At 44.0% G+C, this 288358-nt stretch overlaps 1 protein-coding gene across 4 annotated transcripts; it reads left to right on the top strand.

The window, feature by feature from the left end:
• The first annotated feature begins 115700 nt into the window (after positions 1–115700).
• FAM171A1 (family with sequence similarity 171 member A1) lies at positions 115701–274856 on the top strand. 4 transcript variants are annotated; one of them, NM_001131677.2, is given in 8 exon segments: positions 115781–115890; positions 202666–202893; positions 210810–210902; positions 231870–232028; positions 237920–238096; positions 265528–265644; positions 270489–270603; positions 271987–274817. In NM_001131677.2, coding segments are annotated over 8 exon segments (2673 nt in total). In that variant the 5' UTR covers positions 115781–115793; the 3' UTR covers positions 273674–274817.
• The last annotated feature ends 13502 nt before the right edge of the window (positions 274857–288358 follow it).

Raw genomic sequence — 288358 nt, 5'->3', positions numbered from 1 at the left:
AAACCCAGGACTTGTCCCTCCCTGATCCTATACTTTTATCACTCTGTGAGTAACAGCTGTTTACTTCTCTGCCTCAACCACCAGACCTTAAAGTTTGTGGAGCCAAAAGTGCTGTCTGTGTTATCTCCTATTCACCTACGATGGTACACATAGTTGGAAACGAACAACCTAAAGAATATAGAAATGTATTTGTTTATTTTTCACCCTACAGAACTAAGAACCTCCTTTACAAGGAGAAGATGAATGTATGAAAATGGATAAGTCGGTGAGAGCCCAATGATCCAGTTCGGCCATGTATATTAATTGAACATTGCCATATATGACATCATAGGGGAAATCATAGGAAGATAAATGGCATCTTACATTCAAGTCCTACCTTCAAGGAACTTAAAATAACGAAGTGACAATAATAGCTCTTCCATGGGTCCTCAGACATGGCTGACCCAGGAGAGCATTTCAGGGACCCGAATGTGTCCTGGACACTGGGTGGGTTGACCAATTTCCCCTCATTTCTCTAACTAAGGACACAAATGTTTTCTCGATTGAAAGTTTCACCCTGGCCCTCAGTGCCAGTGGCTTCCAACAGGATAGTTTCCTGTTGCAAAGAGGGTGGCCCAGAGAGTCCTAACTGAATAAGTGCATTTCTGCTACTAAATACTGTCCAGGCACTAGCATAGCAAGCCCAAGTGCAAGGGACGAGGCGTAAGGGAGACTGAGGAAGGTGGGGGTGGGAGTCCTGCAGCCATTGCTGGTGTGTGTGATATCAGCCGAATGGAGAACATCTGGGGCCTGTCAGGGTTTCCCAGAGATCTTCCCTGTCTAATGACAGTGAGAGCAAATTAAGATTGATAAATTGTATAGCTCTTTCTGGCTTTAAAGATCCCAGATGCTCTGCTAAATTAATGGCTGCTCTATCTCCACTCAATCTGACACCAAAACAGAACCTTGAAAATATACCAGACCCCCACTCCCCCAACCATCTGAGCACATCCAGGACAGTGCAACTTTTTTCAGCCTGGATTCCAACGTGCAAACTCACGTATTTAGTTGGTGCCTCTGTGTGTGTGTATGTGTGTGTGTGTGTTTGTATGTGTATGGTATGTGTACATGTGTGTACATATGCATACACACGCATGTCCAGACCAGAGCGTATCTTTACCGCAGGGCGTGTGCAAGCAAAGTCATCATCAACAAATGTACCCCTGGAAAGACACACTTCTCAATTCGCCCCAAGTTCCTTAAACACCAAACTGCCCGCTACGGGATAATTCCAAGAAAGATGAGATCATTTGTGTCATTTGGAAACTGTCGTTTTACACAAAGATAATACATTGCTAACAATAATACCTAAGATTGTTCTGTTCTTATTCTCCGGCACTCAGTTCAATAACCCAGTTCCCTATGTGGAGGAAATCATGTGTTGTTTATATCAGTAGAATACAATCAAATTTCTCTTGAGGAAAAGTATTTGGGGGCACTTAGCTAAAGTTATTCTGTTTCTAGGAGATTCTAGAGATTAAATACGATTGGAGAATGACCTCTTGTTCACCCAAGTGCCCCTAAGCATGGAACTCCTAATGAGGTGTCTCTTATAATGGTAGCTCCTTTAGAACGGAACTGACTAGAAGGAAATATCCCTAATGAAGGATAAGCATCCTAGGAAGCCATCAAAGCCAGAAAAGAAACATTCTATAAACTCGAACCACTGAGTCCAAATTGACACAGACTAAGGCCACACCCTCACAGTGTACATTCTAGAGGAAGAGGTAGACAATAAGTAAATAAGAAATGTGTGAAAAATAGAAAAATAGGCCAATAGGTCAGGCATGGTGGCTCATGACTGTAACCCCAGCACTTTGGGAGGCTGAGGCGGGTAGATCACCTGAGTTCAGGAGTTTGAGACCAGCCTGGCCACCCTGGCCAACACGGCAAAACCCCGTCTCCACTAAAAATACAAAAAATTGGCCGGGCGTGGTGGTGGGTGCCTGTAATCCCAGGTACTCGGGAGGCTGAGGCAGGAAAATCGCTTGAACCCGTGAGGTGGAGGTTGCAGTGAGCCGAGATCGCATCACTACACTCCAGCCTGGGTGACAGAGCGAAGCTCCAGCTGCAAAAAAAAAAAAACCCCAAAAAAAACAAAAACAAAAACAAAAGTTGCGGGACAGGCATGCGGCTGTGTGGCTCAGCGTCAGAGTACCTTGTGCTGTTTCCTGCAGAGTTTCCAGATGAACATCAGACCACACTGGAGAGAAATCTCTCCTACCAGCCATTCCAGAATGCCCATGGGAACATGAATCCTGAAGAAAAGTCAAAATCTAACACATTCTCCAAACCACCCTGTTATGAAATCAGAAGAGACCAAAATAGCTGAGAGCTAAACGAGTTCTGTTACCATTTGAAATAGGCAGAAGAAAGAACTTCTTGACTGCAAAGATGATGAAAATTCAGAATAGGCTGCCGGGGAAGATGGAAGACTTTTTTCTTGAAGGAAAGATTACTCTGCAACACTCATGGTTCAAATGTGATTTGGGTGGGAGGCAACCCTGAGCAAGATCAGTTCATACTTGTCCCCAGGATCAGAAACATCTGCTATATCACTTTTTAAAATGTTTTTATGGAGATTCTCAAGCATATAGAAGAATAGAATGATAATTACACACAGACCCATCATCAAGAACCAAAATTTTTAACACTCCACCATATTGGAGTGTTCTGTTTTGTTTTTTGAGACAGAATTTCACTCTGCAAACTTGACCTCCTGGACTCAAGTGATATTCCTATCTCAGCCTCCCCGAGTAGTTGGGACTCCAGGTGCATGCCCCATGCCTGGCTAATTTTTGTATTTTTTGTAGAGACGGAATTTTGCCATGTTGCCCAGTCTGGTCTCGAAGTCCTGGGCTCAAGCAGTACACTTGTCTCGGCCTCCCAAAGTGCTGGGATTATAGGTGTGAGCCACTGTGCCCGACTGTATTTGTTTTATCTAGATAATGGGTAGACAGAGAGATAATAAATAGGTATCGCAAGTCACTTGAAAGACACCATGACACTCACTTCTAAATATTATAATTATCCATCTCCTTAAAATAAAGACATTCTCTACATAATCACAATGTTATTACTACTAAGAAAATTATCAATAATTTTCTGATAGCTATGCCATTTCCAAGTCTCACCAATGGTTTCAAAAGTATCTGTCAATGACCTATTTAGATGATAGCTGCAATATGTTTGCCTTGTTTGGGTAGAGACTTCAGTTGCATTTAGTTTTAGATTTAGATATAGATGCCAGCATTGAAATTATACCAAAATGTAATATAGTCATGATTACAAATGCAATAGTTAGGACTAATAAACTATTCATCAACTGAGAGAGACACATAGAAATGTAAGAAAATGAAATAGAAAAAAAAAAAGACTGAGCCTGAAGATGTTGATTCATTTGTTCAGCAAGTAGACTTGCCCTTGGGCATGTGGTGATGTGCAAGACAGACATGGTCCCTGGATTCTGGGGTCAGCAGAGCTAGGAGAGGAGGAGTCAGAATGAAAGAGAAACAGCTACCAAGGAATGAGAATCTTCATTGTCTCTGAATGTATTTAGTTTGGTGCAAAAGTAATGCACAATTACTTTTGAACGAACCTAAATACATGCAGAGCCTAGGAAGATTCACAGTAAAGTAATTGTGGAATGCATTTAGGTAAAAGTATAGTAACTATTTACTACAGTAGTAGGATAAGTATAGTTGTATTTAAGTAAGTATCTAGGTTAGTATTTAGGTAAGTATAAACGAATTGCAGTATTTAGGTTGGTGCAAAAGTTATTGCGGTGTTTGCTATTACTTTTAATTCTCCCCTTCTTGAAAAAGTATTGAAAAAGACATTCTTGGAAAAGTCTTCTGGGCTGGGCGTGGTGACTCACGCCTGTAATCCCAGCACTTTGGGAGGCTGAGGCGGGCGGATCACGAGGTCAGGAGATGGAGACCATCCTGGCTAACGCGGTGAAACCCTGTCTCTACTAAAAATACAAAAAACTAGCCGGGCGTGGTGGTGGGCGCCTGTAGTCCCAGCTACTCGGGAGGCTGAGGCAGGAGAATGGCGTGAACCCGGGAGGCGGAGCTTGCAGTGAGCCGAGATCGCGCCACTGCACTCCAGCCTGGGCGGCACAGAGAGACTCCATCTCAAAAAAAAAAGAAAAGAAAAAGTCTTCTGGATATCAGATTTTAAAGTTGACTTAGTCATTGTTTACAGGGACATTTGCAGGGAGGTAACCTGCATACTGGGATTAAGAGCATCAAGGAGATGGCTGCTGGATGTCCCTAGTCAGTAGACAGATAAGAAGAGTTACTGGACGACCAGTGAAATTCATCTTGGATAGAAGCACTGTGGCCCAAATAGAAGAGATAGGGGAATACCCGTTCAAAGAGTGAATGGCTTTTTTCATATGTGTGTGGAGCAGGGAAGGAAGGACATCTCTCCTCTCCTGCATTCCTTTTCTGAGGGATTTATCTAAAACCTGGCATGTCAGAGACAGAGAGCTTGATTCTCCATGGCAAAAGTAATCTGCCATGGAGATTGAATCGGATGATAGAAATGTCAGAGAATATGAGGTCTGTTCATTCACCAAACATTTATTGAACATCTGTCAGGCATAGGAATCTGTCAGGCAATTTAGGGGACCTAGGCAAGTCAGATGCTGGCCCCGCCCTTTAGAAGATTTAGGGCAGTAGAGTGGAAACTACCAGGCACTCTCCTGAGAACACATAGCTCTTTTGGTGGCACCGCTTTGGTTTAAAGCCTAGGTTTCTTCATTTACCACCCAGGGCTGTCAACCACCAAGCCATATTAGCCATGGTGAAATTTCATATTACATAAGTTCTTTGTTAGTATCAGGAGGGAAGAACCTTGGATTCGTTTGCCCATTGTACCCCTATACAGTAATGAACACATGTCTTAAATGCCTGGCACATAATAGGTGCAGAATAAATTTTTTAGCTGAATGAACATGCACGACTGAGGCAAAGCAATATGTTATAATGTCTTCTCGCATTTTGTACTAAAGACTTTTATTTTGCATTTAGCTTCCTTGACCTTTCACGCTTTACAAGACAAAGAGATCAAAGGGGTGAAGATGATGATTTCAATAGCTAAGAATACTTTGGTTTTGTCACATCTAAACTTTCTTTTCAGAAGTGACTTTATTCTAATTTTAGCCTTAAATAATGAAAACCATATAGGCAGAAGCTATTTGATCCTACTGTTTGGCAGGGGAAAAAAATCAACACCATTGGAATTGCTGTAACTTCTATACTGATTCATTGACACTCTTCCCGCTTAAGAAAGCAGAAAGAGCCACTTTGTAAAGTTTCTGTGGCTTGACAAGAAACTGAAGCTATGTGCAGATAATTTAAATAGTTCATCTGTCACTTGGGCAGTTAGCTTTATTGGCATTTAAGACAAAGTAGTATTCTCAGTAGCAAATACAATTTAGAGACATAATTTCCATTGTTGCTGAAAGACTTAGGCAACTTCCTTGTTCCTCAACAGTGAGCTTAATTTTTAACTCTGATTGAATTTCCCAAGACACTGAATGGCTTTTCAGTCTTCTCTCAGTTAGAAATAAGCCAGCTATTTGGGATAAACGGTCAATAATTATTGAGACTTTGAAATTGCTCACGATCTGTGACATAAGTTTTAGACATCTAATCATCATGCAGACAGCTCCCATCAATGCTTTCAGTGCTTTGCAGAAATTGGAAACATTCTCCAAGGCCCACCATCTGCTTTAAAAAAAAATTCTATTTGCAAATACCCAAACCCTCTTTTAGCTGAATGAACATGCACAACTGAGGCAACGCAATATGTTATAATGTCTTCTCGCGTAAGAAGTTATGGCATCTTTCTGTAGAGGTGAAATATTTACCAACAATGGCCAAAATCCTATACCTGATGTTCCCAGGCTCAGTTAGACTCCAGCTGAGCTCCTGCCCCCGGCTAGGATCTGGACAGCCGCCTCCCATGGTTCCATTTTATTAACTCACTCCAGGAAACAGTGAGGGGAACAAGGAAACTGCCTGTGTGTCCCATGATCAGCTGTGGCATGAAGGGAATGATTCCTTGCCTTTTGTTTAACTGGGTCTCATCCTTTCTCAACCTTTTGGCACAGGTTATCACAAACAACATTCCCTAGTTGTGAAGAGTGTGAATGGACTGGGAGGTGTTGCTGAGAGCCCAGACTCTCAATTGCTTGAGTGGGTCCACTAAGACCTCATTCTCTTTCACACTCTACTCCTAATCTGCCAGCAGGAGCCACTGACTTTCCTGCCTCAGCATCAAAGTTCCCCAAATCAGCTACTTCTCAGTGTCACATGGTCTTTAAGAAGGAGTAAAGCAGGGGACAGGATTTAGAAAAAGACACATCTGAAAGGTGCAGGAGATACTCACTTTCCATCCCTTTCCCAACCACCCCAGGCTTGCCTCCAACTCAGTCCCTCCTGGCCTCTAAGGAATTTTTACCCAAATTCCAGACCCCAGCTTCTCCTTCTTCTGAAATAGCTCCAAAGGCTATTTCATGCCCAAGCAAGGCTAAGCGTCCCTCATCAGGGGAAGAGTGGCCAGCTCGCCTTCCCATCTCTCTAAAGCCCTGCACTGAATGCCACTGACGCTCACAGCCATCAGTTCATTCAAGAAGCAGCGGCAGATCTGCTCTCCCCTAGACATGCACACACAGGACCAGGCACTGGGCTGGCTAGAGTTGCTGGAGCCAGTAAACAGGGGAGTTACAGAGAAAAAAATTCTCTACTCTCAGGATAGTGCACCTTGCCATGTGCTCTATAGCAATGCCTCCAGTGGGCGTTCCTCTCTCTCTCTCACGCACACACGCACATGCACATGCACACACACACACACACACACACACCTACCTCTCATTTTCACTCTATGACTGCTTCATTCAAATTTCTCTGCAGACTGGCTTCTCTGCTTATTTACTTGTTTATACATGGTTGACAATGGCTGCCCCCAAAGGAAACGTCAGCACTTGAGCCTACACTATCTTTGAATTCAACTTCCTGCAGGTAGCACGCTCAGTCTAATTCCCCAGTTACAGATTCCTGGATAAGATGATTAATAGTCCAGCTCTGGACAGTTATCCATCCATGGCCCATTATCTGTGCCCAAAAGAGGAGGGTCATACAGTGATTAGAGCTGTCCCATAGGGCTGAGGATAAAGCAAGTTCTCTATGAAGGGTTAGGCAATAGGAAGAAATTATTAAAATCTCTAGCTCATAGGACTTTTTAACAATTCTTTAAGCACAAGGCAAGAATAATATTTCTCAACAGTGGTAAAAAAAAACTACAGTAGTGCTCAATGCTACCACAGTACTCAATACCTTAAGATGAGGAAGCATTGTCTATTGAAGGTTTTCTTTCTTTCTTTCTTTTCTTTTTTTTTTTTTTTTTTCGAGACAGAGTTTCACTCTTGTTGCTCAGGCTAGAGTGCAATGGTGCAATCTCAGCTCACTGCAACGTCTGCCTCCTGGGTTCAATCAATTCTCCTGCCTCAGCCTCCTGAGCAGCTGGGATTACAGGTGCCCACTACCACACCTAGCTAATTTTTTGTATTTTTAGTAGAGACGGGGTTTCATCATATTGGCCAGGCTGGCTCAAACTCCTGACCTCAGATGATCCAGGCCTCAGCCTCCCAAAGTGCTGGGATTACAGGCATGAGTCACCGAGCCCAGCCTGTCTATTGAGTTTTGAGTGGGGTAAGTCTGTAATCCAAGATTTTTAAATACAACCAAATTGTTCTTTATACTCTTTGCAACTGAAAGATATTCTTATATCTGCATGATATTTTAAAAAATATCATAACAAGACACAGTCTAGCTAACCAAGTGGAGAGAAGGGCCCTTGCAACAGGGATTTTGCTACTGCAGCAGCCTCGTGCCATAGGGAAAATCCTGAAGGAAGCAATGGAAGAGTTTCATGGTGAAGTTCCACCAGTTTGGATGGAAGTAATTTTCACCAGATATATTAACAAAGATTGCCACCCACCTCTGAAGAATCATGACAGCTGGGACAAGATGCCTCACTCACAGCCACTAGAGGTACTTAAGCAACTGGACTTTGTCCCGGCTACTATAGGGGAGCGCAGGCCACAGCCAGCTCACACCTGCAGCCAGGGCCAACCTGACACCAAGCTAGGACAGCCTAGTGGGACAGGATACCAAGGGACAGGACAGCTCACTCCGTCACTAGAATCTGGGGAACATATGGGATCTCTGTGCATGTCAGAAAGCCGAGGGTTAAGGCCTTGAATTAGGTTAAACCAAACTTTCTGCCATTACCTGTGCTAGGAGCTTAGGATTCAACCCTTTAGACCAAGGAATATTATTTTGCACACAAATCTATAAACAGCTATTAGTGTCTACTTACAGAAGACACTAATCACAATTAATAGCTCAAGCATAAATAAGGCGTAGACTGAATACTCAGTACTTTCCTCTAAAATTGTTGTATATTTGCAGTAATAACCCACATCTGATTGATTGATAATGGGGATATCAAGTAGAGATAAGTGTTAACAAAAGGACTTTTTCCCTGTCATTGACAAAGCAAAGAAATGTGTGGGTTTACTACATGAACAAGATATATCATTCAGGTTAAACAGACTAAAAAATTAATAATAAACAAAATATTAACAGACTAAAGCTTGAGACAGTAATAATGGTAATTTTATTTGGTACCCAAATGGATACCATGTCCATGTGAAGTACTTTCTTTGCATTCTATCCTTTTGATCTTTACGTAAGACAAATGAGATTTATGTTCCATTTCCTATGAAATGGGAATAAAGTAAGAATAAAAATTTCAAAAAATTATAATTGTTTTGTTTTAATTTTTAGCTCTCACAAATAAGTGAGAACATGCAAAGTTTGTCTTTCTGTGCCTGGTTTATTTCACTTAACATAATGACCTCCATTTCCATCCGTGTTATTGCAAATGGCAGGAGTTCGGTTTTTTTTATGGCTGAATACTACTCCACTGTGTGTATGTATCACATTTTCTTTATTCATTCATGTGTTGATGGACACAGGTTGCTTCCAAATCTTGGCTATTGTGAACAGTGCTGCAATAAGCATAGGAGTGCAGATATCTCTTCAGTACACTGATTTCCTTTCTTTGGGGAATACTCCTAGGATAAGTAATAAACCGAAGCTCACAGAAATTGAAGAACTGATCCACTGTCACTTAAGGACCACTGAACAAGAACCAAGCTGAGGTTCATACTCAAATCTCTCTGATTCCAAAGCTCATGCTTTTAACCACTTTTATCCCATCATTTCCTGAAATTCAGAGTTACTAGGAAAGTCTGACCTGGAAGAATTCTCTTTCACCAGGTCAATTAGTCTGAAAACTGCAAACCAGTTTTCAACTTCCAAAGAGCTAACAAAACAAAAACTCTAAATACAAACAGGTGGACACAGAAAACAGGTATATTGAAACAGCTGATAATGTATAAGTGTTCTGTCAAAAAGTACTATGAAGTCGAAAAGGTCAGACTGAATATTTTTCTTTAAAAGTTAGAGGAAGGATATTCCAAAGTATAAACTGGAAGCATTGTTACAAATTTTGCCCATGATAAATATCCCAAGTTGAGGCAATAAGTTTCAGAAACTTTTCCTTTGAAGAGTATACTCAATTTAAATGTCCTCAAACTTTCCTTTGTTTTCCCAGATATTTCACAGTGACTGAATCAAAAGATGAATAAGTTGTACAGTCATCCATATGAAGTTTCTGAAATGTTTACAACATGGGAAACGTTGAGGTCATGATGCCAAGTGAAAAAAATCAGGATTCAAGTTTTATGCTGTATAAACTTCGATGTGTAAAAAAGGCATGGGGAAAATAACTGTAAGAAAACATACCAAATGGCTAAGAACTTGAAGAGTTAGCTGGATATGTTCTGAATAATATTTTCCCCTTCTTGTTACTTCTCTTTATTTCCCAAATTTTCTTGAATGTATACATTCTTATCATCAGAAATATAATCCATATTTTTTTTTTAAAAATTGTGACCTAGCACACAACTTTGTTAGTATAGTTGGCTCAATGGAAGGAGTAGTTCTGGAGTTCTAAAAACCTGGATGTTCTTAGAAACATCCAGGTTTAGAAAATATTAATTCCCCCACTCCAGGGTCTCCCAGTCCCAGAAATCATCCAGCCCCATCTACCCGAGTCTTTTCATTTACACAATGAGAGAGTTGGAACAATGGTCTTCAAGGTCGCTTCCAATTGCACAGAGGGTCATCCTGCTATTGAGAATGCTCCGTGGAAGAACTGCAGTGACCATGAGAAGGCATCTTGCAAACCTCAAACTACAGGAAGTGTAATTGACCAAGGGGGTCAGCAGCACCCCCTGAAATCCACAGTTACATTCATGTCAAGGTGGCCCTTCTCATGAGATGAATCAAGCCAATGGCTGAGCACAGCGGGGCACCCCTGAGAAACATGGCACTTCTCTGACACGTGGGACCTGACTTTGGCTGAAGGCCTCCCCAGTGGCCTTACTGAACTTTCCCTCAACTGCACAGTGCTCTTGGATATTTGAACGCAGCCTTCTTCTTGGTGGCCTCCATTGCTCTGGGTAGTATTCTCATGCGGGTCTCATGGCTCTCTTAGCCTTTCCTGGCTCCTGCTCCACCTTCTCTCACAAAGGTGCCCCTCTGTACACATCTTCCCACACTGATCTCATCCTGGCGTTTTTTTCCCAGAGAACCCAGATTAGCCCAGCATGTCAGTGGCTCCACAAAGTACACCTTTGCTTAGAAAGATTGTGAGGGGGAGTCCCAGGGGTCACAGCTCCTCAGGGGACCTGGATACCTGGTTTGTACTTCTTTTCTTGTTGTTGTTTTCTTTCTTTGTAAAACAAATGTCAATTACAGTCCAAATTGGGGAGGATTCAGTTGCTTTGAAACCAAGTAAATAAATAAAAATAAGCCTTCCCTGGGCTTATTTTAAACTTGCCCTTTTTCCTTCCTCCCCACCAGCCATATGTATCACCTCAGCAACTTCCGACTCCACCTCTGATCACATAATAAAGTTCATTCTTCCTTTCTGTCAACTACAGTATGAGAGGAATCTTCCTCTGAGATTTAAAGTGTAATTAACTCCAGTGTGACTCCCCCTGCCCCCACGCTTTTGGATGGTTAGGGGACTGCTTCTTGTTAAAGTTCTCTATTTTTAACGCAGTTGCTCGAGCCTTTCATGGTTATTTGTCCATCTTTGTCCACCTTAATCATTCCTTTGAAAGTGTCAGTAGTTTAGCCGTTCCCTGACTCTCCGTCACTACCCCTTCCACGTTAAGGATATTAGAATCCAAGGTGCTTCCTGCTGGGCTGTTTAGAATCTAACTCTTTTGCAAGCTACAATGAAAGCAGCCTCACAAACATCAGTTCAGAACTTCTGAATCAACATTTCAGAAAAGATACCTTCATGCATTGTAATGAGGAAGAAAAATAAACAACTCTCCAGGGAAGTACAGTCCTCTCTTTGATGAGCTCTGAGTAGTTCAGGGACTCCTCGGGAGACATTTTCTCCTCTAGGTAAGGGGTAGGGATGCCGGGGAGGGCCACCCCCTAGGATGCAGTCAGCATGCCTTTCTGTCCCCTGAGCAATGGACTCTGCGGCTGCAGGTCTTGCATGGGGAATGTTTCATCTTCCCGGTGATGTAAGATTTGGCTCTGGCTTGTGGATTCTTGTGGCAGTGGTTGTGCATGGGCCAAAACCCTTACAGAGCAGTGCTCAAAGAGATAGGGATGATAGAGCCCCCTGCATGTGGACAAACAAGAACATGCCATTGTGAGAGGGAGGAAATCAGATTTTCCCTCTTCCTTCCTCTTAGTCACAGCTGCAAACCTGTCTCCAAACTCTATACCAGATATTCTCAGATGGTGGCACATGAGATGAGCCAGAGACCTAATCAATGCAGGACGGCCTTGCCAAGTCCCTCAAAGAGCTGGCGCAGTTGTGGTGCGAGAGCGGGTCTCTCCCCACCGGATATAACCATCTAACTCCTGGGTGTTCAGCGGATCTGATGGTGCATCTCAGGGCACTGACTCAACTCAGGATCGAGTGTCTTCATTCCCTTGTTTAACCGAAATGACTAAAATAGAAGGCTTTACTGGGCAAACAAACAGATTTTTTTTTTTATATACTGCTTGTTCCTGTTTCTATTTGATTGTCCTCAGGGAATATAGAAAAAGCAAATATTATCTATAGTGATTTCCTCTTATCAGAGGCCACATGCGTGAGGCTTTATGTCCCCAAAGAATTCGTAGCCTTTCCCAAGCAGGCCTCTTCTAATATCCTCTCTGCAGTTATTTATTGTTACATTTCCAAAATAAACAACCATGCAACCAAAACACAGTCTTGGACAGAGATTCCTAGGAACACAAGGCTATTGATTTTAGGCAGCAGCAGGACGTCTGCATGCAGAATGAAGGAGTTTATCTCTTTAGCCTGCTGAACTCCATGCAGTTTATCCAGTCACCCGTAAATGCTTCAATGATACACACCGTCCTCCTTCCCACACTACCAAGGGGAGGCCACTGTGCAACAGAGAAACTCCCATTTCGAAACCTACATCTCTTGCTAATACCCACGTTCCTCACACGCCATTCAGGCAAGATTTGGTAATTTAGTCTCACTAAGAAGTAAGGGATTCTATCCCCATTGAGATGGGTGCAATTTCTTCCTTCCAAAAGTATTATTTCTAAATCTAATCTCTATTACAAATCCTCTGAAATGGAAGAATCAAGTGGTGGTTGTTGGGGAAGGGGAAATTCTAGAGTTAGTGATTAAAAAGAGAATGAAACCCACTTTGGGAGGCCGAGGCAGGCAGATCACTTGAGGTCAGGAGCTCAAGATAAGCCTGGCCAACATGGTGAAACCCCATCTCCACTAAAAATACAAAATTAGCCAGGCATGGTGGCAGGCGCTTGTAATCCTAGCTACTCGGGAGGCTGAGACAGGAGAACCACTTGAACCCAGGAGGTGGAGGCTGCAGTGAGCTGAGATCACTCCACTGCGTTCCAGTCTGGGCGACACAGCAAGACTCCATCTCAAGAAAAAAAAAAAGAAGAAGAAAAGAATGAAATAGAACAAGGCTTTTGGGACTATGAAATTTCCTGAATTTTACAAAGAAATGGTGAAGGAGAAACAGGACGCTCCTAACCAAGTTTGAAGATTTGAGATGCATCACATATTCTATATTATGGATGGTTTCCCCAAAAGGTAACCTCTTAAATCCTCTCATCACACTCATTTACATCTCCAGAAAATCTTTCGGAAATGGTTTGTTGCTTTGCAGGTGAACTAAAAGCAATAATCATCACTGAGGAATCAATGTTAAAGATTATTTCTTTAACTTGGACAGTACAATGAAATCCAGTAGCCTAATGGTATGAAATTAGTGTGAAATTACTGTCTCAATAGTTCAATCTTTTTAAAAATTGTTAACTGAAGATTAAATGAATGAGAAAATACATTATGTAGTTTTCTTGAGAAATTGGGTTGATGACAAATTAGCAGTAAACTCTTTTGAGAAAGGTGTTAGAGGTGACCATTAGGCATCTTTGTTAATGACCTGGCAGATGAAAAGCAAAGAAAGGAAACAAAATTTAAAGAAACCCCAGAGAGAAACAAAATCGAATTAGAGGTGTGACATTTTAACGCAACAAGAGTTCTACCTCTGATTGAAAATAACACAAAACACAGACCTCTAAAAGCATGACCAAGACTGGAACATAGTCAAGAAACCTCAGCAGAGTGTGGGAAATTCATGAGTGAATTCTTGCTGTAAAATAGAGAAATCAAATATTGGGGATTCTTGGGGATTCATGAACTGCTTCTCCTAACAAAATGTGATTTTCTTACTCCCTACCAGTCCATTAATTTTCACCTCCAATTCAGTAGAACGAAAAAACTAAATTCCAGTGAGCTGAGAACAATATAGGTTTGGGCTTTGTTTAGTAAAACAGGCACTGGGACATACACCTTCACTTGCCAGTGGGATGATAACAGCGTGAACCCCAAATGCTATCATTATGTTTCAGAGTTTGTGGTGTTTGTCAATCGACATGGCGTACATGAATCTGTGCATAATCACATGGATTCAAGGGAAATTTATTTTTGAACTCAATGTACATGTTTTGACTGAAACAACCATGGGGAAGAAGGGAATGAAGGCAGCACCACACTTAGGTGGAAATTCCTGCCTGAGAGGCCTTAGCACTCAGTAGGCAAGAGAGAAGGGGAGGGGTATTTAGAGGAAATGAGAGAACGCTGGTCACAAGAGTCATTGTATCATGAAAAACAATTTCCAAATGAATAGCTCAAGCCGCTTTATCCTGCCCCTATCATGCCAAAATGCACAATCCTCCATAGATGTTAAAAGCGGTGGCTCATGCCTGGAATCCCAGCACTTTGGGAGGCTGTGGCAGGCTGACCACAAGGTCAAGAGATCGAGATCATCCTGGCCAACATGGTGAAACGTTGTCTCTACTAAAAACACAAAAATTAGCTGGGTGTGGTGGTACGCACTTGTAGTCCCAGCTACTCGGGAGACTGAGGCAGGAGAATCGCTTGAACCCGGGAGGTGGAGGTTGCAGTGAGCCAAGATCCTGACACTGCACTCCAGCCTGGGCAACAGAGGGAGCCTCCGTCTCAAAAGATAAATAAATAAATAAATAAATAAATAAATAAATAAATAAAGTATCTTAGAGTAACCATGAAGAAGGAAACAAGTGATATATTTGTGAAACTGACTACAATCTCCCTTAGTGCTGAAGGTACAGACTTCATCAAGCAGCAAGCATTTGTTGAGAATTATTACGGGCCCAGAACCACTGGGGACACTTTTAACACACCGTGTGTACTAGAATCTTCGTCATTAACAACATTTTAAAATTGAAAAACCAAGCCCCAAAAACTCGTAGAGGGCAATAGAAGTCAATGCAAAACTGCATGGAGTTGCTGGTATCACCACAAAGCCCCAGAGAAATCCGCAGGTGAACGGAAGCAGGGATATCCACAGAGGTTTCCTGGAAAATGGAGTCTCGAAGGCCAAGGAAGATGTGACTAGGCAGAAGGGAAGGAAAAAGACATCCCCCTCCCAAAAAAATAAGACACCAAGCAAGGCTTTGAGGGAAAGGGCCTTGCGGTGAGTGAGGCCATCAGTCCAGTTAGAGCACAGGGCCTGTGATGAAGTGTTCTGGCACTAACATCCTTGGAGGGGTAGTGTGGGGTCAGACAAGGAAGGACATGAAAGCTAGGAAGGAAGAAATGATGAGAAAATAAGAAGCCACTTCTCATTTCTAAGCAGGGAATCAGGCCAGCTAGCTGGTCAGATTAGTGCCAAAATCCAGGCATGGATAATGAGAGTCGAGATGAAAAAGGGGTGGTTATGGCAACAGAGAGAGGGGAAGAGAAGACAAACATTCCAAAGAAAAGATGAGTGAGTCCTTTGAAAGGTGCAGTACATAGGACATGGTGAAGTCACATTTAACCCGGATCTCCCAGGGGTCTGCCTGCCACCAGGAGTCCATGGGCCCATCTGAGCAGATGCCATGTGCAATTCATTTTCCCAAAATACTCTTTGCAGGAGGCAGATGGAGGGAAGAATCTGTACACCGGCAAGTCAAAAAGCAACGTCTGGATAAGACCACCGTATGTTTTCCATAGAAGAAAACAACCATAGGTTAAACGTGAAGACCACATATTGAAAAGAAGATGGAATTAGGTGAAATGGGGCTTATTTGACAAGGCTGAAGCCCAGCAGTTCCCATCCTGAGGTCTCCCTGTCAGCAACATTGCTGGTTCCTAAGGAGAAAGCAGTGAGACAAATGAGTGCTCAGGGTTCCTTCCTGCAGGAAAAAGAAAAGAAAATTGCACAGGGAAGAAAGATGGCTGATATCATCCTATTTCCACCATTCCCCAATCCAGCTCCACATGGAGATTCACTGGAGTTGCAGTAGTCCCTGTCTGTACCACTCCTAAGCCTCTCTAGACGAGACCCTTTTCGGGCTCTAACTCTCTAGCTCATGCTGTAACTCCAATGGCACACTTCAGGGCAGGCATGAGGCAGCTTGATACGCTATCTCCTCTGCCTTTAACCAATTACAGCAAGTCAGGGGAATACTGGTTAGGACATTGTACTGATTTTAGAAGTACCATTGTCTCTGCTTTCATGGCTTCCTGATCATCTGTTCTAGAACATTAAGCAGAAAGCAATAAATGTTATTTTAACTGCAGTCAGATGACCAATAGAGATGGAGAAGAAGCCATTACTGAAAGGCACAGTGCTGAACTTTCCTAATGCTCAACCCTCGCTTGAGGCCAGGCTGATTTTGCAATGACTCGGGGGTCTCTTGGAGTAGCGTTCCTCATGTATTATCTATTTTTTTAAGAGACAGAGTCTTGCTCTGTCGCCCAGGCTGCCGGAATGCAGTGACATGATCATAGCTCACTGCAGCCTTGAACTCCGGCCTCAAACAATCCTCCCACCTCGGCCTCCGGAGTAGCCGGGACTTCAGCTGTGCACAACTGCTCCCAGCTTAATTTCTCATTTAATCAAAGTTCACCAGACTGCTCTGAACACAGTTCCCTATTTTTATTACTTATTTTAATGGTCAAGTGCCTCAGTAAAGTCTCATCTAAATGAATAGACAAAACACATAACAATTCATTGGGGCAAACAAAACAAAACAAAAAAAAACGCTATATATGTCCTTCCTGTAGGAAATGGTAGAGTAATCATCTCCGCAAATGTGAGTGTAATACAGATTTCATAATAAAATGTCAATGCAAGCATGATTCAAATATCTCTGTGAACTGTCCTTTCAGAATATTACCTGTGGACATTTTAAACTTAGGCTGGCTTCCTTCACCATGTAGCCTGTCCAGGGGTCTCGTTCTCTCATGTTCAGCAGCTGGTGCTCAGAGCTAAGATACCAATCACATTGAACTAAACAAGCATAATTCTGAAGACCAGTGTTGAAAAAGCAATTATGTAGGGGATTGTTTCTTCCTTGCTGTTTGCTGCCTACTCATTCTGCTTGGAGTATCCTACCCCTTGCTCCCTACCAAACCTAGCTAACCCCCAGCCAATCCTCCAGAATTCACACCAGGCTCGACTTTCTTGGAAGCACCTGTCTTGCTCCTAGCCCACCTTCTTCCACCAAGAAGAACACATCAGGAACCCCTCCAGTGGGCCACTGACACAGTTTGTCTCTGTGTCCCCACCCAAATCTCATCTCAAATTGTAATCTCCATGTGTCGAGGGAAGGACCTGTAATCCCCAAGTGTTGTGGGAGGGAGGTGATTGGATCATGGGAACGGATTCCCCCATGCTATTCTCGTGATAGTGAGTGAGTTCTCACGATAGCTGATGATTTTATAAGTGTTTGGAAGTTCCTCCGTCCCTCTTCTCTCCCCTGCCACACTGTAAAGAAGGTGCCTGCTTCCCCTTCACCTTCCGCTGTGATTGTAAGTTTCCTGAAGCACCCCCAGCCATGTAGAACTGCGAGTCAATTAAACCGCTTTCCTTTGTAAATTGCCCGGTCTCGGGTATTTCTGTATAGCAGTGTGAAAACGGATTAAGCCAGCCACCATAGAATTTTCTGCCCACTGTCATAACAGCACCTTTCCCTGCATCCTCATATTCCAACCTTGCCTTCCCCATTTAGAAAACAGGTAAATTCCCACCCTTTGCAAAGAATCTGGACCATTGTCCAAGTGCCCTTTCTCTTAACTGTGCTCTTTCCACTTCTCTTTCATCTCTCTGATTGTTCTATAAATCTTTCTATTAGTGTAACCACATCATTTTATCTGTCTTTATAGCACACCTCCATTGCAACCTAGATTGGTGAGATATGGATTTGTTTATATGCCAGAGTTGGGGTGGGGAAGGAAAAGGAGAAGAAACAGAACAGTAAGCTCTGGAGGAAGGTGGGTTTCCTACCACTTTTGCAAACAAACATCACACCTAAGGATGCTCAAGTGAATGGTCTCCTGCATCTTCCTATCAATCAATGCAGCACAAGTTTTCTGTTCCTTAGTTCATCCTCTCTTGCCTCATACTTGAGAAAAAACTCCCATTGTCTATGAAGACATTTGTGGTGTCCTGAAAGAGCTCCAATTTTAAGACTGGACATAAGCAAACGTTTTCAGAACAACAAAAAGAAAAATGACTTTTGGGCATGCGTAGAACTTTGTCCTCTACGTATGAGAAGAAATTCATACGTAGAGGACAAAGTTCAACTTCATTGTCAACTCACTCTTTCAACAAATGCTTGTTGAGATGGACTATATGCTGGGAACTCTTCTGGGTGCTGGGGACACAGCTGTAAATGTGACAAAATTCCTACTTTTTGAAGCTTGAGAGAAAAGATAACTAAAAAGTAATTAATAACATAATATTGATGCTTCCTATGAGGAAAATAAAGCAAGATAAAGAAATGGATCTGAAGAGAGAGCGAAAGACTATTTTAAAGAAGATGGTCAAGGAAGGCCTTTCTGAGAAGGTGACATTTGAACCGAAATCTGAATAATGAGAAAGAGAAAGAAATAACCAAGTAAGACATGGAGAAAGAACATTCCAAGAAACCTAGAATATAAAAGTTGTATTACTCAGGTTTCTCCAGAGAAAAAGAACCAGCAGGATAGACAGAGAGACCTAAGAGGAGGTTTCCTGTTTTGGTTTTGGTTTTTGTTTTTGTTTGTGTGTTTGTTTGTTTGTTTCTTTCTTTCTTTTTTGAGATAGTGTCTGACTCTGTCATCCAGGCTGGAGTGCAGTGGCATGATCGTGGTTCACAGCAGCCTTTACATCCTGGGCTCAGATGATCCTCCCACATCAGCCTCCCGTGTGGCTGGGACTACAAGTGTGTACCACCATGCCCAGCTAATTTTTTGTAGAGATGGGGTTTCGCCATGCTGCCTAGGCTGGTCTCGAATTCCTGGGCTCAGGCAATCTGCCTGCCTTGGCCTCTCAAAGTGCTGGGATTACAGGCATGAGCCACAACACTCGGCCAAGAGGAGATTTATTATAGGAATTGGCTCATGAAGTTATGATGACCAAACCTCACAATACGCCACCTGCAAACTGGAGAACCAGGAATACCAGTTGCATAGTTCAGTCCAAGTCTAAAGGTCTGAGAGCCAGGGGAGCCCCTGACGTAACTCTTAGTCTGAGATCAAAGGCCTGAGAACTGGGGAGAAGCAGGGAGGCAGGGGTGCCTGTGTAAGCCCCAGAATCTGAAGGTTCAGGATTGGATGCTTTGATATCCAAGGGCAGGAGAAGATGGGTGGCCCAACTTAACAAAGGAGAGGCAAAGTGTGTCCTTCCTCTACTTTTTTGTTCTATTTGGTGCCCTCAACCAATTGGATATGATCCTCCCAACCCCCCAGCTCCACCATGTTGGTGAGAGGGGAACTTCTGTACTCAGTCTACAGATACAAATGCTAATCTTTCCTGGAAACACTCTTACAGACACATCTAAAAATCATGTTTTACAAGCTCTTAGGTTGTAAGGGCAGCTCTTAGCTCAGACAAGCTGACACGTAAAATTAACCATCACAAAGACATGCAGCAGAAATTGACTTAGTTTGTTCAACATATACAAGAATGTCAGTGGGGCCAGAGAACAGTGAATGAGCAGAAAGTGGTAAACATGAAGCCAGTGAGAGGCATCTGACTTCCAGCATGACAGAGTGACAGGTCAACAAATCCTTACCCCCGAAAGCAACTATGAAACTGGGCAAAACTGGCAACATCCACCAACCCCTGCATTCTGAAATTTAATCAAATGTGTACAGCACATTGAAAAGCATTTGTTTGTGAATACTACTAACTTTTGGATAAGAACAGAGGCTTTCTTGGCCAGGGCTGCTCCCATCTCTCCCCACCCCCCAGACTCTTCAGGTGCCATGGAAACCAGCAGCTTTGCAGTTGCCTTCAGAGTGAATTTCCCTGACCTGAAGCATTGCTGGTTAACGGGATCTTTGTTCACATTGACAAGTGAAAGGAAGAGCCAGTGACTCCAGTAGTCTGAGGTTGATTCTGGCTTGGGAACAACAACAGATAGGCAGATTACTTGGGGATTTAACAGGGATTTCCAAGAGATGACACAGCCCTAGGAAACTTGGCAAGCATTCCATATATCCCAGGTTGACAAGAAGCGATTTGAATGTACAGCACAGACCAGAACCCAAGCCATCCATACATCTCCAGCCAATATACAGATCCTGTTCCCATGCACAGAGGAGACATAAAAGAGCATGCAGGAATGAAAGTCCAGGCAGATGGAATAGCCTGAAGTTTGAATTTGCTTTTTTATTTTTATTTATTTATTTATTTTGAGACAGAATCTCACTTTGTCTCTCAGGCTGGAGTGCAGTGGCACAATCTTGGCTCACTGCAACCTCTGCCGCCCAGGTTCAAATGATTCTCCTGCTTCAGCCTTCCAAGTAGCTGGGATTACAGGTGTGCACCAACACACCCTGCTAATCTTTGTATTTTCAGTAGAGACGGCATTTCACCATGTTGGCTAGGCTGGTCTCAATCTCCTGACCTCAAGTGATCCACTGGCCTCAGCCTCCCAAAGTGCTGGGACCATAGGCGTGAGCCACTGCACCCGGCCTGAATTTGCTTCTTATAGGCTTGAGGTGTTGGAGCACAACCACTGGTGAATCTTCAGCTGGACCATAAGCTGTGCAAACAAAGGAACAACTCCTCAAAAACCAGACTTAGAAATAAAAGCAAGAAAAGTAGTGTCTGCACAATGCTGGGGGAACAGAGTTTATAGATTCCTTCCAGGCAAGTTACTAAAGAAAAACCAGAAACACCACCACCACAACAACCCTCAGAAAGAAGAAAAGTCAGAACTTCAATGAGACTCGCAAAGAAACAAGAAAACATGACTCACACTCAGGAAAAAAAAAGGGCTATCAAGAGAAACTATCTCTGAGCACCCCAAGATGTTGGAACTAGCAGGGAAAGATTTCAAAGTAGCTGTCATAAATACACTTAAAGAACTAAAGAAAATCATGTTTAAAATAATTAAAGGGAAGTATGATGACAATGACTCAGGGCATAGGAAATCTCAATGAAGAGATTTCAGCAATTATAAGACAGAACCAAATGGAAATTGTGAAGTTGAAAAGTGTAACTGAAATGAAAAATTTAATAAAGGGCTTTAGCAGAATATTTGAAATGTCAGAAGAATCACTAGTCTTGAAAATAGAATAATAGAAATTATTCTATCTGAAGAAAAGAGAGAAATGACATTGAAAAAAAATATATACAGAGGCCCAGAGACTTGGGTGACAATATCAAGTATCAGCATACATTTATTGGGGATCCAAGAAGAAAAAAGGGAGAAAAAAGTGGGGGAGGAGGCTGGAAAAAATATTTGAAGAACTGATGGCAACCAACTTCATAAATTTAATGAAAAACATTAATCTACAGATCCAAAAAGCTTAACAAATCCAAGTAGCATAAATACAAACACATCCACATGTATACCTATCATAGCCAAACTATTGAAAGACAAAATCAAAGAGAGAGTCTTAAAAATATGAAGAGAAAAACAACTTATATTCAGGTGGGCTGTTATGAAAACTCTTACACATTTGGGCAAGAAATAATGATTGTTTGAATGAAGTCAAGATGCCCCTAAGGAATTTAAGCTCAAAATAATGAAATCATTGCCATTGAGTTCAGATCAATGAACTGGGAGACAGAGGATGAACAATACCAAATTTTTCCACCTCTGGAAACACACATTAAATAAAAAAAAAAAAAAAAAAAAAAGGAAAAGAATCACATAAATGACTCCCAAAGAGAAGGCTAAAACAGTAGATAACTTACTCTGCATCTCCATGTTCAGTGGTTTCTAAGCAATGAACTTGGAATAAACAAGAAAACAGAATGAGTTTTAATCATTGCAGCAGCCAGACTGGTATGCAACATGTTATTTACATTCTAAGAACATTTTTTTCCTCCAAGCATTTTATGTTTGTTTGTCCTACCTAAAGAAATCATCATCATCAAAAATCTGGGGATCTGTGTATGGTTAGCAGTTGCATGCCGGCCTGTTGGTTGTGCAGACGTGTGTAGCCATTGATGGAGTCAATAAAGCTGGGAAAACAGAACAGAGGCATTGCTGATGAGACACGCCAACTTTATATTCGTGCACTGGCATTCAGAAGTCTTGATATTCCTGCATGTATTTGAACCTCCTGCTTGTTTTAATTATGTTCATCCAATTCTAAGTGATGCATGGTCTCAAGCATGACCAAGAATGGAAATATTTCTCTGTGGAATTTTTTTAAAATCTTGATTGCTGCAAGAAAAATACCTCTAAGAAAACACAGTATCTTTCCAAACACAAAAGATTCCTGTAACTTAGACCATTCCTGAAATGGAATAGTATTAGTGTTGTGGCCTATTTGCTCTATTCCTATTAGTCATGATGATACATCCCAAAAGGACAGAAATCAGAGGGAATGTACGAACAGAGCACAGGAAACAGGACCAGGAAAGCAGCGAACTGGACCCCAGAAATATTTTTCATGTCTTCGTTTGTGAGAGGAAAGAGCTGTTTACTCAAAATGCTGCTTCAGGGGACAAGAAAACAGAAGAGAACAATGACCTGGTGACCTCCATGAATTGCTGGCTGTGGCTGAGCCTCTCAGCTCTGTCTGCAGGAAGCCAGCCATCCAGACTCCAAACTTCCAGCCCTGATCAGTACGGGTGATGGGGCAAGCCTCGAGCGAGAAAGTCATGAGAATGCTATTACCCACATCCAAAGTTCAGGCTGACTGTTTCCTCCCTGAGCATTCAGAGAGCACATGCAGAAGCCCTGAGGCCAAGAGGCCAGAGCTGCTGCTTGTAGGGTTGAGAGACAGAGAACGTTGCTTCCCTTCCCAAGAGAGTTGACGACAGTGGGTGGTCAGCTTTGGCTCAGAATCCTGGTTTCATGGGAAATCCTTGTTTTTTCTGGGTCACTGAGTTACTGTGTCTTGGAATTACAAGACAGACAGGAACCTGACACAATCTCTGAGTGCATCCTTCTGCCCTCAGGTTAAGACCACCTTGACTGGTCTGTGATGTTAGGGTGACATTATAGCCTTCTTGAACTGTGCTGTATTGCCCCCTGCTGAGCAGCCTGGTGATCCACCCAGGAAAATGGCTTTTAACTACACGCAAGCTGTCCAGGACTTATTGTGATGAGATGTTGAGTCACTATGAATAGGACATCTGTTTCTTTACTGTTTCTTTAGACTGTTCCTGTGATTGAGATGGCTTTGCCCTTATCCATTGGCACTCTTTCTTAATACCCATGGTGACCTGCCCATGAGAACATGGCTTGGCTATGCGGCACAAGTGATATCTGGGAACTGGGGACATATCTCATCCAAGCATGCCTCTGGCTATAGCAAAAATCACAGATCCTGGCTGGGTGCAATGGCTCACACCTGTAATCCCAGCACTTTGGGAGGCCAAGGCAGGAGGATCACTTGAGCCCAGGAGTTCAAGACCAGGCTGAGCAAAATAGCAAGACCCCATCTCTACAAAACAGTTTAAAAATTATCCAGGCGTGGTGGTGCACACCTGTAGTCCTGGCTGCTCAGGAGGCTGAGGCAGGAGAATTGCTTAAGCCCAGGAGTCCAAGGCTGCAGTGAAGGCAGCCTTGGCAACAGAGTAAGATCCCATCTCAAAAGAAAAAATAAATCATATATCCTAAGGATTCCAAAAAAAAGGTCATTGGATTCTAATATGTATCCAGTACTCACATCCCCTCTAGGCCTCCCTGAATAAGTATTAGTAAACCTGCATTTAATTACCTCCAAGGATAGCGGTGGGTTTTTTTTCCCCTCTGGGAGCAGTTTCTTCTGCACGAAGATTCTTGCTTGTTGTTGTTGATGTTGTTGTTGTTGTTGTTGTTTTTGAGACAGAGTCTCACTCTGTCACTCAGGCTGGAGTGCAGTGGCACAATCTTGGCTCACTGCAACCTCTGCCTCCCAGGTTAAAGAGCTTCTCCTGCCTCAGCCTCCCAAGTAGCTGGGATTACAGCTGCCCACCACCATGTCTGACTAATTTTTGTATTTTTTAGTAGAGATGGGGTTTCACCATGTTGGCCAGGCTAGTCTCCAACTCCTGACCTCAGATGATCCTCCCGCCTTGGCCTCCCAAATTACTGGGATTACAGGCATGAGCCACCACATCTGGCCTTGCACTAAGAGTCTTAATGTTAAGCTAAAACAGGTTTCCCTATGACTTCTGCTCAAGTTTAAGTTCCAGAGTGTAAAAACCACATCCTTCTTATCCTTCTTATTAGGGTTGTATTTCACTATGTTCCTCCATTTCACCCATGAGTTTACCATGAGTAATCTTGTCAAATCCCTTGTTTAAATCCAGAAATACTATATCATTCCCTACAAACTCTGCCACCAAAAGAAGTTAGTATGACCAACTTGTTCTTAAGGACCAGCTGCTGGTGAGCACTGCTTTCTTTTTGACAACTCACAAGTCGTTCCTTTAATAATCCACTTCTCTAATCTTACCCCGGGGTTTATGTGAAGCTCTGTGGCTATAGTCTCAGAATATTTGAGAATGATGACTACTTTCTAATATATACCTCAAACCCATCATTCTATTGAGGATCCAAACATTCCCACCATTTCCTTTGGTGTAATTTGGTGTAAAATCCCTGGAAAGCAATCTAGAAATACCAAGTAAGAATCTGTTGCATACCATCCTTGGATCAGGACAGGGCACAGTGACATTCCCTTGAGTCCTCCTTACTAGGACTCTAGCTCATCTCAGGGAAAATATCAGACTGAGGAAAGGCTTACATATAATGATGGTGATATTTATGATTGCATTTTTAGGACCAGGAAAACTTGGAAACAATCTAAAAATCCTCAACATTGAGTTTATGACTTAAATTAAGGAAATATTATGATCACCAAAAAAAATTCTGGAAAAAAAATTTTAATGACATGATTCAAATTGCACATATCTCAAATTGTGTATATATCAAAGTATATATAATCTCAATTTTGTTAAAAAAGAAGAAAACACACCATTAATGTAGAAAAATTTATTCCTGGTTAATAGAATTATTGTTTGTTTTTACTTTTCTACATCTTTCAATTTGTCTGCTTTTAGTATCAAATATAAAATTATCTTTTAAGTCATTGCTTAGGGTTACAGTCCTTTAGGATTATATACAGAAGGAAATATCAAAGGGGACTAAAGTCCAATAGCACCTCTTCTCAGAAACCACATGAAAGCGCTCAAAAGTTGAAAGCGATTGCTTCTGTGAAGCGGTACGGGGAGGGAAAAATGGAGGTGGGATCACCAGGCCACTATTTTTGTTGTAAGTCTTTTAATACTATCCCAACTTTCAAACTATGTGCATGTATTACATCTATAAACAATAGATTTAATGTTAAATTTAAATTCCTTGTAAAAATAAAATATTTTACAGAAATCATAAGAAAAAGGAAAGAACATAGAAACGAAGAAAGGATATTGTTATTTTAATCAAGTATAAAAATAGCAGGAAGAATTTCATTTAAGAAATCATTCATGAGAGCTTTTTGGGTGCCAGGCACTCTATCCGACTCTTCCTAGGATGGAAATAGGAGAAAAGCACTGATCATGTTCTTAAAGACCTTATATATACAGACCAGGGGGCTGGCATGGCCAGGTTCTGGGGAGGGCCCCCTTCCTGGCTTACATATGGCCGCCTTCTCACTGTATCCCCATGGAGTGGAGCGTGCAAGCTCCTTGTGTCCATTCCTCTTATAATAAGGAACTAATTCCATCATGGGGGCCCTACCCTTACAATCTCAACTAAACTAATTACCTCCCAAAGGTCCCACCTCCAAACAACCTCACATAGGCAGTTAGCATTTCAGCATGTGAATTTGGTTGAAGGAGAAACACAAACATTCAGTCCAGTTACCCAAAAAGCATGATTTGCAATTCTTCCTTGAGCTTTGAATGAAGGTTCACAGGCCCTTATGTTCTACCCAAATTACCTGATGGGCTCAGATTTGCTGGGGCTGTGACAGGTGAAAGTCAACGCTTTATCATTTCTTAAAAGGATGAGTTATAGATATGATCTGAGTTATAAAGTAAAAAGAGCAGATTTTTTTTTAAAGGAAATGCTAACCACAGTGCCAACGCCTGCTACAATTAACAGGGCTCATTTCCTATTCATCTCCGTAGCCCCCACACCTGGCAGAAAACCTGGTATATAGTGGGTACTCAATAAAAGATATGTATAAAAGTAAGGAGCGGGATTTTAAGGTCTTAATTTTCCTTTTTTCACTCAGAAAATTTAGAATTTATTACTAAATATTTTTATCATCCCAAATAGCACCCTCTTTTATTTATGTATTTTTTTCCATTAAGCCTTCCGTGCTCCCATAACATCCTCTTTTAGTGTTTAAATAATAACCTCTGGTGTCTGCTTTTCTTGTATTAACCAGGAATAAAACAATTAGCCTTAAAAAATTGTTTTATTTATTATTATTATGAATAATATATTTACTACATAATAGATACATTTAATATCATTTCAAATGGAAAAAATGATGATTGAGGTGCTTCGAAACATAATCAAGCACTGTTCATTCTTCTATATCATAAAATTATTTCACTGTTTTTGTTTTCCTCGACAGTTACTGCATAACAAGTTCAGAGAGAAATATACTCTGGAAGATTTTCCACATCCTACCCAGACCCAATCCATGTCTTTGTTTCCCTTCTATTTATTGTTGTGTAACAAACCACTCAAAAACCTAGTGGAGCAAAGCCACCATTTTATTATGCTATAAATTATAGGGCTCAGGAATTCAAAAAGGGCACAGTGGCCGGTTTCTGTCCAAAGATGCCTGTGGCCTCAACTGTGAAGATTCAAGCACTGGGGACGACTGGATGTCTGGAGGCTAGAATCAAGTGGGGTGTCTGTCTTCGGTCACCCCAAGGGTGTTGAAGCTGATGGTCTATTGGGCCTCAGCTGGGGATGTTGATTGGACCAACAGCCAAGGCCTCCTGGAGTGGCTTGGGCTTCCTTACAACATGGAGGCCTCTGGGTGGTCACATTTTCCACATGGCAGCTCAGAACTCCAAAAGCAAATGTCCCAGTAGATAAGATAAAAAGCTGCACTTCCTCTTATGATCAAACCTAGAAGTTAAAAGTGCCACCTCCACTGCGTTCTACTGATTACAAACAAGTCACAGAATCGGCCTGGATTCAAGGGATGGGGACCAAGACACCCCCCACCCAGTGGGAGGGGTGTTAAAGAATTTATACACGTATTTAATAACTACCACAACTTCTTTCTGTTTAGTTTCTTCTTTCTATGATTTCTTTGTCTCTTTGATTCTCTGTTCATTTATACCTCTTTTCCTTTCCTCCAGGGCAGAAGATGCCTTCACCTTCTGTAAGCCAAACAAGCTATTCAGTCATGCCATACACATTCCTTGAGCTCCTATGATAACATGGGTATTAGACAGGGCCCTTCCTGCAAAGAGCTTAAACAGGATCTTGGAGCCCTGGTAGAGGTCTTCGCTTAACCAGGAGGCAATCTGGCTGGCAGGATTTTGGCCAGGCCGTCTTGTGTGAACTTCACACATCAATGAATTATTGCTTCAACCTCATTTCGAAAAGTATATTTTTCAAAACAGTAACAATGAATTCATATGACTTCAGTGGATGTCTTAAGAATTTCAAGTTCAAAGGTTATGTTAAGTGACTTTTAGGAAAAAAAATAATAAAATCACAGAGAAGACATTGGATCTCCATGTAACTATTGTTTGATTAAGGAAATTACAGTAGCCGGGCACAGTGGCTCATACCTGTAATCCCAGCACCTTGGGAGGCTGAGGCAGGTGGATCACAAGGTCAAGACAAGAGATCGAGACCATCCTGGCCAACATGGTGAAACCCCATCTCTGCTAAAAATACAAAAATTAGCCAGGTGTGGTGGCGCACACCTGTAGTCCCAGCTACTCGAGAGGCTGAGTCAGGAGAATCACTTGAACCTGGGAGGCAGAGGTTGCAGCGAGCTGAGATCGTGCCACTGCACTCTAGCCTGATGACAGAGCGAGACTCCATCTCAAAAAAAATTAAAATTAAAATTAAAAAAGGAAATTACAGTAAAGGAGGCTTCCTTCACAAAACACAGATTCACAAACTTTCTTAACTTAAATATAAACTGAATGGCCTGATAGACTCCAGATAATTCCCAAAAGGTTGCTTGAAAATTAAATTTTAATAATTTAAAAGCACTATAAGATTATCATGAAAAAATAGAACACAAAATTATATATAAAATATGGTCTAAATTTTGTAATTATTTATGTGTACATAAAAACACTGAAAGGAAGCATACCAAAATTTTAGTAGTGTTTACTTTTTGGAAATTCAGATTGCTGGTAGTATTTATTATTTTCTTTATGTTTTCTGAATTTCTTAAATGTTCTAGAGTAAGTACATGTCATTACAATAAGTACATGCCAGTAACATTATAAAAAATAAAAAGTATTGTGAGTTCTCACTATTTAATTAAATCTCACAATCAATAAACTTATAAAGCAAACAATCTTTTCTGCAAAGCATATCAAACTTTCTAGTGCTTTTGTGTACCAAGTTTATACTTTGACATCATATCTAGCTTCTTCTACTTAGAGCACAAAAATTGTCTACAATGAAGACACAATGAGTACCGGGATTGTAAAATCTTTTCTTCATACTGACTGTTGACAAAAAAAAAAAAAAAGTCAAACTCCATGAAATATTTGAAAAGATTTATTCTGAGCCAAAGGTAAGGACCCTGACCCATGGCACGGCCTCAGGAGGTCCTGAGAACATGTGTCCAAGGTGGTTGAGTTAAGTTTGGTTTTATGCATTTTAGGGAGACATAAGACATCAATCAATACTAAAGTATACATTGGTTCAGTCTGGAAAGGTGGAACAACTCTAAGTAGCGGGGCAGGGGAGGAGATTGCATGTCATAGGTGGATTCAAAGACATTCTGATTGGCAATTCATTGAAAGAATTAAGTTATTATCTAAAGACCTGGAGGAGTGTGTGGGTTAAGATAAGGGGTTGTGGAGACTGAAGTTCTTATTTTGTAGATGAAATCTCATAGGTGGCCACTCTTAGAGGCAATACATGGCAAATGTTTTCTATTTGGACTTTTCAAAGGTGCTAGACTCTCAGCTAATTTCTTCAGGATCAGGAAAAGACCTAGAAAGGGAAAGCAATTCTTTACAGAATGTAAGTTTCCCTTATTTTGCAGGGCCATTTCAAAATATGTCAATATATTTTGGGGTAAAAATACTTTGATTTCTTTCAGGGCCTCTATCTGTCATGTGATGCTGCACTGGAGTCAGGTTTGAATTTGGTTCCTTATTGCTACAAAAGTCTGTTCTGTCCATCTTAAAATCTGTTTTAATGTTAATGCTAGTCAGTTGTGCCTGAATACCAAAGGGAAGAGGGTAGAATGAAGCACAGCTGATCCTCCTTTCCCATCATGGCCAGAACTAGTATTTTCTGTAGAAAATACTTGTTGAGAGAACGGGTCTATTCAGTCACATGTGGGGCTTAGGATTTTATTTTCGGTTTATATCACCAAGAAGTGAGAAGGAGGAACACCTAAACAAAACATTTCACCCAAATATTACTTATTCATTAAACTCAAATGTACTGATGTAGAAATGTTTCTATATGTCTGTTGCTCAAAAGGCAATGTTAGAAGGATTAAAATAATAGGACCTATTTTTCAGTATTTAACAAAATGACAGAATTTCATCAATAGTCCTCCAGAATCTCTTGAAGGAATTTTACTTGTAGAAAGTATTTGTTTAATAATTAAAGGGTCCTTTTAATTCCTCAAGCCCAGTTTACTCTAGGTTCGGCAATTCACATTTTCGTCATTCAAGACAGAGAACCAAGGTGGGCATAATGGCTCACACCTATAATCTCAGCTACGTGGAAGGCTGAGGAGGGAGGATCACTTGAGACCAGAAGTTCAAGGCCAGCCTGGGTAATATAGCAAGACCCTATCTCAAAAAAATAAAATAAAAAAGACAGAGAGCCATTTGGGGGGAAAATTATTTCCCTATATTTGCAGCAAGTCAACCTGTCCAGACACAGAAAATGGAACACCCAACCAAATAAAAAATCTCTGAAGGATCTCTAAATTCTAAATCAGAGGTGAGCGATGAGATGCATGCAAGCTACACAGCATCTTCCCATGATAGCAAATATTTTCTAAATAAAAAGTTCTTTAACCAGAGTCAGGCATGAGTTATTTGATTACAGTCACAGAGGAAACAAGCTTAGTGATCTGACCTGGCCTAAAAGCCAAATGCCCACCCATCTGTGACTCCCAAAGCAAAGGCCATCCCATCCTCTAACGAACAGATGGCTCCCTGAGGGCCCACAGCAGGGTCCTTTAGCGCACCTGCAATGACTTCAGTTCCACTTCATGGAAAGGAGGTTACGGGGATACTCTGCTCCAGGAGACAGGCAGAGGGATTTTCCTATTGATTTACATAAGGTTATGCTTTCAAAACAAGACAAGAGACAGCTGTTTGGGAGAAAGCCTATCTATAGTATTTCCCTAATGCATAGTGTGTGTTAGTGTTGGCATTGCAAGGAATTAAACAAGAATCCAGTTATCATAACGCACAGGGAATTCAGGACAGGGAAACTGTGCTAGTGAGGGAAGTGAATCCTTTGATTTCTGGCCACTCTTCCCCCCTGGCCGTCACAAAATCTCACAAAAACGTGTGCATCCGTCCTGGTGGTGTTTCTGGTCCTTATGAACAGTGATACTGGGATGATCGAGTCTTTCAATCCTGTCTTTTTGTTTTACGTTTTCCAGGCTTCTACCTCGTCCTGCCCCATGACATATACATGTTCATCTGCTGAAGGTTCTCCCCACCCTTTTTGTTTCCTCTAAAATAAATATGACCTGCCCTAACTCTATCCTGTTTCTTCCTTCTGGGATGTGGCCAGCTGCCATCAAGTCAAGGGTTGCGATCAAAGGGAGGCTGCTCCCACACAAGAGAAAACACAGATTGTCAGCTGTACTCTCTCGCTCTACCAGACAAAGTAATTCAGGAGAAGGGGGGCAGAGAAAATTGGGGGATGCTTCCCACCTCTTAATGGTCTGAGTAAATGAGGCTGAGGGAAGGAGACTATTTTCTTCAGAGATTTGTGACCAGAATCTAGTGTTGTCTGCTGAAAAATGACTTAACATTGGATGTGAATCTCCAACTCAGAGATTTCTCTGCTCCCTTTGGATACAAAAAAAATCAGAAATTCACCCACAGAGAATCCCTTCATCACACCTCTGTCCCAAAATAACAAGAAATAAAGTCATTCCAAAATAATCTTTACCAAAGCCACTGAGATTCCCAGTCTTGTGTTTGCTGATCTACAGCAGTTCTACGACTCCATAAAAATATCTTACCCCAAGGTCTCCTCTAAATCACAGCACCTTAATTTTATGAGCTGGCAGGGCAAGCCCATTACAGGCAAATTTGCATCAGAATAGTTTCCTGTGTGCCACATCTAAGGCACAACATTTTATATCAGACCTCCACTTCCGTCATACCTTCAAAGGTAGAAGTTTCTTTTCACTTTCTCCTCTGTCATCCTCAGCTTGCCAGAACCCACCCCCCACCATGCCCCCCCACCCCCGGCCCCGTTCTTCTTCCTCCACCAATGGTGGCAAAAAGGCTACGGCAGCTTCCAAACTCACAGACTTGTCCAGAGGCAGAAAAGGACCATTGTTCCTCCTATATCTATTTATTTTAGAGACAGAGTCTTGCTGTGTTGCCCAGGCTGGAGTGCAGTGGTGCAATCATAGATCACTGCAGCCTCCATCTCCTGGGTTCAAGCAATCTTCCCACCTCAGTCTCCCCGGTAGCTGGAACCACAGGTGTGCATCACTACACTCGGCCAACTTTTAAACTTTTTTTTTTTAGAGATGGGGTCTCACTGTGTTGCCCAGGCTGCTTTTATATCCGTTTTTATTAGGGCAGAAAGACATTCTCAGAATGTTTCCAGCAGATTCCCTCTCATGTCTCATTGACTACAGTATGCACCAAGCCCATACCTCAAACTGGTGTAAGAAGGGATGCAAAATTGTCATGCCAGCTTTCACTCCTGGGATAGTGGAAGATCCACGAAGCACACTGCAACCATATGCCACAACATCTTGGAGTTCTGTTTGCAAAGGAGGCTAGAGAAATGATACGTTAATAGGCTACCTACAGTGTCGGCCATGGCATTTGTGTTGGGTTTTAAGTCAATTACTCTTCCAACCTAATGGATCCTCAGGTTGGATAGTCTATGATATAAGGCCCAGTGAACATGGTTTACTAGGTATTCATTAAAAGGGGTTAGGACTAAGTTCTCAGATCTCATATTTAACTTAGTCCAAAAGCTGGTTCACAAAAAATAGTGGATAGTTACAAGCATATTTGACTTGGCAGAAATAAGACTAGAATTGCTATGCCACAGGGGTGTATGAGAGGAAGGTACCCTGTTAAGGAGAGATTTTGAAAAGTTTCCAGATTTCCTTTCCATAACACTGCAGTAGCATGTTCCTTGGGTTATGTGCTCACAGTTCAGGGGCCACTCTGACAAATTCTATTCAATCAATCAGCAATTGAATCAATGTTTTCTCCACCGAATTAATTACTTTTTTCAAGGACTAAACGAAATGCCCCAGTTGGTGTCATGTTGATAGAGTCTTCATTGAACCAATATATCTAGAAGCCCATCAATTATGGTGACAACTGAAGAGGAGGAAGAGCATAGATCACTCACAATTCAAAGAAAAAAATAAAACACAGCTCCGAATGGGAGTTGTCCTCTTCCTACTCATCCTGTTGGAAGAGAAAGACCTTAGGAAATCTGAGGAATCTTTTAGCAAGAGAATAATAAGGCATAAATCTTGGTGACAGTGAAAAGGCTGGCTCAGGAAGTAACACCGTCCACGAAAAACTCCTCCAGTGTAAGGGACGGTGATGAATGGTCTAAACATGACACTCCTATGTAGCTTGGAAGGGGTTTGCACAGTTGATTTTAGCTCTTAGGGAGAGTGATTTGCAGAAACGAGATGGTTTGTCATTGTTTTTGCAAGTTCCCCCTGCACAGCAGTTTGCTCAGGAAGAAAGAAGGGAGTGTGTTCATAACAATTCCTCTCCTTCTTGAAAACCTGTTATCTGTGCAATTGGTGTAAACTGACTTCCCTCTGAAACTGGAGGATGGGTTGTTCATGTTACAATTTATGGGGTGCTTATCAACAGACTTCAGTTTGCAGATGGCTGCAGGCAGAGAAATGAACTCTTATCAGGGACCATTCTCTTCAGCTGTCCTTCTGTTGGTCTTGGATATCAACATGGATACAGCACCAACGTCACACATTTGGAATGAGAATAGCATAAGTGTTGTACTCTGCCCTTTGGAAACTGAGTGTGACATGTCTTCTGATGTCTGTCGCATCTCTGTATCACTGGATTTTAAATTTCACAAATTTCCCAGAACATAGGAGAATTAAACAGGAAGACCAGAAACTCTTCAGGAGTCACAAAATAAAACATGCTGAATTTTTTTAAGTCTGAAATAGAGAAGTAGGGAAAGTGGAGGAGGAATTCTTCTGGCTATTCAAGGACCAATTGAGATGCAAATAGATAAGCAATTTGGTTACTGGAAGACTTTTAGCCAGAGAGGAAGCTGTCAGTTTCTACAATTACACTGTCTATGAATTCATTTTCTGCATTTTGATACTTTTTTAAGATAAGCAGACGAAAGGTCCATTTATCCCAATGTTCCTTTAAAGTTGTTATCAGAAAACTACAATTATTTCAATATTACTCTCATGCTTAAAGTATTTCCAGAACTGTATCCTCAGAGCCACTCACAACCTAAGAAAATGAGTCTCATTACTTTACACTGAGGTTTCATTTAAACAATCAGATAGAATTCTCTAGCTTGTACCCTCACTTTATTCACTAGTCTTGTTTCTAAATGACATTTTGCCAAAAAATGTCCCCTCAAAGGGCCAATAGAGCATTTGATCCATAAAGAAAATTTGATTGGCATGAACTTTGTCTCTCATTTTTGTTTTTTGAGACAGAGTCTTGCTCTGTTGCACAGGCTGGAGTGTAGCAGCGCAATAACAATCACAGCTCACTGCAGCCTCCAACTCCTGGACTCAGGTGATTCTTCTGCCTCAGTCTCCCAAGTAGCTGAGACTATGTGCATATGCCACCACACCCGACTAATTTTTGTATTTTTTTGGTAGATATTGGGTTTCATCATCTTGCCCAGGCTGGTCTCGAACTCCTGGGCTCAAGGGATCTGCCCACCTCAGCCTCCCAAAGTGCTGGGACTACAGATGTGAGCCACTGCACCAAGCCTGGCATGGACTTTGAAGACTATTTTTTTAGAGACGGAGTCTCACTCTAATGTCTAGGCTGAAGTGCAGTCACTTGTTCACAGCTCCCTGCAGCCTCCAACTCCAAGCTCAAGTGATCTTCCAGCCTCAGCGTCCCAAAGTTACTAGGATTACAAGCATGAGCCACCATGCCCAGTCTGAAGGCTCTTTTAAAATGAGTCCTAAAGGTTTTCTGATCAATAGAAGGCCAACAGGAATAAAGATACAACATTCATTTGTGAATATATTTGTTTAGAAAAAAATGACATCATTGCTGTATTGTGGTGTCATTTAGTTCTATTAAGAGGCTAATAGCTATTAAAACATTCCTATCACTACTACCAACTACCCTCCACTGTCAAAATCAAACCAAAGTCAAATATTTCTATGTGCTGACAATATTGATATAATCCTTTTATTCTTTGCATTTTTTTCCCAGCTTCTCGCCTGTGAATGTCTTTACATTAACACCAAGACACTTAAAAGTGCTGGGTAAAAATAATGTAACGATAACTGGACCAGAGAAAGAAGCTATTAGGAACACCGCAGAAAAAGTTCATTGCTTTTAAGCATTTGCGTCAATATGCATTACAGCATTGGATTCAGAGTCTAGAAGTCAGGCTAAGATTCTAGTCATGACTGTGCCACTACTAAAGGTGTAAACTTTGCCAATCATGTCAATTTCCTCATGTGCAAAATGTAGATAATAGTGGTACTACCTCTTGTATGGTGAGGATTACATGACATAATGCATGCGAAGTCCCTAGTGATATAGGAGTTAAGAAGAAATTACTGGCCAGGCGTGGTGGCTGACGCCTGTAATCCCAGCACTTTGGGAGGCCAAGGTGGGTGGATCACGAGGTCAGGAGATTGAGACCATCTTGGCTAACATGGCGAAACCCCGTCTCTACTAAAAATACAAAAAAAAATATTAGCCGGGCACGGTGGTGGGCGCCTGTAGTCCCAGCTACTCGGGAGGCTGAGACAGGAGAAAGGCGTGAACCCGGGAGGCGGAGCTTGCAGTGAGCCGAGATTGCACCACTGCACTCCAGCCTGGGCGACTGAGCAAGACTGCCTCAAAAAAAAAAAAAAAAGAAGAAGAAATTACTTAGGCAGATAGTGAAGGTAAGGGAGTCCTCGGTAAGGTTTTCCTTGTAATGAAAAGCAGCCCCAGAATCATTTTCTTTTCCAGCAAACAGCAGCCTGGAAAATCGAGCTGCAGACGTAGACAAGCAAGCTGGAAGCTTGCGCGGGTGAATGCGGGCTGCTGTGCCAATAGAAGAAGGCTACCTGGGATTAGGCATGGTCAAAATGGTGGCTCCATCTTCCCTTCTCTTTGCCAGCTGCGTGCAAAGTGAGGAGCAGGCAACATGGTACCAGCCAAGTGGAAAGCCCATTTGCATAATAAGATTAGGGTGGGATGGCCAGCCTTTTCCGTGCACTATGTAAATGTTACTCCTGGTCCAACCAACCTGTGGGCCCTATGTAAATCAGACACTGCCTCCTCAAGGCTGTCTATAAAATCCGATGCACTCCCATTCCCGCTGGAATTCCCGTTCAGGAGCCCCTCTCTCTCAGGAGAGAAAGCTGTTCTCCTTTCTCTTTCCTTAGCCTATTAAACCTCCGCTCCAAAATTCACTCCTTGTGTGTGTCCATGTCCTTAATCTTCTTGATGCAAGAGGACGATCCCTGGTTATTTACCCCAGACAATGACGCCGCTTCACTAGCATCACTCTGGGCAAGTAAATTTCAGGGAATCTTAGCTATTTGTCTAGTGCTCACATACAGTTGAAATTCTGGGTGGAATATCCTTCAGATAAATGACTATTTTTCTACCTTGCCTATACTACAGTAAGCTGGGTTAGAAAATCAAAATTTAAGAAAATTGGAAAGTGATTTTTTAAAGTCTGACTGAAAACTCTATCTTTTCCTACTAGAAATTCCCTTTCGACAAACTAAAGTAGTTGCCAGCACACAATAGCATGCTTTTTGCTCGTGATGCATTTTGTTTTGTCGTGTTCATTAAATCCAAGAGTCAGTCTAGTTTGGAACATGGACTTGTCAACTTCCAAAGATGAATCCACAGGGCCGTCTAATTCATCACAGAGGAATATAGACATCTCTTACTATTGGGACTGGCTGCCTCGATACTACAGAAATCTAATTACAACAAAGGAGTGAAACATCAAAATCTACCATTTTTGCTTAAAATTGGTACAACCAAACCAATTGGTTTTTAAATCAATTGCTTTTCCAACCAAATAGTCCCTCGGGTTGGATAGTCTATGATGCGTGTTGCAAAAGAAAAGCAAGAAAGTCCACTGTCTTCTCTTGAGCAAAAGAAATAGCCACAGTTTCTATCCACAAGAAATCTAACATGTGAGTGTATTGGTTAGGATATAGTTTGGCCTCTGAAAGTGACAGATCCAAACTCACTGTGACTTTACAAAGCTGGTAGGTTATTTCTCACTCACATCAAAATCCAGGAAGGCTATCCAGGGCTGGAATGGAGGCTGCACAATCATCAAGAATCCAGATTTTTCTTTCTGGTGTTCTGCCAGCCTCAAAACACAGCTTCCATCCCCTGGTTTAAGTTGGCTGCCCCATCAGGTCTGCACTCTAGCTTGCAGGAAATGCAGTGAGGGCAAGAGAAGGTCATGCCTTTGCCCATTGGGTACCAAAAACAAATTAACCAGACATGGTGATGCACATCTGCGGTCCCAGCTACTCAGGAGGCTGAGCAGGAAGATTGCTTGAGGCCAGGCGTTCAAGGTTGCAGTGAGCCAAGATCATACCACTGCACTCCTGCCTGAGCGACAGAGTAAGACCTTGTCTCTAAATAAATGAATAAATAAAGTATCAGGAATCTCTCTCCCTCTTTTTCTTTTTTTTCTTTTTCAAGACGGGGTTTTGCTTTGTCGCCCAGAGAGGATGGCAGTGGCATGATCTTAGCTCACTGCAACCTCGAACTCCCAGATTCAAGCAATTCTCTTGCCTCAGTAACCCCAGTACAGGCACAACTAGCTAATTTTTTTGTTGTATTTTTAGTAGAGATGAGGTTTCACCATGTTAGACAGGCTGGTCTCGAACTCCTGGCCTCAAGCGATCCGCCCGTCTCAGCCTCCCAAAGTGCTAGGATTACAGGTGTGAGCTACCATGCCCGACCACATCACTGTTTGCATGCATCCCATAGTTTACTAAGTAGGCAATAAACCATAAGTCAACTCTTGTTCTAGAATAGTCTGATTGCTGCATCTCTAGGTTGTCCCTATACTTTCAGATGCTCTCTCTGCAAGTACTTTAACTGCAACTTAATTTCCTCTGTCTTCAAAGTACCGAATGTTTCCCAAAGGTCTTACAGGCAAGTTGGCCTTGCCTGGGACAGTCCTCTGCAGCTCCTCTTCATTTTGCAGAGAAATCACAGGGTTCTTAGTAAACGTGTTTTCATCACAACATCATCCAAACATGCAAACACAGCAGCCTTTGAAATCAATATTGAAAATTAAATCAATTTGGGTAAAAGGAAAAGAACTCATGGAGTTTAGCACTCATTTTTAAAAAAACAATATATTCTTATTTCATTTTACATTAAAATCCCTTTATCTTTTAAAACTTTGACACCCATGTCCCCAAACCACACTGAAGCCTCAGATGCCCTAGCAAAATTCTCGTGTGAGGCCTTCTAGGGTCTTTACCCATTTTGCTGCCATGCAGGTTACGGCTACAGCTCACCCTGTTTCTCATTTAATTTACCATGCCATCTGCAGTTCACCTCCAGAGCTTGGAAACCTCTGGCCCTGAATTTTGAAAGAAAGGAAAGTTATTTCTGCAAGCTAAGCATGGAGCCAGTTGCTACTCTCATGCCTGGAAGCGACTCCACCTTTGCTGCAGGTTCTGAATGGTGTCAAGCCAGGAGTACGCACAGTGATGTGGAGCTGAAATGGGCCATGAGACGAAAGCACATTGGTCTTTTCTTCCTAAGGGGGAAAAAACTGAAATCATTCCAATAATCTTTATCTGTGCCAATCTCTTAAGAAAAAAAGATTCGGCCGGGCGCGGTGGCTCATGCCTGTAATCCCAGCACTCTGGGAAGCCGAGGCCGGCGGATCACGAGGTCAGGAGATCCAGACGATCCTGGCCAACACGGTGAAACCCCGTCTCTACTAAAAATACAAAAAATTAGCCAGGTGTGGTGGTGGGTGCCTATAGTCCCAGCTACTCAGGAGGCTGAGGCAGGAGAATGGTGAGAACCTGGGAGGCAGAGTTTGCAGCGAGCCGAGATTGCACCACTGCCCTCCAGCCTGGGCGACAGAGTGAGACTCCATCTCAAAAAAAAAAAAAAGAAAAGAAAAGAAAAGAAAAAAGAAAAAAAGATTCACAGGTGGAGGGTGGTGGCTCACACCTTAATCCCAGCACTTTGGGAGACGGAGGCGGGCAGATCACCTGAGATCAGGGGTTCGAGACCAGCCTGAAAAACACGGAGAAACCCCGTCTCCACTAAAAATACAAAAAATTAGCTGGGCGTGGTGGCATGCACCTGTAATCCCAGCTACTTGGGAGGCTGAGGCAGGAGAATTGCTTGAACCCTGGATGTGGAGGTTGTGGTGAGCTGAGATAGTGCCTTTGCACTCCAGCCTGGGCAACAAAAGGGAAACTCTGTCTCAAAAAAAAAAAAAGAAACAGAAAAAGAAAGAAATAAAGAAAAGAAAAGAAAAGAAAAAAGAGAAAATATTCATAGCTAAATAGCAGAGGTAAGGAAGAGTCTAATGGCTTTGGGGGGTGGGGATGTGGAAGGATGGGGAGAGAGGCTAGACAGGTCATACAGCCTTGAGGGTGTGCAGCCTAGCATCCAACAATGACTGCCTTTTCTCATAGTTCTTTCGTTAAGGTGGGTTTCAAATATAGAAACACATTTTCAGGGAGAATTGACCCCAAGTTGACCTCCATTTTTCACACCTTGTGTCTCCACTTTGATCACTCAAGGGGATCCAGAACTCTCATAATTCCAGTAGAGGGTCCCTCCTGCATTCACATTGAATCAAGGACAGTGGCAGTAATAACAACATGCCTGACACACTACCTCCCTGCAGTGCTGGAGAGAGGGGAACTGTGTTGCATGAGCCCAAATGCACACCCTCAAATAGTGCACAGGAAAATGCATGAAATGTGGTCCTCTAGCTTACATTTAAAGTGCATTTTAATCTATTACATGGTCCACGTGGGGAGCAGAGAGATCTAGGAACAGCTTTTGGACACTGTCACAAAAGTTGTCTCTCCCCCAGATTTTATTAGGGGTGTGTGGGAGTGTGTGTGTGTGCGTGCGTGCGCGTGCGCATGCACGCACATACAGATGTAATCTTGCATGCTAACATGTGTGCCTGCATGCCAGCTATGTTGGGGGCAAACATGGCTAACCACCAAATGCAGGAAGAAAAGCCTCTTTCTCCCTAGACTTCCAGGCTCTTCTGACCCTCCCCTTCCCTCCTCACCTCCAGATCCCACTTTTTCGCATGGGTCCTTCAGCTCTGTGTTCTCCCTGCTAAACAGCTGTCAATCTCACGCCAGTGACGGAGGAAGCACGGAGAGGAGACTTCACAGCAGTCTGCCCTCAGGAAATGGTATGTGCAAATACACACTCCTAGAGTAGCAATCCTGGGGGCAGCTCCTATAAGCTATTATGTTAAAAGAGTATCTGTACCACTATTTTTATTACTAATATTACTGCTGCTGCTACTACTGTAGTAGTACTACTACTGACTGCTACCATTATAATTTGCCTTTATATTCTGTTCTAGTCACATGCTAAGTACTGTACTTATCTCTTTTAAATCTCACAAATCCCTATAAAGTTGGTTTTGTTGTTATTCCTGTTAATCATACCAGGATATTGATGTTTGCAGATCCTAACTAACTTGCATAAGGTCAACCCATTGGAAAAAGGGACAGAGGTGGGCTGTGACAAATCCAGATGAATCTGAGAACTTGGAGGCTTTTCCATACCTGGTGGGAAAAGAGGCTAATTAGCGTTGGAATCTACAGATGGGGTGTGCGTAATTGTTTTGTCATGGTTAGTTTTAAGGATGGCCAATTTCCCTCCCTGACAGCTCTTCCTTGTCTTCTCATTGCTCCAATGACATCAAACTCTTTCAAGTTGCTCACCATGGCCTCATAATTGGATCCTTGCTTACTTCTCATCTCACAACACTCTCTACCCTGTCTTCTAGGGACTAGCTAAATTTGGGCAAGATCTTTAGAAAAATTCACTCCCTGGAGGAACTCACTGAGCTGCCTGCTTTACATTTCTATTTGTTCTGTGTCATTTTCAGCTCTTGCGTCAAATAGATTCTAAACTCCTAGAAAGCAAAGAACATGACTTCAGTCAATAAATTCATCGAGCTGCAGAGAAAAGGGAATGCTGATACACTGTTGGTGGGAATGAAAATTAGTACAACTTCTATGGAAAAGACTGTGGTGATTTCTCAAAGAACTAAAAATGGAGCTACCCTTCGATCCAGCAATCCCAGTACTGGATATCTACCCAAAGAAAAAGAAATCAATATATCAAAAAGAGACCTGCACTGGGCCGGGCACAGTGGTTCACACCTGTAATCCCAGCATCTTGGGAGGCCAAGGTGGGTGGATCACCTGAGGTCAGGAGTCTGAGACCAGCCTGGCCAACACGGTGAAACCCCGAAATTAGCCACGCGTGGTGGCAGGCGCCTATAATCCCAGCTACTCGGGAGTCTGAGGCAGAAGAATCCCTTGAACCTGGGAGGCGGAGGTTGCAGTGAGCCGAGATCGCACCATTGCACTCCAGCCTGGGCAACAAGAGTAAGACTTCAACTCAAAAAAAAAAAAAAAAAAAAAAGATTAAAAAAAAAATACCTGCACTAGTCTCAACAGACTAGTGTGAATTGCAGCACAATTCACAGTAGCAAAGATAGGGAATCCACTTCAGTGTCCATCACCAGATGACTGGATAAAGGAAATGTGGTACATATACACCATGGAATACTATTTAGCCATAAAAAAGAATGAAATTATCCCTTTTGCAACAACATGGATGGAACTGGAGGTCATTATGTTAACTGAAACAGGCTAGATACAGAAAAACATATATTGCATGTTCTCACTCATAAGAAGATGCTAAAAAAAAAATGCGTATCCATGGACACAGAGCATGGAATAACAGACAGTGGAGACTCGAAGGATGAGGGAATGGGAGGGGTGAATGATGAGACATTACTATAGTGGGTACAGTCTATGTCATTTGGGTAATGGACACCCTAAAAGCCCTGACTTAACCACTATGCATGTAAAATAAATTGCATTTGTACCTCACAAATTTATATATATTTTTAAGACAGGTGGAGCATGGTGGCTCATACCTGTAATCCTAGCACTTTGGGAGGCCAAGGTGGGCGGATCACCTGAGGTTGGGAGCTCAGGACCAGCCTGGCCAACATGGTGAAACCCCATCTCTACTAAAAATACAAAAATTAGCCAGTGTGGTGGTGGGCCCCTGTAATCCCAGCTACTTGGGAGGCTGAGGCAGGAGAATTGCTTGAACCTGGGAGGCAGAAGTTGCAGTGAGCTGAGATCACGCCACTGCACTCCAGACAGGGCGACAGAACAAGACTCCATCTCAAAAAACTAAATAAATAATAAATAATAAAGAAACTTATTGGTTGCTACTCTGGTTGCTTCTGAGGGTGGAGTAAGAAAGGACACATACAATGGGGAGCTCAGGCCTCCCCTAGGAACAGGGAGGCACCCTCTGCCGTGGAGAAGGCGATGGTTGCTGAGGCAGACCTCAGAGGAGAACCCAGGAGGGCTTCCCTGCGGAGGGAAGTGACTCAGCCGCCTAGGACTGGAGGATCAATCAGAGCAGATCAGGTAAAGGAGTGCAGGGGCTGGGGACAGAGCAAATCGTCAGGCTGGAGAAACAGCACACAGCAAAGCCGGAGGCCAGAAAGAACATGGCTGGCTGCAGAAGCTGAAAGAAATTCAGTAGGGCTGGGATTCCCAGATGAGCAAACAGAGTGTGGAGCCATGACGCTAGAAAGGTAAGTAGAGGCAGAGCCAGAAAGTTCCCAAGCCAGAATTTTGTTTTGTTTCGTTTTGTTTTTGAGACGGGATCTTGCTCTGTCACCCAGGCTGGAGTGCAGCGGCACGATCATGGCTCTCTGCAGCCTTGACTTCCCCGGCTCAAGCGATCCTCCCACCCCAGCCTGCTGAGTAGCTGGGACTACAGTCATGTACCACCATACCGGGCTAATGTTTGTATTTTTTGTAGAGACGGGATTTCACTATGTTGCCCAGGCTGGTCTTGAACTTCTGGGCTCAACGATCCTCCCGCCTCGGGCTCCCAAAGTGCTGGGATTACAGGCAGGACCCACTGCACCTGGCCTCAAGCCAGAGTTTGAACGTGGTATAGTGGGCAATGGGCCACTTGTGATAGTAAAATGCCTTATGCAGAGGAGTATCATGACCAGATCAATGTTTTTGAACAATCGCTATGTTCTCCATTTCTTTGGTTTTTATTTCTGATTTTTGAAATAAGTTTGTTTTTTATTTATACATAATAGATGTACATATTTGGGGGTACATGTAATCATTTAATTCATTCACATAATTTTTAGAGATCAAATAGGTATAATTGGAACATCCATCACCTTAAATATTATCTTTTCCTTATGTTATAACACCTGAATTATTCTCTTTTAGCTATTTTAAAATATAAAATAGATTATTGTAAACTACAGTCACCCTACTGATCTTTCAAACACTAGGTCTTATTTCTATCAAACACTTGGTCTTATCCCTTAGATCAAGCTGCATCTTCACTTCCTTTGCTTTTTCCTATGTGCTCTTGACTGCAGTTCTCCATGTAAGGTTTTAATGGCACAGGTTTTTAACGTTGCTAGATTTCCCAAGGAAATTTAAATTTGATTTTTTTTTCTTTAGCTCTAGGTAGAAAGAGGCCAGAAAGTTGCATACGACTCTAGAAGATAAATCATCCCAAGAGTCAGGAAAGGCTGCCGGGAGGCACCGCAGGATCTGCCCTTAGGATGCCGTGTGGTCGGGTTGGTGAAAGCCACGGCCCTTTGTGTTTAGGTTCAAAGCTGCGGCCCTTTGTGCAGGACTCTGTGGAGGCCCTGAAGAGGTGGCTTCCAGGGACGACAAGAATGGCTGTAATATAAGGAGACTAATCAGCCTATTGAGGAGTAGGTGTAGGGGTGTGGGAGAGTGGGGAGAGCTCAGGGTCCCTATAGTGCGGCACGTGTTAATAACTGCCAAAGCTTGTGTAGAATTGATTCTATGCTGGGCAGTCTCCTGAGGACCCTCTACATGTATATCAGCTCAGTTAATCCAACGACCCTGTGGCAGAGGGACCTTTATGAACCCCATTCTCCAAACAAACTAATACCCAGAGTGGTTAAATAATGTGCCCAGGGCACCAAGCTGATGAGTAGCCGTGCTGGGGTCCAAACTGCACTTGCAGAGCCAACTACACCCGTTCCACCCCCAGCCAAGCCTGTATCCTGGGCGGCAGCCCCGTGACAATCAGAGGCTGTGCCGTTCCCTCCACCCCCCATCACTGCATCTCAGATCCAACCCTCCAAGTCCAGCCACAGCTCTGATATTGGTCACCCGACTCCACTGTGGTGGAAGATGCCTCGCTCTAACTCCCTGGTCTCTCTATGATTCAAGAAGTGGGGTTGTGGTCCCAGCCTGGGGAGAAATTGCACACAAGTGCACCCTGCTAAGGAAGAGGAAAGCACTCCTCAGTTGTACGGATAAATTGTTCACATGGCTTGTTCTCCGCCTCATTCCAGAGCCTCTGTTCAAAGGTCACCTCTTCCTAGAAGCCTTCCCTGACTGCTTGTCTGAAGTTCACACACACACACACACACACACACACACACACAAACACACACTACTTATTCCCTGACTCTTCCTGGCTTTTCTTCAAGCACTTTTCCCTAGCTAAAATTGCATGGACCATCTGTTTACTTGGATATTATCTTCCTTCCTGGGATATGACAGATATTCTATATAATATAACTGAAATTCCATGATAGCAGGGCCTTGACCTTCCGCTGCTGTAACCCTAGCTCCTAGAACGTTGTCTGCCAATAAGAGGGCTGTTCAAGAAATATTTTTTCAATTACTTAATTAATTGAAAACATTGAAGAGCGGATGAAAGTGTTGTTGATTACCTTGCAACCCCACCTCTGCCAGGGTTGCTTAAGCCCTGGAAGCATAGATCCTCTTCCTTCTCATCTCTTTCTCTCTTTTTTCTTGTTCTCCTACCCCTACTTCTACAAGCTCAATCGTGAAAAAAAAAAAAAAGAAACAAAACAGTGCTTGGAGCTCTTCCTTACCCTCTGTTTCTCAGTCTACGCTGGCTAGCTGAGACTTGCTTCTTACTGTGTACGGGAGGAGAGCAGGGTGTGGATTCTGTCATGACCTGGTTCCCGCTGATATCCTGCCTGTCACCGTGAAACTGACTAAACACTTCCCAGATTTCCCTCCTGTGAAAAAGTGAGCTGCGTCATTCCCCAGCACGACGTGGGTCCGCGAACTCTTTCCTTTGGAGTTGTGTCCAGAGGGTTGTTGGGAGTCTGTCTAAAGATAAGTGGGGAGATTTGGAGAGCACACAAAATGAGTGTAAACCCCAAGGGATAGGAATTCTTCTGCCATCAGTGAGAACAAAAACAAACCGGTGTGGGATTTGCCTGCATTTCCCGTGGTGAAGGGAAGGGGAGCTCTCTCTCCCAGCTTGCCCCGTTGCTGGCCTCAAAGTCAGCTCTCTGTCAACTGTCTCCTGTGATCCTTCATCCCAAACAAAATCACAGAAGGCAGTGCAGGGTAAGAGAGGTTGGCCAGCTGGACTTTGGCCACAAAATGAAATCCAGGGCAAAGTTCTAAAATAAGGGAGGTCTGCTTTTGAAATTGTCATTGTTTTTCTCATTCTGGACTCCCCTACCACAAATTTTGCTCACTTAAAATGGAAAAACAGCAAGGCATCATCTTCATGTAAATATTGGAACACAAGGATGCTACCTAGAAGAAAAGAATACCTATGGAAGAAACCAACTTTGAGAGGCTTTTTTTTTTTTTTTTTTTGGTTTGTGAGACAGGTTCTTGCTGTGTCACCCAGGCTGGAGTGCAGTGGTGCGATCATAGCTCACTGCACTCCCAAACTCCTGAGTTCATGCGATCCTCCCATTTCAGCCTCCTGCCTAGCTGACAGGCACACACCACCATACTTGGCTAATTTTTAAATTCTTTTTATAGAGATCAGGTCTCGCTATTTTGCCCAGGTTGGTCTCAAATTCCTGGGCTCAAGTGATCCTCCTGCCTCAGCCTCCTGAGTATCTGGGACTGCAGGTGCACACCACCATGTCTGGCTAATTTTTAAATTTCCTTCGTAGAGATGGGGTCTTGCTAGTTTGCCCAGGCTGGTCTTGAACTCCTGGCTTCAAGTGATCCTCCCGCTGTGGCCTCCCAAAGTGCTGGGATTACAGGTGTGAGCCACCATGCCCAGCTGAAGTATTCTTCAAGAATACTCAACATGTGGGCATTCAGAAGACATGGTAAATATTCAGTACCAAGTCTGAATAATAATTGTTATTATTATTATTATTTTAGAGATGGGGTTTTGCTCTATCACCAGGCTTCAGTGCAGTCAGAATCATAGCTAACTGCAGCCTCGAACTCCTGGGCTCAGGTGATCCTTCTGCCTCAGCCTCCAGAGTGGTTAGAACTACAGGTGCACACCACCATGTCTAGATAACTTTATTATTTTTATGTTGTAGAGACAGGGGTCTCTGTGTTGCCCAGGCAGGTCTCAAACTCCCGGGCTCAAGTGATCCTCTCACCTCAGCCCAAGTCTGAATAATTATTAATAACACATATCTTTACCAGGTTTATGTGAATCACTGAACAGTTTACGTCAATAAATTTTTAATTAGTATTAATTGTTATTTCTGTTTGGAGTGTTTTAGGCAAAAGCTAATTAAATTGTTTGCTATTATATAATTATAATTATATATTACATATAATTATATATATTATATAATATAAATTATATTACATCACTCCAAATTCTTATTGTATACTTGGAGAAAATAGTTTACTCTTTATCTATATTTCAAAGAATTTTCACAGCCCTTCAAGATCTTTGGACATGTTGCCTCACAATTTTCGTTGTCTTCGTCCACAAAATTCCCTTTTTCTCCATGATAAACTTTTCATCACCAACAATAATATTTACTGAGCAGTGTACTAAACACTTTCATCTTGGACCATAACTGTTCAGATTAACATGCTGTAGGAGCTTCAGATGGCCATAAAAATCCTCTTCTCCGTTAGGTTCTTTGGTTTTTGTCTCCAAATATTTCCTTCCCATTCATTTTTTCACACGCCCTTTGAACACTGGATTTTTCTCTAGATCTTCGACGTGTCTCCAGTCTGAACTCCTTTTTCCATTTCAACAGCTTTTTAAATAATGCAATTGAGACCACATTAAGAAATGTTTAAATTGTCAACACCCTTTAAGAATTTATAACCTTAAAATGGAGTAAATATGAAGTGACCATACTCATTCAAATCCAAAATATAAAAGCCTCCTCATATTACATCTTTGAAGTATCAACATGCCATGAAAATTTTTTGTCTTGAGATCTTTCCCAACTGGGACTTATTTAGATCTAGCAATAACTTTCACCTTTTCTTCTAAACTCAAAAGGAGGCTAGGGCAGAGTTTCCACATCTAGACAAAACAGAATAATCATTTTTGTTCTCTCCCAGATCTTTTTCACCCTGAATAGCACTTGCCAGCAAGATGTGAAAAGGAAAAGTTTGCAAGCTCAGACCAACCATTCTGAGGGCTTTGATCTGTCTTTGATTTTGCAGCAATTGGTGCGAATGGTAGACATCTGATTCACTTGCCTCACTAATTCCTGATGCGCACCCTGTACCAGCTGCTCTCCACTGACTTTGGTAAGCGCTCTGATGAGTTTTGTTTACCCAGACTTGAGAAGGAGATGTATAAATACAAATGACTGCATAACCACATTTTAGATAAGACGTCCTTAAAACGCTCATCAGTAATGTTTTAGAAACTCTTATGGCTGTAGACCAATCTTTTGGAAACAAAATTGTTTCAAGCTTTGGGGAGGCATTTAAAATAAAGAAAAAGAAAAACTAAGCAAGATGAAATAGACAAATTAAAGCAAGAGATATTTTGCCTGCCTTTTTTATTTTTTAATTTGAGATGGAGTCTTACTCTGTTGCCCAGGCTGGAGTGCAGTGGCGAGATCTCGGCTCACTGCAACCTCCACCCCTCGGGTTTAAGTGATCCTCCCAAGTAGCTGTGCATACAGGTGTGCGCCACAATGCCCAGATAATTTTTGTATTTTTAGTAGAGACAAGGTTTCGCCATGTTGGCCAGACTGGTCTCGAACTCCTGACCTCAGGTGATCCACCTACCTCAGCCTCCCAAAGTGCTGGGATTATAGGCGTGAGCCACTGCACCCAGCCTCGCTTGCCATTTTTAAAACAACTTTTATTCTACCCGCTTTGTACTGTTTGGACTTCTGTTTACCATGTGCATGTGTTGCTAGGTAAAAAAGAACTATGCCTTTTGGTTTTGTGTGTGTGCTTTTTTTTTTTTTTTTTTTTTGAGACGGAGTCTTGCTTGGCCGCTCAGGCTGGAGTGCAATGGCATGATCTCTGCTCACTGCAACCTCCACCTCCCAGGTTCAAGCGATTCTCCCACCTCAGCCTCCTGAGTAGCTGGGTGCCATCATGCCCGGCTAATTTTTGTATTTTTGTAGAGATGGGGTTTCACTGTGTTGGTCAGGCTGGTCTCGAACTTCTGACCTCGTGATCCACCCACCTCGGCCTCCCAAAGTGCTGGGATTACAGGTGTGAGCCACCGTGCCCGGCCCCAGAACTATGCCTTTTAAAGCCAAACCATATATCTTAATTTTCTTGCTCAAAGTAAAACAGCACATGTGTCAAAAATGGTCAAGGAGAGGCTGCTAGTGGTGAAACCAAGTCCAGCACTGCCTTGTTAGTGAACATTAAAGATTTCGCTGGAAACCTTGTTTGGGATACTTTGTCCCCGTGCCCCCAACCCCAGCCTCTCCCAGGCACACCCCAACCTTCCCAGTCTCTAGCCCAAATCTCCTTCCTGCTCTCAGCTGTCAACTAATCCCCGCTAAGGTGGTCCATTTTTATTTATATTTTATTAATTATATATTTTTATTTTTTATTCTTTTTTTTTAAAGACAAGGTCTTGCTCTGTTGCTCAGGCTGGGGTGCAGTGGCATGATCTTAGCTCACTGCAGCCTTGATCTCCTGGGCTCAAGTGATCCTCCTGCTTCAGCCTCCTGAGTAGCTGGGACTACAGGTATGTACCATCACGCTCAGCTAATTTTTAAGTTTTTATTAGAGATGAGGGTCTCACTATTTTGCTCACGCTGGTCTCAAACTCCTGGCATCAAGTGATCCTCTCACCTTGGCCTCCCAAGGTGCTGGCATCACAGGTGTGAACCACCGCATTTGGCCTAATTTTTAAAATCTATACATATATGTTTAAAGCAATGGTTAACCCTCGAGCTCTCTTTAAGTGGAAATAACAAGGGGAAGCCCCGGTTGATGCAGGGATTCAAACCCCTCCTTAGCCTCCTTTGGTGTGAATCAGAGGCTGGCAGAGAGGGCGAGTCAACGCATACATATTTTACAAAATGCAACAGGGTCAATATATAGAGTTCCTCAACTATGACTGGTTAATCACTGAGGCCACAGCGTGCTATGTGTCTGGCATCCTGCTAGGAACTGAGGCTACCAAAAACAATATCTGCTGCCAGGTCTCCATCCTAGAGGAGTTCCTATGCCAGTGTGGAAGATGAGCACATAAATCAATCATGACAGCTCCATGGGGTAAGTGGCTAAGACAGAGACGTGTCCAAATGTCCCTGAATCCCAGAGAGACGCTGTCCTTGAAGGATCTTAAACAGGAAAAATATGTGGTCAAAATACCACTCCTGGCAGCACCCTGCAAGATTAGAATCCAGGAGACCAGAGTGAATGCTCTGAGGACAGCCCGGACCAGAGCACATGGTGCAAGAAAGTGAGGGAGGGGCGCCGGGAACAGGCAAAACTAGGTCAGTCCATCTATGGGATAAGTTATCTCCATGAAACATGCAGTGTGTGTGTGTGTGCGTGTGTGTGTGTGTGTGTGTATGTGTGAGAGAGAGAGAGAGTGTGTGTATGTGTGAGAGAGAGAGAGAGAGATGAGGAGAGAAAGAGATGGATGGAGGAAAGAGGGATGGGGGAGAGAGAGACAGGGAAAGAGACAAATACGTGGAGAGAGAAAGAGCGAGAGAGAAAAAGGGAAATGGAGGAAGAGAAAGAAGAGAAAGAGAGGCAGAGAGACAGAGAGGGAAGAAAGGAGGGAAATGGAGAGAGAGAAAGAGGTAGAGAAAGAGAGAGAGGGAGGGGGAAGGGAAGGAAATGGAGAGAAAAAGAAGAGAGACAGGGAGAGAAAGACGGGGGAGGGAAAGGGAGAAAGAAAAAGAGAAAACACTGCCCTCTGGTGGCTGACGGACAAAACTGAAGAATTATTAGTAGTATTGTGTGTAAGTAGCTCATCTCCATTCTAAAAGGTGATTCCGCTGATAATGTCAGTCTTAAAGTATGTAACTGAAAAACCTGGGGAAAAAATTGTTTTAACACATTCTCATATCTGAAGTCTGTGTGCTGATCAGCGGTGATAAACACACCACAGCCTTTACTCCTTATCTCCTCACATCTTCCAGCTGTGTGAAATATAGATTGCTTGCCTGCTAGTGAACTCTCTGTATTCAAGGATCGTTTCATAATTTCTATAAATGAAACTCTTCAATAATTTAGCTAACATAGCTTTGGAAAGCTCAACATTGAGTCACAAAGAAAGTTAATATTGCCATCCATCCTGCAAAATACTTTCTTTATGTTTGTGTATGTGCTTATCGGTCTCAAAGTTAAAAACAATTTTAATAAATGTTATCCCATTATTTGCTATTAAATATTTAGATTCTGTTTTTTTAAAATATTTCACTTAAACAAGAAGAGCCCGGCGTGGTGCATGCCTGTAATCCCAGCTACTCGGGAGGCTGACGCGGGAGGATCACTTGAGCCCAGGAGTTGGAGGCTGCAGTGAACTACGATTGCACCACCGCACTCTGGCCTGGCAGACAGAGGAAGGCCCTGTCTCTACAAAAATAAAATAGATAAATAAAGATAATTGAAAATGATTATTTTTTTAAAAAACGATACCAAGCAACCACTCAAATAATGCTCACCAGCCCCCAAAACTGTATTTGCATGTGTGAAAATGCCCAGCATTGTAAAGGGAATCTGTAGTCCGTGTGTGTTAATATTCCCCAGAAACCAATCCAAGGCTTAGGAAAGAATAGAGAAATTTCCCCCTATTCTATGTATATTTGCAGCGATCATTTGAAATGTCTTAGGCACCTAAGCCAAGCATGAAAAGCACGGTTTCATTCCAGTTTTATGAACTTTATGTCACATTAAACCAGAAGGCTCCCTTTTCTCCTTTATGTTTCTTCCATTTCTCAAATCAATTGTCAATTCTCAATCCAGAATTTAAGGGAGAAATTTAAAGAAAAAAGGGAGATAGATAAATTTAAAGAAAAAAATGAGATAAACAATATTACAGACTTTAATTTTTTTTGTAACAAATTGTTCACTGAGACTGAGTTTTAGCCAAGAATGGAGTGAGAATATACTATATCACTTCTTTCTGGGTTTGAGTTTTGTTTTTTGTTTTTTTGAGCAACTAGCTTTCACTGTATTTAGTCTGCCTTCTCCTAACCCAGCCAAATAGCCTGGAAACTTGGAAGGATGTCTGGTTTATTTTTTATTAATTAAAGAGAACAATAAAATATAATACAAAAGATAATTTTTCAGTTTCCTGGACTCCAATTCCGTATGTACTGGATGGAATCAAAGGTAAAATTAGATTACCATTGGAGAAGGAGCAGGATCCAGAGCGCACGGGGAGTTGGCTTTGGCTTAGAAATTATTATTTTGATGCAGTAAATGTTTCAATCTGACAACTCCCCCCACTTCCCAAGATTGTCATCAAATGTAGGAAAAGAAAGAAGTAAAAAATTATGTAGAACATGTATATGTATAACTGGCAATGTTGCCTCTCATTGTTTGAAACATGACCTTTGTCCTTGCAGGGAATTCCAAATTCCTTACCTGGAAAGATGTTCTGAAAGGAGGTACAAGAGCACTTTGCAAACTATGGGATCAAAAAGAAACTGAACATAAATATGATCAAAATCTGACACCAGTTTTCAGAACACACACAGAGAGAGGAGCATGTTCCACACCATGTACCTACTAAGATCCGTGCTGTGAGAAACTCTGCAGCAGCGGTCCCCAACCTTTTTGGCACCAGGGACCAGTTTCACGGAAGACAATTTTTCCACAGACCAGTGGGTGGTTGGAGCGGGGCTCGGGGGAATGGTTTTGGGACGGGTCAAGTGCATTACATTTATTGTGCCCTTTATTTCTATTATTACATTGTAACATATAATGAAATTTTTTTTCTTTTTTTGAGATGGAGTCTCGCTCTGTCACCCAGGCTGGAGGGCAGTGGCGTGATCTTGGTTCACTGCAACCTCCACCTTCTGGGTTCAAGCAATTCTCCTGCCTCAGCCTCCTGAGTAGCTGGGATTACAGGCACGCACAAGCACGCCAGGCTAATTTTTGTATTTTTAGTAGAGATGGGGTTTCACTATATTGGCCAGGCTGGTCTTGAACTCCTGACCTCAGGTGGTGGTGAAATAATTATAAAACTCACCATAATGTAGAATCAATGGGAGCCCTGAGCTTGTTTTCCTACAACTAGACGGTCCCATTTTAGGGTGACGGGAGACAGTGACAGATCATCAGGCATTAGATTCTCATAAGGAGCACGCAACCTAGATGCATCACACGCACAGTTGACAACAGGGTTCCTGTGCCTATTAGAATCTAATGCCACACTGATCTGACAGGAGGCAGAGCTCAGGCAGTAATGTGAGCAATGGGGAGCAGCTGTAAATATAGATGAAGCTTTGCTCACTTGCCTGCCACTCACCTCCTGCTGTGCCAGCCCAATTCTTAACAGGCCACGGACTAGTACCAGTGTGTGGCCTGGGGTTTGGGACCTCCGCTCTATAGAACAAACAATCCTGTTTTTATTTTTCAATAAATAAATACCAACCAAAAAAAAGAGAGATGGGGAGGGAATCCACCAATTGAAATGTATTGAAGAAACATGTCAACAATTGCGATTTATGGATCTTATTTTGGATGTGAGTCAAGCCAACCATAAAATGTTATGAGACAATTGTGAAATTTGAACCATGGCTGGTTATTTTATTTCAACAAGGAAAGATCAATGATTATTTTTTCAGTGTAATCATGGTGTTTTGGTTATGTTTAAAATAAAGAGTCCTTGCTGGGTGCAGTAGCTCATGCCTATAATCCCACGACTTTTGGGAGGCTGAGGGAGGATCATTTGAGCTCAGGAGTTTCAGACCAACCTGAGCAACATAGTGAGACTCTATCTCTACAAAAAATTAAAAAATTAGCTGGGTATGGTGGCACGTGCCTATAGCCCCAACTACTCAGGAGGCTGAAGTGGGAGGATCGCTGGAGCCTGAGAGGTTGAGGTTGCAGTGAGGTGTGATCACACCACTGCACGGCAGCCTGGGTGACAGAGTGAAACCTTGTCTCAAAAAATAAAAATAAAAAATAAAGAGTTCTTATCTTTCAGAGTGTTATCCTAGATAACTGAAATTTGCTTCACATAACCTGCAGGAGTGTGATCGGTATATATGATTCAAGATTGGCTGTGAATTAGTAACTATTAAAATCGAATGACGGGACCATAAAGGTTCATTAATCTATTTTTGTATATATTCAAATTTTTCAATATCAAAAAGTTTAAAAGCAGAGGTTTGGGGAGGATGATGAACACCTGGAGCTCTCAAACACCACAGATAGGAGTAGAGGTTGTGGCCACTACTTGGAAGAGCTATTTGGCATTTCGAAGTAGAATATATGAATACATAATGCTGCCATTCCACTTCTAAGCCTTATTTATTTATTATTTATGTATTTATTGAAACAGAGTCTCGCTCTGTCACCCAGACTGGAGTGCAGTGGCACGATCTTGACTCACCGCAAACTCCACCTCCTGAGTTCAAGCAATTCTCCTGCTTCAGCCTCTCGAGTAGCTGGGATTACAGGTGTGCACCACCACGCCTGGCTAATTTTTGTATTTTTAGCAGAGAATAGGTTTTACCATGTTGGCCAGGCTGATCTCAAACTCCTGACCTCAAGTGATCCACCTGCCTGGACCTCCCAAATTGTTGCAAGTGCAGGCGTGAGCCACCACGCCTGGCCCCGACTTGTAGGGTTTTAGAAGACTGAAGCTCTAAGAGGCTGAATTACCATCAAATGGCTTTTTAAGCTTCCAGTCTATTGCTTTCTAATATTTTAAAATAATTGATTCCTATAAGAAATAACACAAGTGGCCGGGCGCGGTGGTTCACGCCTGTAATCCCAGCACTTTGGGAGGCCAAGGCAGGCGGATCACAAGGTCAGGAGATCGAGAACATCCTGGCTAACACAGTGAAACCCCGTCTCTACTAAAAATACAAAAAATTAGCCGGGTGTGGTGGCAGGTGCCTGTAGTCCCAGCTACTCGGGAGGCTGAGGCAGGAGAATGGCGCAAACCCGGAAGGCAGAGCTTGCAGTGAGCCGAGATTCCGCCACTGCACTCCAGCCTGGGCACCAGAGCAAGATTCCACCTCAAAAAAGAAAAAAAAAAGAAAAAAGAAATAACACAAGCTACAGGCCAGGTACAGTGGCTCACACCTGTAATCCCAGCACTTTGGGAGGCTGAGGCAGGTGGATCAACTGAGGTCAGGAGTTTGACACCAGTCTGGCCAATATGGTGAAACCCCATCTCTACTAAAAATACAAAAATTAGCCAGGCTGTGGGCATGGTAGCAGGCACCTGTAATCCCAGCTACTCAGGAGGCTGAGGTAGGAGAATCGCTTGAACCTGGGAGGCGGAGATTGCAGTTAGCCAACATTGCACCACTGCACTCCAGCCTGGATGACAGAGGGAGACCCTATCTCAAAAACAAACAAAAACAACAACAAAAATAACACAAACTACATTTAATGAGGCAACGTGATGATAAACTGTCTGCAAGGACTGTAAATATTATTTTTATGTTTTGTTATTATAAGGTATTTAGGGTACATAAAGTATATAGGTTTACAAGAATATCTTACATAAACAAGAATGCATGTTGTATGTAATAATGGAAAATTGGATGCAATATAAATATATATCAATGGAAGAATGGCTTAAATGAAGTGCAAAACACTCAGTGGAATACTGTGCAAATATAAACATGAATAAAATAAATATTAACATGGATAATTTCCCAAAACATAGTGTTGAACGAAGAAAAGTAGTTGCAAAAAAGACAAATTAAGTATGATAGATAACAAAGACACAAATGGAAAAAAGCAAACTCTACTACGGAGGAAGGACAGGGAATGTACCTGATACTAATCCATGGGGTGTTACAATATATGCGCCATTTTTTCTTTCTTAAGCTCAATGGTAAGTGCATATATATTTGTTATGTTTTTTCTACCCTATTTTGTACTCCTCAAATATTTCATAACAAAAAAAATAAGAGAAAAAAAATGAACAAGATGATGACTACTAGCCAGCTTCAGTGATGGGCCAAGGAGTAGCAAGAAAGAGACGGCAGCCAGTCAGCTTGTCACATGCTCGCTCATCAAAAAGAGTTTATCTTTCTTATAACATCAACTGTTGTTGTTTTTCATCGAAAGGCAGCTTTCCGGGTGTAAAAACTCAATTTGCAGAGAAACAGGACCTTTCTGGACTTTATTACTTTGTGTGTAAAAAGAGCAGTGGAGGATTTGTGGGAGGATTCATCTACCCATCTAAACTACAAGACCTGGAGAGAATATATTGGCAGAGCACCTTCAGATGCTCAGATGACAGATGTCAAACGTAAATGTCCATCGACAGATGCTTTCACAATATATCTCTATACTACAGGGACAGAATGTTAGCGTTTGAAAAAACATGAGACTTAGAGTCCTAGTTGTAACCAGCCTAGAACTTCTTAAAGAGACTGGGTTTCCCTCCCTACTCCTGTTCTGTATCTGTTAAGTTTCCCATTAGTATCCCAGAAAGCAACAATTCTGAAATGACTAAAAACAGTGTAATAGCGCCATCTACTGAACCTTAACTAATTCTACACGGAAACTTGGAAATGTCCTAAAGTCTGGAAAAAGTATAACATATAAAGCATAAAATATAAGCACAATATAAGCCTGGGAAGAACTTTTATAATTAACTTATTTACTTTATTCCTTAACACTAATTAAAATGTTAAAGTGGAACGTGTAACATAGCAATAATGTAAAAGCTGTATTTCAATTCATGAGTTTTTTTTTTTTTAACAAACTACTAAACTTTTACAAACTGCCACACTATTATAATTTGACTCATAGAGGCACTCTTAAAATATCTTTACTTCAAAATGGTGTGGATGCTTAGCAAGCCGCTTTCAGGGAGAGAGAACCCGAGTTTGTAGCATTTGTCTGTTTCTGTGATGTGAATAAACTAACCATTGTCAATTTCAACATGGCGTCACTACTCCCACAGATGTCAATTTCCTCATGGCGTCACCAACCATGGCACTGATTGGCTCCAGAATATCTTTGCAAGTGCTCGGGCACACTGCTTGGTTCTAACTTAACAGTGGAATGGGTGCTGAAACGGCAGATCACTTTGCATTTCCAAACGTTAATTTTTCCATCTGCGAAAAGGATGATATGGTTGGTGCAGAAGTGATTGCGGTTTTTGTCATTATTTTCAATGGCAAAAACCGCAATTACTTTTGCACTAGCCTACTAATTAATCACTAAGATGTTTTCGAACTATATAATTCGAATTACATAAACGAAAATGTTCCTTGGTAAATGAAGACTGGGAGAGCAGCACCAGACCTTCTTAAGATCTGCCTGTGTTGAAGGACAAAGGATATTTTAAAAGTATCTTTCTGTGAGTAAAATTATAGTAGTTGGCAAAAGATTAGTAGTTTGTTTAAACAAACAAACAAAAAATCCCAGCGGTCCCTCCCTTGCTGGGCCTAAACAGGGATTGGAAATACTTCCTCCCGCTCTGTTCGGGGAGGGTACAAAAGGACGCGGTGCTGCTGATTTTTTTACTAATATCTGTGAGGGAAGGAGCCAGCAGGGTTCAAAGTTGCAAAGAGAATTAATTGCACTCATTTGAGGAAAATTTAAGTTCTTCTTTGCAAGTCTGCCCTAATCCTCCCTAAAGAATAAGGGCCTTAGAATGATAAAAGCTTATTCCCAGCCCTCAAAGAGCTGAGGCGCAATCTGGCCTGGCTCGTGTGTCTCATTGCAAAACTGCACAGCTAGTAGCAGGATCCGAAAAGGACCAGCAAAGAGAAGGCAAACCACAGAAATGATTGACAGGGCAAGTCTGTGTCTGGCTTCACTCTGCGCGGTTTTGATGAAGAGGATACTGAGGAGGCGAGGTGCAGGCTCCAGGGTTCTAGTAATGAGAGGTGACAGCATGCTGGCAGCCCTCACAGCCCTCGCTCGCTCTGGGGGCCTCCTCGGCCTTGGCGCCCACCCTGGCCTTGCTTGAGGAGCCCTTCAGCTCGCCGCTGCACCGTGGGAGCCCCTTTCTGGGCTGGCCAAGGCCAGAGCCTGCTCCCTCAGCTTGCAGGGAGGTGTGGAGGGAGAGGAGCCGGCGGGAACTGGGGCTGCACGCGGTGCTTGCCAGCCAGCGCGAGTTCCGGGTGGGCGTGGGCTCGGTGGGCCCCGCACTTGGAGCGGCCGGCTGGCCCCACCGGCCCGGGCAGTGAGAGGCTTAGCACCTGGGCCAGCAGCTGCTGTGCTCGACTTCTCGCCAGGCCTTAGCTGCCTCCCCGCGGGGCAGGGCTCGGGACCTGCAGCCCACCATGGGTGAGCCTCCCCCTTCTCCACCCCGCCCCCACGGTGGCCTCCTGCGCAGCCCGAGGCTCCCCGATGAGCGCACCCCCTGCTCCACGGTGTCCTGTCCCATCGACTACGCAAGGGCTGAGGAGTGCAGGTGTAGGGCGCGGGACTGGCAGGCAGCTCCACCTGCGGCCTCGGTGCGGGATCCACTGGGTGAAGCCAGCTGGGCTCCTGAGTCTGGTGGAGACTTACAGAACCTTTATGTCTAGCTAAGGGATTATACATACACCAATGGGCACTCTGTATCTAGCTCAAGGTTTGTAAACACACCAATCAGCACCCTGTGTCTAGCTCAGGGTTTGTGAATGCACCAATGGACACTCTGTGTCTAACTAGTCTGGTGGGCACTTGGAGAACCTTTGTGTCCACACTCTGTATCTAGCTAATCTACTGGGGACGTGGAGAACCTTTGCGTCTAGCTTAGGGATTGTACACGCGCCAATCAGCAACCTGTCAAAACAGACCACTCGGCTCTCTGTAAAATGGACCAATCGGCTCTCTGTAAATGGACCAATCAGCAGGATGTGAGTGTGGCCAGATAAGAGAATAAAAGCAGGTTGCGGGAGACAGCAGTGGCAACCTGCTGGGGTCCGCTTCCACACTGTGGCAGCTTTGTTGTCTCGGTCTTTGCAATAAATCTTGCTGCTGCTCACTCTTTGGGTCCACACTGCCTTTATGAGCTGTAACCCTCACTGCGAAGGTCTGCAGCTTCACTCCTGAAGCCAGCGAGACCACGAACCCACCGGGAGGAACGAACAACTCCAGAAGCGCCGCCTTAAGAGCTGTAACCTTCACCGCGAAGGTCGGCAGCTTCACTCCTGAGCCAGCGAAACCATGAACCCCACCAAAAGGAAGAAACTCCGAACACATCCGGAGGAACAAACTCCGGACACCCCGCCTTTAAGAACTGTAACACTCACTGCGAGGGTCCGCGGCTTCATTTTTGAAGTCAGTGAGACCAAGAACCCACCAATTCCCCACGCAGTAACTTCCGAAGTATGATGTTAGCAGTGTGTCTCTAAGGCTGAGGGAGGAAGCCTTGGAAATGCGGTCTGAAAGCCTGCCAGCTGATTCTAATGTGCAGCCGCCGGTAAGACCATAATCTCCTTACCCATTGTCTTTTTTGATGATTATTTGCTTGTTTTCAGTTTAGAGCTATTAGAAATAATCTCCTATGAACATTCTTAGGCACGTGTTCTGTTGTTTGCATGTGGTCATTTTAGCTGGGCCTATACCCAGCTAAAATAGAATTACTGGGTGATGGAACTAGAATTGCTGGGTCACGGATAAAGTGAGCATATACTTAAGTCAGCCAAACTGGGGCACTCTTGAAAGTAAAGGGTGCTTTGGGAGGCCGAGGCGGACAGATCACAAGGTCAGGAGTTCAAGACCAACCTGGCCAATATGGTGAAAGCCCATCTCTACTAAAACTACAAAAACTATCCGGGGGTGGTGGCGGGCGGCCTGTAGTCCCAGCTACTTGGGAGGCTGAGGCAGGAGAATCGCCTGAACCCGGGAGGTGAAGGTTGCAGTGAGCTGAGATCACACCACTACACTTCGGCCTGGGCGACAGAGCAACACTCTGTCAAAAAGAAAAATAGAGAGAGAAAGAGATGATTTATGAAATAATTAACGTTTGTTTTTTGACCATCAAATTGATTTAATACGTTGGTAGACCTATGAAAAGATTTTGATTCAAAACTAGTTTTCAAAATTAAAATCCCTTCTAAAGTACTAAAAGAGCCTAAATCCATGTAGATTAAAGTAAAATTTAAAAAACTATTTGTGTTGAAAACCTGATTAAGAAAAAAACAAATGACTCTTCTATTTTTTTTAAGACAGAGTCTTGCTCTGTCACCCGTTCTGGAGTACAGTGGCGTGATCTTGGCTCACTGCCACGTCCATGACTCTTCTTAATACACATTCACATATATAAATTAGTTTTAGCCACATGTAGTATTTTTTTCTGAAGATATATATATATATTCTAATATGGTCTTATTAATATTTTTTGTAAAATTACTCGCAAAATTTTATCAAAGTTGCATCTTTTGCTTACTAATTTGGTTGTTGATGCCTTCAACTGACTCTTCTCCATCGAATGTATTTTTAATTCAGAAAATGCTCTCTCTGTGGGTGCTGCAGTATCTTGTAAACTCAGAACAACATCTATGAAATGATAGATTAATCTCAATTTTAGTCTTTGTCATATTGAAATGTACAAATATTTATGCCCAGTATTTCCTACAGATTCTGTCTTTTTTCTCTATTCAGAATACTTTTCCTCAACAAATACTTTTATAAGCAAAACTCAGAAAATAAGTTGTCTCTATTTATAATTTTTATTTTGCCACATATATTTGCAACAAAATTATAGGCCTTCTCAATTTCCCTTCCTTCCTTCCTTTTTTTCCTTCTCCCCTTCCCCCCTTCCCCCCTTTTTCTTGACAGGGTCTTACGCTCTCATCCAGGCTGGAATGTGCAGTCGTGATCTCAGCTTATTGCAACCTCTGCCTCCTGGGCTCAAGCGATCTTTCCACCTTAGCCTCCTGAGTAGTTGGAACCACAAGCGTGTGCCACCACACCCAACTAATTTTTGTATATTTAGTAGAGACGGGGTTTCACCATGTTGTTCAGGCTGATCTCAAACTCCCAGACTCAAGCGATCCACCCACCTTGGCCTCCCACAGTGCTGGGATTATAGGCATGAGCCAACATGCCTGGCCAATTCCATTTATTTGTGATATAAAATATAAACATATCCAGTTAAAATTGAAAATTCTATGAAACGTGTCAATGTATCCAAAGTAATATTTTAGAATTTCAAAATCAAGTCTTATTCAACATTTGAATTTGTTCAGTTCCCCTCCCTCCGACTGTTTTTACTGGGATGAATTTCAGAGCCTTTCTGGGTACAAGCTCAATTTTTTTTTTCTTTTTCTTTTTTCAATAGCAGGGTCTCACTATGATGCCCAGGCTGGACTCAGACTCCTGGGATCAAGCCATCCTTCCACCTGAGCCTTCCAAGTAGCTGGGGCTACAGGAATGAGCCTGATTTTCAATAATTGCAATTTGCTAAGCTTTTAAAAGCTCCAGGTTTTGGTGACCAATTTTTGAAAATTTTCATTAAGATTTCCAACAGATTCTGAACAGAATGCAACAAAAATTCAGAGATTATCTTCCAAAATGTCTAACAGTATTGCAGGACAGTTTAGGTTCATTAACAAAGTAATTATTCAAATGCACAAACATTTCTAAAACTTGAACATGATGGACAGCAAATAGAGAAAGACCATGCGTATGTCTTAAAAATTTTGACAAGTTTATCTTCCATTTAGATTGGTAGAAAACCATTTCTTTATTGTAGTAAAATATACATAGCAAAAAAATTACCATTTTAACCGTACCAATTCAGTGGTGTTAAGTACATTCATAGTGTTGTTCAACCATCACTCCTATCTACTTCCAGAACTTGTCACCCTCCCAAACAGAAATTCTGTACCCATTAAACACTAACTCTATTTCCCCCTCCAACCAGTGCCTGGTAACCTCTATTCTATTGGTTATAAATTTGCCTGTTGTAGATACCTCATAAACGTGGTCAAACAAGATTTGGTATTTTTTGTATCCAGCTTTTTCACTTAACATAATGTTTTCAAGATTCATCCAATTTGTAGCATGTATCTGAATTTCATTCCTTTTGAAGACAATAATATTCCATCGTATGGATAGACCACATTGTGTTTACCAGTTCATCTGTCGAAGGACATCATATGGTTTCCATGTTTTGGCAGTTGTAAATAAGCAACTATGAACATTTGTACGCAAGTATCTGTTTAAGTTCCTGCTTTCAATTTTTGGGGGTATATACTTAGAAGTAGAATGGCTGGATCATAGGGTAATGTTTAACTTTTGTTTAAAGTTAAGCAAAAAGTTTAAATTTTTGAGGAACCCACATACTGGTTTCCACAGTGGCTGCACCATTTTACAGTCCCACCAGCAGTGTGTGAGGGTTTTAATCTCTCCACATCCTTACTAACACTTACTCTTTTCCATTTTAAAAATAATAGCCATACTACTATTCACAAGAGCAAAGACTTGGAACCAACCCAAATGCCCATCAATGATAGACTGGATAAAGAAAATATGGCACATATACACCGTGGTATACTATGCAGCCATAAAAAAGGAGAAGCTCATGTCCTTTGCAGGGACATGGATGAAGCTGGAAACCATCATTCTCAGCAAACTAACACAAGAACAGAAAACCAAACACCGCGTGTTTTCACTCATAAGTGAGAGTTGAACAATGAGAACACATGGACACAGGGAGGGGAACATCACACACCAGGGCCTGTTGTGGGGTGCGGGGCTAGGGGAGGGATAGCATTAGGAGAAATACCTAACGTAGATGACGGGTTGATGGATGCAGCAAACCACCATGGCACGTGTATACCTATGTAACAAAACTGCACGTTCTGCACGTGTACCCCAGAACTTAAAGTATAATAACAAAAAAAAGCCATACTAATGAGTGTTAAATGGCACTTCACTGTGGCTGCTATTTAGATTTCCCTGATAACTACTGATGTTTCATGTGCTTAATGGTCATTTGGATATCTTCTTTGAAGAAATGCCTATCCAAGTCCTTTGCACATTTTTGAATTGGGTTATTTTGTTGTTGTTGTTCTTGAGTTGTAGGTGTTATTTATATCTTCTGGATATTAATCCTTTATCAGATATATGACTTACAAATATTTTCTCCCATTCTGTTGCTTGTCTTTTCACTCTCTTAATAGTTTCCTTTCATGCGCAAAAGACTAACACATTTTTGACACATTAACAAACCATGTGTACACTGCAAACAATTCCAGCTACATTTTTACTCTATAGGTTTCTTAATAAGAATGTTGTTTTCACCCCAATGCAATCAAAATTCATATCTGTTATCACTATGAAAATATTACCTTTGATGCTGAATATTTTGAAGGAATTTGTAATAGCATTAATCATCATATATCATTTCCCTTTGATAGAATGAATTCTAAAAGCTTTACTTTGATTCTGTGAATTAGAGATAAAATTCAACAATTAATAAAATCATTCTCTATTTGAGATATTGATGACATTGCTATAAAACAAGCATCATTTAACTGTTTGCAAAGTTCCTGTTCTGCTAATGAAGCCAACTCACTGACAGCTATCACTTCCCTTTTTGTGTTTGCACGAGAACATTTGAAATTTAAAAATGGGTAAAGGCCAGGTACGGTGGCTCACGCCTGTAATCTCAGCATTTGGGGAGGCTAAAGTGGGCAGATGACTTGAGACCAGGAGTTTGAGAGCAGCCTGGACAACACAGTGAGACCCTGTCTCTATAAAAAATAGGAAAATAGTCGGTAATAGTAGCGCATGCCTGTAGTCTCAGCTACTGGGGAGGCTGAGGTGGGAGGATCACCTGAGCCCAAGGAGGCTGGGGAGGTTGAGGCTGCAGTGAGCCATGATAGTGCCACTGCACTCCATCTAGGGCAAAGGTAGTAAAACTAATTTGCAGCGGACATTTGATCTTCATGAAAAGTCACGCTTCATGAGTGCCATGTAAACTGCCCTTTTGTGACTTCTTTTGTCTGTCCTTCCTAAGATAGCTACCACTTCAATATATTAATATATAGAATAGTTCTTCAGACCATTTGTTTCTTCAAGTTGTTTTTTGATCAGTGATACCACTATGCCCTGTGATGGATAGTTGAAGTCAACAAATATTTTGTGAAAATGCAGTAAATCATCACTTAACATCATCAATAAGTTCTTGGACACAGCAACTTTAAGCAAAACAACATGGAATGAAATCATTTTGACCATAGGCTAATTGATATGAACAAGAGTTAAGTTCCTATGACATATTTCTGGTTATAAAAACATCACCAAACTTCTAAACAAAGACCCCAAAATGCTAATATTAAACATTGAAATAAGTGTGAGCTATACATACATTTAAGAAAGATTAATAAAACCAAGCAGGATGATTATTTACTCCAGTATTCCAGGTTAGGGTCACAGGTGGTACGAGCTTATCCCAGCAGCTCAGGATGCAAGGTGGAAACTACTGCTGGGCAAGATGGCATCCTGTCTCAGGGCACACTCAAACAAATACCTACACTCACTCAGACTGGGACCATATAGACAAGCCAATGACCCCATTGTGTGCACGTCTTTGGGATGTGGGAGGAAATCAGAATATCTAGAGAAGACCCACACAAACATAGGGATAACATGCAAACTCTACACAGACAATGGCCCCAGCTGGGAGTCCAGTTTTTTTCCTCATCAGTGTTACAATAATGTTGAACAAAATGGTCTTATTTCAGGACCCACTGTAATACATTCGTCATCAACTTCCTTCAGAAACTGAAACATAGTACTTAATTTTTTATTAAATATGCATTTCCACTCATTTGAGCTCATTGCTTCCAAGAGAATTTATTGTGGAATAAAAAAGTATTACCAAATAATGACATAAATAAATGAACAGTTGTAGATTTACATCGTGTAATATGTAACAAAGTCACCATAGCAAAATCATTTCGACTACTCTTCATTTATTCTTTAACAGGATGGCTCAGCCTCTACTTTCTGCTCATATTTCAAGTACATCTAACCTCTAGTTTCTCAGCTTTCCTACTGTCTATGCCAACTGGCAGTTTAATGACTTCCAGCTTCTTTCAGGCTAACACCTAAGGGCTATGGCACAGTTGACTGTTGTTATATCAAATGGCCAGGAGGGGCAGCATTTCAAGAACGTCTTTCACTATAATTCAAGGCAGGAAGAAGAAAGTTATTCCTGTACTTCCGTGCCCTAGATTTTTTTTTTCTTTTTTTGTCAGTGAGCACTCTTCATGCTACTCATCAAAGAGAAATTTTAGTTATGCGGCATCAGAAGAGAGATAGGGAAAGAAAGACATGTTATCCCTGATTGCCTTTAAGAGAAAACAATGTATTAAGTACCAACTCTATGTAAACGGCATGTGTGTTCCATGCTACTACACAAGATCATGGTTAAAGTTAGAAGAATCAACTCGAAGTCCACCAAACCTATCCTGTATTATTTTAATGCAACCATTGATGACAAAATTTTATTTAAAAATGAAGAAGTCCAGGACAAATGCTGAACTGAACAGCATTTTGAGAAAGTATGCATAAATCAAAACTGTCCAGGAAAAACCAGGTCACAGTCACCTAGTCACAGATTAGAATGCACATGTTCAGCTTCAGAGAATACTGATGGTTTGCCTAAGGGACTGTCGGAATTTCCAATCCCACGAACAGCATACAAGGGATACAATTGCTTTATGCTTTTGCCAACATTTGATAAAGGATATCAAATTTGTCATTTTAATTTTGACCATTCTGGCAGCTATGCAGTCAAACCACACTGTGGTTTTATTTTTTTAACCTGGTTAAAAATGAGATGGTTAATGAGATGAACACATATTGATATTTTCACTGACCTAGTAGACGTGCTCTTGTTTGAGGTGCCTACTCAAGCCCATTTTTTCTATTGGGTTGTGTGTATATATGCATATTTTTGTTATTGATTTGTAGGAGTTTTTTCTATATTTAATAAATAAGTCACTCATTAGTTATAAGTTGCAAATTACATGTTAAATTTATATGTTAAATAATCGTTAGGGTCAGGTGCTGTGGCTCAGGCCTGTAATCCTAACACTTTGGGAGGCTGAGGTAGGAGGATAGCTTGAGCCCAGGAGTTCAAAACCAGCTTGAGCAGCATAGCAGAATGCTGTCTCTACAAAAATACAAAAAAAATTTAGCTGGGCATGGCATCGGGTGCCTGTAGTCCCAGCTACTCAAGAGGCTGAGGTGGGAGGATCGCTTGAGCTCGGGGAGGTCAAGGCTTCAGTGAGCTGTGATCACACCACTTGTATTAGTCCATTTCACACTGTGGATAAAGACATACCTGAGACTGGGTAATTTGTAAAGAAAAAGAAGTTTAATAGACTCACAGTTCCACATGGCTGGGGAGGCCTCACAAACATGGCAAAAGGTACATCTTACATGGTGGCAGACAAGAGAAAATGAGATCCAAGCCAAAGGGGTTTCCCCTTATAGAACTATGAGATCTCGTGAGACTTATTTACTACAATGAGAACAGTATGGGGGAAACTGCCCCCATTATTCAGTTATCTCCCACCGGGTCCCTCCCACAACACGTGGGAATTATGGGAGCTATAATTCAAGATGAGATTTGGGTGGGGACACAGCCAAACCATATCACCACTACACTCCAGCCTGGATGACAATGAAATCTTATCTCAAAAAAAAATGGTAAATTCACATGTTATGTCTAATAATTTGTATAACAAATGAATTTTGTTATACAAAATGAATTTTTGATGAATTGCTCTATTCATCAAAGAGCAATTCATCAAAATTCATTTATGCTCTTTGATGAATAGCATGAAGAGTGCTCAGTGACATTCTTTTAGATTGTTTTGTACATATAACCACGTAATACGTGAAGATGACAATTTACTTCTTTCTTTATGATCTTTATACTTTTCATTTCTTGTTTTATGCCTTATACATAACTTATTGCATTGACTATGACCTCCAGTACAATGGTGGATAGAAATAATGTTAGTGGAGAAATCTCCCTACAAGGAGAAAACAGTCATGATTTCACCACTAAGTCTAATGTTACCTGTAGGGTTTTTTTGTAGATTCCTGTAACCAGATTAAGAAAGTCCCATTCTACTCCTATTTTACTGAGATTTTCTTTAATCAGAAATTTTATCAAATGATTTTTCTGTATATATTAAGATTATCATATGTTTTCTTTCTTTATTAGTTAATTTAGTGGATTAGATAGGCTGATTTTAAAATTTTAAGCTAATTTTGCCTTCTAGGAATAAACCTCACTTGGTCAAGATTCATTATCCTTCTTTATATAATTGGACTAAATTTGCTATAATTTTGTTTTGGATTTTTGCTTCTCTGTTCATGGAAAGTATAGGCCTACAATTGTCTTTTCTTCTAACGTACTTGTCAGATTTTGTATTAAAGTTATACCAGACTCATTTAAAAACTTGAAAAACATTCCCTTTTTTGTCCTCTGGTAGAGTTTAAGATTGGTATTGCCTTTTTCTTAAATGTTTGGAATAATTTATCAGTAAAACCATATGGTATATATTTTTCTATGTTGAAAGGTTTTTTTTTGTTGTTGTTGTTGTTGTTGTTGTTGTTGTTTTTTGAGATGGAGTCTTGCTCTGTTGCCCAGGCTGGAGTACAGTGGCACGATCTTGGCTCACTACAAGCTCCACCTCCCGGGTTCATGCCATTCTCCTGCCTTAGCCTCCCAAGTAGCTGGGACCACAGGCGCCTGCCACCATGCCCGGCTAATTTTTTTGTATTTTTAGTAGAGATGGGTTTTCACCGTGTTAGCCAGGATGGTCTGGATCTCCTGATCTCATGACCCGCCAATCTCGGCCTCCAAAAGTGCTGGGATTACAGGCGTGAGCCACCGCGCCTGGCCTGTTGGAAGGTTTTAAATGATAGATTCTAAGTAGTTGATATACATAATACTATTTTTTTTCTACTGCTTATTCTGTCAGTTTGGGTAAGCTATCTTTTTCGAGGTATTTACATACTTTTCCAATTTATTGCTAAAAAGCTGTTCATAGGGTCTGTCAATATATTTTTTAATAACCATAAGATCTATGGTGATGTTCCCATTTTATTCTTGATCCTGGTTGTACCTTCTCCTTACCTCTTTTTCTCTCTTCCTTCCTTCCATCTTTTCCTTGATCTGTCTTGCCAGAGGTGTATTCATTTTATTAGTCTTTTTTCTTTTAGTACATATGTGCTGGTAATACATTCTCTCTAAAAATATCTTTATTTTATAATAATTTTTAAAGGATATTTTTACTGACTGTAGAATTCTAGGTTTCCAGTTAATTTTTTTCGTCACTAGGAAAATAACATTGCATTGAATTCTGGCTTTCATTGTTTCTGTTTTGAGGTCAGCTGTCAGTCTTATTGTTGTTTCTTTGGGGGTCATATGTTTTATTATCCTCTGGCTACTTTTAGGGCTTTCTTACTGGCTTTCTGTTTTCTTTAGCAGTTTTATTATGTGTCCCTTTTATTATGTTGTTCCTTTGTGTCGACCCTAATAGGGGATTATAATGCCTCTTGAGCCTGATGTCTTTTTTCAATAGAAACATAGAAATTTATTTTGCTTCCTTTTACATTGTTCTGACTTTGAGTATATTTAATCAAACATTTCTTCCCACATATGAGTTCAGGGGGAAAATGAGAATGTAACTAAAGAAATAGAGATTAAAATAATAATTTCAATAATGTTAGCTGGCTCACACTGTTAAAACTGACTGATATTTTATCTTAGTCCCATAAAAGTTCCCAGGAGTAGAAGCAAATACAGTATATGCTTTTCTTCAACTGGATTTGGATTAAAATCCAAAACGTTTACTACAAACATGTTTGTAAATATGTATTTGAAAATCAAATTTGGACATGTTTTGGTCTCATTTGAACTATGACCTCTGTGTATTATAAATCTTGCTTTGAAAATTCTTTGTTATGTTTACTTATTATTGGCTGCTTTGATTAACACAATTCTTCACTTCGATAAGATGAATTCCTGCCAGAATATCAAGATTCACAAGTTACCCAAAATACTATAATTTCACTGAAATAAAGCAAAATGTTTCAGAATAGAAATCTGGAAGAAATCCGGAATTTAAGAAGATATTACCTTCGGTGATCATAATTTCTATGCAATAAGGTTCTGTTCCATTGTATTCATAGATTTCACAGATGCCTTGAAATAGCTTCTTTTCCTCTAAGAGAACATGAAGAAAGCTAAGTATCTATAGAAATTCCTGAGAAAGTGTGTTTTAAACAAAACTGTCTGTGTAAAAATAAAATGAACAGAAAAAATATAATAACTTCATTTCTGATAAGGCTGAGTTTGAGAAAAGTATCTAATCTCAGATTAATCCATTTCCCATTTGCCCTGAAAATACTCTCCGGTGGCTCTCGTTTATCCCGAGATAACTCTGCCATGAAATATTACACTTATTATTATTTTCACATAGCTCTAGTATATCAATCTTGGAAACAAAAGACATCATTCTATTTATAGGATTCTGGCTTTAGTAGTGGTATTTCCATTTACCAAACATAGTAATTCTCGATCGCTAAAAATGTCAAATCCTAGAAAGTGTAGCATTCCTATGCATGATGTTAACATTGTTCTAGAACAGTTGTTGGTCACGGATTCATTTAATGAATCAAATTTTTCTAAAATAGACAATTTTGACGATTCAGAATTGAATTTTTTTTGTTAGTTTTTGTGTTAGTTCTGTTTAGAAATAACTCCAAGAACAGTTTTTTGTTTTGGGGGGTTTTTTTGAGACAGAGTTTCGCTGTTGTTGCCCAGGCTAGAGTGCAGTGGCGCAATCTTGGCTCACTGCAACCTCCGCCTCCCGGGTTCAAGCGATTCTCCTGCCTCAGCCTCCTGAGTAGCTGGGATTATAGGCGCCCACCACCACGCCTGGCTAATATTTGTATTTTTAGTAGAGACGGGCTTTCGCCATGTTGGCCAGGCTGGCCCCAAACTCCTGACCTCGTGATCTGCCTGCCTCGGCCTCCCAAAGTGCTGGGATTACAGGCATGCACCACCGTGCCCAGCCCAAGAACAGTTTTTATATTTTGTTTTCACATTGAAAATCAGTCAGATTGGCTTCAGCCTCAAAGAATGTGTTTATATAAAATCAAATGAGGCTGGGTGCAGTGACTCATGCCTGTAATCCCAGCACTTTGGGAGGACGAGGCAGACAGATCACTTAAGGTCAGGAGTTCGAGACCAGGCTGGCCAATATGGTGAAACCCTGTCTCTACTAAAAATACAAAATTAGCCAGGCGTGGTGGTGGGCATCTGTAGTCCTAGGTACTCAGGAGGCTGAGACAGGAGAATCGCTTGAATCCAGGAGACAGAGGTTGCAGTGAGCCAAGATTGTACCACTGCACTCCAGCTTGGGCAATAGAGTGAGACCCTGTCTTAAATATATATATATATAAAATATATATAAAATATATATTAATATATATGATATATAATATATTATATATAAAAATATATATTAATATATATGATATATAATATATTATATATAAAAATATATATTAATATATATGATATATAATATATTATATATCATATATATTAATATGTATGATATATATTATATATAATATATATTTATATATATAATAAAAATATAAAAATAAATAAGTAAAATAAAATGAGTGCTGGCAGTGAGCTGCACTTTTTTCTAAATGGGAAAAGGGTTAAAAAGAGCTTTCTAATATTCCACCTGAAGTCTAAACCTTGGGACAGCTTTCCTGAGGGAGAATTTTCATCTGCAGAGCAGGCACTCTTCCTCCAAAGTGCTGCCTAACACATATTTGACCATAAGAGGGAGGAAAGAAGGAAACAATTCCATAATTTACAAGGTAGACTTTGTGTGCTTGCCTTATGGAAAACTGAGGCAGAAACCAATACACTTTTGGGCAAGTAAGCCAGAGGGAAAGTTCCTTTTTCCAGTCTCACTGATTAAGTCACTTCCTCCCTCAGATAAAAGGGCAGACAGTAGTTCCTCCTATATATTTTCCTCCTGGAGAATTAAAATTCCCCCCTACTCCATGGAAATAAATAGCATGAGATAAGCATTCTCCCTAAATAAGTAACATAGACACTAAGGAGCATTTTTTTCTACCTGATCCCCAAGTGGAAAGCTCAGTGAAGTTTTTTAGAGCATGCCTTAGGTTGTCTAGAAATTCCTGAAGACTTTATCCAAAATTCTTCAGGTTGTGAAAAACCTACACAAAAGCAAATATATTCAAATTTTGATTTAAAAAAAAACATGTTTGGAGAGACAGCACAAAGAAAAACTAAGCAAATTGGTCAGAAAACGAATTATAGAAAGTAATAATGACTGAGCTGAATTATGAAGAATAAAATAAACATTCAAAATCCCATTGGGGGAAACAGAAGGGTAGCCGGTAAACTTGGGCAATTCATGACTTTTTACTGCTTTATACTTCTTAGCGACACAGTGAGAGTGGATTAGATGTTCTCCAAGATTTCTTCTAACTCTAGTAATCCCTGTTCCTGAATTGGTTAGTAAATCCCCTAGATTTCTATGAACTGTATGTTTCTTTCTTTTTCTTTTTTTTTTTTGGTGGGAGACGGAGTCTTGCTCTGTTGCCCAAGCTGGAGTGTAATGGTGCGATCTCAGCTCACTGCAACCTCCACCTCCCAGGTTCAAGTGATTCTCCTGCCTCAGCCTCCAAGTAGCTGTGATTACAGGCATTTGCCACCATGTCCAGCTAATTTTTGTATTTTTAGTAGAGATGGGGTTTCACCATGTTGGCCAGGCTGGTCTCGAACTCCTGACCTCAGGTGATCTACCTGCCTCGACCTCCCAAAGTGCTGGGATTACAGGCTTGAGCCACCACGCCCAGCCTGAGGACCATGTTATGGACTGAATTATGCTCCCCCACAATTCATATGTTGGAGCCCTAATCCCCATTACCTCAAAACATGACTATAGTTGGGGATAGGACCTTGAAAGAGATAACCGAGTTGAAATGAGGCTGTTAGGCTGAGCCCTAGACTAATCTGACTGGTGTCCTCATAAGAAAAGGAGATAAGGACTCAGAGACACCAGGGGTGCATGTGTAACCTTGTGAAGAGGCAGAAAGAAGGTTGTCATTTGACACGCCAGAGAGAGGGGCCTCAAAGGACCCCAACCCTGTAGGCACCTTGATCTTGGACTTCCAGCCTCCAGAAATGTGAGAAAATCAATTTCTGCTGTTTAAGTCACCCAGTCTGCCACATTTTGTTTACACAACTCTAGCAAACTAATATGATGAGAAATCTGAAATTAAACCTAATTAAACCAGGCCACCTTGATGCTGGTCTTAGCAGAGTGGCACAGAGAAAAGGAACATATACAACTTCAAAGAGATTAGAAAAGTAAGATGAGTGTTTACTAAACATCCCAGTAGGAGGCAGCAAAGGAGAAATTGCATTATACCACACAAAGTCTTCCTCTAAAAATCTCTTAATTCATTTCTTACCCGAAAGTCCCACTTCTCATGGCACCTGCTTACCATTTCTCCTGGTCTTTTCCTTCTTCCCTCAAAATACAAAATGAAAAGCCTCTTGAAACTCTTCTTCTAAGAGATTTTTTATCCCTTCTGAATGTCTATGCACTTTCTTTTTTCTTTTTTTTTTTTGTTCGAGATGGAGTCTTGCTTTGTCACCCGGGCTGGAGTGCAGTGGCATGGTCTTGGCTCGAGTGATTCTCGTGCCTCAGCCTCCAGAGTAGCTGGGACTACAGGCACATGCCACCACGCCCAACTAAGTTTTTTGTATTTTTAGTAGAGACGGGGTTTCGCCATGTTGGCCAGGGTGGTCTTGAACTCCTGACCTCAAGCGATCCTCCCGCTTTGGCTTCCCAAAGTGCTGGGATTTCAGGCGTGAGCCACCACACCTGGGCTCTATGCACTTTCTTATACATCTAAATTCAAAATTCTCTAGACATCTTCCAATCCTCTATGCGCATCTTCCATCAGTACTACAAAAACCCACTAGTAAACCCAAGTAGCCCTTAAGTCCTTTCTCCTTAAAAGCCAAGAAAGAGTGGAGAATTTCCAATACATTTTGACAAAATCAAAGCTATTATCTTAGCTTTAATTGTCTCATTTAGAACAACTCAATATTGTTTGGAAAGTGAAAAATTTAAGAAACCAGGTTTGGAGGGATGGTTGTGTAAATTGCCGAAACAACAATTTTATATTTTTGCTGTGTTATTTAATCTGCTTTTTAAAAAATTCACAAACTGCCATTTGTTTGAGTGAATCAAAATAGCTTTTTTTATTTCACATTGGGTTTAAAGTAAATATTGAATCATTCAACAGCAAAATTGAACAATTACATTATGTTCAATTACAAAAACATTATGTTTTGTAATTAAATGATTCAATGAAATAATTAAGTTTATTGGTTTAAGAAGACAACCTATAAATTATTGGTTTAAGAAGAAAAACAATTTAGGGAATAACAGGATATTCCTGTAATGAAAATGGTGTTTTGAGGAGCATGAAGCATTCTCATGAGTCACTAGAGATGTTAAATGCTTTACAGTTTTCCAGACACAAAGTCCACAATTCTAGGACAGGCCGTGTACACTTCCTTAGCACTTAGATGCCAAAAACAAGAGAATCAGCAGTGAGTTCTCTGCCAGCTGGAATAAGAAATTATTCTAATATTAACAGGTAATTGTACTTATAATAGACTCTCCAATGAAAATAAAGACGGTTTACATAAGGAGAGCTGCCAAAACAAAAGGATCTATTCAAGAGTAATCAGCAAGAATTTGAGCAGCTATGGAAACTACCAGCCAATTCCAGTAGAAAGTATAAATGATACTTTCCATTTCAGGGAAATGTATATATATCTCAATGATTATTCATCAAAACATGAACCCAGGCAACTGTTAAATATTCTGTTTTATAGAGGATCACATGAGGGGAATTCCAGTTAGAAACCTAGCCAAGAGACAAGTAATACCTGGTCTTAGCTGTTCAAGTGTTTTACACCATCACAAGAGTAATAGGGGATAAAAGAAAGAGGAAGATTTTGCACCCATAAAAGACAAAGTAAAACCTGGAGAGCTTAGTTATCCTGTGTATAGCATTCTAAACTCTTTCAACTCTGTTTAAGCAAGAATCCTGCCAATTACCAATGAAGTAGGGGCTTCGGTGGGCATAGAGGGAAATCTAAATCCACATCACCAGTCCTCCAGACGACTTAAGAACAGGCATTTCATGTTATTTGTCCTCAAAGATTTACCCTAGTAGGCCTTCAAAATGTATTTGTTTAATTAAATTACATTAAATCCAATGGTATGTACCAAGGCTGAGATTTCGTATAGGAAAAGACAGAAGTTTTGTTGTTGTTGTTGTTGTTGTTGTTTTTGAGATGAAGTCTTGCTCTGTCACCTAGGCTGGAGTGCAGTGGCGTGATCTCGGCTTACTGCAACCTCCACCTCCCAGGTTCAAGCAATTCTTCTGCCTCAGCCTCCTGAGTAGCTGGGATTACAGGCGCCCACCACCATGCCCAGCTAATTTTTTTTATTTTTTGTAGAGATGGGGTTTCACCATGTTGGTCAGGCTGGTCTCAAACTCCTGACCTCAGGTGATCTGCCTACCACAGCCTCCCAAAGTGCTGGGATTACAGGCATGAGCCACCGCGCCTGACAGAACTTTAATAAATAAATAAATAAATAAATAAATAAATAAATAAATAAATAAATAACAGACACTGGGGACTTCAAAATGGGAGAAGTCAGGAAGAGAGTGAGGGTTACAAAAATTACCAGTTGTGTACAAGGTTCACTCTTTTGGTGATGGGTATGCTAGAAGCCCAAACCTCAGCATTATGCAATATACCTATATGACAGACATACACATATACACCCTGAATCTAAAATAAATAAATAAATAAATAAAACCCAATACCAGCGATGGAATAACAATAAGCACACAAAGTAAACTAAGTATATGTGCCATGTCTCTACCCAACAGAAACTTTAAAACAGATATTCTGGGATCAACAAAAATGTAAAGGACAAATAGAAGAATATCAAGAACCATGCTGATTTGTTTGAGTTCATTGTAGATTCTGGATATTAGTCCTCTGTCAGATGTATAGATTGTGAAGATTTTCTCCCACTCCGTGGGTTGTTTGCTTACTCTGCTGACTGTTCCTTTTGCCATGTAAAAGCTCTTTAGTTTAATTAGGCCCCAGTGATTTATCTTTGTTTTTATCGCATTTGTTTTTGAGTTTCTGGTCATGAAATCCTTGCGTAAGCCAGTGTCTAGAAGGGTTTTTCCAATGTTATCTTCTAGAGTTTTTATAGTTTCAGGTGTTAGGTTTAAGCCTTTAATCCATCTTGAGTTGATTTTTAATGAGAGTTTCATTCTCCTACATGTGGCTTGCCAATTATCCCAGCATCATTTGTTGAAAAGAACTTCCTTTCCCCACTTTGTTTTTGTTCACTTTGTCAAAGATCAGTTGGCTGTTAAGTATTTGGGTTTATTTCTGGGTTATCTATTCTGTTCCATGGGTCTATGTGCCTAGTATATATATCAACATAGGATCCAAGCATTGCAAGTTTTAGCATTGTGGATAAATCATAGACCAGATCAGAGAAAGCAGTTTAACTTCTGAATGCAGAGCAAAGGGCAAGAATGCAAAATGACAAAGGGGACTTCTAATCAAAGTGATGATCATCTCGAATCCAGCTGCCACTCTACCCCCAGTGCTTCTCATTCTTATCATTGACTCCTGAATTTCCATCAAGATAGGAAAAATAATAGTAAGCTCTTGTTGAGTTGTTAACCATTTGGCAGTTCTGGTGCAAATCCTCAGAATACCATCAGAGGGGGACACCATTAACCGCACTTTGTAGATGAAGAGGTCAGCTCAGGAATTCACTTGAACCCAGATCTGTCTGACTCCAAAACCTGTGCTCTTAATCACCATCCTAGACTGCCCCATAGCCTAGGTTGCTTGTTGACATCTCAAGTTGAAGGTGGCCAATCTCATACAATTCACACTGTCCAAAGAGTTGAGACATAGGTCCTTCATCTCATGTTAACCTGCCCCTTATCTCTGCCTCACGGCTGGAAGTAAAGACAGGGATGCTGACAGTTGTCCTTCTTCACCAAGTAGTTGTGAGATAAAAATGAAATCATGTATATATTTCCACCGGCCTGATTTTTTACAGATAGTAGTATCTTACACCATGGTCCACAGAACATGATGGTCAGAAGGATAAACCATGGCCCCTAATTTTAAGATGTTTTCAGTCTAGCTAAGGAGGCCAGAGAGGGAGGACATCATGTGAATAATTGCGAAACAATTTGACATGGCCTGTGAAGGCTGTGCCCTCCACTAGAAACCAGGGCTTGTTCATGGTTCACCCTCAGCAGCTAGAATGGGGCAAGGCACATAATCAAACCTCTGTACATATTTATTGAGTAAATAATAATAATGAAGACCAGACGTAGAGGCTTACTTTGAGAGGCCAAGGTAGGAAGATTGTCTGAGGCCAGGAGTTTGAGACCAGCCTGGGTATCATAGTGATACTATGATACCCAGTGAGATTGTATCGCTACCAAAAAAAAAAAAGTTAGCCAGACATGGTGGTGCACCCCTGTAGTCCCAGCTACTCAGGAGACTGAGGCAGGAGAATCATCTGAGCCCAGGAGGTCGAGGCTATGGTGAGCCGTGATCGCACCACTGCACTCCCACCTGGGCAACAGAGCAAGACCCTGCCTCAAAATAATAATAATCATAATCATAAATTAGTCAATTCAGACTTGAGTTAATGCACTTCGGGAGCACAATACTATTAACAATTGATTTTTGGCTGGGTGCAGTGGCTCACGCCTGTAATCCCAGCACTTTGGGAGGCCGAGGTAGGTGGATCACGAGGTCAGGAGTTCAAGACCAGCCTGGCCAAGATGGTGAAACCCCGTCTCTACTAAAAATACAAAACAGTTAGCCAAGTGTGGTGGCAGATGCCTGTAGCCCTAGCTACTTGGGAGGCTGAGGCAGGGGAATCACTTGAACCCGGGAGACGGAGGTTGCAGTGAGCCGAGCTCACGCCACTGCACTCCAACCTGGCAATACAGCAAGACTCCATCTCAAAAAAAAATGATTTTTGAACCTAAAAAAGATTTTTTTGTCATATTGTATGTCATTTCCCACATATACCCCTAAAGCCTACATGTATAAATAGTATAAGATGGAAATGGCATCATCTCACGCACTGAAAAAACAACTACTGCCACCTCTTCTTTGTCCTTTTCATATCTAATCACAGATTGGTAAAATTGAAGCTGGAAGGGACCCCACAGATATTTGGTTAAACCTCCATTGGACAGATGAGGAAGTTGTCATCCCAAGAGATCAAGCACCTTCCTAGAGGGCTCACTGGCCCCAGATCCAAGATTTGGAGCCATGCTTTCTAATGTCCATGTCAGGACCATTTCCACTCCCTTGCCTCTTGTTCCTAGCCTGCTGCCTTGTTCCTTCCCAAGCACGCTCCTACATCTCCTTCTAAGGTGGCTACATCCGGGCCCTTGTCATCATCTGAGGTCACAGCAGATCCTACCTTTCTGCCTCCTAAGCACCGATGCCATTTCACTCAAGCAATTTCAACAAGCCTTGTTGCTGTTTGTATAGAACAGCAACAATTGCCAGGCTCTCTAGCACAGCCTGCCATCCAGCATCCACTCTTCTGCTGTAGACATCACTGTTCACCTACATCACACACGTGCAGACACACACATGCACGCAGCCACTCTATCCATGGCTTCCACCCAGCCATCCCCACCACCTGGGGACTCCGGGTGAGTCCACCAGCTCTTCCTCACTTCCCCCTTTGCCTGACACTTTCTAACCCAGCTTCCTTCCTCACTTATTTCCCCATTTCTTAGGGCAGTATGCTAAAAAGTCCATGGTTCCCATAATCGTGCAAACATCAGAACTTTTAAAAACAATCCAAGAAATAGGACTTCAGTTTTTGGAAATGCAGTGTAGGTAAGATAGCCCGAAACCTTCACACTAAATGTACCAGGTAAAATATAAAAATCACCCTTTTTTATCTGCATGCATACACGAACCTACAAAATAGTGAAGTTGTAAGTTTTCTGAGGCCAGAACACAAGTTCATTTAGGGTAAGTGGAACACAGAAGCCAACTGTTACCTTGGGGACACCTACTGATGCCAGGTGACCCAGAGCAGAGAAGATGAGCAGCAAAACCAGGAGCTTGTGAGGGCAGAAGTCGGATTACAGGGCACACAGGGCTGCAGCTTCAGAGAAAGCATCAAGGAGAAAAATCCTTGTCCTCGTGGGAGAAATAGCAGGGAAGTGTGACTATGACTGCAAGCGGTGAGAGTCACACCCATCATCACGGTGTCCCCAGGAAGCCGTGGGCCATAGATTCACTCTGGAAAACCACAAGCCAGGAATTTTCTCCTAAAAGGACATCAGCAGAAGCAGGTATAATTGCTCTCTGGAGGACCGAACCCTCAACCCATTTTGACACTCAGAAACCACAATCTGAGATTTTATTTTAAAAACAGGTTACCTCACTAGAATGGATTGGGTCTTCCATGTGGCCTGAACCATGGTAGGCCTCCTTTGGCCATAATTGACCACCCTAGATATCCTGGGAAAACACAGAAACCAGAGACAACTAGACTCCCAACTGGAGTGGATTTTCTTAATTCCTTGATTTCTAGACTTGCCAGTGGCAACTGTCATTTTACATGTAAGTGGCTGTCTATTGGAGACCCCACAATTCTGACATCCACACAGTGATCGGCTTACAATCAGCATTTAAAAAATCACATTACATCATTAGCATGCCTTTCTTTTTTTTAGTTTCTGTGGGTACATAGTAGGTGTATATATCTATGGGGTGCGTAAGATATTTTGGTACAAGCATATAAGTGTAATAATCACACCATGGAAAATGGGTTATCTAACCCCTCAAGCATTTATGCTTTGTGTTACAAACAACGCAGCACTCTTAGTTATTTTTAAATGTACAATTATCATTGACTATAGCTCCCCCATTGTGCTATCAAATACCAGGTCTTATTCATTCTTTCTAACTATATATTTTTTGTACTCATTAACCATCCCCACCTCATCCCCAACCCTGCATTACCCTTCCCAGCCTCTGGTAAACATCCGTCTATTCTCTATCTCCATGAGTTCAACTGTTTTGCTTTTAGATCCCACAAATAAGTGGGAACATGTCATGTTTGTCTTTCTGTACCTGGCTTATTTTACTTAACATGATCACCTCCAGTTCCACCCATGTTGTTGCAGATGACAGAAACTCAATCTTTTTTATGGCTGAATAGTACTCCATTGTGTACATGCACCACGTTTTCTTTATCCATTCATCTGTTGATGGACACTAAGATTGCTTCCAAATCTTCACTATTGTGTGCAGTGCTGTAACAAATATGGGAGTGCAGCTATCTCTTTGATACACTGATTTACTTTTTTTCAGTATGTACCCAGCAGGCAGTGGGATGGCTACATCATATGGTATCTGTATTTTCAGTTTTTTGAGGAACCTCCAAACTATTCTCCATAATGGTTGTACTAATTTATACTCCCACCAATAGCCTATGAGAGTTCCTTTTTCTCCACGTCTTCACCAGCATTTTTTATTGCCTGACTTTTGGATAAAAGCCATTTTAACTGGGTTGAGATGATATCTCATTGTAGTTTTGATATGCATTTCTCTGATAATCAATGATGTTGAGCACCTTTTCATATGCCTGATTGCCATTTGTATCTCTTCTTTTGAGAAATATCTATTAAGATCTTTTGCCCATTTTTAATGGGATTATTAGATTTTTTTCTATACCATTGTTTGAGCTCTCCATATATTCTGGTTATTAATCCTTTGTCAGAGGGGTAGTCTGCAAATATTTTCTCCCATTCTGTGGGTTGTATCTTCACTTTGTTGATTGTTTCCTTCACTGTGTAGGAGCTTTTTAACTTGATGTGATCCCATTTGTCCATTTGTCACTTTGGTTGCCTGAACTTGTCGGGTATTACTCAAGAAATTTTTGCCCAAGCCAATGGCCTAGAGGGTTTCTCCAATTTTTTCTTATAGGTGTTTCATAGATTGAGGTCTTAGAGTTAAGTCTTTAATCCATTTTTTTTTATTTTTTTATACAGTGAGAGGTAGGGATCTAGTTTCATTCTTCTGCGTGTGGATATTCAGTTTTCCCAGCATGATTTATTGAAGAGACTGTCTTTTCCCCAATGTATGTTCTTGGCACCTTTGTCAAAAATGAATTCACTGTAGGTGTATGGATTTGTTTCTGGGTTCTGTATTCTGTTCCATTGGTCTGTGTGTCTGTTTTTATGTCAATACCATGCTGTTTTGGTTACTGTAGCTCTGTAGCATAATTCAAAGTCAGGTAATGTGATTCTTTCAGTTTTGTTCTTTTTGCTCAGGATAGCTTTGGCTATTCTGGGTCTTTTGCGGTTCCAAATAAATTTTAGGATTGTTTTTCCTGTTTCTATGAAGAATGTCATAGGTATTTCGAGAGGAATCACATTGAATCTGTAGATTGCTTTCTGTAGTATGCACATTTTAACAATATTCATTCTTCCAATTCATATATATGGAATATCTTTCCATTTTTTTGTGATCTTTTCAATTTTTTTCATCAGTGTTTTGTAGTTTTCATTGTAGAGATCTTTCACTTCATTTGTTAAGTTAATCCCTAGATACTTAATTGTACTGTGGCTATTGTAAATGGGATTACTTTTTAAATTTTTCACATTGTTCACTGTTGGCATATAGAAATGCTACTGGTTTTTCGATGTTGATTTTGTATACTGCAACTCTACTGAGTGTGTTTTTCAGTTCTAATAGTTTTCTGGTGGAGTCTTTAGTTTTTTCCAAGCATATAATCATAACATCTACAAACAAGGATAATTTGACTTCTTCTTTTCCAGTTTGGATGCCCTTTATTTCTTTTTCTTGTCTGATTGCTCTAGCTAGGACTTCCAGAGCTCTGTTGAGTAACAGTGGTGAATGTGGGCATCCTTATCTTTTCCAGATATAGAGGAAAGGCTTTCAGTTCTCCCCCATTCAGTATGATACTAGCTAAGGGTCTGTTTTATATGGCTTTTATTACATTGAGGCATGTTCCTTCTCTTCCCAGTGTTTTGAGGGGTTTTATCATCAAGAGATGTTGAACTTTATCAAATTTTTTTTTGGCATCAATTGAAATGATCATATGGTTTTGGCCTTCATTCCACTGATATGATGTATCACATTGATTGATTTGCATATGTTGAACCATTCTTGCATCCTAGAGATAAATCCCACTGGGTCTCGATGAATGATCTTTTCAATGTATTGTTGAATTCAGTTTGCTAGTATTTTGTGAAGGATTTTTGCATTAATATTCATCAGAGATATTTACCTGTTTTTTTAGTGTGTCTTTGTATGGTTTTGGTATTAGGGTAATAGAGGCCTTGTAGAATGAGTTTGGAAATATTCCCTCTTCCTGTATTTTTTGTAACGGCTTGAGTAGGATTGGTATTAGTTCTTTAAATGTTTGGTAAAATTCAGCAGTGAGGCTGGGCGCGGTGGCTCACGCCTGTAATCCCAGCACTTTGGGAGGCCGAGGCAGGTGGATCACAAGGTCAGGAGATCGAGACCATCCTGGCTAACACGATGAAACCCCGTCTCTACTAAAAATTAGTGGGGCATGGTAGTGGGCACGTGTAGTCCCAGCTACTTGGGAGGCTGAGGCAAGAGAATGGCGTGAGCGCGGGAGGCGGAGCTTGCAGTGAGCCAAGATCACGCCACTGCACTCCAGCCTGGGCAACAGAGTGAGACTCCGTCTCAAAAAAAAAAAAAAAAATTCAGCAGTGAAGCCATCAGGTTCTGGCCTTTTCCTTACTGGGATACTTTTTATTATGGCTTCAATCTTGTTACTTATTATTGGTCTGTTCAGGGTTTGGATTTCTTTATGGTTCAATCTTAATAGGTTGTATGTGACTAGGAATTTATCCATTTCTCCTAGATTTTTGAATTTATTGGCATATGGCTGTTCATATTAACCACTAATGATCCTTTGAATTCCTGTGGTGTTAGTTGTAGCATATCCTTTTTCATTTTTGATTTTATTTATTTGAGTCTTGTCTCTTTTTTCTTAGTCTGGCTAAAGGTTTGTCAATTTTATTTATCTTTTCAAAAAACCAACTCATTTCATTGATGTTTTGTATTGTTTTCTTCATTTCAAATTCATTTGTTTCTGCTCTGATCTTTACTATTTCTTATCTTCTATTAGTTTTGAGTTTGGTTTCCTCTTGCTTTTCTAGTTCTTTAAGATGCAGCATGAGGTTATTTATTTGAAGTTTTTCTTCTTTTTTGATGTAGGCACTTCTAGCTACAAATTTCCCTCTTAGTACTGATTGTGCCCTACCCCATAGGTTTTGGTATGTTGTGTTTCCATTATCATCTGTTTCAATAAATTTTTCAATTTTCTTCTTAACCTCTTCATTGGCCCACTAGTCATTCATGGGCATATTGTTTAATTTCTATGCATTTTTATAGTTTCCAAAAACTCCTCTTGTTATTGATTTCTAGTTTTATCTCATTGTGGTCAGAGTAGATGCTTGATATTATTTCAATTTTTTTGAATGTTTTAAGACTTGTTTTGTAACCTAACTTATGGTCTATCCTTGAGAATGATCTATGTGCTAAGGAGAAAAATGCGTAATCCGCCGCCATTGGATACAATGTTCTGTAAATATCTATTAGGTCCATCTGTTCTATAGTGCAGATTAAGCCCAATGTTTCTTTGTTGATTTTCTATCTGGGACATCTGTCGAATGCTGAAAGTGGGGTGTTGAAGTCTCCAGTTATTATTGTATCAGGGCCTGTCTCTCTCTTTAGCTCTAATAATATGTGCTTTATACACCTGGGTGCTCCAGTGTTGTGTATATATGTGTTTACATTTGTTATATCCTCTTGCTGAATTGACTCCTTTGTCATTACATGATCACCTTCTTTGTCTCTTCTTACAGTTTTTGTCTTGAAATCTATTTTGTCTATCTAAGTATAGCCACTACTGCTCTTTTTTGGTTTCCATTGGCATGGAATATCTTTTTCCATCCCTTTATTTTCAGTCTACATGTATCTCTAAAGGTGAAGTGTATTTCTCATAGGCAACAGATCATTGGATCTTATTTTTTTGTCCATTCAGCTACTCTCTGTCTTTTGATTGGAGAGGTTAGTCTGTTTACATTCACTGTTATTATTGATAAACAGGAACTTATTCCTGCCTTTTTTGTTGTTGTTTTCTGGTTGTTTTGCAATCTCATTTTCCTTCTTTCCTTTCTTCATGTCTTCCTTTTAGTGAAGGTGATTTTCTCTGGTGGTATGCTTTAATGTCTTCCTTTTTATTTTGTGTGTATCCATTGTACGTTTTTCAATTTGAGGTTACCATGAGGCTTGCTAGTAGTATCTTATAACCCATTATTTTGAATTGATAACAACCTAACACTGATTGCATAAAGAAACATGCAAAAAGAAAACTAAAAAACTCTATACTTTTACTTTGTCTCTTCACTTTTTAACTTTTTGTCATTTCTCATCATGTCTTATTGTACTGTGTCTTGAAAAGTTGTAGTATTTTTTTATTTGTTCATCATTTAGTCTTTCTACTTAAGTCATAAGTAGTTTACACACTTATTACAGTATTATACTATTCTGTGTTTTTCTGTGTGCTTACTATTACCAGTGAGTTTTGTAGCTTCAGGTGATTTCTTTTTGCTCATTAACATCATTTTCTTTTTTTTTTTTAACTTGTATTTTAGGTTCACACTTACGTGGGCAGGTTTGTTGTATAGGTAGACTGGTGTCATAGGGGTTTTTTGTACAGATTATTTCATCACCCAGGTACTAAGCGTAGTACCCAATAATTACTTTTTCTGATCCTCTCTCTCCTCCCATCCTTTATCCTCAAGTGGGCCCCAGTGTCTGTTGTTCTCCTCTTTGTGTCCATGTGTTCTCATCATTTAGCTCCTACTTATAAATGAGAACATGCAGTATTTGGTTTTCTATTCCTGCATTAGCTTGCTAAGGATGAGGGCCTCCAGCTCCATCCATGTTCCTGCAAAAGACATGATCTTGTTCTTTTTTATGGCTGCATAGTATTCCATGCTGTCTATGTATGTCTATGTACTTTTTCTTTATCCAGTCTAACTCATTTTCTTTCAGATTGAAGAAATCCCTTTAGCGCTTCTGATAGGGACAGGTCTGGTGTTGATGAAATCCTTCAGCTTTTGTTTGTCTGGGAAGGTCTTTATTTCTCCTTCAGGCTTAAAGGATATTTTCACCAGACATGCTATTCTAGGGTAAAGGTTTATTCCTTCAGCGCTTTAAATATGTCATGCCACTGTCTCCTGACCTGTATGGTTTTCACTAAAAAGTCTGCTGCCAGACATATTGGAGCTCCATTGTAAGCTATTTGTTTCTTTTCTTGTGCTGCTTTTAGGATCCTTTCTTTATCCTTGACCTTTGGGAGTTTGATTATTAAATGCCTTAAGGTAGTCTTCTTTGGGTTAAACCTGCTTGGTGTTCTATAACCTTCTTGTACTTGAATGTTGATATCTTTTTCTAGGTTTGAGAACCTCTCTGTTATTGTCCCTTTGAATAAAATTTCTACCCCTATCTCTTTCTCTACCTCCTCTTTAAGGCCAATAACTCTTAGATTTGCCCTTTTGAGGCTGTTTTCTAGATCCTGTAGGTGTGCCTCCTAAGTTTTTATTCTTTTTTCTTTTGTCTCCCCTTCTTTTGGTGAGGTCATGTGTTTTCGGATTTTCAAATAGCCTGTCTTCAAGTTCACCAGTTCTTTTGTCTGCTTGCTCAACTCTGTTATTAAGAGACTCTGATGCATTTTTGAACTCTAGAATGGCACTTGATTATTTCAATCTCTCTTAAGTTTATCTGATAGAATTCTGAATTCCTTCTCTTTGTTATCTTGTTTTTCTTTGAGTTTTCTCAAAACAGCTATTTTTAATTCTCTGTCTGAAAGGTCATATATCTCTGCTTCTCCAGGTTTGGTTGCTGGTGCCTTGTTTAGTTCATTTGGTGAGGTCATGTTTTCTTGGATGGTGTTGATGTTTTTAGATGTTCATCAGTGTCTGGGCATTGAAGACTTAGGTATTTATTGTAGTCTTCACAGTCTGAGCCTGTCTGTGCCTGTCCTTGGGAAGGCTTTCCAGGTATTTGAAGGGACTTGGGCCCCAAGTCCAGGAACATTGTGGGTTTTGCAGACTTGTAGAGGTACTGCCTCAGTGGTCTTGGATAAGATCTGGAAGAGGTCTCTGGATTGCCAGGCAGGGACTCTTATTCTTTTCTCTTATTTTCACCCAAACTAACGGAGTCTCTGTCTGTGCTCAGCCACTTGGAAATGGGAGGGTGACGATGCAAACAGCCCTGTAGCCACCACCACTGGGACTGTCCTGGGTCACACCTGAAGCCACCACAGCATTGGGCCTTGCCCAAGGCCCTTCCCTTCAGGGTGGCAAGTTCCCCCAGGCCTCAGGCATGTCCAGAGATTCTGTCTGGGAGCCAGGGATTGCAGTCAGAAACCTTAGCAATTTACCTGATGTTCTATTCTGCTGTGGCTAAGCTGGCACTCAAGCCACAGTACAAAGTCCTTCCTGCACTTTCCTCTCCTTTCCTACAGGCAGAGGAGCCTCTCCTGCCGCCACCATCACCGCCAGTCTACAAGGGGTTCTTCCAGGCCACTGTTAATGCTCACTTAAAGCCCGAGGGCTCTTCTATCGGCTTGTAGTGAATGCTGCCAGGCCTGGGACTCACTCTTCAGGGAAGGGGGCTCCCTTCTGGCCCAGGGGATGTGCAGAAATGCTGTCCGAGAGCCTAGGCCTGGTCTGGGGGACCTTCAAGAGCCTGCTTGTTGCTCTACTCCACTGTGGCTGAGCTGGTACCTAGGATGCAAGACAAAGTCCCCTTTACTTTTGCCTCTGCTTTTTTCAAACAGAAGGAGTTTTTCACCGTAGCCACCATGGCTAGTGATATGCTGGGTCTCACCTGAAGCCAGCAAGTCTCAGAGGCTCACCAAGGCCCTTGATGCAGTGCCTGGGTATCACTGCTGGCTGTTAAGGGCCCAAGGTCTCATTCATCAGCAGATAATGAATGCTGCCAGGACTGAGTGCTTCCCTTCAGGGCAACTGGTTCCCTTTTGGCCTAGGGTGTGTCTGGAAATGTCTGGGAGCTAGGGCCCGGAATGGGGGCCTCACAACTCTGGCCAGTGCTCTATCCTACTGTGGCTGAGCTGGTATCCAAAATGCAAGGCAAAGTCTTCTTCACTCTTCACTCTCCTCTCCTTAAGCAGAAGAAGGGGGTCACTTTAGTTGCTGTGAGCTGTACTGCCTGGGGATGGGGGAGGGATAGCACAAACACTCCCTTAGCTATGCCAACTGGTGTCTCCCTATGACACGTACCGCCCTAGTTCACTGGCTCTAGGCCCAGCCTAGCACTAGGGTTTGCCTAAGAATTGCAGTCCTTGCATCATAGACTGCCATTCAAGTTTACCTAGGACCCCAGAGCACTTCAGCCCAGGGCAGCAAAGCTTGCAGAGAAACTCAAGTTCCAATCACTGGGATGGGCAATTCCCTTCTAGCTAGGGCTGGTGCAAATGCTCCTTCTGTGGGCAGGTGCTGGCTGAGCCTAGGATGGCTTTATTCTCCGCTGTGTCAGGACAGCACTGGGTTCACTGTAAAGTCCTCCAGTTGCTTCACTCTCCCCCCCCAAAGTACACAGACTCTCTGTGCAGCGTGGCCACTGCCAGGGGATGCGGGAGCGGCGGCACTGGTGACTCAAGAGTGCCTCTCCTGCCCTCTTTAATGCCTCTTTTAGCAATATGAAGTTAAAACCAGGTACTGTGATTGCTCACCTGATTTTTTGTTCTTGAGATGGTGCTTTTCTGTGTGCAGATAATTGTCAAAATTTGGTGTTCCAGCATGGTTGGGCTGCAGGGTTGGACAGTATAAGCTTCTATTCCTCCATCTTGATCCTCCCCTCAGTATGTCTCTCATTTTAAATGTGTACTCCTGTGTGTGTGTGTGTGTGTGTGTGTGTGAGAGAGAGAGAGAAAGAGAGAGACTTTTGCTAAAAAGAGAGAAGCCAAGGAAAACAGGTGGCATACTCTGTCCCTATTTCTTTTATATTTTTCCTGGAAACCTGAATTGGAAAAAAAAAAATTTATTTTTTACTACATGGTTATGATTTTGTTACTTTAGACTAGTGATTTTGTACTTTTCTTTGTATCTTTTTTTTTTTGAGTTTGAGTCTTCCTCTGTCACCCAGGCTAGAGTGCAGTGGCAGGATCTTGGCTCACTGCAACCTCTGCCTCCCGGGTTCTCCTGCCTCAGCCTCCTGAGTAGCTGGGACTACATGTGCACACTACTATGCCCAGCTAATTTTTTGTATTTTTAGTAGAGATAGGGTTTCACCATGTTAGCCAGGATGGTCTCAATCTCCTGACCCTGTGATCCACCCACCTTGACTTCCCAAAGTGCTGGGATTACAAGTGTGAGCCACCATGCCCGGCCTCTTTCTATCTTTTTCTCCTCTCACTCTGTAAACTGTTATAAGCAAATCTAGGGTAGTGATTTGGAATTCAGTGGCATGTCCCCACAAAAGGCCTTGACAGGGACACTTACGATGAGTTTATTGGGCTCCCTATGAGTTGATGACAATGATGGGTACTTGGTGACAGCCCATTTGTTGATGCTTATGGGTTGGGGAGGGTCATTATCTTAGTGAAATGGAACAAGAGGACAAGAGAGACCGAGCTCAACTGCTCGTTACACACTGGGTCAAGTTTCAACTGATCCAGTATCAAGTGTCAACTGTACTTTCATGAACAAGAAAACAAAGTGCATAATCTCGAATACCAAATTATAGATAATTAGCTGATAAACATTCCCTATATAGCACAGGATTTTTAAAAGAACAACGTATTACTGTGTCTTCTGACTACAAGAGATACATACTCACTGTAGAAATTTTAGGAAATGTAGAAAAAAATATAAAGGAAAAAATCAGTGACTTCAGTTGCATAGAATGGGCTTGATTAATCCTTGCTTCCTGACAGACATGCTCATCATTGGTCTAGCATGGCCTGCTTACATTTATTTTATTATTATTATTATTATTATTATTATTATTTCGAGATAGTCTCATTCTGTCACCCAGGCTAGAGTGCAGTGGCACGATCTTGGCTCACTGCAACCTCTGCCTCCCAGGTTCAAGAGATTCTCCTGCCTCAGCCACCCAAGTAGCTGGAGTTACAGGCCCCTGCCACCATGCCTGGCTAATTTTTTAGTAGAGACAGGGTTTCACCATGTTAGCCAGGATGGTTTCTATCTCCTGACCTCGTGATCTGCCCGCCTTGGCCTCCCAAAGTGCTGGGATTACAGGCATGAGCCACCGTGCCTGGCTTTATTTTATAATTTTTAATAATGTAATAATCACTTGGGAACACACCACCCAAAGCAAAAGCCAGGACCCCAATCATAGCCTATGTGGTCCTCTCCCATCTCATTTTTCTGCCTCAGCTGAGATGACTATCATCCTTTATTCAGGTACTATCATTGCTTTGTTTTTCTTTGTATTTTTTGCATATATATATATATATATATATATATATATATATATGGCTACACACACACCCACACATATGTGTGTATGTATACATCTGTACATATATATGTATTTATACACACACATTGTGATGGTTAATTTTATGTGTCAACTTGGCTGGGCCACAGGGCACCTAGATACTTGATGAAATGTTTTTCCAGGTGCTTTTGTGAGAGTATTTTTCAATGAGATTAACATTTAAATTGATGGACTCTGAGTAAAGCAGATTTTCTCCATAATGTGGGTGGACCTCATCCAACTGGCTGAAGGCCTGAATAGAACAAAAAGATGGGCCTCCTCTGAGCTAGAGGGAATTCTCCAGCAGACGGCCTTTGGACTTCCTCTACAGCATGAGCTCTTCCTGGCTCTACAGCAGCCTGCCATTGAACTTGAACTACAGCATTGGCTGTTCTGAGTCTCCAACCCTGCAGATTTGAGACTTGCCAGCCTCCATGATCATGTGAGCTAATTCCTTGTAATAAATATCTTTTTATATTTATATAAAATATAAATTATTTTATATTATTATATTTATACACACATTTTATTAGTTCTGTTTCTCTAGAGAACTCTAACACAAACATCTACTTGTGTTTTTTAATGTTCAATGTGAAAAACGAATTCATACTAAACACAATCTTTTTAAACTTAGTTTTTCACTTAATATATTACTAAAATGTAGCTGTAGTGTTACATGTCATTATAGTAGTTCATTTTGACTACTTTGTGATATTCCACTGTGTGGATATTCATCCATTTTCCTGTCGTTGGGCATTTGGGTTGATTCCAGTTTTTTGCTATGAAAATAATTTTTTAATTAAAAAGAATATTAAAATATTTTAACTCCTACCTCTCAGAGATGGTTTCTACTAGCATTTTGGAAGGTATTTTTTTAAGACTTTGCTATATTAACTTTTTATACAGTTAGGATTCTATTTTGTAAATATTGATATGTAATGTCAAATTGCTTACCCAAAAAGTTGACCTAACTTTTATGCCTGAGGTCATGGGATAAAAGTGTGTGTTTGCTGAGGCCCCACCCATAAAGGGCTGTCTTTATTTTAAATCTATGACAAGTTGATAAGCAAACAAAGGTAATCATTGTTTTTTAATCTGCATTACGTTGATTACCTGTTAAGTAAACATTGTTCCCAAGCAACTTTAATTTCTCCTAAACAACAGGAACTATAAAGAAAAAGCTGTCAATTTTTTTTATATCATTATCAGTGTTTGTGAGGTGTTTATATACCCTCCGATTACATTTAAAATTGGGTTGGTTTGTTTGAATCAATTTCATGAACATCTTAGGTCAGCTCAGCATTTTAATGTCAACGATCAGAAATAATTAGCCTAATTATGGAATCCCAAATCACCATCAAGTTTGTGAAAAGAATTAGCTGTGGAAACACTTTGGTTTTATTTATTTATTTATTTATTTTTAATAGGTTTTTTCCAACAGGCTGTATCTCTTTCTTCGAGGCTGGAGTACAGTGGCATGATCACAACTCACTGCAGCCTCAACCTCCTGGGTTCAAGTGATACTCCTGCCTCAGCCTCCCAACTTGCTGGGACCACAGGCATGTGCCACCATACTCAGCTAATTTTTTTATGTTTTGTAGAGATGGGGTCTCACCATGTTGCCCAGGCTGGTCTTGAACTCCTGGCCTCAAGCAGTCCTCTCGCCTCAGCCTCCCAAAGTGCTGGGATCATAAGCACGGGCCACCATGTCTGGCCCGCTTTGTTTTTAAACATATGTCAACCAAACTTATCTAGAAACTGAAAATTTTATTTCACCATTAATGCAAACATTACAGAAATTTTGCTAAATAGAGGGTAAATATAAACTAACCAAAAATTACTTATCCTCACCATCAAGAGGTAGCCACGTGAACTATTTTCATATTTCCTTCTATTATTTTCTAAGCATTTTTACATAGTCAAAATGTTACATAGTCAAAATGTTACATAGTCAAAATGTCTGGGACTTGGAGGCGACAAAGGCACAGAAACCAGCTCTCACAGTAGGAGATTGTAAAGCGGCCCTATTTTCATCACATTAAAATTATAACACGAGCATTTTCTCAAGTTATTAAAAGTTCCTAAGAAAGATTGTTTTAATAGGCACAAAATAATCCACGGTATGGATGTGCATGATTCTCTTGGTCATTTCCATTTTGTTGACATTCATTTTATTTCAAGTTGGCTGATTTGTTTGGACCATTAAATATGAAGAATGCTTGAGCTCACGAGTTTGAGACCAGCCTGGCATGGTGGCACGTGTAGTCCCAGCTCCCTGGGAGGCTTAGGTAGGAGGATCGTTTGAGCCCAGGAGGTAGAACTTGCAGTGAACCAAGATTGTGCTACTGCACTCCAGCCTGGGTGAAAGAGCGAGACTGTCTCAAAAATTTTTTTTTTAAAAAGAGAAAGTCTACCCACTAGCTCTTCTCTAAGTTTGATGCTATTTGCAAACATGCAAACATGTTTGGTGAGGTAGTGACAGTCTAAAGCATTGTTCCATGTTTCTCTTCAGGACTGTTAAATTCAGGAAAAGTTATGCTCATCAGCAGCACATCTCTTTGGCTCTGTCTTAGGCACTGCTGCCCTTCAAGTTGCATGAAATAACTGACAATTATAAGAGCCAGAAAGCAATAGACTGTACTATGAATAGAAGAAAAGGCAGAGCATGGGGGAGGAGAGCCGGGCATGAATCCACCTTCTTCCCCTGTGTTGTCCATGCAGAATGCACATCTGAGTAGACCTGCCCTGTGTGAGCAGCCTGCAGTCATCCCAAACCCTGCCTGGGATCCAGCGAGTTTGCTCAATGTATGAAGTAAACAGTAAGAAGCCCACTCAGACCACAGGCCCAAACACAGAAGAAAAGCTTACAAATTTATCCCATTTGATTCCTGTGTTTATTCTTAATTTCAGAATCCAGAGGAGAGAATGAAGAGAATTGTATGATTAGTTGAGTTCTTCATCCTCATTCTTGGAAATAACTCACAACTATAAGCACCAGAGAGCAATAGACTGTACTATGAACAGAAGAAAAGGCAGAGCATAGGGGAGGAGAGCCAGTGAGTTAGTTAGTCCTTCAGGAAGATTGTCTTTTGGCACATTCTTCTGGCTTTCCTGGACATGGCAAAAAGAAATTACTTCACGGCAATTCTGTCCCTTTCCCCTTCTCTCCTCCTCCCCCAGATGCACAGAGAACTTCTCAAAATTTTGCCTTGATCATTTCTTCCTGGGAGAACGAATGTCAGTTTTCCCAATGTATTTATGTATTATGATTTTTTTAAATGAATAAAATTTAACCAAACTGTTCTGGCTATTGCTGACCTGCCGCAAAAGTGTTTTAGTTCTTGAAATCATTACAGTTTATCTCATAATCAAGATAAAGCAGTTTGTTTTATTTTTATTATCAATATTGCTATTAGAATGTATTGCTATTAGGATGTATACGCCATGTAATACTATGCGGCCATAAAAAAGAATGAGTTAATGTCCTTTGCAGGACATGGATGAAGCTGGAAGCCATTATTCTCAGCAAATTAGAACAAAATTCTATGCTTTGGGTCTGTTAATAGAAAAGTTAAGAACCACACACACCAAAAAAAAGCAGAAGAAGAGGATGAAGAAAAAGAAGAAAGCAGAAATTGTAAGTGCGCACTTGCTTCTAATACTGGAGACTAACTGGTGGCAAACAGACCCTACTTCGTATGTCAGGGGTAGAACGCACTTAGGAGTTTGAGCCTGTTCACAGGCAGGGGCTATAGTGGAGGACACATGGCAAATTCTGGGACCTTGGTTTTTCACTGCAGGACAAGCATGGCACTAGGCCACCCTGACTGCCACTCTGTTCTTACCACTCATTAAGATGAGGTGCTGGCCAGGCACAGTGGCTCATGCCTGTAATCCCAACACTTTGGGAGGCCGAGGCAGGCAGATTGCTTGAGGTCAGGAGTTCAAGACCAGCTTGTCCAACATGGCGAAACCTCGTCTCTACTAAAAATACAAAAATTAGCAGGGCATGGTGGCGTGTGCCCGTAATCCCAGCTACTCGGGAAGCTGAGGCGGGAGAATCACTTGAACCTAGGAGGCGAGGTTGCAGTGAGCCAAGATCGTGCCACTGAACTCCAGCCTGGGCAACAGAGCGAGACTCTGTCTCAAAAAGAAAAAAAACAAAACAAAACGATGAGGTGCTTACCTGCGTCCCAATGGCTACCTGCTGCCACTTGACCTCTATAATCTCTACTGGAGAATCCCATTCTCCACCAGCGTCTCCTATCAGCGTGATCTTTAAGAAGACAGCCAACCACTGAGCTTCACAGAAATGCCAAGACCACCATCAGCACTACGTTCCTTGCTGTTTTGTTGAATAGGGTGTCCTTCAGGCTCTCTCATGCAACATAGTTCTCTGGTGCAGTTTCCATGAAGCAACACCAGCCTTTGCTAAAGAGGAGCAGGCCACTTATGCAAAGTCGGAATGTTCAGGGGACATACGGGAACCCAAGTCGGAAGGAACATACGGGGACCCAAGATTTTCAGGGACATCAATCCAGATGCTGAAATCCTATACTTCAGGGTTCCATTCTTCCACTAGGTGACACAACAACGATTCCACTCAACTAGAATTTGAGACTGCCACCAGGTCACTTTGGGTTTCTCATGTCTCTGAATCATCCAGAAAAGAAGGAGGTTACTGTTCTGGCTGGGGTGATCCATTCTCATTTCCAAGGATAATTGGGTTGCTGTTACACAATAGAGGGAAGGAAGGGACTGTCTGGAACACAGGCGATCCCTTAGGGTGTTTCTCAGTGCCAACATATCCTGTGATCAAACTCTATTGAAAATTTTAACGAGTCAATTCAGGTAGAACTGCTAATGTGTCAGACCTTTTAGAAATGAAGGCTTGGGTCATTCTACCAGGCAAAGAACCATGACCGGCTGAGGTGTTTGCTGAGAGTAAAGGGAATATGGAATGGGTAGTGGGAGAAGGTAGCTATCAATATCAGGAATGACCAGTTGCAGAAATAATGTCTATAATTGTTATGAGCATTTCTTCCTTATTTTGGCATGCATTTTTTTTTGTTTTGTTTTTGGTTTTGTTTTTTGAGACAGTTTCACTCTTGTCGCCTGGGCTGCAGTACAATGGCGTGACCTCAGCTCGCTGCAACCTCTGCCTTCCGGGTTCAAGCGATTCTCCTGCCTCAGCCTCCCGAGTAGCTGGGATTACAGGCATGCACCACCATGCCCGACTAATTTTGTAGTTTTAGTAGAGACAGGGTTTCACCAAGTTGGATAGGCTGGTCTCAAACTCCTGACCTCAGGTGATCTGCCCGCATCAGCCTCACAATGTGCTGAGATTAGAGGCGTGAGCCACCGTGCCCAGCCACATATGTTTATATTCCAATATTTCATGTTCTTCCTTCTCTCTTCTCTTATCATCTAACATAAGGTGTATTAATAATAGTTAACTTTATATCATAGTGTTTAAGATGCAAGATATCAAAGCAGAAGAGTGAACATCACTCAAGAACTTGGCATTGTCTTCTGGGGAAAGGGTTCATATGTTTTTGGTTCTATGCAGGATGGTTGTATCATGTGAGGCAGAAGTATGAGCTTGTCATTATTTTTGTTTAGAGATTAAGTATGGCTTAAGGAAATGTTTATGGGTGTCGAGCTGACAAAGGTGGATAGCGAGTTTCAGGGGTCAGTTTGGCCAGGTTACAGTCCCGTTACTCAGTCAATCACTGAGGGAGGTATTGCTGTGAAGGTATTTTGATGGGATTATAAGTCCATAATCAGTTAACTCTAACTTAGGGAGATTATCCTTGATAATTTGGGGGGCCTGATTCATTCCAGTTAAAAGGCAATAAGAGCAGAAGTGAGGTTTCCCTAAAGAACAAGAAAGTCTGGGCCGGGTACAGTGGCTTACGCCTGTAATCCCAGCACTTTGGGAGGCCGAGGTGGGCAGATCACGAGGTCAGGGGATCGAGACCATCCTGGCTAACACAGTAAAACCCTGTCTTTACTAAAAATACAAAAAATTAGCCAGGCATGGTGGTGGTGCCTGCAGTCCCAGCTACTCAGGAGGCTGAGGCAGGAGAATGGCGTGAACCCGGGAGACGCAGCTTGCAGTGAGCAGAGATAGTGCCACTGCACTCCAGCCTGGGCAACAGAGTGAGACTCTGTCTCAAAAAAAAAAAAAAAAAAAAAAAAATTAAGTCTGCCTCTGGACAGGCTGCTCCACATGGTGTCCTGCATTGCGGATTCAGCACTCCCTGGATGGCAGACTGAGGTGGAGATAAGAATACAGACAATGCACTGGGGAGTGTTGTAGGGCTTAACAGCTACTCAGAAGGGCAAGGCTGGGCAGGAAGTGTAAATCTACCAGACTCACGTTATACTCCTCAGCCTCTCAAAAGAAGTGAGTTGTTGAAGAGAATTTATCTATCTATCTATCTATCTATCTATCTATCTACAGAGACAGGGTCTTGCTGTGTCACCCAGGCTGGAGTGCAGTGGCACAACTGATCTTGACTCACTACAGCCTCGACCTCCCAGGCTCAAGCAATCCTCCCACTTCAGCCTCCCAAGTAGCTGGAACTACAGGCATGCATCACCACACCTGGCTAATTTTTGTTTGTTTGTTTAGGTTTTTTGTTGTTGTTGTTGTTGTATTATAGAAACGAGATCTAACCATGTTTCCCAGGCTTGTCTTGAACTCCTGAGCTCAAGCGATCTTCCCACCTAGGCCTCCCAAAGTGCTGGGATTACAGGCATAAGCCACCACACCTGGCGCTGTTGCAGAGAATTTATTTTGAGGTTGTGGCAAGTAGGTGCTTGCAAAGAATCAAATAAATCAGGCAAAAGAAGAAATGAAATAGGATACCTGAGTAAGTTTGAAATGATTTAGGATGACTACATTTCTGTACACAGACTCCTATTCTCCCTTTAGAACATAATTCTCATGGACAGTATTACCTCCAAGAAGGGTAAAGTGGTTCCTGAGGAGCAAAAAATCTTACTGTTTTTATGCATAAAATAGATGTACATATAGTACATAAGCAGATATACAGTACATCTGTGAGGCCAGGCACAGTGGCTCACGCCTAAAATCCCAGCACTTTGGGAGACAGAGGCAGGTGGATCACCTGAAGTCAGGAGTTCAAGACTAGCCTGACCAACATGGTGAAACCCCGTCTCTACTAAAAATACAAAAAATTAGCCAGGCGTAGTGGCGCATGCCTATAATCCCACCTACTCCAGAGGCTGAGGCATGAGAATCACTTGAACCCGGGAGGCAGAGGTTGCAGTGAGCTGAGGTGGCACTACCGCACTCCAGCCTGAACAACAGAGCACTACTCTGTCTCAAAAAATAAATAAATTTTTAAAGAAATGGGGTCTTGCTCTTTTGCCCAGGCTGGAGTGTAGTGGCTATTCACAGGTGCAATCATGGTGCACAGGAGACCTAAATTGCTAGGCTCAAATGATCCTCCTGTCTCAGCCTCCTGAGTAGCTGGGACTATAGCCATGTGCTATGGCACCTGGCTTCCCATATTCCAGAAATGAGGAAACTGAGTCTGAAGGAGAAAGGAAGCTTGCAAAAGTCATACAAAGGAGGCAGGGCCTCTGGCTCCAGTTCTGCCAAAGAAGCTGGGAAGAGAGAACCTCTTGAAGTAGTAGAACAACCCAATTTGGTGGCGTCATCACCTCCTTGAAAAATAATTCTCCATAGGCCGGGTGCGGTGGCTCATGCCTGTAATCCCAGCACTTTGGGAGGCCAAGGCAGGTGGATCACTTGAGGTCAGGAGTTTGAGACCAGCCTGGCCAACAGGGTGAAACCCCGTCTCTACTAAAAATACAAAAAAAAAAATTAGCCAGGCATGATGGTGGGCACCTGTAACTGCAGCTACTTGGAAGGCTGAGGTAGGAGAATTGCTTGAACCTGGGAGGCGGAGGTTGCAGTGAGCTGAGATCGCGCCACTGCACTCCAGCCTGGGCGACAAGAGAGAAACTCCATCTCAAAATAAATAAATAAATAAATAATAAGTAATTCACGTACAACCAGTTCCACTTTGGCTACTATGCTGCTTTGGATGGGGAGGGTTTAAACTTAAATTTCTCATTTCAATTTTATTTACGTGGTTATTTGAATTACTGCAACCCTAAAACTTGCTTAAATATTCTTATTTTTTCTTTTATTGTTTTCATTCTCTCTCTCTCTCTGATACTGGGTAACCCAGGCTCAAGTGCAGTGGTGCTATCTCAGCTCGCTGCAGCCTCAACCTCCTGGACTCAAGTGATCCTCTGGCCTCAGCCTCCCGAGTAGCTGAGACTACAGGCACATGCCACCATGCCCAGCCAATGTTGTTTATTTTTTGTAGAGATGAGGTCTCATTATGTTTCTTAGGCTGGCCTCAAACCCCTGGGTTCAAATGATCCTCCCACCTCAGCCTCCCAAAATGCTGGGATTACAGGAATGAGCCACTGTGCCTGGCCGTTCTCTTACCATAACTCAATATCTATCTGCATCTTTACTTTTATAAATAAATGTAGCTGCTTCTTGGTCGACCATAGAACACTAGATTTCTTTTTCCTCCTAAATGGCTGCAGTTCCTGTCAGATTCTTACCAGCTAACCCGCATCTTTCTACTTTTTTTTTTTTAGAGCTAGGATCTCATTCTGTTGCCCAGGCTGGAGTACAGTGGTGTAATCACAGCTCGCTGCAGCCTCAAACACTTGGGCTCAAGGGATCCTCCCCCTGAGCCTCCCAAAGTGCTGTGATTACAGGCATAAGCCACTGTGCCTTGTCTCTTTCCAAATTTCTGGTGCAGCAATAGATAAATGCACCATGTGTTATGGTGGTAAAATCTCATTCTGCCCTTCTCTCTCTTCAGGTTTTCCTTAAGCCTCCTTGTCTTTATAATTACCTGCCTTTCAGCTCTCAGGACCTCAGCACAAGGGGTTACTTTAGAGACAAGTTTGAAAATTACAGGAAAGATTTTGTTTTTATCCCTTTCCCTTGCTTAACATCGACCAACTTAGCATGAGGCATTTTCCCACGGTTTATTCCTCAGAAGCGGGACCCTGTAGTCCCCTGTGGGGCTCTGTCTGTGGCTGTTCCTCTCTGCCTTCCTCTCTGGCTTCTCTTCTCCTGTCAAAGGGACAGATGGTGCACTCAGTGGGGGAGGAATGGAGCAGATGTGAGCAGCTATCTTCAGGTTGTGGGGGAGAGGCACAAGGCCTGTCCCCAGGGAAGGCAGGATGTGCCCTGCTCCTGCCTCCCAGCAGCTTCACTTTTAGCACAGGGCAGTCTTGGTCTTCCTACAAATGCCATTCCATGTGTGGAATTTTCCAGACTTGTGGAAAGATGATTCCCTTCTTGTTTCATGCTCGTCTTGCCTGCACTGACCTTCGTGAGACTCTGTATCTGGGAGAAGGGCATTGGATCTTTGTAAAATCATGTCGAAATCTTCTGTTCACGTTTTCTTTTTGCAGACAGTCTTGCTGTGGTCACCCAGGCTGGAGTGAAGTGGCACAATCACAGCTCACCTTGCTGCAGCCTCATCCTCCCAGGCTCAAGAGATCCTCCCACCTCACCCTCCTGAGTAGCTGGGACCACAGGCATGCACCACCACTCCCAGCTAGTATTTTTTGTAGAGACGGGGTCTCACTATGTTGCCCAGATTGGTTTTGAACTCCTGGGCTCAAGCTATCCACCTGCCTCAGCCTCTCAAACTGCTGGGATTACAGGCCTGAGCCACTGCAGCTTCTGTCCACTCTTATACTGAGTATTTTTAAGCAAATCCAAATCCCAGGACTATTTAAATCATTGGAGTGGAGCGCATTTTCTTTTTGGTTTCTTAATGCGTTGTCTTTAACTCAACTTCAACACTAAGAAGACTTCACTTTCTAATCCTTCATCCATATTCCCCTCTCTTCCCTCCACCCATCTTCTTTCTCCATATAATATCCTTCCCTGCATTTATTTTTTTTAGTCTTCGAAGCTCTTTGAAATGTGTTATCTAGTCACCAAAAGCTATTTGGGGATACCTACCCACAAATCTCGGTGTCACGTTGTAACCATTAACTTTGCCGTTTCACATCATAAACTCTGTAGCTAACTGATCTGCACAAACACGATTTTCTATTCCCTTCCCCTCCCACCAGGTGGGGGGCTGAAACCACCCCCCCGACCCACCACCCGCCACTGGGGATTAAATCTGTGACTCTGCTTTTTCTTCTCTGCCAAACACTCAGTCCTTGCTATCGAGCCTCCTATTCTTCTCAAGTTCCTGGTTCTTTACAGATTAGCCCTTCCTTCCTCCGTAATAGAAGCTTTGGAGACAGGAAAAATAGCAGCTTCCTGTTCTGCCTGTTTATTATGTTTTAATTAACTCCTCTCTGGTGATCTCTATTTTTATTGGCCAGGATTAATGTTCATAGTTGAAAACTTAGTTTTCAGCGAAGGTTGGATTCTAGAATATTTACCATATTAGGTTTGGCTTTTGTGATTTACCCCACAAAATAAAGACTCATTTCTGTGACTCACAAGGCAGCTCACAAGTGGCAGTGTATTGTGAAGTCGGGTGCAAAAAACATTAAGGTTCCCACTATGGGAGTGAAAGGGCAGATCGGTCACTGACGGGGTCTGCGACGGATGTGTGTATGTGTGAGAAGCAAAAAGAGAAAACTATGCTAGGCAGGTTAAGTTTTACACCACGTAAAAATGTAGACTCTAGGCTGGGCATGGTGGTTCACGCCTGTAATTCTAGCACTTTGGGAAGCCAAGGCCAGAGGATTACTTGAGCCCAGGAGTTTGAGACCAGCCTGGGCAACATGGTGAAAGCCTGTCTCTATTTGTTTTAAAATACAAAAATTAGTTGGACGTGGTGGTGCACACCTGTAGTCCCAGCTACTCGGGAGGCTGAGGCGGGAGGATCACTTGACAGTGAGCAGTGATCGCGGCACTGCACTCCAGCCTGGGTGACAGACTGAGACCCTGACTCAAAAAAAAAAATGTAGAGTCTAATGCACAAGAATCTTTAGGCTTTTGGGACTTTCTTCACCTGGTGGGGGGTAAGAGTGAAAGAAGTGAGTGGCCACCACATTCTGAGTTGCTGGTTTTCCTGCTGTGTGTCTTTCATGTGCTTATTTACATGGGAAATATGCTCAAAGTGCCTCACAGAAAGTCTAGTCTTCTGGAAAGTTCTTCTTTACTGCATGATCTCAGCTAACTACAGTCTCAACTTCCTGGACTCAAGGGATCCTCCCACCTCAGTCTCCTGAGTAGCTGAGTCTATGGGCATGTGCCATCATGCCCAGCTAATTTTGTTTATTTTCTGTAGAGACGAGGTCTCGTTATGTTGCCCAGGCTGGTCTCAAACTCCTGGGTTCAAGCGATCCTCCCGCCTCAGCCTCCCAGAGTGCTGGGAGTATAGGAATGAGCCAGGGCACCTGGCTGTTCTCTTATCATAACTCAATATCTATCTGCATCTTCACTTTTATGCGTGAATGCAGATGCTCCTTGCCTGTGGCAATGATAACAGCCACAGTCCGTGGGCAATGGGAAGTTCAGTAGATGCCACCTCATCCTGCAAGCCTCATCGAGAACTAGCAAGCTGTGGGCGCCCCCACCTCTGTTCTCCAACTGCATAACCACATTCTTTCTGTTGTAAATAGGAAAAGCCCAATTCCAAATTGCTTCAGGAAAAACAAAGTTGTTTATTGGCTCACAACATGAACATCCAAGGGAGAACTAGCTTCAGATCCTGGCTAGGTTCAGGGGCTCATCTCCCTTTCACCATCTCCTCCTTCTGCTTTCCCCTATTTGAAAACCATTGCTTATATTCTTATATCTTGGTGGCAGGAGGGCTGCCAGCACCTGGCCAGCTTTTATCCTCTCCTCTCATCAACTCCAGTTGGAAAAGCCTGCCTCCCTCTTAAGAGTTTCCAAAAACAAAGACTCTGGAATTGAGTCTGACTTTGACTGAATCGTACTCCCATGCCTGAAGTCTGCCTGGAGACAGAGGTGTGCATGCTAATTGGCCAGACCAGGATCACATGCCCACCCTTAGAGCCAGCCTAAGCCACCTGGGCTGGGAGGAAAGCGAAGGTGGATCCTTTAGGGAAATACGGGTTCCATTACCAAATCAAAAGGAACTGGATGCTGTGCAAGCAAAACAATAAATGTACACCATACCCAAACCACAACTGCAGCTGCCCTATAGAGTAGAAGTTGAACAGTTTGTTCTGACTTATGCAGATTTGTTTCAGAACTTCCAAGACAGATTTGAAATTCAATTCACCCAGTTAAAGTTTCTCCCATCCTCGCTCCTGGGAGGCTAGCCCCATTTCTGCCTGTTTGTGACTCATGTATAACTTCTCCGCTCCAAGTACTATTTCCATCTCTCCCAGATTTTAAAATATTTTATACTTATGCAAACTTTAGGGGGAAAAGGCTAGGCCATAAATGTATTTGTGGCATGGGTGTGAATGTTTCGGGAGCAAAGGTTAATGGTAATGATTTGGAAGTTGATAGTTAAGACACACTGTATTTGGGTCAGGTGTGGTGGCTCACGTCTGTAATCCCAGCATTTTGGGAGGCCAATGCGGGTGGATCACGAGATCAGGAGATTGAGGCCATCCTGGCAAACACGGTGAAACCCCGTCTCTACTAAAAATACAGAAAATTAGCCGGGCTTGGTGGCGGGTGCCTGTAGTCCCTGCTACTCTGGAGGCTGAGGCAGGAGAATGGTGTGAACCCAGGAGGCGGAGCTTGCAGTGAGCCGAGATTGCGCCACTGCACTCCAGCCTGGGCGACAGAGTGAGACACTGTCTCAAAAAAAAAAAAAAAAAAAAAAAGACACACTGTAGCAATCACATTCAAGATTCTGTCATTCCCAAGTACCTGCTCTAGACTTCAGGTCTTAGCCAAGGCTTCACATAAAGTTTCAAGGACAGCAAGAAAATTAAATGCTTTATTTTTCCCCCTATGTTCCAGCTTTAATTTGTAACACATTTTGGGTAATGATATTTATAAAAGAACCAATTCCAGATTACATTTCACTCTTTGTGGCCTTGCTAAGAGGGCAGTCATTCTCATGTATAACAACTTAGCTATTTTGGAAGATTGTGGATTTGTACATACATTAACATTGAAGACTCTCAATTGTGGTGCTAATGCCTTTGTCCCTCCTGACTTTCGCGCTAGCACTCAGCCTGCTCTTTGCTAAAAAATAAAAAACAGGCCGGGTACGGTGGCTCATGCCTGTAATCCCAACACTTTGGGCGGCTGAGGTGGGCCAATAGCCTGAGGTCAGGAGTTCGAGACCAACCTGGCCTACTTGGTGAAACCTCGTCACTACTAAAAATACAAAAATTAGCTGGGCGTGGTGGCGGGAGCCTGTAATCCCAGCTACTCGGGAGGCTGAGGCAGGAGAATTGCTTTAACTCAGGAGGTGGAGGGTGAAGTGAGCCAAGATTGCACTGCTGGACTCCAGCCTGGGCAGCAGAGCGAGACTCTGTCTCAAAAAAATAAAAAATAAAGCCTGGCTATTCTCTCAGCCGTGGTCTTACCTGGGGCTCCCCCTTCACAGGCCCAGGAGAGGAGCTCAGAGACTACTGATTTCCACCCTTCTGCGGTCAAGGAGGCATCAATTGCCTTCATTCTTGGCACCCAGGAGTTTCAGGAATAATAGCTTAGAAATCATACTTTTTTTTTTTTTTTTTGAGACAGAGTCTTGCTCTGTCACCCGGGCTGGAGTGCAGTGGTGCAATCTCGGCTCACTGCAAGGTCCGCCTCCTGGATTCAAGCAATTCTCCTGCCTCAGCCTCTAGAGTAGCTGGGACTACAGGCATGAGCCACCACATCTGGCTAAATTTTTTGTATTTTTAGTAGAGACAGGGTTTCATCATTTTGGTCAGGCTGGTCTCAAACTCCTGACCTCAACTGATCTGCCTGCCTCAGCCTCCCAAAATGCTGGAATTACAGGCGTGAGCCACCATGCCCGGCCAGGAACCATACATTTTTATGCTCCTGTTTGATGCTCTCCCATTGAATTACTGGGAGTCAGCTGTTGGTTGGTGGAAAGTGAGAACCTGAGCTTTTCCATCTGACTTATACCCCATTCCCTTCTTTTTCAGGGACCTCCGTGTTCAGACTACATTCCCCTAGGTCCCTCTCTTCCATCATCCTTGCCAGGACAAACCATTGTCTTCAGGGAAATATACCCTGGACCACTTCCCATAGATCCGCCAACACCCTCACCCCAGAGAAGGTCAGACTCTTGGAAGGAGGGGCTGGGTAGATGGAGTGAAGGAGGCATTGCCTATGTCTTACAGAGTGGTGAATCAAAAATATTTATTTGAGAGAAAATACCTTTAATTGCACAAAATGTTGCTGTTATATAATACTTTTCTTTAAATAGAGTAGAAAGAATTATTCCTGAATAAGATCATATATGCACCAACATCTACTTTTCCATGTGACAATTAACATTTGGTCTGAACTGTTTCTTATCAATGAAGTCATTTATGCCAGCCAATAGGTATGTCAGTGGCATTACTGAAAGTCAACTTCGGACCAGGCACAGTGGCTCACGCCTGTAATCCCAGTACTTTGGGAGGCCGAGCCGGGTGGATTACTTGAGTTCAGGAGTTTGAGATCACCCTGGCCAACAGGGTGAAACCCCATCTCTACTGAAAATACAAAAAATTAGCCAGGCCCCTGGTAGCACGTGCCTGTAATCCCAGCTACTTGGGAAGCCAAGGAGGGAGAATCGCTGGAACCTGGGAGGCGGAGGTTGCAGTGAGCCAAGATCGCACCAGCACAATCCAGCCTGGGAGACAGAGCAAAACTCCGTCAAGGAAAAAAAAAAAAAGAAAAAGACAGTAAACTTTGGGCAGGGCATTGTTGAGATTTTGAGGAAGCCATAGTGATGGAGTAAAAGATGGTACCTTTATGAGGTTGGCAGTAGGGAAGAAAGGACCTTGATGTGTAAAAGATACCAAAGTCATATTTTCAGATATGCTGTTTTGAGTTTATTATTATTTAAAATTGGGGTTTCACTCTGTCGCCCAGGCTGGAGTGCAGTGGTACGATCATAGCTTACTGCAGCCTTGAACTCCTGGGCTCCAGCGGTCCTCCTGCCTCAGCCTCTTGGGTAGCTGGGAATACAGGCACACACCACCACATCTGGCTAAGTTTTTAAATTTTTCACAGAGACACGTCTCGCTATGTTGCCTAGGCTGGTCTCGAGCTCTGACCTCAAGGGATCCTCCTGCCTTGGCCTTCCAAAGTGCTGGGATTACAGGAATGAGCACCTGGTCCTTTTGAGTTTATTTTAAATGACAGGGATGCCTGCTTTTAAGGAGAAGGTTCTAGAGAGTTACTGCATACACAAACCTTTACGCTAAATACTGATGTCAGAACCCAAGAATAGTGTACTTTCAGAGGTCAAAAGTTTATGCAAACATTCCTACATAGCAGTGCTGGATGTTATGGTTTTTGAGCATTAGGGACAGACTGCCTGCATTTTAGGCAATGTGGACCCCACCTCAGTTTAGAATCTGGCTAGATATCTTTTCTATACGTGGTCTAACCTATCTGTATAAAGCAGTTATTTCCAACAAGTGGCAACCTGTAATGACACTAACTGTACAAGGAGTTAATGCACGGAATGAGCCTTACCTGCCAGAGATCACAGAGAGCTATGGAGGTCACAGCACAGGTGTGACCTGAAGGACGAGAAGGAATGGGGAAGGCAGACCAGGAAGAAGGGGGACATCGGCAAAGACCCCAAAGTGGGAAAACTCAACGTCAATTCAGGGCTCAAGATGTGCTGCCTGCTTATCTGAAGTGGCGTCTCTGGGATGAGCTCAGACTAAAGAGGGTCTTGGGTTACCTTTTTAAACTTTGGGCGCATAATGAGGACTCAAGAAATACTTGCTGGGTTGTTAATTAATCCAGTGTAGCAGAGATATTTTCTTTTAGAAGAGTCTAACTCTCTCACCCAGGCTGGAGTGCAGTGGCACAATCTCCACTCAGTGAAACCTCGATCTCCCAGGCTCAAGTGATCCTCCCGCCTCAGCCTCCTGAGTGGCTGGGACCACAGACATGCACCACCATGCCCAGGTAATTTTTATAATTTTTGTAGAGATGGGGTCTGTCTGTGTTGCCCAGGCTGGTCTTGAGCTCAGAGGCATGTGTAGATTAACTGGAAGGAAATATTCCTTCAAGGTCAGGCATGATTTTCCACTTTGGCTGAAGCTATTGAGCATCTACTCTGTGCCAAACGTTTTTTCTGGGTGCTGGCAATATGGCAGAGAGTGAGACAAAAGCCCTGCCCTCATGGAGCTGATGTTTTAGTTTTAGGTCGGGGAAGCAGACTGCAAGAAGCTGAATAAACAAGTGAACAATGAAGAGTATCTTAGACAGTGAGATTGTTAGAAAGACCATAGAGTGACATCATATAACCGGGAGGAGGAGGTTACTTTAGATAGGGTGACCAGGAGGATTTCTTTTTTTTTTGGAGACAGAATCACACTCTGTCATCCATGCTGGAGTACAGTGGTGCAATCATAGCTTACTGCAGCGTCAAACTCCTGGGCTCAAGGGATCCTACCACCTTAGCCTCCCAAGTAACCGGGACCACAGGTGCAAGATACTGTGTCTGGCTAATTAAAACAATTTTTTTTTTTTTTTTTTTTTTTTTTTTTGTAGAGAGGAGGCCTCACTTTGTTTCCCAGGCTGTTCTTGAACTCCTGGGCTCGAGTGATCCTCCTTCCACTGTCTCCCAAATTTTACAAAAGTGACATGATCAAACTAAAGGTCTGAAGGAATACTGGACTCATAAGTACCCCTACCACTACACACAAGGGCCCAAGAGGACCTTTAGTGCCAGAGCACACCTTTGTTGTCAGGTCCGAAGTTACCTCCTTTAGGGCAGATGCTAAAAGAGCCTGTTCCTCCCTTCTGCAAAGGTAGCCAGTATCCCCCAGACTAGCTGAGTGATCTTTGGCTCTTCATCATCCTGCTCTAATTTTCCACTTTCTTGCCTGAGAAATGGTGGGAATGGGCCAGTTCCTTCAAATTCTGTTGAGTTCTAGCATTCTGGGATTCCATGATTCCTATCATTGCTTTTCACGTTCAGAAATGTAGGAAAAGCCAGGCTCGGTGGCTCACACCTGTAATCCCAGCACTTTGGGAGGCCGAGGTGGGCAGATCGCCTGAGGTCAGGAGTTCGGGACAAGCCTGGCCAGCATTGTGAAACCCTGTCTCTACTAAAAATACAAAAATTAGCTGGGCGTGGTGGCGCATGCCTGTAATCCCACATGCTCGGGAGGCTAAGGCAGGAAAATCACTTAAACCCAGGAGGTGGAGGTTTCAGTGAGCCGAGATCGTGCCATTGCACTCCAGAATGGGTGACAAGCGTAAGACTCTGTTTCAAAAAAAAAAAAAAGAAAAGAAAACCAAGAAAGATACTAGAGCCATCATAAAGGGACCACGGGGTATTTGTAGTTGTCTTGGTACCTAGAACTGGGGTGATAGACAAGATGCAATATGCAACCACTAGACTCGGAGGCTCTGGGGAGATAGGAGCTGGCGTTCAGAATCGGTGCCTGATTCTTCCCTGTGCCATCTTGTGCTCCAGACGTTGGAATTTTTCCCCCTTCTTAATGACATTTCCAGACTTCCTCACAGCTAGGCTTCTGGGTGGGAGTCAGTTTCTGCCAAGTGGATGCTCTTGGTAGAGATTTGGAAAGCAAAGAGAGACAAGACTGTCTCCCTGCTGCAGGATGTGCTGGACTTTTCTGCAGGGGTAGCTTCCCTGTGTCTAGTCACTGGCAGGGAGGGTGGCAGGAGCCTGGCTTCCTGATCCCTGGCCTCGGCAAGAGTGCAGGCTAAGTGAAACCTCTGCAGGCCGGGCGCCCTGGCTCACGCCTGTAATCCCAGCACTTTGGGAGGCCAAGGTGGGCAGATCGCTTGAGGCGAGGAGTTCGAGACCAGCTTGGGAAACATAGTGAAACCCCATCTCTACTAAAAATGCCACAAAATTAGCCAGCCATGGTGGCATGCGCCTGTAGTCCCAGCTACTCAGGAAGCTGAAGCAGGAGAACTGCTTGAATCCGGGAGGCAGAGGCTGCAGTGAGCCAAGATCACACCACTGGACTCCAGCTTGGGTAACAGAGTGAGACTCCGTCTCGGAAAAAAAAAAAAGAAAAGAAAAACCTCTGAAGCACAATCCAGCTTCCCAGCCTTCCTGACTGGGGCACAGGAGCAGCACCCCAGGATCCCAGGAGAGGGGGCTGTTCTGGAAGATTTTCCTAGAGCCCCTCCTCTGTCCCCTTCGCAGATTTTTGTAAGCACCTAATTCCCTGTAGAATGTGTAAGAAGCTAGAGAGGTTTCTCTTTCCATCACACGAGCCCTTACTGATGGAGGTGTTAACCTATGTTCAGAAAAAGCAAAATCTCTTTCAGACTGTGGTGATTAAGTTTTAAATGTGCTAGCCAGGCATGGTGGCTCACATCTGTAATCCAAGAACTTTTGAAGGCTGAGGCAGGAGGATCATTTGAGCCCAGAAGCTTGAGACCAGCCCTGGCAACATAGTAAGACCCCATTCTACAAAAAATTTAAAAAATTTAGCCAGGCATGGTGGAGTAGTCCCAGCAACTGCAGAGGCTAAGGTGGGAGGATTGCTTGAGCCCAGGAGATCAAGGCTGCAGTGAGCTATGATTGCACCACTGCACCCCAACCTGGGCAACAAAGTGAGACCCCATCTCGAAAAAAAAAAAAAAGGTACTACTTACATCTTTATTTCCAAATCAGTAGAAGACACAGTTCCCAGGAACTGCAGCTCTGTACATAAAGGACCTCTGCTTACCCCAAGACTCTCAGGAATACAATTGTCCTTCAGCAAAAGTATAAATAGGCTTCAGGTATATTTAGATTGGTACTATTTGCCCTACATTCAAACACATTACTGGGCAGAGGAGTTAACAACCAGTATTTATAACATTAAATGAGAAATGCCACTGACTTACAAATAAACATTCGAGACAGAAAATCCATTTGTAAAACCAAGGACTCAAATTTGTGCATAAAGCCAGACGTTTCAAGGATTATGAGGGACTGATTATTTTTCTCTCCTCTTTCTTTTTTGAGGAAAACCATTGGTTTTCACCTCGTGCTTCCCAACAGGAAAGTAGGAAGTCTGGGCCAATTTTTATTATTTTTTTATTGTTGTTTTGTCTCCTTTTTGGCTTACTTTCTGAAGATTTTATTAATAGAAGAATACAGTTATAAAATACTAACTGACATTTTTATGAAACTTTAAAATATGTACCAATGAAGTTCCTCTTGTCCACTAAAGTCTCAAGCTAAAGAAAAGATAGTAGGCCAGGTCTGGCAGTTCACACCTTTAATCCCAGCATTTTGGGAGGCCAAGGAAGGAAGATTGCTTGAGGCCACTAGTTCAAGTCCAGCCTAGGCAAAATAGCAAGACTCTCATGTCTACAAATTTTTTTTTTAATTAGCTGGGTGTGGTGGTGCACGCCTATAGTCCCAGTTACTCGGGAGGCTGAAGTGGGAGGATCACTTGAGCCCAGGAGTTTGAGGTTATAGTGAGCTATGATTATACCACTGCACTCCAGCCTGGGTGACAGAGTGAGAACCTGTCTCAAAAAACAGGTGAGGGGGAAGCTAGTAGAAAATGACACCAGCAGCCAAAGCACTCCTGGTTAAGACTCATTTTATACACAAATGGCTCTCCTAGGGCCATATGTATTCAAAGTAAATGCATCTAAACCTATTGTATAATTTGCCCAGAAAAATCATCTCTTCACCCCCATTTCCATTTTTATGGGGACTCCAATGAAGGATTCTCTTTGTTTAGTAATTAAAACAGGACTAGGATATTAAGAGAAAGGTTCTGACGGTGGGCAGCTTTGAGTCAAAAGCATTATAATTAAATAGAAGAAATGAAAAGAAAATAAGAAAGTACCACGCAAAGATCGAATTTGAAAATTAATCGGAGATCAGCGGAATTTCTGAAACTTTCCCTCTGGTTCAGGTATAATCAGCCACACAACAAAAGTTCATCTGATGCTAATTACCTTCTCCATTTTCTCCATTATCTTCCTCTCTTTTCCCTCTTTTTTCTATGAAAAAAAAAAACAAAAACCCCTTTCTATTCTCTGCCTTGCTTCATGTCCCTTTGTGCATTTCTGAAGGTGGAGCAGTAGTCACAGATAGACATTTTCTGGCAAGAACATGGACGCTTACTGTCTTGCCTTGCACTTTTTGTCCATATGACAGTAAATTCAGTGGGTTAACTGGCTGGGCGTGGTGGCTCACACCTGTAATCCCAGCACTTTGGGAGGCCGAAATGGGTGGATCACTTGAGGTCAGGAGTTCGAGACCAGCCTGACCAACATGGTGAAACCCTAGCTCTACTAAAATTACAAAAAATTAGCCAGGCGTGGTGGCACATGCCTGTAATCCCAGTTACTTAGGAGACTGAGGCAGGAGAATCGCTTGAGCCCAGGAAACAGAGGTTGTGATGAGCCGAGATCGTGCCATTGCACTCCAGCCTGGACGACAGAACAAGACGCTGTCTCAAAGAATAAAATAAAAAATAAATTTAAAAAATTCAATGGGTCAGCAAAGAATAGAGCTGGAAACTTCTACTTGCTCTAATGGAATGGGTTTGCCAAAAGAGCATATTGGCTTAAAATGAATTGCTGAGCAACTCAATTCTCCATTAGCCACTAGCCTCTGAATACTCTTTTCAAAAGCCAAACCTATTGATCAAGTGCCTAGGATGTGTCCCAGACTCCTTGAGTTATTAGAGGATGCACAAAGTAGAACTCTAAGACAGGGGATCTGAAATCATAGGACCAAATGGCATAATCTGAAATTCAATCCTGCAGGCTGATGTACACTCTCAGCATCTCCCATATAATTCAGAATTATTTCCTGAATAAGATGCCTCTCCTGGGACGGGCGCGGTGGCTCACGCCTGTAATCCTAGCACTTTGGGAGGCTGAGGCGGGTGGATCACTTGAAGTCAGGAGTTCGAGACCAGCCTGGCCAACATGGGGGAAACCCCGTCTCTACTAAAATACATAAAAATTAGCTGGGTGTGGTGGTGCATGCCTGTAATCCCAGCTACTAGGAAGGCTGAGGCAGGAGAATCTCTTGAACTTGGGAGGTGGAGGTTGCAGTGAGCCGAGGCCGAGATCACGGCACTGCACTTCAGCCTGTGTGACAGAGTGAGACTCCGCCTCAAAAAAAAAAAAAAAAAGAAAAGCCTCTCCTGGCTGAAAACCTGTACGCGAGAAGGGAGGTTGTAGGAAAAAAAAACGAAAGATGCTTTTGAAAGAAAGAGCTTGTTGGAAAGTCACAGATTGAAATATGAGGGCTGAACCACACAGAGGAAAAAGAGGAGGGTTCGGGATCACTTAAACACATCAGTCCCTTGACAGTAATTTTGTTATCTTATTTTTTGGTTTGTTTTTTCTTTTTTATATAGATGCAGATAGCTTCAAAAAAAAAAAAAAATGCTGGGCTGTTAACAATTTCTATCTGTGGCTACATTCTATCTAACTTAAATAAAAGTGCCAGCAAACAGAAGTAGCAATGACCATAACATACTTCCTGACCTGTACAATCTCATAAAATTCTGTTGTTTACTGGAAGCTTCTTACTCAGGGGCAGACTGGGGGGTAGGGGCTGGGGGAAGAAAGGGAAGAAGGAAGAACAATACCTCTCCAAGGAAACCCAGACAATTAAAATTCCACCACGGGACTGGACGCAGTGGCTTACGTCTGTAATCCCAGCACTTCGGGAGGCCAAGGCGGGCAGATCACCTGATGTTGGGAGTTCAAGACCAGCCTGACTAACATGAAGAAACCTCATCTCTACTAAAAATACAAAATTAGCTGGGCGTGGTGGGGCATGCCTGTAATCCCAGCTACTCAGGAGGCTGAGGCAGGAGAATCGCTTGAACCCGGGGGGTGGAGGTTGCAGTGAGCTGAGATTGCGCCATTAAACTCCAGCCTGGGCAAAAAGAGTGAAACTCTGTCTCAAAAAAAAAAAAAAAAAAAAAAAAAAAAAAATCCACCACGTGGGACCAACATCAGGAAAGATTTCAATAGAATAAGTAATCTTGGGCTAAGAAACCTTGACACAGAGCCCCTGAAATCAAGGTCTCTGGAAAATTCAGACAGGAAAAGTTCTGTATATGGCATGACTTTTCTTCTTTTTTTCTTTTTTTTTTTGGCACAGGCCTGGAAAATTGAAATCAAATGCTGCACAGTCAAGCAACTTCTAAGCAATTTCAAATAAGTACAGTCATAATTCATCTCTAGTCAAACAATGTGAGATTTTAGTAAGAGCAACAGGAAAAGTTCTAGAGGGAAAGAACACTTCTAACTTCCATTGTTCTGCAAATACTCCTCCACAAGTAATTTTTTTCCCTTACTTACTGAGTGGGTGTCTGATGATCATGATCGGAACATGAGGAAAGGTAAACCATATTTTTTATTCCTGTAAAGGATAAGTGTGATTATTTAATTCTTACATAATTCTGGCTACATGATATGCAAGTATGTTAGTTTGAGTGATGTAGCAGAATCTGTGTTCCTTACAGCCTCCCACCCAGGTAACTGGAAAATACCCGGGTGATGAGATAATACTCTTGGGGGCCCCAGCCCTGTTTTTGGCTTTGAGACTGGCCTGCAGAATGTACTGTGCAGATTGTTTAACTTCTTTCTGTTTCACAAGGGCATCTGCAAAATGGGATGGCAGCGGTGTTTCTGAAACTATTTAGATAAGATTCAGTGTTGCTATGAGGGTACATAAACTTCTCCTAAAGTTCCAATTCATCCTGGAAAGTATTGTTATACACAATAATAACAACCACCTCCATCAGACCTGAGCACTTCGCAGGGGTGTCCAAGGGAGAGAATACAGTCATGGGTTCTTCGTTTTTATTTTTGGTTGAGCCAGTAAAGCCCCTGCCTCATCCCTCTTTTCCACTTATCACTAGAGATGGAAACTAAACACGATGGCTTTAGGCTGCTAAAAGTCTAAAACAAAACAGAACAACAGCAACAGCAACAACAACAACAACAAAATAAGGCAGGTTGGACAAGCTTGATACAGTTAAGATTGTGAACCCAACTTGATTCAGTTTATTAAGATTTCTTCCACAGCTGCCCCATCTGGGAAGTGAGGAGCGCCTCTGCCCGGCCGCCCACTCTGGGAAGTGAGGAGCGCCTCTGCCCGGCCGCCCACTCTGGGAGGTGAGGAGCGCCTCTGCCTGGCCACTCCGTCTGGGAAGGGAGGAGCGCCTCTGCCCGGCCGCCCCGTCTGGGAGGTGAGGAGTGCCTCTGCCCGGCCGCCCCGTCTGGGAGGTGAGGAGCGTCTCTGCCCGGCCGTCACCCCGTCTGGGAGGAAGTGAGGAGCACCTCTGCCCGGCTGCCCCGTCTGGGAGATGAGGAGCACCTCTGCCCGGCCGCCCCGTCTGGGAGGTGAGGAGTGCCTCTGCCCGGCTGCCACCCCGTCTGGGAGGAAGTGAGGAGCACCTCTGCCCGGCCGCCCCCTCTGGGAAGTGAGGAGCGCCTCTGCCTGGCCGCCACCCCATCTGGGAGGAAGTGAGGAGCGCCTCTGCCTGGCTGCCCCATCTGGGAAGGGAGGAGCGCCTCTGCCCAGCCGCCACACCGTCTGGGAAGTGAGGAGCGCCTCTGCCTGGCCACCCCGTCTAGGAGGTGAGGAGCGCCTCTGCCTGGCCGCCCAGTCTGGGAAGTGAGGAGCGCCTCTGCCCGGCCGCCCAGTCTGGGAAGTGAGGAGCGCCTCTGCCTGGCCGCCACCCCGTCTGGGAGGAAGTGAGGAGCGTCTCTGCCCGGCCGCCCCGTCTGGGAAGTGAGGAGCGCCTCTGCCCGGCCGCCCGGTCTGGGAAGTGAGGAGCGCCTCTGCCCGGCCGCCCCCTCTGGGAAGTGAGCGCCTCTGCCCGGCTGCCACCCCGTATGGGAAGTGAGGAGCGCCTCTGCCCGGCTGCCCCATCTGGGAGGTGAGGAGTGCCTCTGCCTGGCCACCCTGTCTGGGAAGTGAGGAGCGCCTCTGCCCGGCCACCCCGTCTGGGAGGTGAGGAGCACCTCTGCCCGGCTGCCACCCGGTCTGGGAGGAAGTGAGGAGCGCCTCTGCCTGGGCGGCCCCACCTGGGAAGTGAGGAGCGCCTCTGCCCGGCTGCCCCGTCTGGGAGGAGAGGAGCGCCTCTGCCCGGGCGGCCCCGTCTGGGAAGCAAGGAGCGCCTCTGCCCGGCCGCCCTGTTTGGGAGGTGAGGAGCGCCTCTGCCCGGCTGCCCTGTCTGGGAGGTGTACCCAACAGCTCCGAAGAGACAGCGACCATCGGGAGCGGGCCATGAGGACGATGGCGGTTTTGTTGAAGGGAAGAGGGGGGAAGTGTGGGGAAAGGATCAACTCAGGGTTAAATGGATTAAGGGCGGTGCAAGATGTGCTTTGTTAAACAGATGCTTGAAGGCAGCATGCTCTTTAAGAGTCATCACCACTCCCTAATCTCAAGTACCCAGGGGCACAAACACTGCAGAAGGCCGCAGGGTCCTCTGCCTAGGAAAACCAGAGACCTTTGTTCATGTGTTTATCTCCTGACCTTCTCTCCACTATTATCCTATGACCCTGCCATATCCCCCTCTCCGAGAAACACCCAAGAATCATCAATAAATACTTCATAAATTAAAAAAAAAAGGGGGGGGGGTTTAATTAGCCAGGGGAGTGACCCAGTAACTGCACTTCTGAGTACTTATCTTAATAAATAAAAAGAAACAAAAACTTAAAAAAAAAAAAAAAAAAAAAAAAAAGATTTCTTCCACCCTGAAACGTTCTGGATCTCTATACTAAGATCACAAACATCAATGTTTTGAGTGAAGAATAAGACTTAGAAAAATTGCATAGAATGGGATTTTTTTTTCTGTTTTAAATATTTCTATCTGAAATAATTATAGACTCATAAAAAGTTACAAAAATAGTACAGAGAAGTCACATATACCCTTCCCCCAGCTTCCCCCAATTGTAACATCTTATATAACTGTAGTACACTGTCAACACCAGGAAATGAACACTGGAACCATAGTATTCACTAGATTTGCACCTCACTGGGATTAGAGCAGGTTCAAACAATTTGGACACTCCTGGAGGTAATTTGAATCATTTGCATAAAATTTATTCTCCGAAGTAACATGATATAGGGAATTTACACTTATCAGATCTTTGTATTTTGGGCAAGTTGTTTAATGGCACCAAGCCTCGGTTTGTTCATCTGTGAAATGGAAACAATGATACCTACCAAATAAGTTGTTTTGAGGAAATAGCTCCAGTTCAGTGAGTGCCATATATTAGGAACTCTGATGCCATATATTAGGCTTTGATGCAGGAGTCAGAAGAAGGAGGGAATCCAGCAGTCCCTATTTCTTTCTGCCTTCCTACCTGCCACCCTGTGCAGGTGAGTGATTTGCGCAAATTGCAGCATTGGTTCTAAAGGTGACTATAAAATCCATATGGGCTTCTGTACGTCCTAGTTTTTCTCATGTCTCACAGTCATTTGTCTTTTATAAGCCAACTGGGCAAGTGCCATCCTTCATTCTTTTTTTGGTATGGTATCTGCCATGTCTAAATGCTCAATTAATGAAATTACAATAATAACCCTCCTTCTGGCCTGGTGTTCTGGAAGCAGTGTGGGGTGGATGATGGGTCTGGAGTGGATTTTCCTAGGTCCCCAGTGGAAGTCAGAAGGTCACCGCAGTGCTAGTTGGAAGAGAAGGTGGAGAGGGACAGGTGGACGTGAAGTTTGTGTGGAAGGCATACAGACAGGAGTGGGTTGAGAGAAAGAAAAGTTGAGGTTGGCAGGGAGGGGGTCCCTAGGCTCAAGGAAAGTCTAGAGGTTTGGTTTTGTTTTGTGTGTGGTTTTTTTTGGTGGTTTTATTTTTTGATTTTTTTTTTTTTTTTTTTTTTTTTTTGAGACGGGGTCTCAGTCTGTCATCCAGGCTGGAGTGCAGTGGCACGATCTTGGCTCACTGAAACCTCCCCAATCCCAGGTTCAAGCGATCCTCCCACCTCAGCCTCCTGAGTAGTTGGGACCACAGGCATGGGCCGGCATGCCTGGTTAATTTTTTGTATTTTTGATAGAGACAGGGTTTCACCATGTTGCCCCAGCTGGTCTCTTAACTCCTGAACTCAGGCCATCCACCTACCTCAGCCTCCCAAAGTGTTGGGATTATAGGCATGAACCATCACACCCAGCCAAGTCTGGAGGTTTTTGTGAAGAGTTTCAATTTTGGGGTCAGACTGACTGTTTTATTAGAATTTTGGCTCTGCCATTGACCAGGTATGCACTTTTGGACAAATTCCTGAACCCTCCTTAGCCTCTTTTCTCATCTGTGAATGGGGGAGATAATGCTAATTACCTCTTAGATCATGTATTGTGAAGATGGACAAAGAGTCTCTGCTTGACTGAACTACAGTCAGGCTCCGGAACCTTCTTCTAGGCCCAGTTGTGCCCTTCCTTATAAAATCTGCTTTCAGGAAGAACCCTGCTAAGTCAGTTTACCAAGAACCCCCCACCCTGGATATCTGATCAGCTTCCCCATCCGCCCTGTCCTGCGCAGCCCTGCCAGGGGATGTCTGACTTTCAAGAATCCCCCTTCCCCCTGATGTTTCCTCTTATAATTTTTCGTTCCCTGCATCCCATCCTGGTCCTCGGTTATAAATCCCCGCTTGTTCCTGCTGTGTTCAGAGTTGAACCCAACCTTTCTCCCCCACTGTGGAATCCCATGGCAGGGCCTATACCTATTGCGATGGTTCCAAAGAGGGTCTTCTTTGCTGTGCTTTCACACGTGTCATGGAATAATCTTTTTTCTTTAATAGGACAGAAATTTTTAAAGCACCTAGGGCCTCAAAAGATGTGGATTTCCTCCCCACCCTAACCCCTAGAACCATCCATCCAAGTACCATTCCACCTGAAGCTGTCCACACACCAACACGTAGGTACTGCAGGCCTACTGCAGTCTATACTGGCTTAGGGAGTGTTCTTGCGGATCTTTAACACTGGGTGTGAAATCTACGTTGGGGGACACAACTAGATTAGGATGGCACCCGGTGGGGGGTCACACCCAGATACAATGTCTTCTGCGGCCCCTCGGGTGACCTGGTGTGATGAAAAGGGCTACGCCCTGAAAAGCAGGTCTGGCTCTTCTGCCAGGCTGCGGGGATGGGGCGCGCCGGGGCCGTGTCGCCGGGGGTCGGGCTGGGGGCGCGAGGCAGTGGCGCCGGGCGGGGGCGCCCTCGGCGCGGCAGCCGCCAGGTGGCACCACGGGCCCGGGGCCTGGGCGCTGGCAGCGGCGGCGGCGGCGGCGGCGGGCGGGGCAGGAAGGGGTTAAGGAGCTGGCGGAGCAGCCGCAGCCGCCGCCGCCGCGGCTCTTCGGGGAAACCCGGCGCGGGGCGCGGGAGGGAGCGGCCGGGGCGGCGGGGCCGGGCCAATCGGGCGGCGGGCCCGGCGCGCGGAGCCAGCGACATGGAGGGGGGCGCGGCGCCCGGCCGCCCGTGACGCGCCGCCGCCCGGCCCGCTCTCGGCGAGCCCGAGCCGCCGCCGGCCCCGCGGCGGAGATGAGCAGGTCCGCGGCGCTGCTGCTGTGCCTGCTGGGCTGCCACGTCTGGAAGGCGGTGACCAAGACGCTGCGGGAGCCCGGCGCCGGAGCCCAAGGTCGGTGGGCGGCGGCGGGGCCGGGGGCTTTGTGTCGCGCCGGGCCTGGCGCGGAGGCGGCGGCGGCGGGAGGGTCCCGGGCCGCGTGGTGGCGACGCAGCCCGAGCCGCATCGGGAGCCTCCGGGCCTGCAGCACCCGCAACGCGCTCCCGAGGGGGCGGCGCGGGCCGAGGACGCTGGGTGACCCGGGCAGAGGCGCCGGGGGCCGGGGATCGGGGGCTGGGTCGGGTGGGGGCGCAGGCAGCTCCAGCTGCTGTCGCCGCTGCGGCGGGAGCTCGTCTGGATGCGCCCGGGGGTCCCCTTTATGCCGCGCCTCGGACACGCGGCTCTGTCTCCTGTGCCGCCGCGGACAGAGGGGCCGCCCAGGGCGCGCCGCCCGATAGCGCTCCCGGCTCCCCACGCCGGGCTCGGGTCCGGGAAGCCCCAGCTCCTGGGCTGCGCTGGGGCCTTTTGTTGTGGCGGGAGGGGGCGGCTGATGCCCCGGGGTGCCTCCTGTGTCCCGGGACCCCGAGGTCCGCGGCCGCTGCCCGCCACCAGCCACTAGCCTGCCGCAGTTTGGGAAAGTTTGGGGGGTTCTCTCCCCCTGCCTATCTGACGTTTCTTCCAGACCATAAGGGATTTGCTTAGCGGCCCAGGAATCTTCTCTGGAAGGGGAGAAAGAATTGAACTGGGAGGCCCTCATCGCTCACCAAAAAAAAAAAAAAAAAAAGAATCCTTTCCAGGTCTGTTTGTCGCCAGCTCGTGCCTTTTGTCTCGTCTTTGGCCTCCACAAATCTGCTTTCCAGCCCTGGGAGTAACGTGGTCGCCTCTGAGAATGGCCACGAGCTTGTCTTTTGTTTTTAAAATCAGCGTTTTTTTAGGGGAGTCCCCCACACCCACCCTGAAGCTTGCTTGGCACATTTTTGTGGGGACAGCGTCGAGGGCTCCTCTGTTGCTGGCGTTTTCAAAAAGGCCACTGAGGCCCGCAGATGAGCCTCTGCATTCACCCAGGGCACCGCTGCCTGGACTCTTGCCGGGAGCTCAGGTCTCTGCGAGGGAGCTCCCTGCAGCCCTGAAGAACCCCGGGATTCCGAGCCCGAGGCCTGTCCCCTCAGAAGGGTGTGTGTCCTGCAAAGTCGGCCCTGCAGGCCAAAGAAACGAGGAGTGCTGCATCCGAGGGTCTCCTTGCTGGAACCCTCTTTCCTCGGCTAACCCGCTCAGGGTGCCTGGGAGCAGAGACGCCCGGGCTTCCACCACGATGTTGCTACGGGGAGGAAAGGCTCTGCCAACAGTCTGTTGGGTTGAGTTTGTTGCCTACATGTTGAGTTGAAGGTTTTCATATTCTGGCACTTGCAGTATCATTTCCTGGTATATCTTAAATGCATTGCTTCTTCTATGGCCGTGGTAGAATATGACCGTTATGAATTGTGTATAATTTTAGTAATGCCTATCATGGAAGAGCGGACAGCTAGAAAATACAAAAAGACCTATATATCTCTTCGTGTAGGAAACGAATGTTTAGGACATTAGATCATCAGTGTTGCATTGTAGCTTCTTTTGTTAATACCCTACTGCTTTTTTGAATCAGCTATTTTAGAGGATGATATTTGCACTTCAGCAAGGCCGTTAATTTTAAAGAGCAAGTTGAATTTTTCGTTTTGCACTTGAAATACCAATATATGGAAGTATTAAATTCATGCACTTCTGAAATAGAGAAAGGAAGGCATGTCTTCAATATATATATAACAGGTTTAGGTCTAAGACCACGTTTTACCCAGCTCTTGCTGCTAAAAATCCGCCTCTCATGAATGGAATATTATGCGAAATGGGAGGGAAATGGTCAACATGAGAAGAGGTTTCTGCCATGGCTAGCAGTGGCTTAGTTTAGGGTATGGTTGGAGTGGGAGATCAAGTATCTTGGCATAGTTTACCCCTTGTATTACTTCCTTTGTTGTTATCTACTGTAAGGATGGCTTTTTAAAGCCTTGAGCCCAGGAGCTCTTTTGGAAATCAGGTCTCACTACCTGGCATCTGGATTTTGAGCTAGCAGCATTTTTAAGGGAATGGACAATTTCTCCTTTGACATTAGAAGGTCAGTCCCAACTCACTGAGTTCTTCAAAGCATCTTAACGTTCACTTGCTATAGTATGACGTAGTTTTAAAATTCATGTGTTCTCTGCTCTCCTGGATCATGTACACGATGAAGACAAATGCTGCATCTGATTTCACTTTGCATTTCCCACAGTGGGTTGTAGGTTGTTATGCATACAGTTGGTGCTTAGATGGTGCTGAGTAGGTAAGCATCAACCATAGCTGATACCTACACCATAACGCAACCTTTAGTCATCATCATTGGCTTGCATTTTAAGAAGAAAAGTTCAACGTTTACCTTCCCCAAAAGCTAATTTGTAAGAATCTTGCTTTTATGTAGAATCTGTTGTTTGAATCTTTCTTTGAACAAGCATTGCACATACATATTATGCACCAACAGGATTTGGGAATTACTTTGGTAAAACTGCTTAGAGAACTCAAACAGACGGAAATCATATACTGTAGTAGTCCAACTAGATTGCTAGAACTAAATGACACCTTTTTAATTAAATGAGTCTTTATGTCATCTGATGAAACTAGCATCTGCAAAATTTCTTGGCATTACTTTGCTTTTTATATATTCAAGATAAAATTGGAGGTTTGGCTTCAGACTATCTTCCCGTAGCTGCTTCGAATCGGCAAAGTGATTTCCAATGCCACAGTCAGTTGTCACAGCGAGGATTGGCTTTGTTCATCATGAATTTGAACTAGCTCTAGACTATGACTATTTTTATTAAGTGTTTCCTCTCCATTGCTCTGGAGCATTTATAGTATCAAATCTATTTTCTGGGAATTTTTCAAACACTGTTGTTCAAAAGTATTGACCCATTTTGAATTTCTTCACCTCTTTTGCAAAACTGTAATGAGGCTGGGTTCAATAGAGAGGGTTGTCCTAGAAGAGCAGTAAGCTGTGCAGATGTACTCTTTAGGGATGTGTTTTTGAAGCCCAGCACTCTTATTTATGTGCCAAAAGGAAGGTCAGAGCTAGGTTAAGAACTTCATGCTCAGACATCTTATTGGATGATGTTTATTTTGTCGCTGGATATCTAGCAGGTGTTTGAGGCAAACCCGGTGCTGAAAGTGCAAGGTATTTTGCGATGATGCGCTAGCTTTTTGCTCATCTCCGAAAAGCTGCAATCTGTTATAACATTTGAGGCGAATGATTGGCTCTGTCTCTTCTCTAAGAGGTCTATTCTTTGCCAAACTCAAACTTCAGTTATTAGAACACTGGGATCTGTTGAAAGACCACGAAGCCATGTGAGGTATCAGGAGGATCATCCAACAAGCCTAACTTACGGTGACATTGTATTAAGAGCATGACTTCTAAATAAAACTCATGGACTCACATCCTGGGAAACTGCAGGAGCTGGACTCATAGAGGCCGCTGGGCTTCCTTGCAAGCCAGGTGTGAGGGCTTTATGCGGGAGCAACAGTAACGTCTAGGGAATTTCTGGAAAAGTCTTTGAAATGACTTCATGAATTATTTTTGTATCTTATTTGTACTTGTCTATAATACTTTGTAACTTATAGGTTGTTACCTTAACATCCAAACCAAAAGAAGGAAAATAGTGCATGCATTTCTAAACAAATAGCTTTCAAGTATTAATATTCTCAGTTTTTTTTGTTTTTTTGTTTGTTTGATTTTTTTTTTTTTTTTGAGACAGAGTCTCGCTCTGTCGCTCAGGCTGGAGTGCTGTGGCGCGATCTCAGCTCACTGCAAGCTCCGCCTCCTGGATTCATGCCATTCTCCTGCCTCAGCCTCCCGAGTAGCTGGGACTACAGGTGCCTGCCACCACGCCCGGCTATTTCTTTTGTATTTTTAGTTTCACCGTGTTAGTCAGAATGGTCTCGATCTCCTGACCTTGTGATCCGCCCGCCTCAGCCTCCGAGAGTGCTGGGATTACAAGCATGAGCCACCGCGCCCGGCCACTTTCTCAGTTTTAATCAATTCTTTATTTTAACCAAATTACTGACATCTCAGTAAATCTAACTGTGCATGTTTATTATTGCTGGCAAATACTAATTTGGAATTTTTAGTAAATATTAATTTCCTACTTTTAGTAAACACTACTTACCAAGAAAACATATGGAAATAAGCTGAATAGACAGCAGGTATGTATAATGCTGCATCATGAAGAAAAAGTTGAATAAAGCATATTTCAGAGATTTAGAGAGAAGAGTTTGTCCTGTGATGACAAATACCTTGTGTACTTTTTGTGAAACATGTTTAGCGGAAATTATACATATCAGTAATGCTGTTATAGTTTGATCAAGTTATAGAGAAGATTTTACACAAATCATTTTCACTTAATATCACCAAATATGACTTTAGGACTCATAAAGACAACAGTTGTAGCTAAATTATTAAACTCCAGGAAACACAGAACTGAATATATTTTAAATGTGTTTTAGAAATTAAGTTTCAGGCCAGGCACAGTGGCTTATGCCTATAATCCCAGCACTTTGGGAAGCTGAGGTGGTTGGATCGCTTGAGGTCAGGAGTTCAAGACTAGCCTGGCCAACATAGTGAAACCTCATCTCTACTAAAAATACAAAACGTAGCCAAGCGTGGTGATGGGCACCTGTAATCCCAGCTACTTGGGAGGCTGAGGCAGGACAATTGCTTGAACTCGGGAGGCAGAGGTTGTAGTGAGCGGAGATCGCACCACTGCACTCCAGCCTGGGCAACAGAATGAAACTCCATCTCAAATAAATAAATAAATGAAATTACATTTCAGTGCTTGACCAATGAATTGTATGAAATAACTGTTTTTTAAGAAGAAATTCTACAGTGTAACCCAATAGCATACCCTGAATTAAGAAAACCATTATTTAAAAAATAAATCTAACTTGTAAATAGGCAAAATTTGAGGCAACTCCCCACTTTAGAAAGGGCTTCAGGATAAGTTCACCTAAACAGCTGAGTCAGCATATGTAAGATGACTCCACCTTCTCTGATCAAGCCTCTGTTTCATTCGCCAGCTCCTCTTTTAGATTCAAGTCCGTTTGCAAACATTTGCTCATCTTTCTTTCTGTCTGTCTGCATTTCTCTCTCTCTCTCTTTTTTTTTTTTTTTTTTTTTTTGACAGAGTCTCACTGTGTCCCTCAGGCTGGAGTGCAGTGGTGCAATCTCGGCTCACTGCAACCTCTGCCTCCCAGGTTGAAACGATTCTCCTGCCTCAGCCTCCCTAGTAGCTGGGATTACAGGTGCATGCTACCACACGTGGCTAATTTTTGTATTTTAGTAGAGATGGGGTTTCACCATGTTGGCCAGGCTGGTCTTGAACTCCTGAACTCCTGACCTCAGACAGTCCGCCCACCTAGGCCTCCCAAAGTACTGGGATTACAGGTGGGAGCCACCATGCCCAGTCCTTTTCTTTCTTTCATTTACCCTTTTCAGAACTTATTAATCTTTGCAAATTCTGGGAATTAAGCCCCTCTGGGTGGATGACTCAGGCTTTCACATCTTTAGTTGATGTCATAGCTCCATCTCTTTATGTCTAGCAAACTGGTAGACACCTCCACTTCAGCACTCCAGGTTTACCTCAAACTCTTTGTCCTTCCTTCTGCAGCCCAGCATTCCTTCTTCTCTGTTAACCAGACTCGAAATCTAAGTGTCTGCTCACGTCCCTTCCCTCCCTTAAAATCCATGCAGTAGGAATCTCATAGATAAACTTACATAGCAAATGTTAGTGCCGGAAGGGTCTTGGGGATGAAGTTGATCTTCCTTGTTCTGGAGATGAGGAAACCCAGGCCAGGTGACCTAAGGTAATTGTGCTCTCTGGCCATGCAGATGTCGTGGTAGTAGAGTAATGGCCCCCAGAATGTCCATATTCTGATCCCTGGAACCTGTATGTGACTTTACGTGGCTGAAGACTGTGGCCAAGTGATTCTGTTAAGGATCTTGAGATGGGAAGATTAGTCTGAATTATCATCCAGCTGGGCCCATTGTAATCAATCACAAGAGGGAAGCAGGAAGGTCAAAGTCAGAGGAGATGTGCTAATAGAAGCAAGGGGTCCAAGTCAGGGAGAGACTGAAGACGCTACACAGACAGCTTTGCAGATAGAGAAAGGGGCCAGGAGCCAAGAAATGCAGGTGGCTTCTAGAAGCCAGAAAAGGCAAGGAAACCAATTTTACCCTCGAGCCTCCAGAAGGAATGCAGGCTTGCTGACATCTTGGCTTTAGCCCAGTGAAACTGATTTTGGACTTCCGACCTCCAGAACTGTAAGATTATAAGTGTGTGTTTTTTCCAACCACTGAGTTGTTTGATAATTTGTTATGGCAGCAATAGGAAACTAACACAGACCCTAACCCCTAAGAACTGTGAATAGAGATTCGCCCACACAGGATGGTGGTGCAGCATGGACTGCTTTTTGGAACTGAGCTACTGAAGTTACATTTGGAAAAACGCATGGAGTTCTTGCATTGGTTTACCAAAATTCCACCAAACTGGAGCCATGACAAGGATCCTTGGGGACCACCTCAAGGACACCCACCATCACCAGAATAACTGTTTTCCCTCCAGATGAGGAAGGAAAAGTAGGCTGTGGCTTTTCTTATGTTCGGGTCCATTGAGTGTGCTGTGTTCCTTCCAGAGCTGGGATTCACACCTGCTGGGAGAACATGTAGCCTCTGAAACCCCTGCCAAAAGCCACTTTCAGAAGTCTTGCTGGCTTTTTGGCTGTGCTCTAATTTTTGTTGAAACATGTCTATTAGTAACCAAATGAAGTAAAAGGAAGCTGGGATGGGATGTCGCCATAGTCCCTTCTGCCTTTCTGTAATGAAATGTTAGGGACCGCCCCCCACCCTCTGCCCACCCGACTTGAATGGCCTCCCAGTTGTCCTCCCCAAGGCTCAGCCTGGCCCCTCTGAGATTTCTCCGCCTCTCTCAGGCAAATGCGCCCCACCAGCTCCAGGGCCCAGGGCCATTTGAACAATCCAAGAAGCCCCCATGCTGATGAGGGAGGAGCACTGTGGAAACACCTCGACAAGCCTTGCCACTGCATCTGTTGGGGAATAGAGGAAGGGAGAAGTTGCTTGCTCTCCTGTAACTTCCATCTCATTTGGGAGCAAAAGAATCCAGTTCAGTGGGCCCCAGAGAGGGGAGACAGGTGACATTTGGGCAGAGTCTCGAACAGAAGCTGAAGGGGTCACTGATGGCTTGGTGGAGTCATATGGGACTCCATCCAACCTCATGTCTAGGGGAAGGAGAAGGGTGATGAAGTGTCCTGCCATCAGTCTCCTGCCAAGGAACTGAACTTAAAGCTGCAGAGAAGCTTGAACCTTCTCGATTTCTGGGCTTTGGCCAAAAGGTAGATAAATAATGGAGGAAGGGAGTGAATCACTCAGTTATTTTAAGGCCGATGACCTTGCCACAGGTTAAGGTAGCATCCTTGTCTCTCTCTCATAGCGTAGACATAGTATTCATTCGTTTCTCCTGATTTCCACTCCATGTCTACCTTAGCGCTTTTGGGTCCTTGCTAAAGACAGCATTGTCTTCATCTCAGTTTTAATTTGTCCTTTCAACTCAAAACTCTCTTCCATGTTGTCTGTCTTCAAGCACCATTTAATTCACATTCCCGTCCTGCAGAATAATGCGAAGTATATCCCTTAAGTGTGAAGCCTGGATGACTAAGCCCGGCCTTTACGACCTCCATGCCCGTCTTTGAATGCCTTTCCCACTGTCTCCTGCTCTTCCCAGTTCAACTCGTCTCCTCTAGAACATTTCCTTTATCCTCCTTTCCATGGTTGCTCTACACCCTCACTTCCTTCATCTGTAGCTGACCTCTTTTCTGCTCTTGAAATCAAGTTCCTAAATCTTAGCATCTGCTGTATGAAGACAGTGTGCTAAATACTTATTGGACAAAAAGAGGTGGTCTGTCAGGGAGGGGGCATTATATTTTTTGCATAAGCTTGATTATTTTGCAGTTCTCACCTCGGAAAGTTTACAATCCTATTGGAAAATAGGTGGAAAAATAAATGCCAAAAGTGAGAAGGACATCTAGATGGTAGTTTTTATGTAATTAGGCATGAGTCTCTTGATTCAGATGAAACCCACTAACTGTTGTACGACTAAAAACAAGTTCAGCTGCTGGTTGTTGGTAATGTTTTTGTTTTTGAGACAGAGTCTCGCTCTGTCGCCCAGGCTGGAGTGCAGTGGCACCCTCTCAGCTCACTGCAACCTCTGCCTCCTGGGTTCAAGAGATTCTTCTGCCTCAGCCTCCCTAGTAGCTGGGATTATAGGCACATGTGACCATGCCTGGCTAATTTTTGTATTTTTAGTAGAGACGGGGTTTCATCCCATCTCGGATTTAGTAGAGGTGGGCCAGCCTGGTCTCAAACTCCTGACCTCAGGTGACCCACCCACCTCAGCCTCCCAAAGTGCTGGGATTATAGGTGTGAGCCACCATGGCAGCCAGTAATATTGATTTCCAGATATTTCAAGGAGTTACGCACAGTGGGACACAGAAGTCTTATTTCAAGGAGCGTAAGTGTGCATTCCATCACTCAGGGTTCCTAAAAGTTGCAAATTAAGTAGAAGAGGCCCTAGTTGATCAAATATTTAAAGTAGCTACAGCACAGACTGGATAATACTGGTGCTTTAGTGATTTTCATCGTCACTGGGAATCTCTGAATAATAACGATGGAAGAATTAGGTCAAGCTGTCTTATATTCCTTAAACTGGACGGGAAGATAATATGATCAAATGTGGATTTCATCTGTTCATCCATATTTTGAACTCTTACTTTTATATGAAATACATAAGGACACTCAAATGTGAGAACCAGCAAGATCTTTTGGAATTTTGGGAAGTAGCAATTCGCTTAGGAAAAGATACCTTGGAAGTGAGAATTGAGTTTACGAGAGATTGTTTTATCATTTTGTTTGTCTTGTTTTAATCTGTACTCCCACAAGGATAGAGAGGCATACATTTAATGAGATAAGGCCCAGATAGTTCCAAGTTAGATGAACGTTTTTATTTTCTTAGATGTACTATCTTGAACTCAGAATTTGAATAGGAAAATGATTGAATTTGTATTGGGGGAAAGAGTTTTAATGTCATTTTGGCAGAGCTGAATGAAGAGCACTGAACACTTTTATTAAAGTTGTCCCCAATCCATAAAGTGAGTCCTATCAGTAAGATTTATGATTTTTTTTTTTTTGAGACAGAGTCTTGCTCTGTCACCCAGGCTGGAGTGCAGTGGCATGATCTCGGCTCACTGCAACCTCTGCCTCCTGAGTTCAAGCGATTCTCTTGCCTCACCCTCCCGAGTAGCTGGGACTACAGGTGCACACCACCTCACCTGGCTAGTTTTTGTATTTTTTGTAGAGACAGGGTTTTACCATGTTGGCCAGGCTGGTCTCGAACTTCTGACCTCAGGTGATCCACCCGCCTCGGCCTCCCAAAGTGCTGGGATTACAGGCATGTGTTGCTACGCTTGGCAAGACTTCTGATTTCAAGAACAGCCATTAGTACCCCAGTCTCAATGAATGACGTTCACTCTCTTCCTCTTTATTCTTACATTATTTGAGTGTGATTTTGGTGTGGTTTCCTTGCACCACAATTATGGCTTAAGTCTCTTCCCTCACAGAGGAGTCAATAAGAAGTGTATTCTAAGGGAAATGTATATTAACAGAGAGAAAGCACGTGTACTTTGTATCTTAACATTTTATTATAAGTAACATTTGCTATTATCTTAGTTGTTTAATTATTAATAATTTATCCTTTATAATTAATCATATTTTATTAATGATTAGGTGAGGACATTGATTATAATTTCTTATAAAGGTAAGACGAGGGCTTGCAAAAGTTAGATCCAAATTTAGATCTAAAAAATAATAACCCTCTGTAGGCAGTAACTATGGCAGTAACAAAGTTGAAGCATAGAATAGGTTAATTTTATTTTAATCCATGGGAAAAAGACTTAGATCTTTTAGGTGACTGTAACATTAATCAAGTAAAAATTCGAAAGTGTGGCTTGGCTACCAGAACCACCAGGGTGATGTTGGGCTGCCTTGATGAAGGTGTGGTTTCTAGAAAGCAGATTGGGGCATAATCTTACTGTATCATGAGCTGATCTGACCATACTCAGATGATTGTGGTTGACCCTAGATGCCAGACACATTCAAAGGAGAGCTTGAAATCACGTCTCCTGGCATTGTATGCTCTGCTTATCCATGTGATAACTGTTACCCATTCATGATGTTTGCTGGTGTTGGGCTAGACTGGCACTCCTCTGTACCCACCCATCCCTGTGACAGAAACCACATTGTCCCTGGTCATGACAAGCTCAGCCCTAGAATAGCTAAACTGAGCTAATCAGAAGGAGGAAATCCTAAAGGGGTAGCCTCAAAGTCTTGTTTGTGAAAGATGGTTCAATTCCAGAGAGTATTTGATCTAGAGGGAAAAAAGGGAAACATGTTAGGGAACTTCTGATATTTTCATTGCATTAGTTTTCCATTGCTACCTTAACAAACTGCCACAAATGGAGCAATTTAGCCACCCATTATTGTCTCACCATTTACATGGGTCAGAAGCTTGGGTATAGACAGCATGGTTCAGCCAAGTCTCTGGTTGGGGTCTCACAAGGTCAAAAGCAAAGCATCGGGGTCAGGTGTGGTGGCTCACACCTGCAATCTCAAAACTTTGGGAAGCCAAGTTGGGGAGATTGCTTGAGCCCAGGCATTTAAGACTACCCTGTGCAACATAGCAGGACTTCATCTCTATAAATAATAAAAAAAATTAGCCAGGCATGGTGGTACACTGTGGTCCCAGCTACTCAAGAGGCTGAGGTGGGAGGATCGCTTGAGACTGGGAGGTTGAAGCTGCAGTGAGCCATGATCACATAACTGCACTCCAACCTGAGCGACAGAACAAGACCCTGTCTCAAAACAAACAAACAAACAAACAATCAGCTGGGCCATGTTCCTTTTTGGAGGCTCTGGAGAAGAATTCATTACCAAACTCAACGAAGTTGTTGTTAGAATTCAGTTCCTTGCCAATTCAGGACCGAGTCCCTGTTGCTTTGTTGTCTTGGCCAGAAGCCTTTCTGACCTCCATGAGGCCACCTGCATTCCTTGTCACCTTGCCCCTTACATTGCCAACCCAGCAAGAGTGCATCCAGGCCTCCTGCATGTCCAGTTGCTCTGACTTACCCTTCTGCCATGTCTCTGTGGCTACAGCTGGAGAAAGTTCCCTGCTTTTAGGGGCTCATTCAGGATAATCTCTTTATCTTGAAATCCATAGCCCTAATGACCTGCAGTCCCTTTTTAACACAACGTATTGATAGGTTCCAGGGATGAGGAACCTGTCCAACGGCCAGAGGGTACTGGGAGGCCCATTTCTCTGCCCTTGAGGATGTTGAGAAGGAGGAAAAAGACTGCTGAGGGTGTCCTCTCAGGTTCTGGACAAGTGACTTCCCTGTCCCTTCCCTCCCTGAGACTTTAGAACCCACCATGGACACACATTGCAAGGAAAACAGGCAGCTTCTGCAATCCTGAAAGTTGTATTTAAAGTGGTGCTGTTTTTGTATGTTGACTTTAAGACCCTGGGAGTGAAGTTTGTTTAGATAACTGTAATTTATTAAATTCTTGGAATTGTCAATATTGATTTGTCTGCTCTACTTAATGTTAAATTGATACAATAGAGATAGGCACTCTCAGCTTCATTCACCTGGACATGTAAAACTAACAATGATGATTAGCAAACATGTGCTCGGTGCTTCTTACATGCCAGACAGTATGCAAAGGAGCTTGACAGATCATCTTATTTAATCTTCACATCAATCGCATGCAGCGTAAGTATCATTCTCCCTTTATAGAAGAGGACTGTGAGGTGCAAAGAAGTTAAACGACTTTCCCAAAGTTGCACATTAATTGGAAGAGTCTACTGTTATGTAGGAGACAGCCTGGACTTCACCCCCCAACTGTGCTGCTTTATGACTTAGAGGATTACATTATAATTTCACACAATGTTGATCCTCATAGCATTTTACCAATGTAAATAAGGGGCTTTTCATGGGCCTGGTAATTTTCATGAACAAAGACAAAAACACCCCATGTGTGGTTCCTGTTTGCCCTTGAACCATGAAAAGCAACCTTGAGCATCTTTTATGAGGGAAGCTTGGTACTTGATATCCAGATGTGTGGAAGAGATAAAAAGCTCCCACAAATAACTCTCATGAGCTCTTAGGGAGGTCCAATAGAACAGAGTGGGATTTGGGTTTACACCCAGCTGAGATTGGGGGAATCTTCTGGCTTGTGTGTTCAGAGCCCATTAATATTTGGCAAACTGTTTATATAAAAAGAGAAACATGTTTGAACCCAGCGATTGGTGAGTTGGGGAAGGGAAGGATGAGGTTACGTGTAAAACATTCAGGTATGATTGGATTCCTAAAGCATAATGAGATGCCTTTTTTCTCCTTTTGGCATAGAGTGAGGGCTTTCTTTGCTCTGAAATAAGTGTGAAATATCAGTATTTATTTGGTATTTGAACTTGTAAAAGTTTAATATTTTTCTTTGTTTTAAAAAAAGCTTCTAGACAGGCACAGTGGCTCACGGCTGTAATCCCAACACTTTGAGAGGCCAAGGCAGGAGGATTGCTTGAGCCCAGGAGTTCAAGACCAGCCTGGAAAACATAGGGAGACCTCGTCTCACACAAAATTTAAAAATTAGCTGGGCATGGTGGCAGGCACCTGTGGTCCCAGCTTCTTGGGAGGCTGAGGTGACAATACCACTCAAGCCCAGGCGTTGGAGACTGCAGTGAGCCATGATCATGTCAGTGTACTCCAGCCTGGGTGACAGAGCAAGACCTTGTCTCAAAAAATAAAAAGCTTTCTACTTCCTCTTTGCTTATACAAAGACTCAGAAAACTAATTTTAAACTGATAGATAGTATTATAGGACTGTAATAGGTTTTTATTTTTCCAGTTTATCTCATGAAAATGTCAGTCATACAAAGAAATGGAAAAAATTTTGCAGTGAATACCCATACACATCACTTAGGCTCTATAATTAACATTTTATTATACTTGCCTTATTACCTACTCATTTATTCATCCTTCTATCCATCCATTAATCATATTCTGTGCATTTTAAAGTATGTCTCAGGCATCAGTGCCCTTTCCCCTAAATAAATACTTCAGCATGTATCTCATTAATTAGTGTTCCATATTTACTTAATGCTTATTTTTCCTCTTAGGGAAATTTACATACCAGGAAATTCACAAATATTAAGTGCTAACCTAGGCACACATATGTGCAGCTCAAAACCCTATCAAGGTGCCGAATATTTCCATCATTCCAGAAAGGTCCCTCATTCCCTTCCTAGTAAATTCCTGCCTCTACTCTTCAGGGCAACCACTGTTCTGATTATTTTCTACTATAGATTAGTTTTCTGTCTTTTTTAGAACTTCATATAAATTGACAGTATGTACTCTGGTACTCTGGTTTATTTTATTCACCATGGATTTTTTGAGATCCATCCATTTGTTTTTGGTTTGTTTGTTTATTAATTTATTTATTTATTTTGAGACGGAGTCTCGCTCTGTCACCCAGGCTGGAGTGCGATGGTGTGATCTCGGCCCACTGCAAGCTCCACCTCCCGGGTTCACGCCATTCTCCTGCCTCAGCCTCCCGAGTAGCTGGGATTACAGGCGCCTGCCACCATGCCGGGCTAATATGTTTTGTATTTTTTAGTAGAGACAGGGTTTCCCCACGCTGGTCAGGCTGGTCTCGAACTCCTGACCTCAGGTGATCCACCCGCCTCAGCTTCCCAAAGTGCTGGGATTACAGGCATGAGCCACCATGCCCAGCCTTTTTTTGTTTGTTTGTTTTTGTTTTTTGAGACAGCCTCACTCTGTTGCCCAGGTTGGAGGGCAGTGGCGTGATCTCTGCTCACTGCAACCTCTGCCTCCCAGGTTCAAGCGATTCTCCTGCCTCAGCCTCCCGAGTAGTTTGGATTGCGGGTACCCACCACCACACCTGGCCAATTTTTGTATTTTCAGTAGAGACAGGGTTTCACCATGTTTGCCAGGCTGGTCTCGAGCTCCTGACCTCAGGGGATCCACCCGCCTTGGCCCCCCAGAGTGCTGGGATTACATATGTGAGCCACCACACCAGGCCCAGATTCATCCATTTATCCCATATCATTCAGTACTGATACTACTGTATCAGTAGTAGTTTGTTTCTTTTTATTGCTGAATAACATTCTTCTGTATTAATATTCCACAGTTTACCCTTTCTTCCATTGCTGAGCACTCAAGTTATTTCTAGTGTTTGGCTGTTCTATCTGTAGTTGCTATAAACAGTTTCGACAGTTCTTCCATGGACATATTTTTCATTTCTCTCCAGAACATACCTAGGAGTGCCCTTGCTAGATCATAGGGTAGGTGAGTGTTTCCTTTCATAAGAAACTGCTAGACTTTTTCCCAAATTGGTTGTATCTTTCTATACTCCCTTTGAAAATATATGAGAAATTTTCTCTTGCTTCTCTTTCTCATAAACATAAGGTATTGTTAGTCCTTTAAATTTTAGCCATTCTGAGGGCAGATATATATACATATATATATGTATGTATTTATATATATGAATTGATTTTTAAAATATAGCACATTCATTTTACTTTCCAGCTATAAATGGCTTGAGTTTTGTTTTTGTCTTGTTTTGTTTTGAGACGAAGTCTCGCTGTCTCCCAGGCTGGAGTGCAGTGGTGGGATCTCAGCTCACTGCAAGCTCCGCCCTCCCGGGTTCACGAATGGCTTGAGTTTTTTAATGTGGAAGCATTGTTAGAAACCAAAGGTGAGGTTTCACTATGATGTTTATGTTTATTTTCAATAATGTGTTAATCCAAACTTGTGTTTTTCTTTATTCTATTAGCCCATCAAATGATCAAATTATCTCAATGAATATCCTATCTGATTATGTAGAACCACTTTATCACAAACCTACCAGATAAGCTATGGTGTGGGTAGGTTTGTGTGCATGTGTATTTATATATGGATGCATGTGTATATGTGTGTGTGGGTGGGTGTGTGTGTGTGTCTAGGTAAAGAAGGAATGGGAGAGAGAGGAAGTAAAAACGCTTCTGGAGTTTAATATTTGCATGCCACAGGTATAGAGCTGGAGGTGATATGGGACTGTTTTGATGCCTGTTCCCTATTTATTTATTTATTTATTTATTTATTTTTTGAGATGGAGTCTCGCTCTGTCGCCCAGGCTGAAGTGCAGTGGTATGATCTTAGCTCACTGCAACCTCCACCTCCTAAATTCAAGGGATTCTCTAGCCTCAGTCTCTCAAGTAGCTGGGACTACAGGTGCGCACCACCACGCCCGGCTAATTTTTGTATTTTTAGTAGAGAGAGGGTTTCACCAAGTTGGCTAGGCTGGTTTCAAACTCCTAACCTCGGTTGATCCACCTGCCTCAGCCTCCCAAAGTGCTGGGATTAGAGGTGTGAACCACCACGCCTGGAAGGAAACCCAAGTACATTTGCCGTTTGGAAGGTGCAACTGTTTATATACAAACAAGAGCCGGCGCTGGCCTTGGTGGCTGATGCCTGTAGTCCCATCACCTTGGGAGGCTGAAGTGGGTGAATCACTTGAGCCCAGGAGTTCGAGACCAGCCTGGGCAACATAGTGAGACCCCGTCTCTACAAAAAATACAAAAATTAGCTGGGCGTGGTGGGACACACCTGTACTCAGGATGCTGAGGCAGGAGAATTGCTTGAGCCTGGAAGGTCTAGGCTGCAGTGAGCTATGATTCTGCCACTGCATTCCAGCCTGGGTGTCAGAGCAAGACCCTGCTGCAAACAAACAAACAAAACTAGCATATCTTAATCCCTAAGCAGCTTCTAGATGTTATTTGAGACACTTCATTAACTCTTTTGAGTCATTAATGTATTGACTCATTTCTTCAAAGTATTCTCATAACTTTTAAAGGTTAAGTTCTAAGCATATCTATTCCAGAAGTCAGAAAATTTGAATCAGCATTGAGCATATCAGGAGATGGTCTACTGGAAAAACTGAAATGCCTCCAGATTGAACAAGTTGCTCCTACAGGTCTCTCATTTATAAAGTTAGACAGGATAGGATTATTTCCTTTTTTCCTCTGCTTGTACCATTCACCTATTGTCTGTATTCCAGGAGCAGTACCTGTTGTAGAATGAAAGTTCATGATGTCAAAGCAATTCTGAGGCCCACAGTGCTGGGTCAGCGGGAGCTGCAGCCCAGCCTGTTTCTTCTCTTTACGTGAAGTGCTGTTGGAGAAAGGACTTACAGATCAGACTCAGTGCTTCCCGGGGCCTGGCTCCCTGGGCCTCTTCCTGAGACTTGAAGGGAGACATTGCCAAGTTCATTGCCTTGAAAGCTCCACTGTCCAGCACTTTTTTTTGAGACAGGGTCTCGTTCTGTCACCCAGACTGGAGTGACGTGGCGTGATCTCAGTGCACTGCAACCTCTGCTTCCCGGGTTCAGGCAATTCTCCTGGCTCAGCCTCCTGAGTAGCTGAGACTACAGGCACGTGCCACCACGCTTGGCTAATTTTTATATTTTTAGTGGAGGCGGGGTTTCACCATGTTGGCCAGGCTGGTCTCAAACTCCCGACCTCAGGTGATCCGCCCACCTCAGCCTCCCTAAGTGCTGGGATTACAGGTGTGAGCCACCGTGCCCGGCCTGCCCAGAGCTCCAGGAGCCACTTCAGAGGTGGGGAGGGACCTGGAGTGCAAGCATGGTGAGAGTTTTGGGCCACTAGATGTGACTTGGTTGCACTCTAATCACTGGCTCAGCAGGCATACACCTGGGCTGTCCATGTCCCAGAAGGGACTTTAGAAGGACAATGCCTGGTGTTGATGACATTCATTCTGAGTTGCCGTGTGATCGTGTTAAAGCTTACTTTGCATTTGGCATTTCAGGTGAGCATGTATGCCCATGGGCTGATTCAGTGGAGCTGAGCTGTTTTCAGGGTCCATGTTTGGGATTAGGGCAGAACGGAGTGTTGGAGTCAGGTCCCTCCCTTTACTTCAGGTTCTTCCCTTTCTTCCTTCCTGTTTTTTCTCTCCTGTGGCCTTTCCTGACTTTTAGTGTATTTCTGAGCCGCCTGCGTTGTAGGAGCTGTACCATGCAGAGAACAGTGGCACCTGGTACTCTTCCCCTGCTGTCTACACTGCTGCCTTTTTCCTGGAGATATTTTCCCATGCCCTTTGTCCAGCTTCTTTGGACTCTGTATGGAGACAGAATTAGTGGTGTAAATAGCCCTTCTGTTGTTTATCTTCAGATAGAGATTTTATAAAAAGAGACGATGTTTTCCGAACTTAGGACGTTTTCTTGCTTCAGTGCTCATGAGATAATGTTCATTTGGTCTGATTCCTCAGTGTAGAGCCATACGTCTATTTAGGGTTTCATGTGACAGGAAGTCATATTCTGGGAATTGCCAATCTATCATTATGTCAATATTTATGGTATTATGAAAATCTGTGATTATTCTGAGTTAGGAAAACACAACAGTATTAGAAAAATGTATGCGTGTTATTCCAAGTATTGTGATACAAAAAGTCAATATCTGCTTCCAAAGGGCAGTGTCAAACTATTGGTGTTTAATGGCATTTGATGATTCACAATATTCCCTTCTCATCAGAGGTTGGAGGTGATTGGTTTTTAGATGCCTCCTTTAGAACAGGGTTTTTCACTTCTCACCCTCTTCTCTTTGTTACCTACCATCTGCTGGACATGTTTTTGAATGTGCGATAAGGCATATGGTTAAGGAATAGAAAAGTTAATGCATGCAACTGGTGTAAGTGGAAGACACAGTGGCTGCAGTCTGGTCAAGTTTGTAGCCCATCTGCCGGAGCACAGAGCGCCCTTTTAAAATGTGGCTTTGCTATCCAGGCCCTGCATCGACCGATTGTCCAAATGTTGCTGGTAGCAAAATTAAGTGTCTTCTCCCTCAGTGACTTCATTTGCACACAGCGCATATGCTCGGTGCATAGTTTTATGGATACATTTGCTTCCCTTTACTCTAAACCTAAAGATTACATGGTGGAATTAAACTCTGAGAGTGAGCCTTTTAGCCCATTCACCTCTTGGCAGAGCGAACCATTCAAGTGGCTTTTAACACACACATTGTATTCTCTTTAGAATTGATTCTTGTGCTGTACACTTGCGTTTTTAGTTGGATTTGAAATAGACAAAAGACTTTCATTGTGTACTTTCCCCACAACTTTTTGAAACAATTTTCTTCACCTACTTGAACCTCATTTCCCTTTATTTAAAACTTAAAATCACTGCCTGTACTGTTAGAATGTTTCTTTCTGTGTCTTGATGGAAATCTGTTAGATGCCACATTAAATATTAAACTTAGGCATTCTAAATCAATACATGTTAAAGTGCTTCATAAATGCCAACTAAACATGAGGGAGGAGCTACTAGCTTTTGGACCCTGGGTATTATTTCTGTGCACTCATTAGACAACGTTTTATTAATTGGGTGAGGCCCATTCCTGTTTCACATTCTTATTTCTGAACTTGGACTTCTTAGAGTCCATGAGAGAATGGACTAACAATACTTGAAATTAGATACTTGTCAACCCTTTCTTTCTGTTTTTTAATTTTTATTTTAATTTAATTAGTTTATTTATTTTGAGTCAGGGTCCTGTTCTGTTGCCCAGGCTGGAGTGCAGTGGCGTGATTTCGGCTCGTTGCAGCCTCCACCTCCCAGGTTCAAACAATTCTCCTGCCTGAGCCTCCCAAGTAGATGGAACTACAGGTGTGCACCACCATACCCAGCTAATTTTTTTTTTTTTTTGTATTTTTAATAGAGACAGGGTTTCACCATGTTGCCCGGTATGGTCTTGAACTCCTAGGCTCAGGTGATCCACCCACCTTGGCCTCCCAAAGTGCTGGGATTACAGGCGTGAGCCACTGCACCTGCCCAATTTTTGTATTTTTTGTAGAGACGAAGTTTTGCCATGTTGTTCAGGCTGGTCTTGAACTCCCAGGCTCAAGGGATCCACCTGCCTTGGCCCTCAAAGTGTTGAGATTACAAGCATCAGCCACCACACCTGGCCTTAAATTTATTTTTAGTTTTTGTGGGAACATAGCTGTTTTGTGGCTGATGAGCCACTCTCCATCCATCCATCCATCCACTCATCCATCCATCCATCCATCCATGCATCCATGCATCCGTGCGTGCATCCATCCGTCCATCCATCCAGGCATCCATCCATGCATCCATCTATCCGTCCATCCATCCATCCATCCATCCATCTTCCCTACTTTCCTTACCTTTCACCACCAAAATGCTGGCATTATTATAGATTTGCATGGTCGTTTATAGATTTTCAAGTGCTTTCAGATCCATTCTCTATTTTGCTCCTCATCATCCTGAGAGGTATTCAGGAGAAATATGATTCCTTTTTTAGACCAAGAAAAGGTGCTCAAAGTCATTTGGCTGGTGCACCGTGGAGGTGTTCATCCCACACACGACCTCTTCCTCTCTCCTCTCAGCTCATCTCTCTCGGGGGCTTACGCACCCACACTCGGGTTCAGTCATGATTCCTGCGCAGGGACTCTTCAATCCGGGGCCACCCAGTTCCTGGGCTCACAAAGCATAGTTTACATACTCACAATGAAGTGAGCACAGACAGTCATTCTTCTGATCTGAGCAAAGATACAAAGAATTAAGACCCAGTCCTTGCTTTTCAGGGGCTCGAGTTCCTATGGAGGAAGCAAAGATAAATAAAGAAAAAGAGAACGAGTGAAGCAGTCTAGGTGTGAGAAAAGCATGTCAGGGGACAGAGGAGGCAATGAAAAAGGGGCATTCAAGGGGGGTTTCCCAGGGAAGTGACTTTTGAGCTGGAGTCTGAGGCTTAAGAGTTAATCATAGAGAAGGGTGGCCAGGCGTGGTGGCTCACACCTGTAATCTCAGCACTTAAGGAGGCCGAAGCATGCAGATCACTCCAGGTCAGGAGTTTGAGACCAGCCTGCTTAACGTGGTGAAACCCTGTCTCTATTAAAAATACAAAAATCAGCTGGGCATGGTGGTGCACACCTGTAATTCCAGCTACTGGGGAGGCTGAGGCGGGAGTATCGCTCGAACCTGGGAGGCAGATGTTGCAGTGAGCCGAGATGGCACCACTGCACTCCAGCCTGGGCGACAGAGACTGTCTCAAAAAAAAAAAGGAGAATTGTCTGGGCGCAGTGGCTTACGCCTGTAATCCCAGCACTTCGGGAAGGTGAGGCAGGTGGATCATGAGGTCAAGAGATTGAGACCATCCTGGCTAACACAGTGAAACCCCGTCTCTACTAAAAATACAAACAATTAGCTGGGCGTGGTGGCATGCGCCTGTAGTCCCAGCTCCTGGGGAGGCTGAGGCAGGAGAATCGCATGAACCCAGGAGGCAGGCGGAGGTTGCGGTGAGCCGAGATCACGCCACTGCACTCCAGCCTGGATGACAGAGTGAGATTCCATCTCAAAAAAAAATCAAAATAAAAAAATTAATCATGTAGAGAAGGAGATTAAGTGCTTTCAAGACCACGTGGCCATCCATGTGGATTGTAGCTTTTGGATGGGACAAGGGAGTAAAGACATCAGCCACAACTAAGATGTCTAAGTTTATGAAGTATTTGAAAAAGAGCATCCTCTTTTTTTATTTGTTTGTTTGTTTTCAAAATTATCAGTGGGTTGCTGAGCTTCTGCTAGTAAACTCAGGTCTCATACCACGGGGGCATCATGCGTAGGGGTGTTACTCTAATTCTGTGAACCGGGTGCTGTGTCTGATCTCTCTCCCTCTCACAGATTATTATCATTCTTCTTCACCCATTTATTCTGCTTGGTTGGTTCATCTTCAACCAGATATTCCAACATCAAAGCGCCTGGCTTTTCCAGCATGAATTTTCCTCCAACCCACCTGTTCTGCTAATCTCATGTGATTTGTTTAGAACACCCTTAGTTGTCTTTGTGGCTGATCTCTTTTACTCTCTTTCCTCGTTCTTCTTGTTGCCTTTTCAGTTAACTAAAGAGTGTCCACATCACAGCAACCAAAAGGGTAAAGAAAGTTCCACCTCTTTCAAGAGAATTTCAGCAGGGGCAGAAAGAGACTATGAACATTGTTGAGTGAAGCCATTTACACCCAGATCGGTGCCACATTTGCCTTTCCAAGTCCTAAAAGTGTTCAGGATAGGGAAGCTGATGTCGAACATCTTTATGATGGCGTAGGAGTGATTTACTTCCTGGTGGGAAAAGCCCTTTAGTGGTCCTCATGAGGGCCACCCTGGAGGAGCCATCTCAGTGTGGCTAGTGGCCTCTTAGCAATCAAGAATGACTTGGAGGTTCCTTTAATATTCTGGCCTTTACAGGAATTGAAAGGGAAGGAGGAGAGTGTTGTGGGAAGAGCCTGTTTTAAGTGATATTCATCGATTCACTGATTCATGGATATTTATTGAACCCCTCCTACTCGAGTTACATGCATGGCCCTTGCCCTTCCTGAGTTCACAGTTTATTGCATGCTGTTAACTACTCAGTAAGCAAGATTGCTGTTCCAGGTGGACAGATGTGCACTTAGCCTTGTTGTAGAACACCTATCTGCAGGTGTATACCTCTAGCCCTGTTCTGTATTTTCTAGGGCGCCTTTCTGTGTAGTTCTAATTACATGCCGTTTTTCTGGATAACGATCTAAGGGACTTCCTAGCTTGCTGTGAAAACACAGGTTTGCTAACAAGTTAACAACTGTTGTGAAAAAAGAAAAAACTGTATAATTGGATATAAATCGAATGTGAAAAATGTTTTCCATTTCCTCCCTCCCGATTCATGTAAATAATTTAAAGTTGATACAATTTGAGATGGTAGCATGAAGTCAGACTACTTTTAAAAATTAAGAGTTATGAATAAAACAAAGGAAAACAGCTCTGTTGCTTTAGAGAAAAGGTCAATAAAATGAAAGTGTGATAAAATGAAATGGAGTACAGTGAAAGTCACTTCCTGCAGCTGCTGCCCGTTCTCCCGATGGCTTTTTGCAATGGGGCAGCAATTCACTCAGCCAGCTTCTCTCGCTGCTGTACTGCCTCACGAAGCATGGATGGGAATCAGCTGGGGATCTTGTTAAATGCAGATTCAAATTCAGAGTCCGGTGTGGCCCCTGAGAGGCTGTACTGTTAACAAGCTCTTCCATGAGGCTGATGCTGCTGGTTGGTGGACCACACTCGAAGTAGCAGGGCTGCACATCCGGGCTTGATGGTTAGGAACAGAGAGGGGCAGAGCCAGGACGCCATCATAGACCCTGGTGACTGCAAGGGGTCCTAGTTACACTGCAGTCAGTTCCGCCCACAGGTAAACAAGCCACTCCTCTTCCCTTAGACTTTTAACATCCTAATTTAAGAAAGCTACCTAGAGGCCGGGCATGGGGGCTCACGCCTGTAATCCCAGCACTTTGGGAGGCTGAGGCGGGAGGATCACTTGAGCCCAGGAGTTCAAGACCAGCCTGGGCGGCATGGTGACACCCTGTCTATACATTAAACCAAAGAAAAGACTACCTAGAAAATGTCATTCTCGGCCAGGCACAGTGGCTCACACCTGTAATCCCAGCACTTTGGGAGGCTGAGGCAGGTGGATCACCTCAGGTCAGGAGTTCGAGACGAGCCTGGCCAACATAGTGAAACCCCATCTCTACTAAAAATACAAAAAATTAGCCGGGCATGGTGGCAGGCACTTGTAATCCCAGCTACTCGGGAGGCTGAGCCAGGAGACTCGCTTGAACCCAGAAAGTGGTGATTGCAGTGAGCCGAGTTCGTGCCATTGCACTCCAGCCTGAGTGACAGAGCAAGACCCCGTCTCAAAAGAAAGAAAGAAAATGTCATTCTCATTTTATTCAAAACCACGCTTCAAGAGAGGTGGATTTAGTATGTCAAGCATTGGGGTAAAACACAAATCATGTGGAAGGAATTCTGCAGCTTTTTCTTTTCTTTTCTTAATTTTTTTTTTTTTGAGATGGAGTCTCGCTCTGTTGCCCAGGCTGGAGTGCAGTGGTGCAATCTTGGTTCACTGCAACATCTGCCTCCTGGGTTCAAGTGATTCTCCTGCCTCAGCCTCCAAGTAGCTGGGACTGCAGGTGCACACCACCACGCCCAGCTAATTTTCGTATTTTTAGTAGAGACAGGATTTCACCATGTTGGCCAGGATGGTCTCCATCTCTTGACCTTGTCATCCACTCACCTTGGCCTCCCAAAGTGCTGGCATTACAGGCATGAGCCACTGCGCCCGGCCGAATTCTGCAGCTTTTTCTAGGTAAATACTTGGTGACTCCATTCATAACAATAAAAATATTGTATTGCATACTTATTATATGCATAAGAAACTCTCAGTAGGTCTTACCAATGCTGTTTGTGGACTTTGGGCCTGGCTATCTTTCATCTGCTTTTAGGTCACCTCCAGTCAGACTGCATCGATTTCCGACCCAATGAAAACTGCTTCAGGGAGCAACAGAAATACTGCTGTTGTCCTGGGTCCAGTTTGTGCTTCATGTTGAACCACCCTTTTATGCTTTTTCTTTTTAAATGGAGTTCGACTGTTATCAACTATAAAGCTTGCACATTTTTATGAGTTTCTGTTCATGTGATCTTTTAGTATTGTGCAAATGGCATCTTGAATAAGTCTTTTATGAGTGCTCTTTGGGGCTCATTTAAAGAAATAATAGTTGACTATTGTTGCTCAGAGATGCAGAATGCCTGATTTTCCCATTCTTTTAAAAAATTGTTTAATTTTAACAAATGACTAGGTCTTCCTGAGATCTCTTTTACTACAGTTGACATAGCAAAAAGCCGTGTTTTTTGCACCACGCCCAGATAGCACAGCAGCCAGCTCTGCCAGCTACCCCTCTCTCTGTGTCTTTTGTCCCTCTGTGGAAAGTGGCTCAGGCACTGCCGAAGTGATGGAATTCTCCAGTGGCTTTTTAGTCATTTATCTCCCTGGAGATTCTCGGCTGCTTGCAGAATCTCAGAAGACTCTGGAGGATCACTTAAATGGCTATCCTTGTGAGCACTTGTCTTCCTAGTTCACAGAGCTTTGATTTTTGTTCTGTATCTTTAAATGAATTAAGTGGAGTTGGGTGTCCTGGACCCATACCTCTTGAAACACTCATTTCCACGCCTTCTGTATTAGAAGAGTCACACAGCCAGATAAGAGCCTGGACATCAGGAGTGGGCTGTAGTCCAGATGAACCTCGGCTTGTTTCTGCTACAGGGCATCTGGATCTCCTGGATGGAATACCAGGGAAAGGAAGTTGAGAAAAAGGATCTGTGAGTTCTTGCTCAGAGCATTTGAGCTTTCATTCGGGAGCTGTATAGTCATTTTCCTGCCAGTGGCTCCAACTCTTCATTTTATACAGATCTTGAGGCTCCTTCCCACTATCAGAACATACCTGTGGGCTGGGCGTAGTGGCTCACACCTGTAATCCCAATACTTCAGGAGGCCAGGCGGGAGGATTGCTTGAAGCCAGGAGTTCAAGACCAGCCTGGTCAACATAGGAAGACTCAGTGTCTACAAAAATTAAAAATAAATGAACCAGGCATGGTGATGCGCACCAGTAGTCCCAGCTCCTTGGGAAGCTGAGGCAGGAGAATCACTTGAGCCTAGGAGTTGGAGGCTGCAGTGAGCTGAGATCACTGCACTCCAGCCTGTGTGACAAGACGACCCTGTCTCTAAACAAACAAATAAAAAATACCTGTGAAACAGCCACGCTTTGATGTGAGAGCCCCTCCACCTGTTAATTTCCTTCATTCCATTGCCAGAAAAGCTGCTGTCTATACAATCTTTCCCCTTGCTTAAGGAGAACTCATGCCTTAGCCGTCTGCTGTCTGTCCCTTCCCTATCACATCACAGTAACCTGTTTCCCCAAATCCAGCGGACGTTTCTGGGTCTGCTCTCCTCGTACACTGGAGCCTCCGTCACCCCAGGAGTCTGTCCTGCTGTCCGAGGCAGGGGCCTCTCTAGGCTTTCCTCATGCGGCTGGTCTGCCATTTCTTAGTCTCCTTTGCACCCTTGCTCTCCCAGCTTTCTAGAGCCCAGGAACTTGTATATTTTCTGATGGGCACCCTGCTCTTTGCTTGAGGAAGATGTGGCCTAGGATCCCAGGCCTGACCTCTCTAGAGCATCCCCTTTGCACGAGGGCTTCAGTTCCCAGCCCCCTCTTGGATGGCTGCCCAAGGCTATCCCCCGTCCAGACCTGTCTCCTGACCACCGGCCTGTGCAGTGGCTGTCGTCTGGATGTCCTCACTGATGACATATATCCTCACTCCCCGGCCACCCTGCCTTTATACAGGTCACTCCTCTAGGGTGCTTTTGCTTAATGGAGTTATTTTCACTCTTACTAAAGCATCAGGTGTTGTCCCCTTTGGGTGTCATCCCCTCTGGTTCTCCCATCCCAGGTCTGTGTGCTTAGCTTTGCTATTTAATCAGAAAATATTTATGGAACGGCACAGTGATCCAAGCACTGTTCTGGGCGCTGAGGGTCCGGACACTTCCTGCCCCAGATTGCAATTGCTGGTGCACATCTTCATGTCTGTCTCTCCTTAGGGCCAGGACTGCCACTCACTCATCTGGTCCTGTGTAGTGTTTTCTGAAAAAGTCAATGTGATCATACCAATTTCCTTCCTTCTCTTCTCTCCCTAAGTTCTACTGTGTGTCTTCCCCTCACCTCCCACAGGAGCAAAAAATAGGAAGTGGAACTTCATAGTTACAAGATTAAACAGATCAAATTTCATCATCATTTCTGGCTTCTACAGATAGCTGAAGTTTTGTGCGTGTATGATGCGAGGTATGAGTTGAATGCCTCCTTTGTTCCATCGATTTGCTCAGCTGTGTTTCCTTTCTGCTGTGTCGTTTGTTCAGGGCTGAAGAACTCCGCTCTGAAAAGTAACTGTGAGACGAATATTCTGCTTATTCTTAGGTGGCCCCTATGCCTATGAATATCAAAGCATTTTGTTGGGAAACAAACATGAGATTTGCAAATGTTTTTATCCTGTAATCCTGTCATCCTTTTCCACTGAGACAAAGTAACAAAGTCTGAAACACAGGACAACATAGCTAGACAATCTATTTTGGGGCTGTTATCCCTAGGGTTGCCAGTTATAATACAGGACACCGATTGTATTTGCATTTCAGATAAGCAAAAGTAAAATTTTAATATAAAGATATTCCAAATGTTGTATGAGACATATTTACACAAAATTATTTGTTCATCATCTGAAATTTGAATGTATCTGGGCATCCTTTTTTTATTGTTGGAAACAGTGTTGCTCTGTCACCTAGGCTGGAGTGCAACAGCGTAATTTTGGTCACTGCAGCCTTGACCTGGGCTCAAGCGATCCTCCCACCTCGTCCTCCCCAGTAGCTGGGACTGGGACTACAGGAATGCACCACCATGCCTGGATAATTTTGTTTATTTTTTGTAGAGACTAGGTCTTGCTATGTTGCCCAGGCTGGTCTCAAACTCCTGGGCTCAAATGTAGCCACCCTTATAACTGGCAGAAGACAGTTGCTGGGATTAACGGTTTTTCGCTCTCAACTTTCAATCCTGGTGATGTTTCAGGCAGAAAGCCTACTCTTTAGTGGAAGCTCCTGTTTTTGCCAATTTAAATCTCAGCACTTTTAGCAAACTTCTCAACCCTAAACTTTTTAGTAGGCTCAGTGAGAAGGCAGTGCTTTTTCATTGCACCTCTTTAAAGATGAAGGTCTGACACTAATTGTCACAAAGTCATACAGTTGCAGAGATGAGATCACAAATGACAACCAAGTCTTCCATCCCTGAGGTTTCTTGCCTGTTATAGAAATGGAAGTTGTCTGATCTTTAAATGTGTTCAGTGTAGTTCAGCAATAATTTATTGAACATTCCATTTGTTAGGCAGAGCAGGGGAAACAGTGCCCACTTTTGAGACTATCTTAGGAACAAAAACATTCCTTTTGGGGCCCAAGCATGGGACATTATCATTACCTGGGGAGCATTTTATTTTATTTTTAGAGATGGATCTTGCTCTCTCGCCCAGGCTGGAGGGCCCAGGTTCAGTTCCCAGCCCCCTCCTGGATGGATGCCCAAGGCTGTTCCCTGTCCAGACCTTTCTGCTGACCACCGGCCTGTGCAGTGGCTGTTGTCTGGATGTCCTCACTGATGACATATATCCTCACTCCTTCACCACCCTGCCTGTATACAGGTCACTCCTCTAGGGTGCTTTTGCTTAATGGAGTCATTTTTCACTCTTCCTAAAGCATCAGGTGTTGTCCCCTTCAGGTGTCGTCCCCTCTGGTTCTCCCGTCCCAGGTCTGTGTGCTTAGCTTTGCTATTTAATCAGAAAATATTTATGGAACGGCACAGTGATCCAAGCACTGTTCGAGGCGCTGAGGGTCCAGACACTTCCCACCCTGGATTGCAATAGCCGGTGCACTTCTTCATGTCCGTCTCTCCTTAGGGCCAGAACTGCCACTCACTCATCTGATCCTGCAGTGGTGCAATCATAGCTCACTATAGCCTCGAACTCCTGGGCTCAAGTGATTCTCCCACCTCAGCCTCCTGTGTAACTGAAACTACAGGCACATGCTACTGCATGCAGCCAGTTTTTAAATTTTTATTTTTTTTAAGTGATGGGGTCTTGCTGTGTTGTCCAGGCTCTGGGGAGCATTTTAAAGCAACATGATGCCCAGGACTCACCCAAGATTCTGAGCACTTTGTCTGGTGGGGCCTGCCCACAGGTAATTATTTCAGGTCTCCTCCAGTGATTGTAGTATTCAGCCAGGGTGGGGACCCACTCAGCTGTAGCCTCTTGCAGTGTCTTGAAATGTTCTCCCAGTGCCAATGTGGGGTGTGCATGGTGAGGACAGAACCTTTGCTCACGGGTTAAACACATGGCAGGTTTCACCCTGGGTGATGACTCCGAGGTTGGTCTTCCAGATACTTTCAGTAGGGTTCCAGATGATCAAAAATCCATGTAGGCGCTGACTGCATTGTAAAATCATTGATAAATGTGCCTGGAGAGGGTCTGACTTGTCATCTAGAGTGCCTCAAATCTGAATTAAAATTCATGTCTATTTTCTGTTTGTCACTAATCTTTCGTGCTGTGCAGTTTGTTGATGTAACTTTGGTGGTGGTAACCTGGGCTAGTGAAAATGATGCATGTGAAACTGAATCAAATTAGGTGTAAGCACCGGCTGACAGAAGCCTGTTGCAGCAACACCCGTTTTGTGTTTTTTTGAGACAGAGCCTCTGTTTGTTTGAGACAGAGGCTCGCTCTATTGCCCAGGCTGGAGTGCAGCGGTGCAATCTTGGCTCATTTCAACCTCTGCCTCCCAGGTTCAAGCAATCCTTCCTCCTCAGCCTCCCAAGTAGCCGAGACTACAGGTGCGCTACCACACCCAGCTGATTTTTGTATTTTTAGTAGAGACAGGGTTTCGCCATATTGGCCAGGCTGGTCTCGAACTCCTGACTGCAAGCAATCTGCCTGCCTTGGCTTCCCAAAGTGCTGGGATTACGAGCGTGAGCCACAACACCCGGCCAGCAACACCTGTTAACAGTGACACAACAACTGGTAGCACTAGGCTGCTAATGAGACCCTCTCCCAGTCAGGGTGTGCCACCCAATTAGGTTAATAAATCCGTCCTGTTGATAAAAGTTGAGAAACGACTCTCAGGATGGTTTGCCCATAGATTGCTTAGGGTTTGTAGCCCCAAATTCATGATGTCAATCAAAGTAGCATAAAGACCTTCTGCATCCAGGTCCTGGGTTGCTAGTTAAAGATGTGGATTCCTGGGTCCTGCTGCAGAGCTAATGCATCAGGAGCTGTGGAATCCAGTAATAAACTCTGGGATTCTGATGCTGGGATCAAGGGTTATCTGAGCAGCATTCGGGCCATGGCAGACTGCCGTCGTAGCCCTGTGTTTGCCCGGGGTCAGATAGGGAAGGAGGCCGACCTTCATGAGCAAATGAACATGCAACCTGCGAGTCTCCCTCTGTCTGGGCAGTGATGTCCCACCTCTTTGTCTTTTCAGAAGGGTCTCTTTTCCCTCGTGATGTGCCAGGGTATATTAAGAGCATCCTCAGAAGCCCCAGGTTTCCTTGCAGGCTTATCTCCAGCTCTGCATACTCGCTGATAACTTTGGCACAGCTGGTCTTGTTCCTGTGCTGGGATGGTATCACCTTTCCCTCTCTGATACTTTCTTCCTGTTGCTTTGAAGGCAGATTGAATTAATTAATTTGTTTTTACCATGAGCAAAGTCTTCCACGTTAAACTCTTAAATAATTCCACGGATCCGATCAGAAATCTTCATTAATGCATAGTAGAGCTAAGCATACAACAGTGGTTATTGCCGGCAATTGCGGGGAGGAAAAAAACTCTCGAATAAAGTTTTAAAGATCTATATTATGAAACCTCTATTTTATACTTTGCTCATTTGGATTTTGTAGTGATTTAGACAGAGAGTGGCTTCTAAAGCCCTTCAGTCCATTGAAAATAAGGTTTGTTGTACAAATTAGTATAAACCAGCAGTTCTCAAATATGACTTTTTGTAAGCTAAGCAGAGGTGTTTTGTTACTAAAAATGGAATTTAGGGGGAGCTGTCCCAATTTGTCCTGGGAAACATTAAAGTTTAAAGCTTTTGTCTCCTATACAGGTTTCTAGTCCATGGTGCATGTCACTACTAGACCATCCAGATAAATTCTATCCAACCCTAAATTGTAAACGTCTTTATGTTTGATGTCAGTGCATGTCTCACTATCACTTGTAGGTGTTCTGCCACTTAAAAAGCTTGAGACGTACTGGCATAGACAAGATTGCAAATTTGAAAGCATTAGACTATTCTAGGAGGGGCCTTTTTGACCACAAAATGTTGATGTCGTCCTGCATTAAAGCCCATGCCCTCCCCACCCTCCATCTCACACCCTTGTTGGTGTAGCCCATCATCTCAATTGTCAACTCCTGAGTGACATTCTTTCTTCTGGGCTCACAGAGCACCCTGGATAGCTTCTGCATGTCACCTCTCTCATGTTATTGGGAGGTGCCCTTTGCTGCTCTGCTCTCAGTATCCAAATACACTCACTATCAAGACCTGCAGAATTGTTTACTCCAAACCACTCCTCAGACTGAAAACCCATTTATTGCATGCGTCCAAGTATGCACAACTCCAGGAGGGAGGTTGTGGAGTGGGCTGCGAATCGCCACCTTCCTTCTAACAGGATGCCAGCTCACGGTGCATGAAGGTGTCACGCATGGGATCCATGGCTGCATGGAGGTGGGGATTTAGGGTGAAGGAGAGGCACTAATACAGACAGTTGGGCCTTTGACATAGTGAGTTCAGCGTTTGCAGTTTGAACCCAAAGTTCCACAATGCACTGTACTTTATAAGTTTATTGAGGCAGAAATTTCAACGTAGTGGGACATGATACCAGTGTGTGAGCAAAGCCTTGTAGGCAGAGGGAGGCCTGTGACTCTCCTGCATCCCATCAACAGGCCCCTGTCATCCCTAGCCTTGGTGTATCTGCCACGCACATGTACAAGCAACAACAAAATCCCTTTATCCCTCTTGCTAAAAATTAACTGTGGGTAGCCATGAGTCCATACACATAGAAATAAATGACTCATATCCCCATTTACTGATGGGGAGCAGAGATGGTCTCCTACACAGAAGAATTCCAAGTAATGTATGTCTGTACTCTGCCCTCAAGAAGGGGAGTGTTATGGTTTGTCTGTGCCCCCACCTACCCAATTCTCATCTTGAATTGTAGCTTCTATAATTCCCACATGTCGTGGGAGGGACCCAGTGGGAGATAATTGAATCATGGGGGCTTTTCCCCCATGCTGTTCTCGTGGTAGTGCATAAGTCTCACAAGATCTGATGGTTTTATAAGGGAAAACCCCTTTTGCTCAGCTCTCGTTCTCTCTTGTCTGCCACCATGTAAGACATGACTTTCACCTTCTGCTATGATTGTGAGGCCTCCCCAGCCACATGGAACTGTGAGTCTATTAAGCCTCTTTTTCTTTATAAATTACCCAGTCTCGGGTATGTCTTTGTCAGTAACGTGAAGGCGGACTAATACAGGCAGCGTAAGTCTTCCCCCATTAAGTGTAGCCTTCCTGACAAAGGTGGGAAGGGAAAGGGGTTGGGTGTAGGAGGAGTAACTAAGCCTGATGAACACTGCCCCAGCCAGATGATCAAGGTCAAGAGCAGCAGCAGTGAATACTGTGGCTGGTAGGACCCTAGATACGATGTCATGAGAATGGCACTTCACTGCCATGGTCTTCCATTCTGTCATGATGTCAAATCATAAACAAAACGTCAGAAAAACGCCCACATTGAGGGACATCCTACGAACTACCTGAGCAGCGCTCTTCAGGACTGTCATGGTCATCAAAAACAAGGACAGTCCGAGAAACTGTCATAGCCAAGAGGAGCTAAGACACTGTGATGACTAAATGTGATGCGGTACTCAGAAAGGACCTGGAACAGAAAAGGAAAATCGGGGGAAAAAAGCTAAGGAAATCTGAATGAAGCATAGCTCAAGTTAATAATAATACATCCATATTGGTTCACTAATTGCAACTAATATTAATAACCAGAAACTGGGTGAGAGATATGTAGGAATTCTCAGTATTGTCTCTGCAGTTTTTTTGTAAATCAAAAATTATTCTAAATTTGAAAGTTTATTAAAAAAAAATATCTGCCAGGTGTGGATATTTTAAAATTGAGTCATTTACGGGCTTAACAAACTTAACCTTAGCAACTGCCCTCAAAACTGTAATCCAGGGCTGGGTGCGGTGGCTCATGCCTGTAATCCCAACACTTTGGGAGGCCAAGGCGGGTGGATCACTTGAGGTCAGGAGTTCAAGACCAGCCTGGCCAACATGGCGAAACCCCATCTCTACTAAAAACAAAAAATTAGCTAGGCGTGGTGGCGCATGCCTGTGATCCCAGCTACTTGGGAGGCTGAGGCAGGAGAATCACTTGAACCTGGGAGGTGGAGGTTGCAGGGTGCCAAGATCACGCTACTGCATTCCAGCCTGGGTGACAGAGAGACTGTCTCAAATAATAAAATAAAATATCCCATTGCAGAGACATCACTACAAACAAACAAAAAAAATCCCGAGAAGAAAGCTAACTGTTGGTGCTGGGATGGAAATGAAGAGGTTTTCGATGTGTTGCTTGTTAGCTAAAAATACAAGTTTAATAGGATTGAATTTTAGGTCTCATAGTAATGAGACTATATTCCTCACAAATGTCCTGGGTCTCCTTTTATTTCAGGTAAAATTGATGTAAAATACTGGTCTGTATCATGAATTTATTTATCAGCATTAAGTATAATACAGGTAAAATTTGTCAAAACAGATTATTAGCCACAACAGCAGAAGCAAAAGAAGGAATGTAAACTAATGACTTTGCTAATTGCTGTTTCCTTTATTAATTGGTATTCATTTTTTAGTTTGATAGGCACATAATGTATATTGTTTATTTTTATACTGTTGGGAAAGAGCGTACAAATAAATGACTTTTCTCAACTCTTCCCAGTTTGAATTAAATTCTGCTAGTGTTTTGAGAGACACCAGTGTTAAGATTATAGAACTATTAAATTTCCCCTGTACTAAATTTATGTTTGAATATGTAAAATCCTGGTGAAGACTGTTTCTGTAGCTCTAAAACTTTGATCAGATCATCCTTGTCTGGATCAGACCTCAGGTTTCCGAAGTGAAAAGCGTTTAATTGGGCCATTTGTAGTATGCTTGCTAAGGAGAATGCTTTGTTTTTTAAATAGGAATTTATTTATTTGGCACTGTGATTATTGAGCCATAACAGTCTTGATAAAGGGTTTTTTTTGTTTTTGTTTTTGTTTTTAAGATGGAGTCTCGCTCTGTCACCCAGGCTGGAGTACAGTGGCACGATCTTGGCTCACTGCAGCCTCTGCCTCCCAAGTTCAAGTGATTCTCCTGCCTCAGCCTCCCTAGTAGCTGGGACTACAGGCATGCACCACCACGCTCAGCTAACTTTTGTATTTCTTTAGTAGAGTCAGGGTTTTACCGCTTTGGCCAGGCTCTTCTCAAATTCCTGATCTCAAGTGATCCGCTCGCCTGTGCCTCCCAAAGTGCTGGGATTGCAGGCGTGAGCCACCGCACCCGGCCTCTACTGCTTATTAAAGCACTGGGATTACAGGCGTGAGCCACTGCACGCAGCCCCCCTACTGCTTATGAAAGTGCTGGTTTTGCCCCCTATTTCCAACGGCCTTTGATGTATTGAAACTAAAGATACTCTTTCTATCTTTTCAGTTTAAGCCACCAAAAAGATGAAATGAAGTATAATTTAGGAATACCAGGACAATTTAAGGTTCTAATATTAAAGTGTAGATCAAATACCATTTGCTTATATTTCTTTTTTAGGGATTTATCCTCTAATTGTTCCAACTCTGGCTCTTTGAAACACAGACCTGAATTATTTTGTATAAAGGTGATAGCAACCAGGTTCGGTGGCATAAAGGTGATAGCAACCAGGTTCGGTGGCTCACACATGTAATCCTGACACTTCGGGAGGCCACGGCAGGAGTATTGCTTGTGTCCAGGAGTTCAAGGCCATTCTGGGCAACATAGTGAGACACCACCTCTACCAAAAAAAAAAAAAAATAGCCAACTGTAGTCCCAGCTACTTGGGAGGCTGAGGTGGGAGGATCACTTGAGCCCAAGAGATCGAGGCTGCAGTAAGTTGTAATCACACCACTGTACTCAGCCGGGCAGCAGAGCAAGAGCCTGTCTCAAAAAAAAAAAAAAAAAAGAAAGAAAAAAGAAAATTCATGGTAGACAGTGATCCTGAGTCCTTGAGTTTAAGAACCTATTATCAAAACAGTTGTAGGTGGCCCCATATTCATTTAGTCACTGCAATCATGGTATCCTTGGGGAGGGAAGTCTCTTATGTTAGTTCTGTGAGAAAACATGTTAGTTCTGTCAGTGTACTAATACTTCACATTTAATTGACATTTTATTAGCTAAAAGCATATTTCCATGGAGCTGAAAATAATAGGTGGCATGGACAGTATTTCCTTGGTTCTAAGGAAGCATTTCTGGCCAGTCACAACCACATCATAAGTCCGTGTGGATTATAAAACATATCCCCATTTCAGAAATATTAATATGAAATAGAAAAGCTACATCTTAAAATTCAAAAAGTACATGGGACACAGATTTTTGCAGCCCCGAGAAAATGTTACTGTGCGTGGTTTTGTGTTCTTATAAACACCATAGCCCCGTATGTTGACAACCACTGATTTTAGAGAACGACATCAGAGCTTTTTCCATTTCACATGTAGAGGGCAAATATATTGTATATGATAAAACTGCCGTATTTGGTCCTTTTTTAAAAAAAAAAAATCTGGGTCTTTTTCAGCCCAGCTATGCCTCAGGAGGAACGTGTGCATAATACCACAAGCCCCATCAACCTGGGGGTGGCAGATGCCACACAGATGGTGGCTTTTCATCCTGGCATGGCTCTAGGTTTCTCTGTCCCTTAACTCTATTTCTGAGGGTACCATGCTCTGAGGAACATCTTTTTCATTATTATTCTCTTCTCTCTCAGAATACAACATTGTTGACTTGTGTATAAATCAAACATTTCACAGTTGTCACTCATAAGAACCTCTGACACCACATGCTGTATTAAGTTCCTGATTATTTGGTTAAAAAAAAAAATCTGAGGGCGCTTGCAGGGATTAAAAGCATTCTTCGCAAGGTAAATAATGAAAGCTTAGACAAGTCAGAAACTTGACTCTAGGTAGAAGATAAAAATGAGCCTCATCTTTATTATCAATCTTAAGGATGTATTCCTACTTCCTCTTTCCCTTTTTAATCTGTATTAGAAAAAAAGCAGGGCATCAGTATACACACATTTTTACTCCATTTTCATGGAAACAAAGATAAAGCATGGTTGTACACACTGTTTGCCTCTGCTGAAAAGTGAACCTAACGCACAAAGAATGTATTCTGGAGTCTAGCCTGAAATTGAAGAAGGCTGAAAGTCCCCTGTCACTTTCAGGCTGTGAATCAAACAAGTTCAGCATTTTTATTTGTTAAATCTTGACATTGTTGCTAAATAGAAGCACACTATTTGTAAAATGTTTCATTGCTGTTTGAAATTTAATAATCTCCTTTGGCCCGTGTTTTGTTTTCCTTCTATTTGAAAATCCTGATAAGGCAGTTTTGGATTGTGGTTATTTAATACCAGAAAACCTTTTCTTTTGTGCACACTTATTAAACAGATTTTTGAAAGCAGCATTTGTTCATGTAAGTTTATTCAATTATATGTCTTCTTACAAAGTAATGAGAATACTGTTAAAATGAGGTAACTTGTTTGAGTGTGCGTGTTGATTTCTTATCACAGTGTTTAAATCTGTTTTTGTGAATTTTTTTGTTTTTCTTGTTTGTTTGTTTGTTGTTTGTTTTGTTTTGTTTGAGACAGAGTCTCACTCTGTCGCCCAGGCTGGAATGCAGTGGCATGATCTCTGCTCACTGCAAATTCCACCTCCTGGGTTCAAGCAATCCTCCTGCCTCAGCCTCCCAAGTAGCTGAGACTACATAGGTAAGTGCCACCATGCACGGCTGATTTTTGTTTATTTTGTAGAGATGGGGTTTCACCCTGTTGCCTAGGCTGGTCTCAAACTCCTGGACCCAAGTGATCTGCCCACTTTGGCCTCCCAAAGTGCTAGGATTGCAGGCGTGAGCCACTGCACTGGGCCTTTATGTGTATCTTGAATCGGGATTTTGTAGAATTTCTGTTGCAACTTGGAAGGCACTTTGGGAAGTCACGCTCATGAACTGCACGTTCTGAACTCATACAACCTTCAAGAAACATTTCTGTAGCATAAAGTGTATTCAGCTACTCTCTCCAGTGGCAGGCAGTACATTCCAAACCATTTTGGAGACTCAAGATAGTATAGTAGAAACAGCTTTGAACTGCCTTAGAAGATCTGGGGTTTCACGGCTCCCATTGGTGTATTGAAATCTCTGAGAGGTGCCACCTCCAAGAAAAGGATGTTTGTTTAACTCAGGGTCCCTCAGGTGTGTTTGTACACCCTTTCCCCCTGCTCTAGGATCTATTGATGTCCTATGAAGGCAGTTTGGGAAACCCATGTTGAGGATTGGAAATCTTTCTTTTGTTTGGCTTCTTTCAATATAGCGTGAATGTTCTGCAAGCACATGTTGAGTTGGGTTAATTTTAGTTAACCATTCCTGCAGATTCTAAACAAAAGTAAGGTTAATAACTTTAGCGGTTAACCACCAAATGTTTCATTCATTGAAGTTTTTGTAAATCAGTTACCCTCAGATCTCCTGATTCCCAGAGCAGCAGTGATGCTGGAGTATTTCCCAGCCAGTAAATGGCATGCAAGGAGATGATAGTATCTCCTCTTTCATCTCAGAGCCAAGGTCAAAAACCCAAGGTTAGAGGATGTTTTCTGTTTTTCTATTTCTCATTTAAAAGGGGAATGGGGGCTAGAGAAAAGGGTTATGGCAGTTAAATCACTCCTCAAGGGGATATGTAAAGAGAAGTCCTAGTCTTAGGCCAGAATAACGGAGCCATGACATCTGGGCGAGTTCATTTGCGTGTCCATGTTTAGGGCTGGGAATACGCTGGAGAGTCAGGCGCTGTGGATCTGGGAGGAGGCACTCCCCAAGGGAAGGGGCTTTGGAGATTCAGGAGGTAACAGTGAAAGCCTGGGCTAGTGATTCTGGAAGGAAGGCTGATATCGAGACCTTGAGCTCTGAGATGACCCGAAAAGGAGCAGGGAAAAGATGGCCATTATAGGTGGAGAAGCCAATGGAAATAGTTTTTTTTTTAGTTTTCTTTTCTTTTTTGAGACACGGTCTCACTCTGTCACCCAGGCTAGAATGCAGTGGCACAATCACTCCACTGCAACCTCTGCCTCCCAGCCTCAAGCAATCTTCCCATCACAGTCCCCTGAGTAGCTGGGACTGATGACAGGCCTATGCCACCACACCCAGCTATATTTTTTAGATTTTTTTATAAAGGTGGGGTCTCATTATGTTGGCCAGGCTGGTCTTGAACTCCTGGCCTCAAGCAATCGTCCCGACTCGGCCTCCCAAAGTGCTGGGATTACAGGTGTGAGCCACCATGTCCAGCCAGAAAGAGATGTTTTGGTTGATTGGTTGTTTATTTGTTTGTTTTTTGAGATGGAGTCTCACTCTGTCACCCAGGCTGGAGTGCAGTGGCGTGATCTCAGCTCACTGCAGCCTCCGCCTCCTGGGTTCAGGCAATTCTCCTATCCTAGCCTCCCAGGTAGCTGGGATTACAGGCACACGCCACCACGCCCAGCTAATTTTTGCATTTTTAGTAGAGATGGGGTTTCACCATCACCATATTGGTCAGGCTGGTCTCAAACTCCTGACCTCAGGTAATCCACCCACCTCGGCCTCCCAAAGTGCTGGGATTACAGGCGTGAGCCACCGCACCCAGCCCAGAAAGAGTTTTGAAAGCATGAGCAGCCCCAGTTCCCGGAACCCAAGCGCTAGAAGCCCAGGAAGGAAAATGTTGAGTGGACTTTGAAGGGAGCTGAGAATGGGGTCTCAGGACTGTAAGGAGAGTAGCTGTGGACTTCCAGGAGGAGGTTTTTTAAAGGGCGAGCCATTCCTCCTGTCTCATGGGGTGGATGGGGTTGGCGATGGTAAAGGGAAGAGTTGCACCATAGAAGGTATTTGGTGTGCAGGCTCTCTGGTGGGTTCTGTGTTGATGATGTCGGAGGGAATGACATCGCTTTGCTTGAACACCCTTTAATAGATTATATTCACTCTTCATTATCATAAATACCATTAGATTGCCCAGGGATTCCGAGCTCTTCCTTCCTCGCCATTCCCAGACAGATTCACTCAGATACTTTGCTCATAGAATACCCATTTCTCAGTTCCATTCTGGAAGAGGATCTGGATGAGAGAAAAAAGGGAGATCACTGTAGATGATGGAACAGAACAGTTGCATTGCCTGAGACCCACTGTAGTCAGTGCAGTGAGTCTCTGCAACCTGCTTTCTATGAGAAATGCTACGTGTATGCATTAATTCATGACACTCATCATTACAGGTTGGCAAACTCTATCGTATGAAGACTTTTTATTTCTATCATTGCTTCCATGTGTTGATTGGAAAACTACTGATGGATTTGACAAGAGAAAGCATTGCCAAGCAGCCCGCCAGAACCTGTCCCTTTATGGAAGAATGTAGCCCCCTTACTGTTGGTGCCCATGCAGCATTGAGAAGTATAGAAAGTCACTTGCTTAAAAAAATAAAAGAGAACCATTGGGCATTTCTCAAACAAAGTCCAAGTAAACCAAATGTTCCGTCTCATGTCCTAGAAAGGAAAATACTGGATTGCTGCTTGGTTAATGTTGCTTAAAAGGTGAGCATAAAATACAAGTGCTTTAAAATGCAAGTCCTGGCCTGGCGTGGTGGCTCACTCCTGTAATCCTAGCACTCTGGGAGGCAGAGGCAGGCAGATTGTCTGAGTTCAGGAGTTCGAGACCAACCTGGGCAACATGTTGCAAAACCCTGTCTCTACTAAAAATACAAAAAATTAGCTGGACATGGTGGTGCACACCTGTAATCCCAGCTACTACCTGGGAGGCTGAGGCACAAGAATTGCCTGAACCTGGGAGGCAGAGGTTGCAGTGAGCCCAGATGGCGCCATTGCACTCCAGCCTAGGTAACAGAGCAAGACTCTGTCTCAAAAACAAAAATCAAAATTCAAGGCCTAAATTTTAGGTGCTGTAGATAATACCTGAGGTCTTAAATCTTAATTGTTTTATGTGTATATATATATATATATATATATATATACACACACACGCGCACACACACACACATATATACATATATATACCCACATATATATACATATATATACACATACACACACACACACACACACACACATATAAAACATTGGTCCTGTAATTGGCCTGTGTTTGTCTTTTGGGTGTGGAGTATTCCAGGCACTCCCTAAAACTTTGGGCCCTCAGGGATAAGGAGTGGCTGCTGGAACCAGGAGTATGATGAAAGAGTATTTCTAGAGCTAAGTTTTAATGTTCTGATATTGGTGGTTGCGTTTTTTAGATTGTCCAGAATGCCTGTTTCTCAATCTTCTGCCCTTGTATAAGGTCTCAGAAACACGCCTTTGGTGTCCAGCACAGGCCTGCTGTGCCCATCTGTGTTCATAGGTGGGAGATACTTCCAGAACTGTCCAGGAGAGGCCAGGTAGTATGGTAAAAGGTCCTTTGAACTTCAGTTAGAAGACCGGGGTCTTCCAGCTTCTGGCTCCTCTAACTTTTGAGTCCTGTGACTTTGAGGAAAATATTCAACTTTTCTAGGCCTCAGCTTCTTCGTTTGCAGTTGCCTGGTGACGCCTCCCCTCCACATCGATGTTGCTAGGTTTCAAGGGAATCATATATGCATGCGTGTATGTGAAAACATGCTGTAGGCCGGGTGTAGTGGCTCACGCCTGTAATCCCAGCACTTTGGGAGGCCAAGGCGGGCGGATCACTTGAGGTTAGGAGTTTGAGACCAGCCTGGCCAACATAGTGAAACCCTATTTCTACTAAAAATACCAAAATTAGCCTGGCGTGGTGGCGTGTGCCTGTAATCCCAGCTACTCGGGAGACTGAGGCAGGAGAATTGCTTGAACCCAGGAGGCAGAGGTTGCAGTGAGCCAAGATCATGCCACTACACTCCAGCCTGGGCAATGCAGTGAGGACTCCATCTCAAAAAAAAAAATAAAAATAAAAAATTAGCCAGGTGTGGTGGCACATGCCTTTAATCCCAGCTACTTGGGAGGCTGAGGCAGGAGAATCGCTCAAACCTGGGAGGTGGAGGTTACAGTGAGCCAAGATTGTGCCACTGCACTCCAGCCTGGGTGACAGAGTGAGGCGCCATCTCAAAAAAAAAAAAAAAAAAGAAGAAGAAAATATGCTTCAGATGCTTCAAAACTGCCCAGGTGTTCAGGAGTGCTTTTTAGGCCATAGTAGAAAAGGTCAATAAGAGGCTGCCTGTGGGTAACATTTACGTTTGTGTGAGAAATAAACTGAACAGCTTTCAATTGGTTGCACAACACTTATTATCAGGGCAATCTTATTAATAAGGACCGAAAGAAGTTCTGTGCTAATCTATGAAATCTGAGTATCTGTCATCTCTCTGCCCTTGACTGTCACATCTGCTTTTTCTCTTCTACTTGCGTTTAGCTATTCCATGACTCCCAAGGAAATGCATTTGTTTACCTTTAAAAATATGAGAGGATCATGATTTTGACACTGTGGTAAAATAATTCAGACAAAGTCTTGGTCTGTTGCCCAGGCTGGGGTGCAGTGGTGCAATCTTGGCTCACTGCAACCTCCACCTCCCAGGTTCAGGCGATTCTCCTGCTTCATCCCTAGTAGCTGGGATTACAGGTGTGCGCCACCACGCCAGGCTAATTTTTGTATTTTTAGTAGAGATGGGGTTTCACTATGTTGGCCAGGCTGATCTCGAACTCCTGACTTCAAGTGATCCACCTGCCTCAGTCTCCCAAAGTGCTGGGATTACAGGTGTGAGCTACCACGCCCGGCCCTCACAGGGAAGATGTTTACCAGGAGAATTAAACTTATAATGTTCAGTGATTTGCAGTGCCATACTATGCAAGAAAGTGCTTATCTTAAATGCATTCCACGAAAGTCCTCTTTAAGTTTACCAGAAACAACTTAAAAGTGGCTTAAACAGTACAGGGAGCATTGATTTATGAGACTAAAAAGCCAAAGGTAGTGTGCGGGCCTAAGACAAAGCTTGGCAGAGCTTAGCAGTGTCACTGAAGGTTCTGGTTTCTTTCTGTCTACTTAGTTCTCAAATGGTATCAGTTTTATTCTCAGATGGACTCCTCTTGTAATCTGAAAATGGCTTCCCGTAGGTTCCTAGGGCCATATGTATCCCTGTCCCCAGCATTCCCTGAAAAGCTGTGTTATTTGTTCTTATTGAGTCAGCTCATCCTTTTTTTTTTTTATTATACTTTAAGTTTGAGGGTACATGTGCACAACATGCAGGTTTGTTACATATGTATACATGTGCCATGTTGGTGTGCTGCACCCATTGACTCGTAATTTAGCATTAGGTATATCTCCTTTTACATGAGATGATATTGCCCTGCTGCCCAGGCTGGAGTGCAGTGGCATAATCAGGTTTCACTGCAGCTTCAACTTCCTGGGCTCGTGGGATCCTCCTACCTCATTCTCCTGAGTAGCTGAGACTCCAGATGTGCACAGGTGTGCCTGGCTAATTTTCACCATGTTACCCAGGCTGGTCTCGAACTCCTGGGCGCTCAAGCAGTCCTCCTGCCTTGGCCTCACAAAGTGCTGGGATTACAAGTGTGTGCCACCAAGCCTGGCATAGCCCAGCTCATTCTGAATTGAATTTCACCTCTGGAGCCGACAGAACCGCAAGTGGAAATTGGTGACTAGGCCAACAGAGGTTTCCCTGCAGCCTACATCTGTTGAGTCCGGCTGGTTGGTCAGCACTCTTATTTATAAGCTCTCAGTCTGTAGTTCAAGTTAGTATACCTCCTTTAAACATACACATGAATATCTACTAAAAATATGCAGTACTTGGCTGTTCACATAGTTCTTTAACATTTTGATTCTCAACCTTCTTCCCGACATCACCACATCTGAGGGCGTCCTCCCACCTGTCACCGTGTCAGCAGCAGTGACCCACTGCCTGGTGGCTTCAGCAGTACTGTTTATGTGTGGCGTGACTGAGAGTGTATTACTTAACCGCTGAGCCACAGGTTCTTGGTGTAACTTACGCTCTTTACAGAGTTCTTTTGCATGTTTGCCAGGATGGCATATCTGTCAAAAGAAGCCCAATGAGGGACCCGAGGTTTCTGATGTCCATCCTGATAGTCAGAGGCAGGATGAAGGCTGGCCAAATCTGGTGGTGCCCTGGGGATACCTGTATTTGCTGCGACCTAAAACTTGAGGTGAGGATGGTTGCCAGGGCCTGGGCTGTGTGAACGTAAGGTTGCCAGATCCCCAAGGCTAGACAATTGGACCCAAAAATAGGTGAAGAAATCAAGGAAGCTGATGAAAGAAGAGTAGTGACGTCAACTAAGTAGAAGCAGCCAGATGCCTGCACTACTGCAGCTCAAGAAAACCCAAGCTTGAGCTAATACTGTTGCGTGAGCAGAGCAAGTTACAGAAACAGCATGTTGCCCCCGCAGTTCTCCAGGTATCCGCATCACTCTGTATCAAGGGTTAAACTATAAGGCGTCTTGTTCAGAATAGCTCAGTTCCTGATTTAAAGCAACAACAGGCCAGGCGCCGTGGCTCACGCCTGTAATCCCAGCACCTTTGGGAGGCCGAGGCAGGTGGATCTCCTGACGTCAGGAGTTCAAGACCAGCCTGCCCAACATGGTGAAACCCTGTCTCTACTAAAAATACAGAAAATTAGCTGGGCTTGGTGGCGGGCACCTCTGATCCCAGCTACTGGAGAGGCTGAGGCAGGAGAATCTCTTGAACCCAGGAGGTGGAGGTTGCAGTGAGCTGAGATCACACCATTGCACTCCAGCGTGGGTGACAAGAGCGAAACTCCATCTCGGAAAAAATTTTAAAAAACAATCATTTAATATTTATTTTTAGAAAGGTTTTTTTTGGTTTGTTTTTTGGGTTTTTTTGAAGGCTGCAAAAGTACCTGGTGGATTTAAGCAATGGCAACATCATTATTTCTGTCTACAGTGTTCTGAGGCAAGTTTTCGGACTGAGAGTTTTAGACTGAGATTACCAATTAGGTAATCTCTGATTTTTTTCTTAACTTTTATTTTAGGCGCAGGGGATACATATACGGGTTTGTGACATGGGTAAATTGTGTGTCACATGGGTGGGAGGGTTTAGTGTGCAGACAATTTTGTCACCCAGGTAATAGGCATAGTACCAAATACATAGTTTTTCCATTCTGTCCTTCCTGCCAACCTGCACCCTCAAGTAGGCCCATGTGTCTCTTGTTTCCTTCTTTACGTCCATGTGTTCTCAATGTTTAGCTTACATTCATGAGTGAGAACATGTGGCATTTGTCATATTCCTTATTTATTTATTTATTTAGAAACAGAGTCTTGTTTTGTCTTCCAGGCTAGACTGCAGTGGTGCAATCATGGCTTACTGCAGCCTCAACCTCCTGGTCTCAGGTGATCCTCCTGCCTCAGCCTCCTGAGTAGCTGGGATTATAGGCACGTGCTAGCACGCCCAGCTAATTTCTGTGTTTTTCTGTAGAGATGGGGTTTCACCCTGTTGCCCACACAGGTCTTGAACTACTGGGCTCAAGCGATCTGCCTGCCTTGGCCTCCCAAAGTGCTGAGATAACAGACGTGAGCCACCGTGCCCAGTCATATTTGTGACATTCTTATAGAAATAATAATAGTCACTAGCATCTAGTGAGCACTTAGCACATGCCAGGCACAGTTTTCAGCATTGACTGGTTTATTCCCCTAATAATCTATGAGGTGAGTGGCCTAGAGGGGTAGGCAACTTGCTCTTGCTCAAGCTTACACAGCTGATAATGGGTAGAGCTGGGATTGGATTTGAGCCCTGGTGGTCTGACTCCAGAGCTGTTGGTCACCATACTATCCTGCCTCCTAGGGATTTGATCTTGGTTAATTTTTTTAAGGGAATGCTTGATCTAAAACTTACAGCTCACATTAATTTTTGATCAGTACTTGAGGGAGGAGAGAGATGGTTGGCTATTTGTGTACATTCGTTGCCACATTTTGGTGATGAAAAACCACAACATGTGGCTGTGTCCTCCTGACCAACAAAAACAAGAATTGTGGCCGGGGTGTAGTGGGCCACGCCTGTAATCCCAGCCCTTTAGGAGGCCAGGGTGGGTGGATCACTTGAGGTCAGGAGTTCAAAACCAGCCTGGCTAACATGCCAAAACCCCATCTCTACTAAAAATACAAAAATTAGCTGGGTATGATGGCAGGCACCTGTAATCCCAGCTACCTGGGAGGCTGAGGCAGCAGAATCGCTTGAACCTGGGGGACAGAGGCTGCAGTGAGCCAAGATCATGCCACTGCACTCCAGCCTGTGTAACAGAGTGAGACTCCGTCTTAAAAAACAAAAAGAATTGTAGGAAACCTAGCTGGGTGTGGTGGCTCACACCTGTAATCCCAGCACTTTGGGAGGCCGAGGCAGGTGGATCACCTGAGGTCAGGAGTTTGAGACCGCCTGACCAACATGGCGAAACCCCATCTCTACTAAAAATACAGAAATTAGCCAGGAGTAGTGGCGCACACCTGTATTCCCAGCTACCTGGGGGGCTGAGACAGGAGAATCGCTTGAACCCAGAAGGTGGAGGTTGCAGTAAGCCAGGAGCATGACACCGCACTCCAGCCTGGATGACAGAGCGAGACGCCATCTCAAAACAAAAAAAAGAATTGTGGGAAACTCTTCCTCTCACCAAAGGCAGCCGTTTGAGACTAATTTTTAATTACTTCCTGAGCCTACTTCACCAAACGATCTATGAGTGAAATGACTGAGTGAAATGATGGGTTACAGGAGAGGCAGAGAACATTAGTCCTCTGGTGACTCTTGAGTTATTAATGGAACATAAAATAGAAGAATCTAAACTTTCCCAACAGATAAATTAGGGAGTAATTAGCTGCAGAGGAAAATGATTATATTTCTTTTGCTGAACAGTTCATGATGGATTTCCTAATCTTGAACCTCCTTGGGGGTATTTACAATGTGATTTGATGTAGCGATGTTTAATCTGTACTGGGTTGAAGTCAGAGTCAGAAATGTGGTTTACCAGTAAGAGTCTGAATTGTTTAAAATGAATGCAAGAGGACAGGATGATGGACTTGGCAGAGCCCTTTCTTTTTACTTCCTATGACTCATCTTCACCCAGGTCGGAGTCAAACAACACTTCCCTACCACATTCACACTCAGTGTGGCCCGTCATTCACTTCCTGGTCCGATTGGACATGGAAGCCAAGCACGGCCGTGGGCGAAGATGAGCGTGTAACGTGGAGATAAGATAAATGGGATGTCCATGCCAGGATTTAGCCAATATCAAAGCTTGATTCTACTCCATGGGGCCCATGGAACGCAGTAAGCTTTCAGGAAGTGAGTTCCAGCATAATGGGAAGCCCCTGACATAAGCTAGAAGTATTTGGGGTCCACAGAAAGGCCTGGAAAAGAAGCAAAGAAAAGATGGAGTTTTTTTGTTTTGTTTTTTAGAGATGGAGTATTGCTCTGTCCCTCAAGCTGGAGTACAGTGGCTCCATCGTAACTCAGCGCAGACTCAGCTGCCTGGGCTCAAGTGATCCTCCTACCTCAGCCTCCCAAGCAGCTGGGACTACAGACTAGGGCTACTGCACCTGGCTAATTTTTGTATTTTTTGTAGAGACGAGGTTTTGCCTTGTTGCCTAGGCTGATCTCGAGCTTGGTCTCGAACTCCTGGGCTCAAGTGGTCTGCCTACCTCGGCCTGCCAAAGTGCTGGAATTAAAGGTGTGAGCCCTGGGCCTGGCCTTCAACTGTCCTTAAAAGTTCTCTGTCTGCTTCAGAAAGAACAGCTGGAAATTGTAGAGTGTTTTCTGCATACATTTTGCACCAAAGAGTATGTAGAACTCCCCGGGCTGTCAGGGAAGGAGGAAAGGAGTGGGGAGCTCATCTCATTATTAGCCAGTTTATTCCCATTAGATATTTATCATTAGACACACGTGATGTGCCTCTAGCTTTTCGCAAGTCTTGTCACTCACCTTGCCTTTTCCATTTTGTTGGGAATCCTCAGATGCGGAGTGCAAGTGCTGGCTGTAATGAGTCACTGCACATGTTTCTACTCAGTGATTGGAAGTGTAAAAGCCCTTATTTAGTACAAGTTGGTCTGCCTGCGATTTGTTATTGAATCCGTGACTAAGTTGTGGTTCCTGTCATGACAACAAAGATATTGATGGTGAAGCTGGTTTGGTTTTTTTGTCCTTCTTTTGTGGCCTCTTTTTTTTCCCCTCACTCTTGAAACTAAGGCTGTTTAATCCACCCTGGTGGTTAAGATGATTTTAAGATTGTCAGTAGGAAACCTCTAAACATTCCTTGGTTAGACGTGTGCAGTGTGAGTGAAGCCACCACTGAAAACCAACAGTAAATCTCAGCCGACTGTGCAGGATGGCCCGCTAGTGCACGGGGCTGCAGGTTGGCTGGAGCTGATGCCACAAAAAAATACTTTAGTGTAGTCTAAAGGTAGCTGATTGCCTAGAGAAGATGATAAAAATTTGGAATATTCACAATACGTTATGGGGATAGAATATATTTGGTTACAGTACATAAAGAATGTTTTCTCCAAAGAAAGAATGGGAGGGAGCTCCTCAAGAGTGTGTCATTTGAGGATGGGGGAAGGACCTGCATTGCCTGGAGGGTCTACCCCAAGCAGGCCCTGCTGAGCGTGGACTTCTCTGCTTGAATCACCCTGTCTTCCTTTAGGAAAAGATGGAGAAAGGAAGGAAGTTGGGTCTCAGTTGCGCATGCAGCAAGTAGATGTCTTGGTGTTAAATTCTCCATTAATCAGAACCAGGCATTATGAATGTTAATTTCCATCCTAAATTTTACACGTGCTGGGGTGGAGGTTAAGGCTCAGATTTATCTTGCTAAGAGCCACTTTGCTTGCCATCTATTTATGAATTTCAGGAATTAGAGCTAAAAGTTGCGTGATTGCAGGGCTGGCAAATGGGCTAACCAGCATCGTTTCCATTTTTGATGCTCCATTTTGAAATGGTTTATGCTCTATGTGGACTTTTTCTCTGTTATATTTTTAGTGACACTGAAAGTGGAAGTCTTTCCTGGCAAGTAGGTGCTATGGCTTTTAAACTGTACTGTGTTTAAGGATTGTTTTTTTAATTGTTGAAAGTAGACTAGGCACTGTATGGCACTGCAATCCTAATACCGTATTCCTTCCTTCCAACTCTTATTGCTTCTCACTTACTTTAAGTAAAATCCTAACACAGAGGGTATAAAATACCACGTCCTTTTTACAAAACTGTTCTGATTGTGGAAGTGTATGCATTGGGCTATTTTAGCCTGATGCCATTAAAATGTTTTGAATCCTATAATTAGCTCTCCTTTTTCTAATTCTATGTGCCCACCAAGTCCATTTCTGATTGTAAATTGGCTTGTTGAATAGATCTGCCTGCAGGGGAGAGAACGTACTGATCGTATGATGATACTATTGCCATCTTAAAAAGAGGTGTACTTTATTTTGTTTCTTTATTTTATTTATGTATGTATTTATTTTTGAGACAGAGTCTTGCTCTTGTCGCCCAGGCTGGAGTGCAATGGCGTGATCTCTGCTCACTGCAACCTCTGCCTCCCGGGTTCAAGCAATTCTCCTGTCTCAGCCTCCCAAGTAGCTGGGATTACAGATGCGCGCCACCACACTAAGCTAATTTTTGTATTTTTAGTAGAGGCGGGGTTTCACCATGCTGGCCAGGCTGGTCTCGAACTCCTGACCCAGTGATCCACCTGCCTCAACCTCCCAAAGTGCTGGGATTACAGGCATGAGCCACCACACCCGGCCCTGTAATTTAAGTTTAATTTTTTTTTTTTTTTTGAGACAGAGTCTTGCTCTGTTGCCCAGGCTGGAGTGCAGTGGCATGATCTCAGCCCACCACAACCTCCCCTTCCCAAATTCAAGCAGTTCTCATGCCTCAGCCTCCCTAGTAGCTGGGATTACAGGCGTGCACCACCACGCCTGTCTAATTTTTGTATATTTAGTAGAGACAGGGTATCGCCATGTTGGCCAGGCTGGTCTCGGACTCCTGGCATCAAGGGATCCACCCACCTGGGCCTCCCAAAGTGCTGGGATTATAGGCATGAGTCATTGCCCCCAGCCAAAAAAAAGGTGTACTTTTTATTGCAAATGAAGACTTTGGTCATTTGTTTGCATCGATCAGTCTCTGATGCCTGATGAAGATAAGTCCATTCTGGGGGCAAGATCTCCATCAGGGCTAAGTACCAGACCCTGAACATTGAGGTGAATTTACCAAAATGACCCCACTCTGGAGGGCTACTTGGTGGACAGCTTCGTTGCTATGTCTGGAAGAACCCTGTCTTCCTTCAGGCTGTCAGCTTGAAACATGAATAGTTACTATTAAATGGGTTTGGGAACAATGACTGATAGTACCAGCTGGAGATCAGTGCAGCTGAATGCATGCAGTGTCCTTTTGGGGATACCTTAGAGATAATCGGCCCTAACTCCACCTAGCTCCAGCTACAGTTCAGGTGAGGGAAATACAAACCCTTAAGACAATTCCTTTAAATCTGCAGACTATTTTATGTAACATGGATGGAGCAGGATGGAAAATAATTAAAATAAATTCCTCTTTTAAAAATACACTTAACATAAATAAGACTAGTTCGAGTGTTGGAAAGCATTCTGGAAAAGAAAACCTGGTCGTGAACCAAGTAGAAATCCCTTGGCAGCCGACGGCCCCTCCAGCTGTATTCAGTTATTGAACAGCTGTCAAAGAAAGCAACGCATTATTTGTCCATATAGAACAATTTCAGAAAGCTGTTTTCAACCCCCAGTGGTATTTTTCTGCAGCCTTCTAATCTCTGCAAAGGGTTTAAAAGATATAATAACCCATGCTTGTATCAGGCCTGAGGTTACCACCAGAGCATGGAGACACAGTGAGCAAGTTCATGCGAAAGGAATTAGAACCATTAGAATTTTATTTCCTGCAGAATTTAGCACCATGGCACATAATCATACGTGGCTGTCTTGGCTCAAAGTCAGCAACAGTATCTACTATTTGTTTCTCAACTACATGACAAATAATATAAGATAAAAACCAGTGCTGTGTGTGTTCCTTGTGTAACTAAAGAGTTGGAAACCACTATCAGGTGAATTTCTATCTTAAGCATTTTATCTTACAGCGCGGCTGAGACTGGCTAGTTTTATGAGCTTGTAATGATATGAAATACAGGCAACACAGTCTTTCTTTTTGACTTAATGCTCAAACCATTTTGGTTTGGAAGCCTCAGCTTTCTTTTCTGTTTTTATTAAAGCGTTCAGGCTTCTGACCAGGAATGCCAGTATTTGCATATATCAAAATTCTAGGCTTAGAAAAACTCAAAGTTTGTCTTTTGGTTTTTCTCTGTGGTTGTGTTTGCCAAAAAAGTTTTTATTTTAGTGAAAGTGTTACAAAATTGGAAACCCACTATTTGACTGTGAAACCAGGGCATAGTTTTAGTTGTAAAAAAAAGCTTTTAAAAAATCTGTTTGGTGGCTTCTGAGACATGAAGTGTTTTGACACTGTGGGCTTCTCATTGTTAAGTGTTTGTAAGTATTTCAGAGAGGTATCCTTCTAGGAATGGGAGAGGGCAGACAGCCCACACGAGAACACAGCTTGTTTCTCAAGACCCCTGAACACAAATAGGGGTTCACTTTCAGGAAATCAAGGCCCAGGGTCTATTGGACTTTCCAGTTAACTTGCGCTTCCCTAAACAGAAATTCTCCTGCAGGGAATCATATGCACCATCTTCTCTCTTATTTAAAGCATCTAATATTTGTGCTTTGAATATTCCAAAAAACATATGCCGTATTATCTCGACTATCTTTCCCAAGTAGCAAACTTGAACATATAAGGATATTCTTCTAGGTGGCTCTCTTCAATCAGGCCCCAGATGACCAGATGTCAAATAAGCCAACGTAAACGTGACAGCGATCCTGGCTTTCAATGCCAAGGCCAACACAGAATTCACCCATGTCACATCCCCATTAAACTCTCTTCAGTTACAGTACCCAGGCAGAATTTGTGTTGGACAGAGTGAAAGTTGTCTGGATTGCTTAAAACCTTTCATACTTTTCATTGATAATTTTTCAGCCTTTCTACTGCATAATGTTAGTACAATTGTTAAGTTAGAATTAGATGAAAGTGACTATGTGCAAACTTACTGTGTGGTCTAAAATGGCCAATCTCACTGCTCAAAAGAAGACATGCACATGGCTAACAAACATGAAAAAAATGCTTATCATTAGAGAAATGCAGATCAAAACCACAATGAGATACCATCTCATACCAGTCAGAATGGCTATTATTAAAAAGTCAAAAAATAACATGCTGGTGAGGTTGTGGAGAAAAAGGAACACCTATACACTGCTGGTGGGAATGTAAATTAGTTCAGCCACTATTGGAAAGCAATTTGGAAATTTCAGTTTGGAGATTTCTTAAAGAACTTAAAACAGAACTGCTGTTCGACCTGGCAATCCCATTACATTTATACCTAAAGGAATATAAATCGTTCTGCCATAAAAACACATGTATGCATATGCTCATTGCAGCACTATTCACAATAGCAAAAATGTGAAATCAACCTAGATGCACATCAAACGGTGGACTGGAAGAAGACAATATGGTACATATATGCCATGGAATACTATGCAGCCATTAAAAAGAATGAAATCATGTGCTTTGCAGCAACATGGATCAACTGGAGGCCATTATCCTAAGTGAATTAATGCAGGAACAGGAAACTGAATACCACATGTTCTCACTTATAAGTGGGAGCTAAACAGTGAGTATACATGGACACAAAGAAGGGAACAGACACCGGGTCCTACTTGAGAGTGGAGGGTGGGAGGAGGGTGAGGTTAGAACTACTACCTCTCAGGGACTATGCTCATTACCTGGATGACAAAATAACCTGTATACTAAATTCCCAGGACAAGCAATTTACTCATGTAACATGCAATTTACTCATGTCACAAACCCCTGAAGCTAAAATAACAATTGGAAAGAAATAAAAATTTAAAAAGTCAATCTAATTTTTGAATATTTTATGTTATAGATAAGTGTTTTTACCTGATGTTCTCATTAAAAGAGTTACAGATGGAGAAGAGTTTTACAAAACCTTTTATATGTGTTCTGTCCCTTCCTTGAGTTCTTAGATGAAGGGATTATGTCTGTTTTTGTTGGTTCCTCCACCTCCACCTGACTTTTGAGAAAGTCTAGGTTCAAAATCCCTGGACAGACTAGGCACGGTGGCTCATGCCTGTAATCCCAGCACTTTGGGAGGCCAAGGTGGGCAGACCACCTGAGGTCAGGAGTTTGAGACCAGCCTGGCCAACATGGTGAAACCCCATCTCTGCAAAATAGATAAAAGTTAGCTGGCTGTAGTTGTGCATGCCTGTAATTCTAGCTACTCAGGAGGCTGAGACATGAGAATCACTTGAACCTGGGACATGGAGGTTGCAGTGAGCCAAGATCATGCCACTGCACTCCAGCCTGGACAATAGGGCGAGACTCCATGTCAAAAAATAAAAATAAAAAAAATCCCTGGACTCTTTTTCTTTCTTTTATCCCTCACCCCCATCCCATCCTTCCCTCTGAGTCCCCAAAGTTCATTGTATCTTTCTTATGCCTTTGTGTCATCATAGCGTAGCTCCCAACTGGACACTTAGTAATTGGGGGAGGGGAAGGAGACGTATCATTTTTCTTCTCTGGTGAACGTGGACTTTTCTGCTGGAATGAATGAACAACTGATGGAAAAAGAGGTAGACATCACATGACTCAGTTGAAAGACCGTCACCTCCACAGGCATGCTGTAGGAATGGACATATGTGCCGTGTCTCCTTTCCACCCTGTGGAGTCAGCCTGTATCCCTCCAGACATGTCACCTGCAACTCAACATTCCTGGTTATTCTCTGAGCACATTGATGGCCTCCTGTAGACTGAAGTATGGAAGGCAGTGGATGTCACACTGGTGACTTTGTGGTCTTCTTGATGTTCTTCTCCTCCTTTGGTCCCCTCTAAAGTGTTTATAAACCCTCTTGGAACTGTGAGCAGGCCTGAGTTTCCCTCTTGTGACTCTAAGCATCAGGATGTCACACCTTTGCCAGTAACAGCATGGAGCTGCCTCATCTTCTGCTATAGTGAGAGAGGCACAGGTATGATCCCAAAATAGTGAGGGTCTCCCCATCTCCAGTATCCAGGCTAGGGTGCTGTGCTCCGTTGACAGCCCCACATCTAGACTCCTATAAGTTCTTAAAGGGAGGAGATAAGAATTAAAATATTAAACACACTTGAAAGGGAGGAAATAGAATTAAACACACTCTAACAGAGGAAGCATGAGATTACACACACCTCCAACTCTTAAAAACAACTGACCTACGTACTGATGGAAACCAGCTCCGGGATTTGGTAGGGGATTTGGCCCAAGATTTCTGTCACCCGGGATCCAAAAGGGAGTATCTTAGAGGACACAGACTACTTGGAGGAAGGCAAATGCATTTCTCTGCAAGAGGCCAAAGTTGATTGCCTTTTTCTGTTTAGACTTAGCGCACACAGATAAGTAACCAGCTTCGTGACCCCTTCCCGGTGCAGCACTGGGACTGATCACTGAGCTCAGTAGCTTTTCCCTTCTGGGAGGGACCAAGCAGAACTTCAGCTCCACCTGGGAGGATTCCCGAATCTCTTTCTGCAGATTCACTGGCTCTGGGAATTGAGGAAGAATCTCTGGCTCCTGAAGAATTTCTGGCTCCTGCTATTCTTCCTAACACCGTATCTCATCACGCCCCTCTCCTGCTGGTCACATTTCAGCTCTCTTTATTGCCAAGACCATGTGGCTCCAGAATTTTGTGATTGCATACCTCTAGTGATAAAATTGAGCGTGAGGCCAGGTGCAGTGGCTCACCCCTGTAATCCTAGCAGTTTGGGAAGTCAGGCGGGAGGATCACTTGAGCCCAAGAGTTCAAGACCATCCTGGGCAACATAGTGAGACCCCATCTCTGCAAAAGAATGTTTTAAAAATTAGCCAGGTGTGGTAGCACATGCCTGTAGTCCCAGCTACTCAGGAGGCTGAGGCAGGAGAATTGGTTGAGCCCAGGAGATGGAGGCTGCAGTAAGCCATGATTGTGCCACTGCACTCCAGCCTGGGCGACAGAGCAAGACCCTGTCTCAAAAAGTAAATGAATGCCTGAATAAATAATAATAAATAAAATTGAGCATGGACCCTAGTGGGTATATATTTATGAATTACATGATGCCCGATGTGTCTGTATAAAATATCAGTGCAGGCTGGGCATGGTGGCTCACGCCTGTAATCCCAGCATTTTGGGAGGCTGAGGCGGGCAGATCACAAGGTCAGGAGTTTGAGACCAGCCTGGCCAATATGGTGAAACCATGTCTCTACTAAAAATACAAAAATCAGCCAGGCGTGGTGGCGCGTGCCTGTAATCCCAGCTAGTAGGCAGGCTGAGGCAGGAGAATCGCTTGAACCTGGGAGGTGGAGGTCGCAGAAGCCAAGATCCTACCACTGCACTCCAGTCTGGGCGACAGAGCAAGTCTCCATCTTGAATAAATAAAATAAAATGAAATGAAATAAAATATGAGCGCAACCAGACTTTATTTTTAGATAGCAGTGTTTATAAGTAGTTTTATGCTTCGTGTTGGTGACCCCTGGCCTGTAGGATAAACCCAGCCCTTATCTGTGGCGTTCAAGTTTCTAAAGCTGAATGCGACCCCTGCCTCTCTCCGGTCATGACTTCCTGGCCCTGCCTTTCCTCAGTGTCTGCACATCCCGCTCCCATCATACGCCTTTCTTTCTGCATCTCTTTTCTTTGTCTGGCGGCCTCTCCCTGCATCCTGTTTCCGTGACTGGGAAAGGCCTATATTATTTTCCTACACAACTGTTGCCACCTTGTGATTTTTTTTTTCTCCCAGAGGAGATCTATCTGGGAAGCTCTCCTACTAGACAGAGCAGGGGCAGCTCCAGCGCTGGTGAACTCTTCAGTCCTTGCATCACCCAGACCCACTGTGGGGCTGCAGATGGGCAGAACTGTCTTCTCTTTTACATTGTGCTGGAGAATGCGTGAGTCTGTCTGTGGAATAAATCTTTTAAAGTAAAACTGCTTGTCAAAGCGCATGTGCGTTGGAGACTTTGGTGATGGTTGTTGCCAGATATCCCCGCGGAGGGGCCATTCACACTTGTATTCCTACCAGGAGTGAATGCTGAATGCCTGTTTTGCCATAGTTATGCCAACACGGTAAATTATCCAACGTTTGGATTTCTGCCAGTCAGGTAAGAACCTGGCATCTCACCTTTGAGATCAGAAACAGCTGCTTTCTGGGATTCCACCTGGGCTTCCCTGCTTATTGAAAGACAAGCAGAAAAGTTATTGGTTGGAGGTGTCCTGTCCATTCTATCATCACTAAGTCAGCATCGTGGAAGGTCTGGAGCCTGCAGACTGGAATGGTTTCTTAGAACCAGGGTAACCAGACACATGGACTCACCCCGAGGAATGCCGTCCTACGAGCAGGGTCCCACGAAGCCTGTCACCTGACAGTTGTTGACCTTACCGTGCGGGACGCTCCAGAACAAACACACGCAGCGTGAATGGCCCGGTGAGGGAAGGAGGCCATGCGCTGCCCTCCTGGGGCACCACCCCTGGTGCATCTCAAGCATTCCAGAGGCAGCCTGACACTAAACAGAAAATACAGCTGCTCAGCAAACCCAGAAATCCCAGTCGTTCAAATAAGATAAACCATCATGCACAAGGGTGCTTGTTGTAAACTTAGAGTAATGAAAACCTGGAAACAACCTGTGAGTTCAAAATAGGGAATAATTATATGATCTATCTGTAAGATGAAAGGGTAAGTTATCTGTAACGTGAGGTTTAGTGACAAGGGAAAATAATTATGTGCTAAAGTGAAGTTAAAACTGTAAAAAATGTACATGTAACATAACGTTCCTGCTATGTAAAGAAAAATTGCAAAAAACACACCTGGGGGAAATATACTAAGATGTTAGGTTTAGTGGCTTCTGGGAGCTGGGGTTATGTATGTGGGATTATATTTTTCTTTCTGTTTCTTTATATTTTTTCTGTATTTTCTACCTTATATTGATAGTCAGGGGGCGAGGGCAAGGGGAAAGAGGTAAAAATCACACACCTCTCCAGCCCCTCCTTGTCTCCAATAAAAAGGACATCGAGCTTCTTAAGGCCTGAGCTTGGGACTAGGGAGTTGGGGGTACACCAGGTGAATCCCAGGGAGGTAAGGCGATGGCTTGCTAGCATGATCAAGGTCTCTGTGATCTTGATTAGTGAGAATACAGTACATTCTTTGGGTTGAAGAGATTTGCTGAGACCTTTGTGAACAAATATTTGCCCAGATGGAAGTGCTAAGTCTGTTAGAATAAGGGGATAATGTGGTATTAAAATGTGATTTCTCCAGGGTGCTGTCACAGGCACCCTCTGCAGTAGAGACATTGTCATTGAGAAGGCAGCTTAGCCATTTCTCATAATAATAGTGATGATAACAAAGCCCACACGGTGAAAGGCTAGCCACGGGCCTGCACAGATGTGAATGTTCTGCACATATCAAACCACACAACTAACACTCAAAGTACGGTGTTTTTGATGTTAATACTTGACCTATTTTGCAGATGGGAGAAACCGAGACAAAGGAAGATGAGATAACTTGCGCCCATCACAGCCAGGACATGACAGAGCAGCTTGGCTCCAGAGTGGAAGCACTCTGCCTTCCCATATTAGATGAATCCAAGGACAGGCAGAAATGTTGTCTGTCTGTCCTCATTGTGGTAGGGATTGCACAGGTGTATACGTGTGTCCAACTTCATTAAACTGTATACTTCATTAAAATGGATGGACTTTATTATATCTAAATTATATCTCAATGAGGTTGGTTTTAAAAAATAATAAAAAGGCCTGAGGGTGACCTCTTCCTGAATTCCAAACTGAAGTCTGAGACTGTACCATTCTGATATGAGGAAAGGCTAGACTCAGCTGAAACTCAGCCACCCATCCCGGAGGAACCGGACAGGGCCCAGACAGCACCGACCAGCTTCCTCCCTGCGGCCGCAGGCCAGGCCGGGGTGGCAGAGGTGCTGGCTTGGGAGTCGCTCCTGGGCTCATGAGAAGTGACAGGAATGTGGCAGCGGATACTCCCCAACTTCCCACCTGGGCACACCAGGAACGTGTGCCATTTCGGAGTTGGCGTCTTCGGAGTTGGGATGAAATGCATTGACCTGCCCCAGCAAAGCAGAAGAGTGCTGGGGCCCTTGAACTCTTTCCCCCGAAATAATGGGATGCAGAAAACTGCAGCATCCCATTATTTGTTCCTGTCACACAGGGAAATGCAGAGCCCAGGCCAAAATGGAAATCAGGTCTGCTTGCTTCAACGAGAACACCTCGGTCCCAATTTTAGGTCAAGCCAGGGGTATTGGACAGTTGGCCAGATGGACCCAGTAACCCATGTTCCTTATACAATAGGCTTGATTCAAACCCTAGGCAAATGACAGTCTTCCCCGTATGGCCAGCCTCAAGAAGACGTAGAAATAGATAAAACAGCCAAAGTTAAACTCTGCAAGTGCCTGGGGTCTACTGTGTTTGAGAATTGGATATTTGGTCAGTCCGCTTAAATAAGAGCTCTAAAACATGCCACATGGAGATTTCTTTTTTTTTTTTTTCTTTTTTGCTAGGAATGTTAAGATCTCAGTGGCGATGGTGATGTGCATTCAGCCCTTTGTTATAATAACACACGACGTGCCTCCTGTTTAGAAATCCTTTCCCAGTTGTAGGGTGACGGTTTATCCTACCAGATACCGCATGACCAGACACTTGGCGTGTCATGCTTCACATTATGGGGTTCTGGCAGTGGAAACTGATTGGGGAGGCACAGTGTCAACAGGAAATATCTGCCAGCGACACAGAAAAGGCTTCAGGAAAGATAACAGGAGGAGAGGCCAGATCCCGTCGTTGCCTTGCACTATGCAGATTGAGGAAGTGGGGAGTGATTCCGCCTTGTACAGAGCGTGTGGATTCACACAAAGTTCTCTTCTGTCCTGGCAGGAAACAGATCAACCCTCGCTTGGGGAAGGTGGAGGCTTGCTTTTCTCTGATCACACACTCTTGCAAATCTTAAAGCAGTTTCCATTAAACATATTTTATTTCTTCCAAATTAAGGATGACAATGTGAACCGTGAATGGCATTATTCACCATGGGAAGCTGTTTTCCTTCACCCTCGGGATGTTTATGTATGCACCTTCATTTTCCTTGGCGTTTGGATGTGACTTCTTATGAAAGACTTGGAAATCTGCAAAAACTCACGAGTGACAAACCTACCAGTGCTCAGAACTCTCCTGCATTTTCTAAGTGGTCAGTTCCTTTATTGTAAGAAAGCTGACTTGTTACAGTGTCTCTTTAAAGGCAGTCCACGGTTTATATATTTTCATCTTCAATTCCTTTCTAGGCTGGTTCTTTAGGAGGAATATTAAGTGTTAATCTTGGATCCTTGGTGCCAGAGTTAAGACAACGAGGACAGAGAAGTTCCAAGAGGGAAAATTTTAGGTCAAGGAAAGAAAGGATTTTCTAATATCCAGAGCCATACAGGCATGGAATGGGCTGGCTGCCCACGGCTGGGAAGTGAGTGGCAAACCCTGAAAGCATTTCAGCCACCAGTGCTGGAGTTTTTCCTCTGAGGCTGCTGGGTCCTGGAACAGGAGGTTTACTGCTGCAAAGCAGTGAGTCAAGAGTAGGAATTCCCGGTGTGTTTCCACGGAGGAGGTACCGTGCTCCCATCCAGTGCCCTGGGACTCTACGTGTCCCTGGAGCTGGTTTCTGGGCCAGTGCTTTGTTCCTGGCACACAGGGAGATGCAGAGCCCAGGCCAGAATGGAAATCAGGGGTCTGCTTGCTTCATCAAGAACATCTCGCTCAAACGTAGAGAATAAAAAAGTGCAAGGCCGGGCGCGGTGGCTCACCCCTGTAATCCCAGCACTTTGGGAGGCCGAGGCTGGTGGATCACCTGAGGTCAGGAGTTCGAGACCAGCTTGGCCAACATGGTGAAACCCATCTCTACTAAAAATACAAAAATTAACCGGGCGTGGTGGTGGGCGCCTGTAATCCCAGCTACTCGGGAGGCTGAGGCGGGAGAATCGCTTAAACCTGGGAGGCGGAGTTTGCAGTGAGCCGAGATTGCACCACTGCACTCCAGCCTGGGCAACAAGAGCAAAATATCGTCTCAAAAAAAAAAAAAAAAAAAAAAACCAGTGCTGAACTCAGTCCAGTAGTTGATTTACATTCCAGTGACAAATTTTTAAAAAGAGTAACAAACAATTCAGTTTGCAGCCGGGCACCTCTGTAAGCCACAATCTGAGCCCCACAGCCCTGGGGGTATGGAGGGACAGGAAAGAGTCCCTGAGAAGGTGGAGCCCCCCGAGACTCGTGCATACCCCCAGTGTTGCCCCATTGGCTCTAACCAGAGCAAGCTCTAATTTTACTTAGTGTCAGCATAGCATTTTATCTTTAAAGAGTTCAGAGGCTTAAAAAATATTCGAAAGCTCCCCACCATAGCAGCAGACTCCTTTTGGAGTTCAGCAGCGAGTAAGCAACAGGGCTTTAGACTTAGAGTGACAGTCGGAGTTAGCATCTCTCCATTTCTAACCTTGCTGCTTTGTTTAGAACTTGAAGCATATTTTCTTTCCTATTCTTCTTTCAAGCTCACTTTTATAAGCAGGGGGCTTTTGATCTTCTCTTTCGATGACCCCAATCTGGTCAGATTCAAAAGGCCATGCCTGGAACTTGAAAGGGAGGCAGCTTTGGTATAATAAGAAGTGCACGAGATTTAGAAGACGCACGCTTGAATCTCAGCTCTGCTGGGTGGCAGCTGTGTGCCGTGGGCAGGTCACTCACCTTCTCCGAGTCGGTTTCCTTGTCTTTAAAAAGGGGGCTAATCTCACATACCTCACTGTAACAGTAAATAATCACATAATGTACGTGAGGAACATTCACATGTAGGATGAGGCCTTCAGTTTCACGGGCACATTGGACTAAAACTGTCTAGGCATCATTTTTCTTGGAGCTGTTATCAAAGCCGTATTGACTGTGAATGAGAGAAAATACCCTGTCACGTGCACAGAAAAGGCTAGGCAGAGGAGAATTCTCCTTTCTCTCCTGGACCTCGGGTGCTTCTGTTCTTCCAGGGGGAAAACATGATGCCGCCTTCTTTATCTTGAGAGCAACCACCTCCTACTCTATGCCTCCCAGGTGGGGTGGGGTGGCTTACTAGGGGGCTGTGGGGCAGGGAGAAACCAGGGACTGCATTTCCTACTAAAGCCACCCAGAAAAATGCTTTAGAGCTTATTTAAGGGGAATCCCAGGATATATGGAGATGAAGCTAAATTTATTTCTCATTTTTAATGCCAGGAGAGCGATGCAATCTGTTTGAAGGAGGAAACAAAAGCATTTGCCCAGGGAAGGCGAAGGTTACTTCCTACAGAGTGGAGCCTTCCAATGCCATTCCCACTTTTGTAGCAAGTGGGTCAAAAATAACTACAAGGGAATATAGGCTTAATTTTTTTCTCCAATCTTCTTCCTCCCCTCTAATTCATTGAAATGTCAAATGCAAAAATAGACAATCCTGCAACAAATACATTGAGAATATACCCATGCTGCAGAAAGCATGTGCTTATAAAGATACAGAAGCCTGCCCAGTCTCTGCAAACAGAAATGCTTAGACCGTGAGTGTAAAAATAAGTGGCCTGTTTTTTCTTTTTAAAGGCAACAACTGTAAATGTGTATTGTTTGAGGAATGGGGGGCAGCAGCCTGTGGGTGGGCCTATCAGGCTGTAACTGCATGAAGAGCAGGGATAAGGCTTGGAACAGAGGTACGCCCCAGCAGCCCATCCTTCCAGCAGCCCTAGGTCCCCTGTATCTCATTCTGGCCTGGACTCAGCCCTTCCTGGAGGGCTTTGTCTTCCCAGTCCTGCTCCAAGACCCATATGCTTGGGGTCCATCCTACCACAGAGCTGCCTTCCAGGTACAGAGAGATGGAAAGGGAAGGAGGAGACCCTCTGGAGGCTTCAGGCTTAGACCCAATGGGTCTTTTTTTTTTTTTTTTTTAAGACAGAGTCTCGCTCTGTCGTGCACTGCAACTTCCGCCTTCCTGGTTCAAATGGTTCTCCTGCCTCAACCCCCTAGTAGCTGGGACTACGGGCACGCGCCTGGCTAATTTTTTTGTATTTGTAGTAGAGATGAGGTTTCACCATGTTGGCCAGGCTGGTCTCAAAATCCTGACCTCAAGTGATCCTCCTGCCTTGGCCTCGCAAAGTGCTGAGATTACAGGCGTGAGCCACCACGCCCAGCCCCAATGGGTCTTTATACTAGAAGGAGTTTTCGTTTTAAAGACGGGTCAGTTGGAGAGAACATTTGGTATTGGGTTGCAGAACAGGTTAGGCTGTGGGAGAGGGGCCAGGCTGGTCACGGTACTCTGCATTCAAGGTAGTGGGTCACAAGACCAGACGAGTTTGCATCTCAGCTCTGCCATTTGTAGGGCATGTTTAACCTTCTTAGGTCACCCTTTCCTTTACAGCAACCCAAGGGTATTACCCTCTCTAACCTGTGTCACAACATTACCATTAAGATCAAATAAGGAAACCGTGTGATGACTTATTAGAAACTAGATTATCCCATACATATGTAAGATGTTGTTTGGGGATTTTAAAAAATTTTTCGTTCCTCTTACCCACCAAATTCCTGCTCACCAAACACCTTCCCCCAGTATGCACCCGCCCCCAAATATGGCATCGCAACAGAAACTGGAAACTGGACATTCTTTTATATATTTGGTTTTTGAAGGCCAGAAAGAAAATTTAACTATCAAGTATCACTGGATACTTAAGCCCAACTTTTTTACTTTTAGGCTAGTGCGTCCTACACCCAAAGACAACTTGTATTTGTTGCCCAACAACAAATACCAGAGACTACAAATGTTAGAGATTAGAGGTTAGAAATTAAGCATACCTTTTGTGTTCTTCCCTCCTAACTGAACATTTACCCAATCACTAAGCAAAAATAATTTAATGATCACTGAAAGTTTGCTGTGTTTAAATATTAGCAGCACAGATAAATATTACCTGTGATTTTAATTCATTTGTTTTTCACATTGGAGAAAAGAAGGCATAGAAAATGCAGATGTCCTGCAAGTCCTGAAGAAAGTCTTTAGAAGTTAGATGGTATTAGCTTCTTCCCGTCCAAATACTTTGTTTTCTTTGTAGATTCAAGTTCACATACTATTGAGTATTTCATTTTAAATGTGGGCAATTGTCAGCCAAGACTTTGAATGCTGTGGTTTGCTTTACATAGCTTTTAAATCATGAGTTGTGAGCCAATGTTCAGCTCATTGGTTATTTCGGTAAATATGTGCATTAGAAAAATAAGATAAACTTGCCCAGGCACAGTGGCTTACGCTTGTAATCCCAACACTGGGACGCCAAGGCGGGAGGATTTCATGAGACCAGGAGTTCAAGACCAGCCTGGGCAACATAGTGAGACCCCATCTCTATAAAAAATAAAAATAACAACCAGACATGGTGGTGTGTGCCTATAGTCCCAGCTCCTCGGGAGGCTGAGGTGGGAGAATCACTTGAGCCTGGGAGGCCGAGGCTGCAGTGAGCCATGATCGTGCCCCTGCACTCCAGCCTGGGCAACAGAACAAGGCCCTGTCTCAAAAATAATAGTAAGTTAAATTTGGTTTCTGCTTGTTCCTAATTTGTATAATGTTTAAGTTCATGTTTATGTTATGTACATCCATTAATTTATTGCTTACAGATTACATAGTAAGAAATGAGCAAGAAAGCTGAATATTCAAAATACAAAGTAGGACCAGGTTTGCAATAAGGAATAGTTGTTCATGCTAAGATTATATTTGGTTTTTTTAAGTTGTAAAGATAACAATTTATGGAAATACTGATTAAAATGGGCTTTGTCAGCTGGGTGCAGTGGCTCACGTCTGTAATCCCAGCACATTGGGAAGTTGAGGCGGGCGGATCACTTGAGGTCAGGAGTTCGAGACCAGCGTGGCCAACATGTTGAAACCCCATCTCTACTAAAAATGCAAAAATTAGTTGGGTGTGATGTCTGCTCCTTGATTACTGCTTGTGATGACCTAAATGTGGCTTTGCAACCCTTCAGGTTTAAAAAGGAACTAAAATGATCAGTGCTGTAAAAACAAACAAAATACCCACTAATGCTTGGAGTGGAAAACCCTCAGATTCTGCTTCTTGGAAGGCTGGACCCATGTGGCACATTCTAGAACGACATGGATTTTTTTTTGTTTTTTGGGTTTTTTTTTGTTTGTTTTTTTTGAGACAGAGTTTCGCTCTTGTTGCCCAGGCTGGAGTGCAGTGGTGCAATCTGCCTCGGGAGGCTGAGGCAGGAGAATTGTTTGAACCCGGGAGGCGGAGGTTTCAGTGAGCCAAAACTGTGACACTGCACTCCAGCCTGGGCAATGGAGCAAGACGCCATCCCAAGAATAATAGATATAAAATAGAGTTTGTCAAGATAAGATGTCCGAGCTGTTCGGTGTCTTTAAAAACTTTCTGCTTTTGAAAACTCAATGTTAGTAGATGTTTGTCTATTTACAAGATTTCCTTTTATAACCTCCCCCTAGCATTTATTAATTTTCACAGTGAGGTAGCAATTTTGCTTTTGCTTCCTGGCATTAGAGTATATGCCCTTCCTAAGTAAATCCTATGTACTCTGATTGTATACTTGCAAGTAGAGTATAATGTGTTGCAGTTGGATTGTGTACCTGACAGCCACTGATTTTGAAAGACAAATGTTAATCTGAACAGCATGAGAGTGACAACATTGTTTAACATTTCCTAATGAAAGTAAAATTTTTCTAGGCCCGGTGGCTCATGCCTGTAATCGCAACACTTTGAGAGGCCGAGGTGGATTACTTGAGGCCAGGAGGTTAAGACCAGCATGGGCAACATAGCTAGACCTCATCTCTACAAAACAATTAAACAATAAAAACTGAGCCCAGTATGGTGGCATGTGCCTTTGGTCCCAGTTACTTGGGATGCTGAGGTAGGAGGATCACTTGAGCCCAAGGATTCGAGGCTGCAGTGAGCTGTAGCCACTGCACTGCAGCCTGGGCAACAGAACAAAACCCTGTCTCAAAAAAATAAAAAAGGTTTTAATTCCCCCACATTGCCTCTGTGCTCCTAAATAAGACTTACTGGTTGGTTGATTAGGAAGGAAACATCACGGTATTGGAAGAATATACCCATGGTTTTGTGGCGGTAGAATTGTTTTGAGATCTTCTTCAAGTCGCTTTTTGTTTTGTTTTGTTTTTTGAGACGGAGTTTCGCTCTTGTTGCCCAGGCTGGAGTGCAGTGGTGCAATCTCGGCTCATTGCAACCTCTGCCTCCCGAATACAAGCGATTCTCCTGCCTCAGCCTCCTGAGTAGTTGGGATTACAGAAGCCTGCCACCATGCCTGGCTAATTTGTTGTATTTTTAGTAGAGACAGTGTTTCACCATGTTGGCCAGGCTGGTCTCGAACTCCTGACCTCGGGTGATCCACCCGCCTCAACCTTCCAAAATGCAGTGATTACAGGTGTGAGCCACTGCACCCGGCCTGAAGTCGCTGTCTACTTTAAGATGAAATCTTCACTATTTGATCCTGTGTATGGCCTGTTAGCTCAGCCTGTTAGAATCTCATCTGTGTCGTGTCAGGGTTGCAGGTTCAGCCCCCATATGGCCTGTGTATATGACATGCATTTGCACCTGCAAGCAAATGGGAATTTGCAGGGTTTGTGCAGATTCCAACTTTCTGGAAAACAAGTCAAGGTATGTGCCCTCTTGCGGGTGGACTGATGCTGTCATCCTCATGCTCCTGGGTCAGCACATAGAAGCAGGAAATAAGGTCACTCAACAGAGAGCCTTTCGACAGTACCCTGGATCTAAGTAGATATCCGCATCTGTGAACTGCAGTGACGGAAAGCCCTGGAGAGTGTTCCGTGTCTCTGGAATCACTGAGTGTTTTTTGAAGGGCGCATGGCATGATGGAAAGCCGTGCTCTAGGAAGCTTGGTCTGGCAGGAGTGTTAGTCATGATGGGTGTCAGCTGGACTTAGTTCTGGTGAGAAGGTGGATAGGACCTAATTGAGTAGAAGAAAAGGAATCCGGATGGAACTGCTGCTTGTCTGGGTGCAGATAGCTGTGCTTAAAATGTGGCTTTCAGTCACTGCCCTCATTTATATTTTTGGGGGGTCATCCTTGAGATTCTTCACCTTAACTCTGATGGTCGTGACAGTCCATTGAAAAAGAATGGCTATGCCGGGCTCAGTGGCTCACACCTGTAATACCAGCACTTTGGGAGGCTGAGGCTGGTGGATCACCTGAGGTCAGGAGTTTGATACCAGCCTAGCCAACATGGTGAAACCCCGTCTGTACTAAAAATACACAAAATTAGCCGGGCGTGGTGGGGCATGCCTGTAGTCCCAGCTACTCGGGAGACTGAGGCAGGAGAATTGCTTGAACCCAGGAGGCAGAGGTGATAGTGAGCCAAGATCATGCCACTGCACTACAGCCTGTGTAACAGAGCAAGACTCTGTCTCAAAAAAAAAAAAAAAAAAAAAGAATGGCTAATCCTAAAAGGGTTAAATAAATTACATTGATATTGATGACAATGATGGCATTTTTCTTCTGCGTAATTTAAATATTTTAATTGGACTTTTTCAAAGAAGAACCCCAAACACTTTACCTGTCATAGCCTCAGTGAAACACCTGAACTGAAATCTGTAACTTAAAATCTTCTCAGTCACATTATTCAGATAAATGCACATCTGAATGTGAAGATAGGGGCTTGCCCCAGCAAGAAACATACAGTCAAGTTGCACACGAGACCCATGCCCATGATACATTTATCACGTTATCCATGGATCATGCTCTATTTGTGCGATTCCTTTGCATGATCTTGTCCATGCTGTCAGACCCCGTTCTGATGATATTTTGAGAGCAGTTCCACTAAGAGCTCTGTCCAGGCCACTATCCTCGTCTGTGTTGAGAGAGGATCTGAAGTTTGACGTTAGTCTTCCTCCTATGTCTGTCCCCGTGTTCGTGCACAGGCACATAGGCACCAGCAAGCCTTTCTCCGATTTTAGGGCTGGACTTCCACCGTGGGTTCACCCCACGGCGTCCTTCTGTGGCAGTCCAATTTGCGTATTGGATGTACAATTAATCACTTCCCTGCTCAAAAATCTTCAGTGATTTTTTGCTGTCCAAAGTCTGAAATTTTTCATTCACTCTTCTGATCCTTTTTTTTTTTTTTTTTTTTTAAGCCAGATCTCACTCTGTCACCTAGGCTGTAGTACCGTGGTGGTGTGATCACTTCTCACTGCAGCCTCAAACTCCTGGCCTCAAGCCATTTTCCCACCTCAGCCTCCTGAGTAACCGGGACTACAGGCATGCACACCACACCAGGCTAAGCTTTTAATTTTATGTAAAGATGGGTCTCACCCAGGCTGGTCTTGAACTCCTGGCATCAAGCGATCCTCCCACCTCAGCTTCCTGAGTTACTGGGATTATAGGCATGAGCACGGCACCCAGCCCTCCATTCAGTTCTTTTATAGACATTATAGAGTCGGGAAGGTGACGTGAGAGGTTCATCAGGTCTGATCCTGAGTCTTTTATTATGCTTACCTAACCAGTCATTTCCTCTCTCTAGATAAATATTTTCTGTGATCTAGAATTTACTGTTTATTCATGCAGCCTAAACTTTTACAAAGATCTTTCTTGCAGCAAGTATAAATAAAACTAGTTCTGCACCAGTACTTTGTTCATGGCATGTCTTCACCGGGAAAACCTCGAGTCATCTACTATTTTAAATTACAAGTTTTATTATTATTCAGGTGTGGTGAGGCCAACAGACCAGTAGAGGATGGGCAGCTATGGAGAAGATAGTTACTTGGCCGGGTGCTGTGACTCATGCCTGTAATCCCAGCTCTTTGGGAGGCTGAGGCAGGCAGAGCGCTTGAGGTCAGGAGTTTGAGACCAGCGTGACCAACATGGGAAACCCCATCTCTGCTAAATACAAAAATTAGCCGGGTGTGGTGGCGCATGCCTGTAATCCCAGCTACTTGGGAGGCTGAGGCAGGAGAATTGCTTGAACCTGGAAGGCAGAAGTTGCAGTGAGCCAAGATTGCACCACTGCACTCTAGCCTGGGCAAGAGAGCGAGACTCTGAAGAGAGAAAAAGAGAGAGAGAGTGAGAGGGAGGGAAGTTAAAAGAAAAGAAAAGAATAGTTGCTCACAGTTCCCAAGAGGAGGGCTACACCATACCAGGCAGGGCCACACAGAGAAACACCAGGAGCCACACAGGGCCAACCAGGAGGCTGAGGGAGCAGGAGAAAATGTGGGCAGGACCCTTTATTGAGGTTTTCTCAGGAAGGAATGGACAAGGCAGGGTATGCGGCCGCAGCAGGTTTAGGGTTGGCTAATTTGACTAATTTTGATGGGTTCTGGGGCAGAGGAGCTCACCCCAGTTGACTGGTACCTGGCCCTGGCATCATCAGGGCAGGGAAAGGTGGCCTGGAATATAAGAGCCCCTAGGGGATGTGGCTGGGGAGTGGGTTTTGGATTGACAGGCTGCAGGTGACAATCATGCTCACGAAGCAGTAGTTTATGATCTCCAGGAGTAATTGCTGGGAGGGGCAGTCCCTGCATGCCCAGTAAAGCTCCAAGATGTCAAAGCATCAAAATTAGAGAACACAAAGACACAATAAATACACCTACTCACCGTGATGGTCCCATCTCAGTTATGAGTAGCTACATAACCTTCAATGAAAACCTCAAGTTCCTCATCTGCAGAATGAAGGATTGAGGATTATAGCACATCCAAAAGCCCATTGTTTCATCCTTTGGGGAGGAAGCATCTGACACTTTCTGCAACTTTTTCTCCATTGCCAGTCTCTTTGGGTTTGTTCCATTGGGAAGATGCACCATCAGCCTGGGGGAATCGTCCTATCCCTGCATGTCTGTGGCATGAACGACACTTTCTCCATGTGGCTCCCGCACAAGGAGGGCAGGTCAGCAATGGGCCGTCCTATGACTTGACTTAATCTCTTTCATACGTGGACTTTTCTGCTCACGCTTGTATTCCTAACTCCTTTAACTGATGGGTGTTCTTGGGCACGTCATCATTGATCCTGCAACTCTCCTAACTTCAGTTCTTGGTCTGAGCCAAGTGATTATTTGGTACAGTATATACGTCTGTGACCCATTGGGCAGGTGACATTTAAGAACACCAGTGTGAAGGATAATTTAAAATAGCATCAACTTGCAAGTGTAAGACAAAATATGGTAGATCCTCTGTGCTGCCACTCGGAAAAACAACTTTCCATTGTCTGTTGTAGCATTATGAATTGAGTTGGCAGTGAAGGGGTGGCTGGAACTCTTTATTTCTCCAGGCGAGAGAGGGAAGTCAAGCCCCCTGTATTGACATTGCTGCCAGGGCATGAGCTATAAAGGTTAAAAGATGAAAGTTTCCTCCATTTGACACGAACTAAGAACCATTCTAGAAACTTAAACTGTGTGGAAAATACCATATGCTGATGTTCACTATGGAAAAAAATCACCAGGAACAGTGCTGTGCTGTTCAGAATAGTTAGATTTTATCCCAGCATAGATGAAGCAGGAAATTTCAATCGTGTGTGGTTTTAAAGTTCTTCGAAAACTCCTATAAATTATAAAAATAATTATAAAAACTCCTATAAATTATAAAAATATTTCATAAATTTCATAAATATTGAGGTAAATCAGGACTTTTTTTTTGAGATGGAGCTTTGCTTTTGTTGCCCAGGCTGGAGTGCAGTGGCACGATCTGGGCTCACTGCAACCTCCGCCTCCTGGATTCAAGCAATTATGTTGCCTCAGCCTCCAAAGTAGCGGGGATTACAGGTACCCGCCACCAAGCCTGGCTAATTTTTGTATTTTTAGTAGAGACGGGGTTTCACCATATTGGGCAGGCTCGTCTCAAACTCCTGACCTCAGGTAATTCACCTGCCTAGGCCTCCCAAAGTGCTGGGATTATAGGTGTGAGCCACCGCACCGGGCCTTAATCAAGACATTTTAAGGTTTCATGACTTGTAGGTGTCAGCATAGTTTACCATGCTGTCCCATTAATACAGAATTTATTCAGTCAAATGTAGAAAGCAGAAATAGTATTTCACTAAACACATGCACATTTTTAAATGTTAAATGACTGGCAACTGGCAGCCTAATTAGCATATCACTTTAATGCTGCTCCTCCGGTTACTGCTTGTGATGACCTAAATGTGGTTCTGCAACCCTTCAGGTTTAAAAGGGAACTAAGATGATCAGTGCTATAAAAATAAACAAAACACTCACTAATGCTTGGAGTGCAAAACCTCAGATTCTGCTTCTTGGAAGGCTGGACCCATGTGGCACATTCTAGAATGACATGGGTTTTTTTTTTTTTGGTTTTGGGTTTTTTTGTTTTGTTTTGTTTTTTTGAGATGGAGTTTCACTCTTGTTGCCCAGGCTGCAGGGCAGTGGCGCAATTTCGGCACACTGCGACCTCCACCTCCTGTGTTCAAGCAATTCTGCTGCATCAGCATCCCAAGTAGATGGGATTACAGGCGCCTGCCACCACACCCGGCTAATTGTTTTGTGTTTTTAGTAGAGACGGGTTTCACCATGTTGACCAGGCTGGTCTCGAACCCGTGACCTCAGGTGATCCACCCACGTTGGCCTCCCAAAGTGCAGGGATTACAGGCATGAGCCACCGCACCTGGCCAAGAACAACATGTTAAACTAATGGAGCAGAGTGGCTGGCAGGTGGGGGTCTAAGTGTGGTGTAAAGAGCAGGAATAGAATTTACTAAGGGAAAAGGGCAATCTTGGCCATCCCCAGCAGAGGGTGATTTAAGAATTTGAAAACCCACTTCATTAAACCAAAAGACATTACCCAAAAATTGGGACTGTCTTATCTCTTTTTTATCTCTGACTCCCCTATTTCTTCTCTAGGACTGTAGTCCACTCCTTTCCTGCCTAAATGTCTTCACAATGCCTATAGTTCCTTGGGTTCTTTAGTGACCTAAGAACTATGAAAAAGGTCTAAGATTCTGCCGAGCTTGGAAGCTAATGAGCCAGCCTGGCACGGTTTGATAGAAGTTGGTGGAGACACGATACTTCCCGGTCAGAGATAAGGAATGTTTATTACTCAGAGCAGCAGTAGTAGCCAGAGTGTCAGCATTCTTGCTCCAGTTCCCTGAACCCCATTTCCCACAGGGGCAATGCAAAGAGGGCCAGAGGATACCTGCACATGCAACAGCTTACTTTATAGGAGAGAAACCCTGAGCTTCAGGGACCCTTATCTTTTCCAAGAGGCACCAAGCATGCCTGCTCTTTGCTCTAGAGGGAGACACCTCTCTGTCTTGCATAGCTATTCACTAAAGAAACATCCTTGAACAGGGCCGGGCGAGGTGGTTCATGCCTGTAATCCCAGCACTTTGGGAGGCCGAGGGGGGTGGATTACCTGAGGTCAGAAGTTCAAGACCAGGCTGGCCAACGTGGTGAAACCCTGTCTCTACTAAAAATACAAAAAAAAATATATATATATATATATGTGTATATATATATATATATACACATATATATATATATAGCTGGGTGTGTGGGCATGTTGGCGTGTGCCTGTAATCCCAGCTACTCGAGAGGCTGAGGCACGAAAATTGCTTGAACCCAGAAGACAGAGGTTGTGGTGAGCCGAGATCGCATCACTGCCCTCCAGCCTGGGCGATAGAGCCAGACCCTCTCTCAAAAACAGAAACATCCTTAAAGAGATAGCTCAGAACAGACAGCACAGGCGGTATCTTGCCCACAATATGTGCAAAAGTACTTAAGAGACCCATGGAGAATTGTCTTGCCAATGGCTTCTGCTGTTCCTCCAGCTCTCCATGTCCTTGGAATTTTCCACAGTGGGTATGAGAGAGAGAAAAAAAGAATCTTCCAAGAACCATAGCCAGGCATGGTCAGCTCCTTCCGTGAACTTTCTCAGGAGGTCTTTTGTAAACTTTCTGTAGACCCTTCGTGATCCTCATTCAAGAGTCAAATGTTGGGAAACAATCGGCTAATTATAAAAATGGCTAGCAGTGATTAAGCTCTCACTGTGCACAGCTGCAGTGTGTGGGAAGCACTGTACCCTTGAGATCTCACTAGAGCTCCATGAGATTATTATGGGCAGGGCCACTACCCCATTTCTTACAGATGAGAAAACTCTGCTTAAGATCAGTAAGCCAGAAGGGGCAGAGATGACTATCAACTCTAGGTTGTCAGTCCAAAGCCCGGCACTCTGAATAGCATACTATCTTTTTCTGGGTTTTTTTTTTTTTGTGGGGGAGAGTGGGGGTGGTTCTTAATTGAGAAGCTTTTAGGGGGAAAGTGTGCTTTGGAGATTTTGTTTCACCAAATAAAGTTAGTGGAATGCTTGCAAGTGGGGAAAGATCAGGAATACTTTTTTTTCTAGCAGACCCCTTACAAAGTCACCACCAGGCAGTCCACCCACCAATCTTACAGTGTTTTCAAAACAGTTGGTACCCATATTTTCTGGACACAGAAATGACAGGTCAAGGAGGCTGTGAAGTTGGCCAAGACCATGTGACTGGTTAAGTGAGGAGCCTAGAAACCAGTCCCAGACCATGCGGTCGTGAAATGTGCATTCTGTGCCCAGTCCCCAGGAGGAATATTTGTAATGTAAATGCTGAAGTGCCCTAAAATATTTCAGCTTCATCTGAAACAGAAAAGAAAACTTTAATAATAGCTTCACTGTAGCTTATTTAATATCTTTCTTGGAAAAGATAAGCCTATATGTATATGATTTAAGCACCGCACTGACTAAACTTCAGCTGCTCCAGGGACCTTTATCTTGTTTTGTAATACTTCAAGTGTCAGAGAGCTTCACACACTTAGGCCATTCATAGTTTTCCAGCAAGCCCCTTCAGCTTGCCTTTTTGCCCTTTTTTGTTTGTTTGTTTGTTTGTCTGAGATGGAGTCTCACTCTGTCTCCCAGGCTAGCTCAGTTCACTGCAAGCTCCACCTCCCGGTTCACACCATTCTCCTGCCTCAGCCTCCCAGGTAGCTGGGACTACAGGGACCCACCACCACGCCCGGCTAATTTTTTGTATTTTTAGTAGAGACAGGGTTTCATCGTGTTAGCCAGGATGGTCTCAATCTCCTGACCTCATGATCCGCCCACCTCGGCCTCCCAAAGTGCTGAGATTAGAGGCATGAGCCACCGCACCCAGCCCATTTTTTTTTTTTAATTCTAAAATAATTAATGAGTCAGTTTCTTCACTACTGGCTCCCACGTAGCACTTTCTAACTGGTCTCTTCCCAGAGAGAGTAATGACTTGCTAAAAGTCATCATCATCATCATCATCTTAAAGCTGCTTTTTCAAAACAAGTATGTAATTTTGCTCTTGTCCCAGCCCTAAGCCCTAAGCCCTAGACAAAAAAAAAAAAACAAAACTGTAAATGCGTATCTATAGATAAAGACAGATCTGGAAACACTCAAGACACACAGAATCTTTCCCCCACCAGGTTAGGTTGCCTTGGCAACCGTTCCACTGGTGCCTTCCAACAGATCTTTGAAGCTTCGCCAAGGTGTGTACATTAATTTCATAGACATGCTTAATACTGCTCATTAACTTAGCAGTTCCCAGATTCTTCCAGATTCTCATAAGGGGACTTTGTGCCTTCATGAAAAATTTAAAACACCAACAAAACTGGCCTGGCGCGGTGGCTAACACCTGTAATCCCAGCACTTTGGAAGGCTGAAGCAGGCGGATCACCTGAGGTCGGGAGTTTGAGACCAGCCTGGCCAACGTGGCGAAACCCCGTCTACTAAAAATACAAAAATTCACCGGGCATGGTGGTGCGTGCCTGTGATCCCAGCTACCCAGGAGGCTGAGGCAGGAGCATCACTTGAACCTGGGAGGTAGAGGTTGCAGTGAGCCGAGATCATGCCACTGCACTCCAGCCTGGGTAACAGAGTGAGACTCTGTCCCAACACAAGTAAATAAATAAAATACCAACAAAACAGAAGCATGTTGGGGTGGCTTGTTGTGGGGATTTCTTTAGAAATCCTTGTGGGTCCTCTGGTCACCACAGTGTTACATCACCATCATTTTCTTGTTCAGTAGAGCAGGGTATTGTATGAAGCTCAGTAAATGCATTTTCCATATTTACATTTCCATGGTATAGTCACTAGATACTTTACCATATCTGAGAAAAGTGAAGATATTAGCTTTATGGATATACATTCCTTTTTATGGAAAAGTTCTTAAAAGTTGGAACTATGGCTTTTGCTTTTGTTTTTTGGAGCCATATGTAGCATCATTTTGGTGCTTCAATTCTTATTTCTTTTGAACAGTTACATTCTTTTATTTTAAATTGGTTTAAATATTTTGGAGAAGTTTCCCGAGATAAGTACAGTAATCCTATTTTCATATAGACCTTTAAAGCTACATCTAAGTATTTCTGATAGTACATCAAGAAGATTGGTTGATTCATGGCCGGGCGTGGTGGCTCACTCCTGTAATCCCAGCACTTTGGGAGGCCGAGGCAGGCGGATCACCTGAGGTCAGGCGTTTGAGACCAGCCTGGCCAACACGGTGAAACCCCGTCTCTACTAAAAATACAAAATTAGCCGGGCGTGGTGGTGGGCACTTGGAAGCCCAGCTACTGGGGAGGCTGAGACAGGAGAATCGCTTGAACCTGGGAGGCGAAGGTTGCAGGTTGCAGAGGGCCAAGATTGTGCCATTGAACTCCAGCATGGGTGACAAGAGTGAAACTCTGTCTCAAAAAAGAAAAGGAAAAAAAAAGAAGAAGATTGGGAGTTTTGCTGTCAAATGTATATCTCATGAGATAACTTTTTTAGATGAGATTGTAGGAACATTCTGTTAATTTTGCTTGTGAACATTAATTTTGCTTTTGAACACTTGGTTGTATGTATAAGTTGTACAGTTGGAGCAGGTAAGTCCAGCAACAGTTTTCAAATTATCCTGGTATATTTACCTAAATAACCGTTGATTAGTTGCAAGAACATAGCTATTTTATAGTTGCTCTTCTAGCATTATATGCATATGGAAGCAGCCCTAGAAAACCTCATTTTGTACCAGGTCCAGTAATAGAGAATGAACTTCTGCTGTTTAACTTATTAGGGTAACAGGATTCTTAGCCACAAAGCTGTGGGAGATAGTTGGTATTTTCAATTTCCATTACAGAGTGTTTAAATTGAGGAAAAGATGTCCCATCACTTGAATAAAGTAGAAAATCAGAGTATGTCTATATGTATCTAACATGATCTCTTTAATTGCTGAACTTCTATGAATGTTTGTTATTGTATATTTCACCATTCTTGGCAACATGGTGCTGTTGGTTGTTAAGTGTTGTTAATGGGATGATCATCAATTTGATCCTCATACAAATTTCTTATGGGAAGCAGCAGAAATCCACTGATTGTTTGCCCAGAGATATCCTGGTAGCACTGCCAAGACAGAAGTTTATGCATTAGAGGGATGGAGAGATGCAGGGATTGGGGTGAGAAAGAGTACGTTATGTGTAAGTTCTATCAAGACTGTGATGGCAGCCAGGTGCGGTGGTTCATGCCTGTAATCCCAGCATTTTGGGAATCCGAGGTGGGTGGACCACTTGAGGTCAGGAGTTTGAGACCAGCCTGGGCAACATGGCAAAACCCCGTCTCTACTAAAAATACCAAAATTAACCAGGCGTGGTGGTGTGCTCCTGTAATCCCAGCTACGTGGGAGGCTGAGGTAGGGAGAATTTCTTGAACCCGGGAGGCGGAGGTTGCAGTGAGCCAAGGTCGTGTCTCTGCACTCCAGCCTGGGTGACACAACAAGACTCCATCTCAAAAAAAAAGAAAAAAAGCTCTAAATACACGCCCTTCAGAGGATGAGCAGCTGGTAGGAGCCACCAGTGTAAATAGCACTCTACTGTGGTCTCATCTTATTTCAAACTGAAGCTGTAGCTGTTGAGTCTACCACATGGCTGCCTTTTCATGAGGTTTGGCATAAGCATCAGTTGCCGGAGATGATAGAACACAGAAAGGCATACAGTGGTAATCTAAGTTCCAGCACATTTATCTCTTCCATGCGTCTCCAATGAGGTCATTCAAATGGATGTCTAGAGACTGTAAACTTCCACTGAAATCTAAGGAACATGTTTCAAAAAAAGAACCCCACATAGGTGGGGATTCTGTATGAGACACTGGGGCCGCAGATTCATCGAGAGGTTCAGGGCCCCTCTTGGTACAGTCAAGAGTGAAAGGTGCCCACGTGCAGAGGGGACCCAGGAAGCTAGGGGGGTTTCTAGTGCCCAGCGTATTCGTCTCTCTGAAGTATGCCTGCACAGTCCTTTCTCTTCTGGGTGACAGAAGTCTTGGTCTTTGGGGAAGGACATCAAACTGAATGTTGTTTTCAGAATTAAACACACACAAGGATTGCCAAAAGCCTTAGTGCAGCTGGAAATTGCGTATAAGGGAGTCCTCAGATGTACAAGTTGTAACATTCTTATTGAGATGTATTATAGATTAATAAAGTATATGATATATTATGAGATACATATTAAATAATCTGTTATATGTTACATAACATATAGATTTTACTTTAAAATATATAAATATAATTTGCTTGGATGACATGATTGGCTAAATTTTGGGTAGAAAATAGAATAATACAAGGTGCATGTGCACTATGTGAGTCTGGAAAAAATTACACGAAAACTCCAGTGTAACAGAGTGCATCCTAATTTCATCAGATTACACAGTAAAACCTCTTATGTTCATAAAAGAAGTATAAATAGAAAGCCACCCCTTCACGCATTAGGCATCCTGGAACATGCTTTACCAAGACATGGAAATTCAATGCACGTGCTGATATTGTAAAATTCTAACACCAAGTAACATGGGGCAAAACCTCGTAGAGCAAAGGTCAGGTAACATTTTTACAATAACCTCTTATTTGGAAAATGTTTTTAAGTGATCAAGCAATTTTCTGGTGTTTTATTTAAGAGATGAAAAGCCGTTGTAACTCCCCTAAATTGGGGTTAAATGTAGCTAATCATGGTGCTAAGGAGAGTGACTCCTTTTCAGCTGGCCTCCCTGGCCCAGGCAGCCACAGGAGTGCTGGGCTACTTGGGGTGAGAGCATTTGCGTGGCCTGCTTGGTGGGAATGGGCCTTTCTTCTACCCAGACCCAGTGGCCAGCCCATAAAATGCTGGGTTCCCCACCACTACGGTGGGTTGCTGTGGAAACCAACAGCTCTAAAAACCAAAAGGAAAGAAAAAATGAAAATCCCAGAACAAAGGCCAATTTGAGGAAATAGAAAAGGGAATGAAAAGCAGTTAGAGGAAGCCAAAAACTTCACGGAAACAAACAAATGAAACAAATTTAAAAAATGGAGCCCACAAACTTTACTTTCCCTTTTAAGACCGAGCCAGAGTTTGTTAGAATAAATGTGAGAAATGAGAAGGGCAGACTGTGCAGAAAGCAGGTGGAAGTTGTACTCCCAGCTCTGGTGCCAGAAAAACCACAAAAGATTTTATGTTTTGGAATAGTACATGTTTTGGGGTTTGGAGGCAAAGTTATAAACTAAATGCATCCTATCGTTTATAGAAAAATAACGAAAGGTATGCATTATTTGACAAAGTGGGGATTAAAAACAAGGCATGCTGGCCGGGTGTGGTGGCTCATGCCTATAATCCTAGCACTTTGGGAGGCCGAGGCAGATGGATCACCTGAGGTCAGGAGTTCAAGACCAGTCTGGCCAACATGGTGAAACCCCCGTCTCTACTAAAAATAAAAAATTAAAAATAAATAAAAAATAAATTAGCTGGGCATGGTGGCAGGTGCCTGTAATCCCAGTTACTTAGGAGGCTGAGGCAAGAGAATTGCTTGAACCCTGGAGGTGGAGGTTACAGTGAGCCGAGATTGTGCCACTGCACTCTAGCCTGGGCAACAAGAGCAAAACTCCGTCTCAAAAAACAAAACAAAACAAAAACAAAAAACAAGGCATGCCTTCACATGGTCCCTCAATGTTTGCCGGCAGTTTTGTCAAATACTGACAGGGAGATTCTTCCATGTGCCTGTAAATTATGCACCCTAATTCCTTCCTCTTGTTCACTCTTAACTCGCTACTTAGAGGCGCCTCCTCCCAAGCCAACAATTGGAAACAGCCTTGTTGCATTTAGTTCTAAATCTGTGGCAGTTAGAAAGGAAATGACTAAAAGATAATGCTGGACTAAAAGATGATGTTTAGTTTTCTACCCACAAAGCAGATGCTCTTTGTACTACTTAAAATGGACCAGTTTGTGCCCACAGAGCCACACTCTTCATGTTTGCCAAGAGCAGAGGAGCTCTGAATCGTGGTAGGGGAAGAATTCCTGAGCGCTCGTTTCTTCCTCCTTGGCTGTGCAATTGGCTGATAAAAATTGGAGAATATGCTAGAGGCGATGGCTGAATTCCTGATGGTGAAATAAATTCATGGATGAGAGTGTGTAGCGAGAAGAGGTGTGAGCACACACTCCCGGAGTCCACCACCTTGGGCAGGCAGGCAGAACTGGAGCCCATGGTGGTTACTGAGAAGGAAGGTGCAGAGATAGAATCATGCCAGGATAGCACAGAACCCGAGCAGGGCAAGCAGCACTGCCCATCTAGCTGATTTAATGAGAAAAGACATTTATTACAGCTTTTGGGTAGCACACAGAACTTGTGGAGGAGGAGGCTCACAGCCAGAACAGTGTCTGAGCTGTGTGGTGTGACTCTTCGCGGAGCACCCCTGCTGCCCCCAACCAGATGCCTCCTCTGTGGTCCGTTTGGCCAGAAAAAGGCCCTGCTTCTTCATGCTGCTGACTTCTGCATCAAATTCTGCCAACCAGAATGAGCAGAGCCACAGCTTAGCAGAACCACGGCCCATTTTTCCTCCTTCTTAGCTACAGGGGAGGCTGCGAAAATGAGCATCTGGAATTCCTCAAAGGGAGGAAGACTATTTCAGAAGATGCCAGAAAGACTTATCTGCCCATGGTACGCACCCTTCCAGCACCAGCTTCAATTTCATCTCTTCCAAGAAGCATTATTCCTCCCTGACTTCCGTAAACCACAATCAGGGCCAGTTTGCATGCAGTGAGTACCCAGATAGCCACGACCCTTTCATAGTATCAGTGTTCACACCATACCCTTCCTTAAATCTTTTGATGATCCCCCCACCTCTATGAATGCATTCAAGTCTTGTTTGTCTTTGATTCTGTTTTTAAATGGACACTCCAGATCAGATTAACCTTGTCTTTGCTATATATATATATATATATATATATATATATTTTTTTTTTTTTTTTTTTTTTACAGATTCCTAGCCAGTTTCATTCTTTTTGCTTTCTGGCACATGTGTTGGTCTTTCCTCCCCACAAAACCGTAAAATCCTTAAAAACAGGAGCCATGTCTTTTTTTCTCCTTCTTTTTTAATCTCCCTGCAGTACCTTGTATCATGCTAAGCATATAGTAGCTGGTCAATAAATATTTTCTGATTATTTACAGTTAGTTATCTGGATTGATTAATACTTTTTAAATAGATCTCTATATTATCTATTTTTAAAGTAGTTATAAGAAATAAATGGAACAACAAAACACCAGGAATACTTAGGCCATGGATCAGAAGATACCCAGAAATGCCTACTCGTTTGAGAGATTAATTCAGCATCAACATTAGGTGACTACTGTGTGCCAGACACTATTCTATATGCTTAGGATGTGTGAATGAAGAAGAAAACAGAAACACAAAATAACTGTCTCAAAGTTTCCATCTGGTAGAGTTTAATAATAAACATATGAGTTATGAGCATGTTATAATCAATCAATGTCATTCATAAAAAGCAGAAGCAGAGCAGGAGAATATCAGAAATTTAGGGTGAGGCTGGGATCGATGTTTCAGACAGAATAGTAAGAATTATTTTTAAAAATGTTTTTAGGCAATCAAAAAAATTGAATATGTGCTGGGTATTAGATGATATAAGGAGATTATTACTTTAGTTGGGCATGATAATTGTGTTTTGGTGGTGGTTTAAAAAAATCCTTATCTGTTTTAAGTGGGAATACTTATGGTGGTCGGTGCAGTGGCTCACCCCTGTAATCCCAGCATGTTGGGAGGACGAGACGGGCAAATTGCTTGAGTCCAGGAGTTCAAGACCAGCCTGGGCAATGTGGCAAAACCCACATCTCTGCTAAAAATACAAAACATTATCCTGGCATGGTGGTGGCGTGTCCCTGTAATCCCACCTACTTGGGAGGCTGAGGTGGGAGGATCACTTGAGCCCGGGTTGGGGAAGTTACAGTGAGCCAAGATCGTGCCACTGCACTCTAGCCTGGGTAACAGAGCCAGATCCTGTCTCAAAAAACAACAACAACAAATTTCCAGGGAAATAATATAACCTAATATGATATCTGGAATTTGCTTCAAAATGTTCCAGCAAAAAAATGGGGATGGTGGGAGCAATGCATGAAAGAAAGAATGGTAGAAAGATGACACTATTTGAAACTTCCTATCAGGACAGGTTTGGGAGGAGGGTCCTTGTACTGTTCTTTCTACTTTTATGTTTCTGTGTTCTGAATGTTTGTTTTCCCCTCAAGTTCACATATGGAAATCTTAACCCCCAAGGTGAAGGTATTAGGAGGTGGGTTCTTTTGGGAGGACATCAGGTCATGAGTGGGGAGCCGTTGTGCATGGGATTATCATGCTTGAGAGACCCCAGAGAGCCCCCTCATCCCTTCCACCATGTGAGGATGCAGTGAAAAGGTGAGCCCTCACCAGATACCTAATCTGCCCTAACGTTGGACTAACCAGCTACCTGAACTTGAGAAATACATTCCTGTTGTTTATCAGCTTCCCAGTTTACGGGGTTTTGTTATAACAGGCTAAACAGACTAAAATATATGCGTTCTAGAATTTCCATGTTGAAAATTTTTAAAAAAGAGTAATCAGTGATAGGATAGCCTCATCAAGGAGGTGGTACTGAAGCAAAGACAGGGAGGTGTGGGTCTCAGCTGCATGGATGGGCATCTGGGGGAGAGTGCGCCAGGCCAGGGCACAATTGGAGCAGAGCACGTTCACCGTACCTGGCCTCCCTGCAAGTCCCTGAATGGGGAAAGTTTAGCAAGTGAGGGCGGGAGGTGATATAGCTGGGGAGGAGGGGTGGGAAGAGATCAAACAGGGCCTTTTAAGCCACTGAAGGACTTGAGTGAAGGCCTGATCCACAAGGGCTGCGAAGACACCACTTCAGAGTCACGCGCAGATAGATTTTCCTTGGGAGTTCATTGAGCCATTTGGATACCATGGATTTCTTGACTCAGATTCGGAGATCAGAATTGTCCAAAGGAACTTTCTGCAATGATAGAAATATCCAGTCTGCACTCTCCGATGCAGGAACCGCTAGCCAGTCATGGCTGTTGAGCGCTTACAGTGAGCCTAGTGTTACCAAGGAGCTTGATTTTTAAATTAATTTAATTTTAATTAATTTAAACAAGTGTATATGCTCACATGTGGCTGATGACCCCTATATCAGGTAGTGTTGTGTTAAGAGATGATTAGTTTCACCCCAGCATTAATTTTGCAAACTTCTATTGACCACCTGCTGGCTCTAGGTACCAGCTAGGCCTTACGGTTATAAATTGAATTTTTAAAAAATAAGCCTCTATTCTTGAGGCGCTCATGGGCCACCCCAGACCCTCTAAAATAGTGGTATGGCCGGACGTGGTGGCTCATGCCTATAATCCCATCACTTTGGGAGGTTGAGGCAGGAGGATCGCCTGAGCCCAGGAGTCTGAGACCAGCCTGGGCAACAGGGCAAAACCCTGTCTCTACAAAAATACAAAAATTAGCTGGATGTGGTGGTGCACGCGTGTGGTTCCAGCTACTTGGGATGCTGAGGTGAGAGGATCGCTTGAGCCTGGGAGGTCAAGCCTGTAGTAAGCTATGACTCTAAACAAAACAAAAGAGCGGTACATGGGTGGCCCAGACCCCTCATCTTCAGTCACAAGGGCCCCTGCACAAAGCTCTCTCTGTGGGAGTTTTAATTCAGTGGTAAACAACCTGGCCGTTCTCATCTCAGGACACCCCTTTGCCTGGCTGGTCCCTGTGTCTCCTCCAGGCCTAAGCTAAAATGGCACCTCCTCAAGAAGGCCTCCCCTGACCACCCAGTTGAAAATAGGTTCCCCGTTCTGCCTCATGTCACCCAGTTTTCCTTGGGGCACTTCTTCCAGTTCAGAATGACTCTTCGGTATGTATTTAATCTCTAAAGCTAAAGCTCCTGAAGGTCAGGGGTCTGGTCTCCGTTGTACACCCCCACAGTTGGCCCAAGGTGAAACAGACAGAAATGGAAATGGACAAGAAACAGAGACCATGTGTCTGGAGAGCTTCAGGGAAATGCAGGGTTGCTGAGTCCGGCCAGATTACTTTCTTGAATCCATCTTACTACGGCCTTTTAAAGGAAAAAGAGGAATTAGCAACATGGAAGGGAAGTGTAGAAAAACATTGCCTTCAAAGGCAAGAAGCTGTGGCAGGAAGGAACAGGAAGGAGGAGCCGAGGGCAGGGCATGGGGTCAGGTGGGGCGGCTGGTGCAGGACAGGAGGCTTCTGGGATGGATCCTGTCCCTTGAGTGTGGTGGCTTTTTTTTTTCACTCTGTCACCCAGGCTGGAGTGCAATGGCGTGGTCTCGGTTCACTGCAACCTCTGCCTCCTGGGTTCAAGCAATTCTCCGGCCTCAGCCTCCCAAGTAGCTGGGACTACAGGCGTGTGCTACCACACCCAGCTAATTTTTGTATTTTTAGTAGAGACAGGGTTTCACTATGTTGGCCACACTGGTCTCAAACTCCTGACCTCGTGACCCGCCCGCCTCGGCCTCCCAAAATGCTGGGATTACAGGCGTGAGCCACATGGCCTTCCTTTTTCTCTAAAGGGCGAAAAGTACTGAGTTCAGGCTTTGCAGCCCTTATGTTCTCCGTGGCAACTGTTGTAAATGCAAAAAAAAAAAAAAACGTGTTCTAAAGTCAGCTGTTGTAATGCAAAACCAGCCCATGCAAATGATGGGGCATGGCTATGTTCCAATAAAACTTTATAGACACTGAAATTTAAATTCCAGATAATTTTCATGGACTATATACAAAAGCAGGCAGCAGGCCACATTTGGCCTGAGGGCGGGCAGAAGTTGCTGCACCTGGTACAGGTGACAGTGGGGACGCATCAAAGGATTTGAGGGAGACAGGGAGAAGTCAGCTGAGTGTATTGGATAGCTCCCTCCAGCCTCAGTAGGATCTCAGGGCTCAGGTCTGAAGAGGGTGACTGTTTTTGTAAAGTGGCTGAGCAGCAGTGTGGGTGATGGATGGTGAAGGCCTGGAAATAGGGCAGTGTTCACAAGGGTACAAAAGAAAGGCCTGCTTTGAGATGCAGAGTTTGTAGTCAAAATGAGCAGACTTTGGTGATGGATGTGCAGGGTACGGAGTGAGAAAAGGATGTCCCAGTCTGGGTTTAGTGCAGTCTTCAGGTGACCAACTCAGTGGGGTCCTCAGCACTCACTGAGCAGCAAAGAGTGCATCTTAACGGCATATTTAGGTCTGGGACCGTTTATGGGGTCTTCCTATAAATGAGAGTCATGTAGTAATTAATGCCTCGCCTAGTCAGATGACAGCTGCCCTGGTTGTCATTTAGTTCGGGATAGTTTTGTTTGCTGTTGAATGGATAGTCCCATTCTCAGTGTTATTCTATAACAATGATGCCCCTGTGGGCTCTAAGATTTACCAAATCAGGCCGGGCATGATGGCTCACACCTGTAATCCCAGTGCTTTGGGAGGCCGAGGCAGGTGGATCACCTGAGGTCAGGAGTTTGAGACCAGCCTGACCAACATGGAGAAACCCTGTCTCTACTAAAAATACAAAAGTAGCCAGGCGTGGTGGTGCAAGCCTGTAATCCCAGGTACTCGGGAGGCTGAGCCAGGAGAATCGCTTGAACCCGGGAAGTGGAGGTTGCAGTGAGCTGAGACTGTGCCATTGCACTCCAGCCTGGGCAACAAGAGTGAGACTCTGTCTCAAAAAAAAAAAAAGAATTACCGAATCATACTGACATTTTGTTCTCTGTGATCATACCAAGTGAAGAACTAAACAATGTCTTTTAACGTATATAATTGTAGAACTTAAACTATGCTTCCCATATTAGAAGAAATTCAAGTGGTAGAATCTAGGGCGTTGATTAGAGTGGAACTCCCCCTTTCTCTGTTTATTCATAAATCTTTTTTTTTCCCTCAAATCTCAGCAGTTTTTGCCTTCTCAGCAAACAGTGAAGACCTTGTAATCCCAATTGTTAGTAAATGTTGCATTTCCATAAAATTGCATAAATCATCAATGCAGGATTTCTGCTGTGTGGTTATTAATGCACCATGAGTTAATTTATGTTATAATTTAGTATACTACTTAGGTAAAGACTACACACTGGGTTCAGTGTATACTGCTCAGGTGATGGGTACACCAAAATCTCACAAATCACCACTAAAGAACTTACTCATGTAACCAAATACCACCTGCTCCCCAAAAACCTATGAAAAAAAAAAAAGGACTACCATTTTATCCAGCAATCCTACTACTGGTATCTACCCAGAACAAAAAAAGTTATTATGTGAAAAAGATGCTTGCACATGCATGTTTATAGCAGCACAATTTGCAATTGCAAAAAATATGGAACCAGCCCAAATGCCCGTCAGTCAATGAGTGGATAAAGAAAATGTGGTATATATATATACTATGGAATACTAATCAGCCATGAAAGGAGTGATATAATTACATTTGCAGCAACCTGGATGGAATTGGAGACCATTATTCTAAGTGAAGTAACTCAGGAATGGAAAACCAAACATCGTATGTTCTCACTTCTGAGTGGGAGCTAAGTTATGAGGATGCAAAGACATAAGAATGATACAGTGGATTTGGGGGACTCAGGGAAAAGGGTGGGAGAGGGTGAGGGATAAAAGACTACACATTGGGTACAGTGTACACTACTTGGGTGATGGGTGCACCAGAATCTCAGAAATCACCACTAAAGAACTTACTCATGTAACCAAAAACCACCTGTTCCCCTAAAACCTATGGAAATAAATAAATAAAAATTTAAAATTAAAATTTATAAAAGGAATAGTATACTACTTGGGGACACAGAGGACCAGGTTAAATAAGAAATTGTGTGTGTGGGGACCAGGCACGGTGGCTCACGCCTGTAATCCCAGCACTTTGGGAGGCCGAGGCAGGCAGATCACCAGGTCAAGAGATTGAGACCATTCCGGCCAATATGGTGAAAGCCCGTCTCTACTAAAAACACAAAAATTAGATGGGCGTGGTGGCGGGTGCCTGTAGTCCCAGCTACTCTGGTGGCTGAGGCAGGAGAATCGCTTGAACCTGGGAGGCAAAGTTTGCAGTGAGCCAAGATTGCACCACTGCACTCCAGCCTGGGGACAGAGCGAAACTCTGTCTAAAAAAAAAAAAAAAAAAAAAAAAAGGCCAGCACGATGGGTCACGCCTGTAATCCCAGCACTTTGGGAGACTGAGGCGGGTGGATAACAAGGTCAGGAGATCGAGACCGTCCTGGCTAACACGGTGAAACCCCGTCTCTACTAAAAAATACAAAAAATTAGCCAGACATGGTGGCAGGTGCCCGTAGTCCCAGCTACTCGGGAGGCTGAGGCAGGAGAATGGCATGAACCCAGGAGGCGGAGCTTACAGTGAGCCAAGATCGCACCACTGCACTCTAGTCTGGGTGACAGAGTGAGACTCCATCTCAAAAAAAAAAAAAAAAAAAGAAAATGTGTGTGTCGTGCACATCCTGATTGGATTGAAGTGAATTGACTAAATGTATTCTGTAATATCATATCCTTGATTTTCATGATGCTGATTTGTGCCTTTTTGGATGTTAGTTTTCTCCTATAGTATGAAGTAGCCAAGGTTGGTTTCTGTAGCATTTATTTGTTCTTTCTAAAACATTTTAAGAGATTTATTTGGCACACACCCATAGCTCAAAGCTCCTCAAAGCCAGGTGGATGATTTAGCTAGGTCTAGGATTCTTTAGCTCTTGTCTGTGGTTATCTACTCAAGAAATGTATTAAATCAGCATGTGGAAAAAATGGGTGAAAAATGATTGACTAACTGAAATTTGCAGTATTGAAAAGACTCCTTTAGTATCATGAGACAGCTAGTTGGCAAGTTACCAAGGTGGAGATTCTCAAACCAAAAGAAGTTCTTCTGTATATGGTTGCCCCAGTGTAGGACAGAGCTCTGGATATAAAGATATTAACACTCAGGCCAGGCGTGATGACTCACGCCTGTAATCCCAGCACTTTGGGAGCCCGAGGTGGGTGGATCACCTGACATCAGGAGTTCAAGAGCAGCCTGGCCAACATAGTGAAACCCTATCTCTACTAAAAGTGCAAAAAATTAGTGGGGCGTGGTGGTGGGCACCTGTAATCCCAGCTACTTGGGAGGCTGAGGCAGGAGAATTGCTTGAACCCAGCAGGCAGAGGTTACGGTGAGCCGAGATCATGCTATTGCACTCCACCCTGGATGACAAGAATGAAACTCCATCTAAACAAACAAACAAACAAAGGTATTAATACTCTCTGAGAGGGTTGTCTCACCTGTCCCTTTTGTTTTATACATTTCTTATTTCTAACTCTCCTCTCTGAGCCCCAAATCTGGTATCCCCAAGCACCATGTTGGAATGTTTACAAGCATCATGATTGGAATGACACAATTGCAGTAGCTTGTGTCGGTGCTTACTCCACCAGGCATTACACTAAATGTTTCTACCTATATGTTGAGCTATGCATGTTTATCATTCCCAGTTAGCAAATGGGGAAACTGAGGCCTACAGATGATAAATAAACTGCCCAAGGCTACATGGCTAGCACATGGTGGAGGTGAGATTCAAACCTCCAGTGAGAATTGCAGAACTCCAGGGTGTGTGCCACTGGGCAATACCTGCAAGGCTGACCCAGCACTCCTTCCTCATCCTTGCTGTCAGGCTGCTCTGTACCCAGCCAGCCTGCAGCCGGCTCATTGATGGGCACTCCACTGAGACCCACTCTGGAAGGTGCTATGAACATGAGCCTCCTTGGCCATCTCCTCACTTTTTGCTAGTCCTTTCCCCACCTTCCTATCCCAAGTCTTTCAGATCAGAGGCAGCTCAAAAAGCATGGCATGTGGTGCCTGCAAGTGACCAGGTGGACATACATCACACCAGCTGCTCGCTTCCTACGTAAGTAAATAGGGTTTATGGGAACAGGATGCACTTCTGAGTTGCTCCCCTACATAGTTCTGGAATCAGCACCCTTGACGTGATTGTTCTGCCGGAGTCTGGTCTACCACCATCTCAGTCCTGGGTTATCACAGAGTCCTCTTAATTGAATGCTTATTCTCCAGCCTTGCCTCTTCCTCAGCCCGTTCTTCACCCAGAGCCACATGTTTCTATAACATAAATTTGATCTCCACTCCCCTCTTAAAACCTTTGTGACTTCCCGTTGCCTTTAGAATAAAGAATAATCCTTTTAGGGAGCTCATAAAGCCATGTGTGATCTGGTCTTACTTGCCTCTCCAGCCTCCTACGCCTCTCACGCTCTCCATCCAGCTTTCAGAACCTGCCATTGTTTCTCCAGGAAACATGGCGTCTTCCTGCCTCTGAGCCTCCACACATGCTGTTCCCCCTCAGCCATGGTACTTTCCTGTTTACTCACGCATCCTCTCCTTCACTGTAGCTGTGTAGTTACAATTCTAGGCACAGAGTAAAAGTTCAATAACTATCCCTTGCCTGAGTAAATGTAAATTAGCCATTCTATTTTAATTTTTTAGCAATTTGTAACATTCTGTTTGTTTCCCAGATTCATGATCTGTTTTTGCCAATATTCCTAACTTGACTTCATCTGTCTTTTCAAATGTTTGTTTGTTTTTTTTATTATTATTATTCTTTTTCTAACCTTCTCTTGTTGTACTCTTTGGGTCGTCCTTTTTAACAATAGTTTTCACTTCTTTTCCGTCTAGTGTGATTACCAGTGCACAATCCTGGGTTACTTCTGCCACATTTCCCAGGACTAGAGAAGGATACGGCCGCTTGTAGATACCATGGCCCACTAGTACCCTTGCTGTGGTAGCCCAAACACCATTGAAAGAGTGTTGTTGTCCGGGCACGGTGGCGCACACCTGTAACCTCAGCACTCTGGGAGCCTGAGGCGGGCAGATCGCTTGAGCCTCAGGAGTTTGAAACCAGCCTGTGCAACATGGCAAAACCCCATCTCTGCAAAAATTAGCCCAGTGTGGTGGCACACACCTGTAGTCCCAGCTACTCAGGAGGCTGAGGCAGGAGGATCAGTTGAGCCCAGGAGGTCGAGGCTGCAGTGAGCCGTCATCACGCCCCTGTGCAACAGAGTGAGACTGTTTCAAAACACACACACACACACACACACACACGAAGTGTTGCGTTGGTTGCCCAATGTTTTAAAGTATAGAATTTTTCTCTTGATCATTTGTTGATTTGAGCAGGCAGGAGTAAAGAAGAAAGCAGTTTGGGTCAGGCTGTGATTTTGAAGAAAATGGGAAATTGTGTGAAGTAAAAAGTAGACCTGTAAGGAGAAAATGTCCCTGGTAAAAACTGCATATTTTGAGTGTCAACCCTGATGTCCTTACAGACCCCTCCTTCCACTTCCCATCACAGTCATACCAGAGTTGCTGTGGATGTTTCCCATTGACAGTAGCTGTTCTTTGTGCTTTCTCTACCTCCAGAGGTGACGCTAAAGGTGCACATCAGTGACGCCAGCACCCACCAGCCCGTAGCGGATGCGCTCATCGAGATCTTCACCAACCAGGCCTCCATCGCCTCTGGCACCTCGGGGACTGATGGCGTCGCCTTTATCAAGTTCCAATATAAGCTGGGCAGTCAGTTGATCGTCACCGCCTCGAAGCATGCCTATGTGCCAAACTCTGCTCCGTGGAAGCCAATCCGGTTACCTGGTAAGGTGTTCCTCATCTTTCTCTAACACAGAGGGCATTGGCTGGTGGGAGGATCGCGTAAGGCCAGGAGTCTGAAACCAGCTTGGGCAACATAGTGAGACTGCATCTCTACAAAAAATTTTAAAATTAGCCAGGCATCGTAGTGTGCACCTATAGTCCCAGCTACTCAAGAGGCTGAGGTGGGAGGATTGCTTGATTCTGGGAGTTCGAGACTGCAGTGAGCCCTGATGACACCACTGCACTCCAGCCTGGGCAACAGAACAAGACCCTGCTTCAAGAATAAAATGAAATAAAATAAATAAAAACATACAGATTCCAGAACTCCACCATTCAATATGGGGAGGGGAATTTGCATTTTAACGAGCAAACCCCTCTCCCCCTCCACCAGATACTGTGAATAAAAATATTTAGCAAAGCTTGAGGCCACTGCTTTTTGATCTATGGAAAGTGGATTTGATATAGATACAATGGAGATCATCTAGGAAAGTTCGTAAGAAAAGGGGATAAACCTGAGAGATATTAAGCAGGTCTTGGAGAATGGACAGGAGAGAGGGAAGGAAAAGGATGAAATAGAAGGAATGTGAGTTGGACTTCGGGTTTTCAGCTGGTGACAGAGCAGGTGGTCCCAGCAGGGGCAAGCTGTGGAGTTGGGGAACTGGCCACACCACGTTTTCCTAAAGTTGATTGCACTGATGGCATGAATTAAAGAAGTCTCCTCCCTCACTCCCTCCCTCTCTCTGTAACTCCCTCTCCCCAAGCTCCAGGCTTAGGCAAAGAAGGACGGAACTTGGGGAAATGGGAGGAGAAGAACGGGTGTCGGGGTCATTGATTATAAGCTAAGTTTAGGGTATATTTAGTTGAAATTGCTGTTGGGACACCAAGTGAGCATATTCGGCCTTTAGTTTGAAATGAACTTGGGGTTCAAGAGAGAGATCTGGGCTAGAGGTTTAGTTTGGCTTATCAGCAGTGTTAACTATGATCTCCAGCAGAGAGTGGAGGACAGTGGGCCTGAGACAGGACCCCAGGAGGGCCCGCACAACAGGACAGGTGGCCTTTACTAGGTTATATCCAAAGGAACATTAGAGTCGAGTCTGCAATGAGCTGAGATGGCGCCACTGCACTCCAGCCTGGGTGACAGAGGAAGACCCTGTCTCAAAAAATAATAAAATAAATTAAAATAAAGGAAGCATTTGACACTCCCATCGTCCATGCTGAGAAGTCACTGGAAATCACCGAGGGATGTTTAGGCTGTCTCTGCCTGTTTCGGGAGAACAGCTACACAAAGCCCATCAGTCAATTCTCGTTGTTCGCAGTAGTTATGGTCCGTAGCCACCTCAAACATGGACTGAGCAAATAATGAACCACTGCTACAAGGGAAACGCAGGGCTGAGTTCCTGCAAGCCTCTGGTCACAACATTTTCATGAACCGATCAATAGTACATGCCTTTGTTTTATGTTGTCTTTGTTTAAAGAAATCTTATTTGATATATAGATCGTTGATTCATTAACATTGAACTCACAGCCCATAGCACCATAACTCATGCCTGAACAAAGCTGATCGAACACATGTGTTTTCTCTATAAGGCACAGTCACAACCTCCTCCTGCTTAGGAACATTAGACAGCACTACACTAGGGGTCATTTGAAACGATGGAATCATGCCTATAATCCCAGCGACTCTGGAGGCTGAGGCGAGAGGAGCTGGAACCCAGGATGTGGAGGCTGCAGTGAGCTGGGATGGAGCCACTGCACTCCAGCCGGGATGACACAGCGAGACTCCATCTCTAAAAATAAATAAGTAAATAGCAAAATCACCAACAGAATGCTTAAAAACATGAAAAGCTTGGCCCTGAATACATCTGGGCATTACAAATAAGCTTTAGCAAGTAGGGAGGTTTACAAATACAGAATTGGTGAATAATGAGCAGCTACTACACTTTGATCACATTCATTTTGACTCTGTTAACATGGTCATGTGAGAAAAACCATTCCCATCATATCTGTTTTTTTATTTTTTTATTTTTCGAGACAGTCTCATTCTGTTGCCGAGGCTAGAGTGCAGTGGTGTGATCTTGGCTCACTGCAATCTCCATCTCCCAGGTTCAAGCAATTCTCCTGCCTCAGCCTCCCGAGTAGCTGAGATTACAGGAGCACACCACCACGCCCGGTTAATTTTGTATTTTTAGTGGAGATGGGGTTTTGCCATGTTGGCCAGGCTGGTCTTGAACTCCTGACCTCAGGTGATCCACTTGCCTCGGCCTCCCAAAGTGCTGGGATTACAGGCGTGAGCCACTGTGCCTGGCTGATATCTGTACTATTACAAATGAGTCAAGTCATAGGAATAATGAAGTTTAATTGAGTTTTGGACAAGGCATGAAGACACCTGGGTCCCAGGCCTGCCCACCCCTGGCTGGCCCCACACATATCGGCCCATCAACACTTTCTGAGCTTGTGTTTGTTTCTGAAATCAAGTTAATTAGTCTAAATAATTTCTAAGAATCTTCCCATGTCTTTGATTATTTTTCTGTGCTTGCTTTTTCAGTATAATAAAGATACTCTGTATTAGTCCACTCTAAAGAAATAGCTGAGACTGGGACATTTATAAAGAAAAGAGGTGTAACTGGCCCACGGTTCTGGAGGAGATATAGGAGGCATGGCATCTTCTGCTTCTGGGGAGGCCTCAGGAAGCTTCCAGTCATGGCAGAAGGCAAAGGGGGAGTGAGACATTTCACATGGCCAGAGCAGGAGAAAGAGAGAGAGGGTAGAGGTGCTACACAGCTTTAAGCAACCAGATCTTGTGAGAACTTACTCAGGATCACAAGAATAGCACCAGGAGACGGTGCTATACCATTCATGAGAAACTGCCCCCATGATCCAATCACCTCCCATCAGGCCCTACCTCCAACACTGGCGGTAAAATTCGACATGAGATTTGGGCAGGGACACGGATCCAAACCATGTTATACTCTTAACTAGAACTTAACAGGAAACATCTCCAAAATTTAGACCAAAAAATTTAGCCTATTGTGAAAAACAGAGTCAATTGCTTTTGTGCATATTTTTGGAGGTGAAGACTGACACTTCTGGTATTTCAGATAACTAGGCAAGGAAGCGAGAAGAGCTGGGAGCCTCTTCTAAAATATGTTGAAAATTTGAAACTAAAAAATGCCTTCTTTCCCACACGCATGCAGCATACTGCTTGTGTGTACATGAGCATTCTTATGAAACCCGGAAATGGATTTCCTTTTTCATCCTTAACGATAGTTCCTGGAGGATGTGTTGAGGTTTTTTTCACTTTCAAGGAAGGGAAGAGAGGGAGGAACCCAGCATAAGGAAAACACCCTCCGCCTGTGGCAGGCAGGTAAGAATAAACTTAGCCATAGGAGATGCAATCCATCCACTAAAGGCTGTCATTCTACATCTTAATTATTGCTGTCTCTGCAGCCATCGCCCTGGCCCAGGTCCTTAGTGATGATCCAGGACTATGGCAATGGCCTCCAGTCCAGTTGTTCTACCCCACAGACCACCCACAATATAACTGAGCATTTGTGTATGAAAATATATGTGTGCAGTTCATGTATTAAAATATGTACCTGCGTAAAATTCTTCAGTGGCCTCAGGATGAAGTAAACGTGACACAGAGCCTCCTCCCCGGGCCACCTCTCCCTTCCGTATCTCATGGTCGGCCGCCCTGGGCAACGTGTCATTCTGTGAAGGAGTCTGGCATTTCTACCCTTTCTGTTTGTCTGCATTGTTCTCTTGGCAAATTTGTTGTTGTTTTTTTCTTTTTTTTGAGATGAAGTCTCACTGTGTTACCCAGGCTGGAGTGCAGTGGTGCAATCTCAGCTCACTACACCCTCCACCTCCCAGGTTCAAGCAATTCTCCTGCCTCAGCATCCCAAGTAGCTGGGATTACAGGTGCATGCCACCACGCCCAGCTAATTTGCAGTTTTGTTTTTGTTTTGTTTTGTTTTGTTTTTTAAGACAGAGTCTCAGTGGCGCGATCTCAGTTCACTGCAACCTCCGTCTCCTGGATTGAAGCGATTGTCTTGCCTCAGCCTCCCGAGTAGCTGGGACTGCAGGCGCACACCACCACGCCCAGCTAATTTTTGTATCGTTAGTAGAGATGGGGTTTCACCATGTTGGCCAGGATAGTCTTGATCTCTTGACCTCGTGATCCTCCTGCCTTGGCCTCCCGAAGTGCTGAGATTACAGGCGCGAGCCACCAAGCCTGGCCGGCAAACTTCTTTTATTCCATAAAGCCCAGCAGGACTGTTTTCTGCCTCAAAAAAATCTTCCTGCCTGTCCTGGGTAGAATGAGATGTTCCTTTCCCTCTAGGTATCAAAAAAAAAAAATCTACTTGGCATGAACAGCACCTCCAGACATCAATCAGCCTCGCCTCTGTGATGGGAAAAAAGCAGCATTACCCACGGATCTCCGTCTCTCTGCTGCCTCCACCCACCTGGGCGCTGTGCTGATTGCATCCCTGGTCCCTGTCCTCTGCCCCGGGAAGTCCCTGCCGGTGCCAAGCTTGTTACAAGAAATCAAGTGTTTTAGAATTCAAAGAAAGGCCTAAAAAAGTAAAACAAGGAATCATTTTTCTCTCCTTTAGGAAATAAGGTCTGAGAAACAATTTGCCAGAGCAGCTGCCTTATGTATGAAAGTACCAAATATTTTAGGTGAGAAACATTTTCAAAACACACTGCGATGGTCACGCACCTCTCAGGGGATGATCACAGGTGATTTCGGAGCTCTGATCTCCCAATACCAGTCAGCTCAGAGCTGGTCAGGGCCTTGTAAATGTCTGCGGTTGCCGCGGGAGCTCTGGAATGGAACAGGAAGACCTAGGCATCCCCGTTTAGGAGGGCGTGGGGTGTAACCGTAGCCCGAGTTTTGAGGTGTGCTGCTTCCTACCAGCAGCATCTGCTAGGACAATCCTGCCCTTTCCTCCTCGCCAGGAGGTGCCCTGTGCCTTAGGTGAAAGGATCGCTGATAATAGTTTACCTACGAAGTGGTCATGCGGAATTTACCCGAGTTGGGGTTCCTCTCAACAGTGACTAATTGCAGAATATTTCCTCACCCCCAAAACCCCATACCTATTAGCACCGACTCACTCTTTCCCACACCTCCCAGCCCCTGGCAACCACTAATCTACCCTCTGTCTCTCTAGATTTGCCTATTCTGCACATCCCGCAGAACTGGAATCTTGGAATACGTGGCTTTTTGTGTCTGACGTCTTTCACTCAGCCTGATGTTTTCAGGATTCATCCATGTTGTAGCACGTGTCAGTACCACCTTCCCTTTCATAAGTGAATAATATTCCCTCATATAGACAATACCACACTTTATCCATTCATCAGCCGATAGACATTTATGTGTGTTGTCTCCGCTTTTCGGCTGTTACGGATAATGCTGCTGCAAACATTGATGTGTGAGTTTCTGTATGAACGTAGGTTTTGGGTTCTCTTGGGTTTATACGTAGGAGTGGAATTGCTGCGTCCTGGGGTCACTCTGTGTTTAATATTCGAGGAACTCCCAGGCTGTTTCTGCAGCACCAAGCTGCTATTCTTGTCTTTCTCCTGGTACCTGGCCCATTCTGCTTGTCGTACAGCTACTTGTTTCAAGTTTAGTACCCTTGCAATGCATAACTCTTGAAGGCACAGGCTGCTTCTAACACTGATCTGTTCCACCCAGGATGTAGATCTGAGCCTCGTATATGATGACAGCTAAATAAATTGACTGTGTAGAGGATGAGTGAAAAGAGGTCACATCCACGGCCGACTCACTGGTGCCCTATGGCACTAAGAGCCAGCACTGCTTAACTGGGCACGGTGGCTCAAGCCTGTAATCCCAGCACTTTGGGAGGCCGAGGAGGGCAGATCATTTGAAGCCAGGAGTTTGAGACCAGCCTGGCCAACATGACGAAACCCCATCACTACTAAAAATACACAATTAGCCAGGCATGGTGATGCACACCTGTAATTCCAGCTACTCAGGAGGCTGAGACAGGAGAATAGCTTGAACGTGGGAGGCAGAGGCTGCAGTGAGCCAGGATTGCACCACTGCACTCCAGCCTGGGTGGCAAGAGCAAAACTGCATCTCAAAAGAAAAAAAAAAAAAAAAAGAGCCAGCACTGTGAAGCGACTGATCTTCTCAGCACTTATCTTCTAGATCCTGATGTTTTTCCAGAACGTCATTTACCTCTCTAGGCCAACTTTTCCATGTCTCATAGTGGTTGAGAACTCCAGAGTTCAAATCCTAGCCCTGGCATTTATTAGCTGTGGGATATTGGGTGAGTTACTTCCTCATCTGTAAACCTGTTTCCTTACCTGTGAAATGGGCGTGTTAGTAATGCCTACTTCAGGTGCCAGGTACGTTGGCTGATGCCTGTAATCCTAGCACTTTGGGAGGCCAAGGCAGTTGGATCACTTGAGGTCAGGAGTTTGAAACCAGCCTGGCCAACATGGTGAAACCCTGTCTCTACTAAAAATATTTGTTAAAACATTAGCTGGGCATGGTGGCAGGCGCCTGTAATCCCAGCTACTCGGGAGGCTGAGGCAGGAGAATCACTTGAACCTGGGAGGCAGAGGTTGCAGTGAGCCAAGATCACGCCATTGCACTCCAGCCTGGGCAACAAGAGTGAAACTCCGTCTCAAAAATAATAATAATAGTGCCTAAGTGATAGAGCTGTTTTGAAGCTTAAATACATTACTAAAATTAAAGCACTTAGAATAATGTTTGGCCTGTTAGTAAAGGTTCAGTAATGTGAGCGATGATTATTATTCTATAATGCATTTATTTGTTTTTCTCTTAAATTCATATGTTTTACCCAGAAATTTGTGGGGTTTCTAAAATTTTTTAGAAATCCAGGTACTTAAGCAAGAGTTTTAAAATAGCATAACTTGGCTAGGTGCAGTGGCTCTAGCCTGTAATCCCAGGACTTTGGAAGGCAAAGGTGGGAAGGATTGCTTGAGCCCAGGAGTTTGAGACTAACCTGGGCAACATAGGGAGACCCTGTCTCTACAAACAATGTTGAAAATTAGCTGGGTGCAGTAGTGCACACCCATGGTCCCAGCTATTTGAGAGACTAAGACAGCAGGGATACTTGAGCCTGGGAGGTCGAGGCTGCAGTGAGCTCTAACCGTGCCACTGCACTCCAGCCTGAGTGACAGAGTGAGACCCTGTCTCAAAAAAATAAAAATGGAAAGCACAATTTCGATCATGTTATTAGTTCCCAGGATTGGGGGAATATTCTTTTACCATGAGGTACACATTAACCTAGACACATATTTTTAAAGCCATTCTTAATGTTAACATCTAACATTATGTATTCTACATTCATGTAGTGTATACATGATAACTTTCATATACTCCTAATGTGAAGAGGCTTGGTTACTTTACTGAAAACTTCTGGCTGGGCACAGTGGCTCTTGCCTGTAATCCCAACACTTTGGGAGGCCAAGGCAGGTGGATCACGAAGTCAGGAGTTCGAGACCAGCTTCGCCAACACAGTGAAACCCTGTCTCTACCAAAAATACAAAAATTAGCTGGGCATGGTGGCAGGTGCCTGTAATCTCAGCTACTCGGGAGGCTGAGGCAGGAGAATCGCTTGAACCTGGGAGACAGAGGTTAGAGTGAGCTGAGATTGCGCCACTGCATTCCAGCCTGGGTGACAGAGCGAGACTCCGTCTCGGAAAAAAGAAAAAAAAAAGAAAACTTCTAACAAATGAAACAAGTTGACCATTGTAGGGCAAGTAATTGTTATATGAGATATTGCAATACACTTGTAGCATTTTAATTGTATTAATTGACTTGAAATCAGAAAATACAAAAAGTGCAGAGTATCCCAAAAGTTAGAGTGGGCACTTAAATGTAAATATTAAAATCCCCTTCTATCCATTTCTTTTTCCTGCAGTATTTTCCTCTCTGAGCCTTGGCCTGCTTCCAGAACGCTCTGCCACTCTAATGGTATATGAAGATGTCGTCCAAATAGTATCAGGATTCCAAGGTATGTTTAATATTTTTTCAGTTTTTATTGTTATTTGATGGATACATTATTGTATACATTTATGGTATACAGTGTGATGTGATGTTTGTAAACAAGGTGGATTGATTAAATCAAACACATTAACCCATCATTAACTCGTCTATCACCTCACTTACGTAACATTTTTTATAATGAGACATTTGAAATTTACTCTTTTCATTATTTTGGTATGTATAATAATTAAAAAGAGAAACAACAGTCAGTTTTGGGCCACCTACTAAAATCTTATGGCTCATGCCTGTAATCCCAGCACTTTGGGAAGCCGAGGTGGGTTGATCATTTGAGGTCAGGGATTGGAGAGCAACCTGGCCAACATGATGAAACGGCATCTCTACTAAAAATACAAAAAAAAAAAAATATTTAGCCAGGCATGGTGGCACATGCCTGTAATCCCATCTACTTGGGAGGCTGAGGCATGAGAATTGCTTAAACCTGGGAGGTGGAGGTTGCAGTAATCCAAGATTGTGCCACTGAACTCCAGCCTGGGTGACAGAGTGAGACTTCATCTTAAAAAAAAAAAAAAAAAAAAAAAAAACTTATATGGAATCCACTTATTTTTTTTTTTCAATTATACTTTAAGTTATAGGGTACATGTGCACAACGTGCAGGTTTGTTACATCTGTATACATGTGCCATGTTGGTGTGCTGCACCCATTAACTCGTCATTTACATTAGGTATATCTCCTAATGCTATCCCTCCCCCCTCCCCCAACCCCATGACAGGCCTCGGTGTGTAATGTTCCACACCCTGTGTCCAAGTGTTTTCATTGTTCATTTCCCACCTATGAGTGAGAACATGTGGTGTTTGGTTTTCTGTCCTTCTGACAGTTTGCTCAGAATGGTTGTTTCCAGCTTCATCCATGTCCCTGCAAAGGACATGAACTCATCATTTTTTATGGCTGCATAGTATTCCATGGTGTATAGGTGCCACATTTTCTTAATCCAGTCTATCATTGATGGACATTTCGGTTGGTTCCAAGTCTTTGCTATTGTGAATAGTGCTGCAGCATCATTTATTAAGTAGGGAATCCTTTCCCCATTTCTTGTTTTTGTCAGGTTTGTCAAAGATCAGATGGTTGTAGATGTGTGGTATTATTTCTAAGGGCTCTGTTCTGTTCCATTGATCCATATGTCTGTTTTGGTACCAGTACCATACTGTTCTGGTTACTGTAGCCTTGTAGTATAGTTTGAAGTCAGGTAGCGTGATGCCTCCAGCTTTGTTCTTTTGGCTTAATATTGTCTTGGCAATGCGGGCTCTTTTTTGGTTCCATATGAACTTTAAAGTAGTTTTTTCCAATTCTGTGAAGAAAGTCATTGGTAGCTTGATGGGGTTAGCACTGAATCTATAAATTACCTTGGGCAGTATGGCCATTTTCATGATATTGATTTTTCCTATCCATGAGCATGGAGTGTTCTTCCATTTGTTTGTGTCCTCTTTTATTTTGTTGAGCAGTGGTTTGTAGTTCTCCCTAAAGAGGTCCTTCACATCCCTTGTAAGTTGGATTCCTAGGTATTTTATTCTCTTTCAAGCAATTGTGAATGGGAGTTCACTCATGATTTGGCTCTCTGTTTGTCTGTTATTGGTGTATAGGAATGCTTGTGATTTTTGCACATTGATTTTGTATCCTGAGACTTCACTGAAGTTGCTTATCAGCTTAAGGAGATTTTGGGCTGAGACGATGGCATTTTCTCAGTATACAATCATGTCATCTGCAAACAGGTACAATTTGACTTCCTTTTTTCCTAATCGAATACCCTTTATTTCTTTCTCCTGCCTGTTAGGAGTGGTGAGAGAGGGCATCCCTGTCTTGTGCCAGTTTTCAAAGGGAATGCTTCCAGTTTTTGCCCATTCAGTATGATATTGGCTGTGGATTTGTCATAAATAGCTCTTATTATTTTGAGATACATCCCATCAATACCTAGTTTATTGAGAGTTTTTAACATGAAGGGCTGTTGAATTTTGTCAAAGGCCTTTTCTGCATCTGTTGAGATAATCATGTGATTTTTGTCTTTGGTTCTGTTTATGTGATGGATTATGTTTATTGATTTGCGTATGTTGAACCAGTCTTGCATCCCAGGGATGAAGCCAACTTGATCGTGGTGGCTAAGCTTTTTGATGTGCTGCTGGATTCAGTTTGCCAGTATTTTATTGAGGATTTTTGCATCGATGTTCATCAAGGATATTGGTCTAAAATTCTCCTTTTTTTTGTTGTGTCTCTGCCAGGCTTTGGCATCAGGATGATGCTGGCCTCATAAAATGAGTTAGGGAGGATTCCCCCTTTTTCTATTGATTGGAATAGTTTCAGAAGGAATGGTACCAGCTCCTCTTTGTAGCTCTGGTAGAATTCAGCTGTGAATCCGTCTGGTCCTGGACTTTTTTTGGTTGGTAGGCTGTTAATTATTGCCTCAATTTCAGAGCCTGTTATTTGTCTATTCAGGGATTCAACTTCTTCCTGGTTTAGTCTTGAGAGGGTGTGTGTGTCTAGGAATTTATCCATTTCTTCTAGATTTTCTAGTTTATTTGCATAGAGCTGTTTATAGTATTCTCTGATGGTAGTTTGTATTTCTGTGGAATTGGTGGTGATATCTCCTTTAACATTTTTTATTGCATCTATTTGATTCTTCTCTCTTTTCTTCTTTATTAGTCTTGCTAGCGGTCTATCAATTTTGTTGATCTTTTCAAAAAACCAGCTCCTGGATTCATTGATTTTTTGAAGGGTTTTTTGTGTCTCTATCTCCTTCAGTTCTGCTCTGATCTTAGTTATTTCTTGCCTTCTGCTAGCTTTTGAATGTGTTTGCTCTTGCTTCTCTAGTTCTTTTCATTGTGATGTTAGGGTGTCAATTTCAGATCTTTCCTGTTTTCTCTTGTGGGCATTTAGTGCTATAAATTTCTTTCTACATATTGCTTTAAATGTGTCCCAGAGATTCTGATATGTTGTGTCTTTGTTCTCATTGGTTTCAAAGAAATCTTTATTTCTGCCTTCATTTCATTATGCACCCAGTAGTCATTCAGGAGCAGGTTGTTCAGTTTCCATGTAGTTGAGCGGTTTTGAGTGAGATTCTTAATCCTGAGTTCTAGTTTGATTGCACTGTGGTCTAAGAGACAGTTTGTTATAATTTCTCTTCTTTTACATTTGCTGAGGAGTGTTTTACTCCCAACTATGTGGTCAATTTTGGAATAAGTGTGATGTGATGCTGAGAAGAATGTATATTCTGTTGATTCGGGGTGGAGAGTTCTATAGATGTCTATTAGGTCCGCTTGGTGCAGAGCTGAGTTCAATTCCTGGATATCCTTGTTAACTTTCTGTCTCGTTGATCTGTCTAATGTTGACAGTGGGGTGTTAAAGTCTCCCAATATTATTGTGTGGGAGTCTAGGTCTCTTTGTAGGTCTCTAAGGCTTGCTTTATGAATCTGGGTGCTCCTGTGTTGGGTGCATATATATTTAGGACAGTTAGCTCTTCTTGTTGGATTGATCCCTTTACCATTATGTAATGGCCTTCTTTGTCTCTTTTGATCTTTGTTGGTTTAAAGTCTGTTTTATCAGAGACTAGGGTTGCAACCCCTGCTTTTTTGTTTGTTTGTTTTCCATTTGCTTGGTAGATCTTCCTCGATCCCTTTATTTTGAGTCTATGTGTGTCTCTGCACGTGAGATGGGTCTCCTGAATACAGCACACTGATGGGTCTTGACTCTTTATCCAATTTGCCAGTCTGTGTCTTTTAATTGGAGCATTTATCCCATTTACATTTAAGGTTAATATTCTTACATGTGAACTTGATCCTGTCATTATGATGTTAGCTGGTTATTTTGCTCATTAGTTGATGCAGTTTCTTCCTAGCATCAATGTTCTTTATAATTTGGCATGTTTTTGCAGTGGCTGGTACTGGTTGTTCCTTTCCATATTTAGTGCTTCCTTCAGGAGCTTTTGTAAGGCAGGCCTGGTGGTGACAAAATCTCTCAGCATTTGCTTGTCTGTAAAGGATTTTATTTCTCCTTCACTTATGAAGCTTAGTTTGGCTGGATATGAAATTCTGGGTTGAAAATTCTTTTCTTTAAGAATGTTGAATATTGGCCCCCACTCTGTCTTCTGGCTTGTAGAGTTTCTGCCGAGAGATCCACTGTTAGTCTGATGGGCTTCCCTTTGTAGGTAATCTGACCTTTGTCTCTGGCTGCCCTTAACATTTTTTCCTTCATTTCAACTTTGGTGAATCTGACAATTATGTGTCTTGGAGTTGCTCTTCTCGAGGAGTATCTTTGTGGCATTCTGTTTTTCCTGAGTTTGAATGTTGGCCTGCCTTGCTAGGTTGGGGAAGTTCTCCTGTATAATATCCTGAAGAGTGTTTTCCAACTTGGTTCCATTCTCCCCGTCACTTTCAGGTACACCTACCAGACATAGATTTGGTCTTTTCACATAGTCCCATATTTCTTGGAGGCTTTGTTCATTTCTTTTTACTCTTTTTTTCTCTAAACTTCTCTTCTCGCTTTATTTCATTCATTTGATCTTCAATCACTGATACCCTTTCTTCTACTTGATTGAATCGGCTACTGAAGCTTGTGCATGTGTCACGTAGTTCTCATGCCATGGTTTTCAGCTCCATCAGGTCATTTAAGGTCTTCTCTACACTGTTTATTCTAGTTAGCCATTCGTCTAATCTTTTTTCAAGGTTTTTAGCTTCTTTGCGATGGGTTCAAACATCTTCCTTTAGCTCGGAGAAGTTTGTTATTACCGATCGTCTGAAGCATTCTTCTGTTAGCTCGTCAAAGTCATTCTCTGTCCAGCTTTGTGCCATTGCTGGCGAGGAGCTGCATTCCTTTTGAGGAGAAGAGGCGCTCTGATTTTTAGAATTTTCAGCTTTTCTGCTCTGGTGTCTCCCCATCTTTGTGGTTTTATCTACCTTTGGTCTTTGATGATGGTGACGTACAGATGGGGTTTTGGTGTGGATGTCCTTTCTGTTTGTTAGTTTTCCTTCTAACAGTCAGGACCCTCAGCTGCAGGTCTGTTGGAGTTTGCTGACAGTCCACTCCAGATCCTGTTTGCCTGGGTATCACCCGCGGAGGTCGCAGAACAGCAAATATTGCAGAATGGCAAATGTTGCTGCCTGATCCTTCCTCTGGAAGCTTCATCTCAAAGGGGCACCCAGGCATATGAGGTGTCAGTCGGCCCCTACTGGGAGGTGTCTCCCAGTTAGGCTACTCGGGGGTCAGAGACCTACTTGAGAGGGCAGTCTGTCTGTTCTCAGATCTCAAACTCCGTGCTGGAGAACCACTACTCTGTTCAGAGCTGTCAAACAGGGACGTTTAAGTCTGCAGAAGTTTCTGCTGCCTTTCATTCAGCTATGCCCTGCCCCAGAGGTGGAGTCCACAGAGGCAGGCAGGCCTCCTTGAGCTGTGGTGAGCTCCACCCAGTTCGAGCTTCCTGGCCGCTTTGTTTAGCTACTCAAGCCTCAGCAATGGCAGACCCCCCTCCCCCAGCCTTGCTGCCATCTTGCCGTTCGATCTCAGACTGCTATGCTAGTGATGAGCGAGGCTCCATGGGCGTGGTACCCTCCGAGCCAGGTGCAGGATATAATCTGCTGGTGTGCCGTTTGGTAAGACTGTTGGAAAAGTGCAGTATTAGGGTGGGAGTGTCCTAATTTTCCAGGTACCATCTGTCACAGCTTCCCTTGGCGAGGAAAGGGAATTCCCCGACCCCTTGTGCTTCCCGGGTGAGGTGATGCCCCGCCATGCTCCATGGGCTGCACCCACTGTCCGACAAGCCCCAGTGAGATGAACCTGGTACCTCAGTTGGAAATGCAGAAATCACCCGTCTTCTGCATTGCTCACCCTGGGAGCTGTAGAGTGGAGCTGTTCCTATTCGGCCATCTTGGAACCTGATCTGGAATCCACTTAATGTTTGATGGTGATGGCACTGAATTTATCCACAGCTGGGACATAACATCTATTTTGCCTGTGAGGCACACCATATTTGAATTTGATTAAACTATCAGTTCACTGCAAGTGTGTGAGAGAAAAGGAGGGGCTGTCCCACTCTGTGTACCACCATCCCTTTCCTCTCCAATGGAGAGCATGTTCATCTTGTTTGGGCCAGAGTCCAGGGCACTGCCTCTGCCTCACTTATAAGTGGACAGGGTCACTCCCAAAGACTAATAAGCAGGCCACTGTGGCTTTATCCTCTCTCTTGCCCTCTTGTTTTTTCAATCTGTCTCACAGGTTGTGATGTCTGTAAACATGATCTTGCCCCTTCTGTTCTCACAGAAAAGCTCACAAAGAAAGTTTGAGAGACTGTGCTTTCCTTGATACTGGGTTAGAATTGACAACGCTTGCGTAAAATGCATTTCTGTACTAAGAGCATACTATTCCATCTAAATCATGGCCTGGCCAGGCACAATGGCTCACACCTGTAATCCCAGCACTTTGGGAGGCCAAGGGAGGAGGATCACTTGAGACCAGGCATTCAAGACCAGCCAGGGCAGTTAAGCAAGACTCCATCTCTACTAAAAATAAAAATAAAAAAAATCTGGGTATGCTACTGCACGCCTGTGGTCCCAGCTACTCAGGAGACTGAGAGAGGAGGATTACTTGAGCCCAGGAGGTCGAGGCTGCAGTGAACCGTGATCGTATCACTGCACTCCAGCCTGAGGAACAGAGTAAGACCCTGTCTCAAAAAAGTGAATAAATAAATAAATAAAAAATCATGGGCCTGAGAATCATGTTTCCTGGCTTTGTTTTTTTGTTTGTTTGTTTGTTTTTTTGAGACAGAGTCTCTGTTGCCCAGGCTGGAGTGCAGTGGCGTGGTCTTGGCTCACTGCAACATCCGCCTCCCAGGTCCAAGTGATTCTCATGCCTCAGCCTCCCCAGTAGCTGGGATTACAGGCGAGCACCACCACACCTGGCTGATTTTTGTATTTTTAGTAGAGACGGGGTTTCACCATGTTGGCCAGGCTGGTCTCGAACTCCTGACCTCAGGTGATCCATCCGCCTCGGCCTCCCAAAGTGTTGGGATTACAGGCATCATGCGTGGCCTGACTTTCTTTCTTTCTATCTCTTGGTCCCTTCTTCTCGGGAGGCTCCAGTGCCTGTGCTGGGCCCACATTTCTTCTTTCTGGTCCTAAACATCTCATCTAGGCCCCTGGCTTCCAATGCTCTAATTACTCCTGATTCCATCTCTCCAGCCCAGACCCTCCCCACTGAAATGGGGGCTTGGATGATGCCTCTGCTTGGAGGCCTGTCACGCAACTCCAACTCAGTGTGGACACATAGAGCTTGATATTTTTGGCCTTCCCGTCATCAGTGGTATAAACATCTACCTAAGTTGATACCACTATAAACTCAGGCCAAAACTCCAGGAATTGTCCTTGATTCTTCTCTCCTAGAATCTCATTCTTTTGATGAGCTTTGTGTCTCCATCTGCATTGCCACCTCACAAATCCAGGATACCACCATGTCCCCTCAGGCACTGCAGTAGGTTTTTAATGGGTTATCCCATCTCACTCTTGCCAAACCAGTATTCGAGTGTTTACAAAGTGAGGGTGACCAAATCACCTTGCTTGGATCTTCAATGGTTTTCCCATTGACTTGGAATAAAATCCAACCCCTTCCACTCAGGGCTGGATAATCCCCTGGCCCTGGGCCTCTGGTGGCTTCTGCGGTTGTCTAGGTCCTCCCTGGTAAGGAAGGATGAGGCTACAGCATTTATACACACAGGGCTTCCCACACGGCCGGCTGCCCGCACCCCTTCTTCTGCCAGATGTGGCTTTTAGGCCCACGTGCTGACTGTCAGCCTCTTGTCTTCTCCTTCACAGCCACCTTCAACATCCACTGTCCCCACCTTTCCCTTTACTAAAATGCTGAAGGAGGCAATGTGTGGTTTTACTGTCCCTCACTCTTGGGGAGCAGCACTGTTCTTAGTGAGGTGTTTGTGATAAAAGCTTGAACCGCAGGGTCTGCAGTGACACCCACACTTCCTGCAGCGACACCCACACTTCCGTCCATCGTGGCTGTCCAGCCTCCTCACCGCTGTGTGTTCTGCTCCTCATGGCCACCCTGCTGGCCCGGACAGCTGGACACTTCACTGTCTCCTCTCAGGGCTCTACAGGGTTCCTCCAGGACCCAGCACCTGAGTGGGGTGCCCTCTGCCAGCAGTCTCCTTCTGCCTACGCAGCAGTCACACACAACCTTCTTCTCCCCTTCTTTTTTTTTTTTTTTTTTTTTTTTTGAGATGATGTCTTGCTTTGTTGCCAGGCTGGAGTGCAGTGGCGCGATCTCAGCTCATTGCAACCTCTGCCTCCCGGGTTCAAGCGATTCTCCTGCCTTAGCTTGCTGAGTAGCTGGGACTACAGACACATGCCACTGCACCCAGCTAATTTTTGTATTTTTAGTAGAGACGGGGTTTCACCATGTTGGCCAGGATGGCCTCAATCTCCTGACCTCGTGATCTGCCCCCCTCAGCTTCCCAAAGTGCCGGGATTATAGGCGTGAGCCACCGCGCCTGGCCTCTTCTCCCCTTCTTATATCTCCATGAGTGGGATATGGCTGCAGCGAGCCTGATGTCGGTCATCGGTTCTGTGCCCATGCACGCTGGCATTCCTTCCCCCTGCCCATGTATGCCCACAGCATTGCCATGCCCATGCCCTGACACAGGCCCTGTTGATCTCTATCAAGACCACTGCAGTAGCCCCCCTCTGGGTACATGTCTTTAGCCTTTGACTTGGGATTGGAGCCAGATTTCGGAAGGAGAAGCTAGACTTTCTACCTTGAGTCTCTGCTCTCCAACATACCATGCACTAAACTGCCTGTTGGGTCTTCCTGAGGTGGAGCTCCAGTTCTTTCCGTCCCTTCCTGGCTTGCCTTGGCCTACAGAGTAAAATCCATTCTGCCAACTCATGCTCCCTGGCCTCCAGGATATGGCCTCAACTTTTCTCTCTCTCTTTTTTTTTCTTTTGAAACAGTCTCACTCTGTCACCCAGGCTGAACTGCAGTGGTGCAATCACAGCTCACTGCAGCCTTGACCTCCCAGACTCAAGCAATCCTTTCACCTCAGCCTCCTGAGTAGCTGTAACCACAGGCACACACCACAATGCCCAAATGATTTATTTTTATTTTTAGTAGGGACGGGGTTCTCACTGTGTTGCCCAAGCTGGTCTCGAACACCTGACCTCAAGTGATCCGCCCACCTCGGCCTTCCACAGTGCTGAGGTTACAGTTGTGAGCCACCATGACTGGCCTCACCTCCCTTCTGAGTGTTCTTCTTTTTGCTGTGTTGTAGTCCACCTCAGTTTCTGTTTTCCACCTGGGGCTTTCCACCTCCTCTGCCAATCTGTCTTGAAACCCTTCCTGGACAGGAAGGGCAGCCTGGATGCCACATGGTTGGAAGGTCTTTCCTGAACGTGCACTGGAGATGGGAGTCACACCGCCTGCCCCTGGCAGCCAAGGGGCTTGTGTCCTGTGGCCCCATCCCTCCAGGCCATGGTTGTTGGATCTGGAGTGGGCACCCAGCTTGGGGGTAACCAGTCCATGGTGTGGTCGCAGGTGGGAACCAGCAGCTCTTGTCCCCTTTCTTTTCCTGGGATTGAACTAAGAACCCAGCAGGGGTTGAGAATCGTGGCTGAATGGTCCTGAGATGCAGGCTGAGCTGTGCCAAGCCTTCTGTAAGCCAGGTAGAAGAACAGAAAGAATGCAGAAGCAGAAGAAGACACTTGGAGCAGGTCAGAAAGGAGCAGACTGGGCATCCGTGGGTCCCACTCATGGCCCAGTGTTACAGGGAAACCCATGCACTCCTGCTGAGTGGTCTGAGAGCTGCCTGAGCCCAGAGCTGGTCGTTCTACCTCTCGTGCGTTCCACCACCTCTGGCTCCTGTTCTTGGAGCCACAGGTCCTCATCTCTCTTATTGTCCCTCACATCCTTATCAGTAACCAAATGCAGCAGATTAAACAACCCGCCAGCTGGGAGTTCTGGATCTTTCCATGATACCCCCCTTTCCTACCATATTTGGGAGTACACCTTATCTCCCTGACTAAAGGTGAAAACCAGAAGGCCAAGAACTGTGTCTTCATCATCTCGGTCCTGCCAGGTCCCTGCCCTATGCCTGCCAGTGGTAGACACCCAATAAGTAATTCATTGAATAATTGAGTTAAACAAATACAAAAAAAAAAAAAAAATCAAAACCCAGCTGCTTTTTGTACTTCCTACATAGACTACTTACTCCATGGTCTTTTTTTTTTTTTTTTTTTTTTTTTTGGAGGCACCATCTCAGCTCATTGTTGCCTCAACTTCCCAGGCTTAGGTGATTCTCCCATCTCAGCCTCCTGAGTAGTTGGAACTATAGGCATGCACCACTAAGTCTGGCCAATTTTTGTATTTTTTGTAGAGGTGGAGTTTCACCATGTTGCCCAGGCTTGTCTCAGACTCCTGGGCTCAAAGATCCTCCTACCCTGGACTCCAAAATTACTGGGATTACAGGCATAGGCAGCCACACCCAACCCACTTATTTTCTTTGTTCTGAAAGCTAAGAAAAGTACAGTACACACACAAACACACACACACACACACGCACACACGAGTACTTGAACAGCTCTTTCTCCCTCTGAGGAACAAGAAGCATGAGCATATTATAAATTGGCCCGAGGAGTAAGCCATTCAGGTAGTTTTCATTACAGTTAATTTTATCACTGCCTCCTGTACATAACCAGAAACTGGCTGCACTTTTTTATAATCTCATTTCCATGCCAGCTTTTTAAAATTACAAAATTTTGTTAATGTTTAAATGTGCCCTGCTTCATGAGCTTAATCATGTTTAATTGTATGATTCCTTGTCTTGGTCGAATTGAGGCATGGCAATGATAATAATGGATCATTTTGTTTCCTGTTTTCCCACTAGTTGGAAGAAAGCCATATGTAGCTAAATAAAGGTGGTCCTTACTACCATGTAGATAAATAGATGGTAGTCTTTACTACCATGTAGATAAATAAATAGTGGTCTTTACTACTATTTACTTAATGCAGTTCTTTTCTTTTTTTTTTTTTAAGAGACACGGTCCCACTGTCACCCAGCTGGAATGCAGTGACCGGATCTCAGCTCACTGCACCCTCTGCCTCCCCAGATCAAGTGATCCTCCCACCTTAGCCTCCCAAGTGGCTGGGCTACAGTGTACACCACCACACCTGGCTAATTTTTTTTTTTTTTTTTTTTTTGTAGAAACAGGGTTTCACCATGTTGCCCAGGTTAGTCTCAAGTTCCTAGGCTCAAGCTATCTGCCCACCTTGCCCTCCCAAAGTGCTGAGATGCCCAATGCAGTTATTGTCTATAAAACTAATACAATACTGAATTTATAAATGACATATTAAAATTATGTTCTCAAACTGGTCACATTTAGTTGCATTTTTTTTTAATTGATTCAGAGGAGAAAAAAATAAATTCTTGCCTGCTCAGACATACAAGCCACCATGCCCGGCCAGTTTTGTTGCATTTTAAAAGTGAGGAAAGTAATGGTGTAACATGTTATTGTGGACATTGTTTTATAAAGAAAGCCTGGGCCAGGCACAGTGGCTCACACCCATAATCCCAGCACTTTAGGAGGCCGAGGTCAAGGCACTTTGGTAAGATCACTTGAGCCCAGGAGTTCAAGCCAGCCTGGGCGGCATAGCAAGACCCCAAAAATATTTAAAAATTAGCCAGATGTGGTGGTGTGTGTCTACAGTCCCAGCTACTCTGGAGGCTGAAGTGGGAGAATCTCTTGAGCCCAGGAGTTCAAGGTTGCAGTGAGCCATGATTGTGCCAGTGTACCCCAGCCTGGGCAACAGAGCAAGACTCTGTCTCAAATAAACAGGTAGTTTTGTTGGTAGGTAGGTAGGTAGATGGATGGTTGGATGGATGGATGGACGGACGGACAGACGGACGGATGGACGGATAGATAGATAGATAGATAGATAGATAGATAGATAGATAGATAGATAGACAGACAGACAGACAGACAGATAGATAGACAGATAGATGAGATAAATGTATAGATAGATCAATGATAGACAGATGATAGATTAGATAGATGATTGATAGATTAGATAGATGGATAGATGATAGATAGATAGATAGATAGATAGATAGATAGATAGATAGATAGGACAGATGGATAGATGATTGATAGATGCACAGATAGATAGGCAAGCAGCCAGCCAGGACTGTCTTAGGATAACAGGATGGTGAGGGGAAGGGTCAGAAGACTCACACGTATTCTCTGCAGTGTTAGATGATGCCTCGGTAATTGGTCAACAAGAGGGATTTTCCCCCATGTAGGCTATATCTGAAAATGCGCTCAGTGTCACAAAACACTGGCAAATTGTTTCCAAACTTGTCTGTGAGATGATAAGAGTATGGAAAGAGAGAACACTCGTAAATTATACGAATCATTTTCTTGGAGAGTGTTTTGTCCTTTGCTGAAGATCACATTCCCATCAAAATCTTGTGGGGAGGGGTTTGGTGGTAAATCCATAAATTAAATCCCAGATTATTTCTGGTAAGGGATGAATGGGGAGGCTGGCATTGTTCGAATGCCAGAGACGAGACTTGGGGAGCCAGCCTGCAGCTCTGGCTCCCGGAGCCTCTAGGAGGCCCTCACGCTGTCTCAGAAAGAACGACTTAGAGTGTGATGAGAGTAAATAAGAAGATACGGGCAAGATGCCCCCAGCTGCCCATGGGCACTGTCGTCAGGCCGACTGGTACCAACCAGGTCAGTGGTCTTCATCCTCTGCTGGGCTCCTCATGTTTCCCAGTTGGTCCTTTTCCTGTTCCCGGGGCAGCTGCTGCGGGAAGCTTTTCCCAGCACACTCCATATGCCCCTCGCCCCACCTGCATGCCGTCCTCCCAGCAGGGCCCCAGCGGCTGGTTTCACAGGGAAAGCAGGCCATCAGGGAAGCACGCCTTCCTGAGTGGTCTTCCTCCTGCTCCCTTTCCTAAGAGGACGTGGCGGTGTCCTCTTGCAGTTTCTCTGCCCCACTGTGAACCCCTTCACATTCTCATTGGAGCCCATTCCTTATCACCTCCTCTCACACCTCCCTGCATTTATGCTGAGTCTTTCATCTCTTCTAGTTCTTTCTCAGCTCTCAAAATCACTGAAGGCTTTGCCATTCAAAGCAAAACCCTTCTTAAGCCCTATTTCTCCTTCAAGTCACAGTCTTCTCCCGAACCTTGGAGATACCTCCCCTTGCCATGCACATGTCTTTAAACTCTCTTTTATGCTGCCTCACACGATTCCTTAGAAATCCCTCTTGCTGAGCTCAGCAGAGCTAGAGCTACATGACCTAGTGGCGACTTCTTCCTAACTTCCCCGCAGCTTCACCACCCTACCCGGTCCTCCCTTCCTGGATGTCTTCATCGTTTCTCTGGCCCTCTCTGTGTTCGTTGCTTCTCAGTCTCCTTCATGGGTTCTTCCTGCTCTGCCTATCTCTTATTTCAAAAATAGCTTTCCACTCCAGCTGCCTTTTCTGTGAGGACCCCCAGAGCTGCTGTCTTTATTTGGAACTTTATCGTTTCTCACTTGAATAATTTCATAGCAGCCTCCTGCCTGATCACTCTGACATCAGACTCTTTGCACCCACGGCCATACTCCACCTGCTGTCAGAATTGGGCAAAAACAAATCGGAATCTTTCACTTCCCTACCGGTAACTCCCACTCACTCTCCCCGGCAGGCCCACACAAATCCAAACTCATCGATTGACTGATTCATTGGCAGGGTCTTACTCTATTGCAGGGACTGGAGTGCATTAGTGCAATCATAACTCACCATAGCCTCAAACTCCCAGGCTCAAGTGATTCTCTTGCCTGTGCCTCTGGAGTAGCTCAGACTTCAGGCATGTGCCACCACACCCATCTAATTTTTCAGATTTTTTGTAGAGATGGGGTCTGACTATGTTGCCCAGGCTATCTCAGACTCCTGGCCTCAAGCGTTCCTCCTGCCTCAGCCTCCTAAAGCACTGGGATTACAAGGATGAGCCACCACACTCGGCCCCAAACTCTTGATCGGGACTTAACCAAGTCCTTCCTAAGTCTCTCCCTCTGTGCCTGGACCCCACGTAGCTCACAGAGAGTTCCTTCACTTCCTCACACATGCTAGATTTTCTTTGTCTGTGCCCCTTCATAGATGCTGTCACTTCTCCTCTGCCTCTCAGCCTTCAAGACACAGTTCACAAATACCAGCCCGGGAACTGCTTTTCTCCTGGGCAGCTGGCCACTGTCTTGAAGTTTATCTTGTACTTTCATCATTACCCTCTTATTCTAGCACTTAAAACACTATGATAATCAAGCCATTTCCATGACTGCCTTCTCGACCCTTTTCTGTATTAGAGTAATGAATGTTATTGATGTTTTAGGGAGTTAAACATATAAGAAAAGAAGGATGATGTGATAAACTCATCAAGAGGTGATGAAAGCTCTAAGAAGAGATTTCCTTGACTCTGATTCAGGGAAGAAGAGAAAGTACCATTATCCCCAAGATTACTGGCTCAAGTCTTCACTGATCCATTAAAGGAGGCTAAATGGCATCTCAGAAAAGAGCCCCAGGGCAGAAAACAGAAAACCTCTGCAACCTCCGGCTTTAGTTTTCTTTCCTCTCAGGTGGCAACCCTTGGTTTTTTTTAAACTTCATCTTCTGAAATTGACTCGGAAATCTTCATCCCACCCTCCAAAAACTTAACTATTAGCATTCTTTTTAAGCTTCTTTGTTCATATGATAGGTCGGGAGAGGAACAGAGATGCAGATAGAGAGACAGTGTAAGACACAGAAAGAGACAAAGAGAGAAATGCCTTCTCCTCTCTTGAGTTCCGTGAATACAAAGGCTTTCCCCGCTCCTCTTTACAGTTGTAGACCCATTGCAGGGAGATTCTCAGTGCCAGTTGTCTGGATTTTGTGAAGGTGCTCAGGATATATGTGCAGTGGTTCAGAACTGGGGGTGATTTTGGCCCCCCGCCCCCAGAGACATTTAGTGAGGTGTGGAGAATTTTGGGGGGGCTGCTATAGACATCTAGTGGGTAGAGGTCAGGGATGCAATTAAACACGCTGCAATGCATGGGACACCCCCAAACAAAGAACTACCTGGCCCAAAATGTAAATAGTGCTGAAATGGAGGACCCCTGATCTTGTTGGAATGGAGACAAAGCATTACTGGAACGTGGTGAGTTGCCAGGTTTAACTCATCTTCACATAAGTACCACTGAGCACCAACTGTATACAGAACATAGTGCCATGCATTTCACAGAACGCCTGGTTTAAGGAGCTTCAGTCTATAATGGGAAGAGGAAATGGGAAAGCAGTGCTTATCCAGGAGACACTGTTAGACACCATCCATATGTGTTCTGAACCAACATCACAACAGCCATATTATGAGACAGGCATGATTCATACCCATTTTAAAGATAACCCAAAGCCCAAATCACTCAACTATAAGGTGGTAGAGGAAAGATTTAAACCTGGAGCTAAGTGATTCCACCACCCATGTTCTCATGATGCTCTTGATTAGGCAGATGAACAAATATACAAATAATTACGATGCAGGACATAGTAAGAGCAGTGCTACAAGAGAGATGCAAATAGAGCTTAGAGCTTAGGGTGGGATTAACAAAGACTACATAGAAGAGGTGGCTGTTGACATGCATTTTGGATGAGCTGTAGGATGAGGGGAAGAAGTTTCAGACATGGAGATGCATGAATGTATATACACAGAGAGGCCAGGCGTGGTGGCTCACACCTGTAATCCCAGCACTTTGGAAGGCTGTGGCGGGCAGATGACTTGAGCCCAGGAGTTCGAGACCAGACTGGGCAACATGGCGAAACCTTATCTCTACAAAAAAATATAAAAATTAGCCAGGTGTTGTGGCATGTGCCTGTAGTCCCAGCTACCCGGTAGACTGAGTTAGGAAGATCACTTGAGCCCAGGAGGTCAAGGCTGCAGTGAAATGTGATGGCATCATTGTACTCCAGCCTGGATGACAGAGCAAGTCAAGACCCTGTCTCAAAATAAAAAAGGAAAGAAACAATCAGACTTAGTCATGCAGCCCTGTTTGGCCAGAGGATGAGAACTGATTGGCAGTCAGCAGAGCATCTATTTTGAGGTAGCCATGGTGTGATAGGAAGGGATACAGAGTTAGAATTAAAATAATTCCTTTCTACCTCTTACAAGCAGAATGACTTTGGACAAGTCACCTCTTTGAGCTGTAGTTCATCATCCATAAAGAGAAGAGAGGGTTCCTTCTTCACAGGGTTGTTGTAAATATTAAATAACATATTTTTATTTATGCAGTTTGTAAATTCTAAAGCACTGATCTATGCCTCTCATTTAAAGAAGAGGTGTAGTTGTAGTCTGGGTCTATATTGGTCTATTCATTTTTGTTGTTGTTTTTGTCATCATTGTTAATTTGGTAAGTGGGAGAGGTCCGTTGATGGTGTCTGGGCAGGGAAAGGATATGATTAGAGTAGTATCTTTGAACACTCACAGTGTCAGTCACAGTGTCAGTAGATGAAAAGTAGTGTCAGTAGATGAAAAGGGAGTGAGGCTGAAGCAGACGGCCTGGATAGGAGGCTTTCACAATAGTCGAGGTGAGAGGCAGTATAAGGTAACATATGCTGTTGGATGCAAAAAAGGAGAGAAATATGATGCAAGAAATTTGGTAAGGGAAGATTGGCCAGTCTTGGCACTTGAGTGAATGTGCAGGATGATAGATAGGGAGAATGATGATGGTGACCTAAAATCAAAACTGGGTGTTGGGGAGACTGGAATATTGTTAGGTGAGAGAGAAGGTAGATGATAATTTTAGAGTGACAGATGGGCATCTGCGTAGAAGTGTCTAGAAGGCAGGGGAAAATCCAGGCATGGAGCTTAGAAAAGAATCCAAGGCTGGAGTGGATGGTACCAGCCAAGGCAGTGGCAGTGAAAGGGAACCCACAGGGAGCGAGCAGAGCACAGAAATGGCAGAGGCGATGGATGGTAGCCCTCTGGGAGCTGTTTCATCCAGAGGTAGGACAAGAAAGGAAGGACTTGCAAAGGAAACAGCAGGCAGACACTGGAAAGAACCAGAGTGCAGGACCATGAATCCCAAGGAGGAAGGGGATCATGGGCAGTAGGGGCGAACAGTGTCAACCATTGTGAAGAGGTTGCGAGGATGGAGGCTGAGCTGTGGTCATGGGGTTTACAGATCATACAGTCGATATCTCCAAGGGCAGCATGCATTGTGGGTAGAAGCCACATCACTGGAGCTTGGTGGAAGGACAGAAGGCATTCACTTATGGGGATAACAGAGTTAAAGTAATGTTTGCTTGTTATTGTTCTAGACTGGGGAAAAAATGAGTATTTTTGTTGGTTGGGGAGGAAAAGCCTATAGAGAAAGAGATTGCTGATGAAGGCAAAAACAGATGGTTTAGCCAAGTCTTGCAATGAATAAGCAAAAGTTAAATTAGAGGCTTGGATTGACCTTGGAGGTGGTTAGGAGCAGAAGAGAAGAGGGAAGAACAGATCTTGAAAGGCAGAGAGTTGGGAGGCCGAGGTGGGTGGATCACCTGAGGTCAGGAGATCGAGACCAGCCTGGCCAACATGGTGAAACCTCGTCTCTACTAAAAATACAAAAATTAGGCAGGTGTGGTGGTGGGCACCTGTAATCCCAGCTACTCAGGAGGCTGAGGCAGGAGAATTGCTTGAACCCAGGAGGCAGAGGTTGCAGTAAGCCAAGATCGCGCCACTGCACTCCAGCCTGGGCAACAGGGCGAGACTCTCTCTGAGAAAAAAAAAAGAAAAAGAGAAAAGAAAGAAATGCAGCAAGAGGAAGCAGGGACCCCTGTATTTTCAGGAGAGCAGGATCTGAGTATTTTGGGGATGGGGATGGAGCCCTACAGGCTTATCCACTGCCTACCCTGCCACTCCCTCCCAATCATATTCCTTTCTGAACTGTGGAACTATTTAGCGGCTTTAGTACACGGAGGCAGGCTTAAGAATGTAACCGCTCCCCCAACCCCATGCATACCCTCTTTCGATTTCATTTGTGCTGTGGCTCAGAATAGCTTGCACCCTTAAATGCCTCACGTGCTTCTTCAGTCATTTTCATCACCATAGGTGTTGCCTGTGCTTTGGATGTTTAGCCCCTCACGGATGGTACCGTGTCGTGCCAGTCCCAGGGTGTGTCAGATAAGCTGCACCGGCCATATCCTTTCCGTGAGGATCTGCCCCAGCATAGCCTGCTACATGCCCCCAGCCCCCAGCCCCAGCAGATAGACCCTGGATGTCTGGCCCTGGACCAAATTCTCCTGCACAAGTGGGGAGAGAGATGTGTTGCCCACCCAAATGCATGTAACACTTGTTCTGCTTGAGAAGGCACAAGAAGCAGAGGATCAGGGGGAGACACCAGGGCCCTGAGAGCTGGTGAGAGCAGCCTGGGTTTCTGGTTCTCTGGGTCCCAGGCCAGTCCCCGTAAGTCCTGACTAGGCTGCGTATCCTGGGCCCATTCCCAGGCTCCCCTTGTCTTTCAGCAACCCTCAGTCCAGTCGGAGGAGGTTTCTGTGCCCCACTGCCCTCACACAGGTCTCTGCCAGCCCATCTCACAGGGGCTCCTCCTAAGGCCTGGAGGGGTGCACTTTTCCTTCCCTTTTCTGGGATCACCAGCCCAGCTTCTGCCTCTGCCTGGACCCTCATGAGGACAGGCTCCCTCTTTGCTCCGTCACATGTAGACTCACCATTCTTGTTCTCTTCCTATTAGCAGAGTGCTTTACTTTTCCACCGTGTGAGACCCAGGCTTCTACACAGGGGCTTGTTCATTGAATACTATCAGCAGCATTATTTAGCCGGAAAACCAGTAGAGAACATATATTTCCTGATCATTGAAAAAAAATACCAGAAGCAATGAATGTTGTTATGTCATCCGGAGTGAGGAGATGAGAAAGAATGCTGGCTTTGACCTTCCATCCCGGAGGGCAGCGTGGAAAGGGAGAAGAAAAGCAAGCTGTGTGCCACGTGTGTGGGCAAGGGGGAGAAGGGACGAGAAACAGACTGCCCCTGGCAGGACACAGAGCGCTTGTGGGACGCCCGAGGAATTTGAACTCTCCACACACCGAGGAGGTGGCAGGAGTAAGACATCGGTATTCTGTAACATCGAGGGAAAATAAGACCAGACTAAGAAGAATACAATAATGTTTAAATATCCAGAGGCTGGTGTGTCGCTGTGGGTTTGTTTTAGGGATGAAGAAAGGAAATTGATGGTCTGGAGCTACACTAGTGTCTGTGTCTGTTTAGTTTCAGCAGAGATGACCGGAGTTAGATAGGATTTTCATGATTTTGGGCACCTGCTCGCTGGGCTCTAAACCTGGGCCTGGATTTCACAGAGTGGAGAACCAGCCCCTGGAGAATTCTAGCTGGTAGTTTTTAGAAGGAAGAGGGAGCATGGTGACTCCCTGCCAGTTAGGCAGTATGTAGCCAAGACAGGCTGCCCCAGACATAAGTCCTTTGGGCCTCAGTGGCTTCACCTTTAAGAAGAGAGACTTGGACTAGTGGATTCTTGGAGCTCTAAAATTCCCTTACTCGAGAACACGTCTAGACAGGCTTCTTTACTCCTTACAAGTTCTTTGATCCAGAGTTAAAAGGAACCCTGGAGTGGAGATAAAGCCCACCAGCTCCGGGCAGGGCTGTTGAAGCAGGACAGCAGGGGGCCGGGAGAAGGAACCCTCAGCGGAGCACAGGTGGAATGTGGTCTGCCTCAAGCCTGGGGTTAGATCTGCAGTTTTTCTCTTAACAGTGCTTTTGCCAGGTTTGCAGAAAATTACCTAGCACCTTTACGTCTTGTGAATATCACCGCAGCATTAGGTAAAAACAAGTTCAGGTTTTATGATCAAAACAACATCTGGGCCAGGCGCGGTGGCTCACGCCTGTAATCCCAACACTTTGGGAGGCTGAGGTGGGTGGATCACCTGAGGTCAGGAGTTCGAGACCAGCCTGGCCAACATGGTGAAACCCTGCCTCTACTAAAAATACAAAAATTAGCTGGGTGTGGTGGCGGGCGCCTGTAATCCCAGCTACTTGGGAGACTGAGGCAGGGGAATCGCTTGAACGGGAGGCGGAGGTTGCAGGGAGTTGAGATCACACCACTGCACTCCAGCCTGGGCGACAAGAGCAAAACTCCATCTCAAAAAGAAAAGAAAAGAAAAAGAAAATTTGGAGCAAAGTTAAGCTGCAGATGACGGCACAACACAACTGTCTAGGGCCTGTCAGCCCAACCCGTCCTCCTACACAAAGGAGTTGAGTTTGGTGAAGAAGCATCATTTTGCATCATTTCAAAAGTCTCATCATAAATTCTGTGACATAATCCATCACAAGTGGGAAGCACGCCTCCAGAATAGACTGGATGATGACGAATGGCAGCTCCCACAGAAAGAGAAGATTCATTGCCGCTGGGGTATTGTTTGCAATTCTTTTCAAGGTTGCACAGTTAATTCCCTTGCTCCTTCAATTTGGTTCATGGCATTAAACCAGATTTTTCCAGGGAGATTAAAGACGGGTTTGCAGCGGTATCAAAGAGTATCTCTTACATTGTTTGGTAAAGAGATTAATAGTCATCTACTTGTTTCATTTACATAGAGTTTCCCAAAATGCTACCCAGATCCACAGGCAAATGCTGGGCAGTGACAAGACTGCTTGCACATAGAACTTGGAAAAAGCTTTTTGTTAAAAACCTAAATAACATCCTGTGTCAAAGCAAATGTGACAATGGGCTATTATTTCTCTCCCCATAATAGCATGTTGTCACTTCTCTGCGTCCTGCATGAATGGGGGAAGGGAGGCCTTGTGAGAGGGAGCAGGGTGGGGGAGGCGTGCTGAAACCTTAGAGAGGCACTTCCTGGTTTTGCATTTTCTAAAAACAGAAACTGCTCCCGGGGGAGGTAACTCAGAGGTTAATCTCTGCAGGTGCCCGGCCACAGCCTCGTGTTCATTTCCAGAGAAGGGCTCTGAGGTTGCCTGAGAACACCAGCTACAGTGACCTGACCGCGTTTCTCACAGCCGCCAGCTCCCCTTCGGAGGTGGACAGTTTTCCTTATTTGCGAGGATTAGACGGAAATGGAACAGGTAATTGGAGTCTTTTCTCTTTTCAGTGGGAGTTTCTGTGTTTTAGTCTTTACGTGTGGATTTTAGGTATGATTGGGAGTTTTAGCACTATGTGGGAGAAAGGCATTGAAGTTGCAGAAGGGAATTCTTGGTACAAGTTCAAGTGCATTGAAACTGTGTTACATCGGTACAAGCCTTGCAGAATTACATGTTAGCACATTGGTCTCCTTGAGCTTTTCTGCTGTTACCAATTGCCTTAAGCGTCTTCTCTGAGCTCTCCTTTGGTGGACTAAATATATTCAATTCAGAGAAATTCTTATTGAAATTGCAATTTTTTTTAAGTATAATCTCAGACTTGGGGTTTTTGGCCCAGCTGCCCTCTGCCTCATTCCACTAGCCCCCATTTGAGAGGGCAGCCTGTGGGTGGGTGGGGCTGGTAGAGACGTACCACCCCACCCACCTGTGCTGCAGCCAGAAGGGGAAGAGGTGACGCTTGGTCCAACTCAGAGACAGGCATACCTTGGCTCCGTGCCCCACCGGCATGGGGACCACTTAGGATGGGGAGCCTCCGCCCTCTGGCATCTGTGTCCACCCAGCTCTTTCCCACATCGTTTCTTTCTCTGCACTTACTCTCTCTGCCCTCAACTGGGCATAGAGTGGCCAGGCTTTGAATTTGCTGTAGAATCCGCCCTCTCCTGGCAGGTCTCTAAGTCAGCTGGGTCAGTACCACTATTCTGGCATGCCACAGCTAAAAGATCAGAGAAACTAAAAAGCCATGCACCAGAAAATAAGTGATAATTCCTTATCGGAGGAAGACCCAAGACAGGTACCTTCCACCTCTGTTTATGTCCAACTGTAACATTCTCTGGGCCCCTTCTCACTGGAATGGTCCCCAGTCCTTCTGGTGGAAGAGGTGTCAGGATTCTGGAGTCCTGAATTATTTTCTTGTCTACCCCACTTTCCTTTCCCCCACACTTTAGACTAATCACAGCGTTAAAATTTTAAATCAAAGGCTATTCTGAGTTCCATTCTGCTAGGAGAGTAACTTACTGCATTTCCCAGGGATACTTGGGTTGAATTTCACTTAATTTTCCAGTACTTTACATAAACTGATTATTCTGAAAAAGCTTTTAAACCTGAAACATTTGATCCATTTTGTAGCATGTTAATAAGTTTCTGGTTATACATAAAGGCAACCTGGTGATTTGCTACTCATTTTTCTTCCCTCTGTTTTCCAAAACGTTTCTTCTTTAATTTTTGTGTGCTGATGAGGATGTGATTAACATGTCAGTAAATATGTCAGTACTTTGTCATCAGAAAGATGGCATAGCCATCATCTTAAGTAAACATTATTAGGAAAAAAAATTTTGAGTATTACTTGAAATGTGCCAGTCTGGGAGAAAAGTCTTGTTTTGGGGAGCATGAAGAAGTGGTTTAAGGCTGGGTGTGATGGCTCATGCCTGTAATCCCAGCACTTTGGGAGGCCGAGGTGGATGGATCACTTGAGGTCAGAAGTTTGAGACCAGCCTGGCCAACATGATGAAACGCTGCATCTACTAAAAATACAAAAATGAGCTGGGCGTGGTGGCAGATGCCTGTAGTCCCAGCTACTCGGGAAGCTGAGGCAGGAGAATCGCTTGAACCCAGGAGGTGGAGGTTGCAGTGAGCCAAGATCGTGCCACTGCACTCTAGCCTGAGCAACAGATCTAAACTCTGTCTCAAAAAAAAAAATATATGTTTTAAAATATCATAAACCAGCATCCAGCCTCCTGGACAAAATGGTGCACAATCCACAAAACCCTAACTTGGAGGGACAGCCTCCGTGCTCGGGACTCATTAATTTTTTTCTGTGCCTCACTTCCAGTAGCTCTTGAATAAATTATGCAGTCTGAGAAAATGGGGGAAAAAGAACACAAAGACACAGAACTATTGATTTTAGAGGAGCTTGTTTTATTTTAAAATCATTCCGTGATTTCAAAGGGAAGAGAGGTCTTTGCAAAGTGACATGAAATTTCTCTTCCACGGAAAGAATGGATGACTTGACCTAGAAATGACTAGGCTTTCTCGGAGACCTAGCAGCGAAGGCATCTACCCATAGTGAATTCACACGCGCCCTTGGGGACTTGGAACCTGGGCTCCCTTGAGCACAGACACCTCAGTAACTCACCAGCTCCATGGCGGCCCCTGGGGTCAGTTTGCACACAGCCTGTCTTTTGCCCACTGTCACTTACCTCCTGTTTTACTAAAGGCATCTAAGAGCTCACAGCCTAAAGAGAGCACGCCTGGACCAGACGTGTCTTTGGGAGATGACACAAGTTCATCTCCTGAAGATGCAGAAAATGACTAGAGTCATAACCAGACTTCAGTGAAGGTGGATGGAAACAGAGAGGCTGCGGAAGAGACTGGAAAGGGCTCCTAAAGGCTGTTTTCTGGGGGTACCTTGAAGGTTGTGTTGTTTGGTTTAGAGGGTGGATCCAGAGTTGTTAGTGGAGAAGCATCTTCTCTTTCTAGCTCCTGGGGGCCCCCTCCTCTCTCACCAGAGAGCATCGCATTCTTCTCCCAGCTGCTGAGAAAGCACAGAATGTTCCGTGGTATTCCCAAGGGGTTTACAAAAATTGCTTTCACTAATAACAGGAAGACAGAGAGAAGTCAATAAAATGACAGGTGCAGACTTTTCCTGCAATTCCAAAAAGTTGATAGAATACAGAGCCCCACAGAACCTTAGATGTCAGCTGAGAAGAACCTGTCACGTGACAAGTGACCAGGTAGATGGCCCAAGGTGATACAGCGCCTCTCCTCGGGTGGGCCAGTGGTGTTCCGCCCTGCAACACGATCCTGCTGCATTTGCCTGACACCTGCTTGTCTTTGTGCAGACTTAAAGGGAGCCAGGCAACATCCAGATGGAACGGGAAGGAAAACCACTTTCTATATAAAACTCAGTATTTTGTGTAAAATTGGAGTTTCATAACAAAGAGAAGGAAAACAGTTTAGCCCTTCAAAATGTGAATTGTTGCTGAATAGGCCGGGCACGATGGCTCACGCCTGTAATCCCAGCACTTTGGGAGGCCGAGGCGAGTGGATCACTTGAGGTCAGGAGTTAAAGACCAGCCTGACCAACCTCATCTCTACTAAAAATACAAAAAAAAAGAAAAAAAAAATTAGCAAGGCGTGGTGGCTTGTGCCTGTAGTCCCAGCTACTCAGGAGGCTGAGGCAGAAAAATTGCTTGAACTGAGAAGGTGGAGGCTGCAGTGAGCCAAGATTGCGCCACTGCACTCTACCCTGGGTGACAGAGCAAGACTCTGTCTCAAAAAAAAAAAAAAATTGTTGCAGAATAAACAACATGGGGACATAGAGGGAGAGTCATTGGGAAGGCATAGAGAAGCAGGCATTTAATGAAGCCCTAAGGGAGGAAAGACGCCTCAAGAAGGCAGATATAATTCCCCACAATGTCTTAAGACAGCTAGAGGACATTAAAGGGACATGAAATCCCATGAACCTAATGCACGTTAGGTTTCTGCTAATTAATATGCTCATTTCTGCAATGCTCTACTTACTTCTGAATATTTCAAGCTGAGCGTACTTATTTCCACAGATGCAGGAAGGCATCTAGTCTACCCTCCTTAGTTTTGAAGGTAAGAAAAACAGACCCCAGAGGAATGAAGTCACTTTCGGAGGTGACACAGGCAGTGAGTGGCAGATCTGGTACTGGGACTCCGTCTTCCTGGGCTGGGAATGTGCAGGAAGGGAGGGTTGAAAGGTGATGAGGGAGGAGAAGGGAGACACCATTTCTAGGGTTTTTATCCTCTATCTGCCAACTACCTGCTACCTACCTACTTGGACATCCTGACTAGAGTTTGATGAAAGAAAACAGCACTCCCTGATGGAAAACATTATCTCTCAGTTGTTTATACAGTCTAGTAAATTATTTAATGTCTCTGTAGTTTCTCTTTTTTTGTTTTGTTTTGTTTTGAGACAGGGTCTCACTCTGTCACCCAGGCTGGATTGCAGTGGTGTGATCATAGCTCACTGCAGCCTTCACTTCCCAGGCTCAAGTGATCCTCCCACTTCAGCCTCCTGAGTAGCTGGAACTGTAGGCATGCACCACCATGCCCAGCTAATTTTTTGTATTTTTTTGTGGAAACGGGGTTTCACTATGTTGCCCAAGCTGTTCTTGAACTCCTGGGCTCAAGCAACCTGCCTTGGCCTCCCAAAGTGCCAGGATTACAGGCATGCGCCACCGCGCCTGGCCAGCCTTTCTGTAGTTGTAAGTTCCGTCTTCTCGAGAGGGCCTAACAGAATCTAGAGCAGTAGATTGTAGACCTGGCTTTGCTTCTCTATCAACTTTGAGCTGCTGGCACATTTGTGTTTCAAGACACAAAATCTTTGGACCAGAAACATGGTAAATTCTGAGTTTTGTTGGTTGTTTGTTTTTTTACCATAAAATGACATAACCAGACTAAGAGATTTCAAAACTTGGATCTGTGATTCCAACTTCGATCTTTCCATGAAATCTCCATTCCCACACCTTTGCCTTCGTTAAAAAACAGAGACGGGTATGAATGATAAAAGGTAGAGTGGCATTAGCTTTGTAGAAATTGCTCTATGAAGGATTTAGCTGTGATTTGTTGTTGAGACTCTAAAATTCACTAGGTTTGCTTTAAATGTTTAAATGTAGACCAGACTGGAGGTTTACATTAGCTCAGTTTGGTAGGTAGGTAAGTATATAAGTAGCTGAATAAAAAGTCCTATAGATTGTATTTTAATGCAGCTTAAATTTTTTGTCACTGTGTTTTTGTCATTGTGCTCAAAGAAAGATGTAAAATTATGACAGAACATAGTTTTTGCGATATTGTATTTCATAGAGGAAAATGTAAAATGGATTGCTTGAGTGCGTAAATATATCGGTCTCATAAGCATTCTCTAATTTATCTGTAGGCAGTCATTAAAGCTTTGGCTTGGACCAAAGGCCTTTAATGGAAAATAATTGGTATATTGAGGTCCTTTTAAACAGACCAAAATAACAATGGCAATGAAAATAACTCATAAATATTTCAAGTCCAGTCCTCAATAGCATACTTTTTAGCAGAAGTTAATATTTTTGAAGCAATCCTTGAAGAAATTTGCTATCTTAAAAAAAAGTAGCCTCTACTCTAAAACATTTGGTTTTATTAAGGTTATCTGCCAAGTAATTAACATGTGCATGGGGCTCACTTTGTGTAAAAGTTATTTACGGTGATTTCCACGTACACCTTTGTCTCACGTTATAGAAAAATCCTTCTCTTTTGAGATTGTTTTTGAAAGCGAAACACAATAATGAAAAATAGCAAACCTGGCCGGGCACAGTGGCTCAAGTCTATAATCCCAGCACAGGCCTGGGATTGCCAAGGCAGGCAGATCACCTGAGGTCAGGAGTTTGAGACCAGCCTGGCCAATATGGCAAAACCCCATCTTCACTAAAAATACAAAAATTATCCGTCAGGGTAGCGGACGCCTGTAATCCCAGCTACTTGAGAGGCTGAGGCAGGAGGATCGCTTGAACCCAGGAGGTGGAGGTTACAGTGAGCTGAGATTGTGCCATTGCACTCCAGCTTGGGCAACAGAATGAGACTTCATCTCAAAAAAAAAAAAAAAATACAGCAAACCTAAGCCTAGATTCCAGCTCAGCCCCTACTGAGTGTATGCCCTTTGGCCACCTACTGTTACTACTCTCTCTGAGCCTGTTTCTTTATGTGTAAAATGACGATTTTACCTGCCTTACCGGATTGTGGTGTGGATTATGTATGTAAAGTGCTTAATGCAGTCCCTGGCATATAGGAGGTAATGGTAGCTGCGACTATTTTTTTGCAAAGGTTTCCACAGCCCCACATGGGTACTTTGCATGCATATGATGGAAAATGCCTCTTCCTTCTAGGAAACAGCACCAGGCATGACCTGACCCCAGTCACAGCCGTCAGCGTCCACTTGCTGAGCAGTAATGGAACGCCGGTGCTGGTGGATGGTCCCATCTATGTCACTGTGCCCCTGGCCACGCAGAGCAGCCTGAGGCACAATGCCTATGTCACGGCATGGCGGTTTGACCAGAAGCTGGGTAAGCAAGAGTTCTGTGCCGATGATCGGCTACCAGATGGCTTCGTTACTGTTTGGTTTTCCTTCTAAGAAGCTCATGGACGTCTCCTTTCCTTGAAGTCAGTGAATGCTGCTGTTCACATTGCATTGTGTGGTTTCTCATGGGGAGGGCACCCTTCCCCGTGCCATTCACACCCTCTCTTGGGAACTCATTTTTTGTTTGTTTTCGTATTTGTTTTTGTTTTGCACATTTAACCTAATTTACTTGAAAAGAATCTGTAAAGGTTATTAGAGCTAAAACTAGCTCTCCTACTCTTCATCCTTTTATTCATCAGAAAGTCATATGGTTGCTCTTGGTCATGTGTGGTATTTTTTTTTTTCTGTTTTCTGAAAAAGGACAAACATTTGCCAAAACTGTACAAAACAAAGAAAATAAAAATTACCCATAAGTCTTACCACCTAGAGAAAACCACTAATATATCTTGAATTCTGACCTTCTAGGGCTTTCACAGTGCACGTAGGTATTAGTTATCAACTGCTGTGTATAACACGCCACCCTAAAAGTTAGCCGCTTAAAACAACAGTGAGCTCCAGTATCTCAGAGTTTCTTGGGGTCAGGAATCCAGGTACTGCTGAGCTGGGTGGTAGGGCTCAGAGTCTCTTACAAGGCGGCTGTCAAGCTGTGAGTCAAGGCTGTGGTCCTCTCCAGCAAGGTTCAGCTGGGGCTAATGAGTGTGACTCACAGGGCTGAAGGCAGACCTCACTTCCTTGCCGGCTGTTGACCAGAGGCCTTACCTCCTTACCACGTGGGCCCCTCCATAGAGCTGCTTACTACACGGCAGTTTGCTTTCCCCTGAGCAAATGATCCAAGAGTAAATAAAAATGATATAGTAGGCCGGGTGTGGTGCCTGACACCTATAATCCCAGCACTTTGAGAGGCTGAGGCGGGTGGTTCACTTGAGGCCAGGAGTCTGAGACCAGCCTGGCCAACGTGGCAAAACCCCATCTCTACTAAAAATACAAAATGCTGCGGAGCCAGGTGTGGCAGAGGTTACCTGTCATCCCAGCTTCTCGGGAGGCTGAGGCAGAAGAATCAATTGAACCCAGGCGGCGGAGGCTGCAGTGAGCCAAGATCGCGCCACCGAACTCCAGCCTGGGTTACAGAGCAAGATTCTGTCTCAAAAGTAAATAAATAAATAAATAAATAAAGATATAGTAATTTAAAAGCCCAAGTGCCCAGAATGAGGTCATGGTCTTTTGTAACCTAATCTCAAAAGCAGCATACCATCATTTCTTTCCATGGGCTGTTGGTCACACAGACCCACACTGGTATAGACCAGCCCTGAGAGTAGACTATACAGTGGGGTAAATACCAGGAGGTAGGAGTCACTTGGGGCTGGCTATCTGAGAGGTTGCCTTCTACAAAGCATATTTAGCAGAAATGAGATCATGTGCTGGATACTGTTTGGGTGCAGTGGCTCACACCTGAAATCCCAACACTTTGGGAAGCTGACGCGGGAGGATTGCTTGAGCCCAGGAATTCAAAATTACAGTGAGTCATGTCGCTATGATCGAGCCACTGCACCTCCTAGGCAATGGAGCGAGACCACTCACTCACCCAATCAACCAATAATATATACATAAAAGTACATTTGTACAGCATGAACATCTTTCCACAGCATCATTATTCTCCCATGTCAATTTTAATAAGTCCATAGTATTCCATCCTATGGATATATCGTACTTCACTTTGGTTCATCAATCCCCTGCAATTAGAAAAAAATGTTACTATTCTAACCAATGCTGTAGAAAATATCTTTGTAGCTAAATCTTTATGCACAGCCTTGGTTATTTCCTTAGGATGACATTTTAGAAGAATTGCTGAGTTACAAAATGTACAAAATTCTAAAACTTTTAAAGCATATTTCCAGATTTCCCTCCAGACAGTTGTTTTGGTTTCCACTCATGATACCAGCCCAGGAGCATGTGCTCGGGCTGAGGGTCTTGGCAGCATGGGGGCTCTAACCCACCTTTGCTTCCTAGTGCCCTGAAAGTCAAGCTTGAAAATATCAATTTGCTGCCAGGCACGGTGGCTCACACCTGTAATCCCAGCACTTTGGGAGGTGAGGTGGGCAGATCACTTGTGGTCAGGAGTTTGAGACCAGCCTAGCCAACATGGTGAAACCCTATCTCTACTAAAAATATGAAAAATTAGCCAGGTGTGGTGGTGCATGTCCATAGTCCCAGCTACTTGGGAGGCTGAGGTGGGAGGATCCCTTGAACCTGGGAGGCAGAGGTTGCAGTGAGTCGAGATCGCATCACTGCACTCCGGCCTGGATGACAGAGCAAGACTGTCTCGAAAAAAGAAAATATCAGTTTTCAAATAACCCAGTTCAGAATTTAAAACCGTTAGACCATGCAGGAAGATAATTGGAAGATTTTTGATATCAGTATATTTTCAAAGATACCTAATTCCTTGAATCAGTTAAAACAGAGTTCTAGGAATTATATTGTAAAAGAAACGCCTGTTGGGCTTTTGGAGAGGATTTTTGTTTTGTCTTATTTTTACTTTCCAAATAATTAATAGAGACACTGTAATTATTTGTGTGGAATGCATTGATTTTACCAGCCACAGTAAACTTGATATTAAGTGGATTGTGATGCTGTCTGTTCACATATCCTGCAGTAAGTGAGACGGGCACCTTATTGATGGTGTGTGTTCTCTGCGAGCCTGATAATTTGGGGGGCATCAAGGTCATGGTGGGGACCTGAGGTACACTGGGCCTCCAGGAGGGAGTAGCCTGAGGGATGTGTGATCAAGAGTCTCTGAAGAATGCCGGAATTCTAAAGGGAGGAAGAAAATGGATAAAGAAAAACACAGAGGAAGTGGGCAAGAGAATGGAAAGAGCTTAGAGCTTGTGTTTTGTTTCCTAAAAACCTGGGTTCTGCTACTTATAAAACTGTGAGTCCCACCTTGGGCAAATTACTTACCTCTATTTGCATTTGTAAGAGATATGAATATACACCCCCTTGTATGGTCTGCCTGTCCCCTTTAGCCCTCCCTGAGGGGCTCAAGCACACCCAGGTCAATGCACTGAGAGGCAGCGGAGAGTGTGGTTAAGAGCAGGGAGTCTGGGGGGCACAGTGGTGTGGAATGCCAACTCTGCCACCCACTGGCTGTGTGGCCCTGGCCAAGTTGCTTAGCCTTTCTGGTCTAGTTTCTTCCACTGTGAAATGGCAATAATAATAGTACCCACTGTTGTTATAATGAGTGTATTAGGATTCTCTAAAGAAACAGAGCCAATAGGAGATATACATATATTTGGAGAGAGAGATTGATTTTAAGGAATTGGCTCACACAATTGGGAAGGCTGGTAAGTCCAAAATTGCGAGGCAGGCTGATGAGATGAGGCCTTCCCTCACTGTGGAGAGTGATCTGCTTCACTCAAAGTCAACAGATTGGGCCGGGAACCGTGGCTCATACCTGTAATACCAGCACTTTGGGAGGCCAACGCAGGCAGATCACCTGAGGTCAAGAGTTTGAGACCAGCCTAGCCAATATGGTGAAACCCCATCTTTACTAAAAATACAAAAAATTAGCTGGGCGTGGTGGTGCATGCCTATAATCCCAGCTACTCCAGAGGCTGAGGCAGGAGAATCACTTAAACCTAGGATGTGGAGGTTGAGGTGGGCCAAGATCGCGTCCCCACACTCCAGCTTGGAAGACAGAGTGAGACACCATCTCAAAAAAATAAAAATAAAAATAAGTAAAGAGAAAAAAAAAGCAAAGTCAACTGGTTGAACAGTTTATCTCTTCTAAACAAAATACCTCCCCAGTAACATCTGGACATATTTGACCACATTTCTGGGGACTGTGGCCTAGCCATGTTGTCAGATAAAATTAGTCGTCACAAAAGTAAATGACAGCTTGTCACTTTCACGAGCACAGCCGATCCTTTCCAGTCCCCTCCCCGGCCTCACCCTGAGCACATTGTGCACGTTGCAATGGTCCTAGCAGCTTGAATGGCATGGTATGTGGGTGCCAGTTACTCCCTGTGCCCTCCCTGAGTCTGTGCGGGTACCTGTTACTCCCTGCACTCTCACTGAGTCTGTGCAGGTACCAGCCACTCCCTGCACCTTCAACCAAGTCTGTGTGGGTACCAGTTACTCCCTGCGCCCTCGCCAAGTCTACGCAGGTACCAGTTACTCCCTGTGCCCTCGCCCAGTCTATTTATCTTTGAATACTTGTGATCAATAACAGTTTCTGGCATAATGCTGGGTACCCAACTAAAATGTCTGTTGAATGGTTGAATCACCTGAGAATAATTTTAGGGTTTTTTGTTTTCTTTTGTTTTTAAGAGACAGGGTCTCCCTCTGTCACCCAGGCTAGAGTGCAATGATGTGATCATAGCTCACTACAGTCTCTATCTCAAGAGCTGAAGCAATCCTCCCGCCTCAGCCCCCTGAAGAACTGGGAGTACAAGGGTTGTCACCAGGCCCAGCTAATTTTGGGGGTTTTTTGAGACAGTCTCACTCTGTCGCCCAAGCTGGCGTGCTGTGGCAAGATCTCAGCTCACTACAACCTCCGCTTCCCAGGTTCAAGCAATTCTAGCGCCTCAGCCTCCCAAGTAGCTGGGATTACAGGCGCCCACCACCACCCCAGGCTAATTTTTGTATTTTTTTAGTAGAGATGGGGTTTCACTATGTTGCCTAGGCTGGTCTCGAACTCCTGGACTCAAGTGATCCACCTGCCTCAGCTTCCCACAGTCCTGGGATGACAGGCGTGAGCTACCATGTCTAGCCAATTTAGATATCTTTAAAAGGCAGTTTAAGATACTCTGATATGCCTGTAATCCCAGCACTTTGGGAGGCCAAGGCGGGTGGATCACGAGGTCAGGAGATGAAGACCATCCTGGCTAACACGGTGAAACCTCGTCTCTACTAAAAATACAAAAAATTAGCCAGGCGTGGTGGCGGGTGCCTGTAGTCCCAGCTACTCAGGAGGCTGAGGCAGGAGAATGGCGTAAGTAAACCCGGGAGGCGGAGCTTGCAGTGAGCCGAGATCACATTGACTGTATACATAGAATTTACCTTTATGTATATATGTTCATGTACACGTTATAAAAGGATGACGTTTAAGCTCTTGTTTAGAGGGAGGACAGTTCTATTGGATTTTTTTTCTGTCTTGGAGCCTCCATCCCTGCTGTTTATTTTTTCCTTCTCATTTTTGCCTTCTCTTTTTTAATGAGTGTATTTGAATATGGAGGAATAAGGCTGGGGCTCCTAATATAAGGAAGCCGTCCCTAGGGATTCCTGTATGGGTCGTGTGCACTGTAACGATATGGCACAGGTGTATAAAAGCAGCATCCTTGCCTTCCTCGGTGGACTCTTTATACAGTTCACAAATAACAAACTTACTTAAAGAAGTTTTTGATGTCCATGGCAGATGGAAATATCTCTGCATCCTAATCTCTGGGTCCTGTGGATATTACCTTATATGGTCAAGGGACTTGGTGGAAGTGATGAAGAATCTGGAGATGGGGTGATTCTCATGGACTTTCTGGGTGGGGCCCACGGCCATCACAAGGGCCCTTATAAGCAGGATGCAAGAGGAGCCAGAATCAGATTAGGAGACGGCAGTGTGAGGATGGGAGCGTAGGCCGGAGCCATGCACTTTGGAAATGCGGGAAGGGGACCCACGCTAAGGAATATAGGCAGCCACTGGAAGCCAAAATCAGCAAGCAAGGGATTCTGCCTTCTGAGCCTCCAGGAGGAACCAGCCCTGAGGACTCCTTCACTTGAGACCAGAGAAACTGGTTTTTGACCTCTGACCTCCAGGAGTATAAGAAAGTAAATCTGTGCTGTGTTAAGACCCTATTATTTGTGGTAATTTTTTATAGCAGCAATAGGAAATGAATACAATACAGAAATTGGTGAAAACAGAGGTGTGTGCATTGTTAGGAAGCCTCTGAAATATAAGTTAGCCCATTCTCTGTTTCCTCTCTGAAAAAATACCCATGACGGTACATTGGAAATCTTCACTGTGAAGTTGACCTATTTCCACTTCCTTTTTTTTTTTGAGACAGAGTCCTACACTGTCAGCCAGACTGGAGTGCAGTGGTGCAGTCACAGATCACTGCAGCCTCGACCTCCCAAGCTCAAGCAATCCTCCCGCCTCAGCCCCCTGAGTAGCTGGGACTACAGGCACACACCACCACACCTGGCTAATTTTTGTTATGGTTTATTTTCCGTGGACACAAGGTCTCACCATGTTGCCCGGGCTGGTCTCAAATTCCTGTCCTCAAGTAATCCATTTCAGCCTCCCAAAGAGCTGGGATTATAGGCATGAGCCATCGCGCCCGGCCGAAATGGTCTTTTTAACTTCGCGTTTACTATGAAAAATGTAATGCCAAATTCCTGGTTGTAACAGATTGCATGTATACAGAAAAAAGCCAACGTTTGTGGATAGTCATTCGAAAATAACCAAATGAATTAAAATATGTTTTCTGAAAACTTTAAGATGGACATTTCAAAGAAACCATATGTTTTTTCACTTATTAAACTCAATAGAAGCCTGCGTATTTCATAAGACTTTTGTTGCTATTACATTTAATTATATTATCTAAGTAGAAATTAAAATATTTTAGTTAAATAAAAAATCTAAAGACGGTATTAGATCAGGAAAAAAATGGGGAATGGGCCAACACATCTTAAGCACATAAAACAGTTTAATAATTGCTGCTATTTATGATTACAGTAATCAATCATCTCAAATAGTTTAATACTTTAAATTATCTATTTTTGAGGTAAATCAAAATAATTGCCAATTCCAAATTGTTTAACAGCCAGAAATAGCACAGATAGCAACTTGTGAATCTATTAATAATTTTTCATCTAAATTGGGTTTGGCCAACTGTGGCCTGAAAGCCAAGAATCATTTTTACATTTTTAAATGATTAAAGAAAAAAATCAAATGGGGGAATGTTGATCAAGGGGTACAAAGTTTTAGTTCTTCAGGATGATTAAGCTCCAGAGACTTAATGCAAAGCCTGCTAACTGTTGTTAATAGGACTGTATTGTATACTTAAAATTTACTAAGAGGGTAGATTCAAAGTGTTCTCACCACCAAGAGAAAGAAGATGAAAAAACAATGGTAACTGTAAAGTGATGGATATGTTAATTAGCTTGATGTATATATCAAAACATCAGGTCAGACATCGTAAATACATAAAATTTTTGGTTTTCAACTGTACGTCAATAAATATGGGAGAAATAAAAATCAAAAGAAGAAGAATATCTCATGGCACATGAAAATTACATGAAATTTATATGTAAGCATCCCTAAATAAAGTTTCACTGGAACCTTGCCAGGCCCATCTGCTGGCATGTTGAATCATTGCAACAGAAACTTATATCCCCACAAACCAAAAATATTTACTATCTGGCCTCTTACAGAAAAAAATTTAAAAATTTAAAAAAATTGTGACCTCTGGTCTAAATGCCTTCCAGAAGTTCTTTCCATTCTAATATTATAGTGCCAGTGTATTCCACACTCTACGGGAGCAAACTAGGGTACCCAGATAGCCCCAACGTCCATATTTCCTGTTAGCTGACAGCCCCCCTGTATTTTACCAGAGTTGACAATTGACACTCAGAGTGACAGCACCTTCATTGTAGGGCCAGACCTCAAACTCTGTAAAGAAAGATCAAATTATGGTTTGATAGGACTTCTGTTCAAATGATACAATCACGTGGTAGTTTTTGTTTGTCTGTGTTTGTTTGTTTGTTTCTTTGTTTAAAGAAGGGGTCCTGCTCTGTCACCCAGGCTGCAGTGCAATGGTACAGTCGGAGCTAGAACTCCTGGGCTCAGGAGATCCTCCTACCTCAGCTTCCTGAGTAGCTGAGACGACAGGTGTGCACCACCATGCCCAGCTAATTTGTAAATTTTTTTTTTTTTAGAGATGGGGTCTTGCTGTGTTGCCCAGACTGGTCTCAGACTCCTGCCCTCAAGTGATCCTCCCAACTCAGCCTCCCAAGTCACTGGGATTGCAATGACTGTGAGCCACCACCCTGCCTCAAAATCACATTTTAACACTAACTTGGTATATCCATGTTTTAACTCTAACTCACACACTTTAATCCTTGACTGCCAGGAAATTGAAAGTTTACTCTTAGGAGAGAGACCTAGAGATGCTCCCTTTCAAACCCCGTGACAGTGGGATCAATTTTTGATGCTGCCATTTATCACAGTTGTCTTTTAATTTTTTTCTTTTGGAACAGGCAAAGAATTTCCCATTCTTGAAATTGGCATCTTCATATTTCAACCTATATGTTCATTAGAAGGTGATCAACTAGATTAACACCATCTTAGAATACAAATAACATTGAATTTGTTTAGCATGTTACAACAGCATGAGTTGGCTAATTGCTATATGGACCCTCAATAAAAATAATTGTGTGTGTGTGCGTGTGTGTGTGTGTGAGATGGAGTCTCGCTCTGTCACCCAGGCTGGAGTACAGTAGCATAATCTCAGCTCACCGCAATCTCTGCCTCCTGGGTTCAAGTGATTCCCTTGCCTCAGCCTCCCAACTAGCTGGGACCACAGGTGTGTGCCACCACACCAGGCTAATTTTTGTATTTTTAGTAGAGATAGGGTTTCCCCATGTTGACCAGGATGGTCTCGAACTCCTGACCTCAAGTGATCCGCCTGCCTCGACCTCCCAAAATGCTGGGATTACAGGCATGAGCTACCACGCCCAGCCTAAAAGAAATTTTTTAAGAAGCACGACTTGCATATATAAGTTGAGCATCTCAAATCCGAAAATCCAAGGTTTGAAATGCCCCAAAATCCAAAACTTTTTAAGGACCATCATGATACTCAAAGGTCATGCCCAAAGGCAATGCTCACTGGAGCATTTTGGATTTTGGATTTTCAGATTAAGTATGTTCAGCAGGTAAGTATAATGCAAATATTCCAAAATCCAAAACACTTCTGGTCCCAAGCATCTTGGATAAAGGATATTCCACCCATACTGGAATCGAGACTTTTGTCACATTGACATGTTTTGTTAAAGCTATTTGTTAAAATGCTGTGATTCGTAGAGCGAAGGAACACTCTATTTAGTGGATCTCTTTTCCTTAAAGAATCAGCGGAATGTGTAATGATCTGATTGTGCTCTCTCTGTGTCCCGGGTGTCAAGATGTATGTGAGAGGAAGGGATTAAAATGAATTTGTAGCCAGGCACAGTGGCTCACAACTGTAATCCCAGCACTTTGGGAGGCCAAGGTGGGCAGATCACTTGAGGTCAAGAGTTTGAGGCCAGCCTGGTCAACATAGTGAAACCCCATCTCTACTAAAAATACAAAAATTAGCTGGAGCCGGGTGTAGTGGTGGGTGCCTGTAATCCCAGCTTCTCAGGAGGCTGAGAATCCCTTGAACCTGGGAGGTGGAGGTTGCAGTGAGCCAGGATGGCACCATTGCACTCCAGCCTGGGCGGCAGAGCAAGACTGTCTCAAAAAAAAAAAATATATAAATAAATAAGGTGAATATTTATTGTGCAGTGGCCGATTTGACCTTTGAAAGGAGCAGTTGTCCTTCCCATGTCTGGCAAAGGAAGTTTTGTTAGTCATAGTGAATGCCTCTTAGCTGAGACTTTCTGGACAGTAAGAGATGATTATGTCAGCTCTATTTTACAGACATTTACCCTTTCTTTATCATGTAACTGGGGCAGCAGAGATGGCTGTCTGATGTACAGGTTGTCAGACTGACATCTGCCTTGTTGCCCTGGGGAATGGTCACAGGCAAACCAGGTCAGTGGTTTGAATTTAAAGTGATGGACATCAAGTGGCAAAAAGAATAAAGAAAGAAAGATTTATGGATCCTGTATTTGATAAGTTTCTTCTGTTTAATGGCAACCTGGATTATATGATTTGGATACTCTCATTCTAATGAGATGATAGAAATAAAAGCATATTCTAAGAGTGAAGCTACACTGTAGAATCCAGTTTTAACTGCCTCTCCAAAACACAGCCTGAGAGTGTGTGGGGGTTGCTATAGAAATAGTGGTTACTGAACCAGCCTCTTACCATGTATGATGCATTTGTGTCAGGCTCTCAGGAATACCCACTCATAATTGGCCTGTAGTAGATTTGTCTCCACTTCAGACTGTGAATGTTATGGCTATGACGAGCTCATTTAATTAGTCCTTTTACCTAAGTCACGGACAACTTGCCCTTGAAGGTGGAGCTTGATTTAATATACAGATCTAAGATTGTTTTTCAGTTTCATTGGGTTTTTAATTGGGGGTGGGGGGGAAGGGTGGCAAAGAGTGGGAGTTTTAAAGCACAAGATTATGTTTACAATGTAAAGAAAATGAAAATATTATTGAACATGTAAATGATGGGCTTTTGGTGATAATGCCATGTGAATGCAGGCTCATCAATTATAGCAAAGGCACCTCTCTGGTAGGGGATATTGATCAAGAGGGAGTCTGGGCTGTATGTGGGATATCTGCACCTTCCTTTCAGTTTTGCCGTGAACCTAAATCTGCTCTTTAAAAAATAGTCTTCAGTGAAATCATTATTATAATATTAGCTTATCTTTGTCTCTATATATCACAAGCCACGTGTCTAGGTGAAGTAACCCAGATTGGAATACTGAGATAGGTGATTGGATTATAGAGATAAACAGTATATACACTGTGCCCCCAAACGTTAGAATGAATGAAGGGAGTTCATTTCTTTACCAAGTCTGTGAGTAGATGTGTGACGTGATTTTAGAACCTTAGGCATCATCTTTTATTTTTTGAAAAAGAATAGATGCAGTAGTTCAGGGCATTCAGCAAAGGAGGAATTCAACTTACCTAAGGTAATATCAACATATCCCTAAGATAGCTGTTATTGGAAATAGGCCTTTTTACAGTGGAAATATTCAGAGTCAAGGCTATTGCTTAGAAATAAAGAAATAACTCTCAGGAAAAATGTCTGTACTTTCCCAGATGTCAAAATCACACTTAGGGGTGAATGGGGCTTTAATGAGACCAATAGGGGGAAAAGGGGACAATGTACCTGAAAAATAAAAGCGATTGAAGTGATCACAGATAGCAAAGAACACGGAGAGTGTGGGACTTGTTTGGGTGTGATGACAGTTCAGTGAAAACTTTGTCTCACCAAAGATCTTGGCAGCCAGGCAGTCAGTTGTGACTTGTCCTTGGAGATGCCAGTTGGCATCTGTTGCCACTGTAGACTCAGCATCGCAGTGGCTCTGTACCGCTCCTGTTCTCCGATGGAGCGCAGGAAGGCCGGGTAGCACTGGTCCTGCCCCTGGGAGAAGAACCAAGCCGTGATCTCAGAATATCAGCATTTGTTTTTCAGTGTTGCCTAGCAACTCAAAAAACAATCTTGAATTATCAATCCATTCCTAGGAATCATTAAGCCTTTTGTGTTTGTCTCCCCCAAAAATGAGAACTTTCAGAAAATGATAGCATCACATTAGTTCTAGTATGATCGGGTTCAGGGGGCACTTTTGTTTAAAAACCCCATTCTTAGGTACTTAGGTCTCTTAACGTATCATTTTATGTAGAACTAGATTTCCCATGCTTAGTATAGCCTGCTTTTGTGATCTTGGAGTTGTAGAGGTTTTATTTTACACTTCATTCTTAGTTACCACTTACGGAGTATTCACTTTGTGGATTATCTGTGGCAAATTTGTGTCTTCCTGCGGGCTTTCCCCATCACCCAGGAACCTCAAGGCCCTCTTAGTTTGCTGGTATTTGGTCTGGATTTTCTTTTTCAAGTCAGAGTCCCACTCTGCCTCCCAGGTTCAAGCGGTTCTCCTGCCTCAGCCTCCCGAGTAGCTAGGACTACAGGCATGTGCCACCACACCCAGCATATTTTTGTATTTTTAGTGGAGATGGGGGTATCACCATGTTGGCCAGCGTGGTCTCGAACTTCTGGCCTCAAGTGATCCTCCTGCCTCAGCCTCCTGAAGTGCTGGGATTACAGGCAGTGAGCCACCACGCCCAGCCTGACCTGGATTTTAAGGACAGCATCTAACACACTCATTCTAATATTAACCTGGGTGAAAAAGAACTAGGAAAGTAAAGCCACTATACTTTATTTCAGAATTCAGTACTTTTAAGTATCACTGGTTTCAGTTGTCTCCACTTGAGTGGGTAATTAGAAGGTAGAAGATTTTTGATAGATGTGAATATTGCACTGGATGAGACACAGCTGATAGCATTCATGAACAGAATAGAGGCAGTGTGCAGCCCAGCCACCAAGACAGCTTGGTCTTGAATGCCGGCTTCTCCTCCAGTGACTTGTTGTGTGGTCTTGAGCAAGTCCTTTTTCCTCTCTGGGCTTCAGTTTTCTCCTCTATAAAATGGGGATCATAATAGCCCCAGCCCCTCCCTCATAGAATTGCTGTGAGTGGAGAGGGCCTACCACAGAGCCTAGCCCTTGGAAAGTCTCCATATGTGTTTGCCGCTCTTATCATCATCATCGCTGCTATTATTTAGCCCATATGCGGTGTGTGATTTTTTTTTTTTTTTTTGGAAGCATGATATAAAAGGACAGGTACAGGAAAGCCTTACTGTTTTTAAATTTAACATCCCAGTCTCACTCAAGGCTGCTATTTAGCTGGAATGACCCTGCCATCCGGTCTGATTGATCGGGGCCCATACCTGACCAGATGTTCCATATTTGGAAATATCATTGTTTGGGACTGAACTTCCAAATAACTTTAAAGTTCACAATAAGTGGTGCCTTTTAATTTGGGTACAGCGGGAAGGTAAGCCTCTGATGTCCAAAGCGAGTGTTCGTCTAGTGTGTGAGCCTAATGTGCTCCCTGGCTCTGCTCACTCCTTTCTCCTGGCTGAACACCATGGCTCTTTCCAGCAACCTGTGTTATCCTCACCTTGTAGGTGAGGACCCCGAGGATGGGTACTGGGGAGAGATGAAGGTTCCAGGTATCCAAGGTTTCCCCAGTGAGATTCAGCGTTTCCCACTGAAGCCTGTAGATCCAGACCACTTCTTTGAGGCCTGGGAATCATCTGCAAGGATTTTCAGATTTGGAGTTTGGGGTTTGATCATGATCTTTTACAACTTAACATGAAAATATTCTGCATCATCTGAATTCAATACAGAATTTAAAACGATCAGATAATGTTATCGCCTGAATCTGCATTTATGAACACACTGTTGGATAGAATAGAACAAATGAGAATGAACCATGGTAAATGTAATATACAAATGATACAACACCAGCATAATAAGGACAAGTGGAATTAAAATATGTTGAGAGACGGGAAGGTTTACAGTTCAGTTTGAGAAAGATGGTGGAAGAATTGAATCACAGTCGTGCCAAGCTTGAAAGAAGCCCCACCTAGCCATGGATGTCATGTATATGTTGCAAGTGACAAGTTCAGTTCAGTAATATTGAGGCAGGAGAATCAGGTCTGAAGGTAGAGAACCTAAGGCCGACTCAGCTGACTGGATATCAGAGGCTTTCTTTTTTTTTTTTTTGAGACAGAGTCTCACTCTGTCTCCCAGGCTGGAGTGCAGTGGCGCAATCTCTGCTCACTGCAACCTCTGCCTCCCAGGTTCAAGCTATTCTCCTGTCTCAGCCTCCCAAGTAGCTGGTATTATAGGCGCCTGCCCAGCTAATTTTTGTATTTTTAGTAGAGATGAGGTTTGGCCATGTTGGCCAGGCCGATCTCAAACTCCTGTCCTCAGGTAATCGGCCCTCCTGGGCCTCCCAAAGTGCTGAGATTACAGGCGTGAGCCACCACGCCCAGCATAGGGGCTACTTTTTAACCCCTCCTTTTTCTGCCTGGCAGTTGGAAAATGAAAAGTACCTCTGATCGGCCCGGCACGGTGGCTCACGCCTGTAATCCCAGCACTCTGCGGGGCCGAGGCAGGCGGATCACAAGGTCAGGAGATCGAGACCATCCTGGCTAACACAGTGAAACCCCGTCTCTACTAAAAATACAAAAAAAAAAAATTAGCCGGGCGTGGTGGCGGGCACCTGTAGTCCCAGCTACTCGGGAGGCAGAGGCAAGAGAATGGCGTGAACCCTGGAGGCGGAGCTTGCAGTGAGCCAAGATCATGCCACTGCACTCCAGCCTGGGTGACAGAGCAATACTCCATCTCAAAAAAAAAAAAAAGAAAAGTACCTCTGATCGGTCCCCTCCCGCAGCCAATCAGACTGGTTGCTAGCCTACTTTTCCCCTCCCGTAACCAAAGAGACTGCTCATGGGCTACTAGAGTGAACCAATACGAAACTGCTATAGGGTATTTAAACCTCAGAACATTCTGTAACCAATGTTCCCGAGCCTCTTGCTGTAGCCTCTGCCAGTCTGTGGAGTGTACTCTCGTTTAAAATAAATTTCTGCTTTGGCTGCTTTGCTTGTGCATTTTGTCCAATTCTTTGTTCAAAACACCAAGAACCTGGGCAGCTACCCTCAACGGGTAACAATATGTCATCAGGTACACCATTAAGTCGATGTTTTTAATTCGAAATTTATTTTGAATCTGTAGCTTTGTTTCTTGTTTCTTTTGTAAGTTTGTTTTGGTTTTATACTTTTGTATGGGCTATAATCTCTTTTATATTAGCACTCACTTAACACATGATTTTTTGAAAGAAGATCAACACTTTGTATGTTTTTTTTTTTTCCTTTCGAATGTAGTTTTGTGCATTCATCATGCCTGAAACTTCTCAAGTTCTGTAAATGTTAGGAGAGGGCCTGTCCTTGGGCAAATTACTAATGTCTCTGGACCTAATGCTTCTGGCCTCAAATATGAGATCTGTAAAATCTCCCTTCCAAGGTTGCATAAGACCTAAGTGTGCTCATTTACGTAAAGCACCTAGTACGCTGCCAGCCATGTATCACATTTTTGATGTCGTGGGGTTTTTTTTGTTTTTTTTGTTTTTTTTTTTTTGTGAGACAGTCTTGCTCTGTCACCAGACTGGAGTGCAGTGGCACGATCTCAGCTCACTGCAACCTCTGACTCCCTGGTTCAAGCGATTCTCCTGCCTCAGCCTCCCAAATAGCTGGGATTATAGGCATGTGCCACCATGCCCAGCTACTTTTTGTATTTTTAGTAGAGATGGGGTTTCACCACTTTGGCCACGATGGTCTCGATCTCCTGACCTCGTGATCCACCCACCTTGGCCTCCCAAAGTGCTGAGATTACAGGCGTGAGCCACCACACCAAGCCATCATGGTTCTATTTGCCCCTTCCTTTGAATCACCCCTTTAAAATTATTTTTACGCACACACATACACACACACGCACACACATGCACACACACACACACCCTGAATACACTTGGCATGTGCAGAATGTCCTTCACTAGAAGCTTCCACAGAAGCATCTGGCTTGTCCCTGCAGTACACCGTGTACACGTATTTGTATCTGGCAGCCCAGCCATTTCCAGTATGCAGTTTGAAGTTTTCCTAAATTGAAGGGGAAGAAAAATAGGATCACAACTTAGATCCTTTAGGAAAAAAAAATGGTTCTTTGTTTTTTGCTTTTGTTTTTTTTCTTGAGACGGAGTCTTGCTCTGTCACCCAGGCTGGAGTGCAGTGGCGTGATCTCGACTCACTGCAAGCTCCGCCTCCCGAGTTCACACCATTTTCCTGCCTCAGCCTCCTGAGTAGCTGGGACTACAGGCGCCCACCACCACGCCAAGCTAATTTTTTGTATCTTTTAGTAGAAACGGGGTTTCACCGTGTTAGCCAGGATGGTCTCGATCTCCTGACCTTGTGATCTGCCTGCCTCGGCCTCCCAAAGTGCTGGGATTACAGGCATCAGCCACTGCCCCTGGCCCCCCAAAAAAATGTTTTCATCTATTCATTCTTAGCTGAGCTTATCCATTAGAAAAACAGGTATTCCTATAAACCAACATTTTACACCATTATTCCCAAAGCAACCCTGGAGGTGGGGGACTCCCGTCTTTATCAGAAAGGAACTTTAGCTCAGTAGAGTTGAGTGTTTCCCACACTCATGTGACATCCTAGGGAAGGGGAGACACAAAACGTGATTTCTTCAGACTCCAAATCCCCTTCCTTTCCCAGTTTATCAGATTTTTGTGGATTCCTGCTTCATTGCCAAGACTTAATGTGGCTGAATAGAATAATAGGCTGATCTGGGAATGCAGAACAACCACCCATTCCCAGATGTATTTTGTTTGGTCCGTACAGTTCGTTTGGGGATATTTGTTTGTTGTGTTTGAATTTACTGCCAGCATTAAAAGATGGGAAGATTTCCCATGGAATTCGATTCCGGGGTTCACTTAGGGAAAAAAAAATCAAACAGTTCCTTCGGTCAGCAAATATTTATTGAACATCTTCTTTGTGCCAGACATTACTCTGTTGTAGGCTCTTGGGATAAAACAATAGCAAAACAAGCTGGGGAAGGGCCCTATAATTACAAAGCTGTTGTTCTAGAAGAAGGAGACTGACAATGAGCTAGTTTATTTCAGATGGCAGAGAAACAATTAAGCAGAGTGATGGTGGAGAGAGTCATTAGCTGGTCAGAGCCTTTGGAGAAGTGACATTTGAGCTGAGATCCTAACAACACCCAGAATCCTAACGTGGGCTTGTCTCGGGGACAGGACATCCCTGGCAGGAACAGTGGTCAGTGCAGAGGTCTCAAGCTTGGAACCAGCTAGATCACTAAGCAACACATCCCTCTAGGCAAGGACACAATGATGTCTGTAGGCATTTGAAATTTTTGTTGCTGTTGTTGTTGTTTTGACATGATCTCACTTTGTCACCCAGGCTAGAGTGTAGTGGCATGACCGTGGCTCGCTGCAGCCTTGAGCCCCTGGGCTCTAGCGAACCTCCTGCCTCAGCCTCCTAAGTAGCTGGGGCTACAGGCACCTGCCACCAGGCCCGGCTAATTTTTTTGTTTTTTATTTTTTGTAGAGATGTGGTCTTGCTGTGTTGCCAGGGCTGATCTTAAACTCCTAGGCACAAAAGACCCTGCCACCTAGGCTTCCCAAAGTGCTGAGATTGCCAGCATGAGCCACCACACCCAGTCATCTGTGGGCATTTGAGTGCACTGACCCCTGGCCTATAGTCTGACAAGTGACCAGATTCCTTCTTGAATATATCACAAATATTTCCGAAGTTGCTTCAAACACTGGCCACCTAGTGAACGCGCTACAGCCACATGGTGGGAAATGGCATTAGGGCATTTTGCAGGTGTGGCAGTTCTGCCTGACAGAGTTGCCACACCCACAAAAGGGCAAATAATTTAGAGAGGCGTTGCTACTCGAAGTGAGATCTGCTGATGAACGGCACCTGCATCACCCGGAGCTCGTTAGAACCGTGTTCTCAGGGCTGTGCACGGTGGCTCACACCTGTAGTCCCAGCATTTTGAGAAGGCAAGGCGAGAAGATCGCTAGAACTCAAGAGTTTGAGACCTGCTCAGGTAACATAGCAAGACCCCATCTCTATAAAAAATAAAAATTTAGCCAGGCATGGTGGCATGTGTCTGTGGTCCTAGCTACCAGGGAGGCTGAGCCAGGAGGTCGAAGCTGCAATGAGCTGTGATTGCACCACTGCACTCCAGCCTGGGTGATACAGAGAGAACCTGCCTCAAAAAAAAATAAAATAAAATAAGAATTGCCTTCTCAGGCTTTCCTCCAGACCTCTGGATCAGAACCTGCACTTAGCAAGATCTCTGTGTCAACAAGCTCTTTAGCAAGCATCCTACCGCATGTCTCCAGATTTGTAATTTCTCTGTTATGAGAACGCCCAGTTATTCTCTGCAAATTATCTGTTATGCTGTCTTTTATTTTGAGGATTTTTCCAATGCAGGGGACTAATGGCTGTGCCACCCACAATCCTTGTGTGCTCCGCACCCAGTCCCTTCTGACACGTAATTGCGAGATGGGTACTGGCCTCGGTGGGTAATGAACAAAATTTCTCTCCAGATGGGGCTAATTAGCTTGTATTCTGACCTACTTTCAGGAAATGTATATATATCTATTGTAAATTCACAAGTCTCTCATTAAATTTGATTAATGCTATTATGTATCCTAATACCTCTAGCTATCTATTTAAGGAATAAGCTTTCTATAAGTCTGCCAGTATTTTGTGGTTTCCCATAACTGCTTCTTTCCTAAAACTTGTTTCAGTAAGTCTTATGATAGCTCAGCTAAAGCTTAAAGAAAAAAAAAATCAGTTGCTTAAATTTAAGAATCTTTCTCAAAAACTACCTTAAAAATACCCAGGGAATGTGTTGCAGCTGAATACAGTCATCATGTTAATTTCTAATATTCAACACATTCATGATTTCATGCTTCAAACAGAAGGTCGTTGGTTACAATGAGTTGCCCTTAATTTTATTCTTGTTTAAACCAGTCCTGAAATGTACTTGCCCACAGCTATGAGAATCCAACCAACTGCACATAACTTTTGCTCTTCAGTTTGATTGCTTTCAACAAGAATGATTAGATAATTGACTACCGGGCAAATACTTTGCTATATAATTAACAAGGAATGTTTACTTCTGACATATTTCATGGAAAAACAATTCCAAAGAAGGAAACCTAGCTACTCAAAGCCGTAGACTTTAATTTGGAAAAAAAGAGGACTACCCCACAGTGTCATAAATGTAGAAATTGTCACTGTTTCTGCCATACTGAAGAATGTGGTTTAAGGGCTGATGGCTTTTTATTTGATTTTAATGTGATTCTATGCTGATTTTGTTAAAGCACACAATAACATAGACTTAAGTATTGATAATTCTATGTATACAGTTGGTAGAAACTTATGGAGATTATTGCTTAATGCAGATGAAAGCCCTAGGAAGCAAGTCATCTGTTTTCTAGAGAAATCTAGCATGTTCAGGGATCTGGAAAGGCCTGATGGTGATGACGGTGATGGTGATGGTGATGATGATGATGATGGTGATGGTGGTGATGATGGTGATGGGGGTGACAATGGTGATGGTGGTGATGGTGATGATGGTGAGGGGGGTGACAATGGTGATGACGGTGATGGTGATTGTGGTGATGGGGTGACAGTGGTGATGATGGTGATGGTGACAATGATGGTGGTGACAATGGTGATGATGGTGATGACGATGATGATGATGATGAGTGTTTGCCATGGATCTGAGAGGTGCATACCTCTTAAGAAGATTATTCCTCAAACGAGCTAGTGCTCACTCCATGCTAATTATTCATCCAGAGCCATGACAGCCCAAGAAAGCTAGTGATTAGGCAGAGCCCACAGCTGAAAAGTGAACCAACAGCAGGTTCCCCAATCCGAGACTGTGCCTGCACCAGCACAAGTGACCTTGCCCCCGCATCCTAAATGTTCCCAAATCTCTCACAGTGCGAATGTAGCTGTAGGAGTAGAAATGGCTATTTTTCACAGTGTGGACAATCACGTCTTCATTGATAGAACTTTTGGCAATGGGATTTCTGAGTGGCTGTGGAATTTCTTTCCGAGTCCCAGCTTATAGACCTAGTAGAATTCACTGCAGCCTCTTTCTGGAAAAATACATCCATTAGAATACATTAGCTGCAAGAAGTAAAGTACCCAGCTACAAGCGCTTAAATGACGAGGCCATTTAGTGTTTACATGACAAAGAAACATGAGGCAGGTGGCTCTAGGATTGCACCAGTGGTTCAGCGATGTCACAGGGACGTTCAGCTCCTCTTCTATGTCATCCTCAGCATGTCCTCAGCGCACATGACTAGGAAGTGGCAGACGTGGATATCACATTTAGGATCATGTCAATCCAGGGAAGTCATCTGTATGGTCCATTCACCCTTTATACTGCTGGGTGTTTATCTGCCCAGTGTTCTGAGATCTGACATGCTAACAAATCTCAGCATAAGAACAGTCACTTGGGCTGGCATGGGGCACACGCCTGCAACCCCAGTACCTTGGGAGGAAGAGACAGGAGGATCACTTGAGCCCAGGAGTTTGCGACCAGCCTGAGAAGCATGATGAAACCCCATCTCTACTAAAAAATACAAAAATCAGCCAGATGTAGTGGTGCATGCCTGTAGTCTCAGCTACTCGGGAGGCTGAAGTGGGAGGATCGCTTGAGCCCAGGAACCAGAGGTTGCAGTGAGCCAAGATAGCAACACTGCACTCCAGCCTGAATGACAAAGCAAGACCCAGTCTCTTAAAAAAAAAAAAAAAACTCCCACTTTATTCTTGTACTTTGGCTAATCTCTTTCTCAAAAAGAGATTTTAAGAATCTCTTAACATGTGAGTTTCAGGTACGATCTTTTCAAAATCAGTAGTGCTTATAATATCAGGTCTGTCTGCTTCTTACCCAATGGAGAGAAGGCAATTGGCTCCTACAGGGGAGTTTCCAGGCAGAATAAATGTGCCAGACAGGAAAAGCCAGGTAACTGTGATCTCCTTAAGCCATATTCAAATTAGACATTGTTTTGGGCCGTTTTTCATATTTTAGAGTTCTTTTCTCTTTTCGTGGCCATTTGTTAAATTTTTGAACTCACTTTTCTTTATACTTTGCAAATAAAAGTGGATTTCATTATTGGTTGGCAACCAAGCAGGAAAGCAGCACACTTGGTGATTGCTGGGAGACAGCATCAGATCTTGCAGGACACATCTTTTCCTGCCTGTCAGTTGTTATGTGTAATAATCATTGTAGTTAAATGTAGCTTCCAAATTAAGAATGCATGATGTTTTACACCCAATGAACCTTGCCAGCTGGATGTATTACTCATTTTCAAAAAATTAGTAAGATAGTTCAACAAATTGTTTATACTTGAAAATACCTCTGAGTCTTCCCATTGTGTAAGGTCTAACTCTAAAGAATGATACTTCGAGGTGGGCATAGTGACTGATGCCTATAATCCCAACGCTTTGGGAGGCCAAGGCAGGAGGATCACTTGGGTCCAGAAGTTCAAGGCCATCCTGGGCAATATATTGAGACTGTCTCTACAAAAAATGCCAAAGTTAGTTGGGCATGGTAGCACGTGCCTGTAGTCTCAGCTACTTGGGAAGCTGAGATGGGAGGATCCCTTGAGCACAAGAGGTTGAGGCTACAGTGAGCCATGATTGCACCACTGCCCTCCAGCTGGGTGACAGAACAAGACCCTGTCTCAAAAGAACAAAAAAAAAAAAATGACAATTCAGACAAAAACTGACCGAGAGTGTGGTGTGGAAGAAAATAATACTGAACTTAGATTTCAAATATCACTGTTCTGGCCGGGTGCAGTGGCCCACACCTATAATCCCTACACTTTGGGAGGCCAAGGGGGGCAGATCACTTGAGGTAAGGAGTTCGAGACCAGCCTGGCCAACAAGGTGAAACCCCATTTCTGTTAAAAATACAAAAAATTAGCCGGTTGTGGTGGCAGGTGCCTGTAATCCCAGCTACTCAGGAAGCTGAGGCAAGAGAATCACTTGAACCCAGGAGGCAGAGGTTGCAGTGAGCTGAGATTGCACCGCTGCACTCCAGCCTGGGCAACAGAGTGAGACTCTGTCTAAAAAGAAAAAAAAAAAATATATATATATATATATATAATCACTGTTCCATATCTGATTTTGTCCTCCTGTCCCTCACACTGCCTGTGTATCTTATTTCGGACAGAACTGTAACAAGGTTGTGTGTTTCCCAATAGCATACAGCTCCAGGTGGGAAGCTGGGGGTGGTTGGTGGTGGGGGAGCAGAGTTGATAACAGAACACTGATAACAAGTTATAAGGAAGAAAGAAAAGGGAAATAAACATGAGGGTAGGCAAGAGTATTCAGCACAGGAGCAAACAACTGATAATCCCCACCTCTGTATTCTTAAGGACATTCATATGTCAGAACCTAGCATTGTAGTTGATCATAATTATGACCCTGAGGGATGAAGAAAAGTCAGAATTGTATTCACATTCACAGAGCAGGAGGAAATGATGCTTTTTAGAATTTTTATAAATGGCCTTTTAAAGTTTTGGCGAAGAGTCAGGTTATATAGAAGAGTAGCTCCCAGATGGTTCAGGAGGTGTCCTGGGGATGGCTGTGGTGGGGGCTGGGGGGACATCTCTTTGCCCTCATGCAGGGAAGCTTACCTTTTATCTGTTTCATATATTAATTTCTGCCTAAGAATCCATTAAAGAGGGGATTCAAATGCTTTAAAAACTATTTGACAATCAATGATCTAGAAATTTCAGTAACACAGAATTTCATCCCTTGATGATGCCAGAGAGATCACCCTGTAACCTTCACACACATGCAGTCCCGGTAACAGGCCCAGCCATAGGCATTGACTGGAACAGAGAGGCCCATGTCATTGTCCAGCCACCTCCTAAAATGCCTGCTGCACGACCAGGTTGGCGCAGCTGCAGCGGTGTGGCTTCTGCAGGAAGAAGCCCAGGTTTCTGGGGCGAGGCAGGAGGAGGCTGTAGGGTCCTGCTTGCCTTCACCACATGACCTTGTCTTGAGTCTGCAAGTCCCAGCGGCCGCCTCAGCTGCTTGCTTGTGCAGAGGACACTAAGAGGCAGTGGTAAGCCCCTGGAAGAGGCTGGGAAGGGCAGGAAGAAAAGCTCAGGGTGAAGGGGCCTTGAGCGGGTAGCCCAGCTGGGCTGCTGTCACATTAGGGACTGCTGTCTGTCAGACCCCAAGGAGACAGGCTTAAGCAGGAGAGCCCTCTGGGCAGATGTCCTCACCCAGGAACATCCCAAGGCCTCCATGCTCAGGGGCAGGTGGGCCGACTTGAGAGGCCTTGCAGTGGAGCTTTCTTTGGTCCGTGCAGCAGGAACAACCTGGTTCCTCCCTTGCTCTGTCTCAGCAGTGCCCAAGGCTCTCACCGCGTGATGAAAGGGCACCCTTCCTGGTTGCAACACCCAGCGATCCCATATTCAGCAGAAGAGACTTTGCAGAGGCCTGTGTGCTCTGCCATCCAGTTCCACCAGTAAAGAATCCTGGCCCTGGTGCCCGCTGCTACGGTGGTGAAACTGTCTGGCATCAGGATTCCGCCATGAGAAGCATGTGTTTCTAGTACACAATTTGCTAATTCCCATACTCCCTGGAGCTTATTTCCTCCCATAAAACACGGAAAGCATGAAATGCTTTTGCCAGTAACAGCATGACTGTTGAATCCCCAAAGAGTGTCACACTTCAGCCATGGTAGGCTCTTCCCCAGCTGGTTCTGTTCCCTTTAGTTTGAAAGGGCAGTATCCCAGGCGTGGTCACACTGCCATGGTGATATCCTTCCCTGCCTACCGCACCCAGCCTTTCACAGGTTACCAGATATTATTTTTTTATTGCACCTGTAGCTTCCACTCATTCTGAAGTTCTCTGGAGTTCCTACTCTATGCATATCTCTAGGTCCTGAGAAGAAAACAAAAGGAACGCAAGACACAGGCCACACCCATGGAGTTTACAATCTAAGAAAGGAGGTAAGACTGAGGGCCACAGGCTAGCCACGGAAGGCAACATGTGTTTTTGGCAAATGGACGATGCAGTAACACTTGCCCAGGATGTGCCGAGACACGGAAGACCCATGTGTCCTAGAAAGACCTCTGGAAAAACACTGGGCTTGATTTGAATCTTGAAAGACTGGGTAGATTTTTGGAAGAGAGAAAAACTACATGAGGTTGGAGCTACATTTGCAGGCAAAGTCAGAGAATGGGTAGAGCTGTGCATTGTGAAGACTGCCTGGCAGGAACTAAAGAGGGGGCTGGGGACTGTATTAGTCTGTTTTCACGCCGCTGATAAAGACATACCTGAGACTGGGAAATTTATAAAGAAAAAGAGGTTTAATAGACTCACAGTTCCACATGGCTGGGGAGGCCTCACAATCATGGCAGAAGGCAAAAGGCACATCTTACATGGTGGCAGGCAAGAGAGAAAACTTGTAAAGGGAAACTCCCCATTATAAAACCATTAGATCTCCGGAGACTTATTCACTATCACAAGAACAGCATAGGAAAGACCCACCCCCATGATTCAGTTATCTCCCACCAGGTGCCTCCCACAACATGCAGGAATTGTGGGAACTACCATTCAAGATGAGATCTGGGTGGGGACACAGCCAAACCCTATCAGGGGTAGAAGAGAGGAAGGAGGTGGGAGAAGCTCCAACCATGCGTGCCTCCGTTTCCAGGTCCCCCATGTCCTCCTGCAGCAAATGGGGTGTGAAGATCATCCCAGAAGGATGCCAAACTCCTTTCCAGCCCGGGCATAGCTGCTCCGTCCTGTTCACCCGGGGCCTCTGTGCTCCCATCCCCACTTCCATCTTCACATGTCATCCATGCCCACCACATCAGGCCTTTGTACACACTGATCTCTGGGCAGAATGTCCTCCTTCTCTTTCTCCTGGCTCCTGCCCTGCCCCATCTCTCCCCATCACTGACAACCCCTGCCTGTTCATCAAAACTAAACTCATCCCAAGCCTTCTACACCCACCCCAGGTGGGTGTTTCCTAGCTGACCCTCCAAGCAGCTATGTGTTCTTCAGCCAGTGGACTTTCTGGCCTCCACCAGCACCACTGCTGGACTGCAGGCCCTCCAGAGTGAACTTGGGGACTCATTAGTCTGGTGGGGTCTGTTTATGTGGTCACCCACTGGGCTTGTCCCAAATGTAATGTGGAGGTTTTTGTTTTTTTTTGTTTTTTTTTTTTTTGAGATAGAATCTTGCTCTGTCGCTCAGGCTGGAGTGCAGTGGCATAATCTCAGCTCACCGCAACCTCCACCTCACAGGTTCAAGTGATTCTCCTGCCTCAGCCTCCCCAGTTGCTGGAATTACAGTTGCGAGCCACCACACCCAGCTAATTTTCATAGTTTTAGTAGAGACGGGGTTTTGCTGTGTTGCTCAGACTGGTCTCAAACTCTTGACCTCAAGTGATCCACCAGCCTCAGCCTCCCAAAGTGCTGGGATTACAGGCATGAGCCACCACCCCCAGCCAATGTGGAGCTATTTTTAAAGTCTGTTTCAATTGATTATCGTGTGTTATAGAAGGGAAAGGCAACTTAGGGAGAAAGGCAGGAGAAAGGCAGGTGTGCACTCATGAATGAGCAGGACTTACTCTGCTTCCAGCTCTCACCCTCTGGGTCCCGTTTAGCCTAACCCAGAATCTGCTCTGTTTGACGAGCAGTGACTCAACAATCTAATGTGGGGAAAACAGCAAACCAAAGAATGCACAGCCATTTCCTGGCTGATGCAGAGAGGCTGAGAGCTGTAGTGGGCCAGCTTTGGGGAGGGGATATGACGTGTAAGTCATGAGCTGAACGGGCACCAAGCCTGGAGCGGGAGTAGGAGCAGTCGCAAACATTCTCTACCTTTGAGGAAGCTTTCTTACCATCAGAGAAAACCTTCTTCTTACTTTTTAAAATTATTTTTTGTAGAGATGGGGGTCTCACTCTGTTGCCCAGGCTGGTCTTGAACTCCTGGCTTCAAGTGATCCTCCCACCTTGACCTCCCAAAGTGCTGGGATTATAGGCATGAGCCACCATGCCCAGCCCCTTTTCCTCAATGTGTCAAACATCTTACGTTGTCACTCCCCTAGTACAGTAGCCCTGTAGAACAGGGTGATCTCTAGGAGGGTGCGCTTCAGGAAATGGACCAGAACCGGGCATCCCTGCCCTCATACCCGTTTGCAAAACCTTGCTTACAGTGTGCTCTTTCTGGAGCCCAAACCCGCTGGCGCAGTGATCCAGCCTGTGGCATGGGAAGGGGGAGATGCCGAGCCCTCACTGGTGCCCGACCTGTCCCACCTGCCCACTGTGTGCCGCTGCCGTGTGAGCAGAGGAGCGGCTGCCAGGGGAGGCATCACCAAGGGCATCTTTCCACCCACTGCATTTGAATGTTGCTATGGCAACTGATAAGGCCTCGAAGCAGCCCAAGTGTTGTTTCTTTCTTCAGGGGGAATAAAAATCCATTACCGCCACTTCTGCATGAGGCGTGCAGCTAAGCAAGGCAAGCATTTGGGTGGAATACAGGCATGAGTCACAGGATGATGATTGGATCAAAGATGAACTACATGTACAATGGTGATCCCATAAGACTCTAATTCTGTATTGTTACTGTACCTTTTCTATGTTTAGATACACAGATACTTCCCATTGTGTAACGGTGGCCTATGGTATTCAGCGCAGTCACATGATGTACGAGTTTGTAGCCTAGGAGCAATGGGTTAGACCGTGTGGCCCAGGTGTGTAGGAGGCAGTACCATCTAGGTTTGCATAAGGACACTCTATGATGTTTGCACAGTGATGAACAATGCATTTTCAGAATGTATCCCTGTTAAATGACGCATGCCTGCATTTGGTGCACAGCTGGTCTATTTAGGCCTTAGAGCCACAGGGTCGCCCACGTGGCCATTTCAGGTGAGGATAATTACAGGAGAGAGGTGAGCTGCACAGGAGCCCTGTGTATGCCGGGACATCTCCATGCTGATAGGTCGGAGTGGGTGCGCAGGCCGTTTAGAGGTTTGCCCGGCCTCTCCCTGGCCTTCTGCCCACAGCTGCCATCGCAGGCCTCAGAGCAAGGCTCTCTGCAGGTGAGCCCAGGAAAAGGCATCCATTTTCGGCTGGGAAATAGCCCAACAACCTTGGGCAAGTTCATCCTCTTCAATGAGTTTGCTCCTAGAAACTTCACAAAGTAAAAATGCAATCAAATGCTGGGAAGGTTTCTAGGAAATGCAGCCTGGTAGAGCAGAAGAAATAGCACAGCCTTGAGGTCAGGCAGCCCCAGGTTCTATTCCCACTCTGCTCTTGGCCAGCGAGCGGGCTTGGAAAAGTTTTGTAACTCACCTTCAGTGAGTCTTCAGTGTTGTGGTGAGAATTATAGATGGTGTATTATAAGACACTTTTGCTGTGAATAGCTAGTGCATAGCAGGTGCTCGTTACTTTCAAATGCTAAAGAAATAACTGGAAGATACAGCAGGGACCTTGACGTATTTGGTGTGTCCCAGCATTGGAACAAACTGGAAGCTTTTAAAAATGCTCACCGAAGCCAGGGTTACTGGGTGAGAGTTTGCAAAGATGGGATGAAGGGATCTATTTTTTCAAAACACCCCTAGGTAATTCTGATACAGCCAGTCTGCAGTTCTGGATAGAAAATTTGCTCAGGGACAAAGAGCTTGAATGGAGCCGGATTTCCCCCTCTCTTTTCACTCTCACCAGCCCCCATCATGCTGCCTGTATTCTGCTTCTGAGTTCCAAAGGCTTCTGCTAAAATCATCTGTGTTTGGAAGGAGGGGTGTCTGATAAAGTGGCTGAAAGTAATTTAATTAAGAAGGCAAAGGAACACTAAAGTTTCTTATCTTTCCTTGAAAGGAAATTGAAAAGAATTTCTCCAGAAAGCTGCCTGGGGTCCCTAGGTGACACTTTGGCCATCTTGGTTATCTTATAGGTCATAAACATGACATTTAAGATATTTAAGATGACTTTTACAATATGCTCAAGCCTTACAAAGGAGCTTGGTGTGCTTTTAGCTAACATCTCTTTCTCAATTCCGCAGGAACGTGGCTGAAGAGCGGTCTGGGTCTCGTGCACCAGGAAGGCAGCCAGCTGACGTGGACATACATTGCCCCCCAGTTGGGGTACTGGGTGGCCGCCATGTCCCCTCCCATCCCAGGTAACACGGAGCCAACACTTGCGATGATGCGGATCAGTTGCTTTGGTCTTTGAGGGTTCAGGCTAAGTATGCTTTTGAAAATAACTTCAGCAGGGCGATCACATCTTATTCAAAAATGGTTAAAAGTCTGAAAATGAAATGATGTAAAGAAGGTATTTCGTGGGGGTGGGGGACTTCTGGTTGGAAATCTTCCATCTAGGGTAAGAATAATGCATAGAAAATAGTCTTGAGTGGCTGTTTTGTTCAGACAGCTGCCATAGGGAATTCTTCATTAAAAGCCCACAGAGACCAGCAAGACCTCCTCCCTAATTCCTGAAACAGCTGTGTCCTGGTATAGGCACACATGTAGGGAAAAGCACTCCACAGAGATGCTAGCGGGAAGTCGCCATTGGGGGCAAAAAGCCTGGTGGGGCGTTTCCAAAATGGCTTAAACACAAACCAGTTGCTTTGTATCTACGAAAATCTTCCTCTCCATTTAGGATATGTGCATTAATGCATATCTTTCAGAATGTGACTAATAGTTTATTTTTTTAACCTATGTTACCCCCAAAAATATTCTAGAATTGTTGAGTTTTGTTTTGTTTTGTTTTGTTTTGTTTTCAAAATGGTCATCTCGGGAGAATTATTTCCAGCGATAGCTTCTGTTGCTCAAGCTGCCTTTAGAATCTATATTACTTGGACTGCCTTCTGCCTTCATTAGCAAATCTCTTTATTGGTGGCAAATCTTTATGCTCAAATGGCAAATCTTGATGATTTTTCTTTTTAAAGACATCTAAACGTCATGCACATTCAAGACTGGTGAATAAAGTAGGTGACTTAGCTAGGTCGAAATGTGCTGTGATTAAAAGCTGTCCCTTGTAAATGAACCATGAAGGCAATTCTAAAATGAAAGTTCAAATATTTTAGCAACGGAATTATCACTGGAATTAGCACTTAGACTCACAAAGTAACTGATTTAATGGAGGTCTTTCCTAAACAGGTGTGGAAAAATGTGTTACAATGACTTTATAACACCATACTAAGAAAATTTACACTTCACATCTGTTTTAAGAGTAATGTGTTTCCCTTAGCTGGGCGCGGTGGCTCACGCCTGTAATTCCAACACTTTGGGAGGCCGAGGAGGGCGGATCACGAGGTCAGGAGATCGAGACCATCCTGGCTAACATGGTGAAACCCCATCTCTACTCAAAATACAAAAATTAGCTGGGCATGGTGGCACACGCCTGTAGTCCCAGCTACTTGGGGGGCTGAGGCAGGAGAATCGCTTGAACCCGGGAGGCAGAGGTTGCAGTGAGCCGAGATCGTGCCACTGCACTCCAGCCTGGGTGACAGAGTGAGACACCATCTCAAAAAAAAAAAAAAAAGAAAGAGTAATGTGTTTCCCTTGATGCTGTTGTTTTTGTAGTGATATAAGCATGAACCACACGCAGAAATGCCCCATTCTCTGAATCTGAAATACCTAGATTATGACTGAAGAGGAACAAAGGAAGAAAAAGAAATGTCTTAAGTACCAAAATAAATGCCATAAAGCGCATGCATTAAGATGAACTTTAATTTTAGATGTATTTCAAACAGTCTCAGTTATCAGTTTTCCCATCATGCAGTAGATCAGTATATGCTTTTTGTGTGTGTGTGTTTTGGTTTTGTTGTTGTTGTTGTTTGCTTGTTTGTTTTTTTGAGATGGAGTTTTGTTCTTGTTGCCCAGGCTGGAGTGCAATGGCATGATCTCAGCTCATTGCCACTTCCGCCTCCTGGGTTCAAGAGATTATCCTGCCTCAGCCTCAGGAGTAGCTGAGATTACAGGTGTGTGCCACCACATCTGGCTAACTTTTGTATTTTAGTAGAGACGGGGTTTCACCATGTTAGTCAGGCTGGTCTTGAACTTCTGACCTCAGGTGATCCACTCGCCTCAGCCTCCCAAAGTGCTGAAATTACAGGCATGAGCCACTGCGCCTGGCCAGTATATGCTTTTGTAAGGCAGCATGAAGGAACTGCCAGACGTAGCTCCCCTGAGAGCTTCCTAGCAGTGAAGGAAGGGACTCAAGGCTATAAAAAGCATACACAGGCCAGGGCATGGTAGCTCACACCTGTAATCCCAGCACTTTGGGAGGCAAGGCAGGATGATCTCTTGAGCCCAGGAGTTCAAGACCGGCCTGGGCAACACAGCAAGACCCCATCTCTAAAAAAATTTTTTTTAATTAGCCATTGATGGTAGCATTCACCTGTAATCCCAGTTACTTGAGAGGCTGAGGCAGGAGGATCCCGTGAGCTCAGGAGTTCAAGGCTGCAGTGAGCTATGATCATGTCACTGCACTCCAGCCTAGGTGACAGAGTGAGACCCCACCTCAAAAATAACACAAAGCATACCCACTACAGCCTCTGATGGTATTTAATGTGGGGTACATATGTCAGTCATCTCACAACCCACCTTTATTACAACAAATTATACTAATATTGGGCTTTCATGAACTCAAAAGCAACAACAAAATAATTTGGGTTATGTTCCTTAACTCCTTGAAGTGAAGTATAGCTGTGAATTTTATAAAGAATTGTACTGGCAGAGATTAAAACAATAATGCTGGCCAGGCGCGGTGGCTTATGCCTGTAATCCCAGGACTTTGTGAGGCCAAGGTAGGTGAATCATGAGGTCAGGAGATCAAGACCATCCTGGCTAACACGTTGAAACCCTGTCTCTACTAAAAATACAAAAAATTTGCCAGGCATGGTGGCACACGCCTGTAGTCCCAGCTACTCGGGAGGCTGAGGCAGGAGAATTGCTCGAACCTGGGAGGCAGAGGTTGCAGTGAGCCCAGATCGTGCCACTGCACTCCAGCCTGAATGATAGAGTGAGAATCCGTCTCAAAACAAAACAAAACCAAAAAATAATGCTTTGAGTACTTAAAGGACGAAGCATCAGTACTTGGAAATACTTTTATGTGTACCCTAAGTTTCTTGGTGACTCCTGACAAAGCTTTGCTACATCCGTGGAAATTGTCTTTGCATGAAAAAATTGTTTCTCTGGGCCGGGTGCGGCTGCTCACACCTGTAATCCCAGCACTTTGGGAGGACGAGGCAGGTGGATGACAAGGTCAGGAGTTCGAGACCAGCCTGGCCAAGATGGTGAAACCCCATCTCTACTTACAAAAATTAGCCAGGCATGGTGGCGGGTGCCTATAATCCCAGCTACTCAGGAGGCTGAGGCAGGAGAATCACTTAAAACCTGGAGGCAGAGGTTACAATGAGCTGAGATCGCACCACTGCACTCTAACCTGGGTGACAGAGCAAAGACTCTGTCTCAAAAAAAAAAAAAAAATTGTTTCTCTGAACAAGTAAGCCAGTATCTAATTGTCAGTTATTTTTCCAATTTTTGTAAACTTTAACCCTCTCTTCGCACTCCATTGAAGTAATTATATCTGAAAGAGAATGGTGTTTCTTGTGAATTTAAGTAACATCACTATTTTCAAAAGCTGGTATATCTTGGGTTTATCTAGGTCTTAAATTAGGAGATTTGTCCCCTTAAGAATATTTTTAAAGAAATCTATGTCTTAGAATATCAAAAATCAAAAATAAGCAAATGGGTGTCTGTGGTGTTTAATAATCTTAGCCATGCTACCCTGAAATAATATGAGGCCAGTTCATTTTGACTCATGTATTCATACACTGCCAGGAAACTCGGACACCAATAAATACCTAAATATTGGAATGTGGGAAGGTTTTTGTTGTCGTTGATCTGTTGTTAGTAACATTAAGATAGATTTGTACTACTATGGAACATAAAATGTGAGTTAAGCTACCTCTTGGGATTTTTTACAGCATAAACTTAAAATATTTTTATCTTTGGTAACCTTATGTATAAGTTCTAAAGAGATCTGTGGCCGTGTAAGGTTAGCTATTTTGAAAAGGCATTGTAGAGAAAGATCTTGTTTTTAAAGATGGATATCATTTTAGTCATATTTGATACCTGTATTAAGTTTTAAAAGTTGCTGAGTTTTTTAAGTCACAGGAAATTTATGTCATACATTTAAACTGATTCATTTGGGCTAAGGGCTCTCCAGACAGTAATGATTGACTGCCCGGGAAAAGTGAGAACAAACGTTTGCAGGTTTTTTTTTTTCCCTGCAATATAAAATTCCCAGATAGTCAGGCCATCTTTCTGAAGGTGAGAGTCCCAGTCATTATATCATCATGCGTTCATTTTCTTGTATGAAAAGATCACATGGCTGGGCACAGTGGCTCATGCCTATAATCCCAGCACTTTGGTAGGCCGAGGCAGGTGGATTGCTCAAACTCAGGAGTTCAAGACCCACCTGGGCAACATAGCGAGAGCACTGCCTCTAAAAAAATACACAAAAATTAGCCAGGTGTGGTGGTGCGCGCCTGTAGTCCCAGCTATTCTGGAGGCTGAGGCAGGAGGATTGATGGAGCCCAGGAGGTCAAGGCTACAGTAAGCCATGATTGTATCACTGCGCTCCAGCCTGGGTGACAGAATGAGACCCTGTCTCAAAAAAAAAAAAATTAAAATAAAAAGGTCATGTATTTCAAATGCGGCACATGCTACCAAGTGAGGCGCACTTCTCCGCTTAGGAGGGCCCCTTGACGTAACCACATCTTGTCTTTGAGCATTCAAAGTTCTCCTGGCAGTGGGAGCTTCCATAATAGTCATGCTAATCACTAATGCAATGCTGGTGGTACCCCAAGTGTGTGATCCAAGGGTGTTTTCCTCTGGCCACTGCTCTATGCCCCAGCCAAGAAGAGTAAGCACAAGACACTGCGTTCTCAATGAATGATCCCTCTTTTGAGTTAAAGGTGTTCAAAACTCTAAATGCCATTTTCTGACCTTCTAGGTCCCGTTGTAACACAGGACATTACCACGTATCACACGGTGTTTCTTTTGGCCATTTTAGGAGGAATGGCTTTCATACTTTTGGTTTTGCTGTGTCTCCTTTTATATTATTGCAGGTAAAGTGTTACCATTTTGGCAATATCTTTTTTAATTCACAATTTCTTGGGCAATTGATACTTAGAAGCATTAATATGGAGTTGGGTTTTTTTTTTTTAATTTTTCTAAATTGAAGTACTTTTTCTTCCCATGAAAAAGTAAGAACTCACATTTGTGATCTAAGTTGCAACTTAACAAATAGTATGTGTAAAGCATGCTGCGTGGATAACATTGCTTAGAAGGGGAGTTATGAAAAAGAGTTTAACAATGGTCATATGATTTATTCAGAGTATTCCTGAACATTGGTTAAGAGATGATACTCTCAAGGGCAAAGCAGAACTCTTCTTATTTGGGCCAGGGACGTTGGCTCACACCTGTAATCCCAGCACTTTAGGAGGCCAAGGTGGGCGGACCACTTGAGTTCAGAAGTTCGAGACCAGCCTGGCCAACATGGTGAAACTCCGTTTCTACCAAAAATACAAAAATTAGCTGGTCGTGGTGGCACACGCCTATAATCCCAGCTACTTGGGAGGCTGAGGCAGGAGAATTGCTTGGACCCAGAAGGCGGAGGTTGCAGTGAGCCAAGATTGCACCACTGTGCTCCAGCCTGGGCAACAGAGCAAGACTCCATTTCAAAAAAAAAAAAATATTCTTATTTAGATGCCGTGTCTGTTTAGTTTGCAAGAATATTTATTGTCAACTCTTGAGTAACCCCTTTGAAATAAGTAACTTGGCTTATAAAAGCCTTTAAGTTTAGCTGTTTTAAAAAGGCATTATAGAGGAAAAATTTTATTTTTAAAAATGCAAAGCATTTTAGTGACGTTTGACACTCTTTAATAAGTTGTTGACTTTTTTAAGTCATAGAAAAATGTATGTCATACATTTAATTCATTTAGGCAAAGGGCTCTCCAGACAGTAAAAGATGAAATCTCTGGATTATCCTACTCTAATAAGGATAAGGGCCAGGAATGGTGGCCTAGCACTTTGGGAGGCTGAAGGGGGAGGATTGCTTGAGGCCAGGAGTTTAAGACCAGCCTGGGCAACACAGGGAGACCCCATCTCTACAAAAAACTAAAAGTCAAAAATTAGCTGGTCATGTGCCTGCGGTCCCAGCTGCTCAGGAGGCTGAGGTGGGAGGATCACTTGAGCCCACAAGGTCAAGGCTGCAGTGAGCTATGATCATACCACTGCACTCCACCCTGGGCGACAGAGCAAGACGCTGTCTCAAAAAAAAAAAAAAAAAAAGGACAGGGTGTGGGGTGAGAAGGCTTTTGGCTGCTGCTGACTTGTTTTGTCTTGTCTCTCCCCATGGAAATTGAGAATTAGGATTTTACCTGAAACTTGAAACTTTTCCATTGTGAGAATCACTAATCTTTGGCTTTGGATTGTGTCTTTGGTCACAGGAGGAAGTGCTTGAAACCTCGTCAGCACCACAGAAAACTGCAGCTCCCTGCAGGACTGGAGAGTTCCAAAAGAGACCAGTCCACATCCATGTCACACATCAACTTGCTGTTTTCACGCCGAGCGTCAGAATTCCCTGGCCCGCTGTCCGTCACCAGCCACGGCCGCCCCGAGGCCCCCGGCACGAAGGAGCTGATGAGTGGAGTCCATTTGGAAATGATGTCTCCGGGCGGCGAAGGGGACCTGCACACCCCCATGCTCAAGCTCTCCTACAGCACCTCCCAGGAATTTAGCTCCCGGGAGGAGCTCCTCTCTTGCAAGGAAGAGGATAAAAGCCAGATCTCCTTTGATAACCTCACGCCAAGTGGGACTCTGAGGAAAGACTACCATAAGTCAGTGGAGGTTTTTCCCTTAAAGGCAAGAAAATCTATGGAAAGAGAAGGCTACGAGTCCTCGGGCAATGATGACTACAGGGGTAGTTACAACACCGTGCTCTCACAGCCTTTATTTGAAAAGCAGGACAGAGAAGGTCCAGCCTCCACAGGAAGCAAACTCACCATTCAGGAACATCTGTACCCCGCGCCTTCATCGCCTGAGAAAGAACAGCTGCTGGACCGCAGACCCACTGAATGTATGATGTCGCGATCAGTAGATCACCTCGAGAGACCTACGTCCTTCCCACGGCCCGGCCAGTTAATCTGCTGCAGTTCTGTGGACCAGGTCAATGACAGCGTTTACAGGAAAGTACTGCCCGCCTTGGTCATCCCGGCTCATTATATGAAACTCCCCGGGGACCATTCCTATGTCAGCCAGCCCCTGGTCGTCCCGGCTGATCAGCAGCTTGAGATAGAAAGACTACAGGCTGAGCTGTCCAATCCCCATGCCGGGATCTTCCCACACCCGTCCTCACAGATCCAGCCCCAGCCCCTGTCTTCCCAGGCCATCTCTCAGCAGCACCTGCAGGACGCGGGCACCCGGGAGTGGAGCCCTCAGAACGCATCCATGTCAGAGTCTCTCTCCATCCCAGCTTCCCTGAACGATGCGGCTTTGGCTCAGATGAACAGTGAGGTGCAGCTCCTGACTGAAAAGGCGCTGATGGAGCTTGGGGGTGGGAAGCCGCTTCCGCACCCCCGGGCGTGGTTCGTCTCCTTGGATGGCAGGTCCAACGCTCACGTTAGACATTCATACATTGATCTCCAAAGAGCTGGAAGGAACGGAAGTAATGATGCCAGTTTGGACTCTGGCGTAGATATGAATGAACCAAAATCAGCCCGGAAGGGAAGGGGAGAGGCTTTGTCTCTGCAGCAGAACTACCCGCCCGTCCAAGAGCACCAGCAGAAAGAACCTCGAGCCCCAGACAGCACGGCCTACACGCAGCTCGTGTACCTGGATGACGTGGAACAGAGTGGCAGCGAGTGTGGGACCACGGTCTGTACCCCCGAGGACAGTGCCCTGCGATGCTTGTTGGAGGGGTCGAGTCGGAGAAGTGGTGGCCAGCTGCCCAGCCTGCAGGAGGAGACGACCAGACGGACTGCGGATGCCCCCTCGGAGCCAGCAGTCAGCCCCCACCAGAGAAGATCTGCCCACGAGGAAGAGGAAGACGACGATGATGATGACCAAGGAGAAGACAAGAAGAGCCCCTGGCAGAAACGGGAGGAGAGGCCCCTGATGGCATTTAACATTAAATGAGCTATCGCAGACCCACCTGACTGTGGAATATAAAATTGCCAAATATCCTTTCTCATGGAAGCGCGTACCCGTTCGTGGAGGAAACGGAACGGCAGCCCAGCCGTGGGACGGACGTGGACGTTTACTGCATTCCTGTTTGCCGTGTAAATGTTAGAAAGGAATTAAAGTTATTACTCGGGATAAAGGATGACTTTGGCGGATGTCGCCCCTGCAAGGAGGTGGCTGAAAGTGGTGTCCAGATGTCCTTCCGGGGACTTGGCGTATCCGCCACCAGGGACATTAAGAAACTGCACGTGATGTCGCTATGCTCTTAACGATCACCTCAGTTCTCCCTCCGATTCTGGGAACAGATGAAACTTTTTGCATCGCTTGAGTCATTTTTATCACAATAATCCTACTGTGAAGCTGTCGTTGAGAACTTAGGTTGGCACGTAGCGTCTCAAGGTTTGCGTTCTCTCAAAGGAAAGCTATGCATCGCTGCTTCGTTGTCTGATTTTCCTTAGATTTTGCTTTGGTTAGGTTGTGTTTTGGGGTTTGCCTTTTTTTGTTGTCGCTTAAATGCAATTTGGTTGTAAAGATTTGATTCCTTTGTGTTCATCTGTTCTGCTTCTCAGCAGTCCGTCTCAGCGTCTCCCTTCAGGAACCGCTTAGTGTCCTCTCTTAACATCCAAGCCTTTTAATGAAATCGTACTGAAATCTGTATCGGCTAAGAGTCCTCCAATCCTGGTCCCATTAACTCCAAGTGCCTTTTTTACAGTGACAACAGACAGTCCCTCGCTTTTTGTTGTTGTTGGTTTTCTTAACCCCTTTAATGGAACTGCCTGGATTTTATACAGTTATTAAAGGATGCCCCTTTTGCTTTAAACTGCATGCTGCCAAGTGCCATTTGGGGTCAGCATCCTCATTTCAACACAGTGTGCTCTCTAGTTATCATGTGTAACGTGGGTTCTGTTTAGCGAAGATAGACTAGAGGACACGTTAGAGATGCCCTTCCCTGCTCCATCCCTGTGGCACCATTATGGTTTTTTGGCTGTTTGTATATACGGTTACGTATTAACTCTGGAATCCTATGGGCTCATCTTGCTCACCCAACGTGGGAGTCTGGTTTGAGCAAGTGAGCTGAATGTGACTATTAAAAAAAATTTAAAAAAAAAAAAAAGAAAATCTTATGTACTATCCAAAAGTGCCAGAATGACTCTTCTGTGCATTCTTCTTAAAGAGCTGCTTGGTTATCCAAAAATGAAAATTCAAAATAAACTCTGAAGAAAAGGAAAACTGTCTTTGTGGTCATTTGAATTCATTCTGAGTCATTATCTGTTTCAAAGCTGTTATTAAGACTTTGTCGGGCCAAGCATGGTGACTCACACCTGTAATCCCAGCACTTTGGGAGGCCGAAGCAGGAGGATCACTTGAGCTCAGGATCACTTAAGCCCATCTCTACAAAAAAAATTTTTTTTAATTACCTGGTTGTAGTGGCTCATGCCTGTAGTCCCCACTACTTGAGAGGCTGAGGTGGGAGGATGGTACTACTGCACTCCAACATGGGTAAGAGAGCAGATCCTGTCTCAAAAAAAAAAAAGTCTTTGTCATTGTTTCCTTGGTGGCAGTCTGCAATGCAGTTGTCAGACTTGTATTTGAAGACCCACCACCTAGACACCTAGGAATTTCCTCTAGGGTTAAAATTTATAAAAATCCACCTTTGTCTGTAGTTTTGTTCAAGAACACCAAATAACATTTTGATGTGTTTCAGGTAAAGAGGGATGTCTGCACTTAATAAGAATCTGATGTTTTATGGTCAGTATTGATCCATCTTGGAAGAGCTTCAAGAAGATATCATTAGAATGACCAGAATCCTCCCAGATGTGTAAAACTATTCATCAAAATAAAATCATTAATGGAGGTGTCGGGACATAACTGGCAGAAATAAATTAAGCCAGCTATGTTTACAGTCAACAAAATCAGTGTTTGTGAATTCCATGCAGGCAGAGAACTAATCACGGTGGTTTTAAGGATTTTCATTCTCAAGTGGTGATGTTGCCTGTTTGGCTTTTAAGGGGGAAAATAGTTGTGCAAGTCCTTGACAGTGGGACAGCTAGCCAGATGGGAGCCTGGGGGCCTAAGGAGTGAAAGGCCCTTTGCGCAGGGGTGGACATGTCACCAGTAGGTGGCAGGGGCATCCTTGCAGACCTGGCTAAGACTCCAGAGAGAAGGCGTTGGTCAGCTCCCCTGAAAAGAATAAGGAAGTTGCTCCTCCAGGAGAATCCAGGGCCAGACCTAGGTGAGGAGGGGCGAGAGAGGAAGTGCCAGAAGACCTCTCTGCTGTCATTGACCCCAGTCCTTTGCAGCTCTAAGGTTAACGCCAGTGGAATCGCCTCCTTAAAACATCAGTTTCTAGAAGAGCCTCGTTTAATGCATGTTACCTGGGAAAGCCAGGTAGCACATTAACTGTAAGCACTGATGCTGAGAGATCTGGCAGGAAGATGGGGGTGGAGAAGGCTGCTTTGCTGACTCCTCCTCATTAGGTGAGACTCACCTGGATGGACCCCGATGTATTAAGCAGCCAGCAGCAGTCACAGCATGCCGTGTGCCGAGGACAACAAGCAGGTGGGTTTGCAGAAGGGCAACTGGGTCGGCTGAAGATTTTTATCGCATTTTAACAGTTGTCCAAACTGAGGCTCAGGGGTTCTCATTTTCTCAGGGTGCCGACGCTGATCACTAGAGTGGGATTCTCTGAATGCAGCACCGTGGCCGCAGACTTTACACATTTATCCTCTCTCTCCCCACGGAGGGTGGAAGGGTGAATATGTCACAGTATTCCAAATCAGTTACATGGTCTGAAGGACGACAGCCATCAAAGGCATCTTGCTTCCGCCCCCTAGTGGTGAGTTTTCCCCACCTGTGACGGTTTAGTCCAGACACACAGGGCCACTCTGGGAAGGTAGGGGTGGTGGTGCACAGGGGTGAATCTGCCACTGGATCTGTTCCCCAGGTGAGGTGGGTGGAGAGAAGGGGACTGAGGTTCCTGGAGTCTCTACCTGGAAACAATGTATTGGAAACAATCATTGCATTCAATCCTCAAGATCTTTCAAGGAAGGAATGTTTATTCTTTGTTTTGCACTTAAGTTGAGGCTTAGTGGTTAAGTAATTGAGGTCACTCAGCTAGAAACAGTGGTGCATGGCTTAAACAGCCAGCTCTCTGGAAATGAATGCACTTAAATTGTAAATGTCCCTGATAAAGGATGTATAGGACACAACTTACAAATGAAATACATAATAATCTGTATAATGAAATACATAAGGCTGGGAGCGGCAGCTCAGGCCTGTAATCCCAGCAGTTTGGGAGGCTGAGGTGAGTGGATCTCTTAAGGTCAGGAGTTCAAGACCAGCCTGGGCAACATGGTGAAACACTGTCTCCACCAAAAATACAACAATTAGCTGGGTGTGGTGGCGGGTGCCTGTAATCCCAGCTACTCAGGAGGCTGAGGCAGGAGAATCACTTGAACCTGGGAAGCAGAGGTTGCAGTGAGCCAAGATCACGCCATTGCACTCCAGCCTGGGCAACAGAGTGAGACTCTGTCTCAAAAAAATAAATAAATACATAATATTCCGTTGTAAATTCCCTTTGATGATTGGTTCTCGCAATGCTTTCATAGATTTTTGTCATAGCCAGTCTTGTTACGATTGACAAGAGTGTAGCTCTGACATGATTTTGTCTTTTTTTTTTTTTTGAGACGGAATCTCACTCTGTCACCCAGGTTGGAGTGCAGTGGCACAATCTCGGCTCACTGCAACCTCCACCTCCCAGGTTCAAGCGATTCTCCTGCTCAGCCTCCTGAGTAGCTGGTACTACATGTGTATACCACCATGCCCAGATAATTTTTGTATTTGTTTAGTAGAGATGGGGCTTCACCATGTTGGCCAGGCTGGTCTCGAACTCCTGACCTCAAGTGATCCACCCACCTTGGCCTCCCAAAGTGCTAGGATTACAGGCGTGAGCCACCACACCTGGCCTCATTTTGTCATTTTATTATATTAATGATTAAGGTGACATTGAAACCCCCTCAGAATGTTGTTTGTTCATCAATCATGGAGTGACTACTTTGCTGAATCAGTATTCAGCAGTTTTTGAATACTGGAACATTTCCTCAACTTTTTGTATTATTTGCAATATAATGGCTCCAGGTATGATACAGTTTTAAGGTCCATCTGCATCATTAACATTGTCTAGGTTTAAGAAAGTGATGGAGAAAATCAACAAATCAAGCCCCGATGTGTAGCATTTGCCAATTTCCATAGCGTAAGTCCTCCCGCTTAGTCAATTACAGGTAACTAGGGTGACCTGAGTCACTGCACACAAGAGTTGGGAAGAGATCCATGGTAGCACAGTTCTATTTCCACTAAACAGATACAAGGCAGGGAAATAACCTCAGATAATAAAATAAACAGTTGATCCTCAGTAGGCATGGATTCCATCTTTGCGAATTTCTACTTGCTAGTATAGCTAGCCAATAGAAATTCGCAAAGATGGAATCCATGCCTACCAAGGATGAACTGTGTATTTTGCAGCGCCAAACTCCATACTCACTGTGTTTTCATGGTCATTTAAGGGGATGTGTAGAGGGATGAAGGATGCGTTGCCCCACACGCACGTTTTCAGCTGCGGTCAAACATGGCAATGCTTCGCCTTCTTGTTCAGCTGTCATGCTGTAAATAGGTGTCCCTTTCACAGTCTGTGCTGTGCTTCATTTTCTACATTTCTGTGCTTTTGCTTGGTGACCTCACTGTTTAAAATGGCCTCCAAGTACAGTGCTTAAGTGCTGGCTAGCATTCCTAAGCGTGGGAAAGCCGGGATTTGCCTTACAGAGAAATCGTGTGTTACTGAGCATGAATTGTAGTGCTGTTGGCTGTGAGTGCAGTGTCATAACCAACTATATATATTAAATGAGACGTGTTTAAACGGAAAGGTATAAAACAAGGTTATATGTTGAGTAGTTGATGGAAATATTGTGTCCAGAGGATTTCAGGAGGCCTCCACCTTTCCAGCGTAGCCCTAAAGAGCTGTAGGCCTGGACTAAACCTTCACAGGAAATACCTTTTTCTCTAGTTCCCCCGGAAGCAAGGGTTCTAGTATTGCACTCACTAGTTCAGTGATCGCGGCAACTTTATAGAACGTAGCTACTGTGGATAATCATTAATAGGCTCAAGTAAATAGGAAATGAGTTTTAAGTAATTACCTTTGTTTTGGTATATTTAATTGTAAACTTGTAATATTTAATTTTTAAAAATGACTGTCTAGTAACTGACCTGCAAAATCCCTGAAATTGTAGATCATCACTCCTAAGTCCACTCCAGCATGCCGCCCACTAGAAGGGAACAAACCACGCATGAACCAAGGTCTACCTGACTCCAAAACCCAGTCTCTTGCTTTTTATTTTTTATTTTTATTTTTTTAAGCCTTTTGAGACAGAGCCTCACTCTGTCACCTAGGCTGTAGTACAAGGGCATGATCTCAGCTCACTGCAACTTCCACCACCCGGGTTCAAGCGATTCTCCTGCCTCAGCCTCCCGAGTAGCTGGGACTACAGGCATGCACCACCATGCCCAGCTAGTTTTTTATATTTTTAGTAGAGACGGGGTTTCACCATGTTGGCCAGGCTGGTCTTGAATTCCTGACCTCAGATGATCCACCCGCCTCGGCCTCCCAAAGTGCTGGGATTATAGGCGTGAGCCACTGCGCCTGGCCTTTTTAAGCCTTTTTATTCTGAAATTATTTTAAGTTGCAAAAATAGTACAGAGAGTTCCTTTATCCTTCATCCAGCTTCCCTGGGGTTACCTTCTTACAGAACCATGAGACATTTGTCAAAAGTAAGAAATCAACATCGGCACGATACTATGAACTAAACAACAAACTATATTGCACTTCACCAATTTTTCCACTAATGTCCAAAAAAGTGCATATTTTATACATTACACTCATCATTCTTTGAAAAATTAGAAAGTACAAATATAAAAAGAATTTAAAAATCACGGTCACCAAAAACTACCATCCAAACACAACTATAGCTGACATTTTGTGCTTTACCCAAATAAATACTTCTACACAAGGATGCCCACTCCATGCTCAGTCTCCTTCTCTCACTAGATACTGTATTCTAAATGGCCTTCTATGTTAGCAATGAGAGCTCCAAATCATAACGTTTATTTCATTAAGATTTTTTTTACTTTTTGAGGCTTCAGTTGGAAACCCCTAATTAGCACAGAAAAGTCCAGGTAAAATTGTTCACCAGGCTTTGGTGGTAACTCAGGGTGCGAGATGGGCAATATTCGTTGGGGGAAAAATCAAAGAGCTTCTCTTGGTGCAGATTGGGCTGCAGGACTTGGGAGGAATTTTTTGTTTGTTTGTTTGTTTGTTTGAGACAGAGTCTCCACTCTGTCACCCAGGCTGGAGTGCAGTGGCGCGATCTCGGCTCACTGCAAGCTCCGCCTGCCGGGTTCACGCCATTCTCCTGCCTCAGCCTCCCGAGTATCTGGGACTACAGGTGCCCGCCACTACACCCAGCTAGTTTTTTGTATTTTTAGTAGAGATGGGGTTTCACCGTGTTTGCCAGGATGGTCTCCATCTCCTGACCTAGTGATCCGCCAGCCTTGGCCTCCCAAAGTGCTGGGATTACAGGCGTGAGCCACCGCGCCCGGCCAGGACTTGGGAGGAATTCATGAAAGTGTATGGGGCCAGGCGCAGTGGCTCATGCCTGTAATCCCAGCATTTTGGGAGGCCGAGGCGGGCGGATCACCTGAGGTCGGGAGTTCAAGACCAGCCTGACCAACATGGAGAAACCCCGTCTCTATTAAAAATACAAAATTAGCTGGGGTGGTGGTGCATGCCTGTAATCCTAGCTACTCAGGAGGCTGAGGCAGGAGAATCGCTTGAGCCCGGGAGGCAGAGGTTGCAGTGAGCCGAGATCATGCCATTGCACTCCAGCCTGGGCAACAAGAGCAAAGCTCTGTCTCAAAAAAAAAAAAAGAAAAGAAAAGAAAAGAAAGTGTGTGCCCTAAGCTCTGCCAGGGGATACACAACATCATTTAAGTGATAGTGACCCTGTGCATTTGGAACTTTATTTAGGATAAACTAGCACAGACAAATGCAAAAACAAAGAGGCATCACACCCAAGAAAATCAAACCAGAACCAAAAAAGGAAGGAAACCAGAAAGCTACAGAATGGTATGCAGGCCACAAGCAAGACAAACTCAGTGTGATTTCTTGTGTTCACCCTCTCGTAGACATCACTTATGCGGGTGTTTAGACCTAGAGGACCTCATAAAAACGAGTAAAGTTAGAAATGGGGGGTGATTTTTCAACCATATTGAAATTCCACTATTTCTTGTTTGCTGCATTGACACCATAGTTAAAGCAAGTTGCAATTATGTCTTGGGGATTTTTATGACATCACAGAGAACTTGAAGAGGGCATGATGGTTGTCATGGTCCTTAAAACAGGAGAAGGCAGTGACAAGGAGAAAGGCAGTTGCTCTCATAGATCAGGAGAAAGCCAGCTAAACTCCAGGCGAAATAGAAATCGCAAGTCTTCTCCTCTCTGCCAAAAAAAAAAAAAGATTTTCAAAGCTGTAATTGTAAATACACACTAAAATACGTGGCAAATGTTTTTTCCATTCTTCGCAGCCATTGTGAGTTGTTTCATGTTGGTATTCTGGTACCTTCAAAGTGGCTAATAATTCTCACATTGCTAGGCTTTTGCACCTTAACAGGATGGGCAGGAACAGAAAAACCTGAAAGAGGCTTGGTGGTCTCACAGCAGAGGAAATTGAAGGCTGAAGCCACAAGTGTTGCAATGACCTTTCCACATATGCAGTGGGTGACCACACGGAGGTGGGCCCCATCTGCTGACACCCGGCCCACTGTGCAGCCACCTCTGCAGGCTGCTGCCCCATCTCACCTCACTGGCACCCTCTGCCACCATCTGTCTACAGTATGCATTCAGCACTCCATAATGAGGGTCTAAGGCATGGTAAGCCATGCTAATTACTAAAATCTAGGACTTGGAGAAGAAGCTCTGGGTGTCAGGCCTGGCTCTGACCAACAGACAGGTGACACACTTCTGATGCTTTAGGAAGAGGTTGGGGGTATTTGCTCTCCTCACCTCTGGGTGAGTTGAATTCAAGTGAGATAATGCATATCAAAGTTTTTGTAAGTTGTAAATTACAAAAACAGTTTATTTCTCTGAACCATTACTAGTATCTTATAGTTCCCTAATCCTGTTGCTCTAGTGTGACAATCGTGGCAGAAGGCAGAGCAGGAGCAGGCATCGCACGTGGCTAGAGTGGGAGCAAGACAGAGAGTGTGAGGCGCCATAGTTTTCAAGCAGATCTCACGTGGACTCACTCATCAACAAGGGAACAGCACCAAGCCATTCATGAGAGGTACCCCCGTGATCCAAGCCCCTCCCACCAGGGCCACTTCCAACACTGGGGATCACATTTCAACATGAGATTTGGCGGGGACACGGATCCAAACCGTGGATACATGTTAGCATCCCCTGGGAGCTGGAAAAAAAATACTAAAGCATTTGGGCCCCACCACAGACTGACTGAATTAGGATCTCTGTAGATGAAACTGGTTTAAAAACAAAACAAACAAACAAAAACACTCCTTAGCTGATTCTCATACACAGGCTTGTAGACCACTGCTTTAGAAACTTTGAAGCTACTTTACAGCCTGGTAGCACCTTCCATTGGGTACCTCAGGGAATGATTCACTTTTCTCTTTGTTTCTGGGGTCGATTAGCAGCTATGCGCCAGATTTGCGGTTGGGGAGGCATTTATGTGAAATAGCATGTCAAGTTGGGCATCAGTGCCTAACAGATTTCTCTCTTTTGTCCTGTTCACAATGGCCTGCTGAAAAACTGAAGGTGGACACACTCTGTGTCAGCATGTCTTGGCTCTACCCTCCGTACTCTTCCCAAGTCCAGGTTATTCCTGCCATCTCGCCCGAGCAATTTCACATCACTGCCTGTTTGGGACTCCCATGTCCATATCTGCATCCCAGGCCTGCCACTGAGTTCAAACTGCAGACTGAGCATCCTCAAGCACCTAAAACTCTATTTATTGTCTTCATGTTGTCGTGTGAATTCCCTACTCCCCTGCAAATCAGGAAAACCAGTTCTCCTAGTTTTTGCCTGTGTACTATCCCAGTAAATGGCCTCACCATACAGTTTCCTTGGCCAGAAACCTCAGGGTCACCCTACAAACATCTGTCAACCTCACCCCCAAATCCAAGCAAGTTCTATTGACTCCACTTGCTGTCAGGAAACAACGTGAGTGTTTGGGTTTTTTTTTGTTTTTTTTTTTTTCTGAGATGGAGTCTCGCTCTGTCGCCAAGCTGGAGTGCAGTGGCGCGGTCTTGGCTCACTGCAACCTCCGCCTCCTGGGTTCAAGAGATTCTCCTGCCTCGGCCTCCCAAGTAGCTGGGATTACAGGCACACGCCACCGTGCCCGTCTAATTTTTGTGTTTTTAGTAGAGGTGGGGTTTCACCATGTTGGCTAGGCTGGTCTTGAACTCTTGACCTTGTGATCCGCCCGCCTCGGCCTCCCAAAGTGCTGGGATTACAGGTGTGAGCCACTGCACCCGGCCAACAACATGAATGTTTTCATGTTTCTGCGTAGCTCAGTTTCCTGAGCAAAAGTTACTGGCAACCTAGTATTACAAACTCTAGACAAATTTAACAGTTTAACTGAGCAAAGAACAATTCTCAAATCGGGCAGCCCCCTCGTCATGCCAGACCCCTATTAATCTCAATAGGGATTGCACCAGGTACAAGAGGCCAAAGACGAGATCCCGCACCAGCGAAGGAGACGTGGGTTTTATTGGGGGCTTACATACAGGGGAGAGTCCAGTGGTGGTGTGCCAAGCAGGAAAACTGCAAATCCTTGCAAAATGCATGCAGTTTAGATAGCATTTTCATTTTACACCCTCCCTCTAACAAATTCCACCTGGCAACCTTCATTTAACCCAAAACAAAGGGTCTCAATCCCCTGTATGACCTGTGTTCCATGGGCCAGGGTAGGGGATCAAATGTTTTTCATAGAAAAGGAAGGGCTCTCTGGGTGGGCTGCTTCCAGATTCCCTGGCATGGAACTCTGAACACACATTCAGGTGTGCCCACCCTACAGGGTCATTCTCAGAGTACGCTCAAGTTATCACTGCCAGGTGTGCCTACCCTACGCCCTGAACCAGAATAGGCTGAGAGAGACTCCGGCGCCGCCACCGTGTCAGAGGCAAAGGAAAGTGACGTGAGGTCCAGAGATAGCCAGATTGGCTACCGCTTGCCATTTCTCTCATTTGAAGGCAGTTTAAACAGTTGGCCCCTTTGATTGGCCGGAACTCGGTGATTGGTAAGAGTAATTTCCAGGCTGTTTGTACATCCTGTTATTGTTATAGTTCCCTTTGCGGGAGAAACCTTTAAGCCAAATTTACAAGGAGGCCACTTTAGGCTAAACTTAATTTAACACTGGATTAAAGGATGAGGGAATAGTAATCATTTTGGAAAACAGAGATTGTGAATTACTCTGGGGAGATTTGCAGGTTTATCTCCCCTGGAGCTGTGCCTTTGCATTCATTGATCTTCACTGGCATTCGCTGTAACACATAGGGCCTTCCCATTCTCTTCCCTATGACAATTTGTTTCCATTAGAAAGTTAGGATTTCTGGCTGGGCGCAGTGGCTCATGCCTGTAATCCCAGCACTTTCAGCGGCCAAGGCGGTTGGATCACCTGAGGTCAGGAGTTTGAGACCAGCCTGCAACATGGTGAAACCCCGTTCTCTACTAAAAATACAAAAAAGATTAGCCAGATGTTGTGGCACGTGCCTGTAATCCCATCTACTCGGGAGACTGAGGCAGGAGAATCACTTGAACCCGGGAGGCAGAGGTTGCAGTGAGGCGAGATCGCGTCATTGCACTCCAGCCTGGGCGACAGAGCAAAATTCCATCTCAAAAAAAAAAAAAAAAAAAAAGTTAAGGTTTAGGGTTTCTCTCCAAGTCTCTAGAAGGCGTGGGGGCAGCTATGATGTAGTTCCTATATAATCTCTGAAATTCATAGTTTGGGGGTTTCTGTCTTTTAAATGCTATCCACTGAGGGCCCGAATGGAACAAAAAAGAGAGACAGGAGGAGTTCACCTCCTTTTGTTTTTCTGCCTCACTGTTGAGCTGGGTGATCTCATCTCATCTTTTTTTGCCCTTGGACTGGGACTTAGCCCCATTGGCCCCCTGGTTCTCAGGCCTTCAGCCTGAGTTATGCCACCAGCTTTCTTGGGTCTCAGTTTGCAAATGGCAGATCGTGGGACTTCTCAAACACCATCATCTTGTAAGCCCATTCCTCCTAATCTTCTTTTATATACACACCGATTGGTTCTGTTTCTCTGGAAAACCTGATTCATAGACCTGAGGAATGAAACTGTAACCTCTCAGTGGGTTCTTCTTGCCCGCTGCCCAGATGCAGCCAATTTATCAAGGCAGGGGAATTGTAATGGAGGAAGAGTTTTACCCACATAGAGCCGGCTGAATGGGAAACCAGGGTTTTATCATTATTCAAATCAGCCTCCCTGAAAATTTGGAGGCTAGGGTTTTTCAAGGATAATTTGGCAATCAAGGGAACGGGTGCTGCTGATTGGTTGGGGATGCAATCATAGGGGTGTGGGGAATGGTCATTGTGAGCACTGAGTCGGCTTCTGGGTGTGGCCCCAGGACTGGTTGGTGGGTCCAGGTGAAGCCATTGGTCAGTCATCAGAAATGCAAAAACCTGAAAAAGGCATCTCAAAAGGGCAGTCTTAAATTCTATGATATGATGCTATTTGCAGGAGTGATTGGGGAAGTTGTACATCTTGTCGCCTCCGGAACAATGGCTGGTAACCATTTCTGTCTACACCCTAGCAGAACTCAGCTTCCTATCAGTCTCCTAACTTGATTGTCTTTCATTAGCTTTACAAAGGTGTTTTAGTTTGGGGAAAGGGCTGTTATGATTGAAACTGTAAACTAAGTTTCTTCCAAAGTTAGCTTGGCCCAAGCCCAGGAATAACTATGGGCAGTTTGGAAGCTAAAGGCAAAATGGGGGTTGGTTGGATCAGATCTCTTTCACTGTCATCATTTCCTGTTATAGTTTTTGCCAAGGCTGTTTCAAAACCAGGGAACCAAGTGTAAAAGACAAAGTATAATAATAACTCCCTAAAGAGTTTCATATTTACACACCGCTTTCATAATACATTCCTTTTTTGTTGAGACACAGTCTTGCTCTGTCACCCAGGCTGGCGGGCAGTGGCACGATCTCAGCTCACTGCAACCTCCCATGTTCAAGTGATTCTCCTGCCTCAGCCTCCCAAGTAGCTGAGACTACAGGCATGTGCCACCATGCCTGGCTAATTTTTGTATTTTTAGTAGAGACAGAGTTTCACCATGTTGGCCGGGCTGGTCTCGATCTCCTGGCCTCAGGTGATCTGCCAGCCTCGGCCTCCCAAAGTGCTGGGATTACAGGCGTGAGCCACCACTCCCGGCCTCATATTACATTATTGTGTTATGATTCTCACAGCTACCTTGCTGTATAGCTAAGGCAGGTGATGTTAATCCATACTTGCATTCAGAGACACTGAAATGAACTCTTACCAAAACAGTGGCGAAGACCCAGGATTTGCACAGAAACTCACATGCTGTGTTCAGAAGTGCAGTATTCTCTCTACCCTACACAGCTGCCTGAGAGAGATGAATTCCAGGACTGGGAACCGCGGCTAACACTTAGTACCTCCCACATTTCCAGAAGGGCTCTAAGTGTGTCCTGTGGTCCTTACAGTCAACTGGTGAGGTTATTTCTTCTGTCATTTCACAGACAGATAAAGAAGCAGAGTAACTTCATTTATGAACGGTGCTCTCTGCCACTTTGCAATGCTTATTCAATAGGGCTGCTTTCATTATGGAAAGCTAAAAGTTTTGTTTCCCAGAATGCTAACCATTTTATAAATAGTATAACATAATTATAAATGTCTTCCAGAAACACAGTAATAGTGATGTTAAATGATCCTGCAAGCCTCAGAAAAATAACTTGATAGCTACTCTCCGAGGTTGGTTATTTTGGAGTCCTAGGACATTAGTCACTCTTCAAAGGCCAGAGAAGGTAAGAGAGAAGGTTAAAATGAGATCAGATGCCCAGTAGTGGGAAATTTCACATTTGAGATGATGAGACCCATAAATGGGGCATAATGATGGCAAATATAAAATATCTGCTTGGAAACAGAGAAAAGCTCAAATTGCATTGAAGATCACTTACATTTTTCCTGGACAGAGGACAGAAAAATTTTCATCTTTTTCTTGACTAAGTGAAAAGGAATATAAGGTCTTTCTCAGGGATGAGGTTTGCCTTTTCTGGATTAAAGGGTAAAAGCTGAAAAGGCACATCTTCAGACAAGTAGCAATAGAGAACAGAGACAATCCTTGGCCATAGAGCATTTTGAGGGTCTCATATGAAAGATAGTCATCTTTTAAAGATGTCATTTTTCTATAATACTGCAGCTAGCTCCCCTCAGATCGTCAGTGGGATGAGATAGCATCAATGGATACATTGCCCAGGCTGGTCTCAAAATCCTGGCCTCAAGCAACCCTCCCACCTCAGCCTCCCAAATTGCTGGAATGACAGGTGTGAGCCACCACACCTGGCTGCAAGTTGGATTTCTTTGGATGTCTATTCTTTGTGCCTAAAACTCCAGATTGACGTACCTAGAAAATATAGGGCTGAACTGACCCCCATATAACATCTTGACTTTTTCAACCAAATTTTAATTATTTCAACTGAATAATTTTAAAAAAGTATTTTATCCTTGGTGACAGCTGTCAAATGATGGAATATCTTGTGTGAATTAGAATCTCTTGATTTTCAGGAATACCATCATAATAACAATGATGTTGTGGTTTTTTTTCACTTGAGAATAACCTTTGGAATAACTAAAAAATGCCTTGGTATGACTCAATCCTTTTCCTCCCTCTGTCCTCTGAGGCTTTGACCTGGAATTCAGGATTCCAGAAATCCTTGGTGAATGAAGTCACCGCATTCTTTGTGAAATTATTCACAAGTGTGATTATCGGTTATCTGTTTGCTTTGATAAGGTTACTCCCTATTGTTTCAATGTGTGACTCTATAGATAAAATCATATTATACTTTTGTTATGATTTATATCGCTAGTATGCTGATAGTCTAGATAATAACAGAGTGATGATATTGTTGTGGCTTCTTTATTCCAAGTAATATCAAGCCCCAATAAAAAAGTTTGGTTTTTCTTTTCTGAGACAGGGTCTGGCTCTGTCACCCAGGCTGGAGGGCAGGGGAGTGATCACAGCTCACTGCACCCTCAAACTCCTGGGCTCAGGTAATCCTCCTGCCTCAACCCCCCAAGTATCTGAGACCACAGGTGCATGCCACCCCGGTCCGCTAATTTTTATTTTATTTTTATTTTTTGTAGAGATGGAGCTTCACAAGGTTGCCCAGGCTGCTGTAGAACTTCTGGCCTCAAACGATCTTCCTACCTCAGCCTCCCAAAGTGCTGGGATTACAGGTGTGAGCCACTGCACTTGGCCAATAAAAGTTTTGAAGATGTGAATAGGAAATTCTAACACCAGGAGCTTCCTATTCACCT

The sequence above is a fragment of the Pongo abelii genome, chromosome 8 (assembly GCF_028885655.2).
Source record: "Pongo abelii isolate AG06213 chromosome 8, NHGRI_mPonAbe1-v2.0_pri, whole genome shotgun sequence".
NCBI classification, from domain to species: Eukaryota; Metazoa; Chordata; class Mammalia; order Primates; family Hominidae; genus Pongo; species Pongo abelii.
This window is presented reverse-complemented; position numbering and strand designations above follow the sequence as displayed.

Bases quoted from the DNA above. Each gene is read 5' to 3' on its own strand.
- FAM171A1 (XM_054521443.2), top strand. From the start codon at position 115,794: ATGAGCAGGTCCGCGGCGCTGCTGCTGTGCCTGCTGGGCTGCCACGTC. The intron at 210,903-237,919 runs GTATGTTTAATA...TCTTCCTTCTAG, and splicing joins AATAGTATCAGGATTCCAAG to GAAACAGCACCAGGCATGAC. The intron at 270,604-271,986 runs GTAAAGTGTTAC...CTTTGGTCACAG, and splicing joins CTCCTTTTATATTATTGCAG to GAGGAAGTGCTTGAAACCTC.